The sequence below is a fragment of the Fistularia commersonii genome, chromosome 22 (genome assembly GCF_037954325.1).
Source record: "Fistularia commersonii isolate RoL2024-O1a breed Wild chromosome 22, RoL_Fcom_v1.0, whole genome shotgun sequence".
Taxonomy (NCBI): domain Eukaryota; kingdom Metazoa; phylum Chordata; class Actinopteri; order Syngnathiformes; family Fistulariidae; genus Fistularia; species Fistularia commersonii.
Window position 1 is genome coordinate 5,670,218 of NC_141305.1, and position 273,281 is coordinate 5,943,498.

The 273,281-nt window shown below is 43.6% G+C and overlaps 16 protein-coding genes, 1 long non-coding RNA gene and 81 other non-coding genes across 108 annotated transcripts in view; 35 read left to right on the forward strand and 63 right to left on the reverse strand.

The window, feature by feature from the left end:
* Positions 1-1,855, reverse strand: part of LOC147221429 (putative G protein-coupled receptor 21) — a 2,490-nt gene extending 635 nt beyond the window's left edge. The window contains exon 1 of the mRNA XM_086169982.1: positions 1-1,855. This exon is cut by the window's left edge and continues 635 nt beyond it. Within this exon, the coding sequence (XP_086026108.1) occupies positions 1-1,007 (1,007 nt within the window). The 5' untranslated portion in view covers positions 1,008-1,855.
* A 19,984-nt stretch (positions 1,856-21,839) lies between these two features.
* Positions 21,840-32,731, reverse strand: p2rx7 (purinergic receptor P2X, ligand-gated ion channel, 7). 4 transcript variants are annotated; one of them, XM_086169595.1, is made up of 13 exons: positions 32,608-32,731; positions 31,483-31,630; positions 29,842-29,913; positions 29,664-29,736; positions 29,033-29,129; positions 28,254-28,334; positions 27,130-27,265; positions 26,428-26,564; positions 25,490-25,580; positions 24,930-24,995; positions 24,715-24,819; positions 24,482-24,589; positions 21,840-23,227 (listed from the first exon to the last, which is right to left on the reverse strand). In XM_086169595.1, exons 1-13 carry the CDS (start codon positions 32,721-32,723, stop codon positions 22,778-22,780), a joined length of 1,680 nt encoding a protein of 559 aa, XP_086025721.1. In that variant the 5' UTR covers positions 32,724-32,731; the 3' UTR covers positions 21,840-22,777. The 4 variants fall into 4 exon arrangements, with proteins under 4 accessions (XP_086025721.1, XP_086025720.1, XP_086025723.1 ...); XM_086169594.1 differs by having other exon boundaries at positions 21,840-23,269; XM_086169598.1 differs by lacking the exon at positions 21,840-23,227 and adding an exon at positions 23,993-24,113.
* A 1,582-nt stretch (positions 32,732-34,313) lies between these two features.
* On the reverse strand, positions 34,314-38,678 carry gstt1a (glutathione S-transferase theta 1a). The gene is made up of 5 exons (XM_086169576.1): positions 38,357-38,678; positions 37,691-37,778; positions 36,515-36,671; positions 36,046-36,222; positions 34,314-34,765 (listed from the first exon to the last, which is right to left on the reverse strand). Exons 1-5 carry the CDS (start codon positions 38,460-38,462, stop codon positions 34,565-34,567), a joined length of 729 nt encoding a protein of 242 aa, XP_086025702.1. The 5' UTR covers positions 38,463-38,678; the 3' UTR covers positions 34,314-34,564.
* Positions 38,679-41,469: 2,791 nt separating this feature from the next.
* Positions 41,470-41,542, reverse strand: trnaa-cgc (transfer RNA alanine (anticodon CGC)). Its single transcript has one exon. It is a non-coding gene; the product is annotated as a tRNA-Ala (tRNA).
* Positions 41,543-41,802: 260 nt separating this feature from the next.
* trnaa-agc (transfer RNA alanine (anticodon AGC)) lies at positions 41,803-41,875 on the reverse strand. Its single transcript has one exon. It is a non-coding gene; the product is annotated as a tRNA-Ala (tRNA).
* A 176-nt stretch (positions 41,876-42,051) lies between these two features.
* On the reverse strand, positions 42,052-42,123 carry trnac-gca (transfer RNA cysteine (anticodon GCA)). The gene has a single exon. It is a non-coding gene; the product is annotated as a tRNA-Cys (tRNA).
* Positions 42,124-42,923: 800 nt separating this feature from the next.
* trnas-gcu (transfer RNA serine (anticodon GCU)) lies at positions 42,924-43,005 on the forward strand. Its single transcript has one exon. It is a non-coding gene; the product is annotated as a tRNA-Ser (tRNA).
* A 200-nt stretch (positions 43,006-43,205) lies between these two features.
* On the reverse strand, positions 43,206-43,278 carry trnaa-agc (transfer RNA alanine (anticodon AGC)). Its single transcript has one exon. It is a non-coding gene; the product is annotated as a tRNA-Ala (tRNA).
* A 1,084-nt stretch (positions 43,279-44,362) lies between these two features.
* On the forward strand, positions 44,363-44,444 carry trnas-gcu (transfer RNA serine (anticodon GCU)). Its single transcript has one exon. It is a non-coding gene; the product is annotated as a tRNA-Ser (tRNA).
* A 200-nt stretch (positions 44,445-44,644) lies between these two features.
* trnaa-agc (transfer RNA alanine (anticodon AGC)) lies at positions 44,645-44,717 on the reverse strand. The gene has a single exon. It is a non-coding gene; the product is annotated as a tRNA-Ala (tRNA).
* Positions 44,718-44,926: 209 nt separating this feature from the next.
* Positions 44,927-44,998, reverse strand: trnac-gca (transfer RNA cysteine (anticodon GCA)). Its single transcript has one exon. It is a non-coding gene; the product is annotated as a tRNA-Cys (tRNA).
* Positions 44,999-45,798: 800 nt separating this feature from the next.
* trnas-gcu (transfer RNA serine (anticodon GCU)) lies at positions 45,799-45,880 on the forward strand. The gene has a single exon. It is a non-coding gene; the product is annotated as a tRNA-Ser (tRNA).
* A 200-nt stretch (positions 45,881-46,080) lies between these two features.
* trnaa-agc (transfer RNA alanine (anticodon AGC)) lies at positions 46,081-46,153 on the reverse strand. Its single transcript has one exon. It is a non-coding gene; the product is annotated as a tRNA-Ala (tRNA).
* A 208-nt stretch (positions 46,154-46,361) lies between these two features.
* Positions 46,362-46,433, reverse strand: trnac-gca (transfer RNA cysteine (anticodon GCA)). Its single transcript has one exon. It is a non-coding gene; the product is annotated as a tRNA-Cys (tRNA).
* Positions 46,434-47,236: 803 nt separating this feature from the next.
* trnas-gcu (transfer RNA serine (anticodon GCU)) lies at positions 47,237-47,318 on the forward strand. The gene has a single exon. It is a non-coding gene; the product is annotated as a tRNA-Ser (tRNA).
* Positions 47,319-47,517: 199 nt separating this feature from the next.
* trnaa-agc (transfer RNA alanine (anticodon AGC)) lies at positions 47,518-47,590 on the reverse strand. The gene has a single exon. It is a non-coding gene; the product is annotated as a tRNA-Ala (tRNA).
* A 209-nt stretch (positions 47,591-47,799) lies between these two features.
* Positions 47,800-47,871, reverse strand: trnac-gca (transfer RNA cysteine (anticodon GCA)). Its single transcript has one exon. It is a non-coding gene; the product is annotated as a tRNA-Cys (tRNA).
* An 800-nt stretch (positions 47,872-48,671) lies between these two features.
* Positions 48,672-48,753, forward strand: trnas-gcu (transfer RNA serine (anticodon GCU)). The gene has a single exon. It is a non-coding gene; the product is annotated as a tRNA-Ser (tRNA).
* A 200-nt stretch (positions 48,754-48,953) lies between these two features.
* On the reverse strand, positions 48,954-49,026 carry trnaa-agc (transfer RNA alanine (anticodon AGC)). The gene has a single exon. It is a non-coding gene; the product is annotated as a tRNA-Ala (tRNA).
* Positions 49,027-49,235: 209 nt separating this feature from the next.
* trnac-gca (transfer RNA cysteine (anticodon GCA)) lies at positions 49,236-49,307 on the reverse strand. The gene has a single exon. It is a non-coding gene; the product is annotated as a tRNA-Cys (tRNA).
* Positions 49,308-50,110: 803 nt separating this feature from the next.
* On the forward strand, positions 50,111-50,192 carry trnas-gcu (transfer RNA serine (anticodon GCU)). The gene has a single exon. It is a non-coding gene; the product is annotated as a tRNA-Ser (tRNA).
* A 199-nt stretch (positions 50,193-50,391) lies between these two features.
* trnaa-agc (transfer RNA alanine (anticodon AGC)) lies at positions 50,392-50,464 on the reverse strand. The gene has a single exon. It is a non-coding gene; the product is annotated as a tRNA-Ala (tRNA).
* Positions 50,465-50,673: 209 nt separating this feature from the next.
* trnac-gca (transfer RNA cysteine (anticodon GCA)) lies at positions 50,674-50,745 on the reverse strand. The gene has a single exon. It is a non-coding gene; the product is annotated as a tRNA-Cys (tRNA).
* Positions 50,746-51,545: 800 nt separating this feature from the next.
* trnas-gcu (transfer RNA serine (anticodon GCU)) lies at positions 51,546-51,627 on the forward strand. Its single transcript has one exon. It is a non-coding gene; the product is annotated as a tRNA-Ser (tRNA).
* A 200-nt stretch (positions 51,628-51,827) lies between these two features.
* trnaa-agc (transfer RNA alanine (anticodon AGC)) lies at positions 51,828-51,900 on the reverse strand. The gene has a single exon. It is a non-coding gene; the product is annotated as a tRNA-Ala (tRNA).
* A 208-nt stretch (positions 51,901-52,108) lies between these two features.
* Positions 52,109-52,180, reverse strand: trnac-gca (transfer RNA cysteine (anticodon GCA)). Its single transcript has one exon. It is a non-coding gene; the product is annotated as a tRNA-Cys (tRNA).
* Positions 52,181-52,983: 803 nt separating this feature from the next.
* trnas-gcu (transfer RNA serine (anticodon GCU)) lies at positions 52,984-53,065 on the forward strand. The gene has a single exon. It is a non-coding gene; the product is annotated as a tRNA-Ser (tRNA).
* Positions 53,066-53,264: 199 nt separating this feature from the next.
* trnaa-agc (transfer RNA alanine (anticodon AGC)) lies at positions 53,265-53,337 on the reverse strand. The gene has a single exon. It is a non-coding gene; the product is annotated as a tRNA-Ala (tRNA).
* A 209-nt stretch (positions 53,338-53,546) lies between these two features.
* Positions 53,547-53,618, reverse strand: trnac-gca (transfer RNA cysteine (anticodon GCA)). Its single transcript has one exon. It is a non-coding gene; the product is annotated as a tRNA-Cys (tRNA).
* An 800-nt stretch (positions 53,619-54,418) lies between these two features.
* Positions 54,419-54,500, forward strand: trnas-gcu (transfer RNA serine (anticodon GCU)). Its single transcript has one exon. It is a non-coding gene; the product is annotated as a tRNA-Ser (tRNA).
* Positions 54,501-54,700: 200 nt separating this feature from the next.
* Positions 54,701-54,773, reverse strand: trnaa-agc (transfer RNA alanine (anticodon AGC)). The gene has a single exon. It is a non-coding gene; the product is annotated as a tRNA-Ala (tRNA).
* Positions 54,774-54,981: 208 nt separating this feature from the next.
* Positions 54,982-55,053, reverse strand: trnac-gca (transfer RNA cysteine (anticodon GCA)). Its single transcript has one exon. It is a non-coding gene; the product is annotated as a tRNA-Cys (tRNA).
* An 803-nt stretch (positions 55,054-55,856) lies between these two features.
* On the forward strand, positions 55,857-55,938 carry trnas-gcu (transfer RNA serine (anticodon GCU)). Its single transcript has one exon. It is a non-coding gene; the product is annotated as a tRNA-Ser (tRNA).
* Positions 55,939-56,420: 482 nt separating this feature from the next.
* Positions 56,421-56,492, reverse strand: trnac-gca (transfer RNA cysteine (anticodon GCA)). Its single transcript has one exon. It is a non-coding gene; the product is annotated as a tRNA-Cys (tRNA).
* Positions 56,493-57,295: 803 nt separating this feature from the next.
* On the forward strand, positions 57,296-57,377 carry trnas-gcu (transfer RNA serine (anticodon GCU)). Its single transcript has one exon. It is a non-coding gene; the product is annotated as a tRNA-Ser (tRNA).
* Positions 57,378-57,576: 199 nt separating this feature from the next.
* trnaa-agc (transfer RNA alanine (anticodon AGC)) lies at positions 57,577-57,649 on the reverse strand. The gene has a single exon. It is a non-coding gene; the product is annotated as a tRNA-Ala (tRNA).
* A 209-nt stretch (positions 57,650-57,858) lies between these two features.
* Positions 57,859-57,930, reverse strand: trnac-gca (transfer RNA cysteine (anticodon GCA)). The gene has a single exon. It is a non-coding gene; the product is annotated as a tRNA-Cys (tRNA).
* An 800-nt stretch (positions 57,931-58,730) lies between these two features.
* Positions 58,731-58,812, forward strand: trnas-gcu (transfer RNA serine (anticodon GCU)). Its single transcript has one exon. It is a non-coding gene; the product is annotated as a tRNA-Ser (tRNA).
* Positions 58,813-59,012: 200 nt separating this feature from the next.
* On the reverse strand, positions 59,013-59,085 carry trnaa-agc (transfer RNA alanine (anticodon AGC)). The gene has a single exon. It is a non-coding gene; the product is annotated as a tRNA-Ala (tRNA).
* Positions 59,086-59,293: 208 nt separating this feature from the next.
* Positions 59,294-59,365, reverse strand: trnac-gca (transfer RNA cysteine (anticodon GCA)). The gene has a single exon. It is a non-coding gene; the product is annotated as a tRNA-Cys (tRNA).
* An 803-nt stretch (positions 59,366-60,168) lies between these two features.
* trnas-gcu (transfer RNA serine (anticodon GCU)) lies at positions 60,169-60,250 on the forward strand. The gene has a single exon. It is a non-coding gene; the product is annotated as a tRNA-Ser (tRNA).
* Positions 60,251-60,449: 199 nt separating this feature from the next.
* trnaa-agc (transfer RNA alanine (anticodon AGC)) lies at positions 60,450-60,522 on the reverse strand. Its single transcript has one exon. It is a non-coding gene; the product is annotated as a tRNA-Ala (tRNA).
* Positions 60,523-60,731: 209 nt separating this feature from the next.
* On the reverse strand, positions 60,732-60,803 carry trnac-gca (transfer RNA cysteine (anticodon GCA)). The gene has a single exon. It is a non-coding gene; the product is annotated as a tRNA-Cys (tRNA).
* An 800-nt stretch (positions 60,804-61,603) lies between these two features.
* Positions 61,604-61,685, forward strand: trnas-gcu (transfer RNA serine (anticodon GCU)). The gene has a single exon. It is a non-coding gene; the product is annotated as a tRNA-Ser (tRNA).
* Positions 61,686-61,885: 200 nt separating this feature from the next.
* trnaa-agc (transfer RNA alanine (anticodon AGC)) lies at positions 61,886-61,958 on the reverse strand. The gene has a single exon. It is a non-coding gene; the product is annotated as a tRNA-Ala (tRNA).
* Positions 61,959-62,166: 208 nt separating this feature from the next.
* trnac-gca (transfer RNA cysteine (anticodon GCA)) lies at positions 62,167-62,238 on the reverse strand. Its single transcript has one exon. It is a non-coding gene; the product is annotated as a tRNA-Cys (tRNA).
* Positions 62,239-63,038: 800 nt separating this feature from the next.
* Positions 63,039-63,120, forward strand: trnas-gcu (transfer RNA serine (anticodon GCU)). Its single transcript has one exon. It is a non-coding gene; the product is annotated as a tRNA-Ser (tRNA).
* A 200-nt stretch (positions 63,121-63,320) lies between these two features.
* On the reverse strand, positions 63,321-63,393 carry trnaa-agc (transfer RNA alanine (anticodon AGC)). The gene has a single exon. It is a non-coding gene; the product is annotated as a tRNA-Ala (tRNA).
* A 208-nt stretch (positions 63,394-63,601) lies between these two features.
* On the reverse strand, positions 63,602-63,673 carry trnac-gca (transfer RNA cysteine (anticodon GCA)). Its single transcript has one exon. It is a non-coding gene; the product is annotated as a tRNA-Cys (tRNA).
* Positions 63,674-64,473: 800 nt separating this feature from the next.
* On the forward strand, positions 64,474-64,555 carry trnas-gcu (transfer RNA serine (anticodon GCU)). Its single transcript has one exon. It is a non-coding gene; the product is annotated as a tRNA-Ser (tRNA).
* Positions 64,556-64,755: 200 nt separating this feature from the next.
* On the reverse strand, positions 64,756-64,828 carry trnaa-agc (transfer RNA alanine (anticodon AGC)). Its single transcript has one exon. It is a non-coding gene; the product is annotated as a tRNA-Ala (tRNA).
* A 208-nt stretch (positions 64,829-65,036) lies between these two features.
* trnac-gca (transfer RNA cysteine (anticodon GCA)) lies at positions 65,037-65,108 on the reverse strand. Its single transcript has one exon. It is a non-coding gene; the product is annotated as a tRNA-Cys (tRNA).
* Positions 65,109-65,908: 800 nt separating this feature from the next.
* Positions 65,909-65,990, forward strand: trnas-gcu (transfer RNA serine (anticodon GCU)). Its single transcript has one exon. It is a non-coding gene; the product is annotated as a tRNA-Ser (tRNA).
* A 200-nt stretch (positions 65,991-66,190) lies between these two features.
* On the reverse strand, positions 66,191-66,263 carry trnaa-agc (transfer RNA alanine (anticodon AGC)). Its single transcript has one exon. It is a non-coding gene; the product is annotated as a tRNA-Ala (tRNA).
* Positions 66,264-66,471: 208 nt separating this feature from the next.
* Positions 66,472-66,543, reverse strand: trnac-gca (transfer RNA cysteine (anticodon GCA)). Its single transcript has one exon. It is a non-coding gene; the product is annotated as a tRNA-Cys (tRNA).
* An 803-nt stretch (positions 66,544-67,346) lies between these two features.
* Positions 67,347-67,428, forward strand: trnas-gcu (transfer RNA serine (anticodon GCU)). The gene has a single exon. It is a non-coding gene; the product is annotated as a tRNA-Ser (tRNA).
* Positions 67,429-67,628: 200 nt separating this feature from the next.
* Positions 67,629-67,701, reverse strand: trnaa-agc (transfer RNA alanine (anticodon AGC)). Its single transcript has one exon. It is a non-coding gene; the product is annotated as a tRNA-Ala (tRNA).
* Positions 67,702-67,910: 209 nt separating this feature from the next.
* trnac-gca (transfer RNA cysteine (anticodon GCA)) lies at positions 67,911-67,982 on the reverse strand. Its single transcript has one exon. It is a non-coding gene; the product is annotated as a tRNA-Cys (tRNA).
* Positions 67,983-68,785: 803 nt separating this feature from the next.
* trnas-gcu (transfer RNA serine (anticodon GCU)) lies at positions 68,786-68,867 on the forward strand. The gene has a single exon. It is a non-coding gene; the product is annotated as a tRNA-Ser (tRNA).
* Positions 68,868-69,349: 482 nt separating this feature from the next.
* trnac-gca (transfer RNA cysteine (anticodon GCA)) lies at positions 69,350-69,421 on the reverse strand. The gene has a single exon. It is a non-coding gene; the product is annotated as a tRNA-Cys (tRNA).
* An 803-nt stretch (positions 69,422-70,224) lies between these two features.
* Positions 70,225-70,306, forward strand: trnas-gcu (transfer RNA serine (anticodon GCU)). Its single transcript has one exon. It is a non-coding gene; the product is annotated as a tRNA-Ser (tRNA).
* Positions 70,307-70,505: 199 nt separating this feature from the next.
* trnaa-agc (transfer RNA alanine (anticodon AGC)) lies at positions 70,506-70,578 on the reverse strand. Its single transcript has one exon. It is a non-coding gene; the product is annotated as a tRNA-Ala (tRNA).
* A 209-nt stretch (positions 70,579-70,787) lies between these two features.
* Positions 70,788-70,859, reverse strand: trnac-gca (transfer RNA cysteine (anticodon GCA)). Its single transcript has one exon. It is a non-coding gene; the product is annotated as a tRNA-Cys (tRNA).
* An 800-nt stretch (positions 70,860-71,659) lies between these two features.
* On the forward strand, positions 71,660-71,741 carry trnas-gcu (transfer RNA serine (anticodon GCU)). The gene has a single exon. It is a non-coding gene; the product is annotated as a tRNA-Ser (tRNA).
* Positions 71,742-71,941: 200 nt separating this feature from the next.
* On the reverse strand, positions 71,942-72,014 carry trnaa-agc (transfer RNA alanine (anticodon AGC)). The gene has a single exon. It is a non-coding gene; the product is annotated as a tRNA-Ala (tRNA).
* Positions 72,015-72,222: 208 nt separating this feature from the next.
* Positions 72,223-72,294, reverse strand: trnac-gca (transfer RNA cysteine (anticodon GCA)). The gene has a single exon. It is a non-coding gene; the product is annotated as a tRNA-Cys (tRNA).
* Positions 72,295-73,097: 803 nt separating this feature from the next.
* On the forward strand, positions 73,098-73,179 carry trnas-gcu (transfer RNA serine (anticodon GCU)). The gene has a single exon. It is a non-coding gene; the product is annotated as a tRNA-Ser (tRNA).
* A 200-nt stretch (positions 73,180-73,379) lies between these two features.
* trnaa-agc (transfer RNA alanine (anticodon AGC)) lies at positions 73,380-73,452 on the reverse strand. Its single transcript has one exon. It is a non-coding gene; the product is annotated as a tRNA-Ala (tRNA).
* Positions 73,453-73,661: 209 nt separating this feature from the next.
* trnac-gca (transfer RNA cysteine (anticodon GCA)) lies at positions 73,662-73,733 on the reverse strand. Its single transcript has one exon. It is a non-coding gene; the product is annotated as a tRNA-Cys (tRNA).
* Positions 73,734-74,536: 803 nt separating this feature from the next.
* trnas-gcu (transfer RNA serine (anticodon GCU)) lies at positions 74,537-74,618 on the forward strand. The gene has a single exon. It is a non-coding gene; the product is annotated as a tRNA-Ser (tRNA).
* A 199-nt stretch (positions 74,619-74,817) lies between these two features.
* trnaa-agc (transfer RNA alanine (anticodon AGC)) lies at positions 74,818-74,890 on the reverse strand. The gene has a single exon. It is a non-coding gene; the product is annotated as a tRNA-Ala (tRNA).
* A 208-nt stretch (positions 74,891-75,098) lies between these two features.
* trnac-gca (transfer RNA cysteine (anticodon GCA)) lies at positions 75,099-75,170 on the reverse strand. Its single transcript has one exon. It is a non-coding gene; the product is annotated as a tRNA-Cys (tRNA).
* Positions 75,171-75,970: 800 nt separating this feature from the next.
* Positions 75,971-76,052, forward strand: trnas-gcu (transfer RNA serine (anticodon GCU)). Its single transcript has one exon. It is a non-coding gene; the product is annotated as a tRNA-Ser (tRNA).
* A 200-nt stretch (positions 76,053-76,252) lies between these two features.
* Positions 76,253-76,325, reverse strand: trnaa-agc (transfer RNA alanine (anticodon AGC)). Its single transcript has one exon. It is a non-coding gene; the product is annotated as a tRNA-Ala (tRNA).
* A 209-nt stretch (positions 76,326-76,534) lies between these two features.
* On the reverse strand, positions 76,535-76,606 carry trnac-gca (transfer RNA cysteine (anticodon GCA)). The gene has a single exon. It is a non-coding gene; the product is annotated as a tRNA-Cys (tRNA).
* Positions 76,607-77,409: 803 nt separating this feature from the next.
* trnas-gcu (transfer RNA serine (anticodon GCU)) lies at positions 77,410-77,491 on the forward strand. Its single transcript has one exon. It is a non-coding gene; the product is annotated as a tRNA-Ser (tRNA).
* Positions 77,492-77,690: 199 nt separating this feature from the next.
* trnaa-agc (transfer RNA alanine (anticodon AGC)) lies at positions 77,691-77,763 on the reverse strand. Its single transcript has one exon. It is a non-coding gene; the product is annotated as a tRNA-Ala (tRNA).
* Positions 77,764-77,972: 209 nt separating this feature from the next.
* On the reverse strand, positions 77,973-78,044 carry trnac-gca (transfer RNA cysteine (anticodon GCA)). Its single transcript has one exon. It is a non-coding gene; the product is annotated as a tRNA-Cys (tRNA).
* An 800-nt stretch (positions 78,045-78,844) lies between these two features.
* Positions 78,845-78,926, forward strand: trnas-gcu (transfer RNA serine (anticodon GCU)). The gene has a single exon. It is a non-coding gene; the product is annotated as a tRNA-Ser (tRNA).
* A 200-nt stretch (positions 78,927-79,126) lies between these two features.
* trnaa-agc (transfer RNA alanine (anticodon AGC)) lies at positions 79,127-79,199 on the reverse strand. The gene has a single exon. It is a non-coding gene; the product is annotated as a tRNA-Ala (tRNA).
* Positions 79,200-79,407: 208 nt separating this feature from the next.
* On the reverse strand, positions 79,408-79,479 carry trnac-gca (transfer RNA cysteine (anticodon GCA)). The gene has a single exon. It is a non-coding gene; the product is annotated as a tRNA-Cys (tRNA).
* Positions 79,480-80,282: 803 nt separating this feature from the next.
* Positions 80,283-80,364, forward strand: trnas-gcu (transfer RNA serine (anticodon GCU)). Its single transcript has one exon. It is a non-coding gene; the product is annotated as a tRNA-Ser (tRNA).
* A 200-nt stretch (positions 80,365-80,564) lies between these two features.
* Positions 80,565-80,637, reverse strand: trnaa-agc (transfer RNA alanine (anticodon AGC)). The gene has a single exon. It is a non-coding gene; the product is annotated as a tRNA-Ala (tRNA).
* A 209-nt stretch (positions 80,638-80,846) lies between these two features.
* Positions 80,847-80,918, reverse strand: trnac-gca (transfer RNA cysteine (anticodon GCA)). Its single transcript has one exon. It is a non-coding gene; the product is annotated as a tRNA-Cys (tRNA).
* Positions 80,919-90,511: 9,593 nt separating this feature from the next.
* Positions 90,512-121,809, forward strand: mmp11a (matrix metallopeptidase 11a). The gene is made up of 8 exons (XM_086169855.1): positions 90,512-90,762; positions 105,140-105,366; positions 109,504-109,647; positions 112,936-113,069; positions 114,195-114,436; positions 115,412-115,616; positions 118,556-118,816; positions 119,422-121,809. Exons 1-8 carry the CDS (start codon positions 90,673-90,675, stop codon positions 119,538-119,540), a joined length of 1,422 nt encoding a protein of 473 aa, XP_086025981.1. The 5' UTR covers positions 90,512-90,672; the 3' UTR covers positions 119,541-121,809.
* An 18-nt stretch (positions 121,810-121,827) lies between these two features.
* On the reverse strand, positions 121,828-126,920 carry LOC147221514 (SWI/SNF-related matrix-associated actin-dependent regulator of chromatin subfamily B member 1). 2 transcript variants are annotated; one of them, XM_086169857.1, is made up of 10 exons: positions 126,809-126,920; positions 125,246-125,357; positions 124,746-124,875; positions 124,075-124,209; positions 123,671-123,798; positions 123,427-123,593; positions 123,152-123,342; positions 122,649-122,780; positions 122,227-122,315; positions 121,828-122,069 (listed from the first exon to the last, which is right to left on the reverse strand). In XM_086169857.1, exons 1-9 carry the CDS (start codon positions 126,890-126,892, stop codon positions 122,276-122,278), a joined length of 1,119 nt encoding a protein of 372 aa, XP_086025983.1. In that variant the 5' UTR covers positions 126,893-126,920; the 3' UTR covers positions 121,828-122,069; positions 122,227-122,275. The 2 variants fall into 2 exon arrangements, with proteins under 2 accessions (XP_086025983.1, XP_086025982.1); XM_086169856.1 differs by having other exon boundaries at positions 121,828-122,315.
* A 4,370-nt stretch (positions 126,921-131,290) lies between these two features.
* LOC147221515 (ral guanine nucleotide dissociation stimulator-like) lies at positions 131,291-170,331 on the reverse strand. 4 transcript variants are annotated; one of them, XM_086169694.1, is made up of 18 exons: positions 170,055-170,331; positions 140,408-140,712; positions 139,758-139,832; positions 138,934-139,127; positions 138,626-138,750; positions 137,607-137,822; positions 136,956-137,059; positions 136,738-136,822; positions 135,593-135,670; positions 135,342-135,428; positions 135,222-135,254; positions 134,523-134,644; positions 134,230-134,325; positions 133,951-134,152; positions 133,778-133,852; positions 132,961-133,227; positions 132,656-132,770; positions 131,291-132,440 (listed from the first exon to the last, which is right to left on the reverse strand). In XM_086169694.1, exons 1-18 carry the CDS (start codon positions 170,073-170,075, stop codon positions 132,265-132,267), a joined length of 2,376 nt encoding a protein of 791 aa, XP_086025820.1. In that variant the 5' UTR covers positions 170,076-170,331; the 3' UTR covers positions 131,291-132,264. The 4 variants fall into 4 exon arrangements, with proteins under 4 accessions (XP_086025820.1, XP_086025818.1, XP_086025819.1 ...); XM_086169692.1 differs by lacking the exon at positions 170,055-170,331 and adding an exon at positions 163,296-163,529; XM_086169693.1 differs by lacking the exon at positions 170,055-170,331 and adding an exon at positions 156,829-156,946.
* A 2,854-nt stretch (positions 170,332-173,185) lies between these two features.
* Positions 173,186-179,515, forward strand: ptges2 (prostaglandin E synthase 2). Its single transcript, XM_086169926.1, has 7 exons — positions 173,186-173,520; positions 175,324-175,512; positions 175,835-175,890; positions 176,156-176,308; positions 176,549-176,749; positions 176,866-176,983; positions 177,560-179,515. Exons 1-7 carry the CDS (start codon positions 173,215-173,217, stop codon positions 177,686-177,688), a joined length of 1,152 nt encoding a protein of 383 aa, XP_086026052.1. The 5' UTR covers positions 173,186-173,214; the 3' UTR covers positions 177,689-179,515.
* A 550-nt stretch (positions 179,516-180,065) lies between these two features.
* Positions 180,066-189,871, forward strand: gle1 (GLE1 RNA export mediator). Its single transcript, XM_086169818.1, has 15 exons — positions 180,066-180,287; positions 181,259-181,486; positions 181,662-181,784; positions 182,049-182,197; positions 182,278-182,338; positions 184,181-184,438; positions 184,854-185,079; positions 185,204-185,316; positions 185,742-185,954; positions 186,082-186,272; positions 186,356-186,473; positions 187,471-187,575; positions 187,858-187,940; positions 188,041-188,104; positions 188,410-189,871. The coding sequence occupies exons 1-15, from the start codon at positions 180,189-180,191 to the stop codon at positions 188,476-188,478; spliced, it is 2,100 nt and encodes a 699-aa protein (XP_086025944.1). The 5' UTR covers positions 180,066-180,188; the 3' UTR covers positions 188,479-189,871.
* A 75-nt stretch (positions 189,872-189,946) lies between these two features.
* Positions 189,947-198,671, reverse strand: LOC147221518 (uncharacterized). The gene is made up of 17 exons (XM_086169696.1): positions 198,437-198,671; positions 195,862-195,981; positions 194,900-195,030; positions 194,419-194,536; positions 194,201-194,332; positions 194,045-194,119; positions 193,548-193,619; positions 193,346-193,462; positions 193,059-193,253; positions 192,640-192,749; positions 192,018-192,153; positions 191,614-191,724; positions 191,254-191,517; positions 190,912-191,012; positions 190,667-190,829; positions 190,467-190,592; positions 189,947-190,197 (listed from the first exon to the last, which is right to left on the reverse strand). Exons 1-17 carry the CDS (start codon positions 198,533-198,535, stop codon positions 190,051-190,053), a joined length of 2,217 nt encoding a protein of 738 aa, XP_086025822.1. The 5' UTR covers positions 198,536-198,671; the 3' UTR covers positions 189,947-190,050.
* Positions 198,672-199,273: 602 nt separating this feature from the next.
* Positions 199,274-200,504, forward strand: LOC147221519 (uncharacterized). Its single transcript, XM_086169698.1, has 2 exons — positions 199,274-199,834; positions 200,203-200,504. The coding sequence occupies exons 1-2, from the start codon at positions 199,414-199,416 to the stop codon at positions 200,355-200,357; spliced, it is 576 nt and encodes a 191-aa protein (XP_086025824.1). The 5' UTR covers positions 199,274-199,413; the 3' UTR covers positions 200,358-200,504.
* Positions 200,505-201,073: 569 nt separating this feature from the next.
* On the reverse strand, positions 201,074-204,193 carry seta (SET nuclear proto-oncogene a). Its single transcript, XM_086169697.1, has 8 exons — positions 203,972-204,193; positions 202,823-202,880; positions 202,541-202,683; positions 202,331-202,434; positions 202,132-202,245; positions 201,693-201,863; positions 201,447-201,578; positions 201,074-201,371 (listed from the first exon to the last, which is right to left on the reverse strand). Exons 1-8 carry the CDS (start codon positions 204,042-204,044, stop codon positions 201,348-201,350), a joined length of 819 nt encoding a protein of 272 aa, XP_086025823.1. The 5' UTR covers positions 204,045-204,193; the 3' UTR covers positions 201,074-201,347.
* A 662-nt stretch (positions 204,194-204,855) lies between these two features.
* LOC147221521 (serine/threonine-protein kinase N2-like) lies at positions 204,856-222,078 on the forward strand. 4 transcript variants are annotated; one of them, XM_086169453.1, is made up of 20 exons: positions 204,856-205,753; positions 205,962-206,138; positions 209,058-209,209; positions 209,930-210,119; positions 211,908-212,036; positions 212,721-212,830; positions 214,451-214,594; positions 215,373-215,448; positions 215,555-215,747; positions 215,833-215,962; positions 217,702-217,766; positions 217,866-217,923; positions 218,023-218,114; positions 218,343-218,519; positions 218,640-218,702; positions 218,874-218,950; positions 219,060-219,202; positions 219,301-219,408; positions 219,562-219,642; positions 219,765-222,078. In XM_086169453.1, the coding sequence occupies exons 2-20, from the start codon at positions 205,988-205,990 to the stop codon at positions 219,966-219,968; spliced, it is 2,343 nt and encodes a 780-aa protein (XP_086025579.1). In that variant the 5' UTR covers positions 204,856-205,753; positions 205,962-205,987; the 3' UTR covers positions 219,969-222,078. The 4 variants fall into 4 exon arrangements, with proteins under 4 accessions (XP_086025579.1, XP_086025581.1, XP_086025580.1 ...); XM_086169455.1 differs by having other exon boundaries at positions 217,702-217,754; XM_086169454.1 differs by having other exon boundaries at positions 205,982-206,138.
* Positions 222,045-227,932, reverse strand: LOC147221522 (palmitoyltransferase ZDHHC12-B-like). Its single transcript, XM_086169458.1, has 5 exons — positions 227,618-227,932; positions 227,036-227,169; positions 226,651-226,731; positions 225,019-225,185; positions 222,045-224,573 (listed from the first exon to the last, which is right to left on the reverse strand). Exons 1-5 carry the CDS (start codon positions 227,700-227,702, stop codon positions 224,258-224,260), a joined length of 783 nt encoding a protein of 260 aa, XP_086025584.1. The 5' UTR covers positions 227,703-227,932; the 3' UTR covers positions 222,045-224,257.
* A 1,385-nt stretch (positions 227,933-229,317) lies between these two features.
* On the reverse strand, positions 229,318-236,346 carry slc25a25a (solute carrier family 25 member 25a). Its single transcript, XM_086169457.1, has 10 exons — positions 236,045-236,346; positions 234,522-234,648; positions 234,350-234,437; positions 234,140-234,251; positions 232,938-233,096; positions 231,566-231,718; positions 231,367-231,474; positions 231,112-231,279; positions 230,758-230,908; positions 229,318-230,445 (listed from the first exon to the last, which is right to left on the reverse strand). The coding sequence occupies exons 1-10, from the start codon at positions 236,204-236,206 to the stop codon at positions 230,261-230,263; spliced, it is 1,413 nt and encodes a 470-aa protein (XP_086025583.1). The 5' UTR covers positions 236,207-236,346; the 3' UTR covers positions 229,318-230,260.
* Positions 236,347-239,805: 3,459 nt separating this feature from the next.
* Positions 239,806-242,285, forward strand: LOC147221524 (uncharacterized). The gene is made up of 3 exons (XR_015107891.1): positions 239,806-239,848; positions 241,035-241,291; positions 241,377-242,285. It is a non-coding gene; the product is annotated as an uncharacterized LOC147221524 (long non-coding RNA).
* A 2,043-nt stretch (positions 242,286-244,328) lies between these two features.
* Positions 244,329-262,584, forward strand: eeig1a (estrogen-induced osteoclastogenesis regulator 1a). Its single transcript, XM_086169431.1, has 12 exons — positions 244,329-244,419; positions 244,523-244,805; positions 252,847-252,967; positions 254,013-254,042; positions 255,838-255,954; positions 256,686-256,732; positions 257,488-257,639; positions 258,344-258,448; positions 258,570-258,765; positions 258,852-258,973; positions 259,068-259,137; positions 259,740-262,584. The coding sequence occupies exons 2-12, from the start codon at positions 244,663-244,665 to the stop codon at positions 259,783-259,785; spliced, it is 1,149 nt and encodes a 382-aa protein (XP_086025557.1). The 5' UTR covers positions 244,329-244,419; positions 244,523-244,662; the 3' UTR covers positions 259,786-262,584.
* A 681-nt stretch (positions 262,585-263,265) lies between these two features.
* On the forward strand, positions 263,266-271,182 carry cxcl13 (chemokine (C-X-C motif) ligand 13). The gene is made up of 7 exons (XM_086169432.1): positions 263,266-263,413; positions 264,477-264,666; positions 265,282-265,441; positions 268,393-268,459; positions 269,220-269,337; positions 270,379-270,481; positions 270,763-271,182. Exons 2-6 carry the CDS (start codon positions 264,515-264,517, stop codon positions 270,461-270,463), a joined length of 582 nt encoding a protein of 193 aa, XP_086025558.1. The 5' UTR covers positions 263,266-263,413; positions 264,477-264,514; the 3' UTR covers positions 270,464-270,481; positions 270,763-271,182.
* The last annotated feature ends 2,099 nt before the right edge of the window (positions 271,183-273,281 follow it).

Consider the following 273,281-nt stretch of genomic DNA (forward strand, 5'->3'; position numbering starts at 1 on the left):
CAGCCGAGGCAGGAGGGCAACAAGGGCCTGAAGAGACGGCCCAGTCCTTTCCGGAAGACACTGTTGGACAGGCTGTAGATCAGACAGTTGCAGAAGCTGTTACTGATGGCCAGCCACGTTGTAAGGAATGACGCCACCCTGTGACGGTAGAGCCCGGCACTCTCCAACAGGAAGTAGAGGATGTAGGGCATCCAAAGCACATAAAAAACACTGGTGATACGGAACAGCACCATGGCATATCGCTTGTCAGGGCAGCCTTCGCACCGCTCGCCACGTTCGCCTTTATCGCCGTCCGTCTGCGTGCTGAAGCGGGCGTGGCGCTGGGTAATCTCCTTCGTGTGCTGGCGACAGATCCGAAATATACTCCCATAGGTGAAGCAGACAGTTAGCGCTGCAGGTGCGTAGAGGAGCGCCACGATGAACGTACTGAACCCGGGGCTGGTCTTCCATGATTCTGCGCACCACTGAAATATGTCTCCATGGTACCCCGGCTTGCCCCAGCCAAAGAAAGAGGGGAGGAAGATCATTGCAGAGTAAACCCAGATGAGGACGATGCACACCCTCAGCCGGCACGGCGTCACCAACGTGGCATACGACAGCGGGCGCGTGATGCCGATGTAGCGGTCGACGCTGATGCACGCCAGTGAGGCCATGGAGACGCTCTTCAGCACAGAGACCATGTAGCCGAACGCCATGCAGGTGAGTGCTTCGTCCAGGTCTCGGAGGTAGTGAAGGAGGGACAGCGAAGGCACCAGGCAGCTGACGCCCACCAGCAGGTCAGCATAGGCCATGGTCTGGATGAAGTGGCTGGTGGTGTGGTGGTGCAGCAGGGGAGCGCAGTGGAAGACAAAGATCACCACCAGGTTGCCGGCGATGATGAGTACGGTGAGGAAAAGGATGACAACCACCTCCAGCACACAAGTGTCCAGGCTCTGAGAGTAGCCCACGGAGCCCAGCAGGCAGAACGGGGGAGAGATGCTTTGGTTCGCATTGGAGGAAGAGTTCATGTTTGGATTGAAGGGAGGGGTAGGGAGGGGGAGGAGGAGGAGGCAGCTTCAGCTCAGCACAGCAGTCATCATCCTGACAGCCTGAGCCCAAAGTTGGTGGTCTTGTTTTTGTGTTGGTTTTCTTTAGACACAAAGTGAAGCTCCAGTTAAATCAGCATCCTTCAGGAAGTGAGCGGCCGCCACCTGAAGCAGCATCTCCGTCGGTGAACACCAGACGCAGCCCAACTCTGCTGCAGCTGCGGCGTCTGCCCGGGAAATAAGTGCATGAGACGAAAAGGAAAAAAAATCCCAAACCAGAACAAGGGATGCCAGTCTGATACTGCAGTGCAACTGTCCTCTCCTCGCAGCTGTTTATCATGCCCCCCTTTCCCTTGACAGCAAATCCTGAGGTAAGCACTCCACTCCAGCAAAAGCGGCCACCGAAAAATCCAGGCATCCACTTCCGCTCTTCGAAGAGACGCCGAGGAAAACGGGAGGGAAAAAACAATGCTGGAATACTCCTCCACTCGGATGGCAAGTGCTCTCTCCACAAGACAAAATCAAGACAGTCCAAACAAACAGTGCCAGTGCCGATGTGCATGTGCTGGAGGGAGGGGGTGAACACACACTTTCAGACTCTCAGCCACACACACACACACATACACACACACACACACGCACACAAACACACACACACACACAGCGTCTTGGGTTTACGGGCATCCAGTGGCTGATTGATAATGTCAGCCGCGTGAAGCTCTTCAACCCAGCTGGTTTTCCGTGGAGTGTAAGTGTCTGTGTGTGTGTGTGTGTGTGTGTGTGTGTGTGTGAAGAGAGTGGATGTGTGTGCGTGTGTGTGTGTGTGTGTGTATGTGTGTGATTAGGCAGTAAAATGCCTCTTCTCTCTGCTGTAGAGCCAGTAGTAATGATGCAGTGCTGCCGATGCTGTTTCCCTCTCCTCCCCCTGCTTGCTCTACCTCCCGCTCTCTCTCTCTCTCTCTCTCTCTCTCCCTCTTTCTCTCTTTCTCTCTCTCTCACACACACACACACACACACACACACACACACACACACACACACACACACACACACACACACACACACACACACACACACACACACACACACGCACATGCACACTTTCCCTCCCTTCCAACTGGCTCCCTTTAGTGTAACCTTTTTAGTTCCCCTGTTAAACAGGAACACTGGTTTCTTCCATCTTGCTCCCTCCCCCATTTGGTGTTACTATAGGAAAACTACTTTTTTCATTAAAAAGAATTTAAAAAAAAATTAAAAATCAGTTAATCTTTCGGAAAAGTTTTCGGACAGCACCTACATGTTTCTTAGAGAAGATATATAGTCTATTTCAAGAGAAAAGCAAAATGTGGCTTTCCAAGCCTTTTCAAAAATGTAGATTATTTGGAAGAGCCTTAACATATCAGAGCAAAGACCAGCAGGGGGCGACTACAAATCGAACCCATTGTCTCTTGCTGTAGTTTTAAGGAGCCAAATGTACTCATTGGTTTACATTGCCAAACAAAATTTTAGACAAGGTTAAATACACACCTTATTCAAAAGCTGATGAAAACTGAAGTAGCCTGATGCCTCATGATTACTTTTCAAAAAACATGATGTGGTCCTTGGCAAGGAAATGATGGCGGGGCCGTGGTATAATTCAAAATTTTGTTTAACAAGCACCAACAACAACTGACTGTGAACCAGGATGGTAATAATCCCAGCTTAATCCACGGCCCCAGCCCTAGTCCAGTGGGGTGAGGGGCCACGCTCCTTAGTGTCCACCACACCCCAAACACCCAGAAGGGACCCAGGAAGAAGAGCTAGTCCCTCACAGGAGGTCTATTCAACCTGCCATAACGGCTGCATCGTCTCTCGGTCAAAAAAGCAGGACGCGCCGGACGCTGGCCCTGTGGAGGCACTGCCAGGGTCCTGGACAGAGGGCGACCATGACAGGGAACCTGGGGAGGTAACACAACTTCACCAGCCACTCTGTGTGCTGGTTTCAGCCAATCCAGCATGACTCACTCTCTAGCCCGCCCACGTCCAGCACAAAACTCTTAGCGCCTGTCTCAAGAAACCCAAAGAGGCAAGAGTTGAACACCATGTGTCAGTGAGATGTACACAAACAGTTGCGGAAAACAGTCGTGAATGGGGCCTGGAAACTGCAAGCCGAGGGGCACGACAGGAACTATGGTCGGACAGGGTGGAGGAGCAGATCACGTCAGGGTCACCAATGTGGTGCCTGGCGAGGAAATGATGGCAGGGCCGTTGATGAATTCAAATCTTATTAAACAAGCACCAACAACTGACTGTGAACTTCTGGGGGTGACAATATCCCCGGCTTAAACCATGTCCCCAGCCCCTAGTCCCATGAGGTGAGAGGCCAGGCCCCTTAGTGTCCACCACAGTGTGAACTAATTTTTAATAATTGACACTTTCTCATCTCATGAAGCAATAGCCGCTTTGGGGACCAAAAAGTTCCCAAGAGGGAAGTTTGAAGAACTGCCCAGCTCAAAATATTGTTCCAGGGCCTCCCCTCCTCCAGAGGAACTTTTTAGTTTTCATTCTCACGGACAGTAAGGGAGCCGACAGCATGTAACCTACCTTAAGCCCCACATTCAGAAACAATTCTTGGGGAATAGGAAGAGGGAGACAGCACAGACAACACGGAGAGCGAAGCTCCCACAGCCTTCACGTTCTGCATCATAGGTATAATAACCATGGAATATCAAATGGGCTTATGTGTTCTTATTTTCTCCCTGCAGTGCTTTGCAATGTGAAAAACTTTGCTATTAGCTAACTGCACTTATTTTGGTGACAATGTTTATGTTCTCCTGTTAGCCCTGGAAATCCTGGCCAGAAGAGTTAGACCTCTTTGCCAGTCCTGATTTCACTGGTTCTGTCCGTTTTGTCACAAGTTGCTAGAAAATATCTGGCAATAGGAGTGGCTAATGTGTTCCACCAATCACCAAGAACCTACATCACTTCCCTATGGAATCGTAAAAAGATTAAATGATCCATCACTATGATTTTTATACTTAGCAGTGAGATGTATTGTTACAATGTTAAATATTTAAACAGACTCGTCTTATCGAGGTTGATAAGTTGATCAGAGGCAGTTAAAATAGGAATTAACTACTTTATCCACTTCACTACCACCCACCATCATCATCGTCCTCATCTCCCTGGAACCTTCTCATCACTTCTCAAGGTAGGCTCCACCCCCTCAAAGCCAGCAGCCAATGAGAGGAGAGAAGGTTTCGGTCTCCACAGAGACAGCACACGCCCACCACACGTGTGCAGACACGGACACACACACACACACACACACACACACACGCCCACCCTTCCCGGCAGGCTTCCCCCATGTATAAACTGTACCCGTGCAAATATAAAGACATGGTGACAAACACGTGTTAAGCAACAGTGAGGAATCTCTCTCTCTCTCACACACACACACACACACACACACACACACACACACACACACACACACACACACACACACACACACACACACACACACACACACACACACACACACACACACACACACATATACACAGGCATGCGATTCTTCTGATCAGCAGAGAAAAAAATCCTGCAGCAACCAGCATCCAATGGAAGAAGAGAGTGATGGAAATATAGATGAAGCAGTGAATGTGGAGCAGAAAGGTGCATCTCCATGCAGATGTGCACGCACATGCAAAATTACTCACACACAAATACACACACAGCAGGGTGAAAACAGGGAACACCAGCAGTCAAGGGGAGGTGGGGAGGGTTTATTTTAGATTGGCAACAGAGAAATGAAGAAAATTCACATCGGAAACTCTAATTCCAGCAACACAGTTCTAAGAACTGTCAAGCTTAAATGTCATTCTCAGTACTCCCGTTCTGCAGGGGATCAATTTAGTTTTGTATTTGCACAGACACTAAGGGAGTCCACACTCAAAAACAAGCCACCACGAAGAAGAAAAAGACAACATAGACCACATGGAGAGGGAAGTTGCCACAGCATTCATATTCAGCGTGGTGGGAATAACCATGGACGATTAAATGCGTTCAAGTGTTTATTTTCTCCCTGCACTGCTTCGGGGTTTTAAGAAACACCACAAATGTATTGCTACACCAAAACAAAACATATTTTGAGGGAATAATGCTTGGCCTGTCTTGCATTGTCTGAACCATTAATGAATGCGAAACTTTGTCAAACAGAGGCTCTTTGGAGTCAAATTGAAAATCACAGGATTTAAAACTAAAATAAGATAATTTGCTGGATATTCTTTCACATCACTTGTCGGCTTCTGTGTACAAAGTTCTCATTGAGCAGCATTTTGTGTGAAATTTGATTCACACTAGTATATTTGATACAATCTTCAAATTAACGGCTAAGTGATGTTTTGTTTTATCATTAGTTTCATCTACTTGCCCCCTGACAGCAAAGCTAGATCTATTTTTTTTCCTCAGTTTTTTTTAGTCCAAGGATGAAACTACAAGGGCATAATAATGAGCAAAGTGTTGACTTCTGTAAATGGTACATGTCATTGCCAAACTCCGTTGTCTGCTGATTCACCACATCAAACCAAAAAAGAACCAGGAAGCTTTGATGAGAGGGAACCGGAGGGGTCCAGAGCAGAACGTCTGGAACAGCTGACGGTGCCGAACAGAGACACCTTTCAGATCCTGTTCTGTTTGCGTTTGTACCATATGGCGAGCACTGAGGCGGGCAGGAAGGCCATTGGCTGGCAAACTGTCTGTTTTTCACTGTTTTTGCTCCAGGTCAGAGGTCAGCAGTGACACATCTGCCTAGGTTATGAGGCTGAACATCAGGGCATCTGAATAAACCCCAAGTTGTATGACATCTTGTCAGACACAGACACCGCCATCAGCACCCTTACCATGTTGCCAAGTCGACGGCTTTGAGTAAACAGCAGGCAGGAGAGCGGGGGGTGCGCACCTTGTGACCAAATGATCAGGAAGGAGACCTTGTGATGCCGTGGTTGGAGTCTCAGCAACCAATATCTGAACATCTCAAAAGAAACAGCACAGCCCTCGAGCAAAGGCTGTTGCCAAGGAGCCGCAGGACCCCTTGGGGTCAAGTGTCTGCTCAGCAGCTGAAAGGCCTCATATTCTAAGAGGCCACGGTTTCAGGAAGCTCTGTCTTAAATTCTAGATAACTGTAAGTCATCGGTCTGAACTCTATCTTGACAGCCTCAACAATTACCGTCAGGACTTCAAGTGAAGGGGACAAGCTCTCAATATCACCTCACCAGTATCACCTGACACAGGACAAGCGTTTATATCACTTAATTTGATCATCGGCCAAAGATGTGATTAATCGGCCTGATAATTCATTCCAACCCTTTAATCTACAAACTGCTTTTGTAGCATGAGAATCAGCTGTTTTTCAAAGTAGTGTAACAGAGAGCACAGTGATTGTCTTCACAGGATAAGTATAATGAGTTACAATGAGTCTTGAATGAAGGAAAAGGAAGGTTTATTCAGTTGAAAAAAACATATAATTGTAATGGAAAAATGTGAATCTGTAAATGTGGATTTTTCCTGCATAAAAGCAGGTGTGCAAATAGGGTGGTTAAACCACTGCGAACAACTGCAGCACCAGATCCTTTGTACAAAGGACACTGTAAATTTGGACACTGTAAACCCAAATTTGGCCTCCTTGGGTCATCTCTTGTTGGAAGGGCAGCGCAAGACAAAACTAAACCGCCACAGCAATGCCCTTTGTTTTGAAAAGCAAACAAATGAAAATGAGGATTTAGACCGATGAAGCTGCGACACAGTCCTTTGGAAAACACAAAACAGAAATATTTACATCGTCCATGAATCGCAGAGATTATTGCATTCTATCTCAGCCTGTGTGGTCTATTGGGATATCCTCATTCGATTTTTATCCCCCACGTTGATGGGAAGTCATTAAATTCTGAATAAATGCTGATACAAAGTCCTTATCCAACACTTCAGTGTGCTGAGACTTCTTTTCATCCACAGTGCCTCTTTATGTTAATTTTTTTTTGATTCAATCAAGGAATGTTAGCGCTATTGCATATGCACTTAAAATCACATTGTTTTTTTCAACAAACTACAGATTGTGCCTGGTAAAACTACCAGTGGGATGTCCTACAGCAGATCATATTTTCTGTCTGTTGAATGTCAAAATTCTGAGACAACAGAAGGATCAGGCTTCAGCTGGTGGGCAATAAACATGATAAAATCATTAAAAAAAAATAAAAAATACACACACACACACACACACACACACACACACACACACACACACACACACACACACACACACACACACACACACACACACACACACACACACAGGCATATATCTGTTTTAATCTTGATTGGCCCTGATCCCAGTCATGCAGATCGAATCAGGACATCCATAATCGTATCATAACGTATTGTGATAAAAATCATATCTGGACTGTGATGCCTGTCATATCTTGAAGCTCCTGAATTCACATTCTGGCTAGTATTCTGCCAGCTCAATAACAATGGGGAAAGGTCTGCAGTTTAATTTGCGAGATACTGCTCTCCTGGCAAAACTCATCCTGTGCACTTCAGGCTTTTAGCCATCTAACTGTTCACCCGTGAGTTCACTGTCACTTTAACAGTCATTAATAAAACATGTCCTGCAGCCACAACCACCCGTGAGGTCCAGCGTGTCTCCATGTTCAGCCTGTTCATCGACAAGCAAACGCCATTGCTCTCCGACGGCAGGAGCCTATTATATTAGGTTCTTGAGAGGTTGCCGAAGAGGTGGAATGGGTCTAATGTACCGTGACATGCGAAGGTGACCTAATTTCCAGCCACTTTTCGTGACTCGAGCATCGGCATAAAGGTCAAACTGCTGCAGTCATTTAATAAAGCGGTGACGGAGGAAGCAGCAGAAAAGGAGGAATGGCATTTATTATGCTGCCGCGGGCTCGAAATGATTTAGAGGGAAGGAAAGATCCGATATTTGGGCTGTTATTCACGATTGGACATCAGTCGACTACTGATGTAATAATACAGTTACTACTTTAGAAAATGGGGAGGCTGCTCTTCTGCCAACAATTGGGCCAGTGGTGATTGGATTATTAATTCATTTTCATAAAATGAATTAAATCAACTGATGGTTCACCTCACAAAGAATGAAATTTCAAGATTTTCTCTCTTTCCATCTTAATGTAATCTGTGCATTTCATGAAAACTACACACATGAAGACAGGGGCCTGACATCGTGTTATGGTTTTGAACATCATTTCCTCCTCAGCTCCTCAGCTCTGTCCTTAAGGGTAAGCTGGAGCGTCTGCGCTCTTGAAAAAAATATGATTGGTATCTTAATCCCTACAGCCACTTCTAGGCTACTAGGGGGTAAGTGAGCAAACTTCCAAATAGTAAGAGAAAAAAAAAAGATGTATTTCATTGACATTTTGAAATGTCAGGAAACAGCTGTACATCATGGCAGCAGGGGTAAAACACGCTGGATTTTGGTTGAATCTTTTCCACACTGCTCACAACCCAACAGCTTCATATATGATTCATGCGCTTATAAATGGTTCATGTGTTCATAAAGTCAATTGGCGGTATCGTTTGAAGCAAAGGTCTTTCTTTTCTTTTTTTTTGCTCCCGGACAGTGGACCCCCGGGAGGTTGTTTCCAAATTGAATTAACCTTAGGCACAGAGTTCATTAGTGAATGGTCGGCCTGGTGCCACGGACAATTAGCTCTAACAGCGGGAGTCTGCACGACCAGCACCATGTCCTCACTCACACAAACACAACACCATTACATGAGATGCAGCCTATTAGCATCAGATCATGAAGGGGGGGCATCACAGTGACAGATGATGCAGAAGGACAGGTTTGGACCTGAATGTTAATCAGTTTTCTGCAGGATACAGATGCACTTGTACTTTCACATTTACAGTATTAAATGACCCAACGTGGTCACTTACAGACTCAAAAAGGTTGAATAACCTCCACTGCTCCTAGAACAGTAGCCAATTATGCTCTGCATTACTGAATTCTGATTGATAGTCAGCGCACCTTTTTTTGATCAACAAATTGACTTTTGTATTTTGCGGACTAACATCCACACCATGGTTCCAGGATTTGCAGAATCAGGCACGAAAATTTGAGATTAAATTTGAATGAGCATAGCAGATTTGTACTGTAAATTCTGGACTATAGAGCGCACCTACATATAGGCCGCACCTACTCATTTTTAAAGGAAAAAATAAATTGTACATAAATAAGCCACACTTTTCTATAAGCCGCAGGTGTCATTGAACATAAGATATTATAGCAGCAAGATGTTTCGGGAATTTTTTTTTTTTTTTTTTTTTTTAATTAAAAGACGGTAACATCTACAATTACCGGTACATAACACAAATGCTTTTTTGCAGAACGGATGCCTAACTTGCGTGCATGCAGCTCTTTTTCCTTCTTTGCCAGCCAGACTGGCGCATCAAATGCATTTTGGCGCGTCTTTTTCATGATGCTCGTGAGTGCAAAAAGCGCAAAATGGCTGATCTGAAGAATTATCGTAAATGCGAGTGGGTTTGCCGAAACAGTTTCATTTGTCCACTGTGACGGTGTTGGTGGAAGGAAGCTACTGCAACTACCCTACAAAAATCCAGAAATTAGCCGCATCACTGTAAAAGGCGCAGTTCTCAAAGCGTGTGAAAAAGTCACGGCTTATAAGCCGGAATTTACGGTAATGTTTAGCCAAAGAGGAACCTACCACATTTGTGTCAGAGAGCAAATGCCCATTTTGAGCATCCCTTCTGTCACCATTAAACATTTGGTGAAAGTAAAATTCAAAGGGTAGAGAGGAACAGGGTATTCACAAAAATCCCAGCTTACTGATGACACAAACACCGACATAGGCGATTAAAAAAAAAAAAAAAGTAAAGCAACTCAAAAACTTACAGTTTTTGGCAGTTAGACAAACTCTTGCCATTGTGAAACCTATTTGGGGCGGGCGAGGGGCAGGAGGTAGAGCAATCGTCTTTGGAACCGAACATTACTGGCTCTAATCCTGGCATCTCCTAGTGTGTCCAGGGGCTGTTGATCAAGACACTGAACCCCTAACTGCTCCCCTGGCGACGGCTCAAGGTTCATCCATGATGGGTTAATTGTAGAGAATAAATTTCCCCAAGAGGGATTAATGAAGGATAAATTATTATTATTTAGACGAGCAGAAGTTTGTTCCTACACCAGAGCTGAGCTCCTTCCTTCATCCAAGAAGCCAACTCAACAGAAGTAGTCAAAGTCGATGGATATGTTTATTTACTCTGGCACAACCAAAAAAGCTTTTACATGCTCATACTTTTTTGTATTCTCAGATTATATTACTTTTGGCCAGGACAAAATGAACAGCAACAAGGGAAGGGGAAAGAGGGAAAAAGCTAAGGAAAAATTGACATTTTAGAAACAAAGAGGTAGATTCTAAATAATGATATGCAGATGAAAAATGTTTAGGGTTTGTTTTGACACAGATCTTGGTTAGTTTTCTTTTTTGTAATAAGAGAAGAGCTGACGTAGCAGAAGTAGAGCTGATTTTCTGAAATACAATCATGACCTATTTCCCTGTGACTGAGTGACAACCTTTGTTGAAAGCTAAAACAAATGCATCACACCATGTTGACTCAGTTAACCTGCTTGAAAAGACACTTGGCAGGTGGAAAAAGAATTGATTACTTCCTGGTTGTTTGGTATATTCTTCTTTACCTTTCTGCTGCTACCTTCAGGGGAAGCGACAGAGAATCAACCTCCTCCATCTAATCCTGCCCATCCGCCCGCCCATCCATTATCTACCACTTTTTCCTGCACTTAAGGTTGTGGGATCCTATCCCAGCTGTCATTGAGCATGAGGCAGGGTGGACCCGAGACCAGTCGATTGCATGGGCACGTACAGAGACAGACAGCGACTCATTCGCTCATTCACACATATGGGCATTTTTTCAAATTCATTCCAATTGACCTCCTGCAGGTTTTAGGACTGTGAGAGGAAACTGGAGAACCCGGAAGAAATCCATGTAGACATGGGGAGAACATGCAAATTCCACACAAAAAGGGGAATCTAACCAGGGTCCTTCACGCTGTGAGGAGAAAACGCAAACCACTTTGACACTGTGCCCCCCGATATATTAATTATAAATATTAATTTTTTAGACCTCTATCTGTGGACACCTGAAAGCTTCTGATACCAAATAGTTTTTCACCTGCCTCCAGACTTTGGATTCAACAATCTTAAACGGTTATTGCAAATATCGTTGAGCCACAAAGTAATCAGTCACATTTTATATTTTTTAAGCAGTTATTTACAATATTACACAATGAGCAATGTGAGATGAGCTGAAATACATATTTCTCTTCATCTCATCTGGTTTCAAAATGTTCTTTCAAAAAACATACAGAAGATGTTACTGCCACTATGTTGCCTTCTGTGTGCCTCTTTGGCTAAACAGGAAATACTTCATGGTGAGTGGGTTCTGCACGTTGTTGGCGTGACCCTGACCTTCCACACCAATGATCATCTCCACATATAGTGAGCTGCGACAGGCAACGACAGGAATGACTGCGAGTGCATTAGTACCACTGTGTGACCAAGCACACGTCAGTCCCAGCGATACATTCAGGATGTCAGGCCACCGCCGCCACTAAATCCAAATTATAGCTCATTTTCTTATCTATCCATCTACCTATCAATCTATCCATCCAGCTAACTATCTGCACTGTCCACAACGAACGGAAACGTTATCAGCTCTGAGCAAAAGCATAGTTACGTAAAGAGGTAAAAAGAAGTCTTTGACACAACCCTGGCCAGACATGAGAGGCTGCTCCTCTGTCAGCTATGGTAGGAGCACAAGTTCAGTGACATTTCAGTCGAAAGAATTTCAAGTGAGAATTTTAACTCGGAAGACTCACCTGTCATTGATTATATAACAACACGTTATCAATGACATGCTATGCTAAGCTATTGATATATTTCCAATAAAAGCTTGGTACCAGTTAACCAGCCAAATGGGGATTTCGAACAATAGCAAATCAGTATTGAAAATAGTATAATAGAGTGAATAAAGAATAATTTAAATTCAATGCCATTGTTAATTTTTCAGAAAAGTAATAACTTCTTGAAAAATTACCACTCCTGAAACTCCTGAAAACAAGGATGAGAACAACTGAAAAGGAGCAGAAAACAATCTGCCATTGAACATAGGAGTCCTTTGATTTGGAGGTCAGGACCTGCTTCAGGATATTCACTTAATGTCAGAAAAACAACAAGAACAGAGAAACACTTATGATCGCACATTTGTGTGATGAAAACTTGCTCTGGAAAGTGGGTTCTGTGTACCATAATTCTGCTGTTGTGTGCTCTACTCGACACCGGCAGTCCAGCGTGCCTTGAAGCTGCTCACTCAACCAACATAAAGAGTTGATAATCAGAATTATGTTCTATTGTTTAAATGGAGGTCAGGGGATTAACAGCTCCCTGTGGGTGAGAAACACTTTCTCCTCACCAACAGTCGTTCTGGCTGATGGTTTTGTTGAAAGTATGTTCAGATGAGCGCCGGCACACCCAAACACACAGACTGCCAGCGAACTAATTTTAGAAAGACCTTTTAATTAAATTCAGCCCCTCTTGCATCTCCCGGTGGTGATGGAGGATGATGAGCCTCTGCACTGATGGGGAGAAGGGTACTGCTGTGCAATGGTGCTTCAAAGCTCTAGCGTGCAGGAAGATAGTGGATCAGGAACACCTCAGCCACTTCCCCTACATGAGTGATTTTCTCAATTAGTGCAGCTCTAAGTACAGGGGGGGCACGTGCCACGCCATGTGCTCAAAGCAGTGTGTGTATGATAATGAAGTATGTGTTTACATCCCCGCACATGTGAAAATCAACAGCTTTGGGTTGCCAGCAGGATTAAGACTTGTGTTTTCATTTTAACACATTCATTGTGATAACTTGTGTCTGTGTACGTGTGTGTGTGTGTGTAGGGGGGCAGCTAGTTAGATATAGCTCAGCAAGAAGCTGGGGTTTGTTAAACCAGGTTACATCACTGACATCTCCAAGCCATCCATTTTCAGCCCTCTGAAAAAATGCTGGGGGACTTGGGCAAAAAAAAGCATCCTCACCAAGTAACTTGCTTGCATGCGTCCACACACCCCAGCCAGAAGCACCTAAACCGCTTTGGAAAACACACCTTAGTATTTTGTTTCTCAGGAATTTCAGACAAAAACTGAGGGGGAAAAAATGGTCCACCGGTTCAGCTGTTGCTGAGTAGAGAACTGGACATCAGGACTGGCCACCTGCAGCTCCACTAAAGGTCAATCTTTGGTCACAATGTGTTGTCTGCTCCAATTATGTACTAACCGTGCTCTCACAGCTGTGAAGGTGTGTATGTGTGTGTATTGCATTTGTACAGCGTGTTTTAGTCTGTGTTAGACATTTTTAGCTTGGGTCGTACAGCCAAAAAATAAATCACATGATTCATAAAACTCTTTTCAAATACTGAAAAACATCACATCAGTTCAGGGTGGGGGAAAAAACTCACATGTCAGATATAAAAATCATAAATTAAATGTTTCTCCAGTAGACTAGTGATTAAATTACAAGTGATTTAGCAGATTGAAATCCATTTTCAAAAGATCTAAAAATTAACTCACTTTGCAAAGTAAATTGTTGAAAACAATAGCAAGACAGTAACCAGATGTAGATGTTTGTGTATCACGATATTCAATCCAGGTCCTCATCATTCTGTTTCTGACTATTTGTTGAACAGGATTCTGTATAACAAAACAGTTTATTTCAGAAACCCTGCTACATAAAGAAAAACACTGAATCAACTGGAGATGGCGAGTTGATAAATTATTTTCCTACATTCTTTGCCCCTGATCGGGGCCCACACTACACAGACTGGAACCCACCGCTATAGACACGTGTCAAAGCAGATCACCGAACAAGGATAACAAAAGAAGGGGGAGTCAAATGTTGCAGACACATTAAAGGTGGCAAACAGCATCTCAACAGGAGGAAATTGCACAAAGACAACTAAATGAGCATTGTTGCACTACAAACACAGTACCGTCAGCAGATAGGACCCATCTCAGCCACACCGAAAGCAATGAGAGACAAGACCATAACACAAACATGATATGACTCTTGATATCAATATGAAAGAGATATTACATTTATGACTGACAGATTTATCTCACTTGCAAAACAAAACAGTTACACTTATCTGGTGGCGGCAATGACATTTCATAAGGCAAACAGTTACTTGAAAAAGCCAACTAAACATAATCTAATTATTAAAGCGTGAGAAAGCAATAGAAATCAAGTCATTTATGAGAAGACCTAACCAAATCCCCGGATGAAACTCTCCCTATAGAGCTACTCTTTAATTTAGGGTTTAGCCAAATATTTACCAACAGGAGGGACCCCAAAAACAGCAAAATAGTTCATAAATGTCATACAAAACACCACGGATAAAATGACAGTAACTGTCACCAGACCTCAGTACGTGGCATGAGAGAATACGGAAGAATTTCGGAGAGACATGTTGGTGAAATCGGCAAAACACTCGTATGTTCGCAGCAACATTAGCATAACCGCTTAAGCTAATATAGTCGCTAACGCTAGCATCGGTGTTAGCGTCAGAAAACACCTCAAATACCTAAATTATATCAATATTATCTCCAAAACTCACCACTACTTGAAGCCGTTCTGTGTCGGGAGTTGTTGCGGATGTCAACTTTGTCCCCCGCCGTGTTTGCGTCATATCATCTCCCAGAAACCAATAAAATCCATATTCGGAGTTGTTTTACTGTCAAATTAGCATCATGTGGCTCATAGCATTCCTGCCATTTTTTATTGATTGACTTTTTTAAATGAATCTACTCCTGTCCTTTTTCTTCTCTATCCCGTCCAGTTTCATATTGGATATGCTATTCTTATCTTCTTTTATTTTTATTCGTGCGCCAAATGTGTGTAAGTGGCTGGCCGACCATGAACACAAACGCCAAAAAGTAACTTCCGCCCTTTGATTTTTGATCCTCAGTGAAAAGCTATTGGTGGCATCGAAAACCTCAGACATTTTTGCAATAAAAATCCACTATTAACCACAATTTTATTTTTTTTTTATTCGTTTTTATGGTGTATAAAAAGTCATCAATTGTCATTCATATGTCTAACTTGGATTTAAAAAAATGAATGCATGTTTTTAGTCAGTTACTTTGAAACCATAGGAATGTTTCGGTTAAATAATATGAAGAAATTACATTGTGAAGGAGTTTCCAGTCAGCAATGTGCCAGAGGACCTGGATATTGTAAATATGTGAAAAGAAAAAATATTTAGGACACAGATTAAAAGCAGCATATTCCAACAGGAAAGAGGTGAGACAGATATGAATAATTTACCCTCATTAATACAGACATGTCTGGCATTTTTGGGAAAGAGAAGAAATGAGTAATTACCAAATGAAACTCTTTCATCAGACAAAGCAAGAAATATATGAAGGGGTTTGGGTTATATTTTTAAAAAATGTGGGAAACTTCTTTTAACACCATCCACGTGAGGCTCCCGGAGGAAATGGAAAATTCATTATTGAGGCCAATTTTTATCATCGCTCTTGCAGCCGGTCTGATTCTTCAACAAGTCCTCGATTCATATCTGATCAATTCTGCAAGTGGAAGTAAACACACGTAGGTTTTGACACAACTGTTTTATTATCATACCGCCCAAACCCCAAGGAGCAACGATCCAGAAAAATGATGGTGTGAATTAACAGCTGTTTCCTGCAGGAGATGCACAATCTTCATTTCAGTGCTAAGAAAAAGCTAAACTTAAGAAATGTGATCCAGATTCAAAACTTTTAAGTGTAACTTTTGATGTGAGTGTTCTTGTGTTACATTTTCACATACAGTATGTCTTGCTATGATGGGACATTTTTTGACTTTAAGGTATTTATTTTTGAGGAACGCTTGAATAAAACCTTAGAGTGGAGCCACAGTTTTTATTATCTTTTTTGATTAGCAGAATCAATATTTTGTCTGGTTATTTGCAAAACATCTAAAACACTGGGGGTGGCGTGGGACCGGAGGCAGAGCAATCGTCTTTGGATCCTAATGTTCCTGGTTTGATTCCCAGCTCTTCCTCCAGTGTGGAATTATCGAACGGCAGCCTACTGCTCATGGTTCATCCATGATGGGTTCATTGCAGAGATCAATGTTTTATTTTATTATTAAAAACAATAAGAAATTATTATTATTATTGAAGGGGAAAGCTGTCACTTAAAGCAGCTGGAAAGGAAACAGTGAAGCACTGACGATGTTCACCACTGTCGCCTCCCAGCACGGAGGTTCTAGCTTCGGTCCCGGCGGTCCATGAGGTTCTCTCTGTCAGGCATCTGCATGTTCTTCTGTCTTTGCTTCTCTTCATTTTCTGCTGGTTCATGCCTGGTCTCTCTCCAGGTTCTCTTCCCAAAGTCAAAACACTCAGCAGTTTCATTGAAAACTCTAAATTGTCTGTAGGGGTTGAATGATTGAGTTTCTCTATTTGCTTGACAGCTGACCCGTCCAGGTTAAACCCCGTCTGTCGGCCCAGTGGTAGCTGGGATTGGCTCATCCTCCCTGCGACCATGTGAGCAGGATAAGCGGTAATTTATTATGGATGAATGAACAATAATTATGGTTATGGTATGGACGAGCTGATGCATGATGGAGGGGAAGCTGATGGATGGTTGGATGGGTAGACGGGTGAGGGATGAACAGATTACATGTCACGTCCGGATGGATCCGCTGCCTCACCATCAGAATAGTGACTATGTTTATTGGAAAGTTGTTGGTAGCGTGACTCCAACAGCGGCTACATTGTGCACTGCGCCGTGTGATTTCCATGCAGTGGCGGATGATACGGCCGATGATATAATCGTTTACTTAATCCTCGACAAAAACGGAAAGAACACAAAGTGCCAATAAAACCCAGGCTTCTAATTATAGCAGAGCAAACAAATAGGCCTGGACCGGCTCTCCGTGCATCAGGCTTTGTTTATACAGGATGTAGTGCCTCGTTCCAAAAGACTAGATACCAACAGCAGTCCCCAACACACACACACACACACACACACACACACACACACACACACACACACACACACACACACACACACACACTCACACACTCACACACACACACACACACACGAAACACAGTTGCCACACCCAAGACAAGTTGATTGAAAAGCTGAGGTAAATTAAAATGTACGTGTAAATAAATCAAAACATAAAGCAGAAAGAAATAAAAAAGGTTAAATGTCAAGAGCACAAAATAAAAATCTGAAAATATTTAAATAATTCAGATTGTTTTTAATAAAAAATCCAAATCAAAAAAGATATGGTTGAACTATAAATAAGAAAATGACAGAGAAAACAAAAGAAAAAAATAGAATGATAAATCAACCAGTCAAAAACCATTCTTTCATTACCTATAATCATATAAAGTCACATTAGTGGCATGTTTCTGTCTCTCAGACAGAAGTAGAAATAACTGGTGATGTATTGCATGAGATTTAGTGTGTTTCTGTGTGTGTGTCTGTATGTGTTTCCGCAGAAAAATACTATCAAATTAACAGCAGTTATTATCAATATCAGTAACTCTCAAAGTTGCATATTGATTAAAATGTGCAGATTTTGGTTATGAGTTCTGGTGAAATATATATAAAAATATATAACATACCAACTACACTATATTTACCAAGCAAATACTTTCTTTCTTTGATCAAACAAATCTCCATATTCAAGAAACTGCTGGTTCTGGCACCAGATAGTGTTGGAGCAACAATCCAGGACAATGAGTAGAGTTGTGGGATTTTCAATCATTGTGCAGTTGTGCGTGAGTGAATGCAAATCAATTCATCTGGAGAACCTCAGTTATAATACTTTTTTTTTTTTTTTTTGCAAAATGTAGCCACCATTAAACTTTGCAGCATTAAACAGAAAATAAACAGAAAAAAAATATTAAATGATACAAAAATATCCTGAAAATGTGTTTTGACAATTCCTGCAAATCAACACCAAATTGCCAGAAAATCATTTCAAAATTCTCCTTTGAAACATTTGTCAACAACAAGAAGTTATTTATAAGACCTGCAGGAAATGGCCTGAAAATTGTACATCTTTTTCCGTCATTACTCAGGAAACTTGGAAGCACCCCATCCAGTATTTCACCGTAGGACGTGTTTTACAGGACAAGGAAAGAGAAACTGTGATGAGTTTAGATGTTTCCAAACTGCTTCTTGGAGCCGACTCAACAAACGTCCCAGAGCTTGTGCTTTTTTTTTTTTCTTAATCTTCTCCTTCACTGAAAGTGACTTCCCATGAATCCTGGTGAAGAAAGGACTGATTATAGAGTTGGAGAACAGGCGGAGCTGCAGGTGATGTGTGTCTTTGCTTCTGCCCCTCTGACGCCCCTCTGAAGCCCTAGCCGGTTCTGGCTCGACGTGTCCTCAGAACCCCTCCACCCTCACCCTTGGTTTTATAACTGAGCAAATGTGATGTGGCGGCTAAAATTAATAACAACATACCAGGCATTTTTGCTCTATTTTCCTTCTGAGGAAACCCAATAACCCCCCCCCCACACTCATCAACCCCACCATCCCCTGAATCTTACATATGGTGCTGGGCTTGTGATCCAGAATCACAGACACTAATGAGCAAGAAGACAAACATCAGCATCAGAGAAACTGTGAAAGTAGTGTTTGTGCACGCTCCATCTATTCTTTACAGGAAGGGCGGACCCAGACATCCACCGCTCTCCCAGTGCCTCCCGTGAATGCATGGAAACGTGAGCCGTGGGGAGAATGTTCTCATGTAAAATTACTGCTGCTAGCTCTGTTTACACACAGGCTTCATCAGTAGAGTAAAAACAGGACGTTCTGTTTGGGGATACACACACACACACACACACACACATACTGGCCGCCGACTGAACTCCACAGACATGAATGTTTAAGTCAGTAGCAAAACGGCATCAAACTTTCTTTCGACAGTCATCAGGATTTTGGCTTCGTGAAACAGTAAAATGTCAAATACCAAGAAAGAGGAGTGTGAGTGTGGCGTGAGTGGATGGGGGGGTGCATCAAGCTGTCAATCACAGGGCCAGCTGTCAATCAAAATATCTTGCCACATAGCAAAACATCAAATCTTCACTTTCTACCTACTGACCGCTGAACCAATGTGATGTCAAAAATGAATAAGATAAGATAAACTTTGTTGATCCCCATAGGGGATTTTTTTTTCACACCAGCGTAACAGTTATAGTGTCAATAAATATGAATATAAATATAAATTCAGAGACAATTAGCATTTATAATAATATGAGGGGGGAAAAAAAACTCAAAAATAATGAAAAATCCCTTGAAAATATCTAAAAAATTGGCAAATAAACACACAAAATAAAAATCAGACAAATCGATTTACATTAAAAAAACAAAACAAAAAAGCCAAAAAATAGGAAATTGATTAAATTCGTTTCCAGTAATGACAGTTATCATTCTACAGCTCCCTTCATCGATCCATTCATTTGCTAGTGTGCCGTTGTTTGTTGCGCAACCTCAACCATCCCATAATATGAACTGTCAGCCTCTCTGTTTTTTGAAAAGAAATTTCAAGTAATTTTGTGATATATGTATATGTAGACATGTATGTGTCCGTATAGATGAATATGTGTGTGTATGTGTGTGTATGTGTTTGTAGTCACGTTGCCGACAAGTTTCCAATCCACACAGAGGGTCTGAAGGTGAAGCGTTGGTTCCATCCATCTGTGGGTAATCTGTCCATCCTACAGCCGCCTGCACACACACATCCATGCATTCAATAACTCACGTGACAACATGCATCGGTTCGTCCATCCCATAATATTTTCACGTGTCTCCATCGTCCCTCAGTATGTTCAGATCGTCAGCAGTGTATAGACACACTAAGTGATTTCCATTAACAGAGGGGGAGATGGTGCATCACACACACACAGAGGCGCATACACAAGGAAATCAATGTTATATGGTCAATACATGTAATAACTGTATGTACCTAGTGTTTTGACTTCTGAGCAACAAAGCGGAGGCCCAAATGTTTTAAATGCAGTTTCAGAATTACTTTTTAAAAATGATAAAAATTAAACAAAATTATATTGTATCCAAATTGGTAAAATATCTTGTTTTTGACAATCATTTACAAAACTTTGATTATTACTTAAAATAAATCCAATTTGCAGATCACACCCCCCCCCCAAAAAAAAATCTATCATGAAAAAAGGGAAACAATGACAGTGAAAAGCTGCAAAATATTGCTTACAAAAAAATAAGAAAAAAAATTATTAAATAAAAGGGAATAAAATACTTTAATTATTCAGAAAGAAAATGATGACACCCCCCAAAATAAGCAACGAAATATTAAAAGATCTAATAAAAACAGTGACTAAGCTTTAGGGAAAACTTGAGGATTTGAAAAAAAGAATATTCACAAGATGAGTAAAACTTAAGTCAACAGTAATTAGATGAAAATAATAAAACATGAGAAAAATGTTATAAAAACAAAAAATGTAACTGAAGAAGTCGATGGTGGGACCACATCCTTGAGAAACACTGGTTTGCAGTGAAAGTAAAGCGCTTTATTTGACAGGAAGCGCCATCGCCCCGTCCTTCCTGTGTCACAATAAAATAGGGAGAATAAGACCCCACACCCCTGGCCACCTCTTCACACACACTTACACCCACACATCCACACACACACTCCGACGGTCTGCATTCACACTCAACAGGACGAAAGGAGGACAAGTCACGGGAGGAAACACCACTCACTGCCGCCATTAATGAGAGGAGGAGGGAGCTCGGGCCAGGGAATGAGGATCGGGGGATGGAGGAATGGAGGTAGCGAAGGATGGAGGAGAAGTAGCAGTGGGGGCAGTTAAGGCTGTAGGGGAGGTTATTTCAGGCCTGGAGTTGTTAAACAAAGACTCACTATTTCCTTCAAACAGACCTTTTATAGAAACAATGGCCTCAATCTTGGGTTTGCACGCACACACACACACACACACACACACACACACTGTCCCACATGAGGTGTCACACCTCCATCTTCAAGCAGAATATATAAATGTAAGCTGCAGCCTCGTCTTCACCTTCAGGTCATCTTTTAATGCACTTATTATTATCATGTCAGTAGTCAGTATTAATAGTTAGCAGCAGTTGCTAGCAACATGTTATTAATCATTAATAATCATTTGTAACGCCCAGGCAGCTGGACCTCAAACCCCCCTGGTTGGCGCTTTTGTTTAAAATCCTTATTTCAAGAACAATGTATTTTGAATATATATCACATAAAGTGACCTCAATTGAATTAGTGTTAATTTAATTCCTTATCGTAAGTATAATAGTTATTACTTTTATTATGATTTTCCCACTTGATTTCTTTACCAATATGAAAATGTAAAATAAAACTGAGCTGTGTACAAATAAAAACGTGTTTTGGAATTTCGGGGGGGGGTACCAGCAGGCCTTCCAAGGGAGGAGGACGCCATTAGCCCAAAACCAAGTCCTGATGTGACACCAGCAAGATTACCTAGTTTGGGCCCATCGGGAGGACCATGACCAAGCCTGACCAGTTGCCTTTGTGTCCGTCATCAATCCTCCACTTCATAAATGAAAAGCAGAAATAACCCACCGGTAGAGAGAGGATTGATTACTTACTCAAAGAGGCCTCTGAGTCCAAGCACACAGATGATGTTTTGTTGTTTCAGGATTTTCCAGCGAATAAGAAAAGTAATAATTTATTGACTGATTCATCTGAAACGACGGACCCATCCCTCTGGAGGGGGAGGAGCAGATCTCCTCCCGAAATAAACGGCCATTCGATTATTTGGAAATCATCCACAGGTGTGAATGGGTGAATATGCGATGGTCTCCAATTGATTGAGTTGCCTTGTGATTGGCAGGTGAAACCCCGCCCCTCGGCTGAACGGCTGCAGGGATTGGCTCCAGGCTTCCCATGATCTTTGAGGGTCTGGATTTTACGCAACATAAACGTCATTTCCTTCCTTTTACGTCATTTTCATTGATATGGGAAATGACTTCCATTTTTCTAGGAAATATAAAATCTAAATTGGAAACGTTAAAGCTGCATGGAATTTGAGGAAGAAACCGGACGAAGATTTAATTCCCTGAACACGGGAACACAATCATGCTGTTGAGACTCAAACAGGAATGTAATTTTCCCTGTCAAACGCCTCCTGTTGTTGCCGTGGTTACCAATGTGCATTAACAGTCAGTTTTATTCAAATAATCTGGATTATAGTCAGGCAGAGACAGAGCAGACACACACACTCGTCAAATATTTGAGAAATATTACTGAAATATCTGCAGCGACAGAAAGTGGACCCAAACGACCTGCTGGCTTATAATCTGTGGGGGAATGAAGACGCGGTGGACGGATTAACCCCGTCACATCTTTGGGGTCCATCCAGGACAGCTTCAATTTTTCAGAGTAAAAAAAAAAAAAAGGAAAACGGATGAAGTTGTGTTGCAAGGATGGCAGAGTAGAATTTAGGATCAGGAGAAGCCGCCATGTGATTCTGGCTGCCCGGAGGCTGCAAAGGCGATCAGAGGCGCCGCTCTGATACCATGTGGTTGCGATGGCTTCGGGACAGGGTCTGTGTTTGACCCTGCAGGTCTGACGGCGTGGAGAGGAAGCCTCTCCTAGCTCTCGGTGTTGGGCCGGGGCTCGGGGGACAGTGTTGGGGCAGGCCTGAAGCGGGTATAAGTGCGGTCCGGGCTGGGAAAAGCCTCCCTGACCCTCCACACGCAACAGCTAGGGACGACCGGAAGGGCGGTGTCCGGTAGGACGCCGATCCTCCAGCTGATGTACTGGTCGTAGGCGCAGCGACGCAGGACGCAGTTCTTGTCCTCGTCCCCGGGGGGACGCAGAGGGTCCCGACACAGGAGCAACGCCGCAAGCAGGGAGCGCCGCAGCACCAGCCGCTCGAACGGCGCCGACATGGTGATGCAGACGCCGCCGCTCCGCCGGCAGCACAGCTCCTCCTGAGGGGCGGAGGAGGCGGTGCGGCAGCGGCCGCAGCGGCACCAGGCCGGGGGGTCCGGCTGGGGGGCGGGGGCCGGCAGAGCGCCTTGGTCCTCGCCGGAGTCCGGCTGCAGCAGACACAACAGTGCCTTCAGCTGACCGGCGCCCTCCTGTGGAGCAAACATTCACTTCCTGTTCTCTGACGTTTTTTTTCCTGTCAATTTCAGTTCAGTTACCATTATTTCTGGATGATAAGCTGCAACTTTTTTCACTAAAACAACGATGTGGCTAATATATGTTTGTTTGGTTTTTTTTTCGGGGGGGGGGGGGGGGGGGGCGCTAACGAGCTTCACACGGCTAAAACATTTATCCTCGCCATATCGGACTGATGAAATGACCAGGAAATTCGACGAAAGACGACTTTGACGGTTTCAGTGCGCAGGAGGAAGACCAAGATAGGGATCGGCAAGCCAGTGCGGCTTATATTGAGGTGAGCTCAATAGTTCGGAAATTACGGTACTTATCTTTTTCCCGCCATTTATATCCAGTATCAGACTTCTTTCGCACCCACTTGGTTCCAGACATTTCTAAATCCTAATAAGGATTTTTTTTGTGCTTTTTTTTCAGTAAGTTAGCCGTCATTATGGCTCTCAAAAAAGTTAATCGTGCTAATAACGGTGTTAAGAAGAATTTAGGAATTGCAGACAATCTGAAGAAGGAAATTATCGCTAAAAATTAAAGTGGTGTTCGTGTTACAAATTTCGCCAAGCACTGTGAAGGGGCTAAGTCCACCATCTGTACAATCCTGAAGAAAAAAAGATGCACTGAGGACTGATGTGGCTTAAGGGGAGCCTATGTTAACAAATCCAAGATCTCAAGTCTTAGAAGAAGTAGAAAATTTATTGAGTTTGGATTATTGAGAGACAGCTTGCTGGAGATAGCGTTAGCGAGGGCCTCATATGAGAGAAGGCTTTACTTTTGCTGTTTTTGTGAAGGAGACGCCGAGTACAAGTGCTGGCAAGAAGAGAAAGAACACCAGAAACAGTAATAACTAATGTTACTTAATTCCTTTTGGTGTTTTTGCCACAAATAAACCCACAAAAAAAGTTCCAAAAGAGGGCTATATGTTTTTTGTTGCTGCAGAACGGATCAATGGGATTTACATTGATTTCAATGGGAAAAATTGATTTGGTTCGCAAACAGAGTCAAAGAATGAATTGAATTAGTAAGCCCAGGTTCCACGGTATTTAGATTTAAGACTTTTTATCCTTGTTGTGTCAGAAACTAATGTTTGTGAAAAGAATACTTTACATATAAGAAAAAAAAAAATTACTCTGCATGATTGCGACATGATTGGCCGCTAACGGCGTTCCTTCTCTCACCTGCCGAGGCCGGACACACTTTGGTCGGACATTCTGTAAACTCTTCTTCCTCGAGCTTTTCACCAGCCGGATGCCGTCCTCGTCCACGAACGACACACACAGGATACACTTGGACATTCACATTGACACACACACACATACAAGCAAACCCAGTTTAAACCCACTGCTGTGCAACTGTACCACATATTTCTATTTTTCACTGTTGTATTTTGTCCTAGCCAATCAGGCGCCACCTCCTGGCCGTCGGGGACCGCCTCCACCTTCCTCTCAGAATAGTTCTGCCCCACCTCGGCGGAGTAGCAGCTGGTTTCTATCAGCCAGTCGATCAGGAAGGTTGTCTGGGGAGAAGTAATCGGGACAGGGTTATACACTCAGTTATTACGTGGTTATTATTAATTATCTTTATTTTTAATGCCGCCTGAGGGGCAGCACCAGAGGGGAGCCTCACAAGGGCGTAGTAGGACAGTGTGGACCCGATGTAGATGAGGAGCTGGATGAAGCTGAACCTTCCGGCCTGGAGAAAACAGAAATATCAAATACGACTTTGTCTTTATGGAAGGCATCATTTTTTTTTTAATCTGTTTTGATGCTGTTTTTTTTTTTTACCATCGAAACGGCAACTAAATATCAATGAATAGTTTTTATTGTTTTTATATTATGGAATAATATATACAAACACATATTTTATTTCTAATTTACACAAATTTTTTTGTCATAAATTGCCTTTTTTAACAAAAAAAAATATATAGGTGAAATAAAACAATAATGTTTCAAATAACGAAAAATAAATACATTACAAAACAAATCAGTGTGACCATGTATTTTAAAATGTGACTTACCATTACACATAATTTATAATTAAACATTATTATCATGTGAATCCACTGCATCTATCTTCTTGGCAGGTGGCAAAAACCTTGTGTTTGTGTGTGTGTGTGTGTGTGTGTGTGTGTGTGTGTGTGTGTGTGTGTGTGTGTGTGTGTGTGTGTGTGAGAGAGAAGGGGGCACCTGTCCAAAGACCATGACATCGAAGCGGATGCCGAAGGCCTTGTAAAGCGTGCGCTGCTCCACGCCATTCACCGTCTCGTATTTGGCAAACCTGAAAACACATTTCGGTTTCTCTTCAGGAGCGGAAATATTTGTTTTCAGTCTTGGAAGTTCATTTGTTTTGTTGTTGCTTCCTGTATTCCAGCGTCCGTGTGAGGAAGACGCCTACTGACCCCGATCTGCAGTCTGAGGTGGATCAACGTGGCTGAACTTCAGACTTAAAAATCACATCCTGCCTCATTTGACAACATTTAGCTTTTCAAGCTTTCTTCTTTCTTTTCCTTAATTTTGCCAAACTATAATTGCTTTAAATGTTCACTTGGAATGATGGAAGAAGTTAGCTGGACATTGTTAAAATGTATTCTATTCATTCATAAAAACAATAAGCATTATGAAATGGTTATAATCGCTGATCCAAATCAAGATTTTAGAATAGAAGGTGGATTATATTGTCCCACAATGGGGAATGTTTTTCTAGATGTTTGAACAAATTAAACCTTTCATTCATTTAGTTCTTGCCTTTTTTCTATTATTTTCATGGTTTATTTCCCCAATTCCTTAAAAGACAGCCAAAATGCATTAAAACACTATTCGGTCTCTCCAGGATGTCGAATCTCTGAACTCATCCATATTTTTTTGTATCAGGCTTTTCTTTCTTATTTGGCATCGTCTCCATGACGACTCACCCCCCTTGTCCTGCTGGAGTCACGGAGTCACCCCCGGACTCCCAAAAAACACTGATCTTTGAGTTTGTGTCCTCCAGGTGACCTTGACCTGATCCAGCTTCAAGCAGGGGGGCCTGAAGCTGTTGTTTGAGGTTTGACCTTTGACCCTTCACCTGAAACCGATTCTAGGGTTAGACGTTTGAGGGTTTGACACACACACACACACACACACACCTGAAGCTGAGTCCGGGGTAGAGCGTGCGGTTGCTCTCCTTCTCGTCCAGCCGCCTGAAGGAGTAGCGAGGGGAGCAGTGATGGGTCAGGCGGTCCAGGTTGCAGTCCCACATGATCTGGATGCCGATGACGCCACCCTGCGGACAACAGGGGAAGTGCAGTGTGTTTTCCGCTGATAGTTACAATGTATATATTCACCCATACACACACACACACACATCAAACATCCAAAGTGTCCTGGAAATCCCGGGTGCCTCCCACATATTGATAGTGGCTCCCCGATGCCTGTGAATTGGATAAAAAAATCTCAGAATCTAGACCGAGCCAGCAAGAGCGTGCACGTGAGACATCAATGCTTACATTGTGCATCAAATACGCATTTTTGAATATGTGCACGAGTGAACGAGAGAGAGAGTGAGAGAGAGACTATGCGTGCATGCGGAACTGTGAGAGCATCCTGATTGGTTTACTCAGCAAAATAAGCCAATAAGCTAAAAATTGCCTATATTTGTGAAGCCGCGTGTGTAATCACTATGCGATAACTACGTAAATCCAGAAGTTCTTTAGCTGATGAAGGAGACTCCTGAGTGAAACTCCTTGTTTTTAAAATAAATTCAAAGACCAAGCATTTTCAGACAAACTGGAGGTCTCGGGAGTTGTCACTGTGGCGTTTTGGTCTGCGTCGGAGACGTCGGCGCCTACCTCCACCGCGATGTCGGAAAACTTCTCGCCCGCGTCTCGGACAACATCCCCCAGCCTGAAGATAGGACAGAGGGGGTCGCTGTCCCGGCGGCAGCGCCTCAGATATGTGCCGTCCATCCCAGGCAGGATGTTCCTGCTGTAAACAGAAGCCGGGAAACACAAAACTTATCTCAAGTTTGACTTTGTATCGGTTTTCTGTGTCATTTTTTTGTGTCAATTCATTTCTATTTGTTATGTATTCTTCTTTAACTGGGATATCCTGCAAATGAACATCCATACACATACAGGACTGTTTCAGAAAATGTGAGTATTGTGATAAAGTTCTTTATCTTCTGTAATGCAATTACAAAAACAAAAAAGTCATACATTCTGGATTCATTACAAATCTAGTGAAATATTGCAAGCCTTTTATTATTTTAATATTGCTGATTATGGCTTACATCTTAAGGAAACTCAAAAATCCTATCTCAAAATATTAGAATATCATGAAAAAGTAATTTTTGTTTTTTTAGTTGCAATACAGAAGATAAAGAACTTTATCACAATATTCTCATTTTCTGAGACAGTTCTGTGCACCTATATATAGAGATCATAGAGGCTGTGCTCTAAAAAGGCATTAATTCAATAGATTTGGGGAAAAAAATAAATATCTTTAGCAGAAAAAACAAAGCATGAAAAAAAAATTCAAATTTAGAAAGAATATTTAAAAACAGGTTCTCATTTTGCATCCTTTTGTTTTGAGAGTTTTTGCAAAAATTAATTTTTCATTTTTATTTCAATGGTTCAATTTGTCAAAGAAAAACACAAACAGGCCCAGAGGTTGTCATACTGAGAAGAAAACTCAAATCTTTATCTTCATCTGCAAATTAAAAGGTTCAAGTCTATCTAATTCTAGAGGGCAAGATGTGGGAAACGACCAATCAGAGGCAGAGACAAATGAACGCTGAAATAAAAAGAAGCTAAGAAGATGGACGATAAAAATTCCTGCAACCGTGGTTTTGCGATAGGAAGGTTGTTCCTTTCCGTAAATAAAGAGAATAAAACCGAGGACAAAGTTCTATTTCTGCCATCTGAGTCAAAACTTTCACTTCTGTGTTTGCGACGGAGAAGAGAAAGCAGCTCACCGGATGAAGCCGAAGGCTGGAAAGCGGATGTTGTTCTTGATGAGGACGGTGAAGTTCTCAGCCGCAGACAGCAGAGCAGGCCTGGGGGGACAATCAATAATCAATAATCAATGATCAGCTCAGACGGTTGGAGTTACATGTATTCAATTTTATTCTAAAGATATTAAATCCTTTGCCTTGGGTGATGTGCGATTTTAACGCATTGAGATTTTTTTTTGAATTTCTAATTCTTTCCTGCTTTACAGTCTGTATGATCTTTTTTGGTTGTTTTTGCACATTTTCTGTATTTATTCTATTTCTGCCGTTCCCCCCCTCAGGTTTACAGACCCGACCAGGATCCAAACATTTGGGATGAAATATAATTAAATGAGGAAAAAAAAAAAAAAAAAAGTTTTCTCTGCTGAATGACATCACATTCAGGATCCAGCAGTGATTGATTATTGATCAGCTCCAGCAGGGGGCTGATGGGAAGAAAGAACAGCTCTCCACGTTTTCGTACTTTTTGCACTTTAAAAGAAACTACGATGAATTACTAAGAAATATTTTTTTTTCTGTAATTGCTCTTGCAGATTTCAATGCATCAGTGTACACACACACGCACACACACACACACACTCTTCAATGCGCTAGATTCTCCAAACCTGCTTGAATCCCCATCTTTTTGATTCTTCCTCTCTGTTTTAAGTCTCCATTACTTCACAACGGAGATGCTAAAGATAAAGACTGAGATGAAGGTTTTGCTCCAGATGTTCTAAACATCGGTGATGTCCGTTCCTCACCGGGGGGGAGCCAACTTGGCCTCCACAGGACACCAGGCCGACACCTCGCAGGTTTTCTTCATCACGTCAGCTTTCACACACGACCCCGTCTGAACGCCTAGGGAGGGAAAACACACTTGTTCCTGCTTCCTTTGACTACATACATATATATACTTTTTTATTTTAAAAAAGGGGCACATTTAAAAAAGAATATTCATGCTAAATTAAAGCTGTCTATCACTACATGTACCTCTGGAAACGACTACTAGAGGCGCCAGTGAGGAAAAAGGTCTCCCAGACAAAGAACAATTAAAAAACTTAAACTACAGCAAAATTAAAAATATTAATAAAACAAGGATTCCCAACTTATAACTGAATTTGAGGGTTACACATTAAAATGGTTATTATTTTATTCTTTTTTTAATTATTTGTAATTAAATTTGTAAAACTTCTTGGTCATTATAATGTCAAATTTTAATGATATTTTATTGATTTATAGTATTAAAAGAGTCCCCCCCCCAAAAAAAGTTTTTTTTATTAAAACTTTTGAGGAAATGAACATGCTCATTTGAAAAATCAACACACCATGAAATTGAAATTCATCCAAAGCTGATTGGATTTAACATCAGACGGTTCTGTTTGTGTGTTTTACCATGGCTATGTTCGTCCCAGAATCCACTCTTACAATCGGCGTCGCTGTGGCACAGCCGGTCTCTGACGGGAGCCTGGAACACAGAGGGGGGCCGAAGCTGAGCGAGAAGGTTTGGCACGGCGGCAACAGGCGCCATGTCTCAGCTTTCGGTCTAGGAGGGCGGAAAAGATGGGGGCACCTCGGGGCATCTTCCCTGCTTCTGGTTCTTTGTCACAATGAGGTTTGTCACCACGAAGAAGGAGTTTTTACCCTGGAAAGTAAAGCAGAAAAGTAGAAACGAGTTCTTAGCGCAGATACGCATCCAGGCTCTAGTCGTCTCTGGTTTGGACGACTGCAACTCCTTCCTTGCCGGTGCCCCAGCGGTGACCGACAGGCCTCTGGAGCTAAGTTAGAGAGCGGCACCCCGCCCGGTGTTCAACCGTCCCAAATTCTCCCATACAACTCCCCATCTTATGTCCCTACATTGGCTCCCGTTAGCCGCCCGTATCAAGTTCAACTCCCTGTTGCTCGCCTACCGGGCGGTGAATGGGACAGCTCCACCTTATCTCCAGGATATAGTCAAGCCAACATGTCCCTACCCGTCCCCTCCCATCTGCCACCTCTGGGCGACCGTCCACCCCGTCGCTCAGAGCCCCCGGCTGCCGATCGAACCGGTCTCTGCTCTTCTAGGTCTCGAATCCTCGGCGGTGGAACCAACTCCAGAAAAAGGTCAGAACAGCGGAGTCGCTGCCAAGTTTTCGCCGTGAGCTGAAAACATACCTCTTCACAAAGCACTACCCTACTAATTTGTACTTAGCCCCCAAACCCCCCAGAAAAAAAAACAAAACGAAATGAATGTATGTATGTATATGGTTCTGAGAAGGCTGTTTGGTTGAGTGGCCACTTCTGACTTCCAACTCGTGGTACTTTGGATCCTCTGTGACTGAACTGCACTTTTTGTAAGTCGCTTTGGATAAAAGTGTCTGCCAAATGACTGTAATGTAATGTAAATGTCTGTTTTCCTTCACTATTATAGTTAGAAAATATTTAGAAAAAGTGTAAATATATATATTATTTTTTTTGCCCCCCAAAAATGAAACACCTTTAATAATGAATGAGCACTAATTGTGATTGGAATTAATTCAGAGGCCCTGTGATCATTCTGACAGCATGACTTGTCTTGGAAATGTGGTGCAGCCAGCCTGCATTGTCTCGCTAGATTTAACTTGTACTTTCAGTACATTTAAAAATAATTCTCTGTTCCTTTTTTGTCCATATAAGACATGTCTCCAGGTCTTTTCCTGTTCACCCACAGCTTGGTGTCTTGTATAAAAAATATGAAGCGATTTCAAAATATTGTAGCGATTCACAAATGTCGGGGTTTATGTTTTTGCAAGTGTATTTGCAGTCCCTATGTCCTCTATTGTAAGTCGCTTTGGATAAAAGCGTCTGCCAAATGCAATGTAATGTAATGTAATGTAATGTTGATTCTTGTTTTCTGTGTGATTTTTGGGTTGCTGGGAATTTTGTGGGTTATTTTCCCCTGGAAATTTCTGTTTTTACTGGAATTGGTTGGAACAGAGGTATTGCAGGCTTCTGTGTCGTGGCTGTGACCAACAACACCTATTGCTTATTAAACGGATATTTTACTGTCGACCAGATGTTTTTCCCTGACTAAAACACAACAATATGAATTAAATTAATGAACATAGAAAGGAGAAATGATCTACAAATTAATAAATGAATGAATATAATGTGGACTTGTATAAAATTTAGCTAAACTTTCTTTAAAAGAAGGTTTTTTGAAGAAGTTTGATGGATGGGAAAGGTGAGCGCCCACCTGCGTTTGGCCGCTGTAGTCGGCCACGTCCCAGACCACGTCGCCGATCCCCGGCAGCCGGGCCGGAGCGACTCCCTTCACCTTGGTGGTGACGGAGCTGACGACCTGGTCAAACTCCTGGTACTTCCTGTTCCACAGCATCATGATGCTGCCTCACAAAATAAATGTTAGACATAATAATAAAAATAATAACAATAATGATTTGGGGGCGGGGGAATGATTTATTGCCCTGAACATTTGTCACAAAATGAAGACTTGAATCCTATTTTCAAACAATTTTGGCTTAAACAAACAGGAAAAATTCCAGAAAATGAACAGGTTTTTAAATAAACTCTAGCCCGAAACTGCATTTTGAACATTAATGAATTATGAACCGGTTTATCAATTATTGACATTATCATGATGCACGAGGTTTTCGGAATTCATCGTTTGTTAAACGGAAGACAGGATTTGCTTTCAGGATGGAATATTAAAACTTTTTAAATCCTGAATAACAAACAATTCCGTCAAAACCACAGTCTAGTAAAACGATTTAAACATATATAAATGAAAATATAGATACATTTTAATACAAATTTTTGTTTAACTACAACGATTTCCATATTTTTGATGTCTACATTCAAGGATATTCAAGTCAGAGTCCTAAACAGTCAAATTCAAACAGGATTTTCAGATTCAAATGAAACCTTTTCGGTGATTTATCAAAAATAATTCATAATTCCCTAATCAAACACAGGAGAGCGTCCTGCCTTCTAACCTGATCATTGACTTGAATACTGAATGAGTCACTGATATTGTTGTTTAACTAGTTTAATAATATATTTATATATTTTAAATAAATAAATAAATAAATAAATAAATAAATAAATAAACAAATAACAGAAAATACCTAACTACTTAAAATCTCGCGTTATTTTGTGCTCCGCTCGATATTGGATGTTTTTTTCCCCTGATATTTCCCTGCAGCTGCTTCAGAAACAGGAATCTTTCACACCGATTATGAGACATTTCACACCTGCTGAATCCGGAGAGGCGCAAGAAAAACAGATCCACAAGCAGAGGAGACCCTCAGACCCCCCAGAGACCCTCAGACCCCCCAGAGACCCTCAGAACCCACGGACTCACCAGATAAACATCAGGATGACGCCGTTGAGGCTCCACTTCAGGGAACCGAGCCTGAAGCTGTGGATCCGGACCAGTTTGTTGGTTTCATAGCGACACAGAGCCAGCAGGCACGGCATGGCGCGGAGAGGAGGAGGAGGAAGAGGAGGAAGAAGAGGAGGAGGGACCAGACTCCTTACTCTCCTTCCTGGGTGGAGGATCACATGCTGGTCATCATCATCTTCATCATCAACATCAACAGCGTCGTCATCTTCCTCTGCTACAAAACTTTTCTGTTGGAAAATTCGATGGAAATGAGTTGAAACAAACAACGAAACTGACTTTAACCACATAAAAGAAAAAACAAAACAAAAACAAATATCTTCTGCTGCATCTGTTACCGCAACTATTTCCACTAGAACCACCACTAGTGGTACTAATACCACTATTCTTAATTGTTATTGCTATTAGTTTTGATATTGATAATGATGTGTTTAAGTTTGATTAAATGTTACAATCAGATTGCTTCGATTTTTAATTTACTAACATTATTTTATTAATAAAGTCTTTGGAAAATTCACATGTTTGTCCCTGATCCTTAGATTTTCTTAAAAATGTGATTTATTGGCTCCTTGTTTTCCCTCCCTTCTTGTATTTTTTTGGAAAATGCAGCAACACAATGAACAAATTCTATATTCGCATTATTTGAATCTAGTTTTTTTTTCTAAATCGGACTGTAACACCTTTGAAAAGCCCGAATAAATAAATAAAAAGGTAAATAAATACATACATAACTATATGTCAGATCAGATGGGAGTCAAGGAATTACGGTTGTATAAAAAATAATAAAATAAAAAACACGCCGCCGCTAGATGGGGGTGTGACTGCAGCTGTCCGTGACCCCAGCCCAGCCCAGCCCCGGCCCACTCGCGTTTCCACGCTTCATTCCTGCGTGATGACACTGACTTCTCTCACCCTCCTCTTCTTCCGGAGTGAAAAGCTTTTTTTGTTCCCAGCAGGACAAACGAAGTGCTGTGAGGAGCAGTGAGTATTCTCTGCAAAATGGGAAAACAACATCAACTCCATAGTTAAAAGAAAATAACAAACAACTAGTCCACACAAGATTTTTTTTTTTGCAAAAAGTTACTACCATATCTTTTAATTTATTAATTAAAAAAAAAAAAGCATTTTACAAAAAAATACACCAATACATCTTAGGGAAGAAAGAAATATTTAAAAAAAAAATTAACATACATTTTTTCCCCCCACAAAATGAAACCCCATTAATAATGAATGGGCACTAATCGAGTTAATCCAATGGCCCTTTGAGCATTCTGATGCACCAGCTGTCTCGTAAATGTATTGCAGCCTGCCTGCGTTGTGTCGCTAGCTTTAAGTTGTACCTTGAAAAAATAATTCTCGGTTCATTTTTCATCTATTTAAGACGTGTCCTCAGGTCATTTCTTGTTAACCAACGGTGGTGTCATGCATAAAAAAATGAGGCAATTTAAAAACATGAATGAAATAAACACAGAGAGGAGAATCTTTAGTAAATGAATAAATATAATGTATTGATAATAAAACTGAGCCAAACATCCCTGAATGAGCAAGAAATGAAAGAAAACTAAGCTGATTTACTGAAAATTAGTAAAAGAATACCTGCTGCAACGAGAGTGAGTTATTTCAGCCAAACAAATAAAAAGGACAGCACGCCAGTTACATTCCTCATTTTTATTCAATTTTCAAGATTCCAACTTAGCGTGAAACAGACGCTAAATGACGGACAAAGTTAAAAACGCCAAATTCACTGCTCTTTCCAGATGAAAAGATGACTGCCCACCCAATTTCCATTGGAGGTTCCAATTTAGAGTTTGTTTGCTTCACAGATAAATTGAATTTGGTACAATTCTGACTTCCTGGTTTCTAAACCCCTGATGTCCAGAATTGTAGCGAACATGTTGGAAAGCAGGGTGGCACTCTCTCATTTGAAGAGCTTCAGAAACTTGGGTTTGAGCAGCTCCAGGCCGCCGGCGTCCTGCAGCACCTGCGGCAGGGAGGTCACACTCATGATGGCCTTGTTGGCGTCGTCAAACACCTTCTCACCCACCGCCTGCTTCACCCTGTCCTTCCAGGTGGACAGCTTGGGCCGGTCCGCAAACACGTCAACGCCGCATGCGACGGGCTGCCAAACGAAGACACACATCTTCTTATTTTTATTTATTCCAAGGTAATGAACTTTTTTCACTTTTTTCAGTCATTCATGAATGGAGAGACGGTGTGTGACAATTCTGACAATTTAGTTTTCAATGAACCTACTGACTATTTTTGGACTGTGGGAGGACGACAGTGAACCTGGAACCCAGGCAGGAACCAGGGGAACGTGGAGAACCCAGACAGAACTGGGACCTTCTAGCTGGGAGTCAACAGTTCTTAATCCCGCACCACCACACTGCCACTTGGTGTTCAGATTTCAAAATAATCATACAATCATAATAAATAAATAAATAAATAAATAAATAAATAATATTTATTAATAATAATATATTGTATAATGATATATTATACTATATATCATATATTATTATTATATTATATTAAATATTATATATTATTATTATATTATATCATATAGTATATACATTATATATTATATAATAATATATTATAGAATATATTATAAATAACATATATATATTAGTAATGATAATAATATATGTATTGATAATAATATTATTATTATTATTATCATTATTATTATCATCATTATTATGTATTTTGATACGATTTTCAACAATCTACTCACTATTTCTTTGTATCCTGATATAAAACATGGAACCCTCCTCATCATTCAGGCAAAATAAAGCCTGGATATTAAATCAGCCCCCAGTTCTAGCAAGCTAACTAGACAGGCAGTCCTGAAAACATGTTTGAGAGGCTTTCTTTTTTGCAAGCTGTCCATATCACCATCGGCACATTCTATAGCCTGGACTCGGCCTTGTTCCCTCCATTGCACTTATATGAACCTGGTCCCTGGAAATGAAGACTGTTATATCCAGACTACAGCAGTTGCGTACTCCTACCATCAACCAATGTACAAGTACATTGAAATAAAGATTCTGTGGTTGGCATGTTACAATTCCAGCTTGGACTATCACTGCCTTAAATTTGGGTATTTGCATTAACAAACTTCTTTCAAACAGGAAAACCACTGAAGTTGAGGAATGCAGCTGGGGTTTTGTCTGCTTTTTTTTTTTGTTTTCTTTTGTTTGATATTCATATTTGTCTCTGTGACAATAAAGGATGTTTGACAAAGTCGGCAGCATCGCAATGCTATCGGGGGGGCCGGTCAGCTCAGTGTCATACCAGAAATTTTGGCAACAAAGTTAGACTTTTAAAGGCAATTTTAGAAAAATGAAGTGAATAAAATCTGAACTGACAGCTTCGTCTGACGGTCCAAATCACCTGCATGATCTCTGCTATTGCCACCACATCAGCCAGAGAAATCTTGTCTCCGGCGATGAACGGTTTGTCCTGGAGGAACTTCTCCTCCAGAAGGGCGACTGACTGATTCAGGTCTTCCATGGCGCCGTCCATCTTTTCCTTGGGGACTTCGGAGCCCATCATGATGGGAAACACCACCTGTGCGGACATAGGTTTCAGCAGCTTCTAAAACTGCTTCAATCGAAAAGAGCTACTATCATTGCTAAAAACGCCACATCTGTGGGAGGTGCATCACATTCATTTGTTTTTACAAGGTAAATCAGCACGGTGAATTTACTGTGAGGTTGTTTGGAATCGTTTCAGAAAAAAAAACAATATTCAACATTGCTTCTTTGCACAGTCTGCATGAAAATAGACTGATAGGCAGTGGCTGAAACCCTAGATAAACTCCGACCGCACCGGTAGGTCACGTGGATTCACACATTCGTACCAGGAGCAGGAAGACCTTTGAACCGTGAGCTCGGAGGCCCGTGTGCTGCCAGGACATGTATTCGTTGATTCTGGCACGCTGCTGCAGGTCCGATGGGTACCAGTGATCCTCCACTGTGGAGACATGCTTCTCCGCCAGGTACTGCAGGATGGCAATGCTGCGGGCGACGACATGAGGGACGTAGATTGTTCTCATCAGTAGAAAATAACAGCCGGTCATAAACGCACAATGTTAGAGGCTGCGGGGACAGGATGTTATTTTAAAACAGTTTGTGGCCGAAGGGGAAACCCTGAGTATTTTGCACAACAGTCCAAATGGGAGTTGAGAGATGATTCCAGACAGTGCAAATGATCAGAATCAATGATTTGCACTTTCTGCACTGGGATTTTAAAGATGTGAGTCACATCTATAACTTGAGTCAGTTTCTGGCATTGTAAAACACTTAAGTAGACGCCAAAAGCCGACAAGCTTGGTTTGAATGAGTTGTAACTGAAATTAAGATGTTTAACCAAGGTTGGACTTGAAAATGATGGTGTTGACATCTGTCTAATCTAATCAGTTCCTCTATCTCTTCTTTTTTCCCTATTAACTTGGTGAAACATGTCTGGCATCGTTTTCAGAGGCCAGTGTGTGTGTGTGTGTGTGTGTGTGTGTATGTGTGTGTGTGTGTGTGTGTTGGGTTACACTTCCTGACTCTTTTTACATATGCATTACAAATGCTTTCAATTTTTTATTATATACAAAGACATATACACATACAGGTATATGTATATTGATTCTAACTTGAACTGTGTTACAGTGTCTGGTGTTATGCACAAATAAAGGCGAGGAAACATTCAGTAACAAGTAAGTCAGCAAGTATGATAACTTTATATTTTACTTGCAGCATCGACAGCCTGTCTCTAATTTCCTCTTTGTATCAGCAGCAAAAATATTTCTCACCGTAGTGCATTTATTAAACACTTTTTAGTGTTTACACTAAAGTGTTTTGGTTCTTTTAATCACCTCAAAGCGCCTCAGCCCAACTATTTCACCACCCTGATTAATTGTAAGTTTGTCAAGGGGAACCGCATGTGTGTGTGTGTGTGCTTGAGGGTGTGTATCCTGAACCATGGGTCTCATGTCAAGAGCTCCCATTCAGAAATATAAACTTATTGTTGAACAGGTTGTCTGTACCTCTCAGTCAGAATGAAATCCCCGTCCTTCATGACAGGAACCTTCCTCATAGAGCTGATTCTTCCAAACTCCTCGCTGTAGTGCTGCCCTGAGACAAACATAAAGGCAGGATAATCTCCATGTCATTTCTCCAGAATCCAAGTGACATTGAGTCGGGGATGGGGTGTATAGAAATGGGGATCTTTCAGCCGTTTGTCTCGGTTTTACAACCAACACCTCAGGGAGGTTTTATCTGAATGCTTTGACCTTTGAACCCCTGGCCACTGTCTGCTGGTGAACTCGGTTCCTGAGGGGTAACTGCTGCTTGCGCTCTGATAAGGCCTTCAGCTTTCTGGGTGAAACGTGAAATGAAGCTCAAACTGGAGTCAGTTTCTCTGAAAGGGCTTTGGGGTTCTTTTTATTGATTGTTGAATTGAAATTCAAGGAGTAGGAAAAAAAAAAAAGTTAAATGTTTACGTGTTTACGCTGATGTTACAGGATTTAAAAAAGCGGAATGTCATTCTTTTCTAAAAAATAAAAAAATGAAATAAACAGAAGAAAGAAGGGTCTTAAAGCTAGTGAATGTCGTTTATATCATGTGAAAAAAGCAAACCCAAGATCATGACTTCGGGGTGCAATAAAGCAGATGAACGTGAAACCCGAAAGACTGCGGCGACGAAGCATTACCTTTGCTCAGATCCACAAGCTTGAACTCGAAGGGGATCCCCACCGCTTTGGCAAACATGAAGACGGAGCGGCAGGGCTGCGAGTGCAGGTCGAGGTAGAGCTCCATTGCGTCCACGGGTTACTCGAGGCGTTCTGTCTCTGTGTACTCAATCCCTGGATGTAGTGTCTTGTTGTCCTCTGCCTGCCCTTTGCTCCGCCCCTCCTCGCTCAGTGATTCTTAAACAGTGGTGACAGGTTAAAGTAAGCGAGGCCGTCATGGATGAGCAGGCAGCACTCAGTTGAATACTTCAGTTTTATCTGCCTAGGGTGGCGAGAACTGGAATTAATCATTTTTCTCAACGCCGAAGGGGAAGGAGGATAAAGTACAAGTGAGTCTCAGTGAAGCGGCACATGAACCAACAACAGGTGGCTGTGATTGGATGTGTGTTTCGCACACTGTGTGTGATACCCTGTGCAGTAGCTGATAACTTATCTGGACTTCCCATTTTCACCAGTAATATATAATGTCAACCCCTGAAGTGAACTTTTTATGGGATGTGTAAAACGAAAGAATTGAAAAGAACAATAAAATGAGCTTGTCTTTGAGAGTGCTCTATTTCAGGGCCGGCAACTTTGTGTTTAAAGAGTAACTTTTAAAAGATAATTATGCAATATTTGCTGCAACACAATATGGTACAAAGAAAAAAGGGCGTATAAAAGAAGCCCGTTGTTGGAAAAAAAAAAGCATGTTCTGACTACTTTGGAATGAACACGAAATGAATTAAAGCTTCATTTTGTGAATTAGTTAGTTTTGGATAACTAAATTACTAAGACTGGAAATAAAAAATGGAATGGCTGATTGGTGTTTTGCAGCCAAAAGGTCTCACTGTCAAATGTCTTTATTGTCATTTCTTTCACACAAATAATGTGTGAGAAAAACGTTCATCAACAGAGTTCTGTTGTTGGTTTCTGCTTTGGTCTTGATGCAGGTGCATGGTCGCCCCACACATGAACCTCGGGCCACCGGCCAAACAAAGAGCATCGATGCAGAAAGATCTGGCATATGAGAAAGTCTTCTCGTTCATACTGTGAGAACACAGTGTGAGGACATTGAGAAAAGTACACTTAGATGCATTACTATAGCGGTAAAGCTGTGTGCATGTTCACAGCGGAAGTTTTTATCTTTATTTCAACTACACAAAGCTCTAAAAACATGAAGAGCAGAAATATGGGACACTGAGGAGTGGGATGAACTTTATGCATCCCCAAAACTGTTTTTTTTCCACCGGAGGCACAGTGGAACTGTGAGACTCTCACCACCCCTCCCCTCCCCCTGGTCTAGGAGATGGAGGAGACGCCATAAACAAAAGTGGGTCAAGTCTATCAGGCAGGGAAAGCAGGGTAAGCAGGCTGAATGTCTGTACTAGGCGACATGATGACCCACAAAATTTTCAGTCTCTTCCTCATGAATGGCTGATAACTCACAAACAAAATGGACGAGGTTCATCTGGGAATCGTCTCACGCAGGATGGACAGCTGTGTGACCCGTGTTATGGAGACCTGGCTGAATAAAAAAACCTTCCACATGCTTTGGTGCTGTGGGGCTTGTTCCAGTAGGCCAACTGGACCGTAGCCTCCACAAATGCTAATCACAAGAAGGAGGAAGTGGGATCGATGCCCAGATTGTCCAAGCCCCTTTGGATTGTTCATCAAGGAAAGTTTCCCTTTATGTGGGTGCCCGAATCGTGAAATGTCTGATCACAACATGACCAGAATGGACAACACTCCTCTTGATTGTCATCACTCGCTTTTGCTTGTCTTCTATTCAAGCATTGAATTATCCTCTCTGTATACAAAGACATCTTCAAAAAGGGAAATGAGCTCAAATGGTATAGTGCTCGCTTAGCACGGGAGAGGTAATGGTATTGGCTCCCCCGCTCTCTAACTGACTGTGAGTTGCTTGCTAACAATCTGGCATTCCTGTTTTGCCAATAATTGTAGCAAAATCTGTAAATCTTGGGTTACCTGCAAACAAGAGGAACATTTAGAAGGGATATACGCATTCCAGGAAACCTCCTGTCAGGCACTCATATTAAGGACACACATTTGTTTCAAACACTCCACTTCTTTCCGTGAAGCTTGTACACTCAAGACATAGAACAACAATCTTGTCCCCAATTCAAAAAGGATGAGATTCGAACCCACACGTGCAGAGCAAAACAGATTACCAGTCCATCGCCTTTACTACTCCTGATCTTGTCTACAAGAGTAGAGGCATTTGGCAGTCTTTGGGCAAAGTGCAGTGATAAAACATTTCACTTGCGATCAAAAGGTCTGGTTCAAATCTGGATGCCCCCTGTTTTCATCTTCTCAGTTTGTGCTTTACTACGGGGGATAATCACACAATCTTGAAAGTACTTTCTTGCTCTTGAATGGATATAGTTCAATCCAGGGTATTTAAGCTTTGCTGGTCTCGAGAGGTCACCAATTCCAATCTGGGTGCCCCTTGCCTTCTTGTTCATCTCAGTTGTCGCTTCACGTTCTCCAGCTGAACATGAATTTTATATGCCAACAATCTGGTATCTCTGTTTTACTTGTAATAGTGGCAAAATCTGTGAATCTTGGGTTACCAGCAAAAAAGAGAAATGTTTGGAAAAACCATAAGTATTCCAGGAAACCTCCTGTCCAAGCTTATTAAGGAGAAACATTTCTCTCAAACACCCTTCTTCTTTCCGTAAAGCTAGTGCACTCACTTACAATCCTAACCCGGATAGGACTAATGTTTCCTTCAGATTTTCTTCAGCTCCAAAAGGATAACTCCAATGGTCCTAGAGCACATACACAAGCTCGTTTGCTTCTAATGGAGAAAAAGCCTGATGTGAGTGTCAGATAGACTTGATGACAGTTTCTTCCCCAGCAAATGGGTGTGACCAGTAAAGACGATGTGCTGAGGCTTCAAGTGTGTAGATGGTGAGTGTGAAACCCTTTTAGAAATCCAACACCTTAACCACGGAGTGAAGGATTTGGATCATTGGCCATGAAGGCGACTGCTTACAAGGCTTCTTCATGGCATGAGCAAAAGCTTTCCAAGATTAATCCTTACTTAGGGGATAGGAAACATTCAGGGGGGTTGCTGGAGAATGCGGGTGTCGATCCCGCTACCTCTCGCATGCGAAGCGAGCGCTCTACCATTTGAGCTAATTCCCCTTTTTGAAGCACTTTCTGTGTACCAAAAAGGAACACGAGAAAGACTTTGAGGTGAAAAAGGCAATAAATGTTGACAAGAAAACTCCCTTGACTTGTAGCGCAAGAAAAAACTTTCAAAAAAAAAAAAAGGTCCACTCCCAAGGTAGACCCAATTGATAGGCTTAGGGAAGTTTTGCGACATTCAGTCTTGCTTGGGTTCAACAAAACATTTACTTGGCAAGGTTGAACGGCACTCTCCTTGCAAACAACTCGAGGTCAGCTGGAGAATGCGGGCATCGATCCCGCTTCCTCTCGCATGCTAAGCGAGCGCTCTACCATTTGAGCTAATTCCCCTTTTTCCAATTCTTCCCTGTACCGTCAACGCCCAGTCAGACAGAATTCGGAGCAAAAAAGACGATAAATATTGACCCGAAAACCCAGAGTCCCTTTAATTACGCTGAAGGGAGACACATGGGCTGAGCCTTCGTCACTTTTGGCTAGCATTGAACTCAAACTTAGGAAAAGAGGACAGGGGGCATCCAGATTTGAACTGGAGACCTCTTGATCTGCAGTCAAATGCTCTGCCACTGAGCTATGCCCCCACAACTAGAGCAAAAACCATACTACTCAAAATCGCCCGTTGCGCATCGTCATCGTACTACGGCAACAGCGGGAAGAGGCTCCCCGCTTGTCGCTCCAATGCGACGACAAGAGAAGCAGAAGTCAACGGAGGCCATCCAGAGGAGCGTTGTCCTTCTTGGACCGCCGTGATCATCAACTCCAGACTTTTGGCCTCAACCCAATTGTACAGGGCAACAGGGGACGAAACTTGTCCGATCTATTACATAAAAGCCAGTGGAGAATGTGGGCATCGATCCCACTACCTCTCACATGCAAAGCGAGCGCTCTACCGTTTGAGCTAATTCCCCTCAAAAACTCCTTGCTTAGCGCTAAACTCAGACTGTAAAAAGGAAACAAAAGGCCCACTGCTCGGGTAGTCCCGGTCGATTGGTTTCTCAACAACAGACGAAAACGGGGCGAAATGGACCGCAGGAAAGGACATCGTCTCGAAAGCAAGACACAGAAGACGAGCAGCAAAGACACTTAGCTTTGGGGAAGTCAAAGCGCAATCCTGACCAGGAGAAGGCTGATGTTTCCTTCACATTTTCTTCAGCGGCAAAAGGACCGCTCCACTGGTCCAGTGGCAAATACACAATCCAGCTGGTTGGCATCTAATGGACAAAACCTTTGATGCCCTATGTGAGTGTCACATAGAACCGATGACCATTTCATCCCCTTTAAATGGCTGTGGCCTGTAAGGACAATGTGACTAAGTCTTGGAGGTTCAAAGAGTTGCGTGTGGCCGGCCTGGCCGGTTTTTCTAAGGGAACATCTCCATGTAGATGAGGTGGCCGAGTGGTTAAGGCGATGGACTGCTAATCCATTGTGCTCTGCACGCGTGGGTTCGAATCCCATCCTCGTCGCAAGATAGGCAGGATTCTTGCATTACGTCACAAAGTGATGTTGAGGAGGATTTGGGTCGTTGGCCATAAAAGGCACTGCTTGCCAGGCTACTTCATGGTACGACCAAAAGTTTTACGACACTCACTCTTGCTGGGGTTCAACAAAACATTTACTTGGCAAGGTTGAACAGCACTCTCCTTGCAAACAACTCGAGGTCAGCTGGAGAATGCGGGCATCGATCCCGCTACCTCTCGCATGCTAAGCGAGCGCTCTACCATTTGAGCTAATTCCCCTTTTTCCAATTCTTCCCTGTACCGTCAACGCCCAGTCAGACAGAATTCGGAGCGAAAAGGACGATAAATATTGACCCGAAAACCCAGAGTCCCTTTAATTACGCTGTGCTTACTCAAGGGCGAGAAAGAACATTGCATGAAGGGAGACACATGGGCTGAGCCTTCGTCACTTTTGGCTAGCATTGAACTCAAACTTAGGAAAAGAGGACAGGGGGCATCCAGATTTGAACTGGAGACCTCTTGATCTGAAGTCAAATGCTCTGCCACTGAGCTATGCCCCCACAACTAGAGCAAAAACCATACTACTCAAAATCGCCCGTTGCGCAACATCATCGTACTAGGGCAACAGCGGGAAGAGGCTCCCCGCTTGTCGCTCCAATGCGACGACAAGAGAAGCAGAAGTCAACGGAGGCCATCCAGAGGAGCATTGTCCTTCTTGGACTGCCGTAATCATCAACTCCAGACTTTTGGCCTCAACCCAATTGTACAGGGCAACAGGGGACGAAAATTGTCCGATCTATTACATAAAAGCCAGTGGAGAATGTGGGCATCGATCCCACTACCTCTCACATGCAAAGCGAGCGCTCTACCGTTTGAGCTAATTCCCCTCAAAAACTCCTTGCTTAGCGCTAAACTCAGACTGTAAAAAGGAAACAAAAGGCCCACTGCTCGGGTAGTCCTGGTCGATTGGTTTCTCAACAACAGACGAAAACGGGACGAAATGGACCGCCGGAAAGGACATCGTCTCGAAAGCAAGACACAGAAGACGAGCAGCAAAGACACTTAGCTTTGGGGAAGTCAAAGCGCAATCCTGACCAGGAGAAGGCTGACGTTTCCTTCACATTTTCTTCAGCTGCAAAAGGACCGCTCCACTGGTCCAGTGGCAAATACACAATCCAGCTGGTTGGCATCTAATGGACAAAACCTCTGATGATGCCCTATGTGAGTGTCACATAGAACCGATGACCATTTCATCCCCTGTAAACGGCTGTGGCCTGTAAGGACAATGTGACTAAGTCTTGGAGGTTCAAAGAGTTGCGTGTGGCCGGTCTGGCCGGTTTTTCTAAGGGAACATCTCCATGTAGATGAGGTGGCCGAGTGGTTAAGGCGATGGACTGCTAATCCATTGTGCTCTGCACGCGTGGGTTTGAATCCCATCCTCGTCGCAAGATAGGCAGGATTCTTGCATTACGTCACAAAGTGATGTTGAGGAGGATTTGGGTCGTTGGCCATAAAAGGCACTGCTTGCCAGGCTACTTCATGGTACGACCAAAAGTTTTACGACACTCACTCTTGCTCTGGGTCAAGAAAACATTTACTTGGCAAGGTTGAACGGCACTCTCCTTGCAAACAACTCGAGGTCAGCTGGAGAATGCGGGCATCGATCCCGCTACCTCTCGCATGCTAAGCGAGCGCTCTACCATTTGAGCTAATTCCCCTTTTTCCAATTCTTCCCTGTACCGTCAACGCCCAGTCAGACAGAATTCGGAGCGAAAAGGACGATAAATATTGACCCGAAAACCCAGAGTCCCTTTAATTACGCTGTGCTTAGTCAAGGGCGAGAAAGAACATTGCATGAAGGGAGACACATGGGCTGAGCCTTCGTCACTTTTGGCTAGCATTGAACTCAAACTTAGGAAAAGAGGACAGGGGGCATCCAGATTTGAACTGGAGACCTCTTGATCTGCAGTCAAATGCTCTGCCACTGAGCTATGCCCCCACAACTAGAGCAAAAACCATACTACTCAAAATCGCCCGTTGCGCATCGTCATCGTACTACGGCAACAGCGGGAAGAGGCTCCCCGCTTGTCGCTCCAATGCGACGACAAGAGAAGCAGAAGTCAACGGAGGCCATCCAGAGGAGCGTTGTCCTTCTTGGACTGCCGTGATCATCAACTCCAGACTTTTGGCCTCAACCCAATTGTACAGGGCAACAGGGGACGAAAATTGTCCGATCTATTACATAAAAGCCAGTGGAGAATGTGGGCATCGATCCCACTACCTCTCACATGCAAAGCGAGCGCTCTACCGTTTGAGCTAATTCCCCTCAAAAACTCCGTGCTTAGCGCTAAACTCAGACTGTAAAAAGGAAACAAAAGGCCCACTGCTCGGGTAGTCCCGGTCGATTGGTTTCTCAACAACAGACGAAAACGGGGCGAAATGGACCGCAGGAAAGGACATCGTCTCGAAAGCAAGACACAGAAGACGAGCAGCAAAGACACTTAGCTTTGGGGAAGTCAAAGCGCAATCCTGACCAGGAGAAGGCTGATGTTTCCTTCACATTTTCTTCAGCGGCAAAAGGACCGCTCCACTGGTCCAGTGGCAAATACACAATCCAGCTGGTTGGCATCTAATGGACAAAACCTTTGATGCCCTATGTGAGTGTCACATAGAACCGATGACCATTTCATCCCCTTTAAATGGCTGTGGCCTGTAAGGACAATGTGACTAAGTCTTGGAGGTTCAAAGAGTTGCGTGTGGCCGGTCTGGACGGTTTTTCTAAGGGAACATCTCCATGTAGATGAGGTGGCCGAGTGGTTAAGGCGATGGACTGCTAATCCATTGTGCTCTGCACGCGTGGGTTCGAATCCCATCCTCGTCGCAAGATAGGCAGGATTCTTGCATTACGTCACAAAGCGATGGTTAGGAGGATTTGGGTCGTTGGCCATAAAAGGCACTGCTTGCCAGGCTACTTCATGGAACGACCAAAAGTTTTACGACACTCACTCTTGCTGGGGTTCAACAAAACATTTACTTGGCAAGGTTGAACGGCACTCTCCTTGCAAACAACTCGAGGTCAGCTGGAGAATGCGGGCATCGATCCCGCTACCTCTCGCATGCTAAGCGAGCGCTCTACCATTTGAGCTAATTCCCCTTTTTCCAATTGTTCCCTGTACCGTCAACGCCCAGTCAGACAGAATTCGGAGCGAAAAAGACGATAAATATTGACCCGAAAACCCAGAGTCCCTTTAATCAGCTGTGCTTAGTCAAGGGCGAGAAAGAACATTGCATGAAGGGAGACACATGGGCTGAGCCTTCGTCACTTTTGGCTAGCATTGAACTCAAACTTAGGAAAAGAGGACAGGGGGCATCCAGATTTGAACTGGAGACCTCTTGATCTGCAGTCAAATGCTCTGCCACTGAGCTATGCCCCCACAACTAGAGCAAAAACCATACTACTCAAAATCGCCCGTTGCGCATCGTCATCGTACTACGGCAACAGCGGGAAGAGGCTCCCCGCTTGTCGCTCCAATGCGACGACAAGAGAAGCAGAAGTCAACGGAGGCCATCCAGATGAGCGTTGTCCTTCTTGGACTGCCGTGATCATCAACTCCAGACTTTTGGCCTCAACCCAATTGTACAGGGCAACAGGGGACGAAAATTGTCCGATCTATTACATAAAAGCCAGTGGAGAATGTGGGCATCGATCCCACTACCTCTCACATGCAAAGCGAGCGCTCTACCGTTTGAGCTAATTCCCCTCAAAAACTCCTTGCTTAGCGCTAAACTCAGACTGTAAAAAGGAAACAAAAGGCCCACTGCTCGGGTAGTCCCGGTCGATTGGTTTCTCAACAACAGACGAAAACGGGGCGAAATGGACCGCAGGAAAGGACATCGTCTCGAAAGCAAGACACAGAAGACGAGCAGCAAAGACACTTAGCTTTGGGGAAGTCAAAGCGCAATCCTGACCAGCAGAAGGCTGACGTTTCCTTCAGATTTTCTTCAGCGGCAAAAGGACCGCTCCACTGGTCCAGTGGCAAATACACAATCCAGCTGGTTGGCATCTAATGGACAAAACCTCTGATGATGCCCTATGTGAGTGTCACATAGAACCGATGACCATTTCATCCCCTGTAAACGGCTGTGGCCTGTAAGGACAATGTGACTAAGTCTTGGAGGTTCAAAGAGTTGCGTGTGGCCGGTCTGGACGGTTTTTCTAAGGGAACATCTCCATGTAGATGAGGTGGCCGAGTGGTTAAGGCGATGGACTGCTAATCCATTGTGCTCTGCACGCGTGGGTTCGAATCCCATCCTCGTCGCAAGATAGGAAGGATTCTTGCATTACGTCACAAAGTGACGTTGAGGAGGATTTGGGTCGTTGGCCATAAAAGGCACTGCTTGCCAGGCTACTTCATGGTACGACCAAAAGTTTTACAACACTCACTCTTGCTGGGGTTCAACAAAACATTTACTTAGCAGGTTGAACGGCACTCTCCTTGCAAACAACTCGAGGTCAGCTGGAGAATGCGGGCATCGATCCCGCTACCTCTCGCATGCTAAGCGAGCGCTCTACCATTTGAGCTAATTCCCCTTTTTCCAATTCTTCCCTGTACCGTCAACGCCCAGTCAGACAGAATTCGGAGCGAAAAGGACGATAAATATTGACCCGAAAACCCAGAGTCCCTTTAATTACGCTGTGCTTAGTCAAGAGCGAGAAAGAACATTGCATGAAGAGAGACACATGGGCTGAGCCTTCGTCACTTTTGGCTAGCATTGAACTCAAACTTAGGAAAAGAGGACAGGGGGCATCCAGATTTGAACTGGAGACCTCTTGATCTGCAGTCAAATGCTCTGCCACTGAGCTATGCCCCCACAACTAGAGCAAAAACCATACTACTCAAAATCGCCCGTTGCGCATCGTCATCGTACTACGGCAACAGCGGGAAGAGGCTCCCCGCTTGTCGCTCCAATGCGACGACAAGAGAAGCAGAAGTCAACGGAGGCCATCCAGAGGAGCGTTGTCCTTCTTGGACTGCCGTGATCATCAACTCCAGACTTTTGGCCTCAACCCAATTGTACAGGGCAACAGGGGACGAAAATTGTCCGATCTATTACATAAAAGCCAGTGGAGAATGTGGGCATCGATCCCACTACCTCTCACATGCAAAGCGAGCGCTCTACCGTTTGAGCTAATTCCCCTCAAAAACTCCGTGCTTAGCGCTAAACTCAGACTGTAAAAAGGAAACAAAAGGCCCACTGCTCGGGTAGTCCCGGTCGATTGGTTTCTCAACAACAGACGAAAACGGGGCGAAATGGACCGCAGGAAAGGACATCGTCTCGAAAGCAAGACACAGAAGACGAGCAGCAAAGACACTTAGCTTTGGGGAAGTCAAAGCGCAATCCTGACCAGGAGAAGGCTGATGTTTCCTTCACATTTTCTTCAGCGGCAAAAGGACCGCTCCACTGGTCCAGTGGCAAATACACAATCCAGCTGGTTGGCATCTAATGGACAAAACCTTTGATGCCCTATGTGAGTGTCACATAGAACCGATGACCATTTCATCCCCTTTAAATGGCTGTGGCCTGTAAGGACAATGTGACTAAGTCTTGGAGGTTCAAAGAGTTGCGTGTGGCCGGTCTGGACGGTTTTTCTAAGGGAACACCTCCATGTAGATGAGGTGGCCGAGTGGTTAAGGCGATGGACTGCTAATCCATTGTGCTCTGCACGCGTGGGTTCGAATCCCATCCTCGTCGCAAGATAGGCAGGATTCTTGCATTACGTCACAAAGCGATGGTTAGGAGGATTTGGGTCGTTGGCCATAAAAGGCACTGCTTACTAGGCTACTTCATGGAACGACCAAAAGTTTTACGACACTCACTCTTGCTCTGGGTCAAGAAAACATTTACTTGGCAAGGTTGAACGGCACTCTCCTTGCAAACAACTCGAGGTCAGCTGGAGAATGCGGGCATCGATCCCGCTACCTCTCGCATGCTAAGCGAGCGCTCTACCATTTGAGCTAATTCCCCTTTTTCCAATTGTTCCCTGTACCGTCAACGCCCAGTCAGAAGGAATTCGGAGCGAAAAAGACGATAAATATTGACCCGAAAACCCAGAGTCCCTTTAATTACGCTGTGCTTAGTCAAGGGCGAGAAAGAACATTGCATGAAGGGAGACACATGGGCTGAGCCTTCGTCACTTTTGGCTAGCATTGAACTCAAACTTAGGAAAAGAGGACAGGGGGCATCCAGATTTGAACTGGAGACCTCTTGATCTGCAGTCAAATGCTCTGCCACTGAGCTATGCCCCCACAACTAGAGCAAAAACCATACTACTCAAAATCGCCCGTTGCGTTACATCATCGTACTACGGCGACAGCGGGAAGAGGCTCCCCGCTTGTCGCTCCAATGCGACGACAAGAGAAGCAGAAGTCAACGGAGGCCATCCAGAGGAGCGTTGTCCTTCTTGGACCGCCGTGATCATCAACTCCAGACTTTTGGCCTCAACCCAATTGTACAGGGCAACAGGGGACGAAAATTGTCCGATCTATTACATAAAAGCCAGTGGAGAATGTGGGCATCGATCCCACTACCTCTCACATGCAAAGCGAGCGCTCTACCGTTTGAGCTAATTCCCCTCAAAAACTCCGTGCTTAGCGCTAAACTCAGACTGTAAAAAGGAAACAAAAGGCCCACTGCTCGGGTAGTCCCGGTCGATTGGTTTCTCAACAACAGACGAAAACGGGGCGAAATGGACCGCAGGAAAGGACATCGTCTCGAAAGCAAGACACAGAAGACGAGCAGCAAAGACACTTAGCTTTGGGGAAGTCAAAGCGCAATCCTGACCAGGAGAAGGCTGACGTTTCCTTCACATTTTCTTCAGCTGCAAAAGGACCGCTCCACTGGTCCAGTGGCAAATACACAATCCAGCTGGTTGGCATCTAATGGACAAAACCTCTGATGATGCCCTATGTGAGTGTCACATAGAACCGATGACCATTTCATCCCCTGTAAACGGCTGTGGCCTGTAAGGACAATGTGACTAAGTCTTGGAGGTTCAAAGAGTTGCGTGTGGCCGGTCTGGACGGTTTTTCTAAGGGAACATCTCCATGTAGATGAGGTGGCCGAGTGGTTAAGGCGATGGACTGCTAATCCATTGTGCTCTGCACGCGTGGGTTCGAATCCCATCCTCGTCGCAAGATAGAAAGGATTCTTGCATTACGTCACAAAGTGACGTTGAGGAGGATTTGGGTCGTTGGCCATAAAAGGCACTGCTTGCCAGGCTACTTCATGGTACGACCAAAAGTTTTACGACACTCACTCTTGCTGGGGTTCAACAAAACATTTACTTAGCAGGTTGAACGGCACTCTCCTTGCAAACAACTCGAGGTCAGCTGGAGAATGCGGGCATCGATCCCGCTACCTCTCGCATGCTAAGCGAGCGCTCTACCATTTGAGCTAATTCCCCTTTTTCCAATTCTTCCCTGTACCGTCAACGCCCAGTCAGACAGAATTCGGAGCGAAAAGGACGATAAATATTGACCCGAAAACCCAGAGTCCCTTTAATTACGCTGTGCTTAGTCAAGGGCGAGAAAGAACATTGCATGAAGGGAGACACATGGGCTGAGCCTTCGTCACTTTTGGCTAGCATTGAACTCAAACTTAGGAAAAGAGGACAGGGGGCATCCAGATTTGAACTGGAGACCTCTTGATCTGCAGTCAAATGCTCTGCCACTGAGCTATGCCCCCACAACTAGAGCAAAAACCATACTACTCAAAATCGCCCGTTGCGCATCGTCATCGTACTACGGCAACAGCGGGAAGAGGCTCCCCGCTTGTCGCTCCAATGCGACGACAAGAGAAGCAGAAGTCAACGGAGGCCATCCAGAGGAGCGTTGTCCTTCTTGGACTGCCGTGATCATCAACTCCAGACTTTTGGCCTCAACCCAATTGTACAGGGCAACAGGGGACGAAAATTGTCCGATCTATTACATAAAAGCCAGTGGAGAATGTGGGCATCGATCCCACTACCTCTCACATGCAAAGCGAGCGCTCTACCGTTTGAGCTAATTCCCCTCAAAAACTCCGTGCTTAGCGCTAAACTCAGACTGTAAAAAGGAAACAAAAGGCCCACTGCTCGGGTAGTCCCGGTCGATTGGTTTCTCAACAACAGACGAAAACGGGGCGAAATGGACCGCAGGAAAGGACATCGTCTCGAAAGCAAGACACAGAAGACGAGCAGCAAAGACACTTAGCTTTGGGAAAGTCAAAGCGCAATCCTGACCAGGAGAAGGCTGATGTTTCCTTCACATTTTCTTCAGCGGCAAAAGGACCGCTCCACTGGTCCAGTGGCAAATACACAATCCAGCTGGTTGGCATCTAATGGACAAAACCTTTGATGCCCTATGTGAGTGTCACATAGAACCGATGACCATTTCATCCCCTTTAAATGGCTGTGGCCTGTAAGGACAATGTGACTAAGTCTTGGAGGTTCAAAGAGTTGCGTGTGGCCGGTCTGGACGGTTTTTCTAAGGGAACATCTCCATGTAGATGAGGTGGCCGAGTGGTTAAGGCGATGGACTGCTAATCCATTGTGCTCTGCACGCGTGGGTTCGAATCCCATCCTCGTCGCAAGATAGGCAGGATTCTTGCATTACGTCACAAAGCGATGGTTAGGAGGATTTGGGTCGTTGGCCATAAAAGGCACTGCTTGCCAGGCTACTTCATGGAACGACCAAAAGTTTTACGACACTCACTCTTGCTGGGGTTCAACAAAACATTTACTTGGCAAGGTTGAACGGCACTCTCCTTGCAAACAACTCGAGGTCAGCTGGAGAATGCGGGCATCGATCCCGCTACCTCTCGCATGCTAAGCGAGCGCTCTACCATTTGAGCTAATTCCCCTTTTTCCAATTCTTCCCTGTACCGTCAACGCCCAGTCAGACAGAATTCGGAGCGAAAAAGACGAGAAATATTGACCCGAAAACCCAGAGTCCCTTTAATCAGCTGTGCTTAGTCAAGGGCGAGAAAGAACATTGCATGAAGGGAGACACATGGGCTGAGCCTTCGTCACTTTTGGCTAGCATTGAACTCAAACTTAGGAAAAGAGGACAGGGGGCATCCAGATTTGAACTGGAGACCTCTTGATCTGCAGTCAAATGCTCTGCCACTGAGCTATGCCCCCACAACTAGAGCAAAAACCATACTACTCAAAATCGCCCTTTGCGTTACATCATCGTACTACGGCAACAGCGGGAAGAGGCTCCCCGCTTGTCGCTCCAATGCGACGACAAGAGAAGCAGAAGTCAACGGAGGCCATCCAGAGGAGCGTTGTCCTTCTTGGACTGCCGTGATCATCAACTCCAGACTTTTGGCCTCAACCCAATTGTACAGGGCAACAGGGGACGAAACTTGTCCGATCTATTACATAAAAGCCAGTGGAGAATGTGGGCATCGATCCCACTACCTCTCACATGCAAAGCGAGCGCTCTACCGTTTGAGCTAATTCCCCTCAAAAACTCTGTGCTTAGCGCTAAACTCAGACTGTAAAAAGGAAACAAAAGGCCCACTGCTCGGGTAGTCCCGGTCGATTGGTTTCTCAACAACAGACGAAAACGGGGCGAAATGGACCGCCGGAAAGGACATCGTCTCGAAAACAAGACACAGAAGACGAGCAGCAAAGACACTTAGCTTTGGGGAAGTCAAAGCGCAATCCTGACCAGGAGAAGGCTGATGTTTCCTTCACATTTTCTTCAGCGGCAAAAGGACCGCTCCACGGGTCCATTGGCAAATACACAATCCAGCTGGTTGGCATCTAATGGACAAAACCTCTGATGATGCCCTATGTGAGTGTCACATAGAACTGATGACCATTTCATCCCCTGTAAACGGCTGTGGCCTGTAAGGACAATGTGACTAAGTCTTGGAGGTTCAAAGAGTTGCGTGTGGCCGGTCTGGCCGGTTTTTCTAAGGGAACATCTCCATGTAGATGAGGTGGCCGAATGGTTAAGGCGATGGACTGCTAATCCATTGTGCTCTGCACGCGTGGGTTCGAATCCCATCCTCGTCGCAAGATAGGCAGGATTCTTGCATTACGTCACAAAGTGACGTTGAGGAGGATTTGGGTCGTTGGCCATAAAAGGCACTGCTTGCCAGGCTACTTCATGGTACGACCAAAAGTTTTACGACACTCACTCTTGCTGGGGTTCAACAAAACATTTACTTAGCAGGTTGAACGGCACTCTCCTTGCAAACAACTCGAGGTCAGCTGGAGAATGCGGGCATCGATCCCGCTACCTCTCGCATGCTAAGCGAGCGCTCTACCATTTGAGCTAATTCCCCTTTTTCCAATTCTTCCCTGTACCGTCAACGCCCAGTCAGACAGAATTCGGAGCGAAAAGGACGATAAATATTGACCCGAAAACCCAGAGTCCCTTTAATTACGCTGTGCTTAGTCAAGGGCGAGAAAGAACATTGCATGAAGGGAGACACATGGGCTGAGCCTTCGTCACTTTTGGCTAGCATTGAACTCAAACTTAGGAAAAGAGGACAGGGGGCATCCAGATTTGAACTGGAGACCTCTTGATCTGCAGTCAAATGCTCTGCCACTGAGCTATGCCCCCACAACTAGAGCAAAAACCATACTACTCAAAATCGCCCGTTGCGCATCGTCATCGTACTACGGCAACAGCGGGAAGAGGCTCCCCGCTTGTCGCTCCAATGCGACGACAAGAGAAGCAGAAGTCAACGGAGGCCATCCAGAGGAGCGTTGTCCTTCTTGGACTGCCGTGATCATCAACTCCAGACTTTTGGCCTCAACCCAATTGTACAGGGCAACAGGGGACGAAAATTGTCCGATCTATTACATAAAAGCCAGTGGAGAATGTGGGCATCGATCCCACTACCTCTCACATGCAAAGCGAGCGCTCTACCGTTTGAGCTAATTCCCCTCAAAAACTCCGTGCTTAGCGCTAAACTCAGACTGTAAAAAGGAAACAAAAGGCCCACTGCTCGGGTAGTCCCGGTCGATTGGTTTCTCAACAACAGACGAAAACGGGGCGAAATGGACCGCAGGAAAGGACATCGTCTCGAAAGCAAGACACAGAAGACGAGCAGCAAAGACACTTAGCTTTGGGAAAGTCAAAGCGCAATCCTGACCAGGAGAAGGCTGATGTTTCCTTCACATTTTCTTCAGCGGCAAAAGGACCGCTCCACTGGTCCAGTGGCAAATACACAATCCAGCTGGTTGGCATCTAATGGACAAAACCTTTGATGCCCTATGTGAGTGTCACATAGAACCGATGACCATTTCATCCCCTTTAAATGGCTGTGGCCTGTAAGGACAATGTGACTAAGTCTTGGAGGTTCAAAGAGTTGCGTGTGGCCGGTCTGGACGGTTTTTCTAAGGGAACATCTCCATGTAGATGAGGTGGCCGAGTGGTTAAGGCGATGGACTGCTAATCCATTGTGCTCTGCACGCGTGGGTTCGAATCCCATCCTCGTCGCAAGATAGGCAGGATTCTTGCATTACGTCACAAAGCGATGGTTAGGAGGATTTGGGTCGTTGGCCATAAAAGGCACTGCTTGCCAGGCTACTTCATGGAACGACCAAAAGTTTTACGACACTCACTCTTGCTGGGGTTCAACAAAACATTTACTTGGCAAGGTTGAACGGCACTCTCCTTGCAAACAACTCGAGGTCAGCTGGAGAATGCGGGCATCGATCCCGCTACCTCTCGCATGCTAAGCGAGCGCTCTACCATTTGAGCTAATTCCCCTTTTTCCAATTCTTCCCTGTACCGTCAACGCCCAGTCAGACAGAATTCGGAGCGAAAAAGACGAGAAATATTGACCCGAAAACCCAGAGTCCCTTTAATCAGCTGTGCTTAGTCAAGGGCGAGAAAGAACATTGCATGAAGGGAGACACATGGGCTGAGCCTTCGTCACTTTTGGCTAGCATTGAACTCAAACTTAGGAAAAGAGGACAGGGGGCATCCAGATTTGAACTGGAGACCTCTTGATCTGCAGTCAAATGCTCTGCCACTGAGCTATGCCCCCACAACTAGAGCAAAAACCATACTACTCAAAATCGCCCGTTGCGTTACATCATCGTACTACGGCAACAGCGGGAAGAGGCTCCCCGCTTGTCGCTCCAATGCGACGACAAGAGAAGCAGAAGTCAACGGAGGCCATCCAGAGGAGCGTTGTCCTTCTTGGACTGCCGTGATCATCAACTCCAGACTTTTGGCCTCAACCCAATTGTACAGGGCAACAGGGGACGAAACTTGTCCGATCTATTACATAAAAGCCAGTGGAGAATGTGGGCATCGATCCCACTACCTCTCACATGCAAAGCGAGCGCTCTACCGTTTGAGCTAATTCCCCTCAAAAACTCTGTGCTTAGCGCTAAACTCAGACTGTAAAAAGGAAACAAAAGGCCCACTGCTCGGGTAGTCCCGGTCGATTGGTTTCTCAACAACAGACGAAAACGGGGCGAAATGGACCGCCGGAAAGGACATCGTCTCGAAAACAAGACACAGAAGACGAGCAGCAAAGACACTTAGCTTTGGGGAAGTCAAAGCGCAATCCTGACCAGGAGAAGGCTGATGTTTCCTTCACATTTTCTTCAGCGGCAAAAGGACCGCTCCACGGGTCCAGTGGCAAATACACAATCCAGCTGGTTGGCATCTAATGGACAAAACCTCTGATGATGCCCTATGTGAGTGTCACATAGAACTGATGACCATTTCATCCCCTGTAAACGGCTGTGGCCTGTAAGGACAATGTGACTAAGTCTTGGAGGTTCAAAGAGTTGCGTGTGGCCGGTCTGGCCGGTTTTTCTAAGGGAACATCTCCATGTAGATGAGGTGGCCGAATGGTTAAGGCGATGGACTGCTAATCCATTGTGCTCTGCACGCGTGGGTTCGAATCCCATCCTCGTTGCAAGATAGGCAGGATTCTTGCATTACGTCACAAAGCGATGTTGAGGAGGATTTGGGTCGTTGGCCATAAAAGGCACTGCTTGCCAGGCTACTTCATGGTACGACCAAAAGTTTTACGACACTCACTCTTGCTGGGGTTCAACAAAACATTTACTTGGCAAGGTTGAACGGCACTCTCCTTGCAAACAACTCGAGGTCAGCTGGAGAATGCGGGCATCGATCCCGCTACCTCTCGCATGCTCAGCGAGCGCTCTACCATTTGAGCTAATTCCCCTTTTTCCAAATGTTCCCTGTACCGTCAACGCCCAGTCAGACAGAATTCGGAGCGAAAAGGACGATAAATATTGACCCGAAAACCCAGAGTCCCTTTAATTACGCTGTGCTTAGTCAAGGGCGAGAAAGAACATTGCATGAAGGGAGACACATGGGCTGAGCCTTCGTCACTTTTGGCTAGCATTGAACTCAAACTTAGGAAAAGAGGACAGGGGGCATCCAGATTTGAACTGGAGACCTCTTGATCTGCAGTCAAATGCTCTGCCACTGAGCTATGCCCCCACAACTAGAGCAAAAACCATACTACTCAAAATCGCCCGTTGCGCATCGTCATCGTACTACGGCAACAGCGGGAAGAGGCTCCCCGCTTGTCGCTCCAATGCGACGACAAGAGAAGCAGAAGTCAACGGAGGCCATCCAGAGGAGCGTTGTCCTTCTTGGACTGCCGTGATCATCAACTCCAGACTTTTGGCCTCAACCCAATTGTACAGGGCAACAGGGGACGAAACTTGTCCGATCTATTACATAAAAGCCAGTGGAGAATGTGGGCATCGATCCCACTACATCTCACATGCAAAGCGAGCGCTCTACCGTTTGAGCTAATTCCCCTCAAAAACTCCTTGCTTAGCGCTAAACTCAGACTGTAAAAAGGAAACAAAAGGCCCACTGCTCGGGTAGTCCCGGTCGATTGGTTTCTCAACAACAGACGAAAACGGGGCGAAATGGACCGCAGGAAAGGACATCGTCTCGAAAGCAAGACACAGAAGACGAGCAGCAAAGACACTTAGCTTTGGGGAAGTCAAAGCGCAATCCTGACCAGGAGAAGGCTGACGTTTCCTTCACATTTTCTTCAGCTGCAAAAGGACCGCTCCACTGGTCCAGTGGCAAATACACAATCCAGCTGGTTGGCATCTAATGGACAAAACCTCTGATGATGCCCTATGTGAGTGTCACATAGAACCGATGACCATTTCATCCCCTGTAAACGGCTGTGGCCTGTAAGGACAATGTGACTAAGTCTTGGAGGTTCAAAGAGTTGCGTGTGGCCGGTCTGGCCGGTTTTTCTAAGGGAACATCTCCATGTAGATGAGGTGGCCGAGTGGTTAAGGCGATGGACTGCTAATCCATTGTGCTCTGCACGCGTGGGTTCGAATCCCATCCTCGTCGCAAGATAGAAAGGATTCTTGCATTACGTCACAAAGTGACGTTGAGGAGGATTTGGGTCGTTGGCCATAAAAGGCACTGCTTGCCAGGCTACTTCATGGTACGACCAAAAGTTTTACGACACTCACTCTTGCTGGGGTTCAACAAAACATTTACTTAGCAGGTTGAACGGCACTCTCCTTGCAAACAACTCGAGGTCAGCTGGAGAATGCGGGCATCGATCCCGCTACCTCTCGCATGCTAAGCGAGCGCTCTACCATTTGAGCTAATTCCCCTTTTTCCAATTCTTCCCTGTACCGTCAACGCCCAGTCAGACAGAATTCGGAGCGAAAAGGACGATAAATATTGACCCGAAAACCCAGAGTCCCTTTAATTACGCTGTGCTTAGTCAAGGGCGAGAAAGAACATTGCATGAAGGGAGACACATGGGCTGAGCCTTCGTCACTTTTGGCTAGCATTGAACTCAAACTTAGGAAAAGAGGACAGGGGGCATCCAGATTTGAACTGGAGACCTCTTGATCTGCAGTCAAATGCTCTGCCACTGAGCTATGCCCCCACAACTAGAGCAAAAACCATACTACTCAAAATCGCCCGTTGCGCATCGTCATCGTACTACGGCAACAGCGGGAAGAGGCTCCCCGCTTGTCGCTCCAATGCGACGACAAGAGAAGCAGAAGTCAACGGAGGCCATCCAGAGGAGCGTTGTCCTTCTTGGACTGCCGTGATCATCAACTCCAGACTTTTGGCCTCAACCCAATTGTACAGGGCAACAGGGGACGAAAATTGTCCGATCTATTACATAAAAGCCAGTGGAGAATGTGGGCATCGATCCCACTACCTCTCACATGCAAAGCGAGCGCTCTACCGTTTGAGCTAATTCCCCTCAAAAACTCCGTGCTTAGCGCTAAACTCAGACTGTAAAAAGGAAACAAAAGGCCCACTGCTCGGGTAGTCCCGGTCGATTGGTTTCTCAACAACAGACGAAAACGGGGCGAAATGGACCGCAGGAAAGGACATCGTCTCGAAAGCAAGACACAGAAGACGAGCAGCAAAGACACTTAGCTTTGGGAAAGTCAAAGCGCAATCCTGACCAGGAGAAGGCTGATGTTTCCTTCACATTTTCTTCAGCGGCAAAAGGACCGCTCCACTGGTCCAGTGGCAAATACACAATCCAGCTGGTTGGCATCTAATGGACAAAACCTTTGATGCCCTATGTGAGTGTCACATAGAACCGATGACCATTTCATCCCCTTTAAATGGCTGTGGCCTGTAAGGACAATGTGACTAAGTCTTGGAGGTTCAAAGAGTTGCGTGTGGCCGGTCTGGACGGTTTTTCTAAGGGAACATCTCCATGTAGATGAGGTGGCCGAGTGGTTAAGGCGATGGACTGCTAATCCATTGTGCTCTGCACGCGTGGGTTCGAATCCCATCCTCGTCGCAAGATAGGCAGGATTCTTGCATTACGTCACAAAGCGATGGTTAGGAGGATTTGGGTCGTTGGCCATAAAAGGCACTGCTTGCCAGGCTACTTCATGGAACGACCAAAAGTTTTACGACACTCACTCTTGCTGGGGTTCAACAAAACATTTACTTGGCAAGGTTGAACGGCACTCTCCTTGCAAACAACTCGAGGTCAGCTGGAGAATGCGGGCATCGATCCCGCTACCTCTCGCATGCTAAGCGAGCGCTCTACCATTTGAGCTAATTCCCCTTTTTCCAATTCTTCCCTGTACCGTCAACGCCCAGTCAGACAGAATTCGGAGCGAAAAAGACGAGAAATATTGACCCGAAAACCCAGAGTCCCTTTAATCAGCTGTGCTTAGTCAAGGGCGAGAAAGAACATTGCATGAAGGGAGACACATGGGCTGAGCCTTCGTCACTTTTGGCTAGCATTGAACTCAAACTTAGGAAAAGAGGACAGGGGGCATCCAGATTTGAACTGGAGACCTCTTGATCTGCAGTCAAATGCTCTGCCACTGAGCTATGCCCCCACAACTAGAGCAAAAACCATACTACTCAAAATCGCCCGTTGCGTTACATCATCGTACTACGGCAACAGCGGGAAGAGGCTCCCCGCTTGTCGCTCCAATGCGACGACAAGAGAAGCAGAAGTCAACGGAGGCCATCCAGAGGAGCGTTGTCCTTCTTGGACTGCCGTGATCATCAACTCCAGACTTTTGGCCTCAACCCAATTGTACAGGGCAACAGGGGACGAAACTTGTCCGATCTATTACATAAAAGCCAGTGGAGAATGTGGGCATCGATCCCACTACATCTCACATGCAAAGCGAGCGCTCTACCGTTTGAGCTAATTCCCCTCAAAAACTCCTTGCTTAGCGCTAAACTCAGACTGTAAAAAGGAAACAAAAGGCCCACTGCTCGGGTAGTCCCGGTCGATTGGTTTCTCAACAACAGACGAAAACGGGGCGAAATGGACCGCAGGAAAGGACATCGTCTCGAAAGCAAGACACAGAAGACGAGCAGCAAAGACACTTAGCTTTGGGGAAGTCAAAGCGCAATCCTGACCAGGAGAAGGCTGACGTTTCCTTCACATTTTCTTCAGCTGCAAAAGGACCGCTCCACTGGTCCAGTGGCAAATACACAATCCAGCTGGTTGGCATCTAATGGACAAAACCTCTGATGATGCCCTATGTGAGTGTCACATAGAACCGATGACCATTTCATCCCCTGTAAACGGCTGTGGCCTGTAAGGACAATGTGACTAAGTCTTGGAGGTTCAAAGAGTTGCGTGTGGCCGGTCTGGCCGGTTTTTCTAAGGGAACATCTCCATGTAGATGAGGTGGCCGAGTGGTTAAGGCGATGGACTGCTAATCCATTGTGCTCTGCACGCGTGGGTTCGAATCCCATCCTCGTCGCAAGATAGAAAGGATTCTTGCATTACGTCACAAAGTGACGTTGAGGAGGATTTGGGTCGTTGGCCATAAAAGGCACTGCTTGCCAGGCTACTTCATGGTACGACCAAAAGTTTTACGACACTCACTCTTGCTGGGGTTCAACAAAACATTTACTTAGCAGGTTGAACGGCACTCTCCTTGCAAACAACTCGAGGTCAGCTGGAGAATGCGGGCATCGATCCCGCTACCTCTCGCATGCTAAGCGAGCGCTCTACCATTTGAGCTAATTCCCCTTTTTCCAATTCTTCCCTGTACCGTCAACGCCCAGTCAGACAGAATTCGGAGCGAAAAGGACGATAAATATTGACCCGAAAACCCAGAGTCCCTTTAATTACGCTGTGCTTAGTCAAGGGCGAGAAAGAACATTGCATGAAGGGAGACACATGGGCTGAGCCTTCGTCACTTTTGGCTAGCATTGAACTCAAACTTAGGAAAAGAGGACAGGGGGCATCCAGATTTGAACTGGAGACCTCTTGATCTGCAGTCAAATGCTCTGCCACTGAGCTATGCCCCCACAACTAGAGCAAAAACCATACTACTCAAAATCGCCCGTTGCGCATCGTCATCGTACTACGGCAACAGCGGGAAGAGGCTCCCCGCTTGTCGCTCCAATGCGACGACAAGAGAAGCAGAAGTCAACGGAGGCCATCCAGAGGAGCGTTGTCCTTCTTGGACTGCCGTGATCATCAACTCCAGACTTTTGGCCTCAACCCAATTGTACAGGGCAACAGGGGACGAAAATTGTCCGATCTATTACATAAAAGCCAGTGGAGAATGTGGGCATCGATCCCACTACCTCTCACATGCAAAGCGAGCGCTCTACCGTTTGAGCTAATTCCCCTCAAAAACTCCGTGCTTAGCGCTAAACTCAGACTGTAAAAAGGAAACAAAAGGCCCACTGCTCGGGTAGTCCCGGTCGATTGGTTTCTCAACAACAGACGAAAACGGGGCGAAATGGACCGCAGGAAAGGACATCGTCTCGAAAGCAAGACACAGAAGACGAGCAGCAAAGACACTTAGCTTTGGGAAAGTCAAAGCGCAATCCTGACCAGGAGAAGGCTGATGTTTCCTTCACATTTTCTTCAGCGGCAAAAGGACCGCTCCACTGGTCCAGTGGCAAATACACAATCCAGCTGGTTGGCATCTAATGGACAAAACCTTTGATGCCCTATGTGAGTGTCACATAGAACCGATGACCATTTCATCCCCTTTAAATGGCTGTGGCCTGTAAGGACAATGTGACTAAGTCTTGGAGGTTCAAAGAGTTGCGTGTGGCCGGTCTGGACGGTTTTTCTAAGGGAACATCTCCATGTAGATGAGGTGGCCGAGTGGTTAAGGCGATGGACTGCTAATCCATTGTGCTCTGCACGCGTGGGTTCGAATCCCATCCTCGTCGCAAGATAGGCAGGATTCTTGCATTACGTCACAAAGCGATGGTTAGGAGGATTTGGGTCGTTGGCCATAAAAGGCACTGCTTGCCAGGCTACTTCATGGAACGACCAAAAGTTTTACGACACTCACTCTTGCTGGGGTTCAACAAAACATTTACTTGGCAAGGTTGAACGGCACTCTCCTTGCAAACAACTCGAGGTCAGCTGGAGAATGCGGGCATCGATCCCGCTACCTCTCGCATGCTAAGCGAGCGCTCTACCATTTGAGCTAATTCCCCTTTTTCCAATTGTTCCCTGTACCGTCAACGCCCATTCAGACAGAATTCGGAGCGAAAAAGACGAGAAATATTGACCCGAAAACCCAGAGTCCCTTTAATCAGCTGTGCTTAGTCAAGGGCGAGAAAGAACATTGCATGAAGGGAGACACATGGGCTGAGCCTTCGTCACTTTTGGCTAGCATTGAACTCAAACTTAGGAAAAGAGGACAGGGGGCATCCAGATTTGAACTGGAGACCTCTTGATCTGCAGTCAAATGCTCTGCCACTGAGCTATGCCCCCACAACTAGAGCAAAAACCATACTACTCAAAATCGCCCGTTGCGCATCGTCATCGTACTACGGCAACAGCGGGAAGAGGCTCCCCGCTTGTCGCTCCAATGCGACGACAAGAGAAGCAGAAGTCAACGGAGGCCATCCAGAGGAGCGTTGTCCTTCTTGGACTGCCGTGATCATCAACTCCAGACTTTTGGCCTCAACCCAATTGTACAGGGCAACAGGGGACGAAAATTGTCCGATCTATTACATAAAAGCCAGTGGAGAATGTGGGCATCGATCCCACTACCTCTCACATGCAAAGCGAGCGCTCTACCGTTTGAGCTAATTCCCCTCAAAAACTCCGTGCTTAGCGCTAAACTCAGACTGTAAAAAGGAAACAAAAGGCCCACTGCTCGGGTAGTCCCGGTCGATTGGTTTCTCAACAACAGACGAAAACGGGGCGAAATGGACCGCAGGAAAGGACATCGTCTCGAAAGCAAGACACAGAAGACGAGCAGCAAAGACACTTAGCTTTGGGAAAGTCAAAGCGCAATCCTGACCAGGAGAAGGCTGATGTTTCCTTCACATTTTCTTCAGCGGCAAAAGGACCGCTCCACTGGTCCAGTGGCAAATACACAATCCAGCTGGTTGGCATCTAATGGACAAAACCTTTGATGCCCTATGTGAGTGTCACATAGAACCGATGACCATTTCATCCCCTTTAAATGGCTGTGGCCTGTAAGGACAATGTGACTAAGTCTTGGAGGTTCAAAGAGTTGCGTGTGGCCGGTCTGGACGGTTTTTCTAAGGGAACATCTCCATGTAGATGAGGTGGCCGAGTGGTTAAGGCGATGGACTGCTAATCCATTGTGCTCTGCACGCGTGGGTTCGAATCCCATCCTCGTCGCAAGATAGGCAGGATTCTTGCATTACGTCACAAAGCGATGGTTAGGAGGATTTGGGTCGTTGGCCATAAAAGGCACTGCTTGCCAGGCTACTTCATGGAACGACCAAAAGTTTTACGACACTCACTCTTGCTGGGGTTCAACAAAACATTTACTTGGCAAGGTTGAACGGCACTCTCCTTGCAAACAACTCGAGGTCAGCTGGAGAATGCGGGCATCGATCCCGCTACCTCTCGCATGCTAAGCGAGCGCTCTACCATTTGAGCTAATTCCCCTTTTTCCAATTGTTCCCTGTACCGTCAACGCCCAGTCAGACAGAATTCGGAGCGAAAAAGACGAGAAATATTGACCCGAAAACCCAGAGTCCCTTTAATCAGCTGTGCTTAGTCAAGGGCGAGAAAGAACATTGCATGAAGGGAGACACATGGGCTGAGCCTTCGTCACTTTTGGCTAGCATTGAACTCAAACTTAGGAAAAGAGGACAGGGGGCATCCAGATTTGAACTGGAGACCTCTTGATCTGCAGTCAAATGCTCTGCCACTGAGCTATGCCCCCACAACTAGAGCAAAAACCATACTACTCAAAATCGCCCGTTGCGTTACATCATCGTACTACGGCAACAGCGGGAAGAGGCTCCCCGCTTGTCGCTCCAATGCGACGACAAGAGAAGCAGAAGTCAACGGAGGCCATCCAGAGGAGCGTTGTCCTTCTTGGACTGCCGTGATCATCAACTCCAGACTTTTGGCCTCAACCCAATTGTACAGGGCAACAGGGGACGAAAATTGTCCGATCTATTACATAAAAGCCAGTGGAGAATGTGGGCATCGATCCCACTACCTCTCACATGCAAAGCGAGCGCTCTACCGTTTGAGCTAATTCCCCTCAAAAACTCCGTGCTTAGCGCTAAACTCAGACTGTAAAAAGGAAACAAAAGGCCCACTGCTCGGGTAGTCCCGGTCGATTGGTTTCTCAACAACAGACGAAAACGGGGCGAAATGGACCGCAGGAAAGGACATCGTCTCGAAAGCAAGACACAGAAGACGAGCAGCAAAGACACTTAGCTTTGGGAAAGTCAAAGCGCAATCCTGACCAGGAGAAGGCTGATGTTTCCTTCACATTTTCTTCAGCGGCAAAAGGACCGCTCCACTGGTCCAGTGGCAAATACACAATCCAGCTGGTTGGCATCTAATGGACAAAACCTTTGATGCCCTATGTGAGTGTCACATAGAACCGATGACCATTTCATCCCCTTTAAATGGCTGTGGCCTGTAAGGACAATGTGACTAAGTCTTGGAGGTTCAAAGAGTTGCGTGTGGCCGGTCTGGACGGTTTTTCTAAGGGAACATCTCCATGTAGATGAGGTGGCCGAGTGGTTAAGGCGATGGACTGCTAATCCATTGTGCTCTGCACGCGTGGGTTCGAATCCCATCCTCGTCGCAAGATAGGCAGGATTCTTGCATTACGTCACAAAGCGATGGTTAGGAGGATTTGGGTCGTTGGCCATAAAAGGCACTGCTTGCCAGGCTACTTCATGGAACGACCAAAAGTTTTACGACACTCACTCTTGCTGGGGTTCAACAAAACATTTACTTGGCAAGGTTGAACGGCACTCTCCTTGCAAACAACTCGAGGTCAGCTGGAGAATGCGGGCATCGATCCCGCTACCTCTCGCATGCTAAGCGAGCGCTCTACCATTTGAGCTAATTCCCCTTTTTCCAATTGTTCCCTGTACCGTCAACGCCCAGTCAGACAGAATTCGGAGCGAAAAAGACGAGAAATATTGACCCGAAAACCCAGAGTCCCTTTAATCAGCTGTGCTTAGTCAAGGGCGAGAAAGAACATTGCATGAAGGGAGACACATGGGCTGAGCCTTCGTCACTTTTGGCTAGCATTGAACTCAAACTTAGGAAAAGAGGACAGGGGGCATCCAGATTTGAACTGGAGACCTCTTGATCTGCAGTCAAATGCTCTGCCACTGAGCTATGCCCCCACAACTAGAGCAAAAACCATACTACTCAAAATCGCCCGTTGCGTTACATCATCGTACTACGGCAACAGCGGGAAGAGGCTCCCCGCTTGTCGCTCCAATGCGACGACAAGAGAAGCAGAAGTCAACGGAGGCCATCCAGAGGAGCGTTGTCCTTCTTGGACTGCCGTGATCATCAACTCCAGACTTTTGGCCTCAACCCAATTGTACAGGGCAACAGGGGACGAAAATTGTCCGATCTATTACATAAAAGCCAGTGGAGAATGTGGGCATCGATCCCACTACCTCTCACATGCAAAGCGAGCGCTCTACCGTTTGAGCTAATTCCCCTCAAAAACTCCGTGCTTAGCGCTAAACTCAGACTGTAAAAAGGAAACAAAAGGCCCACTGCTCGGGTAGTCCCGGTCGATTGGTTTCTCAACAACAGACGAAAACGGGGCGAAATGGACCGCAGGAAAGGACATCGTCTCGAAAGCAAGACACAGAAGACGAGCAGCAAAGACACTTAGCTTTGGGAAAGTCAAAGCGCAATCCTGACCAGGAGAAGGCTGATGTTTCCTTCACATTTTCTTCAGCGGCAAAAGGACCGCTCCACTGGTCCAGTGGCAAATACACAATCCAGCTGGTTGGCATCTAATGGACAAAACCTTTGATGCCCTATGTGAGTGTCACATAGAACCGATGACCATTTCATCCCCTTTAAATGGCTGTGGCCTGTAAGGACAATGTGACTAAGTCTTGGAGGTTCAAAGAGTTGCGTGTGGCCGGTCTGGACGGTTTTTCTAAGGGAACATCTCCATGTAGATGAGGTGGCCGAGTGGTTAAGGCGATGGACTGCTAATCCATTGTGCTCTGCACGCGTGGGTTCGAATCCCATCCTCGTCGCAAGATAGGCAGGATTCTTGCATTACGTCACAAAGCGATGGTTAGGAGGATTTGGGTCGTTGGCCATAAAAGGCACTGCTTGCCAGGCTACTTCATGGAACGACCAAGAGTTTTACGACACTCACTCTTGCTGGGGTTCAACAAAACATTTACTTGGCAAGGTTGAACGGCACTCTCCTTGCAAACAACTCGAGGTCAGCTGGAGAATGCGGGCATCGATCCCGCTACCTCTCGCATGCTAAGCGAGCGCTCTACCATTTGAGCTAATTCCCCTTTTTCCAATTGTTCCCTGTACCGTCAACGCCCAGTCAGACAGAATTCGGAGCGAAAAAGACGATAAATATTGACCCGAAAACCCAGAGTCCCTTTAATCAGCTGTGCTTAGTCAAGGGCGAGAAAGAACATTGCATGAAGGGAGACACATGGGCTGAGCCTTCGTCACTTTTGGCTAGCATTGAACTCAAACTTAGGAAAAGAGGACAGGGGGCATCCAGATTTGAACTGGAGACCTCTTGATCTGCAGTCAAATGCTCTGCCACTGAGCTATGCCCCCACAACTAGAGCAAAAACCATACTACTCAAAATCGCCCGTTGCGTTACATCATCGTACTACGGCAACAGCGGGAAGAGGCTCCCCGCTTGTCGCTCCAATGCGACGACAAGAGAAGCAGAAGTCAACGGAGGCCATCCAGAGGAGCGTTGTCCTTCTTGGACCGCCGTGATCATCAACTCCAGACTTTTGGCCTCAACCCAATTGTACAGGGCAACAGGGGACGAAAATTGTCCGATCTATTACATAAAAGCCAGTGGAGAATGTGGGCATCGATCCCACTACCTCTCACATGCAAAGCGAGCGCTCTACCGTTTGAGCTAATTCCCCTCAAAAACTCCGTGCTTAGCGCTAAACTCAGACTGTAAAAAGGAAACAAAAGGCCCACTGCTCGGGTAGTCCCGGTCGATTGGTTTCTCAACAACAGACGAAAACGGGGCGAAATGGACCGCAGGAAAGGACATCGTCTCGAAAGCAAGACACAGAAGACGAGCAGCAAAGACACTTAGCTTTGGGGAAGTCAAAGCGCAATCCTGACCAGGAGAAGGCTGACGTTTCCTTCACATTTTCTTCAGCTGCAAAAGGACCGCTCCACTGGTCCAGTGGCAAATACACAATCCAGCTGGTTGGCATCTAATGGACAAAACCTCTGATGATGCCCTATGTGAGTGTCACATAGAACCGATGACCATTTCATCCCCTGTAAACGGCTGTGGCCTGTAAGGACAATGTGACTAAGTCTTGGAGGTTCAAAGAGTTGCGTGTGGCCGGTCTGGACGGTTTTTCTAAGGGAACATCTCCATGTAGATGAGGTGGCCGAGTGGTTAAGGCGATGGACTGCTAATCCATTGTGCTCTGCACGCGTGGGTTCGAATCCCATCCTCGTCGCAAGATAGGCAGGATTCTTGCATTACGTCACAAAGTGACGTTGAGGAGGATTTGGGTCGTTGGCCATAAAAGGCACTGCTTGCCAGGCTACTTCATGGTACGACCAAAAGTTTTACGACATTCACTCTTGCTCTGGGTCAAGAAAACATTTACTTGGCAAGGTTGAATGGCACTCTCCTTGCAAACAACTCGAGGTCGGCTGGAGAATGCGGGCATCGATCCCGCTACCTCTCGCATGCTAAGCGAGCGCTCTACCATTTGAGCTAATTCCCCTTTTTCCAAATGTTCCCTGTACCGTCAACGCCCAGTCAGACAGAATTCGGAGCGAAAAGGACGATAAATATTGACCCGAAAACCCAGAGTCCCTTTAATTACGCTGTGCTTAGTCAAGAGCGAGAAAGAACATTGCATGAAGAGAGACACATGGGCTGAGCCTTCGTCACTTTTGGCTAGCATTGAACTCAAACTTAGGAAAAGAGGACAGGGGGCATCCAGATTTGAACTGGAGACCTCTTGATCTGCAGTCAAATGCTCTGCCACTGAGCTATGCCCCCACAACTAGAGCAAAAACCATACTACTCAAAATCGCCCGTTGCGCATCGTCATCGTACTACGGCAACAGCGGGAAGAGGCTCCCCGCTTGTCGCTCCAATGCGACGACAAGAGAAGCAGAAGTCAACGGAGGCCATCCAGAGGAGCGTTGTCCTTCTTGGACTGCCGTGATCATCAACTCCAGACTTTTGGCCTCAACCCAATTGTACAGGGCAACAGGGGACGAAAATTGTCCGATCTATTACATAAAAGCCAGTGGAGAATGTGGGCATCGATCCCACTACCTCTCACATGCAAAGCGAGCGCTCTACCGTTTGAGCTAATTCCCCTCAAAAACTCCGTGCTTAGCGCTAAACTCAGACTGTAAAAAGGAAACAAAAGGCCCACTGCTCGGGTAGTCCCGGTCGATTGGTTTCTCAACAACAGACGAAAACGGGGCGAAATGGACCGCCGGAAAGGACATCGTCTCGAAAACAAGACACAGAAGACGAGCAGCAAAGACACTTAGCTTTGGGGAAGTCAAAGCGCAATCCTGACCAGGAGAAGGCTGATGTTTCCTTCACATTTTCTTCAGCGGCAAAAGGACCGCTCCACGGGTCCAGTGGCAAATACACAATCCAGCTGGTTGGCATCTAATGGACAAAACCTCTGATGATGCCCTATGTGAGTGTCACATAGAACTGATGACCATTTCATCCCCTGTAAACGGCTGTGGCCTGTAAGGACAATGTGACTAAGTCTTGGAGGTTCAAAGAGTTGCGTGTGGCCGGTCTGGCCGGTTTTTCTAAGGGAACATCTCCATGTAGATGAGGTGGCCGAATGGTTAAGGCGATGGACTGCTAATCCATTGTGCTCTGCACGCGTGGGTTCGAATCCCATCCTCGTCGCAAGATAGGCAGGATTCTTGCATTACGTCACAAAGCGATGTTGAGGAGGATTTGGGTCGTTGGCCATAAAAGGCACTGCTTGCCAGGCTACTTCATGGTACGACCAAAAGTTTTACGACACTCACTCTTGCTGGGGTTCAACAAAACATTTACTTGGCAAGGTTGAACGGCACTCTCCTTGCAAACAACTCGAGGTCAGCTGGAGAATGCGGGCATCGATCCCGCTACCTCTCGCATGCTCAGCGAGCGCTCTACCATTTGAGCTAATTCCCCTTTTTCCAAATGTTCCCTGTACCGTCAACGCCCAGTCAGACAGAATTCGGAGCGAAAAGGACGATAAATATTGACCCGAAAACCCAGAGTCCCTTTAATTACGCTGTGCTTAGTCAAGGGCGAGAAAGAACATTGCATGAAGGGAGACACATGGGCTGAGCCTTCGTCACTTTTGGCTAGCATTGAACTCAAACTTAGGAAAAGAGGACAGGGGGCATCCAGATTTGAACTGGAGACCTCTTGATCTGCAGTCAAATGCTCTGCCACTGAGCTATGCCCCCACAACTAGAGCAAAAACCATACTACTCAAAATCGCCCGTTGCGCATCGTCATCGTACTACGGCAACAGCGGGAAGAGGCTCCCCGCTTGTCGCTCCAATGCGACGACAAGAGAAGCAGAAGTCAACGGAGGCCATCCAGAGGAGCGTTGTCCTTCTTGGACTGCCGTGATCATCAACTCCAGACTTTTGGCCTCAACCCAATTGTACAGGGCAACAGGGGACGAAACTTGTCCGATCTATTACATAAAAGCCAGTGGAGAATGTGGGCATCGATCCCACTACATCTCACATGCAAAGCGAGCGCTCTACCGTTTGAGCTAATTCCCCTCAAAAACTCCTTGCTTAGCGCTAAACTCAGACTGTAAAAAGGAAACAAAAGGCCCACTGCTCGGGTAGTCCCGGTCGATTGGTTTCTCAACAACAGACGAAAACGGGGCGAAATGGACCGCAGGAAAGGACATCGTCTCGAAAGCAAGACACAGAAGACGAGCAGCAAAGACACTTAGCTTTGGGGAAGTCAAAGCGCAATCCTGACCAGGAGAAGGCTGACGTTTCCTTCACATTTTCTTCAGCTGCAAAAGGACCGCTCCACTGGTCCAGTGGCAAATACACAATCCAGCTGGTTGGCATCTAATGGACAAAACCTCTGATGATGCCCTATGTGAGTGTCACATAGAACTGATGACCATTTCATCCCCTGTAAACGGCTGTGGCCTGTAAGGACAATGTGACTAAGTCTTGGAGGTTCAAAGAGTTGCGTGTGGCCGGTCTGGCCGGTTTTTCTAAGGGAACATCTCCATGTAGATGAGGTGGCCGAGTGGTTAAGGCGATGGACTGCTAATCCATTGTGCTCTGCACGCGTGGGTTCGAATCCCATCCTCGTCGCAAGATAGAAAGGATTCTTGCATTACGTCACAAAGTGACGTTGAGGAGGATTTGGGTCGTTGGCCATAAAAGGCACTGCTTGCCAGGCTACTTCATGGTACGACCAAAAGTTTTACGACACTCACTCTTGCTGGGGTTCAACAAAACATTTACTTAGCAGGTTGAACGGCACTCTCCTTGCAAACAACTCGAGGTCAGCTGGAGAATGCGGGCATCGATCCCGCTACCTCTCGCATGCTAAGCGAGCGCTCTACCATTTGAGCTAATTCCCCTTTTTCCAATTCTTCCCTGTACCGTCAACGCCCAGTCAGACAGAATTCGGAGCGAAAAGGACGATAAATATTGACCCGAAAACCCAGAGTCCCTTTAATTACGCTGTGCTTAGTCAAGGGCGAGAAAGAACATTGCATGAAGGGAGACACATGGGCTGAGCCTTCGTCACTTTTGGCTAGCATTGAACTCAAACTTAGGAAAAGAGGACAGGGGGCATCCAGATTTGAACTGGAGACCTCTTGATCTGCAGTCAAATGCTCTGCCACTGAGCTATGCCCCCACAACTAGAGCAAAAACCATACTACTCAAAATCGCCCGTTGCGCATCGTCATCGTACTACGGCAACAGCGGGAAGAGGCTCCCCGCTTGTCGCTCCAATGCGACGACAAGAGAAGCAGAAGTCAACGGAGGCCATCCAGAGGAGCGTTGTCCTTCTTGGACTGCCGTGATCATCAACTCCAGACTTTTGGCCTCAACCCAATTGTACAGGGCAACAGGGGACGAAAATTGTCCGATCTATTACATAAAAGCCAGTGGAGAATGTGGGCATCGATCCCACTACCTCTCACATGCAAAGCGAGCGCTCTACCGTTTGAGCTAATTCCCCTCAAAAACTCCGTGCTTAGCGCTAAACTCAGACTGTAAAAAGGAAACAAAAGGCCCACTGCTCGGGTAGTCCCGGTCGATTGGTTTCTCAACAACAGACGAAAACGGGGCGAAATGGACCGCAGGAAAGGACATCGTCTCGAAAGCAAGACACAGAAGACGAGCAGCAAAGACACTTAGCTTTGGGAAAGTCAAAGCGCAATCCTGACCAGGAGAAGGCTGATGTTTCCTTCACATTTTCTTCAGCGGCAAAAGGACCGCTCCACTGGTCCAGTGGCAAATACACAATCCAGCTGGTTGGCATCTAATGGACAAAACCTTTGATGCCCTATGTGAGTGTCACATAGAACCGATGACCATTTCATCCCCTTTAAATGGCTGTGGCCTGTAAGGACAATGTGACTAAGTCTTGGAGGTTCAAAGAGTTGCGTGTGGCCGGTCTGGACGGTTTTTCTAAGGGAACATCTCCATGTAGATGAGGTGGCCGAGTGGTTAAGGCGATGGACTGCTAATCCATTGTGCTCTGCACGCGTGGGTTCGAATCCCATCCTCGTCGCAAGATAGGCAGGATTCTTGCATTACGTCACAAAGCGATGGTTAGGAGGATTTGGGTCGTTGGCCATAAAAGGCACTGCTTGCCAGGCTACTTCATGGAACGACCAAAAGTTTTACGACACTCACTCTTGCTGGGGTTCAACAAAACATTTACTTGGCAAGGTTGAACGGCACTCTCCTTGCAAACAACTCGAGGTCAGCTGGAGAATGCGGGCATCGATCCCGCTACCTCTCGCATGCTAAGCGAGCGCTCTACCATTTGAGCTAATTCCCCTTTTTCCAATTCTTCCCTGTACCGTCAACGCCCAGTCAGACAGAATTCGGAGCGAAAAAGACGAGAAATATTGACCCGAAAACCCAGAGTCCCTTTAATCAGCTGTGCTTAGTCAAGGGCGAGAAAGAACATTGCATGAAGGGAGACACATGGGCTGAGCCTTCGTCACTTTTGGCTAGCATTGAACTCAAACTTAGGAAAAGAGGACAGGGGGCATCCAGATTTGAACTGGAGACCTCTTGATCTGCAGTCAAATGCTCTGCCACTGAGCTATGCCCCCACAACTAGAGCAAAAACCATACTACTCAAAATCGCCCGTTGCGTTACATCATCGTACTACGGCAACAGCGGGAAGAGGCTCCCCGCTTGTCGCTCCAATGCGACGACAAGAGAAGCAGAAGTCAACGGAGGCCATCCAGAGGAGCGTTGTCCTTCTTGGACTGCCGTGATCATCAACTCCAGACTTTTGGCCTCAACCCAATTGTACAGGGCAACAGGGGACGAAACTTGTCCGATCTATTACATAAAAGCCAGTGGAGAATGTGGGCATCGATCCCACTACCTCTCACATGCAAAGCGAGCGCTCTACCGTTTGAGCTAATTCCCCTCAAAAACTCCGTGCTTAGCGCTAAACTCAGACTGTAAAAAGGAAACAAAAGGCCCACTGCTCGGGTAGTCCCGGTCGATTGGTTTCTCAACAACAGACGAAAACGGGGCGAAATGGACCGCCGGAAAGGACATCGTCTCGAAAACAAGACACAGAAGACGAGCAGCAAAGACACTTAGCTTTGGGGAAGTCAAAGCGCAATCCTGACCAGGAGAAGGCTGATGTTTCCTTCACATTTTCTTCAGCGGCAAAAGGACCGCTCCACGGGTCCATTGGCAAATACACAATCCAGCTGGTTGGCATCTAATGGACAAAACCTCTGATGATGCCCTATGTGAGTGTCACATAGAACTGATGACCATTTCATCCCCTGTAAACGGCTGTGGCCTGTAAGGACAATGTGACTAAGTCTTGGAGGTTCAAAGAGTTGCGTGTGGCCGGTCTGGCCGGTTTTTCTAAGGGAACATCTCCATGTAGATGAGGTGGCCGAATGGTTAAGGCGATGGACTGCTAATCCATTGTGCTCTGCACGCGTGGGTTCGAATCCCATCCTCGTCGCAAGATAGGCAGGATTCTTGCATTACGTCACAAAGCGATGTTGAGGAGGATTTGGGTCGTTGGCCATAAAAGGCACTGCTTGCCAGGCTACTTCATGGTACGACCAAAAGTTTTACGACACTCACTCTTGCTGGGGTTCAACAAAACATTTACTTGGCAAGGTTGAACGGCACTCTCCTTGCAAACAACTCGAGGTCAGCTGGAGAATGCGGGCATCGATCCCGCTACCTCTCGCATGCTAAGCGAGCGCTCTACCATTTGAGCTAATTCCCCTTTTTCCAAATGTTCCCTGTACCGTCAACGCCCAGTCAGACAGAATTCGGAGCGAAAAAGACGATAAATATTGACCCGAAAACCCAGAGTCCCTTTAATTACGCTGTGCTTAGTCAAGGGCGAGAAAGAACATTGCATGAAGGGAGACACATGGGCTGAGCCTTCGTCACTTTTGGCTAGCATTGAACTCAAACTTAGGAAAAGAGGACAGGGGGCATCCAGATTTGAACTGGAGACCTCTTGATCTGCAGTCAAATGCTCTGCCACTGAGCTATGCCCCCACAACTAGAGCAAAAACCATACTACTCAAAATCGCCCGTTGCGCATCGTCATCGTACTACGGCAACAGCGGGAAGAGGCTCCCCGCTTGTCGCTCCAATGCGACGACAAGAGAAGCAGAAGTCAACGGAGGCCATCCAGAGGAGCGTTGTCCTTCTTGGACTGCCGTGATCATCAACTCCAGACTTTTGGCCTCAACCCAATTGTACAGGGCAACAGGGGACGAAACTTGTCCGATCTATTACATAAAAGCCAGTGGAGAATGTGGGCATCGATCCCACTACCTCTCACATGCAAAGCGAGCGCTCTACCGTTTGAGCTAATTCCCCTCAAAAACTCCTTGCTTAGCGCTAAACTCAGACTGTAAAAAGGAAACAAAAGGCCCACTGCTCGGGTAGTCCCGGTCGATTGGTTTCTCAACAACAGACGAAAACGGGGCGAAATGGACCGCAGGAAAGGACATCGTCTCGAAAGCAAGACACAGAAGACGAGCAGCAAAGACACTTAGCTTTGGGGAAGTCAAAGCGCAATCCTGACCAGGAGAAGGCTGACGTTTCCTTCACATTTTCTTCAGCTGCAAAAGGACCGCTCCACTGGTCCAGTGGCAAATACACAATCCAGCTGGTTGGCATCTAATGGACAAAACCTCTGATGATGCCCTATGTGAGTGTCACATAGAACCGATGACCATTTCATCCCCTGTAAACGGCTGTGGCCTGTAAGGACAATGTGACTAAGTCTTGGAGGTTCAAAGAGTTGCGTGTGGCCGGTCTGGACGGTTTTTCTAAGGGGGCATCTCCATGTAGATGAGGTGGCCGAGTGGTTAAGGCGATGGACTGCTAATCCATTGTGCTCTGCACGCGTGGGTTCGAATCCCATCCTCGTCGCAAGATAGAAAGGATTCTTGCATTACGTCACAAAGTGACGTTGAGGAGGATTTGGGTCGTTGGCCATAAAAGGCACTGCTTGCCAGGCTACTTCATGGTACGACCAAAAGTTTTACGACACTCACTCTTGCTGGGGTTCAACAAAACATTTACTTAGCAGGTTGAACGGCACTCTCCTTGCAAACAACTCGAGGTCAGCTGGAGAATGCGGGCATCGATCCCGCTACCTCTCGCATGCTAAGCGAGCGCTCTACCATTTGAGCTAATTCCCCTTTTTCCAATTGTTCCCTGTACCGTCAACGCCCAGTCAGACAGAATTCGGAGCGAAAAAGACGATAAATATTGACCCGAAAACCCAGAGTCCCTTTAATCAGCTGTGCTTAGTCAAGGGCGAGAAAGAACATTGCATGAAGGGAGACACATGGGCTGAGCCTTCGTCACTTTTGGCTAGCATTGAACTCAAACTTAGGAAAAGAGGACAGGGGGCATCCAGATTTGAACTGGAGACCTCTTGATCTGCAGTCAAATGCTCTGCCACTGAGCTATGCCCCCACAACTAGAGCAAAAACCATACTACTCAAAATCGCCCGTTGCGCATCGTCATCGTACTACGGCAACAGCGGGAAGAGGCTCCCCGCTTGTCGCTCCAATGCGACGACAAGAGAAGCAGAAGTCAACGGAGGCCATCCAGAGGAGCGTTGTCCTTCTTGGACCGCCGTGATCATCAACTCCAGACTTTTGGCCTCAACCCAATTGTACAGGGCAACAGGGGACGAAACTTGTCCGATCTATTACTTAAAAGCCAGTGGAGAATGTGGGCATCGATCCCACTACCTCTCACATGCAAAGCGAGCGCTCTACCGTTTGAGCTAATTCCCCTCAAAAACTCCTTGCTTAGCGCTAAACTCAGACTGTAAAAAGGAAACAAAAGGCCCACTGCTCGGGTAGTCCCGGTCGATTGGTTTCTCAACAACAGACGAAAACGGGGCGAAATGGACCGCAGGAAAGGACATCGTCTCGAAAGCAAGACACAGAAGACGAGCAGCAAAGACACTTAGCTTTGGGGAAGTCAAAGCGCAATCCTGACCAGGAGAAGGCTGATGTTTCCTTCACATTTTCTTCAGCGGCAAAAGGACCGCTCCACGGGTCCAGTGGCAAATACACAATCCAGCTGGTTGGCATCTAATGGACAAAACCTTTGATGCCCTATGTGAGTGTCACATAGAACCGATGACCATTTCATCCCCTGTAAACGGCTGTGGCCTGTAAGGACAATGTGACTAAGTCTTGGAGGTTCAAAGAGTTGCGTGTGGCCGGTCTGGACGGTTTTTCTAAGGGAACATCTCCATGTAGATGAGGTGGCCGAGTGGTTAAGGCGATGGACTGCTAATCCATTGTGCTCTGCACGCGTGGGTTCGAATCCCATCCTCGTCGCAAGATAGGAAGGATTCTTGCATTACGTCACAAAGTGATGTTGAGGAGGATTTGGGTCGTTGGCCATAAAAGGCACTGCTTGCCAGGCTACTTCATGGTACGACCCAAAGTTTTACGACATTCACTCTTGCTCTGGGTCAAGAAAACATTTACTTGGCAAGGTTGAACGGCACTCTCCTTGCAAACAACTCGAGGTCAGCTGGAGAATGCGGGCATCGATCCCGCTACCTCTCGCATGCTAAGCGAGCGCTCTACCATTTGAGCTAATTCCCCTTTTTCCAATTCTTCCCTGTACCGTCAACGCCCAGTCAGACAGAATTCGGAGCGAAAAGGACGATAAATATTGACCCGAAAACCCAGAGTCCCTTTAATTACGCTGTGCTTAGTCAAGGGCGAGAAAGAACATTGCATGAAGAGAGACACATGGGCTGAGCCTTCGTCACTTTTGGCTAGCATTGAACTCAAACTTAGGAAAAGAGGACAGGGGGCATCCAGATTTGAACTGGAGACCTCTTGATCTGCAGTCAAATGCTCTGCCACTGAGCTATGCCCCCACAACTAGAGCAAAAACCATACTACTCAAAATCGCCCGTTGCGCATCGTCATCGTACTACGGCAACAGCGGGAAGAGGCTCCCCGCTTGTCGCTCCAATGCGACGACAAGAGAAGCAGAAGTCAACGGAGGCCATCCAGAGGAGCGTTGTCCTTCTTGGACTGCCGTGATCATCAACTCCAGACTTTTGGCCTCAACCCAATTGTACAGGGCAACAGGGGACGAAACTTGTCCGATCTATTACATAAAAGCCAGTGGAGAATGTGGGCATCGATCCCACTACCTCTCACATGCAAAGCGAGCGCTCTACCGTTTGAGCTAATTCCCCTCAAAAACTCCTTGCTTAGCGCTAAACTCAGACTGTAAAAAGGAAACAAAAGGCCCACTGCTCGGGTAGTCCCGGTCGATTGGTTTCTCAACAACAGACGAAAACGGGGCGAAATGGACCGCAGGAAAGGACATCGTCTCGAAAGCAAGACACAGAAGACGAGCAGCAAAGACACTTAGCTTTGGGGAAGTCAAAGCGCAATCCTGACCAGGAGAAGGCTGACGTTTCCTTCACATTTTCTTCAGCTGCAAAAGGACCGCTCCACTGGTCCAGTGGCAAATACACAATCCAGCTGGTTGGCATCTAATGGACAAAACCTCTGATGATGCCCTATGTGAGTGTCACATAGAACCGATGACCATTTCATCCCCTGTAAACGGCTGTGGCCTGTAAGGACAATGTGACTAAGTCTTGGAGGTTCAAAGAGTTGCGTGTGGCCGGTCTGGACGGTTTTTCTAAGGGAGCAACTCCATGTAGATGAGGTGGCCGAGTGGTTAAGGCGATGGACTGCTAATCCATTGTGCTCTGCACGCGTGGGTTCGAATCCCATCCTCGTCGCAAGATAGAAAGGATTCTTGCATTACGTCACAAAGTGACGTTGAGGAGGATTTGGGTCGTTGGCCATAAAAGGCACTGCTTGCCAGGCTACTTCATGGTACGACCAAAAGTTTTACGACACTCACTCTTGCTGGGGTTCAACAAAACATTTACTTAGCAGGTTGAACGGCACTCTCCTTGCAAACAACTCGAGGTCAGCTGGAGAATGCGGGCATCGATCCCGCTACCTCTCGCATGCTAAGCGAGCGCTCTACCATTTGAGCTAATTCCCCTTTTTCCAATTGTTCCCTGTACCGTCAACGCCCAGTCAGACAGAATTCGGAGCGAAAAGGACGATAAATATTGACCCGAAAACCCAGAGTCCCTTTAATTACGCTGTGCTTAGTCAAGGGCGAGAAAGAACATTGCATGAAGGGAGACACATGGGCTGAGCCTTCGTCACTTTTGGCTAGCATTGAACTCAAACTTAGGAAAAGAGGACAGGGGGCATCCAGATTTGAACTGGAGACCTCTTGATCTGCAGTCAAATGCTCTGCCACTGAGCTATGCCCCCACAACTAGAGCAAAAACCATACTACTCAAAATCGCCCGTTGCGTTACATCATCGTACTACGGCAACAGCGGGAAGAGGCTCCCCGCTTGTCGCTCCAATGCGACGACAAGAGAAGCAGAAGTCAACGGAGGCCATCCAGAGGAGCGTTGTCCTTCTTGGACTGCCGTGATCATCAACTCCAGACTTTTGGCCTCAACCCAATTGTACAGGGCAACAGGGGACGAAAATTGTCCGATCTATTACATAAAAGCCAGTGGAGAATGTGGGCATCGATCCCACTACCTCTCACATGCAAAGCGAGCGCTCTACCGTTTGAGCTAATTCCCCTCAAAAACTCCTTGCTTAGCGCTAAACTCAGACTGTAAAAAGGAAACAAAAGGCCCACTGCTCGGGTAGTCCCGGTCGATTGGTTTCTCAACAACAGACGAAAACAGGGCGAAATGGACCGCAGGAAAGGACATCGTCTCGAAAGCAAGACACAGAAGACGAGCAGCAAAGACACTTAGCTTTGGGGAAGTCAAAGCGCAATCCTGACCAGGAGAAGGCTGATGTTTCCTTCACATTTTCTTCAGCGGCAAAAGGACCGCTCCACGGGTCCAGTGGCAAATACACAATCCAGCTGGTTGGCATCTAATGGACAAAACCTTTGATGCCCTATGTGAGTGTCACATAGAACCGATGACCATTTCATCCCCTGTAAACGGCTGTGGCCTGTAAGGACAATGTGACTAAGTCTTGGAGGTTCAAAGAGTTGCGTGTGGCCGGTCTGGCCGGTTTTTCTAAGGGAACATCTCCATGTAGATGAGGTGGCCGAGTGGTTAAGGCGATGGACTGCTAATCCATTGTGCTCTGCACGCGTGGGTTCGAATCCCATCCTCGTCGCAAGATAGGAAGGATTCTTGCATTACGTCACAAAGTGATGTTGAGGAGGATTTGGGTCGTTGGCCATAAAAGGCACTGCTTGCCAGGCTACTTCATGGAACGACCAAAAGTTTTACGACATTCACTCTTGCTCTGGGTCAAGAAAACATTTACTTGGCAAGGTTGAACGGCACTCTCCTTGCAAACAACTCGAGGTCAGCTGGAGAATGCGGGCATCGATCCCGCTACCTCTCGCATGCTAAGCGAGCGCTCTACCATTTGAGCTAATTCCCCTTTTTCCAATTCTTCCCTGTACCGTCAACGCCCAGTCAGACAGAATTCGGAGCGAAAAAGACGATAAATATTGACCCGAAAACCCAGAGTCCCTTTAATCAGCTGTGCTTAGTCAAGGGCGAGAAAGAACATTGCATGAAGGGAGACACATGGGCTGAGCCTTCGTCACTTTTGGCTAGCATTGAACTCAAACTTAGGAAAAGAGGACAGGGGGCATCCAGATTTGAACTGGAGACCTCTTGATCTGCAGTCAAATGCTCTGCCACTGAGCTATGCCCCCACAACTAGAGCAAAAACCATACTACTCAAAATCGCCCGTTGCGCATCGTCATCGTACTACGGCAACAGCGGGAAGAGGCTCCCCGCTTGTCGCTCCAATGCGACGACAAGAGAAGCAGAAGTCAACGGAGGCCATCCAGAGGAGCGTTGTCCTTCTTGGACTGCCGTGATCATCAACTCCAGACTTTTGGCCTCAACCCAATTGTACAGGGCAACAGGGGACGAAACTTGTCCGATCTATTACATAAAAGCCAGTGGAGAATGTGGGCATCGATCCCACTACCTCTCACATGCAAAGCGAGCGCTCTACCGTTTGAGCTAATTCCCCTCAAAAACTCCTTGCTTAGCGCTAAACTCAGACTGTAAAAAGGAAACAAAAGGCCCACTGCTCGGGTAGTCCCGGTCGATTGGTTTCTCAACAACAAACGAAAACGGGGCGAAATGGACCGCAGGAAAGGACATCGTCTCGAAAGCAAGACACAGAAGACGAGCAGCAAAGACACTTAGCTTTGGGGAAGTCAAAGCGCAATCCTGACCAGGAGAAGGCTGACGTTTCCTTCACATTTTCTTCAGCTGCAAAAGGACCGCTCCACAGGTCCAGTGGCAAATACACAATCCAGCTGGTTGGCATCTAATGGACAAAACCTCTGATGATGCCCTATGTGAGTGTCACATAGAACTGATGACCATTTCATCCCCTGTAAACGGCTGTGGCCTGTAAGGACAATGTGACTAAGTCTTGGAGGTTCAAAGAGTTGCGTGTGGCCGGTCTGGCCGGTTTTTCTAAGGGAACATCTCCATGTAGATGAGGTGGCCGAATGGTTAAGGCGATGGACTGCTAATCCATTGTGCTCTGCACGCGTGGGTTCGAATCCCATCCTCGTCGCAAGATAGGCAGGATTCTTGCATTACGTCACAAAGCGATGTTGAGGAGGATTTGGGTCGTTGGCCATAAAAGGCACTGCTTGCCAGGCTACTTCATGGAACGACCAAAAGTTTTACGACACTCACTCTTGCTGGGGTTCAACAAAACATTTACTTGGCAAGGTTGAACGGCACTCTCCTTGCAAACAACTCGAGGTCAGCTGGAGAATGCGGGCATCGATCCCGCTACCTCTCGCATGCTAAGCGAGCGCTCTACCATTTGAGCTAATTCCCCTTTTTCCAATTCTTCCCTGTACCGTCAACGCCCAGTCAGACAGAATTCGGAGCGAAAAAGACGATAAATATTGACCCGAAAACCCAGAGTCCCTTTAATTACGCTGTGCTTCGTCAAGGGCGAGAAAGAACATTGCATGAAGGGAGACACATGGGCTGAGCCTTCGTCACTTTTGGCTAGCATTGAACTCAAATTTAGGAAAAGAGGACAGGGGGCATCCAGATTTGAACTGGAGACCTCTTGATCTGCAGTCAAATGCTCTGCCACTGAGCTATGCCCCCACAACTAGAGCAAAAACCATACTACTCAAAATCGCCCGTTGCGTTACATCATCGTACTACGGCAACAGCGGGAAGAGGCTCCCCGCTTGTCGCTCCAATGCGACGACAAGAGAAGCAGAAGTCAACGGAGGCCATCCAGAGGAGCGTTGTCCTTCTTGGACCGCCGTGATCATCAACTCCAGACTTTTGGCCTCAACCCAATTGTACAGGGCAACAGGGGACGAAACTTGTCCGATCTATTACTTAAAAGCCAGTGGAGAATGTGGGCATCGATCCCACTACCTCTCACATGCAAAGCGAGCGCTCTACCGTTTGAGCTAATTCCCCTCAAAAACTCCTTGCTTAGCGCTAAACTCAGACTGTAAAAAGGAAACAAAAGGCCCACTGCTCGGGTAGTCCCGGTCGATTGGTTTCTCAACAACAGACGAAAACAGGGCGAAATGGACCGCAGGAAAGGACATCGTCTCGAAAGCAAGACACAGAAGACGAGCAGCAAAGACACTTAGCTTTGGGGAAGTCAAAGCGCAATCCTGACCAGGAGAAGTTTTTTGATGGAGCCATATCTCTGTAGATGAGGTGGCCAACTGTAACAATTCTGCCTTTACACAATATCGAGTGGATATGCATAAAATCTGGTTGCATTTTTTTAAATTACCAACAGAGGTCAGCAAAGATTGCAGGATTTTCATGAGTTCACGCTCATTTCAGGAAGTCAAAGAGCTGGAATATTGCTTTATTTACCTTGAAAAGGTTTTCTTTGGCCTGCTGAGGAGCTCCATCTTTCGATGGAGGAACTCTCATCGTCTGCTGGAATGCAGCTAACTGGAGCACTGAGAAAAAAAACAAACGAAAAAAAAGCAGGGTGATGCAAAAAATAAAGGGATCAGCGAGGTCAACGCATCAGACTGACTTACTCAGTTTCTTCCTTGGTATGTTTGAATTCACAGTGCATTTGTTCGAGAGGAGTCCTGAGAGTATTTGCGGCACTGGCGCCAAGTGTCACAGACTTGACTTTAAATTGACTCATTTGAAACTCATTAGAAAATGAGTTTTACCCACCAAACATTTTTATACTATGCATATACAAACAATTATTATCTATAATAATTGTATCTGATACAGTTGTGCAGGAACAGCCAACCAGTCACGAACATCACACACTACAGAACGGAGGATAACAGATCTACCAGACGGGTTTTTTTTTTTTTTTATAATTTCAGATTCACCACAGATTATAGTATGTTGTAGCTTTTAAACAATTGTCTACGCAGTGTGACTTCCCCAGTCTTTTCCTCAAGCAGGACACTGTAAATATGTCAGGATTTCTCCTCCTGATGTTCGTGGCTTATGCTGCAACACATGGAGACAGATGAGAATTCTCTCAAGGTTTTTTCTTGTTTATTTTGTTTGAATTTCTCTACCCGTCCCCGGGTACCTGTTTGGCGCCATGCATCGTACCGGTCTTAGTACTTAAACAGAACAACCGAATTGCTTGGCCACGTTGCGAAACCCAACTTCTGACACGTTTCGCACAGCATAAAGGTTATTGAGGATCGTAACACTTGGCTGATCCCCTTCAGAGATAACTTGCACTGTGCTGTCTCAGAAATGCACAAAGGAAACAATTGTAAATGATAACAACAAAGGCTGGAAACCCATTTGGCTCACACACATTTGGTTGAGTTCATCACAGAACCTGCAGCCACTTGACGTCAGCCAAAATAAACCCCAAGTAGGAAAACTGCAGACATGACCACAGATGACAGTGAGGGGCTGATGGCCTTAAAGGGGACCCAGTTGAGCAGCGTCAGCTCACCTGTTTTGATCTACCTCCTTTCTCCCATCAACCCTTTGGCCCTTTTTTTGTGGCAAGTCCTGGCCCCGGGTTCAGCCAAGGTGAGGGAAAATGGAGTAAAAAAAAGAGGTTTAATGCCTCCGAACCCGCTAATAACCCCCATCGGGTTCACTGAACCCCCTTCAGAGCGGTTATTCATCAGAGGAGGCGGGCCACTGCAAGCCGGCTGCCTCCGCGTACACGTCTGGTTTGCATTAAATGGACACATGTGGCCTTTGTTTTGAAAAGTGCGGCTGACACGAACCCATGAGCAGCCGTATGAAAGATGGATTTCTAAGGCAGCAGATTCGGGGCTGAGCTTTTTCTGAGCCAGTGTTTCACATTATACAGGAGGTATCATAATGACAGGAAGCGAATTATTCGACTTTAACCCTTGGCTCGGGATGAGGGGCTGAGTATCGCCGCCATGTGGAACACTTGATCCGCTCTTTGCGTGTGACTCAGTTGCCAGATAGGAATCTGTTGCCAGGTTGGAGATTTTAGTTCAAACCCCCAGATCACATTTCATAGGTTTACAGCGGCACATTGCTAAGGGGCTGGTCTGTTTTAGACTGGGATGTCTACTCCAAACACACACACAATGGTTCAGTGTTTAATTAAAGGGACACACAGCAGTTGATGGACACCTTTGCAGTGGCAAGAGGTTCAACCAGTGACCTTTTTTATGGCAGGACAATCTATTCAGGACCACCCTGCTGTGCCAAACAGCAAAGGGGTACTCACAAGATGTTTCTGAAAGTATAAGCTGGTGCATTCTACATGAGTGACCATCATTTTTAAAGACTTCTTTTTTTTTTTTTTGTATTTCCAAAAATTAGATGATAGATTTCATTAACTACAGGTCAATTATGTGGCAGTAAAATGAATTCATCAAAGGGCATTTTTTTTTTATATCTGAATAGGATATTTGATTATTTTCAATTATGTGAAAAAGTACTTAGGAAGATAATGTTGAATGTTGTTTTTTACTTTTTTCAAAAAAAAAAATCTGAAAAAAATTAAGATACTATTCCAGTCTTTGAAAACATAACATGATGCCTCTGTGTCAGGCACATCGGTTTTGGGTGCTGTGATAGGAACACCAGATCTTGAAAGAATAGTTTGAACGGCAGAGTAAAAGAACCACATTTGTTCCTGCCTGTGTGTTGCTTGTTCTGCATCTTTGCACATGAGCTTGTTGTGGTTCGAATGGAAAAACGTCTGCTTCCCATCAAACACAAAATGAAACAGGGAGGCTGTTTGTGAGCCGCAAAGTGCCAAAAAGGCATTAAAAAAATCAATAGTTATGTATCGTTCCAGAAATCATGACCCAGCTACTTGAGATAATCCAGTTTCATGAGGAACTATTTACTTTCAAACAAATGTCTCCCCGACCACCTCCATGCATGATTTCTTGAGACATTTCTGGAGAACGTTTTCCTTTCTTTCATTGTTTCTTTCTTTTCTTTTCATTCCGCACCAAAATTCTTTCTTTTTTTTTAGGTGCTTTGGAGTTCACAAACACAACTTCATTCAGCCCTCAAATATGAGAAGTGATATCAAACTTATCAATAGTTGGCAAAGCTGAACAGTGACTTTAAATATATATACAGGACTGTTTCAGAAAATTAGAATATTGTGATAAAGTTCTTTATCTTCTGTAATGCAGTTAAAAAAACAAAAATTACTTTTTCATGATATTCTAATGTTTTGAGATAGGATTTTTGAGTTTTCTTAAGATGCAAGCCATAATCAGCAATATTAAAATAATAAAAGGCTTGCAATTTTTCAGTTGATTTGTAATGAATCCAGAATGTATGACATTTTTGTTTTTGTAATTTCATTGCAGAAGAACTTTATCACAATATTCTAATTTTCTGAGACAGTCCTGTACACACAGACACACACACACACACACATATATATATCCAATATGTATATACACACACATACACACTAATGTGTATATCATACATACTAGATATCAAGGCTGGAAAGAGAGGAAAAGTTTTTTAGATGACGGTCAGCAGTGCTGGTCCGTTAAAGGATTGTCTCATCTTTGGTTGTCCTTGGAACCGAGCATCTTTAAACAGAAAAATTGTAAATCACAATTCTCGATAGATATATTCACATAAAAATCAATGACACGGCATCACAGGTGGGCAATATTGAACAAATGACAGAGTCCTTCTCTGCTATGATCACTGAGGTGTTTTATAATGGAGGTTGTAGCAGGTTCTACGTACCGCCGCTCAATATTTACCACAGCAACTGAAACCAGAAGGAGTTTGAAGAAAATACTTAACTTTGAGCTTTTCATTTTAATATAAATGCGTACAAACGAGCAGCTGGAAAAGCCTCTCCAACAAGTTACTCTGTACACTATGGACAAAAAAATTGCTAATGAATCTCAAAAGTAAAAGAAATCCACACCTGAGCCGCCACACAGAAAGAAGCTGAGCCCCATAAACCGACAAAATGTCAACGTCGGCTCCCCAGGACGACACGCCATGCACATCTTTTCAACATCTTTTTTTTTTGTGACGACGCATCGTCATAATATGTGCCCACGGCTGCTGCATCACAACGAGGCCGTCAGTTTTCTCCGAGGAGTTTATCTGCGGCTTGATTTCACCTGGACAAAGGCAAAGCAAAACACTGATGAGACAGAGTGACTCGCAGGTGTCACTCTGTTATGTTTTTTTACAAAGCGGCAAGGAGTTCATTTTCTACATCAGCGGTTGAATGCTGAAATATGAAAGAAATAAAGGGAACACTCTCAGGTGGCTTCATGGATCCTTCTTAACATTTAATAACATCAAAAGGCAAGATGCTGATTCGCAGCAACAGATTTTGTTTTCATATGAGGTGAGGGATTGGACTCATTTCTAAATCTATTGTTTTGGCTGGTGCTCTCTGCAGCTTCTAAAATTGAGCTCAAATAAAATAATAGAAAAAAATAATAATTATAATACAAGTCTTCTCATGCTATCTTGTTATAATGAAGAATGCTGACTCTAACTGAGCTGGGAAAACTCAACAGTGATAACCCCAGTTAGTTTGTCACGGGGAAGCTTGTAGTTTGAAGGCAAAGAGGAAGGAACCTTCATCAGAACTTGGCAAACAAACAAAACATTTGATATTTCAGTTGGTGTTTCACTCACCAAAGCGCTTCCCTGCCTGTAAAACGTGCACCCAGGATACTACCTACCGCTGAGGGGCCTTGTTTTTCTTTTTACTTCAGCGCCATCTATAACTGACTGACCCTGACAGTCCGAGCCCGTCAACCACCTGCAGAAAGCACGTGGGCCAGCGGGAGTCCCGTGCACGGAGAGCTCAGGTGTCACAGAGCAAGAGGTCAACGCTGAGATATGAGGAGGAGGAACAACAGCGGGTCACAAAAACTCTGATTCAAGTCAGTGTACCATCAAACCAAAGGGGTTTCGGGCCAAAAAATGTCATGTGACGCTGCGGCCCTTTCGTCTCCCACACTACGTCAAGTAAGCAGATATTTACTGGAGTTGGCAGCCACTTGAATCTTGATTTTTGAAGCACGTTTGTCTTTCTACTTCAGAGCTGCTGTCACGGGCTGGACGGCTGCCACGGCTTGTAAAGAAATACCGAGGGGGAAAGTGTGTCGGCCCCCACCTGCGGGGAACATGAGGCAGCTTGTTTCTGTAATTTGCGTGATGACAACTGTCCTGATACCATCATAGGAGCAAGATTTGACTGATTTAGGAGTTTGAGGGAATCAAAGACCGAGGCTGAGATCCTTTCAGACCCAGTTCAATTTTTTCCCAAGTTTTAAGGAACACACAAGCCTTTGGCGGACTTGCCAGTCTCGCACCTGATGATATCGTCGAAGGAGACGAAAGAGGCTCTTTGGTTCTCCGCTTCAAATCACAGACGTGCATGCTATCTAGCTTAGCACGGTAAACAGTACCCTGCGGGGGTATTAGTCTACCTGTTTGAAAAGTCATCACATACATATTACTTAACTCAAATCACCTCACATCGAGACTCATACACTAACCGCCTTAGAAATGACAAGAGACGCAGTGATTTTCTGTGTAAACACAGCCAGCTCGTACTTTTCTGACCTTATTGCGGGCTCAGTGATTCCACTGTCAGCCACATGATCGACCGTGGAAACCATTGGCTCGGTTTTTATGACTGCGAACTGCAATTCCCGCTTAAATTGGATGTAAACAGGAGAAAAACAAGCGCCCGCCTTCTCAAAAGCTTGTTTTCAATGGAGTTCGAGCAAACCGGCGCCCCCTGTTGACTCACGGATGGAGCCTGGAAACAGAAAACTTTTCCAGATCTTTTGTTATGGAAACTAAGAGGAAACACTTAATTTAAAATACAAAAAGGAAACACTGTATTAGTGATTCAACCCAGTTTTAAGGTTGGTCCTGAATGGTGAAGTGTTTGAGAGTTTCTGCTTTGAGAGAAAATTCTCCAAGGACATACATGTCTTAAAACACGGCAGCCACGTAACGAAAATTATTTTGTACAACACTGGTTTGCTTCACTTTAGAAGAAAAAACAAAACAAAACAGTATTTTGGTAGCGGTGGGGGGTGCAGAGCTTTGTTAGGGTTATACAAGAAACCGCATCAGATTTAAGTCATCAGATAATTAAAAGACAATGTGGTCTGGACAGTTTTAGGACTGAAAACATCAGCAATTCAGTGGTGAGATTCTGCCAAGTAAATAGCTTTAAATAGAACCTCAAAAAAAATCTCGTGCACCAAAATCTGGTGTTTGTTGCATCCAAAAAAAACAATCACAGCAATCCCAAAAAAACATCAGGATATTTGTGTTCCCTCTACGGCAACAGATCCTGATTAATTTCCACCGGCGTCGATTCCCCCCTTTTATGCCTTATGCTGGGTTTACGCCTAACAATTTTCAAAGTTGCAGACTTGAAATTAAAAGTCAGAGGGAAATCTTAAGAGTTTTACAGGAGTCCCCCCCAATCATCTCGGTCATTAAAATGTAAGATCGTCATCTTCTAGTCTTAGATCAGTCTTTTCCTAGTCTTTGGCTTACGACAAATGTGTTAGACATTATCGCAATGGTGATGTAACACAATCAACAACCGATAGATGAGCTCCAACAAAACCCGAAAAAGGAACCTGGTAGACAAGTAATCGCCAGAGAGGTATCGGCGGCAGAGACGGTATTTCTTTGCAGTATGGATGACAGGACGTCCTGCTCGGTATGGACCGTCCACAAAGAGCAGCGGTTGGTTGAGCTGTAAGCAGAACAGCCCGGTTTGTACGACGTCAACTCTCCGACACATTACGACTGAGCGGAGAAGGAAAGGCGATGGACTGAAATAGCGGAGGATCTGCGAATACCCGGCGAAAACATTGTATGGCAGGAAAAAATTGCCGAAAGAATTTAGTTGTGGTTTTCCGTGTTTTTTTTCCAAATCTTTTCAAGGTCTTAAGGTGTAAGTAGTACTAGTAGTCTTTTTAAAATCCTACTCTCAGTCTAGTGTGAAACTAGGTTGAGACTTAAATATCTAAAATCTAGTCTTTAGATGTAAGCTGATAATTTTACACGAGTCTTTTCCAAATCTTTAAAGTCTTTAGATGTATAGGTGGCATAAAACTGTAAGCTGCCTTTCAGTCAGGTACGTTTTGCTAATTCTATTTCAATGTGAGTCTGTGGGGATTTAGCTTGTTTAACCAACACACAAACATGAATATATTCAGATCAAAAACTATCCCACCTTTCGAATTAAATAAATGTGACATTTTGTCTACTGAGTTTAGAGAAGAAAAGAAGAACTCAAAGATGATAAATAACAAAAGAGACAACGATGATAAGAAACAGCCGACCGCACCAGTTCCGGGATGTTTTCATGAGAACAAAAACCGCAATGAAGATGCAGCATTTATTAATGCTGGTCAAGTTGAAGGGGTGGTCGGGGGGTATTTTTGCAGCTGCCAGATAAAACGCCTGTAGCTGCTCGACTCCCAGACCCACTGGAGGCTCCTGACCCACGGTGCAGGAAACATTCTCCGTGACTCACTTTGAGATCATTTCTGTAATTACAACCGCTAATGGTGGCGAAGAATTCGGCGGTGCTTTCCCGTTTAATGGACGGCGGGTTTTCTGAGGAGTTTTTAGACATGAAAAGGGGGGGGCGGGGACTAATAAAATCGGAATAACTATGAAGAAATTGCAATCTCCGGGCCACATCAGGCCCGTTATTCCAGAAACGGAGTGAAATGAAATAAGAGAAGGACTTTATTAGAAAGTGGCACTACTCATTTCTGGACAGGGGCTGTAATTCATGTCTCTGGGTGCGGATTAATGACTCCAGGAGGCCAATTAGAGTGAGCTGGGGTTTGATTTTTGTCCGTTTTAGCTCGTTTTAGCCTTTTATCGAGGACGTTAAGTTTGCTGGGGGACCCAGGCAGACGTGAAACTAAATGACAGGTTGATAGAAGTAAAAGTCTCTCTCCGAGAGCGACCGGCTCTCTAGCCCGGCCTTCTCTCCAACCTCACTTCGACTCACACGTGCAGCTGTGCGCTGGCAAGTGTTTCATCGAATGCAAACAAACGGGCGGCCAACTACAAACATGCTTGTTTGTTATGCATTTTGGTTAAAACAAACTACTATGACATTGAATCGGAATCAATGGAAACTGATCAGTGAGGAAACCAGTTAATTATAAATCAAGCGTTTTTGGTAAAAAGAAAAGAATGCTTCTATGTTTTAGTGCACTGCACTGTGACGCCATACCCCTGAAAGTGGCGGGTTCCTTTTCATATCTATCATTTTGTCGCACGTCTAGGTCGATCTTGCGTTTCTCTCCGATTTCCAACATGACGGTCAGTGGAATTCACATACACTACTCAATAATCTTTGCAAAAAAAAAGTTGAGTTGAAAACCCCTAATGTTGGTTTTGTCTTTGCAGGGGCTTCTGTATACTACATTATACGTACGACATCGAATCGGTGTTGAGTGGAATGAAATTCAAGTTGCATAAAACTCAAAACTGCATATCCTTATATGAGGACTCAGACTGGAAGTTTACAAGAAAACAAGATAATGGGAGGTTTTGTTGGTTTGTTTGTTTGTTTGTTTTTTAACCAGAAGCAAATGTTGACTACTGTATTGCAGAAATGATGTCAGCTGGTTATGTATTAGAACACACTGATGCATACTACAATACAACTTAAGAATAAGACACTATAAAACTATCAGTGTTGAAATTCAGGATGTTCTAGTAAGCGCCCATCCAGCGGCAGATGAAACCCAGATGAAAGCTGTAAAAGGGAAAAAAAAAACATTGTTTAAAAAGAAAAAAAAGAATGTTAAAAATGGTAATGGGAAAAAAGAAAGTGAAAATCACTTCGGTATGTAAGTTTGGAGGGGAAAGAAAAAAAAAGTTTCCTCCTAATAACTCGGATTTATGTTTTTTTTTTTCTGGTTGGTTGGTGCCTGTTTATTGTAATACTGTTATAAAAATCCCATTCCCATATGTTGTGGGGTTCAGCCTCTGTTGACATTAAAACGCGTGGTTTATATATAAGTATATATTTCCATCTTAAAGCGATTAACCGGCGTCGCGGATGCTGTGAGGACTGGAACCGCAGGTGGGCGAGCGCGCAGCGCGTCATCTGGTTCTGCTTGACGGCAGAGAAAGAGTTAAGAGTCACATGGTGGCGGGTGGTATTATCGGCCCCGGGCAGTTAAAAAAAAAAAAAAAAAAAAAAAAAAAAAGTGTATGTGGAAGAAAAAGTGAGCGGAACAAAGAAATCAGAGTCTATTTAAAGAGGAGTCGCCTCGCAGCCCGCAGCCCTGTGACTCCCGGCACCCGCACCCTTACCCGCACCCTAACCCGCACCGCCCCCCCCCTGCCTCTGCTACCTCCGCGGCTCCCGACGGCGGCGAGGATGCGGACTCTCCTGGTCATCTGCTGCTGCTGCTGCGCGCTGGCGCTCGGCGTCCCGGTGCGAAGAGCCGGCAGGTACAAGGCGGCAACGGTGAGTTTTGCAACCCCCTCCTGAACCCCCCCCCCCTGCAGCCTCTCGACGCCTTTATCGCGGCGTCCCGGGGTGATGCTGGCCATGCGCGCTCCCGTCGCAATTCATCATTTATTATTATTATTTTATTTTATTTTATTTTATTTTATTTTATTTTATTTTATTTATTTATTTATTTATTTTACTTTATTTCATTTCATTTTATTTTATTTTTCTTAGTGATATTATTATTATTGTTATTTTATTTAATTTTATTTTTATTATTGGTATTGATATTGTTATTATTATTATTATTATTATTATTAGCGTTGTTGTTATTATTTGTATTAGTAGTTGTTGTAGTTAGTAGTGGGAGTAGTTTTAGCAATCTGGGGGAATTTGGTGGTTGTTGACTTTCCTCATTCTTTCTCCTGCCACCGGTGGGTTCTGCACCCGTTATACAAACACGCGCATACACACACACACACACACAAACATACGCACGTGTGCATGCACGCTTGTTGGAAACAAACATTCGAAGCCTCTTATGAAGCCCTCCCCATAACACCCGTCAGAACTAATGACACTCGGTCGACATAAAGCCGCAGACCCCCTGCTTTGCACCGGCATTTTGACCCGACCTTTAGAATTCACGTCAGTGAACGGTTACGTTTTGTTTTTCCACAAATTTGTCAACCGTGTGATACCACTCTGCATGAAACTCCCTAAAATAATGAGTAACTACCTGTTAACTGGCTTCAGAGAACTTGAAGGAAAAAAAAAAATCGTTATTGAATTGCTGAAATGACCTGAAAAGTGCTTAGAGAACAAATACAAGACAAGCACAATAAAAAATGGATAGAAATCCTGAAATAAACTGATGAAACACTAAAGGTTGAGACTTTGTCGCGGACATATTTCAATTGACGTCCGGTTCTTTGAGCGGACATGATATTTAATGATGGTCGAATAAGGATTTTTTTTTTTGAGGCCCCCCCCTGTGGGGGTCTGGGGTTGCCCGGCGACGACCGAATTGTCGGGGGAGTTAATCCCTGCTTGATGACACCTAAGAGTGTGATTGGAAAATGGTCTGTTTTGTGCAAGGTAGCGGCTGACCTGTCACTGTGAGGGGGGCGGGGGGCGGGGGGTCGGGGCTGGAAAGCAGGAGCTCTGCTCTTGCTTTCCAGAAATGACTATCCTCAGGGGGGGTAGTTGTGTCGGGCTGGTGGCGGCAGCAACGTGTTGTGGCTCAGGCCGGAGGGTTGCTGTGTTTCAGCGTCTGCAGGGCAGGAAGCAGTAATAACAGGTCTTACAAGCATTTTGTCAACAACTCCATAAAAGATAGGGGTCATCCAGGAGGACCTGGCGCGGCGGCGTCCGTGTCAGGCTCCTGCACTTATACCTGTTTTGGCGTCCTTCTCCCGGTCGAAGATAATTTATGTGTTTTTAAGCTGTTGTTGTTCATATGTTTACCCTGACGCGTCCCCTGACGCGTGCCCTCCCCGACATCGTACTGCTGTTTACCGGAGCAAAGATTTAACCTTTTATTTATGCTGAGCAGGCTGGTTTTCTCCACATGCACATCCTGTTTACAGGTACACTTACACGAGTCCTGACAAACAGCTGGAATAAATAGCCACGCGCACACAGCCACGTGCACGCGCTTCAAGTCTATATTGTTAGCGCTCATGAAAATTCCTGCAATTCCACGAAGGAACTTAATGACAGCTTCTTGACGTCCGAGGGAAATATTTTTTTTTTTTGTAAACCTGGCATTAAAATCCCATCTCCTCTCCTTCTTGCAGCTTTTAAGATAAGCATCTGGTGAATTTCCAAGATATCATCGCTGCTTTCCAGGCAGTTGTTTCTACGTTCTATCACATTATCTCACATTAACTCGCATCCATTCTTATGTTATTACAAATTTGGACTGGACACCGGCCTTTGCGCTGTCAGCGCTGATCGCACCTCTACAATTTCAGACCAGATCAGCCAAACACGCTCAGGAATTAACCCAAAAACGAATACAACCCCCTGATGTCTTAAGAAAAATGGCGTGGTGGTCTTTCCCACAGTGAAGCCCCATCCAGTGGATGTTTTTCTGTCATTACTCAAAGTGTTGAGACAAGACATGACCTCAACCCCTGTGGCTTCAATCTACAAATTTGAAACAACAGTGAACTGTCAGAACACATACTTATGGTACGATTGTTAACGTTAGCGACATACCACGCTATTGTTTCTCAAATGTATAGAATGACAGGTCACTTTCACTTTGTCTTAGAAGTACATTTTCCCCAGAGAGTGGCCGTATTCTGGTTTATCAATTAGCTAAGTTATATCAAGTCATTATGTGACAACTTATCCCCACTGTATTTCAAAAAACTGTCCTCTTTGAACTTTTGCAGTAGGAAAATGGTTACCGAAACTCTCTATGCTGTTACTTACAAGTATGTGATTAATGTGGTCAGAAGATTTCAATGTGTAAAGATTTCTCAGGTGTGTTAGCATCGCCAACAGACGTGGAAACAGACGCTTACTTAATGTATCTTCAGGATAATTTTGATGAGGGTAAAAAAAACTGAGCAACCAGCAAAAAGAAAGATCAATAAAAATAAAAAAAAAAATCAACAAAAATACAGAGAACAGCTGATTTCCCGTTATGCTTGGATATATGCTTTCTGCTGCCGAGTTGATACACTCCGCTGCTGTCCCTTGGTTTACGTCAACACTGGAACAAGAGAATGGAGAGTTTCCACACAGGTCGGATGACTTCCTATTAGCTCCTGGCCACCAGAGCCCCGGTGCACCTGCGACCAAGCTTTTTGTTATGTCTGCTACGCTGGAAGGCCTAATCTGTATTTTCGTCGATTTGGTCCCAGTTGTTGACAATCGAGTAGGTGATTACACAGGCCTGGACAGGCCTCAGTGTCTGTGGCATTCAGGGCAACGCGATACATCAAGTGTCTTGTTTTCTTGCTCAAGTTGAAGAGGGGGGGGGCAGACAGCCAACTGTTTGCCTTTGTCGATAAAACCTGAGCGGCTCGCTTTTCCTTTCAGTTTTGCCCCGTCGCGCAGATCTTCTGAAGTGAAGTGATTGGTCGAGATCCGTGACAGCAGAGATTGCATCACGGACGGGCCGTGTTCCCATCGAGCAGATCCAGGTCACAGCTGCGACCGGCCAATCAGACATAACGGGGGATGCATTTAAATAACATGTCGACCCCCCATCCCCCCCCAAGGAAGTTATTCAGACGCCGTGGTTGGTAATCAGGCAGCGGGTTCTCACTGATAAGGTGCTCAAAGGTTCAAAGGTTATCATTGTTTCAGGTGACACAAAAATGGATTTGGGTAAGAACAGTGTCTGAGACCCCCCTCTAAAATCCCACCCACTCCATGTGTTCTACAAAGTTATGGACGTCTGAGAACCAAATCAGTTGTCATCCATATTTTTTCATATCAGAACCAAGAGCTGCTGAACCCAAATCAGAGTGGAGAATTGTCAAAACAAACAAATTGTCAAAACAAGTGACAAATAATCAAAACCAAACTTTATGTTTCATCGAAAGTAACGTTAGCTGCCCTCCACCCCAACTGGATAGTCCATCCTTGTTGCCAAGAACGATGGTAAAATACTTCCAGTACTTCTGTTCTTCCACCCGTTATTGTTGGTCCAAAGTCCACCAGTTGTCTGGGCGAAGTATGATAAACAGAAAACATTAACAATCAGCTGTATAGTTTTTGTCGCATCGAGTAAGAGGAAGATAGCGCACTGTCTGCTCTTTTGAACTATTGCACATTAACATTGCTGATTTCTTTTTTTATCCGTGCACAAATCTTGGCTGAGGAATGAGAACCTGCAGTTTATAGAACAAGGCTGGAACTGTATGGGTCAGATCAGACAGAACGTGGACCCTCGCTCTTACAGGTCATAGATTGGGTCTGTCTTTCGGTTATATGGGCCTGTAGCCTTAGAGATGTATTTAAAGAAGAAGAAAAAAAGAGTGCGAATATTGAATATTTTACATATTGGACACACAGTGCCGTCTAGTGGACAATTGGTGCTAAATATTACAAAGAGGTGTCATTAAGCCCCTGAATCCCCCTGAGCTGTGGTTTAGTAGGACTGACAGCAGCCAAGATAAGCAACAAATAAGAGTTCTACCTAGACAAGTGCTATCTGGAGACAGATCGAAAAGCAAATTTTGATTTTACTGATCGTAGTCTACTGTCATATGTATATGAATATGTTTCAAACATGTGCATTTAACTTACGGTTTTGATATTACAAAAAAAGAAGAAGGCGCCACCTCGGGGCCAAGTAATCCCCATGTATCTAGCGCTTCTATTTTGACTGAAACACAAGTTTTTAACTTTTGCATTCTTGTCAAAATACTTGTCACACCTTGTCAAAAGACTTTAAAAAGTACACTGTAAGATAACATTTACAGTGTAGCTTACGATACATTTACCGTTGTAAAAAGTAAAGCAACAACAGCGGTAGTACCAGTGACAATGAGAGGAATTTAAATTCAATCCAATCAAAACAATCGTGAGACCGTAGCCGTGTAGCTTCATCGCTCCCGTTCCTCCGGAGAGGAGACGTCTTGGGATGGTTTCTGTTGGCAGAACAGCCAAGTTTCAAGGCTCCACAAGGAGGTATCTCTCATGGGGACTGAAATGTCAGGATATTCTCCTAAAATCAACATCATTTCCAGCTGAACTGGGCTTAAACTACGCGCAGCAGCAGTCGCACCGTAACTGGATCTCTGCTCGGAATTGTGCCGTCGTTGACGATCGCAATCGAGGATAGAATTATGGGTTATCCAAACCGCTGAGCAGCAGATCTGCAAACATGACGTGGCAGCGGAAGAGTCTTTGTGGTAGCAGAAGCGATAAGATATGTGACCCCAGATGGTTTACATCACCTTACACAGCCGGGTGTTTCTGATTTTGAGATGATTCGTTGGATAAGGGGGCTGAGACGGAAAACGGCGGGATATTTGTTGATGAGATATCTTGCATGCTCCCTCCTGTTTTGCAAAGTCAATCCTCTGACTGCAAACAATCTTTCTGTCTCCTTTAACTACCTAAGAGCACACCCTCCAAATTGAAATCTAATCACGCTCCTCAAGTAAACATTCACTTATGACCTACTTCCTATGATACAGATTCACTGCTCCAGGATTTAAACAATTTCTGTGGGCAGTTAGATGCCATCGCAATGAAAAGGCGTCTGGCTTTACCAGGTGCTTCTTGTTTTTCTGCAACACAAGCTGGATGCTTGTCAAAGGTCGTGTCAGCAGTAACTCCTCTGAAACGGCAAAATCCTTGAAATCTCATCAGTTTGTGATGTCTAGCAAACTTTTTAAATTTCCTCTTTGATAAACCTACTTTCCCCCGTCTTTATTCAAAACACATGCTGTGTGGATGCACAACACATTCAGGACTATTGGTGTTCATTTTTTGGGGGCACATATTGGATTCTGTGTCTGTTTACTAGGGATTTCCCTCCGATACTTCGTTGAGATGCGGCCAACATCCTTGGCAAAACGCATGAAAGAAACGAAAATTGTATGAGGCACGACATAAATATTAGGATGCATTGTTTTCTCCAGCGCTTGCAGGGTTCTGTTTTTATGAGCCTTGGCTGTTGTGACCAGGTGTGTGTGCAAAAAAAGGCCTCATTTAAAAACCGTAAAGCGACGCTGCTGTTCACAAGTTCAGAAATCAGTGTAATTATTCATTCATACATTAACTTTGAGACAATAAAAGACAATAAATTCGAACTTCTGAAATGGAAGCAGTTTAAACACCATTGTTAGTACTTGATAAAATGACAACCACTTGAAAAGATGGTCTTAAAACCTTTACCGGGACGAAGTTATGAGTTGCTTTACGTATTTGCATCGGAGTAAGTATAGGCCTCATCACTTTTCGGCGGATCAATTTGTCTCATGAGCTCAACTCCGACTCCGAAAATTGCAGATTCATCAGCAGGCATCGACTGTTTTCGTACAGACGGATTTCTTTGTCGGCTGCTTAATTTGTTTTTGCGAGCTTTGAAGTAAATTCGGGGACATATTCCATGTCTCAGGTTTTATTAAAATAGGTCTGAAATGACATGCAAGTTCTCTGCATGTTCGTGGAGGATTCATTGAATCTGATTTTTTTCCCCTATTCTTGAGGGGGACAAAAGAACACGGCCCCCGGGTGCATCTTTTATCGCTTGCCCCGAGCAGAAATCATGAGATGACGATTTGTTAGTTATTCCTTGGAGGTCCGTGAGTGGAGTGTGTCAGTGTATCACAATACATATCAGTGTCATCGGGTCCTTGTCCGTTAGCAACTTCATTCCCCCGCTCATCCTCCTCCTTAGCCATCACTATGAGTTGCACTGCAGTGTATAATAAATACCGTGGCAAGTGCCCTGACCGCCTGCAGGCCATGATAGGCTGACAGCAATGTCACACTGGCAATGGGTGGGCCGCTGAGACCGATGACGCTCCTCTGACACTCCGTGTCAGGACTTGCCTCCTCGTTCTGGCTCAGATACCGCATTCAGATCGGCAGCTCAGCCGCTCACCGATCTCGTCACCTCTGTAACCAGACGCTCGATGTGTCCTCACTTGTACCGTACGCCTCCCCTGTTGTCGGGACCCCCGCCCAGCCCCAGGCCCTCAGGCTGTCTGGTGTCTCATCACCACCAGGTTCTTGCACTCTCAGCAGAAAGTGACAGACTAATAGTTCAGAGTTTTTTTTTTTACAAACATAACAGGAGTTCCATTGCCTTCTCTGAAATTGTAAGTAAACATGCGAACGCCAGCTCACTTCCCTGCCCTGTGCACATGTCGTGTGTGAAGTGCAATACAAATAACTTTACTCTAGTAAAATGATTATCTAAATGATTTATCATTTAGTCCCAGAGTTGTGACCACATCAATTTCTATTCTGTCATTTGAAAGAAATAGACATGAATATTTCAGATGAATATCTTGCTGATTTTTAATGGAAAATTTGGAGTGTGCTTCAAATTCAAAAAAATTCACAAATTCAAAAAAAATTCTAAATCGCAAAATTTGTCTGTCACCTGTGTCAAAAAAGGCATGATTAATAACCAATACTTTTACTGAGCCAATTTTGAAATTAAATACACATGGAGGCTCCTAGTCTTTGAATTTTACTGTTTCAATTATATTTTGTGAAAGTTGTCTAACAAAAAAATGAAAAGTAATACGACATTTCTTGATCCCTTTCCAAGCGCTACCGCTGCCGTCTGACTTGAAACTTGAACTTTTTTGTCAAAGGCGTTTGGAATCGTGCAAGTTTGGACTCTTGCCTTGCCTTGAGGTCAGACGGGTCAATCAATCCATTTGACACACAGGCAGGGGTTTTGTGTGTGTGTGTGTGTGTGTGTGCGGGTGGAAGGATGGGGGGGTTAAACACACTACTTAGAATAAGCTGAAGTTTTATGACCCCGAAAGCCAATATTCCCCCGGCTCACTCAACAGTATTGGCCAGTGAGGACCTCCGTCTAAATTGCTCTTCACTTGGGAGCAGAGGTCAGATGTGGATGGGGTAATTCTCAGTTCAGGTCCCCACCCTTGACAAACACCCACAGGGATTATTGGAGGGCGGGGGTAAGACGCGATTGATGGCAGACGCAAATGTCCTCGCCAGCAAAACAGCATCGGACCTTTGCAGATGTTAACAAAGTCTAGAGTGTCTGTGATTATTTAAGTAAGGGGTTCACAGAGTGGACAGGACCTCCAGGGTGAGCAAATTCTTGCTCAAATATGCAAATGAAAACAGCAAAAATATCCACATATGTCCTACAAATTCTAATAAAGTTAATAATTCTTCAAGATGTTTTTGTGAGGCAATTTACCAAAAGTGATTAAAATGTAAAAATGATTATAAGTTTCTGACTTTTCTCTGATAAATGATAACAACTAAGAAAGTACAGCTGACTGGGACAGAGACAGCTAAATTGGAAACCAAAAATATACTCCGACAGTATAATTAAAGTATGATGTTTCAATACGGGCCTGAAGTTTTAATGATTAACATGAGTTCATTGCTGGCATAAGTTTGATTTGTTTATTGTTTCAAAAGCTCATTAATGGTCCCTCCAGTGATGAAAAGACAAAGACAATAAGGTCAATGTCCAATCATGTTTTTCTTTAAAAGAAGATTATCTGCAATCTCTGGATTTTGGCCATTACCACTCTAGCAGGTCAGTCTTCATCAGGGGTGTTTCATTATGTTTCAGAAGATCTGCAGAGGTTTCTCTCTACTTTGCTATGAGACAAATATACACTGAGCCCATTCGTGTTGATTTGATTGCAGCAGGTTGTAAGTAAAGCACAAAAACAACATGGGATCATATTAATTTTCAAACGATAACACCTGACACGTACCTCACTGCAGACTACGTGTCTTCTGCACAAAAGGGCAAGGGGGAGAAAAGGACACCGTCATTAAAAACATTTTCATCATCTAACTTCCAAGAGACAAGGGGTGTATACGTACATATAACCCTGTATATAATCTCTATCAGACAGCTCTTTTTTCAATTTTCTAAGTGCAACGCGCAGACAGTTCCTATAGGACTCCTGGGAAATCTCTTAGGATCTCAGTTCAGGAGCCATTGAGTCTGTCCATAACAACTACAAGAAGCCATTCCAGTGAAACTGTACGCACCCCCCCCCCTGCCCACTGACACACACTCATTGCCCTCCCCGACATGCACAAGAGCTTTGTGCAGCGATACAAAAATCTCCTTTAAACAAAGTGAAACACAGGAGGCGGTGGGGGTGGTAGAGGGGGCTCAGGTTGTGCACTGTTTGCTCTGCAATCCGGTTCCATCAGTCACAGTGTTTCTGCAGACTAGAGTGCATTCCACAGACCCCGCTGTGTTTTGTTGCCCAATAACCCACAATTATGACCTGCGGAGCAGAGCACAACAACAAAAACACAAGGGGTGACTGTCCTCGAGCTAAAATCTTCCAACTTTCAGTTTTCAACTCTTAAGATCTAATGTTAATGAAGGACTTGAAAGGGTTGACAGCTGATTCCACTACACTTTCTCTGACACGAAAACCCAGAGGCGTTTTCTTACCAGCGCTGAAACAACTCATACATTTATCTTTCGGACTATTTAGGTCGATGTCATTCATTGTGTATGAGCAGTGAACGGACATAAGTAGTATGACAGCGCTAATTGGTTTGTGGACTACTGTGTTTGGCCCAAGTTGTTGTTTATGAGAAGAAGTCACCTTATTTGGAGGAGATGGAAGGACCGATAGGCATGTAACTCTCTACTGTGTCTATCTTGACTGAAGGATTGCCGTGATTGTCAGTCATGAGGGTGATTTGTTCTCATTGCAGCCCCATTGCAGAAATATTAAATTAAATTAAACAGAACAAGTAAAAACGCAGAAAAGGGAAAAGTTAAACCACGAAATTAAGTAGCATGACAGGCGAGAAAAACAATGGAAAAACAATGGCATCAAAAAAAAGGTAAAGGTGAAGTCTTAGGTGAAGATTTAGCATGCTTAATGCTAGACTCTTTTAAGAATAAGAATAAGAATAACTTTATTTATCCTGAAGGAAATTGTTGTGCCAGAGTTTCAAGTAAAACATAACAATAATAAATAATACTAGGAAATTGTATAAACAGTACAAAAAAAGGGGGGAGAATAAGAAACACTAATAAAATAATAAAGTGTCTAAGCAACAAGTCAAGGCTACAAAGTGTCTTAAGGTCTTAAGTACAAAGATTTTGAGATTCCCTGCGGCTGAAGGGAGAGGAATATTCACGAGTCAAGCAGCAAAGTGGCCCAAAGGTTCACAACATTTGAAGCTAGTAAGTATTTTTACTTAAAGCCATTCATTACATCTCTGTCCATAAATTCATGCAATTCTAAAATAATGATTTGACAATCTGGTGGCGGCTGTAGCTACCTGAAAGTCTGATCAAGATTGAAGAACGGACAGTCAACAATCAGTTTTAATTGAGCTATGAATGTTCTGCACATAAACACATTATCAGGGTGCAGAATTGATTAAGACTGCAAGATTATATCAGCAACAAGAGCCTGTGAGATTCAAAACACTGAGGATCAACCAGTTGTTGGACAAAATGCAATTAGGAGATTCTCCTTCACTTGAGAGTGAAAAGTCTGTCCTAGAAGTTGGACTTGAACCAGTTTGGGATGGTTTAAGTAAAAATTGTGCTCTGGTAAACTTCTATCTCTGTCAAGATTAATCCTAACAAAATCAAAATTACCAGTCAGATCGTTCAACACAAGCACAGAGAATTTAACCAGATCTTGAAAGGTAATGTCAGCCAAAAAGTTTTTTCCCCCGAAATATCATTAAATGCAGGTGAGAACATAAATCTCTGAGAGGATTTAGTGATGTAGACAAGAATGATCTGCTGCTTCAAGTTTTATGGTGTCTTAGGTTCATCTGGCTAATGTTTATATGATGTGGAAATTACATTGTGCTGACTTTTATGTATTTTTTTAAAATTGCCTCCATGGAGCAGGTATTGTAAATTATCTCAGGGTGCAAGAACTGCAAGACACATTCACAAATACAAATATATATTTAAATTTCAAAATACAAACATTCAGCTATGCTACCTAATTCACCAAAGGAAGTCGTGAAAATTTCCTTTATCTGAAAAAGTGAAACATCATGGAAACATCCCTCTATCTCAGGGATCCAGTGTGTGAACTTTAGCAGAAAGAGAAACCAGAACTGAATTCAAATGTAGTAAAGGGTCGCGTAAAAGATTTGAGTCATGAAAAAATAAATACATCCGGTTGAGGAAAAATAAATGAATTGATATTGTCTTTTCCCACAAGTTGTTTAGAGGAAACGGAACTGCGAGTCATTTGCGATATCGGGAGAACACCCAAACTGTGCTGCTACCGAGCGTAGCTGCAGATGTGATTTGGTTTGGACGAGGAGGTGCAGATTGGAAGACTGTCCTCTGTAATTTGCCCCTGTGGAAATAAGCAGAGCTATTTCCTCTAGCTCTGGGACACGCGGGGGGGGGGCTTAAGGATAATCGGCAAGAACTAAAACTAAAGCGAAACCAAGCTACATGGCTCCATGACCTGATTAAGATGCTACTGTCACTATCCTCAGAGCTGAGGATTAAGGTAAAATTATTGCGTTTCACCACTGGAATAAGTGTTCCTGGTCATTTTAGTACTCCGTGGGATCGCTACGTTTTTAGCATACGAGCCTCGGGTTTGGAATTTTCAGGGCAACAAACCACGTAATACTCACACAGCTACATACAATAGGTTTTTTGTCTTTGCATTAGTTTTCTTTTGTCCGCAGGGGGGCTCTCCGAGGCAATCCAGGACAGTGTTTCTGTAAAGTTTAAAGAGCTCACCCGGGATGTTGAGTCTTGAGTTTTTAAACTCACTCGTAGGCGGCAGATGAACTAACATGACGAAAAGTTCCATCGATTTTGTACTTAAAGCTCGACTCATTCAGAGGGGTGTGGATTTGTTCTTTCAAAGAACAACAGTTGAACAAGTCAAGGAAGCGGCAGCCAACAGGAAACATATTGCAACAAAGTTTGATAACGGTAATGGTAATTCAGATTCATGCAACGCTAAATGTAAACTCAGCTATACCATGAAAGATAAAGAAACAGCCGGATTGAAAAAACACAGCCTAATAAATACTGCAATGCGTGTCTGCAAGAAAAGACCTACTCATCCTCCATCATTTTACATTCCAGAACATGTCGTCAGACGGTGAGGATTAGTAAAGATATTTAATGCTATCTTTTTGTAGCACAGATATCCATTGACTCATTATCTCCATTACACATCCTGCTTACAAAGGGGGGTCATAAAGGGGTCAGCACCAATTCAGGGTGACCTTGGGGAGGCGGCGTTCACGTGGACGGGTCAGTCATACACTTTGGCGAGTTAACCGGTCTTGGTGCGGTACAAGCAGCACTAAGTGAATAGAGTAGAAGAGAATGCATCCTTAATCGTCCCACAATGGAGACGTTTCAAAAAGGGAAAGAGGATCCCGGCCTCTGCTGTTGTACTCTACAGATGTTGATACAGCTGTATTAGCTGTTAGCAGCAGAGAAAATAAGCTGAGAAACTACAAAGCGAAATTGTGTTGCTGTTTTCATCGGCCAAAGAAGAATTCAGGTTAGACCATTTATCCTCCAGCCAGGGCTGAAGACCTTTGGCATAAATATTTGGCATAAATATTGTTTTGATTTGAGCTTGAGCTTCACTCAGTGCAACAATCTTTTTGTGCATCTTTATCATCTGTAATCCCCAACTTTGTTTTAGCAATATTCATACCAAACAAACTGGTTTTCTACTTCTGGACTGTTTCTGTGTTTATCTGTCTATGATTAAATATACCGAATGTCTATTTTTGACCTTTTTTTTCTCTTCATTGAAGTTTACTGCGAACATGTTTTGGGCAGTCGTTCAAATACAGAAGTGATGACGAAGAGTAAATCCCCAGCTGCAGACGCGGGTAAATTAGATAAAAACAGACCTTAAAAGATGCGCCGCGGCCAGAACCGAAAACCTACACAGAGTCGACAATATATTTCTGCAGCGGATCATTTGATATCTCTGCCAGCCAGGAGCTCGATACATTTTCCATCTGCAGGCTCAAATCAGCGGGTAATTAGTGCAGCGTGCACGGGGGGTTCTCACTCTAACAATCCGGCGCACACATTGCACTGAGATTGGACTTTTAGAAGTGGAAAAAAGCACATCTGGAATTAATTTCCAGAGATTAATTCCTCCTCTCTGGAGCCCCTCTAGCTGCTCAAGGTGGCCGCCAGCTCATTTGTTCCCCAAAAAAGGTTGTGGTTTTCTGCTTTTGCTCAGTTTTATGAGATCTTCATCAGGAGGTGATGTCAACCACATCATCCATTTTGATACTTTTAATTTTAAACCGTGCTCTGGGATGAATATTTCTTTTCTCATCTGCAGACAGGTGTGCGTTTGTTCTGTGAAATGCGCACCCGCCGTTCATGCGACGTTCAGATCGAATCGCTTTCCAGCTGAGGAGTGTTTGAAATGAGTGATGGTTTAAGTCGGAGAGCGGGCGATGATAGATCGGGTTAGTAACTGCTCTCGATCCCGCTTGGTCACGGAGGTAGTGGTCCGACCCACATCCGACGCTTTCTCACGACCTCAAACTAAAATCTCACACCAGCGTTCCAAACCAAAGTGCCGAAGCAATTTGTTCTGCTTTCCTTTGGTCGTTTTCAGATTACCGAGATGAGGAGCTGAAGAACAAACACTGCCGTCGTCATTTTTGACGGTCCAACTAGATCAGCGGTCGGGAACCTTTGGCTCGCGAGCCATATATGGCTCTTCCGGTGACGTCACATGGCTCCCAGACAATTTTGAGTTTGAAAAGAAAAAAAATTAGTTTGGAACTGATTTTAAAATACTTGTGATATTTCTTCATGTGTCATTTTAAAGTAAACAGAAATTAGTTTTGAAGATAAATTTCACGGGTCACCCGTCAGTCGGGGTTGGGAACCATTGGCTTCCGAGCACATCTGGGTCATTATAAAGGTGAAGAAATTCATTTTATCAGATAGCCAACTAGTTTATTCACGTCAACCCTCATACATTACATTTTTTGCAGTACAGTAATTTGGCAGACGCTTTTATCGAAAGCAACTCACAAAAAGTGCGATTCAGTCACCGAAGATCTGAAATACCAGTAGTCGGAAGTCAGAAGTGATCACTCTACCAAATAGCCATCTCAAAACCATACCCAAAACCATAATCGTAACGGAAAAGATGGCGAAAAGAAAAAAAAGACGATGATTACCGTGCATTCCGGGCTGCGTGCACACAGGAATTTACATTTGGATCTGCGGTATGTCTAATTTGCTGTGATAAAATTGCATCAATGAAACGGTCAAATATAAAGCGGCACTTCGGAGGAATCCATGCAGCACCAGAGGTCGCATTAAAAGTAAGACATATTTAATTTATTATACGTTAAAAATACTATATGGCTCTTGATGAAATATATTTAGAAATATTTGGCTTTCATGGCTCTCCCGGTCAAAAAGGTTCCCGACCCCTGAACTGGATGAACGCGCAAGAAAATGATTCAGCATCCGTAAGAATGGCTTATTCCTTCACTCATTTCAGAGTCAAGCGTTTCGATCGTGACTTACGGGAGCAGATCGAAACATGGCTGTGTGGCTGAAACAAATTCCATTCGTCAATCGGCCGGACGGAAGTTCGGTCTTGCCGCTTTGTTATCGGCCGCTCGGTGAAATGTGCGTGTGACTCGTCTGCTTCATCTCTGTTCGGCAAACGAACGAAAACTTGCTTACTGACGAGACTGAATGTTTTTCCAGGTGACTGAAAAGTTTCCTGAGCTGAAGAAGAGAGGGAAGGTTCCTCATGCCCAAGACCCGGTGAAGGAGACGGTCTCGCCAAACACCACCTCGAACACCTGGAATAGGCCTCGGTGTGGCGTGCCAGACTACCCGGCCCTGAAGGAGGTGTTTTATCATGGGCGGCACCGACGCCGTCGCTTTGTCCTGTACGGAGGCCGTCTGGAGAAGACGGACCTCACATACAGGTACCAAAAATCAAGACTGACATCCAGATGAACTCTTTTCACCAGCTAATGTACAAGTTAGGAGACAGGAACTGGAGCAGTTGTAGGATAGAAGTCGCAATTCAATGCAAAAGGAGAGTACAGAAGATTTCAGGTAAAGTTTTGGCACAATCAGGTAGTTACTGTTGCACTGTCCCTGTGATACAATGAGGTTTTTTTTAGCTGTTTTCGTGGGATATTGACTTACGGTTCGCATTTTAAGTTTGATTTCAAAGTTAATTTTTGAAGTTTCTATCAAATAGAAGTGGCACGCTACTTCAGGGAATTATAATATTAGGTTTCACAAATTTAACACAGTTCCAACCACTATATACTTGGTGTTTTTCTAACTCTGGTAACTTTGGTCCCTCTGAGTATCTGGAGTTCCATGTTGTGGGGGTGCTGCACTTTTGGGTGTTTTTTCCCAGTAAAATTGAAGCCAGATTGTGGACTGAATATCAAGGTTTCATGGGAATTAATAATTTTTAAAAATAACATATTTCACACGGCAGCACGGGAATCATTTACTAAAGTCAATTGCTCAGTTCCACAATCGGTGAATAATTTCAACCTGTCGATGTTTTGGTTGGCTGTGTAAAAGAAAGTCAAACGAAGCCTTTATGGTTTTAAAAATGCCTTACATTTTTTGGAGGTCAGGAAGCTTCTTGTTACAGCCACTTCCAGAAAATGTCCATTTCACTTTTTATTTCTTTAGGGAATAAGCAGGAACAGCGTCACCTGACCATACAGTGCAGGACGAAATATTGTGGGCTTAATGTTAATCTTTTTTGGCTTAATCTTAATCTCCTTTTTCGGTTTATGGCTCCGCAGTACAGTCATTTAGCTCGGATGGATAAAGTTTTCTTTCATTTTTTAATTTACTATAACTTGACTGTTGAAGATAATGTTATGCCAGAGCAGTTCATAATCCACATTTTAAAAAACATAGACATTTTTTAAATCCAACCTGGATCCTCACAACCAACGAGAATCGCTGCGCACTAATCGAGCAACATTAACTAGTCAGATACTTTACCGGATCACTTCTCCTATCTAAACTCGGGACCTGGACTTATTGTATCAACCGTGCAATCGTAGATATTCTTTTGTTTCCTTAAATCAGCTCCTCCTCACCAAACACAGGACGTAATAACCAACAGCAGACAGATAAAGGTCGAGGTGGATATTTACAACGTTTTTCAGCTTGAAGGCTTCGACTGGTTTCATGCACTGAATGGACTGGAGGAGGAAAAGGGCCTGTATAGCACTTGGATATGGAAGTCTAGAAATTATGATTGCGATAAAGGGGTGCTGGTCTGCTTTCATCTGAGGCCTTGGCACCAATGTGAGTCTGGCCGTCGTCTGCTGGCTGCTGCCTCGCTGTCTACGTCTCCCGGGGTCCCTTTCATTGTACTCATTCTTTAACATAACTGTGTATTAAGACAGACAGGCGGAGAGCCTCAGAAGAAGGGGAGGGGGGATTTTATTGGCACTGCTGGCCACAGACTAATGAAATTCTGCTGGACCCAGCCTATAAAGCGCCCACAGTGACACCTGACAGAGTGATGTGGTTAAAATCCAGATCACGGCAACAAGTCACCACATTGCTCTGCACTCCGCCGTGACCTGACAAGACCACGCTCCCCTTTAAGCGCAGAGCCAAGCTAATGAGCCCCCGTGTTTACTTTTGTTTTTAAGTGTAGAATCACCAAGCATTATATCAGGCTTTAGTTCTGGTATGGCGCTGAAAGTCACGCTGGGTCAGCTGACTGGGCCCCATGTTATTGAAACTGCTCAGTTAAGTGACTGTTGGGGAGAACTCAGGCGCCACCGAAGCACCGAGGTCCCTGCGACGCAGCCACATCTTGCAGACAGTTTTTTTTTGTTTATCAAAGGTTTACAGGAAAAGAAAGAGATAATCTGAGACAACGTTCTATGAAACTGGGGCGATGACAAGTGTTTACAGCAAACAGAAGTCAGTCTCCAGTCTCTGGAAAGGCTTTAATTGTAATTTTGTGTTTCTCTTTTTTGGCCAAGATTGAGAAAAAGTGAAAAATTTAGCTAAACTGTCAAGTTACAGCAGGGGTGTCAAACTGAAAATACACAGTGGGCCAAAATTCAAAACTGGGACAAAGTCGCAGGCCAACATTGATATTTATTGAAAAAAAAAAACTTCCTCCAGGTATAACAGTGACCCTTTTCACCTCAACAAGTTGTGCTTAAAAACTATACACGGAACAAGCAAAGGTTAATACTAGGCAATATATAACTTAATATTAAAATTCTAATTAAAATTCACATCGATGGCATTTATTATTTAAATAAAGATTACATAAAAAATCGCATGCTTCTTTTTTTTGCAGCCTTCTGAGTTAAATTTTAACCTTATACCACAGGCTGATAATAAATGTAAAAGTGAAATAATAATTATAATAACAATAATAATAATGATAGTGCATCAAGAAAACATTAATTATAGCTCAGTTTGCTACACACTGATCTACTCTGATCATGTGCCTTTCCTTTTGCTATTTTTTGGAAGGGTAGTACATTACCAGTATTAGCATAAGGTCGCTATGACTGTCAACAGAGGAGAAGATGTTTATGGGTCCTGTCGTGATTTTTGTGCCAAAACACCACCAGAGCATTCCGGGATCTGTGGCATTAGCGGTACATGCGCTGTAGGCCATAACACCAGCGGGCCGGCACATATTATTTAGTATGGCTTTGCGGGCCAAAAATAATTACACTGTGGACCAAAAGTGGCCAGCGGGCCACGGTTTGACACCAATGAGTTAGAAGGACAAGATTGAGGGTGTCGTGGATACTCCATAGAGGGAGAACCAGATCCCAACTGGGAACCTTCCAGCTATTAAATGGCAATGCGCTTCTGTGAAGCCCACAATTATAATATTTTTAATAAAAATAAGCTTCATTCAGCCCATAGATTTCAGGCATGCTGTTTAGCTCAAAGTGTCTCAAAATGGCAAACATTTAAAGGGAATTATTGAAAAAAAATAAAGAAAAAAACATCAGGAATAGGAAATATGCACATTAATATATCTACAAAGATGTGCAAACTGTATAGGCGTCATAAAAGACAAAAGAATCAACATAAGCAAGACTATTGAGGTGGATCTCGAGTCATTTCTTACACAATTTTGTGGCTGAGGTTTGTTCCAAACCTTCGCCGCGTAAAATCCAATGGCTGTTTGTCAACAACAGACATTTCCCCCATAATTCTCCTTTCCAGAGAGACCATTAACACGGTGCTGAAGTGGACATTCTATCTGTTGCAAATTTATGACTCACTAACTCAAAGCCCAGCTTTCTTCTGTTTTCAGTCAGATCCGTCTCAACACCAGTAAACACTGAGACACTTTTTTTCTTGTTTCAAGTCAACAAACTTCCAGGTTTTTTGCTCCTTGAAGCTGTGCTGGCGGCTAATATCTGTTGTGTGAATATCTATTCCAGATGTAACGATCTTTTTCCCCCTTCATGCATCAAGTAGCACTAAATATCTGGCAACATTAGCTATATATTTGCCATCAACAGATTCAACAAGAAGAAAAACAGCATAATTAAAAAAAAATTCTTTTCGAAAACCCACATGTCTGACCCTCGACGTTTCCGCTAACTTGGAAGACATCGATAATCCTCACGTCTGCACGAAAACGACTCATGGCTTTATGACATAGTAGTTGTTTTGCTGGCCGCATAAACACAAACTCACAAACAGACTCAGCAACATATTTCGTCTGACACACACATTGTCCTCCTGGCAGAAACACGATACATCCGCTACTGAAAGTAGTACCCAGCGGCCCCCAGGCCTGTGTGTGTCGGTGGGATAGTGATGACAAAGATGATGATGATGATGACAGTGATGATTTATTTCTCATCCTGGGTGGTTTCTTAAAAATTGGAAATAGGATATGAAGTTTAATGTGTTGTTTTGTCTGGAACCCCGGGGAGGTGGGGGGGGTGACAATAATGCACCTCCCTGCTGATTGGACAGCGGATATCTGATCAAGGCTGGTGGTCTGCTGATGCACATCCTGTATGTGTATACGAGTGTGTGTGTAATGCGTGATTCACACCTGTATGTGTCTCACACAGGATCGTCCGATTTCCCTGGCAGATGGGAGAGGAGAAGGTCAGGCGAGTTTTCCGGGAGGCTCTGAAGATCTGGAGCGACGTGACGCCCCTCACCTTCACGGAGGTCCACGGCGGGAAGGCCGACATCCGCATCGACTTCACCAGGTAGGCCAGCAGAGGCTCTAACACACATCTGTAGAGAAAAGGACAGAAAAAAAAAAAAATTTCTTTACTTGTATTGGCAGACAAATTCAAACAAAAAAACAACTGGATAAAGATTGTCAAATATTCACCTCATAGTTAACAAGAGCCCATTTTACACCTTTTTCCCCCTGTTGTTTTCAGGTTTTTGTTTTTTTTTTTTTTGCCACTAGAAGTTACAGTTTCCATGATGATAAGCCAGACCAAACCAGCACTTTTTCCCCAACACTCCACAACCGAGCGTGCTTGAGAGAGAGATTTTATTAAAGCTGTATTAATTCATGTGTCTTACTTCCGATATTGTTTACCCTGACAGTAACAGAAGCAGTTCACAACAATAGCTCAGCAAATCAGGAGATGTCGTTTACATTTCAGCATCTTAGTCTGAATTAAGACTGGATTACTGGTGGTATAAACACTGTCGGTGAAACACCCGAATGGGAGAAAGTGGATTCGAAAAGTGACCATCTGCTGTCACTTTCAGAGACTTAAGGGAAGCACACGATACAGGATGAAGGCGGTTCTGTTGCTGCCCAGCTGGACTCTTCAAAAGACCAGCTGCAGGGTCAACAGGGTCCAGAAAAACAACAACAAAAAAAAAACTTCTACGCCATCTAGGGAACTGGGAGAGTAAAAATGATTTGGACAGACACATTTCCAAAGTGCCTTTAGTTAGTTAGTTACAACAGGGCATGGTGTAGATTTTTCATCCATCATTTACTTAATTCAGATCGCTTATAGAACGAAGTGTTGTCTCTCCATGTTCTTCTTCCTGGGTTCTGTCCAGGTTCTACATCTTCCCCTCGTGGTCCAAAAACAGGCGGCGGGTTCACTGATTACTCAAAACCATTCATAGTTGTGAATGAGAGAGTGAATGAATGGATGTTTTTACATATATATATATATATATATATATATATATATATATATATATATATATATATATATTGTCTTAAAATAATCACCTAAGTCATTTTTTTACAAAAAAAATTTTTTTTGCCTAAATCGCCTACATCCTCAGTTAAACTGATTGTGCCATTCTACCCCTTTAGTAGAAATTGCCTATATCAAGAGTGTGTCAAATGGTTCATTTTTTTGTGTTCCTTGAAAAATCTGAACAAATGACTTTTAAGAGGGTGACGATATACGGCCCTGTGATTGACAGGTGACCTACACCTCAGCCCAATGACAACAAGGGTTTGCACTTAAGGATTAGGTGTATATGAAATGAATAAGTGAATATCCCAGTATTGGACTGTGAAAAATGAATATTCATTCATTCATTACCTACCACTTATCAAACACTTGGGGTCACAGAGATGCTGGAGGCTCTCCCTGCTGTCATTGGGTGAGAACACCCAGGATCGGTCGGCGGACGATCGCAGGACCACGTATGGAGACAAACAACCGTTCACTCTTGCAATTTTCCAATTAACCTTAATATTTTTGAGACTGTGGAAACCACAGGAAACATGCAAAGGCTGCACAGAAAGTCGAAATAGCGTTCTTCTTGCTGTGAGGCAGAAGTGCTGCCATCCAAAACCATGAATACAGTTCAATAATTTGATAGTGTAGATTAAATCTGGTTTTTGAATCCTAATTTTTGTTGGTATGATGTCCTGTTATGAGAAAGATCTAAAGCCACAGCCTTAATTTCATTGCAATTTTACTGATACAGCAACCACAAATGAATTGGAAAAAAAAATGAAAAGCACCTCATCACATATTGTGTTCCACTTTTGGATCGCGATCTTCCACCTCGAGTCCCAAAATGTTTTCACATTTTCACATTGACAGATCTAGTAAATCAAGAACAGTCTGCAGTACTTTGAACAGAACATCCTGTTCAAAAAACATTCTCTAAATGGTTTGGTTGATGGATTATTGGCACCGAGACAAACCACGGGCTCAGGGTTATTTCTGATCGTATATACAAATATGATAATGAGAAAAGCCATTTGATATCAAGAAATAACACCAAAGTACTAATAACTACTTTTATGGTCTGATTAATAAGTGTTTTCTTGATTCAACCATCGATCGTTTTTTGAATGTAACTTTTCTTCCCCGCTTCGTCTTGTAGCGAGATTTTGATTATGAATTGTTTTTATTTTCCAAAGCCTTATCTGATAATAATCCTCAAGCCAAGGACTTTAACGTCCCCGGGAGTTTATGCCTTTTGTTTCCCGCCATCCACTCCGACAAGGATCTCCGAGGTGGCGGCGAAACAAAACGAGTTTGGCTGATGGAAAACAGTTTATTCAGCAGCCTTTTGTCATCGTCTTCAGACCGACGCCGATGTTTGTTTGCGCCGGAGGCTGTGTCTCTTTGTTTCCTTTGTGAGTCGTGGTTTCTTTTAATGCCGTCATCATAAGAAAATCTAGCTGTGCGCCAATTATGTCATAAACCTCCAGAGAAAATGTCCTCCTCTGAATGACCCTGAACCTGCACCTGATTATAACAGTATCATAAAAAAAAATTACAGTGAGACAGGATGAGCATGGAGATCAAGTTCCTAATAATCCCTGATGATCTGTTTTTAAGGCCAGTTAATGAATATTTCCCCAGGATTGGCTCATATTATAACGTATAAAACATAAAACTGAAAACTTGGCGCAGATGTTTGCGGATTATGACTGGAGCAAGAAATCTACATAACAGATACATTAATTTTGTGGTTAGTGCCCAAATCCTGTGGCAAACATCCTGATCTTATTTTCTTAGTTCTCACTAATTTCTGCGTCATTCTTTTACATTACTTTTTACTTTACAATTCCTTTTTTTTTTATTTTGCTTTTTTAAAAACCCCTCGCTGAAATCGTTGGGTTGTGCGAAGTATTTTTATATGATTTCTTTTAAACTTTTTCTTGCTGACTTTTGAGTGAATAATTTATTCGTATATTTGTATTCCAGTGTATTTATAAATGGAAGAATGGGTAGATAGACAGGTGGATCGATTTAAAAAAAAGGTACACTGACATGCGTTTTGTACTTTATGAAGCCTATCAGCGGCTCTTGGTGCGTTTCCATGGCAACACGTATTAATTCCTGAAACAGTCACTGGCCGACCATTGGGTTTCTTTGCCACTTAGTTCTTTCAGAAGGGTCAGATCTTAGAAGTTGGGAGCAGATTTACTTTCACATTGAAGATTTTTCCACCGCAACTGACCATTTGCGCACCCGTGAAGCTCAGATTCTCTCGATTGGACGAGCTTTCTTCTTCATCGGCACGTTTCTCTCTTGCGCCTGCAGGTACTGGCACGGTGACAGTCTCCCCTTTGATGGCCCCGGAGGGATTCTCGCTCATGCCTTCTTCCCAAAGACGCACCGGCAGGGCGACATCCACTTCGACTACGACGAGTCGTGGACCCTTGGAAACCACATGGGTGAGTGATGAGCTGGAAGGAGCTTTCAATTTCCTTTGCATTTAATGCAAAGGAAAACTTTTTCCTGCGAGGGCCAAATAACTTTTCCCTTCTCTGATGGGGGGCCGGGCCGGTTTGTAACAAGAAGTGTGGTGATCGGAGAGGTGCCTACACATTTACTGTTTTCCAGAAAGCCACACATAACCAAAAAATTTACCCTTTCTGGGATCTTGACAGAAAAAAAAAAAAAAAAATCAGAAAATAAATGATAACATTATTAATTAAATAAATAACACCATTTATGGAGTAATGAATAATAGCCAAACAAACCTTTTCAAGTTTTTCACAGAAAAAAAGACCAAGGAACATTCATTTTCTTGTAGACAACTATTTCCAGCCCTTCTGTCAAATTCACTGTGAAAACCAGAAAGCAAGCAGGCTATGAACTGCACTGATATCAACACCTAACAACAAAACACATTTGACTACCAGTATGGTTCTGGAACAGATTTTATCCCAGTTGATTTCATTATGATCATATTTGTATTATTATTTGCACAATGATTATAAAATCATAATTCATCAATGGTACTGTTCGGGGCCGGGCAAAATGTGGAGGTGGGGCGTATCCGTCCCTCAGCTGTAGTTTGGGGACCACTGATTAAATGGCTTTCACTTGTTTCTGTTTGTATTAGAGGCTAAAGCCGTGGTCTCTAACCTTTTTGGTACCAGGGACCAGAGGCACGGGAGTACCAATAATAAAAACTTTTGCCAGTTTGCAGTATCTAATCTGAATACGATTACACTTTATATCAGGCGTTTACAATATGAAGTGCTGCAGTAAGGCGAAGGCAGAAACCATCATTTTTCAAAGTAACATCCGGAAGGTCTAATGAAAAAACCATAATTCGTCCCAAGAAAGTTTTTCTTCGCAGACCATTACCAAACGATCCGGGGACTGGTACCACTCTGGGGACCAGGGGTTGGAGACCACTGGGCTAAGGAACATCTCGTGTATACAACCGTTTTCCACACACACTATCAACGTGACGAGTCTTTACTCCTCACAGTTTCCCTCAGATATTGACGAGAGGATGATCAAACGCAAACAAAAATAACGGGCTTTGCCCTCCACGCCCCCTCCAGGCACGGACCTCCTCCAGGTCGCTGCCCACGAGTTCGGCCACGTCCTGGGCCTGCAACACTCCCGAGAGCCCGGAGCCATCATGTCTGCCTACTACTCCTTCTCCTACCCGCTGAGGTTGAGTGAAGACGACAAGAGGGGTATCCAGTACTTGTATGGGGCCCACCCGCAAGTCTTCCCCTCGCCGCCGCCGCCCCCGCCTCCTCCTCCGTCCAACCCTGAGACCAACGAGATCATGCCCAATGTGAGTGAAAGTCTTAAGTTCTGACGGCTTAGGGATACTAATCACCAGAGTCTGCTGTCAAACTGGCATTTGAAGTCACGGTTTGATTGGATAAGTAGAAACAACGCGTAGTCGCAGGCTGAACATTCAAGCCTTCTGGCCTGAAATCCACCACTCGGGTGTAAAAACCCAAGTCTTAGCCTCGACACCAACCCAAGCCACGTCTGACCCAGTGATATAGAGGTTAGTGAGCGGGAAATCTGACTAACCCTGGGCTTCAGAATCGAGCTTGTTTAAAAGAAACGCCAACTATCACAGAGAAAGCAGAAGATGCTGCTACGGCATCTGTTTATAGTGAAGAAGATGAGCCACTTAACTGGTCCATCTCTGTCCCGAACACATGGATGGACCTCTGAGAAGAGCGGCTTCACCTTTGCATTAAAAAATAATGCTAATGCCTCCTATCGGCGGTGAGGTTGAATGGCAGTCAAGACAAGGCCATCGGTGAATGAAGCCGATAAACAAACTAGAGATGCTACACGGCCGAAAAACAACCATAACATATTTTTAATGTTTTAACTCCATTCTCTGTAGAAAGGAGGTGCTATCAAAACCTCTCGCCTCTCATCTGTCCGGACGTTAAGTTCGGAAACCACACCAGATTTTTAGATGATGGTCCTTTTTTAACAGATGGGATCCTTTTAATAATTTATTGCGGGAGAGTTCCTCACAAAAGGCTGTATTAAAAGGTTATTTGTTCTCGTAAAATGTGTAATTGACAGGGTTTAAATTGAAAAAATAATCATCTGTGAAATTCCTAGCTGTGGCTTTGTGTTAATAAAACCAGATTTCAGCTGGGGGGAGGGGGGCGGGGGGAGTCCTGTGTAATGTTTTGGTTATCGAACACATCCTCTAGGCGTATTAAAAACCACAAGTGGACTATTTAATATTTCCCTTTGTTCTGCACGACGACATGAACAAGTGTCTCATTTCCAGCCGGACGCCTGCCAGACCGACTTTGACGCCGCGTCTATGATCCGAGGCGAGCTGTTCTTCTTTAAGGCCGGCTACGTTTGGCGGATCAGGGACGGGCATCTGGAAAGCGGCTATCCTGCGCTGGCATCCCGTCACTGGAGGGGGATTCCAGACAACATCGATGCCGCCTTTGAGGACAAGTCGGGGAATATTTGGTTCTTCCAAGGTGGGAAACAATGGCATTTGTGCTGAAGATTTGTGAAAGATTTGGGTTGGTTTTTTTTCTTCAGTCTTGACAACTTTGAACAGGTGTAGGTGTCTTTCCTTCCTGAGGCTATCAGACTTTTTAATTCTTCTTCCTTCAGCCGAAGGGAATATTCAAATCTTTGTACTTTTTAAAACCTTAAAACACTTTAGAGCCTTAATTTTGACACTTTATATTTTATTTGTATATCTTATTCTCCCTCCTTCCTACTATTATCTATTATGGTTATGTTTTACTTGAAACTCTGGCACAACAATTTCCTTCGGGATAAATAAAGTTGTTCTTATTCTTATTCTTAGAATAGATGTGATTGAGGGAACATGTTTTCAAATAGTATTTCCAAAAAGCTAATAAAGATAGATGTCCCATTCACTTATAAAACTGCCCCCATTTCCACCAGCAGTAAAAACATCTTCTTTTTCTTCTTCTTCGGCTACAACTGTGCCCTTCACCGGTCTCCGCAGTGAATCATGTGCCTCCATCCAACCCTCTCCTTAACTTCTCTCACACAAACTAACTTCATGTCCTCTTTTGCAACATCCATCCATAAATCACTTGTTTGGCCTTTTACCAGATATTTACGGTGCCTGCTATCAAGTGACGTGCGGTGACGTCATCAGTCAGCTTTACAAACATATGAACCCTACGGAGTAGCTTATTCACCATTTTATTGACAGCAGTTCACGTGTTTGTTTAAAATATCATATCAACATTCTTTACACATACAAACTGTAGCATAGAAATAAAAGCACACAAAAAAACGTAATTATTTCTTACCTTTACTTATAAATGAAGTCCGTGCGCCGCTGAGCGGTTTTCCTTTAGCTTAGCTTTAGCTTTGAGTCTTTGCTGTTCATTCAAAGTCAAATCTATCCTGGACTTTCCGAATGTTTTTAGCGCGATTTGATGTTGAATGTGAGTGGCCGACCGCTCATGTTTGATTGTCAGAAGTTGTGAAAAGAATGCAGGTAAAGCAGAAAAGGCGCTTTCTTACTAGACATCCACACTCCGCTTGAAAAGACGGAGTCTTCCGTCTGCTAGTCTGAAGCTAATCCGTTAGCACCGGCGTCGGTCTTCCCTTAGTTATTATCTCCTGCTTCGACTGAAAGTCCAGTTTAGAAAATTCTCTCAGTTTAGCTATGCAATCCTCCATTTTGGAAAGAAAGCCAAGCAAGAGGAAAGAATATCTGGATGGCTGCACTTGACTTGCTAACTGTTTACAGTAGCTTGCTATTGCAATTCTGTTATTCTTTAGCCGAGTAGTAAAAAGGCTCCCTGGGATCAGCGGTGCCCCCCACTGTGAGGCACCGTCACTGCGTGCCTCACTAAGTGTGTCTTCGCTGCTGCTTTATACACATCAGCTAAAGCATGGAAATTTAGTTCATATATTAGTGCTTGAAGTGTTTGAAATTTTTGATAGTGATATCCACAGAGACAACAATACAGTCTGCATAGCATGGCAGCGCAGTTATTGCGCAATCCATAGTGGACTCCGCTGGCTGCCGCGTCACCTCACGGCTCTTCTTTATATTTAAACGCTAAACGTGATTTTTTTTTCAGCGATTTGGGAAAAAAAACGACTAAAAATGGTGAAGTTAGGTGGAAAATAACTCTATAGTACAAATCGCTGAATAAATAGAACCATTCAATTTGTTTTTTCATTTTACTTTTTTTTTCTTTCCATGATGCCAGGTGAGGCCCGGCCTCAACTGCCTCTACTGACTGCACGTCACTGCTGTTATCTTTATGTCCAAACCATCTCATTCTGGCCTCTCAGACTTCATCTACCACAAGTCTTAATATGTGCTCTCTCACAAACGACAGATGGGACTCATTCCCCCAATAGCAAAAGGAAATTGTAACTTTCATCATTATTATATGCCCTATAAATCCTTAAGAGTATCACGCTATGATTGAATCATAAACATTTTAAAATGTTATTTTGAACAAAGTAATGAAGATATTACATCTGTCCCAAAATGTTTTTGACAAAATGCTATTTAAGGTTGGCCAACTCATAAAGTTTATATTATACCATCCATCCATCTTCCCCCGGAGTCGGGTCGCGGGGGCAGCAGCCGGAGCAGTGAGGCCCAGACCTCCCTCTCTGCAGCCACGTGGTCCAGCTCCTCTTGGGGGACCCCGAGGCGTTCCCAGCCCAGCCTGGAGACATAGCCTCTGCAGTCCTCTGGGTCTTCCCCAGGGTCTCCTCTCAGATGGACACGTCTGGTCGGGCTTCCTGACCAGATGCCCGAGCCACCTCATCTGATTCATTTTACTTTGCCAAAAAAGGCGGACCTGAAACATTCCCAACGTCACTATGCAGTAATATCACAGGGGACCTATGAATAAAGTCTCTAGGTTTTGTCTTAGTTTTAAATTTGAGATTTTGTGTACTAATATCAGACAGATGCCTATGGTATAACTGTTCGCGAACCCCGCAGGTATTTGCTAACAGTTAGTGAGCTCAGTTTGTGCACTGGTTATTCGGTTGAGAATTGAATAATTGAAATTAAATATCCTGCCACCTATAATACCACTATGGTTCAAGAAAACTGAGCAAATACATGTCATTCATGTAGAAAGATGATTCATGTTTAGAGCTATGGATGGGAGCTATGATTTGTATTTTTATGTCACTTCTCTGTTTAACTTGTGTCCATCTCATCTCAAAGCTGAACAAATTGCTTAAAAGTCAAATATCTTTGACATTTTACTTTTATCCTTACAACTGTAAAGACAGACTTATAAGAACAACAAACAAGATTTTGGTCTGGAACGTTATGAACTTTTTTCATTCAAAACTCAGCCGTCTGGCATCTGACACTCACAATATTAGAAAGTGATACAAGTATGTTTGACCATGTGATGTTTAAATATAAATATTACCCTCCCTGCAGGTGAGAACTACTGGGTGTTTGATGCCGAGATGCAGATCAGGGGGCCCGAGTCCATCAGGAACCTGGGCCTGTCGGTATCGGGTATCCAAGCGGCGCTGCGCTGGGGTCACGACCCTGACTACTACACCTACTTCTTCAAGTCGGGCAGCTACTGGAGGTTCAACCCCCGCCAGGCCCGGGTGGAGTCGGTGTATTCACGCAACATGCAGGACTGGAGTGGCATCCCTGACGATGTGGACGCCGCCTTCAGGGACATTTACGGTAAAGACTGAAAACAGACTCAAGCGGGGAAATCTTGGTTTTCATAGTTAACTTCTCCAGCTGCTCCATGGACAGCTGGTGGTCTGATTCAGCATAGTCACACGTGCACGGACACTTTGTCCAGTAATCTGAAAAGTTTGAATCTCAGTAAGTTATGTTCGTAAGATGATCAGTGTTGTATGCCTGGAAATGTCCTTTCGGTCATTTCAGACTTTTTCACGGTAAACATCCAGAGCCATCTTTTAGTTTTAGCCATCCAGAAATGAGTCGTAAGTGAACTCAGCTTTTTTAGATTTGTTTTGAAAACTGACAATAATAATCGGCAGAAAAAAAATACTGCATAAGCAAACCATCATAAAGTACAAAGAACAGGTTTTTTTCAACTGGAAAAACAAGAATCCACATCATTGCATCGCTGTAAAATTATATTGATTCCACATTTCCAAAAAAAAGTAATTCGGAACGAAAATGACAAGAAAACATTGGAGAATCGGCTGCAAACATGCTGGTCAGAAATAAACCTGCAAAACAAAAAAGAAAGCAGCAAGACTTTAATTTCCTGATTATTGCTTGATCTAACCAAGCTTGTACTGCATGTCATCCAGGCTACGCCCACTTCATCCGGGGACGGCAGTACTGGAAGTTCGACCCCGTGTCCATGAACTCTCTGGAGGGGTACCCCCGCTACATTGGCATGGACTTTTTCGGCTGCAGGAATGTGTGAGTGTTCTGTGCAACTGGACTGTAGGGCCTTGTCCCTTTTTACATTTTTCTTTTTTATCATGAACAGTGAAGAGGAGTTTTTGGAACAGAGATGTTTTTTTTGGTCCGTGGCAAAGATGGATCCATCTCCTTGATGTCTGTTTTTATGCTTTACTCTTTATTTTAAATCAATTCTCCGTCTTCTCAGGAAATAAAAGTACGCGAGCGACGCTTCCTCAGACTTGGCACCTCCAGTGCAGCTACACTCGTATTTATTTTGCACACTGTGCCAATGAAAGGCTTCGATCAGGGCCTCGTGACTCCTGATACCGACAAGAATCTGCGCCGCCCGCACCTACTAACAAAATCACAGATCCCAAAGCTGATCAGACAGAGCAGAAGAGCTTTCATTTCGCTGTCATGTTTTTTTCCTGACACAGATCCTCATGGTTTGAAGAGTGATGCAAGAAGGTGAAATGGCAGGATAACAAACTCACTCAGGTTCAATCAAGTCATAGCTTTAGAACTAAAGTCACATCATGTAAAAAAAATGTTTAAAAACAAAAAGGGCTGAGCCATAATTGATATCTTTATAAACCAAACAACTGCCACATATTTTTAAAAGCAGCTTGTTTAGTTTTCAGGCCCATCGTGTGACACCTCCTGTACTTTAAACCCTTTCAGTCAAAAATATCCATTTGGTAAAGGAGTAAAAAGTTTTGAAGTCACTCTTCACACCTCTTTGCTGCCTGTCTGCAGCATTGAAAGTTCTCAGGCGCCACCTACAGTCCAAACTGTGGCGTCACCTCAGAGAGATCCTGTTGTATGTGAAGTTCAACTGTGGTGCTCTTGAGTGAAACATGTCTGGAGGGGGGATTGGGTTTGGAGCAGAGTTCAACGGGTCTCAAACGGGGTCTAAAACCTCAGACTACAGATTCACAAGGTGCTTTGACCCAGTTTCTGCTTCCCGTGCTTGGTTTTCACAAACATCGCTGGCTGGAGAGGGGGTACGAAACTAGTTGTTGTTTTGTTTTGTTTTGTTTTGTGTTGTTTTGTTTTTAAAAAGCCCCCCAGGCTGAGAGACGCTGCCTCAGTTTGAGGAGGGGATTATGAATACGGAGCCTGGACCAGATGTTTGCCAGTGCAGGACACTGACTGTCCCTTTAAAACCACACTCTGGTGCTGTGCTACTTTTCAACCTTCCATACAAACACCTGTGTTAATTTCTGCTCTAAGACACCTGATATTTATATACAGAGGGGCGAATTAAGAAAAGCACCCATTTGTTGTACATACATGTTTTGGATTATTACTATTTTTTATTCTAATGTATAATCTCAGCCCTGTACATTGAAATGTATGAATGGATCATTGTTTTCTTAACAATAAAATCATAACCTCTGACTCGAGTTCTGCTTTTGGACCCATTTAAAACACACAAACAGAATATGCAAAACTATTTTACTGTCTTATCATGTTTGTGCAACATTTTAGAGACTAAATATTGCAGTGTTCCAGATTTTTTTTATTTTGCTCCCTTTTTGAGGGGTTGTGTTTGATATTACATCGATGAGAAAATAATTATGGAAAGTAATTTGTGAACTGAAAGTCAAAAAATTTAACCGGACTGATGAAGATCACATGTCTGGTTTGATTCGTGTCCTGGCACACACACAACCTTTGTCAAAATCCCAAAAGGGCCTGGTCAGGATGCTGCACCGCAATGATACATTCAGTGCCCAGGGGAGGTTCAAAAGTAACGTACAGTATCCAGGAGAGGTCAGAGTACAACAGCAAATGTAATGACATAACAAAAGCCTCAAGCAGTGAAGGGAGGAAAGTCTACCTCCAATAAGGGCCGTCCCTGATTGGATGAGCTAACCGCCAATCTCTTCAGCAGGAAGATCACGTGACAGGTAGAAAATCTGGTTTGGAAAGACCAGAACACGGGAGAAACGTGCAGATGGACTTCATCCTGAGATCCTTGTCAGGAAGTACACTTCAACCTCAAACATGCTAGCTGACACCCAGCGCCAAGTTCTATTTACGATCTGGAACTTATTTCTGAAGCAAGGAGCAGAATCAGGTTCTCACACATTTCTCACTTGCTCTGATGTGGGGTCAGGTGACAAGCAACTTACCTGATCTCTTTGGTTTGACATTCATGATAAGCAATAATTTGCGGATGGAAACTGGTAAACAAGTGACCCAGCTGAGCTCCGCCCACTTCACAATCAACTTGTGAGAAAACAAATGGAAGATGTAATCTTCTTGAGAAAATTTCTCCTTCGCAAAAAAAAAAAAAAAAAAAAAACTTAAAGAGGCAAAACAGTTAAGCTCGCTGACTTTTTATTATTATTATTTTGTAAGAATTATTAAAATGTACAAAAAGACAACAAATGCGACATAATATATTATCTGAGAGCGGCTGTTTATCCTCCCTCTGGTCGGGTAAAAAGTCAGTGGTTGACACCAGAGGGTAGTTTTATCACGCCAATGGTCATCAGGGGACAAACATGGGGGGGAGCAGGTGTCTTCTACCGACGCTTGGCTAAACAGAAGGTAAAAGTAAAAATTTGGGATGATGATGCTGACCACTAGACCAGGGTTGGGATGGACACCGAGGTCAAGCAGCTTGCGTGTCCCGTGCATGATGGGGGAGTGGGACACCGCTGATGATGCAAAATTATGTTTTGGGGGGTTCGTACCTCGATCGGACAAGAGCTATTCCAGTAGGTGCTGCTGGCGCTGCTTGGCCTACCATGCTGGCGCTGTGTTTGCGAGTCGCCTGATTCGCCTGTGAATGAGACATGGGTGTCAATTAGTTGCTGCTATAGGAAGAAATGCGGTACACCGCTTCCTTACCATTTTTTTTTCCAAGAATTCCTGTTTACTTAAAAACATCTCCCGTTGACAATCAGGCCATTTTAGGCTCATTTTCATATCAATATTGCAACTTTTGTGGTTGTTTTTTTACATCATTCTTTGCTGATTTGACCATTAACCCATCGCAACATTTAGACTATTTTGCAGATTTCAGTAACGGCTAGTAAATTTTGTAGGATGTTTCCGGTTTGTTTTGAGGTGGGTATTCCTGGTTCTCTGACTCGTCTGGTTGGTTCAAGCTCACCTTGTGTTTCTGTCTTGGTCTCTGATCTTCTTCTCCATCTCTGCGTCTGTCAGGGTCTCTAGCAGGGGGCACCACTGGTCAGCGTCACCTGTGTTTCTGATGGCGATCTCCACTGTCGGGAGGCGGTTCTCACTGCAGAAACATATCAAATATTCAAAGATATATCACAAGAAGAAACACTGATTCAAATCTCCCCAATAGGAACAGTTTTCAGGACTTATTTAGGGTAAAATATGGAGCCTGAACATTCATTTGTCCCATGTGAGAATTAACTGAGGAGTCTACATTTAGACAGAGGCTCTCCTCTAACACCATAACAAATATTTTAAAAACTGGAGAAAAAAAAAAGTTCTTTAAATACTCAATGAACTCTTTCAAAATGTTGTCCATGCACTGAGGCCCTGAGTATTAAAATAATCCATACTGTGACTCTGAGAGCTCAGACTGGACATTTGTTTCAACAATTTTCATGAATGTAACATTTTGTAGAGCGCTCTACCAACCTGAAGGCATATGTCCGTTGGTGCCAACTCAGCTGACCCCGGATGCTGTAGGCGATGGTGGTGACGAACTCTCCGCCGAGGCCGAGCTCGGAGCAGAGCTTCAGGGCAAATTTCTCAGGAGAGTTCTCGGTCTCTGACATGTCCCACTCAAACTGGTCCACCAGAGAGATGTTCCCCACGTGGATGTTCAGCTGGATGGATGGGGGGGGGGACTGTTGTTTCACACTGACCTTTTAAAGCCGCTCGGTGCACGGTATTTACGGTCGGGGTGTCACCTTGATGATGACCCTCTGGTCCGTCTGGTCCTCTAGTAGACTGTCTGTGGGGTAGGACTCGATCTGCTGCCTGATGGCAGAGGCGATGGTGGGGACGAAGGCCAGGGGGTTGAGGTCCAGATCGTCGCACAGGATTTCAGCAAACATCTCTGGCGTCATCAGCTTCTCTGAAAATTTCAGGACGACAGATTCGACATTCGCTCTTTTTCAACAAGACAGTTTCTGATGCTGAAATGTCCTTTACCGTTCATGTTCCAGGTGAAGGCATCCCTGAGCTTTTGCCCCTCGATCTCCATGTCCAGGCGGATAGGGACCAGAACTTCAGATTGCGTGGCATTTTCATGGATCACTGCAGGGTCATGGTCATCAAAGCTTAAGCACGAAGCAAGGGAAAAAAAAAAAAGAAAAACAAAAGACAGCAGTAATTGATTTCACAATCTCCACAAAGTCTTGAATTCCTGAATTAAGGTTCACTGTTCTCTCTTTGACCCACTGAAGGTTCACACACCAGGTGGCCATCGGGTTTCATAGCTTTTATCCTGAGCTTCCACAGACAAACCAAACTGACAGCTCGAGGGTTATTTCAAGTCAAAACAGCATGGATGGATGCATGGATGGATGGATTAGTGAATGAAGTGTGCTGCTCACCACAGGGGGAAGGTCCTCTTCTTGTCGCGGCCCAGGCGGCTGCGGTTGATGGTGGTGGAGCAGGGCACCGCGTCCAGGTGATGGGAGCTGGGCAGCGTGGGAACCCACTGGCTGTTCCTCTTAGCCTTCTGTTCCCTGAAGACGTTAAGAACACTGGGTCAATACACTGTCTGCTGGAGTCGAACGGGATACACATGCGCTCACTGTCAAACAGCCAGTAACACAAGTAAAAGATGAGGAGTAAGACTGGAATTTCTAGCTGTGACTAACAGTTTGTACATAACAAAATACTTGAATTTTGCTACTAATCATTTCTGAGTGTCGAATTTTGAGTGTAGGCATGGGAGAATCGCACACATAGACACACACATAAAAATGATCCATATACAGTGAAATTGCTGTTTTTCTATACTGAGTTATCTTAACTGTAGAAAGAGTTTCAGAAAACAACACTGATGTTACCATGAACACATTTTTAAGAAATCAAAAATTCCTCTGAATCGTCTTTTTCTGCCGCTTTAGAAGAGAAAATCAGAACACTGAAATCAACATCTGAAACAAATAAAAGCTCTGCACACTTCCACTCTTACAACCAGTTACGGATCAGAACGCTGCAATGACAAATCTTAATATGGCGGTTCTTGCTAAAATACTGTCTATGTGGATGTTACCTGAGGTAGGCAGGGGGCTCTGTGCTGATGGATACTGCCTTGTACTTCTCATCATTACCATCCAGGATCTCCTCAACCTCAGAGGCCTTCAGAAGTGTCACGCTGGTGGCCAGCTGGGTGTAGCCGTGATCTGAGTGAGCCAACAGAGGACGGTCATGACCCAAACACTACCTCCTCTGTACTTGCCTATTTCAAAACTTTTATTTTTAAATACAGTTGATCTTATCGATGAAATGATTTCTATCAGTTGCAGGTTCTGATGAAATCAGAGGACATTTCAACTGAAAGGAAGAAATACACTGCTTCATGTTCAACTTTTATCAAATGAAATAAGTTATTTCCCACCAGGATTTTCAAACACTTTGAGCTGAACAGTCATTTAATAAATAAGATGACAGTGACATATAATATAAAGAATATTTGCAGTAAATTGTGGCGCCTTGTCTGCAATGATAAAATACAAGAGCGTACACTGAAAAAGGGGAAGCCGAGCTACTCACCATGTGATGACTCCACTATCTTCTTGCGTTCTTCTACTGATGCCAGTTTCCTCCATAATGACGGGTATCTTTTATACAGTGACCCCCTGAACATACGCAGGTAGTTTCCCACCTGCACACACATACACCCACACACACACCAAGATAGATCAGTTTGACTTCCTGAAACACTCAGATTATTATTTGCTGGTCAACTAATTCTACATAAATTTGTGATTAATATTTTGGTTAACTAATAAGTACATTTCTTTATCTTTACCAGCCAATGTCTTGGGATGCAAAAAGACAGTCAGCATAGTCAATCAAAGAATAAAGTTAAAAGAAAAAATAATTGGAATAAACTGGACAGTGCAGCAGACTATCATCATATAGAAAATATTGGTTTAATTCATTTCCTAATAGGTACGTTGTGTCTTAAACTATCACTACTTTAAACTATCAATATCAAATTCTTCCTGTTCTATATCAAGGTGGCTGATTAAAGGTGCTGCTATTTATATTGAAAAAAAAAATATATATATATATATATATATATATATATATTGAAATTAAAATAAAGCAGCGGTAATGAGTATTTTGTATTCATTGTGAATCTGAAATACGGATCAACACGTCCTTAATAGTTTCAGCTGGCAAAGACACAGACACCATTGAAATTCACCTAAGAGGCTTGTAACTCAACTGACCTAGAAGTATCAAATACAAATATAAGACAATAAATTTGTTTAAAAGTTTACACCAAATAAAAAATGTCATGATCAGGAATGCTCAAAACATAAGTCAATAGTTAAAATAAGCTACTGTACTCGACAAAAAGTAACCACATTGTAAAATAAAAAGCACCTAAATAATCTGTCTAATCCTAAGTGATGGGCTTCTAGAGTCTTGCCTTAAAACCCCCAGGACGGATTTACTATAGTGACTTTTACTTTTTTACATTTAAAGAAAAATCTATTTCCTCCTCTAATTTAGGGACAAGACGTTTAAAAATGAAACTTTTAGTGACAAATTCCAGCGTTTGCTACTATCAGTTGAACAGTCGCTACCGGACATTTCCTGTGGGTCTTCGGCAATGTTTTTTTAGATGACTAATAAATGCATTTTAGCAAAACTGGACTGGATCGACGAGTCGAGGTTCAGCTGAAACCCACCAATATCTAGAATCGCGTTTCTGATCAATTTGGGCTCTTAAGAGCCAGCGGTAATGTCCGGGTTAGCCTCCATTGGGTATTAGCATGAAACAGTAGCATGCTATTGGTTAGCGTTAGCAATCTCAAGATAATAAACAAAACCCCTGTGAGCCACCAAAGGAAATTAGATTAAAGGGTCAGGCTTCGTTACGTTAAGCCATTTATCCGGCCGATGAGTTAATTCACCGCGGATACTTTCCGTTTAATTGCAAGTAAGGATGAAATAAATGAACGGAGCCTCAGGTCCTCATTTTGCTTGGCGGCGTTGGCTAGCTAGCACGCTATCTTTTAGCATACCGGCACCCAGTGATGATTAAACATCATATTCCCATGATACGAGCACCTGGAAACTTTATGGGCGTGTGAAACTGACCTCCGATCCGATCATGTAAAAGTCTCCATCCTCCTCGAGCTGAAATTTGATAGGTTTTTGTCCAAACGTCTTGCTAAGCGCCATACCGACATAAAAAACAAAGCTGGGCAACCACGCATGCGCACAACTATCTATGACGAATATCCTGTCGCAGGGAGATGGCGTCATGAAATACGACACAATAATATAAATAATACAAATAATGGTATCAGCAACAACGATGTGGTTCATTTGTCTTAAACACAGATTCACGAGAGCAAAAACTGAATAAATAGAGTTTTGACTCCAAAATGTCATTTTTTAGCTCCAGTGCTGCTTTTTCCTTTTTCTGTTCCTCTATTTCTGCATTGTAATATATATTAGGCATATTAACATGCCTAACGTTTCCAGGTGCTGCTCCTTGGTTCTATGGTTTAAAGGGGTCGTAAGACAAAGTCTGGTCGACCTCCTATAAAACGGCATTTATTCACTCACTTCCACAGCTCTTGAACAGATTTAGTTTTTTTTTTTTACAATCTTGAGAGTGTGGGCCTCCAGTGAGAGCGCCTGAGGCAATTTGAAATAACAGATGTGGGAAATGTTGAAACTGATCGCCAAAGCAGCAGGATATTACTGTTTGGCACTTAAGACAATGACACAGACGTTTCAGACTTTGAAGAAAAAGACTACAAGGAAAAACTCCTCAAAGCATAAAAATGTTTTCATGTATTCATAGAATTCTGACATCAGTTGTGGTTAAAGAAAACTTTGGGTCGTATTGTTGGCATTATTTTAATTTCTTTCACTCATAAAAAATTCATGAGAAAACCCACAGCACCCTCCAAAATAATCTAGGGGGGGGAAATGTGAAAAGGGAATGTTTTGTGTGTACCCACACACACGCACGCACGCACACACAATTAAAAAAAGAAATCAGCATAGCACTCAAAAAACAATTATATCAAACATGAACAAGCAACTTATTTCCTTTTTTAAATCTGTTGGAATTTACATTAAATCAGCAGTTAAGGTTGGGAGTCTTTTGAAAGTCTGGAGCTGTGAGGTGGTTAAAATTCACCACACATGTAATGGGGATATTTTATGCAAAAATAGGAATGAATACCCACTTTTACTTTTATAAACGTAATGTTTATTCATATATACATGAATATATTAATCTATAACCAAGAAAGAAGAGAATGTACAAAGCAAAAACAAAATCTCTATATACAAAATCAATAAATAAACAAAGACGTGACCGAGGACAGTCGTGTGTTTCTACATCACTTTGTGTTCTTGGGGGTAAAACCAAGTAGGAAAACAAACGAGAGGCTGCAGTTAGAAAAAAGTTCCTTTTTGTCAAAATGGAAAATGGCACCCGAGGACGTTTCAGGGGAACAAAACTCAACAAAAGTGTAAAGAAAAGAACAGACACGCCACACCAGCTGGTTTCCAGGGCTTTTTCCTCTTTTGTCTTGTAAACGCAGCCTTTTTTTTTTTTTTTGCTTCTTTTTTTTTTTTTTTTTTGTTCAAACTCTCACGGAATCAGGTCAAATCACAAAAGGTACGTCATGTCAACACGGGCTACGACACACATCAACCTCATCGGCACGGAAACACCAGCAAGGGCGGGAGACGCCTTCCATGTTCAACCTAGTAAAAACCCACTGGAGAAAACACTTCCAGAGGAGGCAGAGTGGCTGCGAGGACCTCCGACCAACGGCTTTAACTCCAACCAGACGTTACAAACACAGATCTGATCACTTTCGATTCATGTTAGGGGAAAAAAAAAAACCCACAAATTACAGTAATAACCATCACAAATGCACAATGAATTTGTCCTTAAAGTCTATTTTTCACAATGTATGATCTTTTTATAACTTTTTTTCCCTTCTGAATTAATAATCGATATTAGATTTTTCATGTTTAACAAATGGCCAATATTTTCAGATTTTTCCAAAAAAAAAAATTGATCCGGTTCCAGGAGCTTGAAAAGACAGAAATGAATGTCATCAAAACGGAGGAAAAATTGAAAGGAGAATTGACCTAAATGACCAAAAACCAGAGTCATTTACAGCAACAGACAGTTTAGTCTTCAATTAATGTACTGAATCTTTTTGTACTGTGGGAGAACCAGGCTACTCCCCACATAGAGAACCCAGTTGACCAGTGGATAAGAAACTGGAAATGTCTTTTTGTGAGGCTACAGTGCTGTCGCTGACCCACCATGATGCTCCTTAAGTTCATGAGAATATTTTCAGTTTAAATAAAACTAAAGAATGGAAATCAGCTAGTTTTTGCTTCTTTCAACCTCAGAGTTTGGTTGGAGTAAAAACTTGTTTATCGGCAGCCGAGAAGCTCCAATTTATTTGAAAAATGGCAGCAGTTTGTTCGTCACAAAGGTCAAGGAGGTTTCCGCTCTCCCCATTTTTTTTGTTTTTGTTTTTTTTTTTTTTTGCCTCAAGTTTCTCTTAGGTTCTGAGTTCCAAACAGGGAGAACAAGAGGACTCCTCTCCACAGAGAAAAACCTCTTCAAATGGTCCGGACAACAATATTAGTTTCACGTTAAGTGTTTTCTCCCTTTTTTTTTGTTGTTGTTTTTCAGAAAAGAAAAACAATAAACAGTAAACACAAACATTTCTTCACGGTGAAAAAGGCAGACGACCGTTAGAAGCGACTCTCCCGCCGTGTTTTTGGCACACATGGCGTTGCAAAAAAATTGAAAACAAAAACGCCGGCCAACACGGGAATTGTTTTTTTTTTTTTTGTTCACAGTGCTCAACACGACATGTCTATCCAGAACAACGGGAGGGTTGGGCAGAGTGAAAGGGTCAAAGATCACAGTGTTCAACAGCGAAGGATTCCGCTGCCAACTTCCCCTCCTTCCCACTAACCGTCACCGTATTGCTTTCCAGGATGTTTTTTTCCCGTTCAATCATGACGCTTTCTAACCATCACGAGAATCCGAGAGAAACAAAATCATACAAGGCCAAATAAAAACAAAAATGTAGGCAGACAAAGACACAGAATTGGGGTAAACAGCTCACCAGGAGAAATCCAAGTTGAGGCAGCCTCATTTCCCAGAGGGCTGTGGACTTAAAAAAAAAAAAAAAAGGTGGGAAGGGGTTAACTGAAAATGCCAATTTAAGCCTGTTGCATCAAAATCAAAAACTGATTTGCTTGAAGGCAAAAAGCTTGAAAGCAATTGTTTCCAGACTTTAAATGTGAAACTTTGAATACTGACTTTGGTGTATTCAGATAAAAAAAAAAAAAAAAAAATCCCGCTCAGGGGAGAGATTTCTGGAAGGTTCTTGGCATCTGTTCCACCCGGTGATAGTTTTGAGCAGTGAGGAGATTCCTTTACTGCTGAAAATGAAAAATCAAAAACTGAAAGTAAGCTTTACAAAAGTGATAGATTTGAATAAAAGTTGTCCAAAAAGTCTCCCCTGTGGGACATCAATGCTATGAGCTGCCACTTTGCCGGAACATTCTCAAGCATTTTAGAAAAGAAAGAAAAAGACACTCAAATATTCTCAATGCCAGAAAAACCTTCCGTAAGAAAGAAAAGAAATAGGCTGCATCCAGTGCCCCCCCTTGAACCTCTTATAAAATAACGGGCCTTTCTCAGATTGGATTTCTCTTTTTCGGACAAATACAGGGGAAGGAAGAGCAGTTTGGCATCATCTCACAGCATCTCTCTGTGAAAGAATGACTAACATGATTATTATCTGTTTTGACACCTTTATGACTGTTAGGCTATCTTATCGCACTCCCTATCGCTGCTGCCATGACACTCATTGGTATGAAGAATAAGCCGCCATATTGGAAGATCATTAACTGAACAATGGCAAGGTTCTTGGTTTCAGATAAACTCTTTTTTTTCTTTTTCTTTTTTAAAACACCTGTCTACTATCATCGTAATCTGATGTGATAAACGGCGATGAAAGAAAATTAGCAATGGTCATGATAGCATGCCAAAACAAACACTATGAGTATTAGCATCACAATGATGAGTAAACTTTCACAGCCCAAGTCTTTAGTTTTCATTTCTAAGATTCACAGGTTTGAGACTGTCGCACTTGAAAAACATTGTGTTAAATAAAGGCAATATTTTAGAAGATTTTTAATGTTTGTCAGTAAATTCTTGTGTGTGTAAACATTTAAACCTGTTTGGCGCAAATTTCGATGAACTATCAGTATCTTTCAAAGTAATTTTGTCAGTCTCAGACTTGAAAATCTCAAGGATATTAATTGATTATTTATTTGTTCTAAATATTAAAAACACATATCTGATAATATAATTTCTGTTAATTAATTCTTTCAGCTTTGACCACAATTTTTTCGCTATTTGTTGTTCTTCTTTTTGGTCATGACAAAACTTCTGCACCGCAGCTTGTCTAAAGATGATGTTTCTGTGAAAAGGCGGTCAGATGCCATCTCCCAACGTGGCAACTGGCAGTGAGAAGGTGGAGCTAAGAAGTGGCACTGCTGGAGTGGAGGGAGGTGTAACAAAAACACACCAAGCAAAAAAAAAAATAAAAGGGAAAAAAAAAAAAATCAACTTTGTGACAAAATCTATTAACAAAATCTGGCAAAAAAAATTTACGGCACAGCTGATATTTACACTCTGTTTTGTTCCCAGCCCCCTCCTTCTCTCAGTGTGGCCACGCCCCGTCGATTAGTGGTTACCATCACAACCAAAGAAAATAAGACATGGCTTTTCCCACCGGATCGTCATGTCATATCACACCACCTGACCTCTTTTTTGTGTTTTGTTTTTGTTGCATGGCTGAAGGTGAAAAATCCTCCAGGTCAGCGCTGCCAAGCGTCCAGTGCTGAGGTCCTGGAAACACTGTTGACATCTGTCGGGGTGGTGTGTGTGTGTGTGTGTTGGGGGGGGGGTGAGGAATGATGACTGTGGTTTGCTTAGATGTTTCCCTGAAAATCACAGAAACATGTTCTAACGCCCAGCTGACTGTTTGCCCGCCGTGGCCTCCTAGCCACCCATCTATGTACAGTCCACGCCAGCGGGGGGCCGGGGGGGGGCGAGTGCAAGGACCTGAGAGGTCCAAAAGGCTGCCGGGGGAATTAAGGGAAAAAAAAAAAACCATTTGATCGAAGGTGCAAAAAGGAGGCTAAAATCCAAATCCTTGAAATTATGTAAACAGAGGTTGAAATGACGTGACCCTTTGACTCCACCGGCTGCCCGGCGTTACCAACAGTTCAACGCCAGGTGCTGTTTGTTTAACAATGGCCAGCAGGTCCTGGTGACTTGACGGCTAAGTGCTAAGGTGCTCCTCTACTTCCCGCTGATGCACAGGAAGGCCGTTACTTTGCTGTCTCCATGGCAAACCAGTGCTCGTCCCTCAAGTTAGTATCGTTTGCCGAACACTCCTGGGCGGAAAGCGTCTCTACGGAGAACGGCCTGGGGGGGGGGGAGGTGTGAGAGGGCAGGACAGGAAGTGACACCCCACTCCTCAGAAGATCCCTTTGGCGATTTTCAGTCCCTTCTGCTTCATGCGAGGCAGCGTCGAACTGGCCACATTTTTGGCCCGTAGTGGGCGGGCCGGGCCGCGCTTCTTCAGCACAAAGTCGTAGTTGGCAGTGGAGTTCATGGCGTAGAAGACATTGGCGTTGTCTGGGATCCGAAGCTCTACAGAAGCCACGGAGGACAGAGGGGAGGATAAAAACGTTAGCATGGAAAAGGAAAGTTGGCTGAAATAGGTAGGACAGGTATTCTGGAGAGTCTGACCTCAGAATTATGAAGTATTTCTAAAAGATACTGGCAGGGGGAACATAATGCTAAAACAAGGCAAGCTACCTCATGGCTAACTGACGTGCAGCTACCACAGTGGTTCTCATCAGTACCTTTGTCTTCGGATATCTTCTGCATCAGCTCATACTCCTCGGTCTTCTCCCGCTCCAGGTTATGTTTGATCATGGCCTTCCTGATGACGGCTGGCGTTTTGTCCTGACTTGTCACCTGGGAAACAGTAGAATCACACAAACATGAAGCGTTAAAATCAAGACAGGGCTGGAAAGTATACAGATTTAAGTTTGTCAAATATGTTCCATCAGTGGTAGCACATCAGTGATAGTTTTCTTTTTTCTCCCCAGATGTCCAGGTCACCAAACCATTCGAGTAATGTCGAAGGTGAAAAGAGATGCCTCACCAGGATGCTCTTGTACATGTTGCCGTTCTCCACGTCCAGGCTGACCCGGATGATGCAGCAGTCGTCCACCTGCTGGTTGTACAGCGGCAGCGACAGCGTCGAGTAGTTGGACACGGCCGACACAGAGCGTTTGTGGGAGCGGGAAGCTGGCAGCGGGGTGGAAGAGGACACGGAGGACGACGAGGCGCTGCTCGACCCCGAGGCGGAGCCAGAGCTGGAGCCCATCCCCGAGGTGTCCAGGGATGACAGCGACGTGCACTCCCAGAACTGCGGCAGAGGGAGCAACACAGTGAGGACGGACAGTGGCGGACTTTAACTTAGCTCGAATTTTTTCTTCTCTGACTCATGCTTTTGAAGAAAATTATTTTGCAACCATTTTGATGACATTTTATTTCTTCTCTTTAAAAAAAAAAAAAACTGGCCCAATTTCATGCAATTTCCTCAATTTTAATCAGGTGACTACTAGCTTATAAACAGTTGGTATGAACTCACTCTGGAAGCAATTTTTTTTTTAAATCAAAATAAAGACAAATAGAGTTGATTATGCTATCGTTGCTCCATCTGATATCTTTTATTCTGATTGTGTTTTCATTATTTTTTACTTGTGCATCCCGACATGCAAATGTATTTACTATCTCAGTGGATTGATGTCCTATGATGTAGCATTAGCCTATGATAGCATGCTACTATGGCGAAAAGGCAGTAGCTAAAAAAATAACTAGGTTTAAAATCTTTTCATTTCTAAATGGAATGAAAGCAGCATCTGCTGAGTCAAGTGTAAAAACTTTTTTTGAAAATGATAAAACTTGGGAGTTACCGTCGAGGTGGCGTCTGCAGGCGGAGCTTCCCTTCCAAGAGCTGAGACGGAGAGCTTAACTGACGGCGTGGAAGTCTGGACGGAGAGGAAACAACGGATGCCGGTTATTTCTATCGATCCATCAACTCTGGATTCAAATCAATCATCCTGATCAGCATCCCTCCACTGCGAACCTTCCTCTCGTGGCCTTCGGGGGAGTCTGACAGGAAGCTGGCGTTCACGTCCTCCAGGTCAGAGCCGCTGGAGCTGACAGAAGTGACACTAAGGGCGTCGCCACTGTCCCCCCCACCCCCTTGGTATGGCCTGTAGTGGGAATGGTCGAAGGATTTGGAATGGGAGCCGGCGCCGCCGGGACCAGCTTCCGTCAGCTGCCGGCTGCAGGCAGAGACCACAGGGTTTAGAAAAGGGCGGTGGATTCAAGGGGGTCAAGGCGGCAGCAGAAATCAACTCACTCGCTCCAGCGTTTCATGATGCCTCCGTTTTTCTTGGCCCGCAGCGTGTTGCTGGCCGACTCTGAGAGAGGCTCGATCTCACAGGACAGGTTGTAGCTGCAGGGACAGGAAGTCAGCGGGATGATTGACTGACATGTGAAAAACTGTCTCAAAATTTGACAAAAATGTTGGAAAAATTGTGGAAAAAGTAATGGATTAAATCCCAGATTTAACTTGTGTTAAAAGCAGGACACTGAGTGCAGAGGGATGGAGGTACAGTAGGAAAGATGGCAGGACGGGGGAGGTGGGCTGACCTCTCTGCCTCACTGAGCTTCTCCACGCCGGCGAACCACTCTCTGAAGTGACTGTCCTGAGTGAAGCTGTAGTTGTTGGACGCCAGCTGGAGCAACTTGATCTGAGCGATCACCTCGAACTCCTGCATGGCAAGGACAGCCCACGTCACAAGGTTTGAGTTCTTCGACCCAAACAACGCCCGAGACCCTTCACCCACAGCCCTTACAGGAAAGGTGTATGTGTGTGTGTGTGTGTGTGTGTGTGTGTGTGTGTGTGTGTGTGTGTGTGTGTGTGTGTGGTGTTCCCACAGCCAAGCCCTGAGTTATGACCCTATTTTCCTGTGTGTTTGCGTTTGTTTTAGCATGGATTTCAGCTGAAATTCACAAACCCGCGAGTCTAATGAGGATCTAATCATTTTATTATTCGGTTGTGCAATTATGTTGCTTTGACTCTTTCCTTTTTTTGACATGCTTTTTTTGCATTTATTTAGGGGCATTTACTAAACATTGGAAAAATTGAAAAGTAAAAGCTCACGGGTTCCTTTCTATGTTTATCTAAAAGACGGATTTTTATGTATTATTGCCCCTTCATTAATTCAAACATGTATTGTCAGAGAGTGGGGTTGAGGCTGATCTCTGTTTTTTGTGGCGTTCAATCATTTTGATTTGTCCAAAAAAAAAGGCAGGGAAGGGGTTAAGGAACACAAAACAACAAGGTACCTTTCTTCTCTTCTCGAAGTTGATCAGACCTCCCTGAAATAAGATAGAGTAAACAGAAGAGTTAAACCACTCAGCAGTTAAAAGTGGCAGATAAAACCCACTGCGTCCCATCACACTGACCTCGGTGTAGTCCTTCATGGCTGTGTCCATCATCACCAGGTCCGTCAGGAATGTGCCGAGGTAGGGGATCGTCCCCTGCATCACTCCCTAGGCGCACACAAACAATGACAGAAATAATACATATTAACAAACACCGTTGAAAAAATAACCTGCTGTGGAAAAGGTCTTCACGTCTGAACAGACTGAAGTGAATCTAAGTGCCACGAGAGGGCACTGTTGATGGGTTTTGTGTGCTCCTTCATCCAACCCACCAGGTCTCTCTGCTGCTGGTGGCGCCGCTGAGCCCGTTTGGGGTTGATCTCCAAGGTGGCAAACTTGGAGGTTCCTTCCTGAGGGCCATCCATGTCAGAAAAGACACTGTGTTAACATCTTTGCACCCAAAATGAAATAAAACAAAAACTTTTTTTATGCATAATAAATCTAACCCAACATTTATGATTTATTTGGTTTATTTATCAAGGGACCAAATACAAAAACATTAATCCCACGTACAGGGAAGAGATGTTTTAGAGCAGATTTAGCTAAAGCTAATTTCCAACCGACAGAATATCACCATTCATCACTGGTCTCAACTGTCATCTTACAATAGTATTAAATAGTGTTTCAAAATAATTATGACTATTTTTATTAGAAAGCATTAATAAATATTTTTTTCAATTAAAGAACTTTAAGTTTATTTATGCTGTTGTAATTTTTCACAAACAAATTCTATAAAATAGACTTATTTTTAGGGATCCGAACAGACTATTCCCCTCTGGTCAGCCTCAGCTAGTAGTTTTGGGGATAGAGATTAAACATTTTGGTTTTGACTTATATGAGGTTCTGGAGGCTCAACAGGTCCAGTGTCGCCGCCCTGGTCTTTTATAATGTTATGTAAACCGGCATCCTTGAACAGAAACACCAGGCAAGGACAGCCTGGTGTGGACTGAACCCTGGAAAACAACCAGGGTCGGTCTGAGGTCTAAACCCAGCCTGGCCGGATGTTGTTCCTGGGCAGCTGGGCCAAGGGGAGAGGAAGTGCGGTGATGGGACGACGGGTCATGGAGCTTTACATCCTGCCGCCGCCACATCGAACATAACCGACTTGAAATCCATCATTGAACTCAGAACAGACTCAATGAGGGAGTATTTCTTTTTAAAGTGGCAGTTAGAGCCAATGATGTAAAAATCCAAGTTATGAAATTGTTGTCGCTCTGGTCAGTGATCACATGATCATTCTGTCAAGACAACATTTAAAATTCTTATTTTATAAATCCTCTACAAAGTAGTTATGTTTCAACGAAATCACTCCGTTCCCCGTCAATCACAGGGTCAACTTTCAGAGAGCTAGCTGACTACCGTTTTTGGACTATGGGAGGAAAATGAAGAACAAGAAGAAAACCCAGGCTTGACCCACCTTCACCAGGAGCTCCCGGCTGAGGGAGTAGTTGTTGTCATCTGAGAAGATCTCGGAGAGCTCGCGGAAGGTGCGGAAGCTCTCCCTGTAAGACAGCAGCGCGGTGGGAGACAGACAGAAGGCCATTAGCGGACGGATTCCACAGGGATTTACCAGAGGTTTTACCTCCTCCCTTTCACAACCCCCCCACCCCGCCCGAACCCCCCACACCCACACACCGTGACACCTCCTCCCACGTCCTCTTGAGACGGTGGATGGCGTTGCACTGCAGGGCGGAGAGTATGGCTCGCAGCGATGAGAAGTTCTTCAGGATCCGACACTCCTGAATGCGACACAGAGACACATCCAGACAAACAGACACACAGTAAATCAGCGAGGTTACAAGACCTAGTGTTCTTTGTGTCAGACATTGTAGAAAAATTTGACTAATATGTGATTATAAATCCTATATTTTAGCCAAAATTCTTAAATATAGTTATTCTTCTAAAGATTAGAATGTCATTTCTGCAAAAATGAAGAAGAAAATGATGTAAAACCTGTGACTTGTCACCCTAGAAATGGCCAAGACATTTCTAAACATAATTAATCTTAAAAAATAGAACAACTAAAAAAAAGGAAAAAAAATCAACTAACTGGATAATAAAAACAGCTAACTGAAAATTTGCAAAAAACTATTCCCTAAATTCTCTTTAAATCCCCAGCAAATTAAATAGAGGAAAAAAAAAAACGAAACAAAGGGGGAAAAAATAAGAGCAGAACAAGGGGAAAGTACAAATAGAGAAAACTACCTCCAAATCACACAACTTATCTGAGTGCAATGGATCTGAAAGTCAAAGAGTCTGCGTGGGGGAAGGGTCTGGCAAACTCACCCGTGCAACGTCGATCCAGCGCTCCAGCAGCCGGGCCCTCTGGTTGGGTTTCAGCGCTGGGTTGCTGAGGCAGGTGGTGATGACGCAGTTGGTGACGGAGTTGAACTGGGCGACGGTGGCTCGGATGGTGGGAGCTAAGTGCTCCTTGCCCTTCTTATCTCGCTGGGACCAGATCCCCCCCAGGCAGTGGTAAGGGACCACCTTCTTAAAAAGGTCCTGCGGGGCGAAAGAGACGGGGAGGCTTTAACCTCCTCACCTGATCTGATCTCCCATCATCCGGCATCAGTTCAGACCCCTAGACAACTCTCACAGCGTGAGCCTCAAAGGGGTATTCAATAAAACCCCTGAAGCGCTGCTTGGTTTATGTTCTGGGTTAAATGGAGCTAATTATTCCTCCAGGAATAATCACAGAAACGCTGAGACATAATGCTGTGTTTAAGCGCTGATGTAACATTGAACCGGTAAGTGTTGAACCACTTTTTCATGGTAGGCGACATTTCTCTTACCATCTGTGTTTTCACGAACGACTGCGTCTGATCAGCAGAGCTCTATTCGGAAAACAAGTGCTTTTCACTAAATCGCCAGTGTGTCGTCTACCGTTCTTACGCAACAGAGCAGCAATTCATGCTACCTTAGAATCGGCATGATGGAATTGATTTTTTTAGATGTTTATCACAATTCAAAACCCACCCCTATCCCACTCCCCCTTAACCCTTCTCTGGTTGAGTGCAATCACTACACCCAGAATTTTGTCAGAAGAATAGTTCCAGCTGTTATTTCATCTGATTTGATGAACACGGTTGGCCCACTTTTGAGGGTTTGGTGACTTGACAAAGGAATGCTAACAATAGACAACCATTCATTGTGCTAAGCTAATGAGCAGGGGGAGAATCTCTTGGCTACCAAAGGACATTTCTTGAGTTAAAAACTATCCGTGTTCCTTTAACAAGTATGACAAATTCAAGTTATTAAGCAAACTGGAGAGTGTGGTAAAAGACAAGGCAGGGGAAATTCCTCACCGCGTCCATAAGTGTGAACTGCTCGGCAACCATGATGGGGTCAAAGGACAGGAAGCTAAAGGCTGGTAGCTCATCCTCGAAGCCGCTTTCTTCCTGCGTGGCGAACGGGCAGCCGATGTGCTCCCCTGGGGACGCGGGGAAAACAAAAAACAAAAAACATTACAAAGCAGCCTCAACCTGAACCCAACACTTCCTGCTCTTCTTCCTCTGTGACTTAGTGTTTGTTTCCTACAGAGTGAAACCAGTGCATGGATGTGCGAGGGTCAGAGCGGCGGCCCTGGCCTCCCTTTCCTGTCCTGCCTTCATACCATCGGGATCGGGCTCACACTGCTGTCGGCGGTGGAAGTGGGCCAGCAGGTTGCGGGCCCGGCGCTCCAGGTCCGAGCCCAGGAAGTGCAGGTGCAGGTAGGACAGCAGCTGGTGCAGACAGTCGTAGTTGGGCGGAGCCCAGAAGTCCTCCGAATACTGGTCCAACCAGGCACCCAGGATGGATGACACCGTGCTGCGTACGGGAGATGGAAAGACAGAGTGAGCTCAGCATATCTGGATTAGCTTTCAACTTTGACAGAATAATCATTTTTGCGAAATGTTCTAGGCTGTGTATTCCGCCTGTTTACATTCTGCATGACGTGGACACAATAAGAACCAAGTTAAAAATCAAACAAAACACACTTCTCCAACAGAAGGGTGTTTTTTTTTCCCTAAAACGGTAAAACTGGAAATTGGGGGTTTTATCTCTGGTGAAAAATCAAAAGACACCGGAGAGAATGTGGAAAAATGCAGAAAAGTTCAACTGCTTTTCATGTTCGGATGTTTTTGTTTACTTACATTTTCTAAAACTGGTGCTGAGGGAAAGCATTGATAAGGACGTGATCACAAGCTCAAGGTTTATCACTGCTGCAAGTACGCAAGTCCCAATAATAAAATACCTGTGTTTCACTGACTGGTACTGTGACATGACGGTATTTTAAAAAAGAATGGCTGCAAGCGGCAGGGGAGCGTGCAGGTAAAGCTGCGTTTCAGCCTGTTTCCATCTTTTATCAGCAGCGGTTCATCGACCGGCTGCGCAAACATGCCGGGAGTCCAGCAGAAAGAACAACAAGCGCGATAGCCTCCGACCCCGCGGACCTACTTTCTCAGCTCGGTGCAGTCATCCTGGGAGAGCCGCTGAGCCGCCGGCACCGGAACGCTCTGGAGCTTGGCGTACCTGGCAGACAGGGAGTTCACACTGAGACCCGGGGAAAGAGGAGTCCAGTTGGAGGCTTTTTATAATCGCAGGTTTACTGTGAAGAACACTGGAGGTGTCTGGAGGATAGCACGCACTCACACGCCCACACATGCATACACCAAGACTTTGAAAAGTGAGCGTTTCTGACTCCACTATTTAGATTTTTAATTTCTAAACTGGTGTAAAAGTGAGAGGCTTTGCACGGCAGAATTTTGTGGCCATCTGAGATCAATGACTGTACAAATGTTTGCCATCACAACCCTACAGCCCACAGGCCGAGGTATGAATGGATGAATGAATAAATCGTCAGAAATTTTAAATACTGCCTAATTTTAAGTTTACATTTATTTTTCCTCCTTTGGAACATGTCCCAGTTAAGGTACTTCTTTTAATGGTCAAGCATCAACTGAGAAAAAGCATGACCATCTCTTATTTATTGGCCATCTGAAGTTTTAAGCCTTTCTCATGGCAGCTCTTCTTGTTAGTTTCTAGTTGCTTGTGCATCCTGGTTATGTGTGTGTGTGTGTGTGTGTGTGTGCGAGGCAGCGTTTCACCTGTTGAGCAGGAGGTCCAGCACCTGCTTTGTGGAGGCGAAGGAGCGGTACGTGCAGAGGAAGATGGTGACGTATGTGGAGTCTTTCCCACGGAACGCCGACACCATATACTCCACCAGCCGCTCCAGCGTGCCGGCCTTGATGGTGCGCACCTTGCACGTCTCATAGAGGCTCAGCGCCGCTTCCGTGTCCACGCCCAGCCATCGCTGTCCCTTGCTGGCAGACTGGTGAAGCTGCACCTTCCTCAGCGTGATGGTGAAGATTGCGTCTTCCTCGGCCTCCTCGCCGATCTCCTGCGTCGAGCTCTGTGAGACAGATTAAATAAAAGATCATGCTGTTGTTTTGCTTTTTTTTTTCTTTAATAAAATAACCAAGATTGGGGACTTTTTATTTCAGGAAAAACAACCACTTCCTCTTTCTTAAATTCCCAGTTGTCTTTTTAATTTTTTTTTTCTTTTATTGACAATCTTTTGGTGATTTTTTTCTATTTATTGAAATCATTTGCTGTCATGATGAACGAAAAAAATGGAGTCAACATGCTGAAACAAACAAAAAAAAAAAAAATCGATTAAAACAAACTTAAGAAAGAAAAATATTTCTAAGGTTATTTCTTTTATTTATGTCTTCATAGTTTATATTGATTTTGGCCCCCTGTCTGAATCATGTGACATCACGTCGGGCCCCAGACTCGAAAGCCGAAGACGAATCCAGTTGTTATGGCTCCTGCTTAAAAAGCCCCACCGAGTCATTTGCAGCAGGAAGCCTTTATCAGGATCACATAAACGAGCGGCACCGACTCATGGTCAAGGCTTGAGTCCCGTAGAGACCAGACATTGACAAACCACCACAGGCAGGAGCCTGAATGAACCAGCCATCAATCAGCAAGCTTTGTGTGTGTGTTATCTGACAACGCACACGCACGCACGCACGCACACACGCACACACACACACACACACACACACTACCTGTGAGAAACTGACAGGGATGGAGACAGCAACAAACAGACTCTCAAGGTTACACGACACAAACATAGTACGGCAACCAAACCATGATTTTTCTGATACTAAGTTTGCAGATGGACACCCTTTAAAAAGAAGTTCAAAAAAAGATTTCTGCTCCTTTTCCATTCTTACTGATTTTTAAGGTAATTTCTTATGTTAAAATTAAGTTGTTGCAAACTGACACTGATTTGTCAAGTAAATTTATTTATTTTAAGGTAACTAAAATGTCCTGATCGGACCCCGCTTTTATCCTTGTGATTTTATTTTTAGCTCTCATTCTTTCCTTGAGATATTTAGTAGTTTATGACTTGGTGGTGAGTCCTTGGTTTGGAAAGCAGAAATGCTGTGATTTCAGGCGACCACCGGCTTCGAAACCTTGAAACAAATATCTGAGATTAAAAACCCGCGAGTGATCGAGGTGCTGCCGGGGAGATGCCATCGAATGCCGTCTGAAGTCTGGTGCCGCTCAAGAATAAAAAGCTGGTAAAGCCATTTCATTGAATGAGATTGTAAACAATTCAAGTATCAAAATATGGATCTGGCTGATATTCCATGGACATTTAAACAAAAAACAGTCAACAAAACATCATGAAATCACTTTGTTGCAAAGGACATTTGAAACATGAGAGTTAGAAAGCTGAGATGATTGCATTGACTGAGGTGCATCTTTTTAGCCAATAACTTATCATGTAAATCAGTATATTAATTCAGATCAGTGGTTTTAACTATTATGGAGACAGAGTAGCATATCTCTGATCGATTGGAATAAATCAATGAGCAATCTGATCAAAGACCAACTGCAATCATCCACATCTGATTTTATTTTGAAATCCCAGCAGCTGCTGTATGTCACGATTTCTTTTTACTGTTTTAATAATTTCGGTTTGGAGGTTGGAAAATATCAACCTCGCGAGCTGCACCTGAATGCATCATGATTCTCTTAAGCTACCTTGTTACAAAAAAAAAAAAAAAAAAAAGGTGAAACGACTGAAATCAGAAATCACGTCCCGTTTCCCCAGCAACATTTCACTTGGTACATCCCAGGAGACGGTGGCACGTCTTATCTCGTACTGCCATGTGTCTCCAATCGTCACATGACCTTCCATTAACCCCTCCTCCGCTACAGTGGCGCCATGTTTAGACTTATCCGCCTGCTTCTGATCCGCAGGTGTTTACTAAAGTCAGGCTCCACTTGGGTCTGTGTTACCGTGGAAACAAGGTTAAAAAGTAGAACGTGGGCGTGGAGGAGCCGCTAGGATTGAAACTGTAGGTTGTAAATGTTGAAGACCTGAGTGTAAAATCCCTCTGGGCATAAATCCCTTCATACACTTTGATCAGACAGATTCTGCTCTATTTATTTTTCTTAAAATGGGATTTTTTGGGATCTGGTTAAATGTAAATTAAGATATTGAGTTTAAAGGGATAAATAAAAATTATTATTGGTAACAGTCCTGAATTTACCAAGTGATGTATTTTAAATCCGAATTCTGACTTTTTTTTTTTTTTCTTCTGGTAATTTCTTTCTGATTTTTCTAGAACACCGTGTGAATTTAAGGTGATTTTTTTTTCTTTTTCATTTTATTTTCAGATTTTCAGGGAAAATGTAGTAAAGTCAGGCAATTCTCTTGCCATTTTTTTGCAGTGATTTGTGATCATATATTTTTTCATTATTTACCATTTTTAATATTTTGTACAGCTAGTTTTGTTTAGTAACTTAAATAAGTGGTTATTTTGTCATTCAAGATCAGAAAAACAAAATCCTGATTGTTTTTTAATTTTAAATGAATTTAATTTTCATGAAATGTTGACATCAGTTAATTTACAGCGGAAAGAAAAGAATTGGGAAGCTGACAAGTAAAATAAAACTTGCAAGTCATAATGTTTTGATATTAAAAATAGAATAAAAAGTAGTTGGGTTTGAAAAAAAAGTGTATGGATATATTTTTCTACTTTCATTTGCTTTCATTTTTTTCCTCACCACTCTGGTCTTTTGTGAGTTTGGACAACACTCTGCTTTAACCCAAACACTGATACTGGGAGTTACAGGTCGACCCTGACCTTCAGTGATCCCCCTCCACTGCGTGTGTGTGTGTTTGACAGACAGATGTAAATATAATGGGGGCCTCAGCTGCAGCTGAGAGGATCTTATCGGCCAGCCGCCCCTGAGAACCATCGGCGTCTCCGCCCTCCGTCCCCACATAAAGACTACCATTCATCGTGCTGCCAGCCAGGACCGGCGTTGCCACAACAACCAAAACTCTTCCTACCACCCAAACGCCGCTGCATCACCCGCAGCCACCACTAGATGAAATTCCAGCATCTTCGTGTGTGTGTGTGTGCGTGTGAGTGTGTGTGTGTGTGTGTGTGTGTGTGTGTGTGTGTGTGTGTGTCCTGTAGGAGCATGTTGAAAACTGACTGAAACCAAGCACATACATAAAGTACATAACGGTCACATGACAGGAAGCAGAGAGAATGAAAGCACCTGTCAGTCAGAGAAACTTACTCAATATTAACAAACAATCTGAATGGAATGAAAATTAAATGAAAACTAAAAACCATCATAAAATTACCTTTGACTAAAAAGAAATGAAATATGAAAAAGACATTCAAAAAAGAGAAATTACAAAAATGCATGTATGAAATTGTTTAAAAAAAGAAAACAGCACAAAAGGCATTGAAAAATGTGAAAATTAAAAGACAAATTAGTGGTTAATCATAAATAACTGAAAAATCACATATAGAAAAGCCTTAACAACTGAGAGAAAATAATAATCAGCAAACAACAGAATTACCTTAAATGTTTGCCTAAGAGAATGGGGAAATCAAGCAATAACCAAAATGTGATCAAAAACTAAAAACAATCAAAAAATGGAGAGAATTATATAACGAGAAGTATTACCTATAAATGACTGTAAGAGATGAAAAAATCTTTGTAAAACAGCAAAATATTAGAGACATCTGGTAAAATTCAATAAAAATCAGCAGAATTTAGCAGAAATGTTCCAAAAATTATTAAAAAAATTGTCAGACTTCTGAGATTTATTCAGCTTCACCCAGAGGCAAACCTATTTGTTTTCCTGAACACAAACACACACGCACACACCCATGGCCAAATGTAAACTCAGAATTTCTAGCAACCCCCCCACCGAGGTTTACCATTGTTGGACTGATGACGACATGCAGCGGAGTGAGCGAGTGACCACCTGCCGCTCCAAAGCATCTAAACATGGATTGGCAGGCGAAGGGGGGGGGGGGGTCCCAGCAGCCACCCAGGCACACACTACACACAACATATACACACCAACAAAGGCCACAATAGTGTGCTTCCATTACAACCTGGGTGCACGAGACAGCGACTTCCCCCTGGGCCACAAAGAGCGCTGACAGGCCACAGAAGTCATGTGGCTGAGGGGTGGCTTCAGGAAGCCCCTCTCATCACTGAGGCTGTTCTGCTTTGTTCAAATCCACGATCTTCTACATTGTCGGCCAGACTTGACGATCCTGGTCTTTCACAGTAAAAGACTTGCTCAAACAACGGGATTTCTGTTCCTTTTTTTTTTTTTGCTTCAATAAAATGTTATTTCATTTTTCTGTCTTTTGAAGCACTCATTTTCATTCATTATTTGTGACACATTTGTGCGTTCGGTTAGTCATGCAGAAACTCGTGAGTTTCCGCCCCGCATATTTCAAGGTACGACTACAGACTGCAGCAGAGTCCTGTTGATCAGAAAGAAAAAGAGGAAAACGTCACACCCCTCTACTCTATTGTTTCATTGTGTGCTATGGTTTGTAAACAAATAACCCATGAAAAAATTACAATGAAATCAATTAAAATCTAGGGGGGGGGGGCGGTCCTATTGTGCAAAATTTGAACATACAGAGGCCACCAACTTCTAAATGCTGATTCTATCATGAAATACTTCCTGAATTTAATGCCAATCTGTGAAATTAAATAGAAAGGCGGGCCCGACTTCTCGTCGCTCGGTAACTTGAGCCCTCAGACGAACCCTGAATGTCTAGAAACATCCCCCACACTCAGTTATCCAGCAAACAGCAGAAACAGACTCTTTCAAAACTGCTATTTAGAGGTGAAAAAAGAATTATGAAAAAATAAAAAAATAACAATTTCCGGTGGACCCCAACGCCTCAAGAGTCATTCTCCCAGCTTTTCTTGCGTGGTTCTTCAGCCCCCCTCCCCCCCAGACGGATTAGGGTGGACTATGCCATTATTAAACCCCTTCCTGTAAACTCTCTCCTCTGCAATCTATAACAGTCGATTTGAGCACTGAGCTGTGACTCAAACCAAGCTGCAAGGAGAAGTCAGATGGGGGGCAGGCAAATACCAGGGATTCCCCTTCACTGAATCACAACCACTGACTCACAACAGACCCAGGAACCCAACGTCCTTCGGTTTTACTCCAATACTAAAAAAAGATCACTGATAGGATAATTAATCACATCTGGGAAATAATCCCTAGAATATCAACACCGAGATCTGTTTCGTTTTGGTTTGTTTTCTTTAAAAGACATTTGTCTCTGAGAGGTTAACAAATGAGACTTAAAGTGTCAAATACTATCTGTCTGGAAAAAAAGAGAAAAAGTAATGGAGGAATTTCCCCTCAAAAACAAAAAATATAATCATAACATCCAGATTTTGGAGATGGGTATTTTGCAAGTATTTGTCAACATTGCAACAAAACGAGAAGGACGATTCTGAAGATCTCATGTATGGCAGTAGGATGGAGCGATAGCACCAGTAGGGGCTATCAGTATGATGGCATTAATAATATTAGAGGACGAAAAATTAAGTATATCTAAGAATATAAAATAGGAAAAGTTCTGAGTTGCTGATTCTTCACTGGTTGAAGAGTAAAGTCTCTTATATTTTAAGCAATCAATAATTTTAAAAAGGAACTCTGAATAAACAGCAGATATAAAGTATTTACAGTTCCACAGGGTTCTTGAGCGTTTAGCTGTTCCTTAATGAAGGGATCTCTCTGTGAAATCGGATGGATAGTTGGGGCCCTGATTTGATTCTCTAATAACATTTTGCTGTAAAACTTAAAAAAAATATATGAACAAATAAGGACCGGTGGGCCTGGTAAACGACAAATTGCTCCCCGCCCTCTACTTGTTGCTGCAGAATAACGACTTTTGAGGGTATTGAGTTCATAACCACCGAAAAAAACAAAAAAAAAAAAAAAACTGAAACTGGGACTTTCCTACTTTCCTTTCTCTTGGTTTCTTCCTGTCAGAGCGGGATTTTTGGTCGTTTTTTTGGTGTCTGTGTGTTTTACATTGGTGTGAACAGTGTCCTACTTTTGAGGAGTGACCTCGTGCCGCGACGATGATTGTAGGTCAACGTGTGTTACCGGAGCGCGTCAACGCAGTAGCGGTATAACAAGTTTGACTGCGTATCACAGGGATGCTCATTTCCTGAATCTGCACCTGCTGATCAAAGAAAGCCCCCCCCCAATACACGCACACACACACGCACACGCACACGCACGCACGCACGCACGCACGCACGCACGCACGCACGCACGCACGCACGCACGCACGCACGCACGCACGCACGCACGCACGCACGCACGCACGCACGCACCCTATGTTAGTTATGTGTAAGGCTGCCCACTGCTCTTTAGTCGTCCACGATGAGTTCAATGCAGATGACAAATTTCGCCAATCCTGAAGTCGATGTGTAACTGAACGTAATAAAATAAAAGGGCTGTATTTATGAAATAGTTTTGTCAATGTCATTTTGGTTTGATTGCGTAGAAATCTTTTAAGCTACAACTTGAAAAATTTGAGATATTTATTTATGCACTTCTTTATTAGTATTTAAGGGATTTTTCTTTGCTACTTGCTGGAAATGTTAACAAATTTTATGCTTCAGTTTCCTGCTTATTTGTTAGATATTTTCCCGTCAAATCTTTGATTTAATTCATTGGATTGTTTTTAGTTATGTTTAATTCTAAGACCGTAGAAGTAGTGTTGGTCACCTTATTTAGCTCAATAATAAATATCAAACAAATACAATAACATTACAAAGGCTGGACGTTATCCGATCTCTTGCCTCGTCGCAATACTGCAATTCCACGTCTTGTTACTGTGTCATTACACTGCTGCTTGGCCAAGACACGCACACGCGCGCACACACACACACACACACACGCGCACACACACACACAGTCATTCATTAGTCCAATGACATCATCGCCCAAGTTCCTTACAGCAGCTCAGGTTTCGCTCTCATTTCATAAATACACTTAGTATGGATTATTTCCTAAAATAGACCCTCAGCCTTCCAACCCCCCCAGCGCAGACAAAGGACACTGTGGAGAATTATGGGTAAACTGGGCGCAGTCAGTAACCAGTTCAGGGGGCCTGGTAGGGTTCTCCATCCAGCCTGCTGTTTGCGGTACTTCGGCGTTTCATCAGCCCTCAAAGCTCTTCATTACAGTGACTGCCAGCCTGAACCTGTGCAGTCACTGATCACGGCAGCTCTCGTCAGGGTGACGTCACCCATTCAAACCCCCTAAGTCTCTTAAATTGCTTTGGATGCCATCTGAAAGGACCAGCCGGCTGACAGGAAGTCCAGAGTGCACCCATCACATCAAATTTCATATTGTCTGTTTGACTGTGGAAGAGTTGTAATATTAAGTGGTAACTTCTACTACTTCTTGAAAATATTTTCATCAATATTCTTCTGTATTTGGCTTGGACTCACTAATTCCCCGTCCCAAAAAACACAGATAATATATGGAGAGCTGACAAAATAGGGATGTTACGGGGATTATTAATAAAACATATATTATTATTATTAATGTTACTGTTTGATCAATTCTGATTAGTAATGGCATGTGTCTATTTATCACTGTTGGACGGGATTGAGATGTGTGTTTATTTTGACGCTTCTCACGGAAAAAAGTTAAAAAAGGATTACCCGGTGGAACATCCTCTGTTTTTCTCCAGCCGCCAGGAGATATATCTCCCTCCTGCATCCTGACCTGCCTGTCAGTCATCCCAACAGACTACAGGCCAAATCACAAACAGCGAAGATTGGAAAATAATCACGTGATCAATCAAAGGAGTCTGGAAAGTTTTCCTGCGCTCACAGGCGCTCTCGGTTTGATCCTCAGAGCCAGCTCACCCCCTGCGCCGCAGGAATGTTTTTTTTTATTGCTAGAGTTAAAACTGTTTATCCGTCCCTAAAGCTGTAAAAACACAACTTTCCATCAATCCCTGAAGGGGCTGGGTGTGATTCAACCTCTCATCGAGGGGGGTTGCAAAAAAAAAAAAAAAAGTAATTGAAGTTTATTCCTCAAAATGACAGACGAGCCTGGGGATGAAGACGGCGTGGCATCATGGCTAGTTTGGAAGCTAATCCCGGTCCAGGGCTTGTCTGCCCAGCCATTATGTAACGCCGAGTTTGTAGACGTAGCGCTTCTGTGATGGGTGGAAAAAAAGAAAAAAAAAAAAACAGAACTCATTCCTTTAGCTTTCTCTTGTATGTCTGGACTCCAGGGGATGTTTTAGTGTCTGAAACCAGACAAATATCCAGAGTCCTGACGAGAACGTGCGGTAAACAAAGTAAAATATCCCTGATGTTCCAAATAAAAACTCGGAAAACAGGACAGCCAGAGGGCCAGCTTGAAATCAGAACAGAGACCTGGCTGCCCGCTGACTTCTAGTATATTTACACTGCTCTTCCTTTCCAAAGGAATTTCTCAAACAATTTCAGGCTTATTCTTGAATTTTTTTTTTTGTAAATAAGTATCATCAATAAAGCTATATAATGATTTCTTCTGACTAAATTTGGAGCTGATTTTTGGACAATGTCTCGATTCTTTCTTTTCAAGTTTTACTCTTTTTTTTTTTAATTTCCAATTGATCTTCTTGCTCATCAGATGGAAATTTTTAGCGGATGTTTAGACGACGGCAGGGAAATTTTGCTGCCCTTTCTTGAATCCTTTTGGTAATTTTACTGTTATTATTTAAATTCTTGATGATTATTTGACGATTTCTTTTTAATAACTAACAGATTTTAGGGAAATGTCTGGTTCCTCTTTACATAACATTTCGTGTCACAAATTTATCCATTTTGCCAATTTTTCAGGGAATATCAGGCAATGCCTTCATGAAGTTTCATTAATTTTTTTGTAGCTATCCAAGAGTATTTACGATATTTTATTGCCCATCTGACTCACACACATTAAATGTTGTACTCCGATATCCAAAGGCACGGGCAGGCTAAATTCACTTGTATTTTCAGAAAATCTTGCCACAAAAAAAAAGAAGAAAAAAATATTCGCAAAAACAAAAGTCAGTTACCAGAGACGAGTTATTTGTGAAAACAAGAAACTCCAGCAAGGCCACAGAGCTCCGCCCTGCTGCAGCACGGCATCGTTTTCCCTTCGGGGGGAAAAACGATCCGTTGAGGAACACTGCTTTCTGAAGGCATCTGACCTTCTCAGCTTCATCATATACCATCAGTGAGCCACAGGGATCTAACCTCGCCTCTCGTGCTGTAACTGAACCACCGATTCAGTAACCCCCGAGACCAGGCGGCACTGTGGAGGGAAATCCCATGTCCTCGAAGGGGGACGGACAGGATTAGCCATTAGGTAATTGTGTTAGAGGAGGGGATTAGACTGTAGTGTGAGTGAGCTGGACTTGTAGGCAGGGCCAGGAGGCGGAGTAAGAGTGGGTCCAACCTGTGATGCCTCTTGTAGCTTCATGATGCCATTTAGCTGGGAAAAAAAACAACTCCATGTCTGATTGTATATCAAATTTTTTTCTATATGAAAACCAGGACTCATGTTTCCTCCTCTGATCCACTCAGGAGAACATTCTCCATGGATCAGAGTGCAAGAAGGGGGAAAAAAAAAAGACTGAAAATGCCAATCTGGCTAATGACAGTGAAATGGTAATCTTGTGGCCACGGGTTTGCCCAGAGGAGGGAGGTCTCCAGGACGACAGCACTGCCAAACATAAATTATACACATGAAAAAAAAAAATTACAGGTGCTCGATGTAAAAAAAAAATTCCATCAACAAGAGCACTTGGACAATCTCTCCGTCCACGTGAAAGTAGAGGAACACGTGGAGGAGGTCCAACCAGCAGTGAGATCCAAAATACTCAACAAGTAGAGGCATAGGGAAGATGTCTACTTTGTAATAAAATTAGTTTGCTTTATAAACAAAGTGGTGAGGTGTCCCGATCTCAGGCTGATAATGGGGGGCTGAAAGTAATGGACAGAGAGAAACAAACAACAACAAAAAAAACAACAAAAAAGAAAAAACAACAAAAAATAAAAAAGGTCTAAACTGTATTTCCTGGTTCTTTTCTGGATGATTTCTTGTTGTATTTTTATACTGATGCTGAAACTGCTTATCGGATGTTAGATTGCCGTCTTCAATTTTACATCAACAGCCGCTCTCCTCCTGCTCTTTATATTCTCAGTTACTTTTTATCCCCCTTTTGTTCACACTGATCCTGTTTCATAGACTTCCCATAATTATATTCTAGTCATTGTGCCTGTTCTGTTTTTGGGGGTTTGAAGTGTCCGCAGTTTACTTCCTGCCGTGACAATGCACCTTCTCCGCACGAAGACAAATGAAAGGGAAATCTTATCTGTTGCCTCTGAGGGCGAGCGATGACTCTTTATTTGTTCTTGGCCTCACGTTATCAGGAGGATCAGAACGATTGGTCGTCGTTTGAGAAGAAGACTCACCCCTCAGCCAGCGAAGGCAAACATAAATGTTGCGACGATGCCCAAAAGTTTAGATCGAACTGATCACCGAGTGACTAAAATGCTTTTCCGCTGACTTTATCTGGAATAAAAATCTGATGGGCTTGAAAACTATTCAAAGAGATACCAATTCCATCTTCACAGTGTGAAGTGATTCATCGGTCTCTCTCCGGGCTCTGGTCGCCACGGTAACCGCCACATTATTTGGATCAATATTACTTTCACCCGGTGAGGTCTGACTCAGCGACACCTGCTCTGAGGATGAAACCAATCTGTTTTGAGCGTCGGGAAGTGAGACAACTGGAAATGTGTAGCATGTGAAGCCCCATCCCATCCGGACACCACCCAATAATTCTCGATGCACCGCCCCGCCCCGTAACCTTTGTAACCTTCTTTGGAGCAAAGTCGCCACGGCGGCGGCGTGCTCACCGCGGGCCACTCCAGCAGATTAGCTGCGTAACTGGCATCTCTATGAACACAACGAAGCTTCCCGGGGTTTAACAGCACGGGATTAGAGTGCGCCTTTCATCATCCGGGATGACGGGCAGGGGGGCGGGATTTGAGCTGCGCAACTCGATTACGAGGCGACTCCGAGGGGGTTTATAGAAAACAAAACGGATTTGAGAGGGGAGGAAAAAGATATTGTGTAAAATCAGGCCTTTGCATAAAGTGGAGTTACATAAAAATTGCATGTGCGCTCTTGTGTTGGGGAGGTGAATGGAGGGAGAAAAAAAATGGGCGGATGATTTGAAACAACAGAGTGTGAGCAGGTTTATATTGGCGGGAGTTCCAGAAATGTGGAGGTTAAAACAATAAACAAACAAAACAGCGTGGAAACCGAGAGAAAACCTGAGTCAAAGAAGCGTCAGGAGAGCACAGACTCTGATACATTGTTTTGGATAAATTGTTAGTTTAATCTGGTAGATTACTTTCAAGTTGAATGCCAAGATTAAACCACCTGTTATGTAACAGAATAACTTGCTGAGCTCACTTCTTGAGGATCCTCTAGTTTATTCAATTCACTGATATGTAACTATTATTTAAAGTGCACTTTGCTGGTTTTCTGAACATTTCTTGTGGCGTGTTAAGACAATTTGAGTGTACTTTTAAAGAAATCTTTTTGTGATGTCATGCATGTTTTCATAGTTTCTCCTGGCTTTTTAGAAGTTCTTCTTAGAACTTTTAGGGAAATATCACTAAAATTAGGGGGATTTATTGTTGAGATCAGGTTATTCTTGACTGGGGGAAAATGAGAAAGTGAGGAATGACAAATGTGCAAAGCTGCATTTTAAAAACCAATGACGTCTCACTGGCGGATACAGACAAGTATGCAAGTATAGACAGACATATATTGACTTATCAGTATCCCAAAAAAAACAAATCCACAAAATCCCAGTTTGAACCCACACATCATGTAAAAAGCACCACTATCCAGAACTGTAAAGTTGCATCCATTCATTCAATAACGTGCAATGTTCGTTTAAAAACAGTTTAAAACTGCAATACAAGATCTGCATTTCGTCTACGGTAGTAAGTTTTGTGTCCGGACCCGGTCTGGGTGCAGAATCTCCCCGACAAACCGCACCGTCTAAACGAACCCATCCTTCATCCCCGCCCCGCCTGCACCGCCCCCCCGCGCCCCGGGCTCACCTCCAGCAGCGGCAGGTCCGGGTCCAGGTGCGTCAAGCTGTGCAGGACCACCGGACCCGGGTCCTCGGTCACCTCCAGCCTCACCCCGTCCCAAATGCTCCGCACCCGCCACGACGAGTCAAACATGTCGAGAAGCTGATCCGGCTTGATGCGCCCCGCCTCGGCTTGCGCGCCCGGAAAAAACACCATGGGGGCCCGCGGAGCCCAGGGGGCCCCGTTACGGCGACGGTTCCGGCATTCTCGGTCCGGTTCGAGGTTCGGAGTCCGTGCTGAGGTCTCAGCCTGCGGCGCCGTATCTGGCAGTCGGTGTGTGTGTGTTTATGTGTGTGTGTGTGGGTTGAATCATCGCGACTGCGGTGTGTATAAGCTGGACCATGACTCAGACCGGGGTTTTTCTGAAGCCCCGCCCCCTCGGACTGCGATGCCTTCAAGGCTGTCGGAAATATTGCTATCGATCGAGTTAACATGAGACGGTTCTGTTTCCCGAGTATCAAGAGTGAAACTGTGCATGTTCAAGGACATCACGGTATTCTAACACTCCCTCTTTCACGTTTGTAAAAACAAAATCAGTCTTTTCACTTAAGCTTAACCCCAAAGTAAATATGATCCTGTGCATCGTGTATTTGCAAGTGTATTTGCAGTCCCTATGTCCTCTATTGTAAGTCACTTTGGATATAAGCGTCTGCCAAATGCAATGTAATGTAATTTAATGTAAAATATTGTCGTCTATTTAAGACACTTTATTCATAAGCACAGCTGACATTTGTAATGAAACGTATTTTCTTATTTCAGTTTATTTTTGTTGGGGTTGTCCAATTTTTTTTTTTTTTTTGGTCATTTATCTCTAATTTCTTGTTGATTTTCCAGTCAGTTTCTTGCCAGTGAAGTCACTGGAAAACCCATTGAAATTAGAGGCCGAATAAAATACTTAAAACAACATAGAAAATACATGATAACTGCAAAAGGAATAAAAAAAAAAATTAAAACCTTGACAATCAGTGCAATAACGTTGTTTGCTCTTCTGACTTTAGGTTTTTAAGGGTTGCGACAAGTATGCATCTTTTTTTAAATGCGATTTAATCGGTTATGGTCTTCTACCAGACCATCTCTAAATATAACAGTGCCTTCTGATTCAATCAGTCATCGCTGTTTAGATGACAAACAGGATATAAAGCTGCCCTGATATGACCTCAGCCTGCTGATCTGGACTTTTATTATGTCTTACTGACTGTAAAGCAGATTATTGTTTTTAATGGCGGAGCTGGTTTGATTTGAGTCATACAGTTCGGACGAAGCCGACCGAGCTTCAAACTCCAGGAGAGGTGTGGGGATATTATTCGAGATGTACCTTGCAATGATTTATTGTGTGTGTGTGTGTGGGGGGGGGGGGGGGGGGTTCTATTCTACAGCATCAGGCACATAATCTCCTACAAGCAAGAGGCAATAATATACAAGAGCGGCGTGAAACAAGGGCGTCCTGGTCACCGTTTGAATTTAATAATTATTAAATAACCAGCTGTTAACGCCATCTCTATTCCACATCTATTTTATATCCTTCTCTGACAAGGCAGTACATTGAGTGGGTAGGTCATGGGTGGGGGGTGGGGGGGCTATATTTACTCCCTGTCTGAAACAAAGCGGCGGTCCCTGAAGGCACCGTTAGCTCCTCCCGTCTGACGTCAGGCCTCATGGGAAATGGTGGCAGCTTTGTTTCGCCTCTCACCATGGCAGCGGCCGCCACGGAAAAAAAAAAAGAAAACAAACCAAAGAATAACCCCAGAGCCGCGGGACGATGGCACCGCCAACCGGACATCACGTCCCCTCACTGTCAGTGCGCCCTACAAGTTTAAGTCTTCTTCTTCTTCTCTTCCATGGGGCGACACAGCCAATCATCTTTCTCCAGCTAACCCTATTCTCTGCATCCTCTTCTCTCACACCAACTAATTTCATGTCTTCCTTCCCCATCCATCCATACATCTCCCCTCTGGTCCTCCTGCCCAGCAGTTCCAACCTCAGCATCTCCACAATATCTCCTCTGTGCATATCCAAACCATCAAACTAACATTTAACTTCTGCTGTCCCTCTGATGGACTCCTTCCTGGTCCTATCTAGCCTCCTCAAAGCCCATTTCAGTATGACTGTTTTAAAACGCGAGATACAAAAAAAAAAAAAAGTCGCAACATTTTTCAACCGAAAGTACTCTCATAAATACAAGGACAGCTTTTTTTTTTTTTTTTTTTTTGGAGGACGAGAGGAGGACGAAGAGGTGCAGACAGGCTGCCCTGTGACAGAAGGCCTGGGGAGGGGAGCGAAACAATTTTATCTCAACGTTCACATCCAGGCCCTTTGACCGCTCAATTTGATGTGGAACACTGTCCTCTTGTGGCCCAGACCAGGAAGCAAGAGGCCTTCACGGCATCGGATCAGCAGCAAAGAGCTGCGGGCTGGGAGTCTCACACATCGCTGGCCCCTTTGTTTACTTCTGGAAACATGTGGCTTCTCTTATGTCAGCTTAACAACATCTGCAGCGCCAGCTGCGTCCAAGTCGGACCGCCTCGGCCTCCTTGCGCCCCTGCCGCGTGTTTGCGCCATTGCTCCGAGGACCCCAGCCGCGGGCCGGGGTTCACGTGGAGAGGGAGAGAACATTCTGTGACACCCGGATGCAAGAACTCCCCTTGGACCTCAAGACGGTTGCCAGGTTCTCAAGCAGCCTCAACTAAAGCCTCCATCTGCTGGAACATCGACATCAGAGGATATGACTGTGGCTCCGGCTGGTGCCAGACATGTTCCACTGCTCCCCAAAGACAGTGCCGCTAACAGGCTGCTTCACTTTTACCACACACACATACACACACATACACACACACACACACACACACAAACTCAAGTCTAGACACACCTTTGATTTGTAAACAGATGTAAAGCAGCTGAACTTGAGCTTCTTCCAAATTTTCAAATTAATACTACGATCCTCGGAGTTACACCTGAAATACTACAATATATAGTACTATCCTTGGAGTGCTGTTTTCCTCAGATTATTCATTCATTTTATATCCCTAGGATTCGACTGTATGGTCCAAGAAGTCTGAAAGTTCCTGGATTCATGTGACTGCAGGGTTCAATGTTCCTAAACTCCTATATTACCAGGATTTTCATCCCTGGAAATGACCAGAAACTAACTGTCCCATCCTGTGTCTGGAACATGTCCTCCTGATCCCAGTCCAAGGTCAAGGGCACACGACAGGAGCAGAACTCGAACATACCGGACCTCGTAGACTCACTGATTCTAGGTGAGGTGATTATTTAAGGTTACAGATAGAAAGAGATCTCAGCTTTTAGAATGGAATCAGAAGAAAAAAGGTCCAAGCGGTCCAAACAAGAGAACCAGATGACATTCCATCGTTTTAAAGAAAAAAAAAAAGAATTATCAAGAACTTTACAAGCAGTCTGGACAACGTCTGTCAAGGCTGATCCCGGCTCTACCCCCCTTCCTCATCCCATGGATGCCAACCAGGTTCTCTAACAATAAATCAATACAATAAAAGTAAAAGCCAGTTACAGATATAATGTCAGTAAACCGGTACAGACTGAACTGAAACCAGGTTATCACTCAAGACCCTCCTTCGCATTGTCTTCTGATGGGACATTAGTCTAGAGGTTCTTCCCCGGACGTGAGAACCCGCCAACTAAGAATAGGTTGGAGGCCTGATGGGACCCTTGACAATGTCAGCCAAAATATAATGTATATATAATATTATAATATAAAGAAAAAATTAATACTTATTCCTTTCATTTTCTTATTTACATTTTTTCTATTTTACTAATATTTTATTATTTTTAGTTTTGGCAAAATAGATTTTTGAAAATACTTCGATCTCCCACCTAAGGGACCCAGGTTTTACCTCTAAATACTAATGTTTCTATGAATCTCAACCTGTTCTCTAAAAACCAAATACACCTTGCAGCATATTTATGAACTGAGATTAATTCTGAAATGAGGAAATGACGCTCCCACCTGCCCACTGCCGGTCCTCGGTGTTCTGTAATGATCCCGTGTGTCCCTGTAGGCTCCCTTTCGGACCAGCAGCCCGCAAGCCCACCAGCTCCAGCACCACATCTTGACTCTGCTCTCAACCGGCCCAGTTCACCTCTGCGTCTGAAAAGACGACGTTCCAACCCCGCCTGAGCCCCACTAACCAGGGCTCCCCCTCCCCTGGTCACAGATTGGACGACCCCCCCAACTGCCTCCGCCAGACACTCATGTTTGCACGAGCAGCTGAGTCAACAACGCAGGGAACAACATCCAGAAAAAATTAACTTCTGCTGGCAACAACAAATAAGAAAAAAAAAGGGGAAAATCAGGTTTACTGAAGCACCTTCCGCGTCTGGTGGAGGGAAAACAACATGTAACGACACAGTAAAAACCCTCTGGTGCTTACAGACAGAAAGTGAAAGACAAGACACTGATACTGAAGGTGACTTCCCCGCTTAGTTGAAGCCAGGGAATTCACCATGATTCCCCAGTTCCACCACCTAGATGTTAATATTTCTATTAAATGCACCCACTACCAGACTGCCTCGGTTTTTCCTGCTGCTTTCAGGCTATATAACCCAGGCACACACACCTGGGACCTAATATTCAGATCTTTTAGATACTGGATTAATCCAGTCTATCTTCTTGAGAAAAAATGAAAACACATCGTTGAAGAAAAAAATGAATAAGAATTGGATGTAAAGCATGTGGCTATTGATTATATAACGCAGACTGACTGGAGTCAGATCAAATAACTGGAAAAAAAACACATAAGACATAGTGTCTGGGCTTAGAACCTAAAAAAATTGCAAATAAAATGCCAGATGGCAGAAAATGTTTAATATATATAGTAGATTGCATTTACTTTGATATAAATAAGGGCCTCAAACACTTGAGAGTTTAAAAAAACCTGAAAAAATGCTCATCAACAACAACAAAAAAAAAAAGAGTTTCAGTGGTCTGCTATGTGTTTTTTCAAGATGATGTCGATAGATTTTAACACAGGACAGGATTAGTGATCTCAGGATCTACTCGTCCCTCCACAAAATCTCAAACCAATCACAAGCCAGGATCTCAAAGGGGGCGGGGCTTTCAAACTGAGAGAGCCAAATAGCCACTGAAGAATGGAGATAGCTTCTCGCTATCGGGCATCCCCAAATAGAAATATCTTATTCAGAAGAAAGGGAAGTGGACTGAAGATGTTTTTTTTAACAAGATGAATAAAAAAAAGTATTTTTGGCAGCTCGTGTGAGCTGTTGTCCTCTGATTAGAGGCCGGTCACTGTTCAGCCCATCGTGTCCACAGCACTCTTTGGTCCGTGGTTGTCCTTTAGGACCGACTGAAGGAGACAAATCGGCTGCAGGATGAACCCTGACTCGGACCTGGCAGATATGAATCTATATTGCTCGAATGTATAAAAAAACAATATTTTTCTGCAAATATCACTAGAAGGTAGAGTACCTGCATTGTTTTGTAACACCAGATGACCTGGTCTGCGAACTGACCCTATGACCCGTGCACCGTTATCTTTGTGGTATCTCAGGGTGAATCCCCTTAGTCCACACAGAAAAGGTCAGGCTTCATTCCAGCTCAGGAGCTCGGCCGTCTTGGGGACGTTTGGGGGACGTTTCCCAGCAACACCAGATCTAAGAGGCTCCTTTATGTAATATCTTGATAATTTGGGGGAGAATTATTTTAATATTCTTGATGACTTTTAAATCCCTTCATGCAACCTTGTTAATAATTCTTAAACCCATATTAAAGATCATTTCTTTAATATTTTTAAGATATTTTTAGAAGGATTTAAAAGGATCTAGATGGTAAATGTATGTGTTACAGGATTTAAATATTTTCAAAAATCCAGGATAAAATATCAGATAGAAAAATGTTTGCAAAATAAATATTGTCAGACACTGAGAACATCTGAGGAAAGGTGAGTGATGAAGCTCATCCTTTTTTGAGTGGGTTATTTGTTAGTTTGTATCCAGGTGCTTAAGAAAAAATGCAGTGTGAACTTCCTTCCTACGACAGTGATGACTGTATAAAACTTTGTTACTTAATCCAGATGTGTTCAGTCACGGCTCTGGTTTAATTTGTCTGTCTAGCTTGTCCTTTGACCCTCAGGTGAACTCACCCCCACATCCTCGGGGTCCATTGTCGTTTGGCGAACAAACATAAAACACACACATCGCTGTCTTTCTCCTGACAGACGTTGCAACCCACGGCAACGTTCCCCCGGCCGTCATTTTGTGTAAAGAGTCACCAATGACGCAACTGTTGGTTTTCGCCGAAACTTCTCGGATCAGGCGTCAGCAGATCAGGTTTATTTTTCGTTGCGGCAAATATAGATTTTTACACATTTTTGGGGGAAATTCTCGAATGATTATAGCCACTAATTCTGCTGCCATTAAAAACATTACAGTGGCAATTAAAACTATTCAACCACCACTGCATCAACTGAGGAGCAATGACAAGACAACAAAAGGTGATGCAATTTGTTATACTAGTTTTCTGTGTTTAGACATGATGGGAAAATGTTGTCAACTCTTTTTCCAGATTTTGCAGGTTTCCTCGGATGTGGTGGAATGTGGTGTATAGGGTGTCCGCCCACAAGAAACACAAATTTGTTTATGAGTAGTATAATGTTATATGATATTATTTCATTACCTTTACCACTCATTCTACTCACAGTGTCGTTATGGGGGCTGCAGCTAATCCTAGTTCTTATCGAGTGAAAAGCGGGGTTTAACCTGGACCGGTCACAGGGCAACATCTAGAGACATCTAATAATTCACCCTCTCATTACTTTTATTACAAATTTAAAGACTTCAATGAACCTACTGACTCTTTTGGACTTGTGGAAGTAAGACGGAGAACCTGGAGAGAACCCAAGCAGCCATGTGGAGAACATGGAGACTCCAAACATAGACAAACCAGACAGGAACTGCAAGAACATGGAGACTCCACCTGAAGACAGTCAGAGCTGATAAACTCTTCACTGAAGTTGTTCTACAGGTGATGTTTTATCAATCCTGCATTACTGCTGTCAGGTAATATTTGGGGCTGACAATGAAGTTCCAGTAAATTGAAAACGTAAAAAATTTTATGCCGAAGTCTAGAGCAAACCCTTTAATAATTTTTGTCATGAAAGACACAGCATTTGGAAAAATAAGTCAATAAAAAATAAAATACTAGCACTCTCCTCAGACCTCGGGACTCAGGAAAAAAAATCAATTATATTGTGAATTGGAAATAAATTCTGAACTATAGAAAATATAGCGGTGTGGAAATATCTAAAACCAAACAAAAAAACACAGGGGAGTTGATCATGCTGTTCTCAGCAGGAATGAGATGAACAACAGCAATAAAATAGACGTTGGTTCTAATAAAGAGTTGGGACCGACAAGTTGATGCTGATAAGGAGACAAGGCGGACACACCAGGACATTATCAGCACCCCTCCAAACACTATCACTTCCTCCGAAACCAGCAGCCATTTGACCACAGAGCCGTCTGAGGACGGGCCCTTTACTTTTGCTTTGCGCCTTGGCGTTTCGAGCTGCAGCTGTGAAATGAAACCACCAGCCCTTTAATGTTTCCAACTGGATCAGTATTTATAACTCGTCATTAACTCTGGACCTCCTCCTGGCCAAGTTCATTCATTAGCAGGCGGAGAGAAATCAACTACAAATTGCTGAATACAGTAAAATATGCAGACATCTAGTAATGCGACCAATTTCCTGCCGACTTTAGAGGAAAGCAACAAAACAATTGCAACACATTTTCTGAAAATAAATAGTTGTGGATATTTACCTAGATTTAAAAAAAATACTCTGAAAATTGGCACTAAAATCTGCAATGAATTACAAAGACAAAAAGCCACAAATGTCTCTTAAAATCTAAAAACTAAATGACCAAACCATCAGAAACAAATCACTGAATAAATTGCAACAAATTACATCAAAAATTACAGAGAAAAAAAAAAAAAAAGTCCAGCAACTTTATAAAACTGCAACGACAGCCTCAAAAGCAACAAGCACAACAGGGTACAAAAGTACAAAATGTGAAAACCAGAACAAACATGTTCCTACTGTCATTAAAGATATTTACAATAAAATAGTAACTCTTTTGACAGTGAGCCACATTAAATGACAAAAATGAAAATGAAAGGCTGAATATTTAAATGACGTCAATTTCAATGATAGGCAGCAAGAGAACAAGCCACTGATGGATGGTGTCACTGACAGACTCCAGCTTACTGTTGGTTTTGCGAGATGTGGAGTGGGAAGGTGTCCGGTGTATAACATGTGAAGGTTCTAACAGCCTGAACCTGAACGCACCGCTAAACCGCGAAAGTGGGTCTACACATGGATGGGGATGATAATCGAGCCATGTATGAAATCCCCGCCGGATCACCGATCACAACAGTATAACGGGATATCTGACAAACTGACCTGCTCTTAACACAGTGGGCTTAGAGGGAGGAGGGGGAGTTGGCAGAAGACACCAGGTTCCCTCTTTCATACCGCTCAGGGAGCTGCAATTTCGGTCATGGGACTTTAGGATAATGCAAAATTCAAGAGTGAAATAAAAAAACAGCGAGCTGAATTAAACAGGGAAAGCTGTTGCATGATGGCATGTCACCGTCAAACACACACAAACAAACACACATCCAAACCTCCGTAAATCATCCTCAATTTTCATATGGCCTCATCAGGATGTACAGATGGTTGTTTGTGCCAATTTTCCACTTCACTGAGATTAAATCACCATATAAGTAGAAGAAGAAGGAGAAGAAGAAGAAGAAGAAGAAGAAGAAGAAGAAGAAGAAGAAGAAGAAGAAGAAGAAGAAGAAGAAGAAGAAGAAGAAGAAGATGAGATGGAGGAGGCCACGAGGGGACACAACCGACTCAGACTGGTTTCATCTTTCAGCTCTAACGCCCCCACCCCCGAAACCCACCACTGTATTTGAAGGCCCTGTTTATCTTCCACAATATTAATAATTCCAAAGGACACTGATTCCGGCCTAAAGCTTTAAAAACACAATTTTCATCAGAATGTTATCTTTTTCAGTCCCACAACCAGTGGTGACGCCGGCAGTTCCACCGGGAAATGAACTCGATTTACACTAAAAATGGCTACTTTTCCATTTTCTATTCAAGAAAACTACCAGGAGATCACTATGTGTAAAAACTGCCAAGAACACGACCTTCCAAAAATCTGCTACTTGGCTTGACTTTGTAAATATTATCAATTCAGCAAAAATTGATAATTCAGTAAAAATTGTTTTTTTTTAAAAAAAATCCACAAAATTTTTCTTCAGCTGAGAAATGTATGAAGCGTGAATCATTTGATTTGAAAAAATTAGCTCCTTTCTTTATTAGACTTGTGTGATGGTTCTTGAATTTGTATTTTTGGGTGGTTATTTGCATTCATTAATTCCTATTAAGAAAAAAAAAAATAGACTCTTTGAGCATGACCACGGTTCTGTCTGACTTTGTATCAACTGAAAAAATGAGGTTCAAATGCCAAGAATTTCAAAGGGTTAACTTGTGACTACGTGCAAAATTACAATGTTAGTAGCACATTTGTGAAATAAGAAACACTCAAATTCATTCACATCTATCCCCACAAGGTATTTGTAAGAAAAGATGCAAAATGATTTTAACTTGAAATGGTTTCTATTTTCATCATTTACTTGATAAGTGGCCGGAGTTCTTCTTGTTTTTGACCTAGATGGTGACGTTTCCACTGACGAGTGAAATGAGCTCAGCGTCGGGAGAAAGGAGCAAAGAATGTGATCATATTGTTTGACTCAGTGCAGAAGTAAAAAAAATGTAAAATATTGTACTTTATTAATTATTAACCAGCTGAATCTCACAGTCGAGCGGCTCCTTTGACCACCCCAGACAGCCTCTGAAACCACATACATTTGGACCTTTTTCCTGCAACTTCTGGCATTTTCTGACAGATTTTTGTACAGGACAGATGAAAACACACCTGTCGCAAAAAGCAGGCGTTCAAACATACACACCAAGTGCTGTGGCCACTTCTTGGCCACAGCACTTTAACCCCACCAGGACAAAAATAAACTCTCACGTCCCATTTCAGGCTTGCAAAAAACAAAAATACACTTCCATGAATACTCACATGAACACAGGTTATAAACTGATGCGCACACACACATAAGCACTCGCACTGCGGCAAAACACAAACACACACTTCCCATAAATCCAGACTCTTATCTAAATTCCAAGCCAGGAGCAACTGAATGTAGAGGTCTTGAAAATGCATGCAGGTGCACTCTTACACAACCACACACACACACACACACATACACACACACAGGCAGAAGTGGGACATGCAATTACACTTTAATGTATTCTTGCACACACATACACACACACAGGGCCAGCTCCCTGCGGAGTGGCGGCGGTGTGGCGAGCTCACCAGGTCTTCCAAGATGCTGACGGGGAAATCGAACATGCACATCTTAACGGGCTGAGCGAGCGCTCGCTGCAGGCTGAACGCCGAGCGGGACTCCATGCCCATCGGACCGCACAGACGCTCCGACGCACAAGCACGGGCGCACCTCCGTGCACGACAACAACGAAGCGAAGAAAAAAAAAAAAAAAAAAAAACACAAAAAAAGATTAAAAAAAAAAAAAAGAAAAAAATCAGGAGGGAAGCCCCCGTTGCTCACCGCCTCTCAGTTGAGAGAAAGGAATAACCTTTTTTTCCCTTCTTCTTCTTCTTCCTCCTCCCTGCCAACCTGCTCCCCGCCCCTTCTACCCCTTCCACTTCTCGTCTTGCCTCCCCTCCTCCCGTCTTCCTTCTCCTCTTCCTCCCCACAGTGTCATAACCGGCGGCAGCTGCTCCCTCCTTCAAGAGGTGTTGCCCAACCCAACGCTCAGCTCTTTCCTCACCTCCGGGCCCAGACCTGCAGCCTCAGCGGACGCTCTCCACCCCCTTTCTCCCTCTCTCTCTCTCTGTCGTTTATTTTCTTTCTGCAGCGATTTAATCGGAGGCGAAGGAGCGGCTCCAGTTGTGTGCCAGACAGTCTGCGTGAGCCCATTAAAGATGAAGCAGGCCGACGGGACGGGCGGGGGAGTGTGGGGGAAACACTCTGGTTAAGGCGGACGTTCTGCCGGGTCACCAGCCAGAATCAGCTCATGTCTCTTCCTCTGTGAGATGGAGAGAGGAGGAGAAGGGCCGAGCCTTGGCCTGTGTTGGATGGGATTCTGTTTCTGCACCAAGTTGATTGTTAACGGAAAATTTAGACCGGACCTGAGTTCTAAAAGAACCAATCTGGACTTCAACTGGGGCCGCGTGTGAGGCCTCCAGAAGTAAAGCCGGGCAGGTTTGCACAGAACCTCACCGTGACAGGAAGATGTCACTGTGACACTAGAAACACACAGAGATGCCCGCTTGATGGTGAAACATGGAAACGCTGCTTGAATCTGCCAACGAGCTTCAGAGCGGCAAAATAAATACAAGGTTGAACCGTCAGGCGGCGTGGAGGTTCGCCAGCTGCCCTGACCCTGAGGGCAGCAGTGGTGAGGACAGAAGTCCTGGCACCTCCAGGGGAGACTTCCTAAAGGGAAATACCCAATGCTCTCACTGGATGTTTATAGGATTAAACACCCCACACCCCTGAATACTCTGGGTTTCTGTAGTAAGCTGTTTTGTCACTGACGAGCAGATGAGGGTTTCCCCAGGTAAAACCCTCCAGCTGCAGGATTGATAGGTGAGTGGACTGGAGGAGACCCCCGGATCCTCCAGCCCAGCGTTCTCCCACCCATAGTCTCCTCCTGCTCCTTCGCAAGGAGCTCCTATGCAAAATGTCTTGCTTATGTTAAGATGATTTCTTATTCATTTTTCAGGAAATTTCTTATTAAAGTGTGGAAAATTTCTGCAGATTTTTGGATCACTAGCTGCAATTTTTCAGTCCATTTTTAGCAAACACTTTGTTTATTTCTTGTAAACTTATTGGTAAATGTATTAGTAATGTCTTGATAATCTTTCAGGCAGAAATGTGAAAATCTTTCTCACAAACTTTCTAAAATGTTCTGAACATCTGAGGCAAGTTGTTGCTGAATTTCACTAAATACAGCAGAATTAAGTTTTTCAGATGATGTCACATATTTTTTTGTAAACTATGGCTAATTTTAAAGTAATTTCTTGACGGTGTTTAGATGTCTTGGAACTCAGTTTCAGTTTCAATGACTGATATCTAAATTATAAAAATCAAATTTAAAAAAAAAAAAAAAAAAAAAAAAAACACATGTCAAGGGGCGGTCATGTCTCACCCTGACTTCTGCAGCTCAACATTCACCCCAAATGACTTAAACAGCTGTGGTCGGAAGTAAGCCCCCCACCCCAAGGGTGAGACAAACACCTTCAAAGCTGCAGAAGAAACATCTCAGCATTTTGAATTGGATCTCACCCTTTGATTCAATTCTCTGATAAAAAAAAACAAAAAAAACCCTGTGCGATTTATCGTAAATATACAAAAAGTGAAGCCACCGGGTGTTTATTGGGCGCTCGGCCTTCATCTTATCAGCCTCCTTTGTTTGACTTGGCTGATATTTGCCGGATGGAGGCGAAGAGTCTCTACATATTTCACGTTTCCGAGTTGCATCTTGGGGAATTTAAACCGGGAACAAAGGGCGGATTCAGGCCCCTGATTCAGATGCAAATGGTGTTTGACGTCGGAGTGCAGAAGTAGCGGCAGGCAAAAGCGGCAGGCAAAGATGAAGAGCTGCCGCTTTTGAGAGGGCAGACAGTTGAGAGGAAGAAGAAGAGGACGGAGTGGAGGAAGAGGAGGAAGCCTGGAACGCCACTGGGAGCCGCTTTTCAGATGCAGAGGCCGTCCCACAGCTGAATACTGTAGGAGAGCCGTCGTCATGGAAACAGGGAGGCGAAGCAGACTCTATCTAAAGCTACATAAGAGCAAAAGCCCCGCCGTCTTTCTCCTCCTCCTCCCTACAGACACAAGGCTCAGACAGGAAGCTGGACTGTCGGGCGCAGGTCGGCTTCCTGTGGACTCGGGCAAAGACAGGACGGGAAGCGCGGATCCACTCATCGCTGTCAGCCGACGCATCACATTGGGGTTCCCAAAGCGGAGGGGGCCGACCCCCCAAGGGGGACCAGAACAATTGGGATATCGAAAACACTTCTAACATTATTAGAAAAAAAATCCACTGAGGGTCACATGGAACCTAATTATTAGGAATATAACCTTGACAGGACAATGAGCATTTTTTTTTTTTGCTAACTGATTCATATTTTTACATTTTAACTAAAATCCTCGTCGTCTGTTTTTCAGTTTTAAATGATAATTTTGCAGTTTTTTTCATCAAAAAATGGCATTCATTATCTCGGTTAAATATGCCTTAAAATACTGCAAGATTTTTTTTAAATTTAAAATACCTGCAAGAAATGGCCAATATAACAGTTAGATATACAATATATTAAGAGTTATTAGAGGAGGTTTAGCAATTATCTTTGGAACTGAACATTCTTGGTTCGATTCCCAAGTGTCCAAGTGTTTTTGAGCAACACACTGAACCCCTAACTGCTCCCCTGGTGCTTGTTGACAGCTGCTCATGGTTCATTGCAGAGAACGAATTTCCCCAAGGGGATTAATAAAGGATATATTATTATTACTATCATCATTATCTATTATTAAAATTATCATCAAGAAAAAAAATACTTGAACAGTATGAAGTAATAAGCTTTGCTAAGGATTTTCTAATACTGTAATTCAAATCTAGATATTTTGTTTGTTTGTTTGTTTGTTTGTTTTGATAGTACGATCATTGATTGACAATTACTTAAAGAAATGCCAAAAAATATCCAACAATGAGCAACACATTTCAATTTTATTTGTTTTTAGCTGTGAGCAGGATGAGCAGTGTGGAAAAGGAATCAATTAATTAATAGAATAGACAGATTAATCAAGATACCTCCCTTGACAAAGTGGGTTTCTGGTTGACTCTTGCTTTATAATAACTAGCAGGAAGAGATTCATCTCTTGGTTCGTGTTACTTTGAGAAGTTTTACTTTGAGAACAAAAAAAAAGGAAACAAGAAAAGCAGACGACAGTGGGTGAGAACTCTGCTGCTGAAACCACAACGAGGCAGGGGTCCCGTAAAGTCAAAAGTTGAACGCTGTAAAAAGCAGAGAAGTTCTGGGTACCCAGCCTCTGAAAACTACAACCCTGGTATCAGGCATAGACAGTTGTAATACTACTACACTGCATTTTGGTCGACTATTCATGCAGTCCCAGAAAGTGCTGTGTTCCTCCACACAGCTAACACCAGACAGAGAATGTCTACGAGGCCAATGTCGGTAACCATGGTAACACGGGGGTTGCATTTGTTGTTCCACCAGGGTTTTTTAAAAGCATCAGCACTTCAGGACTTTTTATCCTGTGTGTTGAATACAATTAATCGATTGATTTGTGAAAATATATTCAATGAATGCAATGACAGTCCAGGTTGGTCCAGACCACTACCATGGCCCTATGAGCAAGACATACAGCACCGAGAATGGATGAAGAAATGAATGAAATGATGATGAAGGATTTGCAGAACCAGAACATTTTTTTTTCCCAAGGTATCAAACCACACAGGGACTGTTGCTTCTTTCACTCAAATCAAATATTACAATGCTGGCATAACCCAAACCCAAAGAAGTACTTTGTTTTCATAATTCATTCACTACCTACACCACTTGTCATGCCCACAGGGTAGGGGGTTTCTCAGAGTGGGGCGAGAGGTGTGGGTGAACCAGCACTGGGTCAGCTGTCAGTCATCGGCCCACAGATAGAGACGTCCCACCATTCACTTTCTCATTCACCCCTGAGGACAATTTCAATTAACCTGCTGACTATTTTTGGACTGAGAAAGGAAAATGGAGAACCTGGAGAGAACCCAGAAAGGACTTGGGAGACTGCACAAAGCCAGAACCCCGTCAGAATTGATCCAGGAACCTTTTTTGCTGCCAGGCAGGAACCTGTTCAAACCTGAAGTCTGCCTCTTTAAGAGACCCAGACTAAGGAGAAATGTTATTTTGTTTCCTGACCAGAAAACAGAACAAAAATAGAGTCTAGAGCTGAAGAGCTGATTGAGGCCAGAGGTTACAGAATACAGGTGACTCTACATGAAACCACGTCAACCGGCAAAGAATCGGCCAGAGAACACACAGATCTGTTCTGGTCACTCTGACACCAAAAATCGGGTACATTCTTCCTTCACGAGCAGATTGAAGAATAATCAGACAGAATAAAACGACATCTGCCGCGCTCTGCAGCAGAGCCCACAGTACGGTTTAGGGATGGGCCTCCTCACTCTCAATCCAAACTCAAAGAACCCCTCCCCGCCCCCCAAAGCCCCTCAGGATGAAAAAAAAAATCTCTGATTCTTGTCACATTCCATCAGCCAGAGACGTCAGATATGCTTGGAGAGAAGTCAAGCTCCGGGAGCAGAGCGTGTTCTGGAGCGCTGAGCGGAAAACAGCTCCGTCTGAGCCACGTTTACGACAATATTGCGAGGTACTAAAACGAAAGTGAAGGATAAACATCAGCAAGGAGGAGGAGGGAGAACTGACGCTTGTAGTAGGAACCCTGTGATGCGTTCAGGCACTGCTGGATTTGTGACTTTAAATAGACGCTTTAAAGAGAAGCAGCAGGAAATCCCACATCCCCCAAAAAAACGTGACCTCTGACACTGGACCACCATGTTTTCACCAGCAATAATACCAGCTAATAAAGATTAGCCAGACAGAATGTTGTTCCTTTTGGTGTCATGGCTCAAAAAAACAAGAAGTTTTGTTATTACAAGAATTCTTAAAGTATTAATTAATAAGGTGAAGAAGTTAAATTCAAAATAAGTTTCAGTATTCCATTAAAGCATCAAATGGGGCGAATGGTGTATTGTGTACTGCATACTCTGAGTACTTTGTGTGAGGAACACGCCTGTTCATCCTCAACACAAACACACAAACACACACACACACACACACACACACACACACACACACACAACACACACACTTAAGATAAATCAATACAAACTAATATCACTGAAACTGATCCGGTGCCCCCAGGATTGATGGAGTGTTTCCTTCCAATGGAAGTTAAGAGGAGGAAGCAGCCCCCCCCCCCCCCCCCCCCCCCCCCCAGCCCATGTTCTAACACACACACACACAGACACATAGAGGACTCCCCCTAATTCCTGTCTGCAGGACACTGTCATAATGCTCTAATTGTGTCACTAAATGGTTCTGAGACAACTGGAGGTGGGGTGAAATCAATAATCAATATCATCATATCCAGCATCTGTCTTTCATAGCATCTGTCTTTCAATTGACTAAAAGTCACACATCAGACACACAACCCTGATGGGAAGGATTTTCATACGAATCCTTGCAGCAGATGTTCGAAGCGAGGAGTAATCCGACACATTATTACTGATCTGACCCTGAAAACATAACCATTTTAATCCATTTCATCAATATTATAAAATCTGATTCTTCAGGGGAAGAATTTCTGAGTCTTTTTTTATACAGGGTGGGAATTTTTTCTTTTAATTTTCGTGCGTATGCTGTGTATTTTTTGGAAATTCCTTGTTGGTTTGAAGATATATCTATCAGAATGTTTGTGGTAAATTAATCCAATTTTTGAGGGAAATTCATATCTATTCCTTCGTTCCTCTTTTTGTAATTATGTTCATCTTAAATCCAAAAAGGGACTAAATGTCAGTTCCCCTTTATTTCCCCTCTTTACTAAAAACAAAGGAATTCAAGTATTGCTACTCGATGTTTTATTTTTGAGTGTGTTTTTACCAGAAAAAAACAATGCGATCCAAACACAAGCGTGTCTATCAGACCCTGATCTGCTCGATATCCGATTGATAGTGCACGCTCGAGGGATAATCAATAAATCACGATGGCACACATGCTTTTTGTTTTCAAACTGTTGGGTGTGACGGAGGGGTTAAGACGCGCACACACACGCTATATTATTGGAGTAAAAAAAATGTTTTTCCTCCACAGAAGAGCTGCCAAGAGAACCGGCTGGCGTGTGTGTGTGTGTGTGTGTGTGTGTGGAGGGTAGAGATCTCGGTCAGCGCCGGTATGTATGTCACCCTCGCCCGGTTAACGAATGCAAAATCGGTAAAAGGCAAAAGGAGAGCCTCTCCTTACCTGCTTTTCCAGCATGATCATTCTCTCGGTATCATGACCTTCATGGAGTGTGTTCGGGTTCACCGTCAGACACACTCCTCATCCGCCAGCATCTTCACGGATGAGTGCGGGAGAGGAAAATCACCAACTGGTAATAATTAAAAAAAAAAAAAAATAGCTAACTTGCCATTCGAAAGCTAGCGAGGAGTTACGCTGTTTTATCCTCGGAAGAAATAGTCCACTCAGGCTCCAACATGTCTCGGTTTAAAAAAAAAAAAGAAAGAAAAAGAAAAAAAGTGGAGGAGAGGGAGGGGGTTTAGAGAAGTGTTTATCCGAGGGAGGGTGGCCCCACGTCGGTCAGGAAGCGAAAAACAACCAGCGCACAGAGGCTGTTAGCTAACGTTAGCCTGCTAGCCAGCTAAACCCACCGATAACCGATTTTTTTTTTTATTTGTCTCCTCCTGCCATCCTCCGTCGCCGCTCGGCTCCCCGCCCGGGTAACGCGGCGGGACCGTGTCCTCTGGCGTCGGCTCTCCGCTGTAAATCCCCGGCGCTTCTCTTCATACCGGTGAAGGGCGACAGATCCGGGACGGATGCGCTGGTCTCGACCACCAGCGCTGATGCTTTTTAATGGATGCTGAGACAAGACGCCGCCGCTGCCCCTGCCTGCCTGCCTGCCTGCTGCTGCTGCTGCTGCGGTAGCCGGAATAACGACGCTCTTGAACACACCACACGTAAACACGACGAAATTGGTCTCGGAAGGGCCCTGAACGCATCACCGCTCTATTAAATCTATGAAATGTTCTCAAAAACTATGTACTGTTTAATATTAGTTTGGGATTTTTAATATGGTGGAACTTCATAAATATCTTTATTTCTCTGTAAACTAAGGATATGTTAAATTTAATTTTAGTTACAGATATCTGTTATTGAAATCAAATAAGCTTTAATAATGAGATTTTTCCATTTTCCAAATCCATCGTCGCTTGTATTTGTTTTTGATAATTTATTATCTTTTACTGTTTACATTTGTTTTTGCTGACTTTAATAGATATCCAGTTATTGTTTTGTTTTGTTTTTTTTGGCTTACTTTTCCGTCAAGTTTTTGAGTTATCTAAACGCATTTGTTTATTTAAAATTCAATTAAATGTTTTCGCTAACATTATTTGCTGTCATGTTGGATAATTCCAGTTAATTCTTTCGGTTATCGCTTGTTTGTTTTAATAAAGGCTTGATTAGATTTTCATAAATGTTTCACATGCTTTTTTTTTTTTTTTTTTTTTTGCTGAATAAATATTCATCTGACTGAAGTCATTCTCACTGGATTCTTTGGCTGACCTCTCCCTCCATCCAGTCACAATGGGTCCGTTTCATGAGATGTCCAGAACGTCATGTTGACTTGGACAATAAGACACAGCCAGTATACAAAGTGCCTACACCATCATGTCCTGCAGGTGAAGAGTGCTGTGTTTCAACCGTACTGCATAAAGAGACATTTTCCCTGATAATAATAAAAGCAATCCCATAGTTTTATCATTACTTTATGTTACCACACAGGTATGTGTTACATTAAGTTTTTGTTCAGTGTTCAACTACATATGAAATCAGACTAGAATTCCTTCATGTACTTCCAGATTTCTTGAAAAAACAGGAAGCATTTACAAGTAGATAGCCTCTGGTGGTAACGATGTATTTCTTCTTCAAGGAGTGATGATAACAAGACCACCGATTATTATAATGCGCTCAGGGACAGATCAAGAAGCCGTGAGGCCCCTGGTTATGAACTCAAACCCCCTTCCTATCACTCCCACCCTCCCCAAAGCCAGGATTAACCCTCTGTGTTGCCCTTAGGTTCTTTAGACATTTTTGTGCCCCTCCTCCTGATTTACACATCGAAATTGAAATGTCCTCCAGCTGGGAAGAGCATGAATTTACATTATATAAACAGATAATTAAATCTGTTAAAAAAAATTAAAAAAATAAAATAAAAGCAAGCACCCTTAAACATGATGTGTTTTGTCTGACACAATTAAAGCGTGGCCAATAAACCATTGTGAATGGATATTTACATGCAATTTATGTGTCCAAGCTCATTTTCTCTGCTGACTGGACCAGCTACTTCATGCATAATGAAAAGAAGCAGGTATTGTTGTGTTGGTGGCTCTCTCCATTCTCCATCCTCCTCCCACAGTCCAATAAACAGACTGTAGGTTCAGGTAACCACAGGCAACCTAACTGTAAACAATTTATTTGCATGTTTTCTTGAACAAGAAACACTGGTGTGTTTAATAAAAGACCTATGACATATTTTTTCTTCTTTATTGAATGTGTGAATTTCTTCTAAAATAACAGATGGCACTCCAATTACAAAAGCGTTTTTATGTCTATCTCCATTATGTTATCATGAGATAGAACTTGAGATACCAGAGAAACCCACAGTCTCTCGTTACAAAATGTGCTAGCAGTTAATTTTGCAGTATTTTGTATTTCTTCCAGCAAATAACTTGAACAAGAAATATCACAAAATTGGCTGCAGAAGGAGGACCACTTGGAACCACCCTGAAATTGTGTTTCAATTTTTTTGACTTATTGTTCTGTTTTGTATTGTTACAATCCCCCAATAAACAATAATCATACAGTTGCATACTTTATTTAATATGTACTTTAACTTTTTCTTCAATATTTGGCTCCAGTAGTCTTCGTTCTTTACATTTTACTTCACTATGTTGACTGACTGGCAGATAGACCTTGGAAGGACAGAGTTAATAAACCCTTGGCTACTCAGCCCTCATCGCCCAGGGGGGTTGGGACTGTCACCAATTTAATTTGCTTAATATACAAATAAATTCCACGTGGAAAAATGCGAGATTTGCAAAGGCCTCCCGGAAACAATTTCAAATCTTGCCTTAAAATTCACATTTCTGTGTTTTCTTTCCCATTTTGCCTGAGCTGCTACGTTAACTTTTTGAAACAGCTGATGAAGTTGTAATATTGTAGGAGAAGTTTTAAAATGTGTATTTGTTGTTTTATCTTGTAGATATTTTATATATACAATTTGTTGTTTTCGATTTTTAAACACTATATTATATTATAGCGGAGGCGGAGCACAGCCTGGCAGACTGAGATCGGGGATACTTTGCCCTTTTCTCGCGATGCATTGTGGGATTTTATGTAAACCATCATGGCGGCTGCCTGCTCCAGATCGCTCGCTAAGGTCGGCCGGACTTTCCTGGACTGTCCAGCGGTCCGCCGGCCAGGCACCGGCCCGTATTTGTCGGGGAAAGTGACAAATGTCTCCTTAAGGTCGCTCGGTACCGGTGGGACGGGGTTACGATCCAGGCTGTTGTCCTCCGGCCGGGCCGGCGGGGGCCGGCTGCTCGGCTGCGCGTTTCTTCTCGGCGGGGGCGTGAGTCTGTACCAGACGGTTAAGTGGTCCGTCCAGCAGCAGCGGCACCTGGCGCAAGAGGTGGCCGAGCAGGACAGCCAGGTGAGCGGCCAGAGACTGCCTGAGACCCCGGTGGAACAGTCCTGGTCCCCCGAGGGTTATTTAACTCTTTCAGTGATTGTGGTTTTATGAAAACTTAAACCAGCCCTAGATTTAATCATTCAGGTAGGATCCAATTAATCAATAAAATGCAAATTCTATCCGTATGTCCACCCAAGATTATCAGTTCATTCATTAAAAGCATCTACCTACTCAAAATCAAATGTATCCAACCACTTAATATCGTTGTTTTTATTTTCATTTTCTCCTTTAAATCTGTATTCTGCGTATATGTCTGGACAGTGTCCTTGGGTGTTGAGTAAGGCACCTTAAAAAAAAAAATGTCATTATCATTTAGAAATTTTGTCGCAGCAAGATTGTGCGTGAATGAGAAGAACTCAGGTGTAACTGTGAGGCCACAGGAAGTGGAGATCAAGAAGTTGGAGGATTTCAGGTACTTGGGGTCAACAGCCCAGAGCAACGGAGAGTGTGGGAAAGAGGTGAAGAGACAGGTCCAAGCAGGTTGGAATGGGAGGAGAAAAGTGTCAGGGGTACCATGTGATAGAATACTATCAGTCAGAATGAATGGAAAGGTGTACAAGACAGTGGTGAGACCAGCGATGCTGTATGGACTAGAAACAGTCATGATGACGATAAGACAGGAGGCAGAGCTAGAGGTTGCAGAAATGAAGATGCTATGGTTCCCTGGGAGTGACCAGGATGGATAGGATCAGGAATGAGTCTGTCAGAGGAACAGCACATGTTAGACGTTTTGTAGAGAAGCCAGACTGAGATGGTTGGGTCATGTACAGAGGAGGGATAGTGAATATACTGATAGATTGGCACTGCCAGGCAGGAGGTCTTGAGGAAGACCAAAGAGAAGATTTATGGACGTCATAAGAGAGGATAAGAATGTAGTTGGTGTGAGAGAGGAGGATGCAGAGCTGGGACCAGGTCTTCTGTATCCAGTTGGAGAGGGTTAGTTTAGACACATGCGAGCGTGCGCACACACACACACACACACAAACACTGAGATGAAATATTACATACCGTATATTTGTTGAAAGATATTTTCTCCTATAGTAACTAAATCTAAAATTGGGTATTTGTGAAGATGCTAAGGCAGAGATGACGATACTAAAGTTCTCTTTGGGAGTGACCGGGATGGATAAGATCAGGAGTGAGTCTATCAGAGGAACAGCAAATGTTAGATGCTTTGGAAAGAAGATCAGAGAAGCCAGACTGAGATTGTTGGGTCATGTACAGAGGAGGGATAGTGAATAAATTGGTAGACGGATGCTGGAATTGGAGCTGCCAGGCAGGAGGTCTAGAGGAAGACCAAAGAGAAGATTTATGGCCGTAGTGAAAGAGGATAAGAAGGTAGTTGGTGTGAGAGAAGAGGATACAGAGAATAGGGTGAGATGGAGAAGGTTGATTCCCTGCGGCGACCCCTGAAGGGAAAAGCTGAAAGGAAAAGAATATTGTAGGTCCTCACATAAAAAAAAGAAGGAAAGCAAATACAAATGTCAGTTTTTTGTCCATGTGTGATATTAGTTGAGTTAATTCAAATGATCGGTTTGCTATCATCAGATTTCTTGTGTCTAAATGAAGGGGATTCAAGTCCCTCAAAGATTAGTTAGGAGGGTGAGAATCATTAAGGACCAACCTGTGTTCCAGAACAGAAGAAGAAGAGCCTCAGATTTAGATGGTAGATCAGTTATTAGACAACAAAAGAAGTATACCAACACAAACTGGGAAGAGAAAAAGAAATCCAAAGGAATAAGTACTGGGCGGACTCTTTTCCAGGTTCCCATGAAAAATCTGAAGCTGATCCTCTATCAGTATAAGACCTGCCCATTCTGCAGCAAAGTGCGAGCTTTCCTGGATTATTATGGGTTTTCCTATGACATCGTGGAGGTGAACCCAGTCATGAGGCAGGAGATCAAGTGGTCGACCTACAGGAAGGTGCCCATCCTGATGGTGGACGAAGAAGTGGTGAGTAAACAAGATCTGGATTCTTGGAATAAATGTTCAGCTGACCTCTAGTGGCATCAATCAGAATGGCATGGAGTATTTAAAGCTTGCATCGTGATCTCTCGGTTGGCTTATTGGTGATTAGTTATGGCAAATCCCTGTTTAATAGGCAAGGGATCATGTCGAAATTAAGAAAACCGCCAGGAAATTAACAAAACCATCAATAATTTATTAACCGTGTAGCATTTAGAAAGCATTTTAATCTAATCTTAGAAAAACTGAATGATTTTAATGTGTGACTATCAAATTGTTTTTGTTTTTTTTTGGTTTTCTCCATCGGCAGCAACTGAACGACTCATCTGTCATTATCAGCTCCCTCAGAACCTTTATAATCAGCAGGTGAGCCGGAGTTTCCTTTATATTCTTATTTTTCTTGCTGTGAAAATTAACAAGTAACACCAACAGATACATTTTTAATTACAAACCAGCAATGTTAGCTAAAACGTGAAAACGTCATTTTAACCGCAGCCCATGTGCCATTGTGAGCTCAGTGCTATCACCTGTCCCATGATGTTGGGTGTCAACATTCTTATGTCAAACTCTTGACTCCTCGGCCACTCAGTTTGACAATGCTGGGTCTCCAAAAAAATTATCTGTCTTCCAGGAACAAAACCTTGTCAGAGATCATTTCCTGCTACCCGGAGCTGAAGTCGAAGAATGAAAGCGGGAAGTTGGTGACAGAGTACAGCAACAAGTACTGGCTGATGCTGAGCGAGAATGACACCATGCTGACATACCCCGAAAAGGGCATGCAGAAGTGAGTCACAGTTTCATTAGCGGTCACAGTATTCAACTCCATCCAGAAAGAAAATAAAGACAAGTCAAAGGAAGCGCCCTGAAATGATACACTTAAAAACACAAACAGTTGACTTGTGTAACCCATGTATTCACAAAATTGGTACATTTAAGCTTTGAGCCAGAATTAACAACATCATATAAAAACCTGTCGCCAAAACTCTGCTGTCAATGCCAGGTTTTTACCCCCATATGTTTTCAGAGAGGAGATGAAGTGGCGACAATGGGCAGACGACTGGCTCGTGCACCTCATCTCCCCCAACGTGTACCGGACCACAGACGAGGCACTGGCATCCTTCGACTACATTGTACGCGAGGGCAAGTTCGGCACCTTCGAAGGCTTCTTCGCCAAGTACGTGGGCGCCGCGGCCATGTTCCTCATCTCCAAGAGGCTGAAAAACCGGTGAGTTTCAACGACAAAAGGGCCCCCAGGAACGCTAATTAGCACTAGCCTGGATATAAGCTTACAAATAGTAAGGAACTTCAGGTGGGTTGAGTGACTCTGTTTTCACCCAACAGACACAACCTGCAGGATGACGTCAGGCAGGACCTCTACAAGGCCGTCAATGACTGGGTGGCAGCCATCGGCAAGAAGAGGAAGTTCATGGGCGGAGACCAGCCCAACCTGGCTGACCTGGTGAGAATGTGGGGGTCAAAGGTCAAAAAAAAGCGTTAAAATTCAGTAAACCCTGATGTGATGGAGGAAAAAAAAAACAAATGGAATTTAGTTTGCTTTTTCAGTTCATTCCCCCTTGTTGAAGGCCATATCTATCTTTTAAAAAAAATCCTGCACAAATTTAAATCTTGGGGACCAATGAATCTTTGGATCAACCATAGCTCTTTTTTCTCCCAAATTTTAAGCATTTATTCATCAAGTAATCAGATGTATTATATATGATTTGAACTGACATTTTCCCATGTAAAATTCAGTTTTTCAACCAAGAGGCAGATTGAACGGCCACCTCCATTTTTTCACAAGCCACAGCAGAAAGAGTCTCGTTGTCGTCCGTTGCAGAGGCTTTCAAAGCCCCTGAGGAAAACTTCTTACTTTTGACAGTTCATATAAATATAATATGATTTGACGCTGCTTGTGATTCAGGAGAGAAGACGGTCCGAACATTGACTTCCTTACCCTGACCCTTATTTCCAGCCCCATTGGGTCAGTTTATACTTTATCCTCAGGTGACTGTCTGACATTTCCCTCCATCTTCAGGCGGTGTATGGAGTTCTACGGGTGATGGAGGGACTGCAAGCGTTTGACGACATGATGGCAAACACGCGGGTCAAACACTGGTATCGACGCATGGAGAGGGCGACACTCAACCACGAGGGGAAAAATTGAAGTGGAGGCCAGAGGGGGCGGGGGAGGATCCGGGCCCCTCGGAGGAGACTGACGTTCTGAACGGACAGCGATCAGGAGAGGTGGCGTCGCTTTGACCTCCTTTGATTTCCTGCTAGCGCAACGATTCAAATGATCGATGTAACCGTGAGAAGGCCAGAATAGGCGGAGCACTCGCTCAACTGAGAAAACTGATGCTTCCATCTTCTACTTGAAAAGCTTTTCGGTGGAAACGTGAACCAAATCTGCACACCCAGACACATCTGTAAAGGGTTACTGACCTCTGCTGGTTAGAAAGTGGAGTAATCGTGCAGGAAATAGTAATATTACATCATAACAGTAAAACTGCATTTTTCTCTGCGGGTTTAAAAAGGGCCTTGATAATTTTACTGCTTTAATATAATTTATTGCTCAAAGGGGTCTTTATGGATTCAACCATTCATCACTTTACTGTAAAACTTCATTTTTATTCCCTCCCCATTTTTCCCCCTCCACACACATTGAATGTCTTAGGCTCTCATCAAAAAAAAAAAATCTGAATTATTTTGAAAAAAGATTCGTCTTTTGGGCCATGGTCCTGATTCTTCTGGCGGATAAGGGTCTGAATTAAAGGGTTTTAAATTATTGCAGCAGATCGGATGAGAAACGTAGGTTTTGTTGCTAAGAGATAAATGTAAAAATCGATAACGGCTGTCTGAATGAGTATTTTAAGATTTACCAACCTTGGCAAGATGAGATTCTGGGGGATGGTGCGGCTCCTTGTATGCTTGCCAGCTGCAGTAAAACCACACAAGATAAAGAGGGGAATCACAAAGCCTTTAAAAGACTTGCTTCTTCAGATACCAAATAACAGTCCCGGTCGCAGTTTAAAGTTCACTCATGTGTATTTACTAAAACAAAAATAAAAATGATTTTTGATGGAAAGTAAAACTCTTCCCTCCATTATAACTTTTCTCACAATAACAATTCTGCAATATAGTAAATGCAAATACTTTTCTTGGTTGACAGTGCTCAGAACTAACACCAAAAAGGTGGCAGGTTCTCATCCAGTATCTACCCGGGTTCTCCGGGTGTATAGTCTCCATGTTCTCCTTGTTCCTCCAGGTTCTCTGTCTTCCTCCCCGCAATCCAAACCAGTCGTTGAAGACTCAAAGTGGCTGTAGGTGTGAATGGTTGGATATATGTCAGTGTGGCCCTGTAATTGACTGGTGACGGGTACCAGTTCAAGCTCACCTCTTGCCCAACGACTTGGGATTGTTTCTAGCCATCCCCCCTTCCCAGACCCTGTGAGGAGGAGAAGCACTAAAAACAATGAAAGAAGTAATTCATTAAATGTTGGATGCTTCCTCAAATCTCTGTTTGCCATCTCAGGGCTTGATGTTTCCACACCGTCATTTAAATAGTCATAGTTAAATAGAGGAGCTTAAAAGCTTGATTGCTAATTGTGGAAGGAAAATAAATGAGCATTAATGGTCAAAACTTAAAGGAAGTTTAGACTCAAGTGTCTTGCTGTGATGAAACAAGAATTTCGTAGAAAGTGTGGTTCATCTGAATAGGCGGCTGACGCAGTGCTGTTTGCTCCTCTTTGTCAGGATTTATGTTTAATCGCAGTGTTTGACTGCGGAACACAGTCATTTTGAGGGTTTAGGATCAGTTTTAGGATCTACCTGGCACAGAGGAAGAGACGAGTTGCCCAGCAGCGATCAGGGTTTCATGAAAGTTGTATCAAGAAATTTTTTGAATGTACCTTATATGCAAAAAGTTTCTGAGATCGTGTTTAAAAAATTATCTTAATATGGACAGTGTAAAAAAATTAAACGATTAAACTGATTGTGTGTGTGTGTGTTTTAATCCCTGTTGAAGAAACATCGTTACCCAAAACACTTGTACCTTGGATTTTGAAAATAATGTAAAGTATAAGAAATGGTGACAAGAACTTTCCACCCCAGGACCAGGTCAATTGCTGAAAGAAAAAATAATTTTCTCTATAATGAAATGTTCACATGTGATTTTGATCCTCAACATTAAAAAGTTAGTGTTTCATAGTCCATAGCAGTGATTAAAAAGAAAAACAACGCATTGCACATTAATGTAAGAAGTACATCTAATATGTCTCACCAAATGCACAAAAATCGTTTCATGACTATAAATCTTTATTTTAAAAGTGTCAAAATATTTAAATTTATTTCATGAGAATGGCTTTATTATATCACTGTTTTTTTTTTTACTTTGTAAAGCTATAGGGGGTGATAGAGAACTTGAGTTTTCTGTTAAAACAATAAATTATAAATAATAATAAATAATAAATGAATAATAAATTAAAGTTTGATTTGATCCAATTTAATTTGGATTGGGGAAACTTGGATCCGTTTCCGCTTCCGGTGTGTTCCCGGCCATCATGCAACGACATCCGGTTGGATTCAAAATTTAGCCGAACTTGGCTTATAACTTTTTTGTTGTGTTTTGTGTGTGTGTGTTTTTTTTGTTGGTGTTTCCTGCCATCATGCCTGTTCAAAGTCTCCGGTTCGACACGCTAGAAGCTTTAAAAAAAACGCCGAAGGGAAAGATAAAATTTGAGCCTTGTTGGTCGGCGAAAGGCGTGGTGAGTCAACGCTAACTTAGCCTAGCCGCTTGTTGTCAGCATGTTCTTGCATTCACTGCATCTCTGATAAATATACTAATTTAGATCCGATTCAACCGTTATGTCATTGCACATGTAAAAAACAGGAAGAACGGGATTTCTTGTTTACAGTTTATACAAGGCAGATAACTAAAAATTTGATTCCGTTATATTTCAGTAAGCTATTGGCATCAAGGATGTTTGCTTGACTACTTTTAGAGACCTGCATGAAGCATTTCAATATTTAACGAGTTCAGATTTATTTAAAGAATTGTGTTTTATGAAACGTAATTCATTTCATGACCTTTCTGAGAGTTGTGCAAGGCGCTTGTGTCTCAATAAGCGCGCTCATATGAGGCTTTATTATGAGATGAAGACTGAACATCAAATGTCAAAACAACATTCATCTCTAAATATAGGCTCTGGCACCAGAGCCTGGTATATTCTAGTTAAAAGAAAATGGTCTCATTATTGACATTTATGGCTATTATGATTTGCACGACTCAGTTTAGATTAACATTTAATTTTAAGAATTTACTTTTATTTAATTTCAGGTGAAAAGTAGGCTCATCAGAAAAAAATCAGACAATGATACTTTGTTTTTTTTTCAAACGTATTATAGTATCTCATCGGCTAATATCAGCTGATTTACGTTAACTTAAACATTTGAATGTGTTATCAATGCACTCACTAAATAATGAAAGAGCAATCGATTTTAATATATTAACCACAGCCTAAGGTTTTTTCAGGAAACTGAAGCTGCCACTATGGTTGAAATTAAAGCAGACAACCTGCAGCTCCTACAGGGTTTATTAAGCAACATGTATATCTTAAGAAATAAACAATTCAAAATATTTGCAGGAGCAGGTGCATGGTATACCATTTTTATACACAGATATTATATTCTGCAATGATGTGCGCCCTGTCTTTAACACATCTTTGTGTTTGTGCAGGATATTTTTTCAGGTTGTAAAGAAGTCCTCAGCCTGCCCCAACAGGCTGCTGCTATCTTGGATCGTTTGGGCCCTTTACCTCAGCAGAGAAGCAGCTTTCTGAACTCGGTGTCTGGAAATTCGAGTCCAGGGCTCTCTGAGGAAATCTCTGTCTCCTGTTCCTCCCCGGGATCAGCAAAGAGCAATACGCTCGTCCTGACACCCAGGCCGAAGAGTGAGAGTGAGCAGGCAAGTCTCTACGCCACACAGCAACTGTTCGGTTGATGAAATGACGTGGTCAACAAATTTGAACGAAACCTGGGGCTATTGCTTGGCAGCATGTCAAAAGAAACATCATTCACATCCCTGTATTTGAATTAAATTGCCCCCAACCCCCATCTTTTCCCATGTGAACCTGCTGCAGGCTGACAGCCATGACCCCTTCCCCCCTGAGTCGCAACCCGCTATCTCCCTGCTTTCGCCTAGCGCCATGGAGACGGCTGGCTGCATCCTCATCTTCGAGGCAGAACAGCGTAGGAAGGCCAAGGTCAGAAAAAATCGGTCTCAAATCCCTCATGTGCTGTGTCTTTGCACCACATTTACCTAAATGAAGTGTTTACAGCTAGGGGGTATTCTATTCAAACTCTGAGGGAGAATGTCGGTGTTATACTACTGATTCAGTTTTGAATGTTTTTATAAACTTCATATTCACGTCGATTGATTGATGAGACGTCAGAGATGAAACGGTACCTGGGCAGTTGTGGATGTCAAGTTGACAGAGGTCTCCGCTGTCTCTTACCATCTCTCCCAGATGAAGCTTGAGGCTCGCCAAGAGATGCAAGAGAGCCTCATGGCGTCTGTGGTGAGCTCCGAATCGGAGCAGTTGAAACGCTTCGAGGAGCTGATGGAGCTGAAGCAGCGGCAGGATTTCCAGAGCATGAGAGACACGATGGACAGGGAGTAAGTCTCCCCTACCTAGAGACAAACGTTTCAGAAATATGGATTCCCTCCTTAATGGTCACCCTCTTGTTACTTTGTAGGACCAAAGAAAGCATCGGGCGTCAAGAAAAACTCAAAGAAGAGCAACGTCACAGAATTAAGGTCCGTAGGAAGCAGTAAATGTATAAAACTCCTAATGTTTAAAAATCCCTCTTGAAAAAAGTTCCTCAAGAACACTCAACTGAAGAACTAATAACAAACACTGACCTACTTGGACTAAGAATCCTCCAGCTGAAACAGACAGTAAGCAAGAAGTAAGAATCCAGGAATAGACTTTTTCTTTCCTTCAAATTTGATCTTGAATACACTAGTGGGGAGGTCTAATACTGTACAAGCCAGGAACAAAGAAGAAGAACGTCAGTAAAAACACTGATTTAAATGCAGGAATACTTAAACTCAAGTCGAGAGTAGTATATTTAACATAATACTTTGTTCGGTCAAAAGTTGGAAAATGAAACTAGCCTGTGCTTGCTGCTCAACAACAGGGGTGCCCATTTCGTCGATCGCGATCGACTGGTCGATCGCAAAGGCATTGTGGGTCGATCACATGGCATTGAAAAAAAAAGGATGATGATTTTCCGGACTTCCTCAATTACCACTGTATTATACACCAACAAGTATTATGTGCATAAATGCTCAACATGAAAGAGATAATGGATGTGGCAACAAAGATCGCCTGTTCTATTCGGGCCAGATCTCTTCAAAGACGGCTGTTCCGTGCACATCTGGAGAAGGCTGAGTGCGACCACTCAGAGTTGTTGTTGCACACCGACGTGAGATGGCAAAAGTCGGGGGAAATTCTTGCAAAGATTTCGAGAGCTGTTGCCGGAGATCAAGGAGTTTTTCCGTGAAGGTAGACATGCAGATTATAGCCAACTAAATGACCATCAGTGGCTGCTGGACTTGGCATTTTTTAACCGATCTGACCGACATGCTGAATGACCTTAATCTAGAGCTGGAAGGAAAGGACAAAACTGTGATCAATATGATCAGCTCAGTTAATGCTTTCAAACGCTAAAATGCAACATCTCTCCTCAAAGCTCCACTGCCATGATTTTGCAAACTTCCAGAATCTCGCGGCAGAGCTGGAGACACAAGAGCAGTCATATGTGCAGCTTGACAGTGCACGCTACTTAAAGCAAATTGACAGTTGTCTGTCAGAGTTCGACAGACGCTTTCAAGACTTTGCTGTACTCGAGCCAGTCGCTACATTCATGTGCTACCCTTTCCTGGAAGATGCTGAGGTTGTTTCACTGGCATCAAAAGTTGCAACACTGTTTCACCTGAACTGTTCTGGAGTGGAGGATGAGATTCTGACACTTTAAGTCGACATTCAGCTGAAGGCCAGAGCTCATGTACAATTCTGGAACTTACTCACAGAGGACAAGTACCCCAACATCAGAAAATTTGCCACCTTCTTGACTGCATTATTTGGCTCCACTTATTTATGTGAGTCAGCTTTTTCCCACATGAAGACCATTAAGTCAAAGTACCATTCCACCATGTCCGATGAGCATCTGGAAGTCTGCTTGAGGCTGGCTCTCAGCAGTTACTGTCCAGACTATGCATCCCTGGCTAATTCCATTTAGTGCAAGTCATCAGAATAAGGTAATGACAAAAAAAAATGTACAGAGTTGTATTGTGAAATATAGGTTGTTGCAGTAATGCAAGGAACACCAGCATATACTGTACATATAAAAATTATTCTCAATATATTTATAAATAATGTGTTTTGCATTTTTAGTGGGCGGTAGATCATTTTGACTCGGTCATGTCATAAGTAGCTCTCAGGTTGAAAAAGTGTGGGCACCCCTGCTCTACAATTAGGGCTCAAAGTTCACCGTGCGCCCGTTAACTGAGCCTTACAGTTCCGAAAGTCCTGAGAGTTAACGGGTGTCTCGGACGTGACGACTGATGTTTGACTTTGTGTTTATCCCCCACCAGATCCTGAACCTGCGCCTGCGGGAGGCGGAGCAGCAGCGCCTGCGGGAGGCAGAGATGGAACGACACCGCCAGGCCGAAGGCAGGGAGAGGCTCCGCAACCTAAACACCATCCAAGAGGAGATCCTGCAGCTCAACAAGCAGCTGGAGCCCTCCATCCAAAGCCAGAGCGCCCTGCCCCCCGCCACCGTCACCACCTACAGTGTCCGCGGCAACCAGCTCTGCTCCCAGGTGTCCGAGGTGGTCCGCAAAACAGCAGAGGTCAGTTTGACTCCCGGATGATAGAGCTCAGGTTTGAGTCTGACCGCAGGGTTTAGTGAAGGAGTTCAGTTTTTTTTCAGTTTGATATTTCAAGACTGGCTGCCTGTGTTTTGTTATTCTAAATCAAACCCTTGGTCTTCACAAGCAGAAGTCGTCATGCCTGTGGATTCCTCACCCGCTGTCTGCTGTTAACATGTTGAAGGATCGATGAAATTAACAATCACCTTCAGTCCCTCGGTGTTTTCGGACTCTGTCTTTCCTGTCCCCTTTGATTGTTTTTCGTTAAACTGTTCAGACTGTTTCTGAAGTCGATTTGGGTCCCATGTAATGTGATTTAAAAAAAAAAAAAAAAAAACTTTGGAGAGTACAATCTGTTTCTCTGATTCTCTGTCGCGGCTCCTTGTCCTTTATCCAGGGTGAGTTTCCCAGCATGGAGGACATGGCGGCAGCGGAGAGAGCTCTCCAGGACATGAGGGCACTGATCAGGGTGATGCAGGAGGATGCAGCCAGGGCCCAGGAGGAGAAGAAAAGGAGGGAGCTGGAGGAAGAAGAAGAGCGGAGGAAGCAGGCAGAGCAGCAGGCGCAGCAGAGCGAGCAGAAGGTGGCGGCGCCGTCGACCAAAGAGAAAGCCCAGAAAGAAGGTGAGAGAAAGTGAATGATTCATTCCGGGCGGATTGAATTTATAGAAAATGGCGTGGGTGCTGTGTCGTTCCGTCACGCCGAATGCCATGTGAGGGGCTGCTAACGGCAGGTGTTGTCCCACAGGGCTGCAGAAATACGCCGCGGAGAGCACGCGCAAGTGGTACAAGGAGCTGCAGGAGTCTGCCACCCGGATCGCACAGTCCTGCGAGGAACTCAGCTCCCCGCAGGACGCCCAGGTGAATTTGTGTTCCGTGGACGGTCACGTGATCCGGCTCTGAGAACTTGATTACAACTAGATCGTTTAGTAAAAAAAAAAAAAAGGAGGAAACAAAACTAAAACGACAAATGGAATTTGGGAAAGCAGAGCAAAGGAAGGGGCTCAGAGAGGCGGGTCATTTCCACTCCGTACACAAAAAGTTCTGATTCAGTGTTTTTAAGAAGAGCGAAGTGAAACGTCACCAAAATTGCTGCTTCCATCTTTATAATCGTCCGATAAAGCGTCAGGCCCAGTTAAATGTCAAAATGCCTCGACGCCGACACGCCTTATCAGCGTTTGAAGTCTGCTAACATGTCGTTGCGATAGTAAATTGAACCAGCCCTATAAATGATAACCGTGGATTAACGAAGCCGTATCCCGCCCCGCTCCTCTCCTGTCGTTCAGACAAAGAGGCTGAAGCTAGAGCTCCAGAAGGCAGCCACCATCCCCGTCAGCCAAATCTCCTCAAACTCGGGCTCACAGCTTCGGGAGGTGTTCGACAAGATGGACAAGCTGCTGTCGGGACGGGCCGTGGTGTCCGGGGGGAAGTCAATCTCCGTCTCCCAGCATCCTCGGGGTCTGAGCTTTGTCTGCTACAAGCTGGCCGAGAAGTTTGTGGTGAGTGTGTTGAAATTATGGGACGACAGCTCAACTCCTGAGTTTTTCAAAAATCCCTAAATGTCATTATCTGCGCTGTAAATCCAGCCGGCTTTTAATACTTCATTTGCTTTTTACCTCCTTTTAGAAACAAGGCGAGGAGGAAGTAGCGGCTCACCACGAAGCCGCCTTCCCCATCGCCGTGGTGGCCTGCGGGATCTGGGAGCGGCACCCCCAGGTGGGCGACCTCTTCCTGGCCCACCTCCACAAACGGTGCCCCTACGCCATCCCCAACTACCCCCCCATGAAGGAGGGCACGCCCCTGGAGGAGTACCGCGGGTCAGTGCCTCCCTCCGGTCGGTCAATCTGGATTTGATAAAAAGAGACGGGAGCTGAAACAGTTTTCTCTTCGACCTGTGCAGTATCCTCGGCTACCGTGATGACGAAGGTCAGGATAGCTTCCTGAAAAGGATGTCGGGGATGGTGCGGCTCTATGCCGCCGTGATCCAGCTCAGGTGGCCCTACGGAGCCAAGGACGGGGTGAGGAGTCTGGCGGATCATTGCTTTACACCACGGGACAAACTCATTTCTGTCCCCGCGGCGGTAGATAATACGTAATCTAATCTGATTACCGCACACTGCGACTGGGCAGTAAACCAGTGTTTGACAACACCCAGAGCATATTTCATCGCCACTTGAAAGGACGTGATAATAAATGCAGCGTGTCGTACATTAACTGACCCGAATGTGTCCGACGGGGCGTTTAATCAGCACTTGTCTAGAAGCCCGCTGCATATCAATGAAACTGTCGCACACAATCACATTCTCATCAACTCACTTCAGTGGGAAGATCTGATGGCCCCAGAGAAACCCTCTGAGTAGGATAAGATCTGTAGAAAATGAATTTATCAACGTGTTTGGGCTGAAATACACACTTGAAATTTGGAAACATTCTCTTTCAAATTCAAATATTCTGCTCAAGTGAAATTGTCCCAAGATGATAATATGGGGAAAAAAACAACTGTCGAGCTGGTGAGCCTTCAAAAACAAACATTTGTCTTTTAACTTAAATGGTGACACAAGCAGAACCCGAGGATTCCCACGCAATATACACTGCTCAAAAAAATAAAGGGAACACTTAAAAAACACATCCTAGATCTAAATGAATGAAATATTCTTATGAAATACTTTGCTCTTTACACAGTTGAATGTGCTGACAACAAAATCACACAAAAATGATCAATGGAAATCAATTGTATCAACCCATGGAGGTCTGGATTAGGAATCACACTCAAAATTAAAGTGTAAAAACAAACTCCAGGCTGATCCAACTTTGATGTAATGTCCTTAAAACAAGTCCAAATGAATCTGTGTTGCTTCCTGAGTGGACACTTATGATTTCACAGAAGTGTGATTGACTTGGAGGTACATTGTGTTGTTCAAGTGTTCCCTTTATTTTTTTGAGCAGTATATTTGTGTCCAACGCAATGCTGACAGCACACCTCTTTCTGTTCCTTGTCTGGTCATGCCGTTCCAGGCAGCACCTCACGGCCTCAACCACGGCTGGCGCTGGCTGGCCCAGATGCTGAACATGGAGCCGCTGGCCGACATCACGGCGACTTTGCTGTTTGACTTCCTGGAGGTGATGCTGTGTGTTTTATCTCGTCGATTCCATTTGCAAGATCGCTCTTGTTTTGACAGTCACGGTCTGTCAAACACTCGTGACGCCGGTCGTATCGGTGGGATGTTCAACACCTCAGGTGGACGAACCCTCCCGTTATTCTGGGGAGCAGTAAAAGCCGCCGTGTTTCAGTGTCGCGAAGAACAGCGACTTCCTCCTCAGTTTGAAACGTCCCACCGGTCACGGACGACACATTTTCAGCCCATCTCCACTCTGAACTCGTATAATCGTGTCTGCCTCCAGGTGTGCGGACACGCCATGGTGAAACTGTACCAGAGTCAGTTCTGGAAACTGATGCTGCTGCTGCAGGAGGAATATCTTCCCAGGTAGACGCAGCAAAGCCCCAGCACGACACCATCACGGCCGCCTGCGAACGTAGCGGTCGATGAACTGAGGTCCCCGTGTCGTTCTCTGTCCCGTATGCAGGATCGAAGCCGTGACCAGCGAGGGACAGATGGGGTCGCTGATGAGACTCAAGGGGTTTCTGGAGGTACGATTGCGACTTTGCAGCTTCTGTCTCACAGGAATTGGGGCTGAGCGGGCTCATCTGTTTTGTTTTTTTTTTATCAGAAATTTCCTGTCTCTGAATATTCGTTGACTTCTGAGCTTTTAGCATGACTGTGTGAGACTTTTGTCATCTTAAATCAACATTTACTGCGGTTCACACCGGCGCTAGAATTTTCCCCTGCTACAAACACTGTCTCTAAAAAATCAGCATGAGTTGCTTTGTGCTTGAAGTTGTTCTTTTACCAGCGACCTTTTTTTTTTTAATATGGAATTTCAATCTCCCCATAGACGTCTCTGAAGACCCAGCAGATAAGGCCACCCAAGGGCGAGCTGAGCGTCTCCTTCTGGAGGTCGTGATACAATGACACCTCACGGGAGGGGAGGAAAAAAAAAAAAAAACTGTCCTAAAGCCAGAATAGAACGGTCACATGGCCGCGCCCCATCAGCGTCGACCCGGAGACTCCAGTGAAAACACAAACTCCGAGAGGAACAGGGGATGGACATTGATTGACCTCTAAAGTCATAAACGCCGTAAATGCCTCTTGTGGCTTGATGAGTCAACAAACAGGATGCGCATGGAATCACTGACGTCTGTTCCATTTGACCTTTGACTGATCTTTTTTTTTTTTTTTAGGAGTCTGGATTTGCAATGTGCATCCTGTTGGTAAAAGTTCTGGTCTGCTTCTTTTGTCCCAGCAATGAGAACAGATTAATGGATCTGATTCCAGTTGATTCAGAAGGGGTACTTCGATCTAAAAATGATCTGAAGAACGTCCAAACCAGCAGTTAACCTCTCACAAATAAAATCGATTGTTGTCATTGTGGAAAGAAATGTTTTAACAATTTTTTATCTTACATGCGCCCATCCCGATTCTTAAAACCGTTTTATCCCTCAACGAATTGGTTTTCGGCTTGTGTGTTGTGTGAGAGAACATGTGCTATTAAGATAAGTGGCATTGTTACGTCGCTTAACCCTTTGTTGCTTCACAATGTTTTTTGTTTGACTGAGTTTTATTTGCTTCACTGAGCGCAGGATTTTTACCCCTCACATTTCCATGCAGTAGCCACTCAGATGTTTTTGTTTTGTTTATTTTAATGTCTCCACCATGTGGAAGCAGTACCTGTAGTTCGGTGAACTTTTGCAAAATGTCACAGGAGAGGACGCCTGATACGATGTTATTATAAAACGGCGGCTGTAATATGACGTCAGGATTGCAGCCGCCGCTCATCATGTGAATAAAATATCGTCCGGGTGATCAACAAAGAAAAAAAAAATGACGAAATAAAAACTCATCAGCAGAAATCTGAGCTTGTTTTTTAGCTTTAACATTAAGTTTTAGTCATTTTTATTCTTTTGGTCCAAGTTTTGAATTGTGACTAAAGGGATTATTCTGACTTTTTACTTATTCGGGTGAAATAATCCTTTTCAGATGAAGCTACAGGATATCAAAAGTTGTATTTGGTATAACTGACTGGAACAAATGTGTTTTTGCAGTTGGTGGATCCCAAACAAGTCGTCCAAATATGCCAAATAACTTTTTGAGTTATTTGGACTTTTGTAACTATTTAAGTTTAAATAAGAGTACAGGTTTGTAACAAATAGATGTAAAAGTTTTTCTATTAAACAGTCTGATATTTTACATTTTTCCTTGATGTTTGTGAGAGCTGATGTAACACAAAGTGTTTAAACCTAGTTTCTGTTGCAGATGTTTCCATAGCAAATTAAAAATCTTTTGTTTAAAAAGAAAGAGTGAAGATGTTAGAGTGTATTTGGATGCAGGATGTCTCTAATTTGAAGTGACTCGGAAGAAAAAGAAACATCGGATTTTCTGAAGAAAAGTCTTTATTTAAAAGGGGTTTTTTTTAAAACAAAAAATCTCTTAATTTATGTTTAAAATGTGCATTCTTCCTCAGCACTGGATGGGGATGTCAGCTGGTCAGCACAGACTCAGAGAAGACGTTCCCCAGGGACGTCTTCAGGTAGTGGACGTAGCTCTGCAGGCTGCGGTTGGTTGAATCGGACTGTTCCAATCTGTCTTTCAGGTTCTGCAGCTGGTTCTGAAAGCGACGTTCCATCTAAAAGTACAAACGCCGAGATACAGTTAAGATACTTTTCTGCGTTTCCACAATGACAGCAGTGACACCACGAGAACCGTGAGAATGACTTATTTGTTCAAACCGCCGTTTGGTACGAAAGGCAGAGGAGCCGATACACGAATGAGGGGGGTTACAGAATTTGTGTGTTTGTGTGGCCTCTCCGGTCAAGCAGGCAGAAAGAAACTCAGAGCCAAGGAAAGTTATAGTTGCCGGGCGGTGGCTTCACGGAGAAGTTGAGCGGGACGTACCTCCTCCTTGCTGCGCTGCAGCTGAGCCAGCTCGGCTCGGGCTCGGCTCAGCTGGCTCTGCAGGTCCAGGGCCTTGGAGTGCGACGCTTTCTCTTTGGCCAGGATTCTCTGCATGCTCTCGTCAACCTGCAGGTCAAAGGAAACATGGTTGACGGACGTCAGGACGCCGAAAGCCCTGTGTGTGTCCACGCGTGTCCCACCTGCCGCTGGGCGTCGTCCAGCGCCTGTTGCAGCTGCCGGCCCAGGACGTCACACTCGTGCTTCTTCTCCTCCAGCTGCTGCTGCACGCGGCCTACGGTGGCCTCCGTGGAGGCCAGGCTCTGGGACGCGGCTCTATTCTCCACTGTCACATCCTCCAACCTCCTGGTCTCACAAACACACACACCTGCGGTCAATCTCCCTTCCCCCGCACATCTCGAGCTGCCGGGGCCAGCGCCCACCTTACCTCTCCAGATTCACATTCTTCTCCTTGAGGAGGTTGTTCTCCTCCTGCAGCAGGGAGTTCCTTCGCTGCAGCGTCTCCAGCTGGGCGCCCTGCTGCTCCACCTGCACAGGAGCAGTCTTTTTTTTAATTTGAAGTTAAAATGGCTTCTTTGGGCCAATCTTTTCCTCCTTTCCCTGACAGTGATGTGATCAGTTTGTGATCCTCCGAGATGATGCCTGAATCAGTCTTAGCACACTAGCTGGAATAATTCAAATGATCACCAGGAGAGTATTAAACAAAGTAATTGTTTGTTAGCCCACTTTATTCCCTGCCCTACTACCCAGCCAGTCAGCAGAATGGTACCTTGAGCCTGACTTGGGCGAGGTTGGCGGTGTGCTCCGTGTTCCTCCTCTGATGAGCATCGGCCTCCTCCTGGACGTCGCGGAGCTGCTGCTCGGTCTTCCTCAGCCTTTCGGGCAGCGCCTCCAGCTCCCTGATCCGAGCCACAAGCTCCCTCTTCAGCTGCTCCTTCTCCCTCTCCAGGCTGGCCCGGGCGTCCCGTGCCTCCTGCTGCATCGCCTCCAGCTTCAGGCAGCTCTCGTCTGACTTCAGACGGGCCTGCTGGACCTGCAGGAGATGTACGTCCCCATCATCATCATCATCATCATCATCATCACACCGACGCCGCGTCCCGCAGAGGTTTCAGCCGAATCCATCCTTTACCTTGGTCTTATATTTGTCCACCAGCGCCTCCTGCCTCCGGAGGGAGGACTTCAGTTGACGGGCTTCGGCGTGCAGTGATCGCAGGTTCTCTTCCGATGACCTCAGCTCGCCCTGAACCGGGACCGAGACAACAGAGCTACATTTCGCACGGGAACTTAAACCGCAGCAGAACAGCTGTTGCGCTGTGTCGCTGGCATATTTAAACATTGTTGGCCAGGCGCTGCTATTGGACGTCCATCACAACAGGGTGCAGCAATCATAAAAATAACAATTACGTGTGAAAACAAAACAAACGGGACTTAAATAATAGGTAGCAAATGAAATTCCAGTTGCCGTTTTTGAGAGAGTTTTCATGAGCGACAGCCTCGCTGTGCTCCAGGGCTTGGTGAAGGTACTTGGTGTACCTGGAACCTCTGGTTGTCCAGCTTGATGGAGGCGTTTTCGGCGCTGAGGCTCTGAATCTGATCCCGCAGCCCTTCCCTCTCGGCCCGACCCCCCTCCTCCGCCACCTGGAGCTGGGAGGTCAGCTCTGTCATGCGGCTGTGGGCACGAACATCGAAGTTGGCCTTATTTTATTTATTTATTGCCGTTACTCTCTATAATCAAATTATATATATTCATACATTTGAGTCTTCATGCCGTTAAATGCCTGTCATCCTTTCACTTTCCCAAGAGTTTGTATCTGTGTGCACTTTATACCTTGTAGTTTAAAGTTTACTGTTTAATGTAATAGTGCAATTTACTGTTTAATTTGCACTCAATTATTATTTTTGTTAATTTCATGTCATCGTGGGACTGTGAGAAACATCAGTGCATGTGGAGAAATTGACAATGAAGCTGACTTTGACCAACTCATTTTCAACCACCTGGTCCCTTTTGTGTTTTTTATTTTCACTGTTACTTTTGGATCTGTATTTTGTGTATGTCGATATGTAGGGTGTTCTTAATTGTTGAATAAGGTGTCTTAAATACACTGTATTACTATTATTATTATTTATTATATTCCAGGAATCCAGGTGGACTCACAATTTGAGGGTGGAGATCTCCTCCACCAGCTGCCCCCGGACCGACGCCTCTCTGGAGTGGCGGAGGCACCAGTCGCTGGATGCGGACAGAGCCTGAGCCAGCTGGGATTCCTTTCCGTGCAAAACACACACACACACACACACACGCACACACACACACACACACACACACACATATGTTATTGAGTTATTACAATTGTAGATAACCAAATCTAATATTCTCATTCTGACAAACAGCAATAACATCAATATTTCTTCTTTGCAGGTTAAATCAAATCTGAAGAACCTTGATGCTGTGTTTAACTGGGGCTGCTATTTTGATCCTGTTAGCTAAAAAAAAACAAAAAAAATGTTTTAAATGATATTTTTATGTGTTTCTGTCCCGGTACATTGAGTACAACAGCTCATCTGGGTACCGACCTTCTCCTGGAGCCTGGCGTTGAGCTCACGGTTGGACTCCTCTGCCCGCTCGGCCTGCTGGAGGAGGAGCTCCAGCGCTTCCTTGTCCTGGGCTTGGGCTCGATCGTCCTCCTCCCTCTGTCCCCTCAGGGCCCGCAGCTCCTCCTGCAGGGCCAGGAGTTCGTCCTGCTGCTGTTCGACGCTCAGCTGCATACTCTGCATCCACACAGGAGATCCAGCTCCATCAGAAGAATACACTCCCCACCCCGTGCCCCTCCAGCTCCGGTGTGTGTTTTCTGCTCACTGACCTGGATCTGAGCCTCCAGTCGGACTTTCTCAGCCTCCGTCCGGCTAAGCTGGGACTCCAGGTGGTCGCGGGTCGACACCAGAACCCTTGACAGCTCCTGCGTCGTCTTCACGTTGTCCTGGTCGGGGATGAGACGGCGAGCGAGATGTCAAGTTGTTCACCCTCCCGGGCAAGGATCAAAAAAAACACATGCGGACAGGAACCTTTTCAAAATCCAGGTGGTCGGCGAGCTCGGATGCTTCCTTCGCTTTGTGGCTCAGTTTGGCTGAAAGTCTCTGTGGGAAAAAGAAAAGAGAAAACAAGTTAATACTTCACTTTCTTACCCGACTGACCATTAAGAGTCTTCAATGAACCTGCTGACTGGTTTTGGACTGTGAGATAAAGGCGGGGAACCTAGATTGAAAACCAGGCAGAAAACAGACCCTGAGGTGAGCGTGCAAACCTCTGACCCACCGGGACCCCATGAACACAACCTGTCACATGAACTGTCTCATTTTAAAGCAGTTTCTTCACTGAACATTGAGAGGAATATTCATATTTTTGATATTCAAAAAAACATCGTCCTGCCTTTGTAACCTGAGTGGGTTCATCTTGTAATTCCAGCTTTTATCATGTCAAACATTTATTTTTAAGAAAAGCAATGTTAAATGCCTGAGTCTAAACAAATGAGTGAGAACTGGACGCAGTGATGATTCCTCACCATGTTCTCTGCCTCGCTGTCCACCAGCCTCTTCTTCAGGGTGTCTCTCTGCTCCATCCACACCAGAGATTCCCTCTGTGGATCAGACAGGTTGATCAGAGGGCCGGTCGCCGGGCGCCTTCCCTCAGACCCGCCCCCTCCGACGCCCCCTCGCACCTCCAGCTCGCTCCACTTCCTGAGCAGCTCCCTCAGGCTGTGGTTGCTGTGGTCGAACAGCTCCATCTTCTCCAGCAGACTCTGCTGCTGGCGCAGCAGGGAGGAGGCGTGCAGCTTGGACAGGCTCTTGGCCTGGGGGCGAGAGCAAAACCAAGCTGAAAATGAATCGATTGCTAAATAAACGAAAACGCGTCCACGGTGGGAAGGGGGGGAGCTACCTTCACCAGGCTGTCGACAGTCTCCTTCAGGGCCGTCAGCTGATTGGATACCGCCACGCCGTCAATCTCAGCCTCCACCAGCAGCCTGAGCAGCTCGTCCGTCTCTCTGGCCTGACTCCTGGGGGCGAGAGAAGGTCCAGTTCTACCAGACCCTTCCCGGGTTCCTGCGCTTTCTCAGTTTCTGAAGCTCTGATTCTAACAGGAGGTATTTCTTCTTCTACACAACCTGCTTCCTTATATTTGACTTTATCCCTGAGTTTCTCAGCATTTGTTCTCTGATATTTTACAAACTCACGTTGTTTTGTGAATGATTCTGAGCAAATAAGAAAGACGATGTACCACACTTTGGATTAAATTCTTCAAAATTTTTGACAGGGTCTGCATGTAGATGGCAAAATTTTACCTCCCCGTTTTTAATGTACATTGTGTTTATATTAACGTATGCATTTACAGCGAGCGGCAGACACCGAGGAACTCTTACTTCCTTGAACGGCGGCTGATGTCCTGCTCCCTGAGGAGGGAGCTCAGGTCCACGGACGCCGGTGTCGGGCCTCTGTCCTGTTTTCCCCGGACACCTGTCCCACCGCCTGTGTGGGGCCGGGCCGGGCCCCTCTGCTCACAAAGACACACCACAGAGGGTAAGCCCACCCCAACGCCAGGAAGGGAAATTATGACATTCAAAAAAACAAAAGTGCAGCAAACGTGTGAAAAATTTGTTCTGTTTTTTTCCAGTGACTCTTCTCATTCCGGATTGTTTTATGTTCCTACGTAGAATCCCCATGACCAGAAGAGCCGTGGATTAAGTTGAATTTGGATTGGAAAAATTTCAAACCATTGGGTCCAGAAAATGTCTGGAAAAGTGGACTGTTGAGTCTGAAATATGTCCGAAAAAAAGTGTGTGTGTGTGTGTTGGGGGGGTAGGAGGGACTTTCTTCCATTTCCAGTGTTCGGAGGAGCCAACGTTCTGAAAGTGAGTAGGATTCTGCAACAGAACCCCCTCAGCGTTTACTCTGTCACTTTCTGAGAAGACGACTGCAGCCGCATTGTCAGATTTTGAAGGAAGGTTTTAAATACGAAGACGAAAAAGTCGAGTTTTCCTGATTTCATTTGAACAGATCAACTTCAAGAACTTCGGCAGAAAGACTTTACCTGGCAAACTTTTGCTATTTTTGCCAATATTCTCAAAAATGAAACTTAACACCATATTATTTATCCTCTAGCTATTTGTAGTCTTATACCATTTTAGCTTTATTCTTCCACAACCTTAATTGTGAGCATCTTTCACACCGTGGACGGTTTGGGTGTTTGTCTTATTCCTAGCTGATGCAGCCTTCTAGAACTCTCACTGTTTCAAATCTTTTGAGGTAGCAGAGCGAGTGTCTGTTTCCAGATCAGGTGGATGTTTGTGTGTTTCTGATGATGTGCAGTGTGGTATACAGACACCTGGGGGGGATGTGAGCCCGTATCTTTCCTGCTGGACGGTATTCCTGGAGGGATCCATGGCGCCCGGCCTTTCCACCTCCCCCCCGTTCCTTTCGCCGGTACCTCTTTCGTCCTGGTCAGCTGGAAAGTGGGGAAAAGGGAGTCGGTCAAGCACGTGGCAACAAGTCAAGAAAGATCATTGGAAATTTAAAAAAGAAATGATGAGAAATTGCCCCAAGACATTTGAAAATATAAATGAGATCAGATAAAACGCTTGATGCTGTTCATTATTCATAAATATAGACTTCATGCTATTCCAATATTTATGTTTCATGTTTCAGATTCTCTGAGAGTGTGAAGAAGACACCGAACAGCCTCGTCGGCCTGAAGGCGGCTTTGCCATATTTAGTTTTAACCCTGGATAACAGCCAGTAATCCTGATCGGCCGAGCCGAGTGCTTCCTGCTGGATCAGGAGTTCAGTCCAGGGTTTGGACTGAAGCAACATCCACAAATCCATGACGAGAAGGGGAGTTTTGTTACTGACTTTTTAGAAATTGGCAGCCAATGAAATGACCCGCGGAGCGAGGCGGAGTCCAAATGTTTAACACCCACGACTGCAGAAAACGCTTAAAGCTTCCAAAAAATAGTCTTCTATAAATCCAAACGTACTAACTTTAATCTTAACTACTGATTACTTTATTCTAACCACTGTGAATAGAGTAGCCAACTTTTAATCATCTTGAATTTTAGCAATTTTTAAAATGTATTATTACTAGCATATTTTCCTGTCGCTTTGCAAAAAAGGAACTCAATTTAACTGAAAACATTTGGGTGTATTTTGCAAGAAAAAAATAAATGGACAGAAACGTGAAGACAAAACACTGGATAAATGTCAAAAAGTGAGGAAAAAAAGGATTGACACACAAGAGGTGAAATTAGTTAAAAAGAAGAGTCTCAAGGCGTGTTTCATGGCAACATCTTGATTGACTTCTTTCGTAGAATAATGATTGCTACTTTTGGACTTATTCGCCCACAAGTTAACACAAAATTTTATTTGGTTGAAAACTATTTGCAAATGATGACTTCAATGTCAAATGTTAAAAGTTTCTTCTTTTCTTTTGGCCTGCTCCCTTCAGAGATCACCACAGCACATCATCTGGCTCCTTCGAACCCTCTCCTCTGCATCCTCTTCTCTCACTTCATGTCCGGCCCTCCATCCATACATCTCTCTGGTCTTCCTCTGGACACCCTCGCTGCCAGTTCCAACTTTCTACAACCCAGATCTTCATCATCCCACCTCTGTGCATGTCCAAAAAATCGCAGTCTGGTTTTATCTCCAGAACATCTAACATGTACTATCCCTCTGATGGACTCATTCCTGATCCGATCCATCCTCCTCATTCCCAAAGAGAACCACAACATCTCCAACTCTGCTGCCTCCATCTCTGCTTTCTGTTTTCTCCTCAGTGTCTCTGAACAAGACACCATAACTTGTCTCATCTCAGTCGACTACACCTTTCCTTTCATTCCAGCCAATACTCTTTTATCACACATCAGACCTGACACTTTTCTCCATCTGTTCCGACTTGTTTACACAGGTTTTTTTTCTATTCGCACATTTAATTTGGCAGTTCCTTGTGGTTTTGTTTTTTTTTAAAGTTGGATGGCTTCCTAAAACAACCCTTTGCATTTATCTGGGCTTGGGGAGACAAATTGAGGACACTGGCTTGTGCCCCATGTTTACATTCGTTAAAGGGGAGTATCTCGGGGAGTACTTCTTGGTTTGTATCCTTTGTATAATCGGTGTACAATACAGCAGCAGGAACAACCATGGTGGTATAGTTTAGAGACAGTGGAATCGAGGAAAAGACTTTAAGCACAGCGGGATGTAGCAGAAAGGAAAAAGAGTCGATCAGAGGGACGCCACACAATAAGATGTCAGATGGTTTGGACATGTACAGAAGACAGATTCAAAGATGCAAGATTCAGAGTGTTTATTGTCATGTATACAGTCCGGAAATGCATTTCCCTGTACAAAGAAATTCTTACTTTGTCATCTGCAATGCATCCACCTAAGTATTGGTAAATAACTAATAATAAACATAGTGTCGTGAAACTACAGAGAAATATAAACAGTATTAGCGATGTAAACAGTGTTGGCAAGATGTGTAGGTTAAAGTTGAGTGTGCAACTCTAAACGGTGTTGGCAAGATGTGTAGGTTAAAGTTGAGTGTGCAACTCTCAAAGTGCAGGTGCAGATCGTGAATATATTGGTAGAAGGATGCTGAGGTTGGAACTATCAGGTGGGTGGACAACAGGAAGACCAGACAGGCGATTTATAGATGGGGAGAAAGAGGACACGAAGTAAGTCTGTGTATGAATGCAGAGAATAGGATTAAATGGAGGAACATGATTTGGTGTGCCGACCCCTGAGGGGAGCAGCCAAAAAACAAAGCCTAATAATAGTAATATAGAAAAGAGGTAATGGCTTAATTAATTAAAACGCTGGCTGTTGAGGTGATCCAGCCGCGCCGCTGCCGACGACGAGCGACCGCCTCAACGGGGCGACGCTAGTTCGCGATGCGGGTTCTTCACCTGCGGGCTTCCACTGGGGCTCCTTCGCATATGAACATGTACCGGCGTCGTCTCCGGTACGTGTACGTGAACCGGCGGCGGCGAATCCCATGTTTTCATTCTCCCGCGACGGCTGGCGTTCGGGCGGGGTTGGGGGACTAAAACGTCCTTACATTTAAATCCACCACTGACGTTAAGAAAAAAAAATCACATTTAACCCCCCCGTTAAAATCACGACTAAACTCCCGACCGTTGAGCAGACTGTTGTTTGGGGGTAACTAATGAAGGATCCGATTGGTCCGCGCGCAAGAACATGCGCTGTGATTGGTAGGAGTGAGTTTTTGACAAACGTTGTCGTGGTAACCGTTTTGAAAAAAGGAAACCACGTAACAGGCTACGTTTTAACCCGTCGGTTGAAAAAAGTGTCCGAGAAGCAATTGCCCGAAAACCTCCGGTGAGGAACCTAAGGCGGCTTTGCTATTATATTTGTTCTGTAAAATAAATAGAAACATCAAATGACTAAAAAGATAATCCAAAATACATATTTATTTTTAACGTGGTTAAGCTTCATTTTATTTATTTTCCGGGATTTAAGGTACACCACGTAAAGTATTATGAGATTCCCGGTGAATAATAACGCTTCATTATGTAACTTTATTATCTACGCAGTTGGGTGGGAAACGGTCGACATGACTGCATTTCCTGTTTGTCAGTTGAACACTTCCGAATGTTAGCTAGCTTTTGAAGCATCACTGACCCACAACTGACAAGTTATGTCCACTAATCACTGCCTCAAACGTCGGTCTATGAGTCCAGGCGGTCTGTGCGCAAGGGGGTCAACTCACAGTCCATGAACTTATTCGGGTTATGTTCGATATTCGACGACTAAATGGCTCCGCATCGATGCTCGCTGCCTCGGCTAAAAACAAAGCTGCTAAAGCGTTTATGCTAACCCCCTAGCTAGCTAGCTAGTCCGCGCGTATCCCTCCCATGTGCAAATGAGACGCAACCGGGGCCTGCGGCCGCCTGCGGGGCGGCAAGATATGTTCAAAACACAATATGTCCCAGTCATTCTCCTGCTTTTCGCCGCAGCATCCGGGCCCGTCGAAGCGTGCGGGGGTAGGGAGACCAGTGCCGAGACACTGATACTGTGTAGGGCTTGCGGACACGAGCTGGCGGCCGGGACGGACATCCACCACGTCCCCAGCCGTTTGGCGCTCTCCAGCCGCAACGACACACTGCTCGGGGGCCGGAGGGTGAACGTCCAGCTTTTCGAAAACCCGCACGGCCACCGGTTCGAGGTGATCACGTTCAAGAGGGCGGACGTTACCCAGCACTGGCCGGCAGACAAGCACTTCTCTTGGTTTCCGGAGTTCTCCTGGACGATGGCCACCTGTCCCCGGTGTAAAGCACATTTAGGTGGGTACGAAATCGAATTCCTGAGTTGCTGGAAGAAACACAGGTCATGTGAGGAGACACCAAATTTGCACCATCCATTCCCATGAGGCGGCCAACATTTGCAGAGTTAAGAGTATGAAAGTTTCCATTTATCATATACATTAAAGCGTTTAAAGGCCTATCAAACGTCCTTTGACATTCAAAACTCAAAGGCTCATGGGGCATTTTCATCGTACTAGAACTGAGTGTCACAGTGTAGCCCAACTGCAGCTAATTCTCTTCAAGCCTTTAGGATAATCCTATCCCACACTGGCAGACTTCCCACTTTTCAGTTTCCTGAAACAGGCTGTTGGGTCTCAGACAATGATGGGTCTCGTTTCTCCTTGCAGGTTGGGCCTTCCAGCCCAGCGAGTGGTCAGACATCGTCTCCAAGGCCACTTTTGAGGAGTCCCTGCACACCTTCTTGGCCCTAATAGCCCATAGACTCCTCACCGAGGACTTTGCATCGAGCCTGCTCATGACTCCGAAATCCTTCACCAGCTGACAGACATTTCGTGTACTGGTGACCCAGGTGCCTGCCTTTGCTACCCTATTCTATATTTTTGGGGGGGAAAATAAATCTATGCACCTACTTTGAAGACTCCCACACATGGATACACATTAAGTTTTATTATTGTAACAAAGCAAGTTGTACACCTCAAATTTAAAACAGCTTCTTTTCCCACCACCAGAAAAAGTGTAAGGTGATTAAATGTAAGTTATGTGAGATTACAGGTCTTTTACCCGAGAAGCAGCGGGGGCCAAAATTTACAAGCTTGTTTTTTTTCCATTTTGTTCTTTATTAAAAATGTCATTTCAAATTTCATGGATATCTGTAAAACAATACAATGAAAAAAAAAGTTCCATAGAAATGGTGTCAAAATAACCACTCTCCCGGATAACCAACATACTCCTGCCCCTCCCCGGCTTCCCCCCTCCCCCTGAACATTACAAGTCAAAGGAATGAGCTGGTACTCGTTAACCACGTTGGGGAAAAGAAAAAAAAAAAAAGGAAAAAAAAAAAAGGGATCAATGCCCCAACTGGAAAAAAAAAAAAGTGGAGAATCCCCCACCCCCCCCACCCCAAAAAATTAAAGAAAGAGGTCTGCTAGTGCTAGGTCACTACATCATGGCTTTCGTCAATTTACCACACAACCTGTAACAGGAGGAATTCTGTGTGAATTGTATTCAAATTCTACTCAGGATGCCGAGCTGATTCTATTTTACACTTTTATTTATTTTTTTGAGATGACCCTGGGGATGTACTCACAATTCAGGGCAAAGTGCCATTGGCCTTAGATGAGTCAAAGGAAAACAGAACATGGCACCGACAGGTGAAGAGGCTTCAGAATGTAACATGAAGCACATGGATTTAAAAAAAAAAAGAAAAAGAAAAAAAAAAAGTAAAAAATAAAAATAAAACCTTTGCTCCCGAACATGGAGTGGAAAAACCAACAGGGAATAGAAAGTTGAGGGTCTGGGGTATGATGGTATCTTAGTCGTCTTCTCCCTCGTCATCCTGAGTGGGGGAGGAAAAAAAGTTGTTAGTCTTGTGAAAAAAAAACCCCACCATCACTTATGAACTTCATTGTACCTCTCCGTCTTCTCCGTCATCCTCTTCATCATCCTCTCCATCTTCATCACCCTCCTCATCTATGTCCTCAAGACCCTCCTCATCCTCTTCATCATCTTCACCTTCTCCCTCCTCATCATCCATGTCAGGGACCTGCGGACAAGTCACTTTCAGTTAAAATGTTCGACTAGGCAAACCCACTTGCTTTTTCTTGAATAAATGTCCACCGTTGTGGATGGACAGACATGTTCAGACGGCAAAACGCACAAGGTAGTACTGCAGAGGGTTCGGCCAGATGTCGTCCTTGATAACCTCTCCGAGCTCGTCTGCGCCAGCATCGGCGTGATCAGTGAACCAAGTGAAGAAGCTCTCGGGCTCTTCATGTTGCCTCTTCCTTCCTGCTTTGTTCTGTGTCTGGCTGGAGCGCTTGGTCAGATCCTGCGAAGGAGGGGGGAAGATTGTTTAAAAATAAATAAATAAAAATGGCGAGTTTTCAACTCATATTGACCATGAAGTTGATCACATCCTACTGCTGTTGATCATTTAGGGCTAGCAAAGCATTTAAAACAGAAGTGGGCACAAACACCAGGTGAAAATTTCAATTTCAGTTTGTTTGCACAAATCAGTAACTAAACAGAAGGAAAACAAAATTAAATGTTTGCACGTTTTACAGTTCATACAACCACAAAGATGGAGTTTAACGTACCTTTCCTGATTTCCATTTGATTTCCGTTGACTTTGAAGATGGATCTCCACTCTCGTTCAGATGGAATTCTTTGGAAAGTACTTTGTTTTCGAAGTACGGATTTTCATCGAAATGCTAAAACGGACACAGAGTAAGAAACATGCAAAATCACCCATCATCCTTGTGACGTGTGTGTGCGCGCACGTGCGTCAATACTTACAAAATCTATTCTGTAACCTGACTTGATATCTTCAAACTCCGTCACCTCCACTCGGCTCAGGTAATGAAGCGCTTCTTCATCTTCCTCCCCCAGTAGGGCAGATACTAAAGGACACATTGTAAATACAAAACTTCTTCAATACGAGGGTTCCAGTTTTGGATAGAACTGCCATTGTAACTCCACTACATTAGACCACAGCTAAACCCTTACCTTGTGGATGGTTGACAAACGTGGTGACCCAGAAGTTGGGAATTTTGGCGATCAGTTCCGACCTCTTCTGAAAGAATGGCTGACGAAGTTTGTTGTATTTCTGTTCTACTTTGAGGATCTCCTCACTGGCTTGCTCGTTCAACCTGGGGCATTGACAAGAACACTGATTACACACCTACAAATACCACACCATGCCATTCAGTAAGTTACAATTTATTGCAAGTACGAGTGACAGGGCTATTGATATAATACAATGTTGATGGCAAAAAAAAAAAGGATTACCTGTCAATTTCATTTTGAACTTCGTCAATGTGTTCAATAGCTTCTTGTTGCTCTTTCTCTGTGGGAGGAGGGGGGAAACGGGATTAAATAACTTGTTGGCTGTAGAGAAATACAACAAATTACATTGAGCCCAATGTCCGATTGTATTAGAAGAACTTTTAAAAATCGTGCATTAACGCGATTCTAGTTGCAAATACGCGGACGTGCGATTCCCTGTCGGCTCTAACTAACATCGTCGTTAAAGTATTAAGTTCAGTTCCCCAGTATGCAAGAGCACATGTAAAGCATCCAGCGGGGTGTACCAAGACTTTTCGGGCTATCCAGCGATTAAAACGCCGCCGGTTCTCCGTGGGTTGAAGTACTTCAGGTGGCCAATAGCTGCAGCTCTGGCGGCTCAGGCTCGAGCCGTTTCCTGCCGGCTGTTACAGACGAGGCCGCGTGGTTTAAATGTGGGACATCCTACTGCACACACGGAGCCGCGGTAACGTGCGACACCGCGCTAGGGACTGATGCCAGAACAGATGCCCCACAGTCGAGCCCCCGTTTCACACGGTGCTAGCCGGCATCGAGTCACCTCACACCGTGGTCTGTCCTCCCCACTGTCTGGCGGCAGCGGGGAAGGTGGATTTTCTCGATGACTAACAAAACAACGTCGTCAGCTAGCGTTAGGTAACATGCCGTTACAACAACAACACAAGCTTGCTAAATGCTAACGCATAAATGAATTGGCAAACTTCGGTCGTTATTTGGTAACATAACTGCTTTTAAGGAGCGAGAAGCGCGGTGGTGTGTTTAAAATTTGACCTCCATGGTCGCATACGGCCACTCAAGTAGCAGCCATCGACATAACTGGCCACGCTGGTGATGCTAAATTAACCAGCTAACATGGCCTCTCAGCACCGGTCTGAACTGAACAACAGCGGGCAAGCTAATAAATGCGCTAGCAGCTGAGCTAGCTGCTCTGAGTGAAATGTGAACACACACACTGCAACCTCCGCGGTCCGCCACAAAGCCAAGCCCCGACACGTTTAGCACAATTAAATCATCGTGCACAATAATCGCGAACAATATTGCATATTACGGCAATGCAAAATATGTTAGAGAAGAAAGTGAAAATGGCGGTGAATAGGAGGCCGCCATTCCCCTTACCGGAGGTTTCGTCCGCTCCGTCATGGTTCGAGTTCAGCTCCTTTTTACTCACTTTTGCCGCCGAGGCAGACATGTTTTCGCAAGCTGGGGTAACTTACAGGCGTCTGAGAGACTAGCTGGTAGCTTTGAATCAGGTTTCTCCCCGTACAGGAGAACGTTAATTCGGCGTAAAGTTCAGCGCGCAGAAGCCAACAACGTGCTGCTTTCCACACAATGTAGCTGCCGAGGAGCGAGGAAGTCACAGCAGTCGCCGCTCACGCGCTCCTTTCATTACGAACGCGCCTCGACGAATGGAGCAGAAGCGAGCTCCGCCTCTCAAAATAGGTCTCTCCGCTTGGTTCCAATTTGCTCATTTACCACTGTCTCTTCCCTTAAAACGACGCACGAATAGACGCGGATTTCAAATTGTAAGATACAGCTTAAACACTGGTGTTTCTACGAAAAAAAAAATCGAAGAAATGCGCTTTAATTCTGAACAGGCCAAACCTTCAGTCGGACCGACTCGCACTTGCGCACTTAAAAAAAAAGGCTAAACATCAGTTGAAGTCGCATTCTGATGGTAGTCAGCGCTAATTATCACGTTAGTCTCAACAATTTCAGATAAGAGAATGTCAAATATATACGACTTTTAAGCTGCATACATTGTTCCATTTGCTTGCGTACTAATTCTTTGTGCTTATCAACAGAGCTGTTTGTAAATTTCGCCCTCGCATTATCCCATTTACTGAGGGAAACCGCTAAGCTAGTGGACAGATTATAGCATAATTACCAGAAATTGTCTGGCGATTATTAGCTCGTTGGTCACAGTCACTTAATTACTTTGTTGAAAAATGTAAAATACGCAACACGTAAGTAAAAATAATTTCTCACTAGTAAATTGATTTTTTTTAAAATCAAGACCGCAATATGTTAAAATTGATGGTTTATTGAGGGAAATAATGAAGCTAGCTGACGTGCGGTAGCATCTTCTCGACAAGTTATCGCGTTAAAAAAATCCAATCTACTTAAGTGTGTGCTTTCGGGTCTACATTTAACTCATTTATTAATGGCTCCTCGTCGGTCTCCTGTCACCGTGTACCCGTTGGACGGGGCAACACGACTGACAAGAGGACAACGGCAGGCCTGTTCCCAGCGGGGGATCCGGTGTACGTCCTGGACCCCGGCAGCTGCTCTTGCGTTTCACGCCCCCTCCATGCATGTTGACATTGTAGTTATTAATGTCTCTCTCCACCCTACTTCATTGCCAGGGCAGGTTACAGAGGTCCAAACACTGCAGGCTGATCCCCGCCTTGTCCCGAGGAGAGCAGCGGCGGCAGCACTGTTAGTCTTTTGGCTGGTGACAGCAAACGGGAACATGTGGTCCCGAACTGGCCAATACCGAGCCCGGATCGGTCGAGCAGCAGCAGCAGCAGTGCTGGCATCCAGAGAGGGACCCTGCAGAAAGCTTCCCTCCCTCCCTCTCTCCCTCCCTCCCTCAGAGATTCGGTTACAGACTGGGAGGATGAGGATGCAGCGGGAAGGGGATGTTGCGGCGCAGGCTGCTGGGAGGCAAAAACAAACAGGAGAACAGGCGGTGTGATCCAGGTGTCAAGATGTAGGAGCTGCACCAGAAGAGCACCTCCACCACAGTGTGTGTGCAATACTAAAGAAGAAAAAAAAACCTCCGGGGACTTGTTTTCTTTCAAGGATAGTGAAGGTGGAGAGACGGAACCTGAGAAATCCTCCCTCTGCCGCTTCAGAGGATGAGAAATTAGTCCTGATTCAGCAAGAGCACACACTGAGGTTAGTGAAGTGCAAAGTCATACTGTTTCCGCTTGATATTCTCCGGTAATTTGTCTTCTAACATAGAAGTTAGTTGTGCTTGTGTCCTGACCGGCACTGTAACTAGTTTTTCCCTTCGTAAACTACATTCAGTTAGTGTTTTGTTTGTGAAAGCACGCCCACCCCGACTGACCTGTCTGGGGTGATAAATTGGCGCTTGTTGTCTCAGGGTGTGCTGCTCTTATCCAGGATCAGATGTTGTCTACAGCTCAGCAGATGCTGCAGGATAGCCGCTCCAAGATCGAGCTGATCCGACTGCAGATTATCAAAGTCACCCAGGCTGGGAGCGGCGGCAGCGGCGGCGGGGTTGATGGTGGCAGTAACCTTAACAGCTCCACTCATGGAGGTTGGAATATTTTGGGTCAAGAGTTACCTGGGGGGTGGGGGGTGGTGGGATTGGTACATTTGATGAGCCTTTTAACAGTTTGCTGAGCATCAGAATTTTGTTTGTTCAATTTTTCAAAAAAACAAGATGTTTTCACAGCTGCTGTTGCCCCTCCCTGAAAGAGAATTAACTCAAAAGTGACATGAAATCACATTATGTTCTGCAGCATTGACCAGGCACACATCCAGGATATACAAGGTCACATACCTTTATTGCAAAAAGTCAAGTCTGACTGTAAAAGATTCAAGAATTTATAGGAAATATATTATTGAATTGTATTTAAATTTTTGGTTTTTGCTTATTGTGGAGTAAAATGTTGAAACTGGTTACATTTTGCTAATATGTTTTACCAAGCTATTTTTTGTCCTCTGCAAACTGACTTTCATGAATTTTAAATTGATAAAACATATTTCTTAAATAAGCTGGTAACAAATTCTCCAAATAGCGTAGTTAAAATGTATTGAGAAGGACAAGGAAAAACATAAATTCCTTGAAATTCCTTTACATAACGGCAAGTGGTATTTGAGCAAACAATCATTAGAAGATAAAAATGCCTTTCACGTTGTTTTTTTTCTTAAATGATAGTAAACCTGTTTGCCAATACTGAAGTGATAGGCTCATGACTTATTTATTTTTTGCAGCTTTTTGCAGCTTTCAAACATCTTAATTAAAATTAAAATTATCCCTCATTATGCTTGAGAGACACTAAGTTAATTTATCTGTTTTTGTAATTCATCTCTGGCTGCCAGCAGCAACACTTCCCTTACACAGTTGTCAAGTTGCTGGCTGTTTAATACAATCTGAGAAGCCTAATCAAATAGAACCAGAACATTAGTGAGAGCAGAGAGCTTAACAGATAAAAACGCACCACAATAACTGAAATTTGAAGTATTTTATTCACCCAAATCTTAAATGACTGGTGGGGGAGATGGACACAGGAAATGAAGATGTGAAAAGCAGAAGCCTCAACATCCTGGAGAGACTGCGCTGAGTGATTGGTATTGGTAATCAATGCCAGCAGTGGTACTGTCGATACCACACATTACCATGTTGTTCCAGGCACTCCTGTAGAGAAGTAACCCTGTTGTGTCAGCGGTGAGCGTCTCCTCACCATTGATAATAATATCATATTAAATAGTTGTACTGTGCAGTTTTCATGAGGAGGAGACTATGAGCTCCTTGGGGCTCCAGCGCTCAGTGAGGCCGATGTTCAGACTGAATAGGAACCTGGTCTGTTGAAGTGAAGCAACAAATGCGGCTCCCTCTTGCTCTGCCTCAGGGCCTCTGTCATGAAACCTAATGAAAAGTGCCAACAGCTTACAATCATGATCCCCAAAACAGTTTTAGAATCTTTCACTGCTTGTCTTTTCCGTCACAAATGGCTAGACTTTTTTTTTTTACTCATTTTTAATGGGGCAGCAAAGTTGGTTCAGAGGTTTGCTCACGGGCCTCATTGAAAGACGCAAATGTTTTTTTATTGTTGTTTTCAAAATATGAGATACATTTTCGCCCTCAAGTGACTTCAGATTATATACAGAAAAACTAACATCAGCGTCAGTCAGGAGCCTCTTATCCTGAGTAACATCAGACACAGAAGAGTAAAGCTGAGTAGCTTGAACAAAGTTAAAATTTGACTCAAGTAAAAGTTGTCCTTAGTTTTTTTTAAGTTGTAGTTTATTTGAGCAGACATGCCAACAGAATAGATATGGAGTCCATGTAATGAGACAGTGTTCAGGATATATAATCAGACAAGGAATATGTATCCACATCATGGATGATGTGACTTATAGGCCCACTTAGTCCTCAAGTGTCACTCTCTTGAAACCCGAAAACCCTGTGAAGCAGCCTTCGACTCACAGGCAAGATCTTATGGAAAATGTGTTTAGTCATCTTATTTTCCAGTCTAAGCTCAGTGTTTGGAAAAGTTTGCCATCTGAAGCTTGTGTCTTGGATTATATTAGCATCAAAATGGCAACAGCTCATGAATAGCTTGACAAAAATGACTTTTTCTAAATGGAGAACAAAGTCAGTTTTTTGTAGACTCGTCCGATTTTCTCTTTGCATATTTAGTCATTCCTTATCAAAGCTATTGTATATTTTTTCATAAAATCTTCAATTAATCCATTCGATAAGATATGAAATTCTTGACTAAAAATACAGGGGATCTGCAGCCTTCACTTATCTACCAAGATTTGTGCCGTTTCAAAAACCCATGGAATCACAACATTATTTCTGGCTCCAAAGTGACAGACATAGATTGCAAGACCAGGAAGTCTGTTTCATATTTCCTTTGCCTGATCCCTGACCTCCTTCAACCTCTGATTGATTGTTCTGAATGTGTAGATTGTCCTCAGCTGAGGCATTTGGTTTTATTAGGTATCAAGAGAAGTACAGAAAAACTCTGCTTTTTTTCTCAAGCAAGTAAAGCATGGGGGCGCATGAAAAATTAAAAATAGTAATAAACTAGACAAACCTATAGAGCACAAACTTATGTTTGATATATCTATTCTTTTTTGTCTTTAAAGAAACACAATACATTTGGCATAATCTCTTTAAACGTAACCTGATTTTGTCAAATTAACGTCAGAATCTCAATGCTTTTTAAAAACCCAGCCAAGTTAAGTGTGTCTAAAAACAGCTCAGAATGTACTCCTCTGTGTCTTTTTATAGTCACAGCCTTCCAGTACTGTCACACATTTCAGATTAGTGTCAGCTAAATGACAGGAAGATCAAAAAAAAAATACTACTGTCACTGGAAAACCTTTGTCTGGAGCTCAAGGAATAGATATATCAACTGCAGACATCAGAGGACTTGGCGAGGAGCTTGGTCGCTCCGCTCATGAGATGTAACTCACAGTGATCCTGCGGCATCTGTCCCAGGCATCTCCCCGATGGCCGTCAGTCCCGTGGACACCCGCCTTGAGGAGCTGCAGCACTACATGCAGAGGGAGCAGGATGCCCTGGTTCGGGCCAGAGAGGTGTTGAGGCAGCTGAAGGGGATCTCATCACTGGACCAGAAGGCCCTGGAGGAGGTTTGTCTGAAGGCTGCCTGACTTTTCATGGTTGTGACAGCATGTGGCATTCAGCTGGCCCACTCCGAGTGACCAGAAGAGTTTCTCGGGACTGTGAAGTATTTTGAATGAGAGCTTATTTTGGTTTTCATTTCAATTTCAAAGTCATTGATTAGCTGAGAATTTTAGATTCAGATTTTCAGAGCAGTCACTCCGATGGGGTTGGGTGGGGGGTCTAAACATCTGATTCTAATGTCCTTATCCAAGTTCAAATTATGTAATTTAAACACAAGTTATCCCCATCACATTCAGTTTTAACAATTCCAAATGTGTTTTAGACCATGTTGCAGATAGTTTGCAGATACAATTAACAAAAAAGAAACTTTGCAAAAAGAAAATAATAAACAGAAAATGTGAAGAAAAATATTCTGCAAATTTAAATTTTGGTACGTGTAAAGAAGTTTCATTTAATCCTATGGCGCACTCAAGACTGCACTCTGTACATCATAATCATTTTGTTACAGAGCTCAATTCTTATCAGTGACGCTTCCTACATTTCAAGTATCACCCCGATCCTAAATGGCAAGTTTTTTTTCTTTCTGTCATATAAATTATGAATCATCTTGTTTCGCGGGCCTCCTCGATACGCGTAATAAATCATGAAACAGAAAAAAAAAAACTACAAATGGAGAAGTGATTGTTCTGCTTTGTACATGGAACCACCCTTCTTGTTTCCCAAAGGGTCAGTCCCGGGTGCAGGAATCCTCCCAGAAGCTTGATCTTCTCCGTCTGTCCTTGGAGAAGTGTCTCAGCAACAGGAACCCAGGGCCTCCGGACCTTCCTGCCCGAGGTTGTCCCCTGAGCCCCAGACCAGGTGTCTCACTGTCCCCTTCTCCGTCCATCTTCTCGATAAGACCCGCCTCCTTGACAGGTACTGCTTCTCCATCTTGACACATGTCTGAGACAGCAAGACAGCAAAAATGATGCCTTTTAATCTGTGTTTGCATTAGAGAGCTACAAATCTGTCTCCTCCCAGTTAACTTAGAGCAGTGAGTGGGTGCCTGTGTTACTGTTAGTGTCTATCCATCAAATATCGTCCAATGCACATTCAGGCACTTTCAAATGCTATTGTGTTTGGATCGTGACTCATTTATTCACTGCTCTTTGACATCGTAAAGTGAAATTCCAATTTTATGGTTAAATATAGCCGGAACTACTTTTCAGTTACCCCAGTGCGGGCTCAGTGATGTCATAGTGATGTCACAAAGTAATCATGAGGTTTTAAGTCGATCCAATTGATGCTAAAGTAAGAACATTGTGATGTTGATTCATATAAATTCTAAATGCTTTGTTGTTTCTTAATTGTGAGCAAGAAGCAAATAACTAACTAGAAGTGGTTGTGTTGTGAGTAGAGTTCATTTCAAGATTCAAAGTGTTTATTGTCACATGTACAGTGAAATTCCTACTTTGCTGTACGCAGAACAGTGAACAGTTTAGATTAGTTGAACAAACATTTTCATCACAGAGCACCCAACATTTATTGCAACAGTGGATAATGAAGTCATGGCCAAGAGATAGACTGATTAAATGGTGGCCTCAAGATACAACTAATTGCCATCTTTTGATTAATTTGTGGCCACAGGATAGAACTGCAACTTTCACACTTTCGTTCATTTGCGGCTAAAAATTATAACCAGGGACATTGGAACAAGTTATGTTTCATAGCCGGATTGTTGCAAAAGTTGTTCACATGGTTTAATTAGTTGTTACAGAATAGAACTAGTTCAAACATGAATTTGAGATATAACTAATTCACACACTTGAATCAATTCATCTTCACGTTTTGACTATTTTTATGACCATGAAACAACACTTTTATTGATAAATGGCCATGATCTTAATATTAACCACACTTTGATTTGTAGCTGTAAGCTATAACTCCTTTTCATGCTCTATTTAATTAGAGGCCACGCGTTGATTAGTTTTTGCCCACAAGTCACAACACAAATTAATCCCAATTGGTAGCTCTCTGAGACTTTTCCTTCGGGGTATGTGTACAAGGCCCGGAATTTGTTCAGGTTAAACGGGATCAAATAGCGTTTGCTCACCCTTTTCAATCACTTCCTGAACATTGTTTTCAATGATGTGTTTTGGCAATCAAGTGTCTCGACCCTCCTGTGTAGGGTCATGACTCCTTGAACGTGATCTAACATATGTTGACCCTCGGTGGGGGACATTCAGAACATGTAATCTGTTGATTTTGGACGGTTCAGGCATAAGCCGGTCCAACACTACATCAGATGAAAAAAAAAAAAGAAGAAGCCCTTTTGATGATGTAACATGGAGACAAATCCTGCCGTTGCTCTGTTGGCGGTGAATAATGAGCAGGAGTCTCAGAGTGGTGAAAGCATTCAGGCTTGGTTTTGCTAAAGCTCGGCAGCTGTTAGCGCCGCAGAGGAGGGAAGCAAATGAGCATGTGAAAGCTCGGGCTGCAAGTCCAGGGGGGCGCTGATTACAGACTTAATTCCTGGGGATTTATTCACACTGGCAAATCAAAGGCTTTGTTTAGGAGGGCTGTCTTTAACAGGGAGTCATTAGTCGCCATTCAGAGATGTGCACATTACAAACGGTGAAACTGACAAATCCCTTTTACACTCAGTGAACGTTGATGTTTTGCGTTTTTTCTTCGAAATTAAAGATGCTCGCCCATGTTTTGCAGGGAAACTTGAGATAAAGCTCTTGGGATGTGAAGATTTACTGAAACCTCTGACTGAGTCTGGAGACGAAAATCTCCCGAATCTTGCCCAGGATGAGTTGCCTGCTTCCCCCATGGAGGACAGGCCCTCTGGTAGTCACATATCTAACATTTATTTACAGTTGTCATCCCAGCCCTTCAACAAAAATACATATCAACTATGCAGTCTACATTATTTATTTTTGGTGGTACTTTGTTTTGTTACTGATTTCCTAATTTTTCCTTACAATTTTTTTCTTGCCATTAATGATATTTTTTAATTTCTTGGTTTATATTTTGTGATTATATATTTGTTTTTCAATTTTTTTGTCCTCTTATTTTACAGTGATTTCTGTCTTAAGAGTTAATTTCTCCCTTATTTTAACGAATTTTAGACAATTGTAAAGATACAGAGCCATAAAGCAAAAGCCAACAAATAAACAGGAAGTTTTTGTATCTGGAATTTTTATATGCAGCTTTTCTTTTAATTTTGTTATTCAAATTATGACAGGACAATGAACCTCATCCTGCCAAGAGATAAGGTCATCTTCTGTGCTCCTTCTCAATGTGTGACCTTCTCAAGGGCTTAGAATTAGTTCTGCAAAACATAAACGTCATCTTGATGTTTGGTGTGAGAATTGTATAAACTACACCAACTAACACCTCAAGTCATGGGGTAGATGTTGCAGCATTTACCTGTGCCTTTCCTTTGCATGAAGACAGGGAGCATGAAGTTGGGGGAAAGAGCCGCTTGTTGCATTGAAATAAAGTCATGCCAATGCCGGTTGTCTTTTCTAGAAAAACTGTGTGCCATGCTACGTCTGGACGGTCGGCTGGTCGGACGAACACGCTGGGCTGCCATTAGCAGGCTGAGCTGGGACCAGGTCTTCTGCATCCAGTTGGAGAGGGTTAGTTTAGACACATGCGGACACACACACACACACACGAACACTGAGATGAGATACAATACCGTATATTTGTTGAAAAATATTTTCTCCTATAGTAACTACATCTAAAATTCTAAAATGGGGTATTTGTAAGGTCTTGAGAAAGACCAAAGAGAAGATTTATTGATGTAGTAAGAGAGGATAAGAAGGTAGTTTGTGTGAGAGAGGAGCATACAGAGCTGGGACCAGGTCTTCTGCATCCAATTGGAGAGGGTTAGTTTAGACACATGCACGCACACACACACACACACACACACACACACGAACACTGAGATGAAATACTACATTCTGTATATTTGTTGGAAGATATTTTCTCCAATAGTCACTAAATCTAAAATGGGGTATTCATGAAGATGCTAAGGCAGAGATGAAGATGCTAAGGTTCTCTTTGGGAGTGACCAGGATGGATAGGATCAGGTATGAGTCTATCAGAGGAACAACACATGTTAGATCTTTTGGAGAGAAGGTCAGAGAAGCCAGACTGAGATTGTTGGGTCATGTACAAAGGAGGGATAGAGAATATATTGGTAGACGGATGCTGGAATTGGAGCTGCCAGGCAGGAGGTCTAGAGGAAGACCAAAGAGAAGATTTATGGACGTAGTGAGAGAGGATATGAAGGTAGTTGGTGTGAGAGAGGAGGATACAGAGAATAGGGATAGATGGAGAAGGTTGGCGACCCCTGAAGGGAAAAGCCGAAAAGAGGAGAAGAAGAAGTTATCGTTTTCTATTATGTGCATTTTTATTTTCTATTTTTCTGGCCTTAACATACTTCTGTCAAATTTTCAGAAAGTGACCAAAATGGCTTTAAGATATAGTAACATTATTTATTGAGAAGATAAAATGTCGAGGGCATGTATTGTGTTGACTGCTGCTCATACCATTTCAACACCTCAGGTTTGTTTTTAATATAATTGCTAAATTAAAATCTTGAAATTAAATCACACATCTGTAAAATTGTTATCCTATTAAATAAAATTTCATTCAGGTAAATGATTTGTCTACCTTTTTGGTTATCTGCCGCTAGGGTGCCAGTACTATACTGACCAGCAGAGGGAGCTATTTTATACGTGTCGTGCTTTGGGGGATCTTTGCTGTAGTTTTTCATCTGACCAGTAGATGGCAGATATTTAGATTTTATTGAGTTACTGAAGGTTTTAAAACTTACATAACTAGATGTTGATTTATTTGTGTTTAAGACTTAATTTGTAGGATTTACATTAAATTTTGAGAATCCTCCTAAAATCAGTAAAACTTGTTGTATATAATTTTTTTTAATCTCTTCCCATTTTTCATTTTTAATGGATAGAATATTTATTTTGTATAAAACGTGTATATATATCTATATATATATAGATATATATATATATATTGCAGTTTGGGGAAAAAAAACATGGTACCTAAAGCTCAGTATCACTTACAAAAACCTTTTTCTATATTGGTGACCTTACAATTTATGTGGTCACATCTACACTGTGTGTGTGTGTGTATGTGTGTGTGCACATGCGCGTCTGTGTGTGTGTTTGTGTGTGTGTTTGTTCACACCTGTGTGGGTTTGTGTGCCTCGATGTGTTTGCCATCAGTCCCGGGAGCTGGAGATCGATGTCTTCTGGCAGGACCGGAGGGCCATGTGTGCTCTCAAGTTCCTGCGTCTGGAGGAGATGTTGGACAGCCCTGATCTATCCCGGGGCTTGAGTCTGGAGCCACAGGGCCTCCTCTATGCCAAGGTACCGAGCTTCTGCCACCATCATAGCTGGTGGACTGTTGGCCTGATATATATAACCCAAGAATAATCAAGTTTTCAAAATGTATTTTTATTATTTCTCAAAGACTAGAGATATATACTAGCTTTGGTTTAATGCTTTTGATTTTTCTTTTACACAAACACCATATGTGAGAATCACTTGCAAAATGTGCAATTCTTTTGAAATTTGCTCCAATTCCACCACTGATGAACTGCTGTGGAGCAACACTGCTCCCTTTGAAAGATTTCAGAAATAAAATTTACACCTTAAGACCTGAAGACATCCCATCAGTAATTCCCTTATTTTGTTGTCTCCACTATGTCAAGATGGATGGTGTTTTTGAATCAATCCCGACTTTCCAGTTTCTGTTTTTCTTACTTGTTTACATTCCCACCTCAACTTGAAAACCGCGTCTCACAGATTTTTCAGTTAATCTTTGGTGACTTTTTTGCAAGGGATTTGTTGCTTTATAACTGGGTGATTTATTCATTTCTTGGTGATTTCTTGCTCGATTTTTTTGCTTCATTATTTCTAATTTTCTTATGACACCAAAAAAAAAGTACATTTGATGATGGGGGAAAAAGTTATACTAAACAAAAATATGACAGAATGAGCAAGTTCTGAGAGAGTAGTTTGTCAACTATTAGCACCCAATAAGCAAAAACGAAACTAGCATACAAACACAGGAAAATTACAAATTAGATACTCTTAAAATCTCAAATAAATTTTTAAAATGTTTTTCTGGCCTAAATTTTCCCAGCTGCGATTCATCGACACCGTTGTTGAACGTCAGCCGAAACTGAGACGTCAGCGATGCATCTTCACCAAAGAGAGGGGTGAGGAGGGGCCAGGGTGAGGGCGCAGTTCGAGTTCCTCCATGTTTGTACTCACTGTTTGTGTGTGTGTGTGTGTGTGTGCGTGCGTGTGCGTGTGCGCTACCAGGAAAAAACTTTCTGCGAGCCGCTCAGATGAACATGAACTTTGCCACATGGGGTCACCTTATGATGAGCATCCTCCCTCGCTACAGCTCCTTCTCCACGTTCAGCTCATCCCTCTGCACCACCCCCGACCTCCTAGCCAACAGCAGCGCCCCTCCCAATGAGCGGCAGCCCCCAAGCCCCAACTCGCCGCCCAGGTCCCAATTATCACCCGACTCTTGAAATGTAACTCTAGGACATTATAAACTGTGCAGTGACTTATTTTCTTTCCCCCCTGGCCAGTTGTGTGACCAGACACGGCAGCACAGCTGGCAAAACGCTGCCCAGTAGCCACGACCTCACGGAGACCAGACCTACCATCATTGACGCCGACAATCAGACATCATCTCGGCCTGCCACCCAAGAACAACTGGTAAACGACTGACTGATTAATCTGATGGAAAACAGGAAACACACTAATTTTTGGACTATTGAGCACACTTGAATTTAAGCTGCACCCACTAAATTTGAAAAGAAAAAAAAATGTTCCCATATCCCCCACATTTCTCTATGAGCCGTAAGTATTCATTTCTAACATGCAATATTTACATTATTTCCTATATACAGAAAGATGTAATACGGAATGATTTTTTTTACTTTTAATTAAATATGTACTGTAAATGTTCAGTTTTGGAATTAAACATTATCCCTGTTTAGGTTACCAATCTGCCCTAAAATTCTGTGATTATAAATATTTCAAATAAATAGAAAAAGTACCAAAAAATGTATATTGTATACTGCGTATAGATATAAATTTGAGTTTAGGACTTGAGTCAAAACATACAAAGTAACTAGCAAAAGGATATATTTTATTAAGCTTTTTAATTTATTCACCAAGGGACCCTAAACAAAAACATTACACATACATTGAGAAGGTATACAGGTATATATCTAAGGTAATTTCCGACTAACACAAGGCTATAGGCAACACGCAGAAAATATCAGAGGAAAATCCACATTTAATAAATCAAACAGAGGTAATAAGGAAGAAAGGGAGACTATATTCAGGAGTTAATCAATGAAAACTGGAAGAAAAAAATCAGTTGAAGCAGAAAACTGTTTTCAAATCTAATCAGATACCAACCCCTTGCCTTAAAATCTCGCCTTAAATATCCATGTATTCTGTGAAAACAGTGAAGTGGGAAACATTTTTAAAAAAATATTTAGTGGGGGCAGGGAGATGCAATCAGAGGTGCAGGCGTGAGATGATTTTAAAGAGGAAATACACATGATAGGACACTCCTTCCTCATGGCCTGCACAAGGATCACAATCACTGGCTGACTGCAGTACATGGCCTGACCACAAGGGGAGCAGTTGACCAGCAGATGACCTGGAATCACTGACTTGTTCCTGAGAAACGCTTTCCAAATATATCCATTTCTGCTTAAAGAAAATCAGTATGTAGTTAACGCTTGTTAACTGCTTAACTGTTTTTTCCATTAAATTATCATTCAGACTGGATTAGACTCTTTTAGAAAAGTTAAACTGCTATATAATTATTTTATGTGATATTATTATTAGAGCTGAGGTAGAAGACAAATGCATTTATTAAAAAAATAAAATAGACATAATTATTTTAGAATGTTGACTTTGTTTAAGATATTCAAAGTTCTAAAAAAAAAAAAATTCAAATAGAATTTTTCACATGCAGTTCTAATTCTTGTCCTTGCACAGCAAAACAAGAAGCACATTCTTGGAAATATAAATGAATTCTCCAAATCTGATTGCTCTGATATCTATGAAGTACTCTTTCATTTTCCTTTTTTTCTTTTTGCCCATTGTGCCACTTATCATCCTCTTCTTTTTCATGTGAGCTGCTGAAATTTTGGAGAAGTTGGGCATATAGTCGTCTCCACTTTCTTCAAAGCTTAATAGAACTAGGGTTAAAACATGTGTAGAATTGAAAGATTAATAAGAAACACCCTTTCTAGGAATTTAATGACTCTAACCAAAATAATTTGAGATACAAGTAGCAAAAAATGAGAGAGGAGGCTTTATAATGTTGCTGTTTTGAGTTTTTCTTTCCCTTTAAGATGGAATCATGATTAAAAGATAGGAATCCTATTAGAAAATGAGTAATGAATTGTTTCAATCTCTGCTTGTGTTGGCAGTCGTCCCTAAACATAGCAGAGGAAAATGAAGATCGGCCCGTTTCTGCACTAAAGTACAAACAAAGGCACTCAAACACACGCACATTGACAAACACATATATACACATGTGACAGCAGCTGGTTTGAGAGGCTCAACCTGATTCAACCGTTTATCTTCTCACCAGGATGCGAATGGAAGATTTGAATTACATTTCTGTTCTGGGAAGGGGACACTTTGGGAAGGTAACCCTCTAACTCTAATGTTTTATACTTTGCCCATTTTACTTCATAAGAACTTTTTTTTTTTCTGTTCTCAGTGTCAGTTATAATTGTTCTGTCCAGGTCCTGTTGGCTGAGTTTAAGAAGACGGGAAAACTTTATGCCATCAAAGCCTTGAAGAAGAGAGACATCGTGACTCGGGACGAGGTGGACAGGTGCCCCTGAGGACTGGGAGCCGGGATTATAAAGCATCTTTGACTTAAACCGACAAAATAAATCCTCCCCCATAAATGAGGAGATTGAAACGAGCATTCGTCACCAACGAGTTGAAATATAAAGATAAAAGAAGGAGTTTGATTTCATAACAACAGAATTGAAACATCCTTGAACGACATCTGAGTCGGTGCAGATCAGTGGTATTTATTGATTAATCTTCTCCGCAGCCTCATGAGCGAGAAGAGGATCTTCAAGATGATCAACGCATCCAGCCATCCCTTCCTGGTCAACCTCCATGGTTGTTTCCAGACCAGTGACCACGTCTGCTTCGTCATGGAGTACTTACCAGGCGGTGACCTAATGATCCACATCCACAACAACGTCTTCACCGAGGCACAAACTAGGTCAGTCTGCCTCCAATCCCCATCCGGCAGTGCCCCATGTTTCCACTGGCATGATAAGCAACACGGATGTAGTTCTGTCCCTGTTCTGTTTCGGATCATGCATCTGATGTCTCCTTCCAGGTTCTACTCAGCATGTGTCTTGCTGGGATTGGAGTTCCTGCACCTGAATAAAATCATCTACAGGTGAGTCTAGCCCGTATTATTAACTCTTTGGAAAACCTTCTTAAAGGCCTGTGATGCCAGTCTTTGAAATGTTAGTTGTTTTTTTTTTGCGCATGTGTTTAGATCATATACTTCCTGGGAATTGACCAGTTATTCTTGTTCCCTGCTTTGCCTGCTCAACATCTCTCCCAGAGACCTGAAACTGGACAATCTGCTGATGGATGCGGATGGATTTGTGAAAATCACAGATTTTGGACTCTGCAAAGAAGGTTAAATATTTCAGAGTTTTCTGACTGGCTTCTGGAAACAAGCAGCAATAACTGTATATTCCTCTCATGACAAGTATTGGGAACATGAGCAGTGGTTGTTTGGTTGCAGGGATGGGCCATGGAGACCGGACGTCCACTTTCTGCGGGACACCAGAGTTTCTGGCTCCTGAGGTTCTGACAGATGACAACTACACCCGGGCGGTGGACTGGTGGGGGATGGGTGTCCTCATCTATGAGATGCTCGTCGGGGAGGTTAATTAAAAACACACACCCTTCAGCTTTATTCCTCTTCTGACGGTGTTGTTTTAAAAGATACTAAACAAAGCCGTTGTTTTCCGTCCCGCTCCCAGTCTCCGTTCCCCGGTGAGGATGAGGAGGAGGTGTTCGACAGCATCGTCAATGATGACGTTCAATATCCAGGATCTCTTCCTCCAGATGCTGTCACCATCATCCAGAAGGTGATTATGACCAGTATCATCTAAATCTGTGACAGGAAGAGACTCTGACTTGCACAAGAAACATTGTCTGTACTCACAAATACTTTGTATATATTACTGCATTTTGGAACAAGTACTGTGTTATAAAAACTGCGTATTCATTAATGTATGCAGCTTCTTAAGAAGAATCCTCTGAAGAGGCTGGGAGCGGGAGAGAGGGACGCCAACGAGGTGAAAGGAGACAAGTTCTACGAGGTGAATCCTCTTTGTCTCATTTGTGTACTAAAAAGTACTAAAATTACTAAAAATAAATAGCTTTTTTTAATAAAACATCAATATAGAGTAACACCTTGCTCTGAACATTCTGCACTTTGCAGACCATAAACTTCGAAGCTCTCCTTGCCAAGAAGGTCAAGCCACCGTTCCTGCCGTCCATCAAGGAGTCGTCTGATGTCAGTAACTTTGACACCGAGTTCACCCGCCTGCAGCCGATCCTGTCTCCGCCCTCCAAACCCTTCAGCCTCTCAGCTGAGCAGCAGGAGGCCTTCGCTGACTTCGACTTCTGCGCCCTGCACGGGTGAAGGAACGGAAAGAGGCTGGGGCGGGAAACGGCCCTGGACCCTGGTGACCGCTGGCTTTCATTAGCAAGTGCAAATGCTCAAGGAGTGATTGGGTTAACTCAGTTAACGTTAATCCTTTCAACCTATAATATTACACAGATATTAAAACACACACTAAATGCTTTTCTCACTGAGTATATGATCTTAAAAATTGGCTTTTTTGCTTAACCTTTTATATGATTTTACAAATTTTATTTTGTGATTATTTCTTAATTAAATCTTTTTTAAATGTAAATCTTGCGTCTTGGAGCCTGTGGAATCTGGCCTTCGAGTTTGAGTTTCAAAAACAGTAACGTAATCTCATCAACTGGTTACAAACAAAAGGTTCGTCATGTCCTGGAACTGCTGTAATTTCCTTCTGAGGTGATATATTTTTTTTATTTTATTTTTTCTTTTCAATTTTTTTATTTACAAGTATTTCAACACCAGAAATCCAACCCAGCCTCATGGATAGGAAGCCTGACATAAATACACTTTATGACAAAAAAATATTATTTTGATAAGACCTTGTGGTTGTGATTGAAAGGTGACTGGTTCCTATTAAACCCCTCCTCTCAGCCCAGAGTCAGCTGTGACTGGCTCTGCCCCTTGACCTGAGCAGGATATTGTTAAGATTATGAACAAGTGAATAAAGAATGCAGGTTTACAGAGGAAATGGTGGCATCAACTAGAAATTAGTTTAAAGAAACGATATCTCAACTCACTACTTAAGTTTTGTCATGTTACAAAAACTTCTGAATTTTAGCCTGGCACCATAAAAATGACAAAAAGATGTACATTATAACTTAATATATATCTGAACATTGTATACACTGCAATAGTTGACTATTTATGTAGTTTATCATCAGTGAGGCTGTGTTGCATTTCTTGTTTCAATATTTATTCGTTTATTGTCCAAGGCCGTAAAACAAGTTAATTCACAGCCTCCCTCACTCCGATCAGGGTGTATCATTGTAGTTTCACCCTGCAGACTCTTAAGAAGATGACCTGTTCACAGCCAGACCCACCCAGAGGCCACTTCCTGCCCTGGCATCTGTCCGTCAGGCCAACGGAGGACATGCCTCTAATCCCATGGCTAACCACGCTGACTGTTCTACTTGTCTGTCAAAATCCTGGTGGTGTTTTTGTTTTGATTTTAGTTCTGCACTAAGTGAAGAAGCTGGATTTGACTTCTCAGACCTTGTGGTGCGATGTTAATGGAAAAGGGAAGCTTGAGGAGTTTAGCCATGTGACCACCACCTCCGCTAGTCGAGACCTTCCTCCTGACCAAGACTCTGGGTCACCCCAGCAGTTTTTTTAGGTTCTAGGTTCTCTCTGTTTGGAGCCTCCATATTCTCCTGGTTCCTGCCTGGGTTCTCCCCGGATTCTTGGTCCTCCTCCCAGTCCAAAACCAATCAGTAGGTTGGTAATCTGTGCTTGGATAATAGCTGAAATTCATTTTATAAATTAATTACTCATTAAATTTTATCTGCCAAATTTAATAGTGAACGGAGCACCAACGGGGTCTCACAAGCTTGCGATTGACAGGGGAGGAGGAGGAGTTGGTGATGTGGCTGCCTCCTGCAAGCTAGAGTCACTTTTCTTCTCAGACTGTTTTCAGGTTTTTTTCCCCTCCAACCCACCGGGCTGCCGTTCTATGCATCACTGTGACAGGCTTCACCCACTGCCTTGACCAGAAACTGACCAGACCCACTTTAATTACCTACTTTTGTAAAAGACTTTGCGTATTTGTTAGAGTCACTTGACCTGCCGCAGTTGCCGTGCATGGCACCTGGTCAGTGTGCACTAGAGCTTTATGAACACTAGCTGAAGCCATAGAGTCATATATAAGCATAAAGCCAAGAAAATATCTGTATTTTTTCATTTAGTAAGTATATTCTGTAATACTGTGCACTAATGATGTCAGTGCAGTGAGGAGGAGGAGCAGGCAGGGTAGAAGTAAAAATCTTCTGCTTATCATTTAGTTCATCAAACACAAAGACTCATCACTTAAGGATAGAATACCTCCTTTTTTAAAGAAGTCTGACCAGTAGCTGATTGTATGTATTTTCTTTATTTTAAGCACCCATTTTTGTCACAAGAAAAGTAATGTTTCAGTGTATGGCGATTACATTGCATGTTGTACAATTTTGGTTCAAAATGTTTTTAACATTTTATTTAACAAACAAGTATTCATTCCTTCTTGTTTAACATGTGCAGCAATGTTGATTGTGCTGCAGACTATTCAGACAGCGGCCCATGAGAAAGATCTGGAAAAAAAGTATTTTAAAGTATATTTTTTTGCAGAGACGTTTACAGCAAGGGGCAGAGGTCAGGTGTTAGGATTAACCTTCCAGGTTCCAATCCAGCGGCCGACAAGGTGCTCTATACAAGGTCTCCATGTTTTCCCAACCAAGAACAATCAGTAGGTTTATTGAAGACTCTGGTCTATAGCTGTGAATGTCAGTAAATGGTTTGACATCTCTATATGTGGCACAGTGATCGACAGATGAACTGTCCAGGTTAATCCCCGCCTCTTGCTGTGGAGACAACTGAGATTGGCCCCAGTCCTGACCTTATGAGTAAGATAAGTAGTGTTATAATGACTGAATGTTTGCAGCAACTTGTTCATGCTTGTCTCACACCTGCCTGAACAAACTGCACCACCTGTTGGGATGGGATGGTGGGTGAAGGGCACAAAACACGTTAATCTCACCTGACAGTTAATGTTTTACAGGGGCCCCTAGATTCAAAATTGTCATTTGTTAAAAGTGTTTTTGTCTGACAGGACTGTTGTTGCTGACCACCATTTTTTTAACGTTGATTTCCAAAGGGCAGTCTTCGCCATCTCCACGGTTAAGGTCTGTTTTCCACACTCTGGATTTAGATTGCTATTCAAATCATTCAGAAAGCGAACCTTGAAAGTACAATCTGGTAATCCTGTCTGCTCCAATTTCACAGGTTTAGACAACCAAGATTTGAAAAACTGTTGTCAGTTTTAGCTGCTGTAGCATTTTAAGTTCCCGTGGCTGAATTGTGTGTGTTTGTGTGTCTGTCAGTGCGTAAACCATCCCGACTAGGAATGTCAGTGTGTACAGAAGTGATGATGTGAATCTCATCTGTGTTCAAATGTCTGGTTGTCAATAAATAAAACTAATATTAAAAAAACAAAAAGAAAATGAGAAGTTTCTCATTTGTATTTAAATTAAATACGCTGTGGCATCATGGCAGTGAGTCAGTGATGTACTGTTGCCTCTCCTGAAGAAGTTTCCAGGTTGTGATCTGGTAAGCCTTAGAAATTCATCCTATTAATCAGCTCTGAGGATTAAATACTTGAAGTTTTGTTCAACACAAAACCATTACTGTTTTTTTATATTGCATCATCTAAACTGACTCAAACACACACACACAGACTCGATAAGAGATGGCGAGAGAGAACCAGTAGGAATTTTGAATGTTTTGCAAATCCAATGTAAAATTTGCTTGTCTGCCAAATCTATTACCGCTCACGTTCATTGTGCACCATGTGAGTGTGCACGCTGCTGTAACACTATGAGGCTGCTAATGTGTGTTGTACTTTGTTACACAACAGCAAACACATCAGCTTTTTGTTACCATAAAATGACTATTGGACACTATTCTACAGGACAGCTCCATTTGTTGCAATTACAATAGAAATTATTGAAATACACAGTGAGGCAATTTGGATGTCCATTTGCACAGGGGCGCCAACAGGAAGTTGTACACAATTTGTAGCAAGACATTAGCTTGATTTTACTTCCTTTTGGCTTACAGTGTTAAGTATGAGGCACTAGGTTATTTCCAAAAGTTACAAGTTCCATCCTTAGTCTGGAAGTAAAGTTGCAGATTAAAGAATAATTCTGAGTTGTAGCCCTTTTCTGAGTGTTGAGCACTTGTGAAAAGTCTCACCCCCTGTTGTTCGGCACAAAGTTCACAAAACAAATACCATTCTGGATTTGGAGGCACTTGAGACCAACAACCGAGATGTTAAATCACCAGACGAACATATACTGCAGCCTTGAAATCAAATTGGTTTGATTTTCTTCGAACATTTCTTAACAGTCTGTTTTTATAGTCACTTCCCCAGTTTAGTTTTGGCTCCAGCTCTCAGACCAGGCTTGAGTACTGGTAACAGCTCCTGCTCCTATCTGACAACTTGAAACACGTTTCAAAGTTTTAAATTTGCATCCTGGTTCATTCAAGTGTGGGGAAGCTGACTACATGTGTGTGTTTGTGGATGTGTGTGTCAGTCAGACAGGATTTGTGAGCCTCCTGCTATAGACCTGCTCCCACATCACGGTCTTGCAGATGCAGAAGAAGTCCCAGAGGTTGCAGAGAACGCCGCGGTCAAAGGGGTTCTCCTCGCCATCGCAGTTCTTCAGGTAGGAGATGCGGTGGCCTGACATGAACTCCCAAGTGGTGCAGTTGATGGCAGCTAGGTAGAGGTGGCAGCCCAGCAGCACGGCCACCACCACGGCAAAGACCCCAACAACGCCCACTGCCGCAAGGAGGAAGCCATTGGCCCGGAACCACAGCTCCCACGTCAGGCTGTAAGATACGCCCGACCTGAATGCAAAAAATGCTATTAGCAAAAGAGCAGAAAACTAAGATTTTTTTTTTATGACATTTTTGAAATGGGTCAATTTTTGGTCAAATTAAAGCTAAACAACGACATCCCTGATTGTCCTCTCATCCCTTTCAAAAGTGTGTTTTATGGCACTTTGACAACATAACAACCACTTTCTCTTCAATTGTTTGAAAAAGTTGAGGCAAACAATTTTTTTTTTTCTCCTTGAGGATTGTTTACGACTGTAGATTCTCTCATAGCAGGTGGAAAGAGGTCCTCCTCTGAGGGCACCTCTGCTCCGAGGCTGTTGGATTGATTCCAACGACACGAACAACACCTTACGAACGTCAACCTGCCTGCCTGAAAGATTTCACAGCCCGTACGCGACCTGCTGTTTCAACACTAGACGTCAGTGGTGAGATGCGAAGGGGTTGGAGGACTTACAGCGCTACCTGCAGTGCCCAAAGCAGAACAAGCAGCTGCACTAGTAGGTACATCAGGAACCAACGGTGGTTCCTCTCGCCGACACAGTTCTCCAGCCAGGGACAGTGATGGTCGAAGCGACGCACGCATCGTCGGCACGTCTGGCAGTGCTTGGCTCTCATTGGCTGCTACTCGAAAACACACACACACACACACACACACACACACACACACACACACACACACACACACACACACACACGTAGAAGTAAGCGGAAAAGAGTCTGATCATGACGCTTGTTTCCTTCAAATTTAAAGCTTTGAATGTGGGGTCGGACGGTCACTGCTATCAGAACACAGAACTCATCATCCTCCTCAAGGGTTGTCGAGAGATTCAGATGTTTTCATTTACCAAACTCTGGGCTTTTCTATTCAATTTTTAAGATTTTTGTTACAACAGACACTGTCATTTCTGTTTATTTTACTTTTTGGTTTTAATCTGTCATTTGCTGTTACTCTCAACTGCCAAAATTTAATCGGAGGCTTGAATTAAATTATATATATTATATAAATTGAAAAACATGTAATAATATATATATATATATATATATATATATTATTATCATATACCTGCCCACGGATAAATTGGAGGGGGAAAACATTCAAGCAGCCTGACCGATTGTAGGAGTGTAGGATTTATTTAATGATCCTAATGATTCAGAGACTCGCCAGTCATTCAAGACTGCTGCGGATTGACTTGGATTCAGAGGCCAGACAGCTCCTTCATAAAGACTCAGTGCTTCCCGGGAGGCAAAGCCATGTTGCTCCTTTTTAATCGGCTCATCTGTAACAGCAGGTCATTAAAGGCCTGGAATTTAAGGACGCCTGCCAGGATAAACTGACATGGAGCCAAGCACCAATGTAAATTGGATTTTTTTTGGAGTCTGGGGCGGGTGAAGCACAGACTGTCTCCATTTGACAGCTGTGTGGTTTTCTGATGCATCACGTCTGGAAACTGGCCCTTCTGACCTTGAGTTCAGGCAATTTTGACAAACTAGAATAAACGATTCTCACTAAGTGCTGTGAAGAACGAGAAAAGATAGCACTTGTTTTCCCCAGCATGTCCTGCAAGCCTGTCTCTGACTCTCTGCTTGATGTCATTATTTATTAAATCGATTTTTATTTGTTTTCGTTTCTAGCTGTATGGAATTTTTTCACCAATGTATTTATTTCATTTTGTTTCCCCCACTACCTCAGTGGTGGAACAAACTCCCAGAAGCAACAAGACTAGCATCATCTCTCTCAACCTTCAAGAAACAGGTAAAAACATTTCTCTTTCAGGACTTTTTACTACGCTGATGCCCCAGATCAGGTTGGCGGCAAGTTAGGCTATGCAGTGTGTGTGTGTGTGTGTACGTTTGTGTGTCTCTGTCGAAAAAAAAAAAAAAAAAAAATCTCACTAACCCAAGCTTACTGTTCTGTATATTTCCTGTGCATCGTGTATTTGCAAGTGTATTTGCAGTCCCTATGTCCTCTATTGTAAGTCCCTTTGGATAAAAGCGTCTGCCAAATGCAATGTAATGTAATGTAATTTTGCATTTTGATACTGATTGCTATTTTTTTAATTTTATTTTCAATCCTGCACCAACTCACATGCAGCAGACAGTATCCACAGCGTCGCAGCCGTGGGGTTGAACTCTGAGAAAGCATCGACTCTGTCTCCTCGGCTGAACCCTGAACAAACACTCACATATAAAACACAGATGTGGATTGTTGTTTTGGCTCACACTCAAATACAAATACAAACCTCCTCCACCATGACCTTCATCTAAGAAATAAAGCACACCCCGATTAGGAGACAATGAATACACTAATAGTCATTTTAAAAAGTGAACAAACTTGTCCCTGAAGGTTTCCTTAAAAAGAGATGATCAGTAAGAAATAATATACCCTACTGTCCAATGTTTTATCAGCTTGTGTATTTTGTACCTTGGTGTCCTACAGGTGACAGTGTATGAAGTTCACATCGGCGTCTCACCTGGTCAAAGTCAGTCAGAACAAAACCAGGGTCCATCAGAGACACGGTGAAGTAGAGGAGCACTGAGAGCACCACCAGCAGGAAGAAGAGAAGCGGCAGCAGAAGCTCCCCCTGCTCTTCACATTTACGCAAATCTGGCCACATGTGGAAACACACACACACGCAAAACTTTATATTAAATGGAACATTTGATTGGAAAACTTTTTTTTTGTTTTGACTAAAACTAATGAGTTTGAAATTTTAAAGGATTTTTCTGGAGAATATACATTAATCTTACAACAGTGCAGTATTATTATCTTTCCATTTATTGCTATTTCATTTAAAATTAATTTCTCATTTTTTTATAGTTACCCTTATAAGCAGGTGTTTCTTAAATTTTACAAATTTGCTGCTAATTTTTAAAAATTGCTGTAGTTTTCAGTTTGTCTGTAATCCACTAGGAACTAAGATTTAATTTTTTTATTCCGCTCCATGCACCCTTCAATCTGCAGTCGTTCTCAAGTGCAGCATTTGAATGGGGTGTCTTTGACACGTAAGGAAGTAACGAAAATGTTAAAAAAAATGTCAGTTTGGACTACTTACCGGTGTTATGTAGGAACAGTACGAGTGTGGTTGCCCAAGTTAGCAAAGTGTGAGTGACCCGAACCAGAAAACCGGTTCGGAACATGATTGAAACGGAAGTTTGTATTTCATTAGCGGCTTTGCTAATTAGCAAGCTACCTGGAAGCCGTGTTAGCCGATTTTAAATAATTAACGGTTCGGAAAAGCTACCGTTAAAATATAGAGGAAAATACCAACATTTTTATTAACTCAGAGAAGTATCAATTTCGCACGACTCAGCGATAAATGGTAACTTTTAAAAAATTTTTTGCTCGTTTATTTGTATTCAACCTGCTCGCCACTTCCTTATTTTGGTACGGAAAGTCGAGTAGGACAAAATCGTAGCGAACGTTTGCACAGAAAATTGTAACAGTTAATAGTATTAACCTTTAATTAACTGTTAATAACCTTGCGTCAGTTTGCGTTATATAACGATAGGTTTTTTTTTTGTATTAACGTGTTAAGCCAGTCCTGGTACTGCCACGACTTATGTTTCACGTTAAATTTAGCCCTTCTTAATACCCTAATAATGTGAAAATAAAAATAACCGTCAATTGGAATTTTTTATGATGTAACTATTCCTAGTAAGTAGTCCGCTAAATTAATGATCCCGAAGCAAATTTCTACCGTATTAAGAGTCAGACTGAAAAGTTTTTTTGAAACTTTCCAAAACTTCAAGAAAAATGCTTCAATAGTGGATAGAGGACCAAATTTCATCATTTTTTCAGTTAAAAAAAAAAACTTTTATTCATCATCCTTGATCCCATTTCAACACAGTGCTCACTTGGGCAGAGGTTGAGAAACATTATTGATAAAGAAATGAGACATCCATGTTATATTTTTACTGAGTCATGTGGGTGACTGTGGCTCTGGGCAATTCGGTAAGTAACCAAAGTTAAACATTTCAATAGTTTAAGTGGATTGTTTTTTGTTTTTTTTTATCAGACAAATGCTTGACTGTTGTCAATTGCTGTTTTCTTTTTCTTGTGATGTACTTAGGGTTTAGTGATTGGTCTGTGTTGCAGTTCTGCAGTGACCTGAATGCCTCAGTGCTGGGGAAAAGCAGGTTTGTGATTTAACTACAGGAAAATTTTTAAGCATGAACTCGATTTATCCTTACACAACTATGAAACTTTGATTCAGTGTATTTGCATCACCTCAGCTCATTCAGAGGTTATCAGGTGCATCCAAAGCTCAAAATCATTGTCACTGTGGTAATTAATGATCAACAGGACTAAAACCTGCTCTCTCTTTGAGCTCAACTTAAAGTAGGTTGATTTGTGACTGGAAAATTTATTCTGAAGTATCAAGTCAAAATCTGCCTTAGGTTTTGACTAAAATCAGACATGAGATCATTAGATTTGAAGTATCACAATTGCCATAAATCAGAACCTTTAACCCTCTACCTAGTTTTTACCTGTAATACAGTATTTATGACTTGCAACCTGTCAGCCATTTCCTCATTATGGAGCACCTTATTTGCATGTAAACTTTAAACATATTTGAAATTCTGCCCGAACGCATTTACAAATTAACTATTTTTGAATTTGCTTTTTCACATCACCATATTAACTGATCCATCTCGACTTTGGCATGAATGTGTCCTGAGAAACAGGAGCACAAAGTTGAAAGTAATTTATTTATCACCTCAATTTGACCAGGATAATAATGACAACTCTAAATGACAAGAATTTGCATTTATTTGCATGAAAATTACCTTAAAATAGTAAACATTCGTTACAAAAGAATTACATTTTAATACCTAGTTCAATCATGACATTCCGAGGCCCTTACTGCTTCAATTAAAGTGCAATGACTGCTCATTTTAAGCCCTTCTTTCTCCAGGTGTTCATTCTGACAGGGAGGAAAAAAAAAAAAAAAAAAGCCTCTATTAAACCATTGAACCTGAGTTGAACATTAAGACATTTATACTTACAAAAAGGAAAAAAAAAAAAAAACAATTAACTTTCCATAGGAACTCTACTTTTACACATTAACAGATAAAGTTTGATCGCCGCGCTTTTTAAGGCCGCAGTCAACCCACCCCTCCCCAGATGCACATTTGGCTCTTCAGACAGGAAACATGCAGCTTTTTTTCCTTAAATATCTCCTTTGGACAATAAAAGAATAAATAAGGGGCGGAAATAAATACAAATACTCTGCAGACTTTCATTCAAAAAAAGTAGTGTGTGGTGAGAGAAAACTCCATGTGCAAAATCCTCTCTTCTCAGAAAGCAATCACTCCTTCTAAACTGACGAACACTAGTTCTGAAGGGGGAGGGTGGTTGTGTGGATGAGGGTCCGGTAGTCTGGCTGTGCCGATAATTAGCCCAACATTCAATGTAAGGGGGGACAAAAAATCTAAACATGTGCAAAAGACAGTGTGGCAAAGTGTAAAAAGCCTTTGGTCCTCAAGTTGCAGTCCGGCACGCTTCTCTGATGAAGCGTGGTTTAAAATCTAAAATAGCAGCGCCGAGCTCACAGAGTCCATACATCATCTCCGCTCTCCTTTCTCATCTTTCATCAGCTGACATTCACAGAATGAGGCTGCTCCGCACGAACCCCTGCTAGGGACCCTGAAGGGCCCCCCGGAATTCCTCCTTAGCATCTGGTCTTAAGAGGGTCTCAGCGTGACGTGACCCCCAGCTGGGCCTTCAGGTGCTCATACACCACGTAGCTGATGCTGACCGCAGGGATGACCTTGAGGAAGTTGGGTGCAAGGCCTCTATACAGGCCTGTGGGGCCATCTGTCTGCAGGATCTGCCTGAAAAGCCCGCTCATCGTCAGCTGCTGGCTGCCCTCTGTCGCCGCTGGGAGAGGGGGAGGGAGTCGGTGAGTTAGGTCAAGGAGGAAATCATTTTGCATAAAGCGTCAAGTCAGCTGATCAAATCAACTAATGTTTGATTCCAGAATCAATGAGGTCGGTACAACCTCAGTGAATTACATTTTCAGATTAGGTCTGCTAGTTAACCCTACAAATATTAAACTACTGTTCCTGCAATCGTGTTGTGTGTTTTAAAAATAACTGTCATCTGATCTGAAGCTCAGACCAGCAATCTCCACCATTCTTCAGCGAGGTGACGGGTTTCTGTTTTCACTTCAGGTCCAGGGACATGCCTCACCTTGTGCCTGCATTCGGGTGCGGATCAGGGCGAGGGGGTAACTGGCCAGCTGACCGCAGGTGCTTGACACAGTGCCACAGGCCAGCAGGACCAGCACCCCAGGGTCACTGCTGTTCACGCCGTATTGCTGCAGGTAGGTGTTCTTCAACGTCTGGGAAAAGGTGGAAGGCAATGGTCAGATGGGATTAGATTTGACAAAAATGGTCAACTTCGATTTCGGCCTCGAAAGCCGCGTCATATACACTTTCCAGATGACTTAAATATTTTGCAACAATGATGAATCATCTGTCCCTCCTTATCCCACTCTGCCAAGACACACGGTAAACCGTACAAGACCAAGATTTATATCCTCACCTCGTACACGGCGAGGTCAATGCCAGCGTAAGGGATGATGCCCAGCATGTTTGGGATGTAGCCTTTGTAGAAAGCTGCCATTCCCTCTCGCCTGAAGATCTGCTTGGCACAGTCTGAGATGCCTGAGTACTGGCCCGTCTTCCTCAGAGCCAGGCGAGTTTTCAGCACCTGGGTGAAGAATTGGTCCAGAAATCCTAAGTTTTGGTTTGATTTCCCTGGATTATGCAGAGCATGTGTTCAGGAGCGAATAATTACCTCCATGGGGTAAATGGCGCTCTGGGCCATCACACCAGCCAGAGAGCCAGCGACAAACCGCTCCAGGATGCTCAGTGTCTCCTTCTCACTTCCAATCAAACGCTTTATCTGGAGTTTATTAAAAATAAACAGTAAGTTAGGTTTGTGCAAGGTTTCCTCAAACATAGATAACATTTGACATGGTATATTTTGCATCCACCTGCTCGTAAGCCATGAACTTGAGGGCCGACTCCGGAGCAATCTTTATGACGTTCACACCGTTTCCTCGCCACAGCGACCTCATGCCGCCCTCTTTGATCATCTGCGTTAGGCCGCTCATGATGCACAGGTTATTGACTCGAGACCCATAAACCTGGAAAAAAAAAAAACAGCGGGCGGGTCAAATTATGGAACCAGGAATCAAGCGGATATATGCAAGAGACAGCATTTGCAGGAGGTTCTGAAGTCTCTAAAATACACATTTTTAAGCTATGTTCAGAAGTACTGCCCGATCAGGAAGCTGCAGATTTTAAACGGGATCACTTTATAAAAAAATTGTAGAGAACCTGCTCATATGTCACCTGATAGAAAGGTGAGAGTAGAAAGTGGGCCAATGTGTTTATGCTGATCGATCGTGGAACTGACATTAAGAATACAGTACAATCGATCAGTGGGCTCGGGGGTTTACTCGTCACCTGCCAGCTGACGCAGATCTACGGTTCATTGACACAAATCTGTCCCGGTTGCATGGACCTTCAGCCCTAATGCTGACGCTAGATTACGCCTCCAGATTACGCAGTTGAGGGTCTGAAGCCCGGTGTCGGGCTGCTACTGGCTCAGGCCTGACACACAACCAGGTCCTGGACTCTGCCCCCCCACCAAGTCTCTGAAACATTAACTTGTTATTGCGGTTGGGTAACAGACTTAAGCAATTCCGCTGCACAGTTTTCCATTAACTTTCCCGTTAGGAAAGGAACCGCATTTCACTTTTATTTGGAATGTAGATTTGAAGGTCGGCAGTCAGGTGATAAGGGATCCCCCTCCTGAACAACTAGATAAAACTTTCCACAGTGTCCAGTCTGGAACCCCATCAAGCTGACTACAGTGGGCAAATTCTCAAGGCAACAATTGCAAACCAGTTGATAAACCATTAATCTGCTGGTATGATATCTTAACGAGTCAAATTCCAGTTTCAGATGTGAACCTTCCCCGGTTCATCTCCGGGTTTATGGAAGTCTGGCCTTTGATAGTAAATTCTGAATCCTTACAATTCATATTATCAGGGAGTTTAGCCAAAGTAAGGCAACATTTGATTCCCCACACAAAACAAACATGAAAAACCCTGCTAATTATAAATTTAACCTGGCCTCGGTCACAGTCAACCTCTAACTATATTGAGGCTACAGGAAGTAGCTCATGGCATTAAGTGGCTCTAAGCTGTGAGATTAAATCCAGACAGAAACAGTTGGGACTGTTTTTTTGCCCCCACTGTCACGTCAAAAGCTGCTATTTTCGATATTTTAAATCGAAGCAATTAGGTGTTTGGTGAATGGTCTGTAAAATGTCAGACTGAGATAAGTAACCTTTCCTACCTGCATCATGACTTTGACTCTATCCAAAGGAGCCGTGCACGTCCTGGACACGGCCCCGGCTCCTCCACCTGCCACCAGGTGCCGCCACCACATCCCTGTCAGCTTCTCCTCCATGGTGAAGTCGTCCGGCACCATCAGGTTCTCACCCACATCAAAAATCTGGGTCAAACAGACAGGAGAGGGGTGAAAATTGGCGCCGATATCTCGTGTCAGTGGAATGTAATTGAAACAGGGAAGGTGAAGGCCAATAAGTGGCCAACTATGGCCATGATTCTGGTCTGATCCTGCAGGTCGCACTCAGACTTGACAGATTGATTTTTGATGTGCTGCTATGCTATGAACTGAACGGCAGATCCTGCCTGTCACTCAAGACTATCACCAAACTAAACGGGCTGTATAGGTGTGACCTAATTACCGCGTACTAGGGGCTGGTGGTGGGACACCGTGTCACTCCTCAACGATACTCATCCTTTTACCTGAGGTGTTAAAACATCTAATTCTGCTGCCAAACAATGAAACGGCTCAAATTTCATCATTAAACCGTCCAAAATGTACTTGCTAAAGTTCTGCTCTATTCTTGGCCTGGTTAAGTCAGTCTGTGTCCCGACAGGGCTTCTCTGGAAGCCCTGTCGGAATGACTGGCACAACATCCAGGATCACAAGGCCCCCCCTTGGGAAGCCACAATGTACGACTTCTGTCCTTTTACATAACAGCTCCAGCAACCAGTCATAACCTTTCTACATAATCCTGCTGGAACGGGAACCTTTAGCGCCGGAGGCTAATGGAGATTAATTGCTGACGCACGGCTGTGTGCCTAGGAGCCTTTCAGGGGATTTGCTCCTCAATTGACCCATTTATTTGGGACCAAAAGAAGGTGTGACATTGTGATTGAGGGGTGGGGGTAATTAGATGGCAGAAAGGGGCCGAAAATATGCCCACAATCTTGTTATATCATGTGTTCCTTTAACTTCCTTTCGGAGCCAGGGTGGAGGTCCAACGCTGCGTGTACTTTGACTGCAATCAGACGCACCCACTAGAAATAGAACTAGGCCTAAAAGTACATCAGATAAGCACTTGAAACAGAGGTCTGGCAATGGGATCTTTTATGGGCTTGTGAGGAGACACTGACCCTGCTGGCTATTTGTGTAAAGTCTCTACGGTTGCGGTGTATTGTCTTAAAAATCAAGACGGCAGAACAAACCGTTGAGTGTTTCCAGTAGAGAATGATCTCAGGAATGTTCTCGGTCTTCTCCGCCATGGGGTAGTTGCTCCATTCTTTACTGCTGATTGTTATCATTCCGTTCTTGTCCATGCTTAAAACAAATAAGATAAATATTAATACTGGCTTCCAACAAATTGATAATTTGTTGATAATTAGAGATCTAACATAAGAATCCAGTAACATAATTACCTCTTGAGGGCTTTCTCTGCATGTTGTTGGGAAATGTGCACGCCGAGGTCCTGTAGAGACTGTATGAACTCCTTGGGATCGACACGACCTTCACAAAACACAAGAAAGGAAAAATATTCAGGAAAAAATTGGAAGATAAAACTGATTGAAATAAAAGGTGGCTCCAGCATACCTGCATTCTTCCTGTCCAGGCTCTTGACCACGAGCTTGAGGTCCTTCTCATAGTCCTGGAGATAGTGCACAAACTCCTCAAAGTCCAGCTGCCCATCTGCATCATTCTCCTCCCTTTTTGAAGATTTCTGCAAATATGGGAGATTTTAAGAGTTTCAATGAATGACACAAAGAAGACCTAACTGACACATAATGACAAAATTTGCTATTAATTTCTCAGCCGATGCTAAGAACACCAAGCTGCAGCCCTGGATTTTCTGCAAGGTGCTGCAGCTTGTGTTTCATGGCCCAAAAGAAACTCGTGACCTATTTGCAAGGTCATCGGACTCTCCTGTGACGTTAGTTTCTCCAAGACAACCTGATCTATCTTTTCCCTCCAGACGCTCATCTGACCCGCCAAAGACATTAATGTGGTCTGTGCTGGGGAGGGGGGGCAGACACCTTGCACCACGTTGGTAAGCACCATCCGAACACCTCACTCCATTGCAGGCACATTTATCTGATATACGACTGTCATGCAGTAATAAAAGACCAATCGAGCATTTTGTCCCTGCCAACAGGTCCGCACATATTCATAAAGGAGGCTCCTCAGGGCGTGTGAGTTTTGGAGGGGGGGGGTTGTCATGGGACGGATGCCATTTCTGTAAAAGTCAAATACCCCTGTGAGAAAACCACCTGTCAGACTGTTAACTGGCACCAAAATGGCACTAAAGACTTTAAAAAAGAGCATATGTAGCTGCAGCTGTGGCTTTTTGTAACTATTTAATGCATTTAAAGGATATTAAAATGGGGAAATCCAGATTTGCTGCAAATGTGACCAATTATAGTCAGAAGCGACAACTGAATTGTCCATGCACTAATAAACAGAAATAAGATCCCTATTGTTCATGAGGAGGGACAATTTATTTTAGGTTAAATGGCGTCTAAGGCCGGCACAAAGTTTTAAATGTAGGTTTTTCCTCATTGTTTCAAAGGCGACCGATTTCTCTGTGCCGCTGTATGGACTACCTTGTGATTCGCAGATGCACCAGTCAACTTTTTTCCGACAGTTTGCGAAAAAATAACCCCTGACCCCGGCGGCGGATGTGCACTGCACTGCCGCCAGACTCCTTTTTTTGGAGTGGAATCACTCCGCGCTCAGCCCGCCTGCACCGCTCACGTTGTGCCAGCAGTACAAATCTAACTATTTCTTAAAAAAATCTTTCAATTTTTCCCCGCGCTATTCCTTTAAATTGCTTTTGTTCTAGGCAAAACAAAACTTTTAAAATAAAAAATAAATAAAATAAAATTTAAAAAAATGATAGGAATGTTCTCGTGACCGCGTCTGAAGCTACCGGCAAAATGGCGCGGCCTCGCCGTAAGGCTTCTTACTACGACACGCTAAGCCGGCCGGCACCCGGAAGGAGGGGATTTCAACCCGGCGAACTAAGTGGATTTGTGAAAGTAGGTAACGGATCCACGCGCGAAGAGCATTAAGAGAGGGGTGAAGTTAACCCGTAAACTCTTGAGAGATGTTTCTCCTACCTCTCGCCACCGCTGGTACGTTGAAAACTCCTGGGACGGAAGGAAGACGCTCAGCTTGTTGAAGAGCGAGTTGAGCTCCGAGGGTAGGCCGTTGGACTCAAAGTACTCCACTTCCACCGGGTCCGAGTTGGACACCGGCACGTAAAGGCACAGGCCGAGCATGCCCGGAAGATAATTAGAATAAACTACAATAAATAAATAAATACACACACCGCGTTGTGAGCGTCTCTCTGAGGAGCGGTGAAATGCCGGTCAGGAAAACGCCGGCTGATAAAATTGCCGGTAAGCCGCGCCTCTTCACTCAATCGTGTCACGGCATTGGGTGGCCAAGAGGTCCAGCCGGTGACGCCTACGTCATTTTACTACTGGCCAATAGCAGAAGCCGCCCATTGATGGGTTTCACCTGGTGCCGCCTCTTCACCCATGGGCGGCGTTCCACCAATACCCGAGTGGCTTATTCATTCCACCAGGATAAAGCTCGACCAATCCTGTGGCTTCTTTCATCCAACCGGCGACCCCGCTGTTGAGGCGGGAAATAGACCGTGTCCGCAGCACAGAAGCCTCCCACATGGAAACTTCTTATTTTATTTTATTTTATTGAACATTAATAGTATAAACAGATGTACATATGTGCAAATAAACATGGCAAGGAAGAATCGAATGTCAATGAATCAACCAGGGATGAGGAAGCAGAGGACATAAGGAGATTCGTTCTGTATGTAATCCCTTAACTGCAAAAGTTTACAGTATTAAAGGTTTGAGAGAAATGTTTAATGCTCGAAGAAAAAGAAAATAAAGGAAAACAGATACGTAAATAAATTTAAAAAAAAATGCGAGGGGAATATGATATCTATTTAACTTGGTAGTTCACAAGGAATCTCAGAGACATCAAACTGTATATTTTTTGGTTTTTGGATTTTTCCATGAATTTTAAGCATTATTTGTGTAATTCAAAATTGTTTATAAAGAATGTAAAATTGGGGGAAGACTTTTGCATTCTGTTTTTGTGAATGAAGAACTTGGCCAGGCCTAAAATAACATTGACAGAGTTCCTATCTTTTGTTGCTTAAAAGTAAACCAAATGTTATATCATCTCTTGAGAAGGAAACTGGTGACGATGGAAATTTGTCTTCAACCCATTTTTGAGTTTTTGCCCAAAAGCCCTGTACTGTTGCGCATGAGAAAAATACATGGTCTGTGGTTTCAATGTTTTCTTCACAAAAGGTACAAATATTATCTTCAATATTAAAGGGTACCCTCAATAATATTTTTGGTCAGTAATACATATTGTCGAGGCTCCCACATGTAAACTTACTTAAAATGCAAACCACAGAAAATATTTTTTAAAGGAGGATTTTAAAAGGATCCCTGGCTACCTTAGGACATTATTGTCCTGTGTGATCAATATTTGTACCACCTATATAAAAACGATAATAAAATCTCTCAACATATCTTAGTTTGTATAAAACTGTAAAAAATAAACGTTTCAGTCATAGGCTGCCATTCCTGTTTATGTTGCAAACGCTGTCTGGGTACTGACGTCATGTGGTTGCACCAGGCTTTTACCATAATGGTGCAAAATACGTCATCTGTGCAACCCTTCCCATTTGAACCCAAGAGAGATGTGCAAGGAGGGTAATGCTGCAGACAGAAGTCAAAATGAGCTTCAAAATTACGACGAACAAAGACGTGAAGAGGCAAGAGTCTGTTGTATGGAGTTCAACTTTTGTCTGGGTGTTCGCTGCGTTGACCGATTGTCAGCTTCCTCTGGGATTGTGCCAGTGCCCGGTCTCTCGTCATTAGATGCTATTTCTGTGAAGGGGGTTGTTGACATCCTTGCAGGAGACCATTCAGTGTCTCCTGCCTGTGGCGTTTCTTCGAGTGGGGTTCGCTCATTTCCCAAGGATCTTTTGCATGTTTGTGAAAGAAAACTGTAAGCAGTACGTTTGGCGTTAGTGTCGGTTTAAAAGTAGCAGCATCTGTGAACTCTTTCAGCAGCTTAGCATGACTAAATGCATCCCGAAGGAAGTGGCTAGAACGCAGCTGTGGATCCTTTGGAAGTTGTGTAAATACTGTAAATATTGTACTGTAAATAGTTAATTTTACACTAGCAGAAAGCCAAACTTAACACAATGCAACCAGTTTTTGTCATCAACCCAGCATGAATTAGACTAGTAAACCAATGGCTGTGGCCGTAGGTTAAAATTTGCCATAAATTGTGATTTTTACATTCATAACAATTCTTTGGGCTTTTTTTAACAACACATTCCAGTGTGAGACAAACATGCCAATTAGTCGTCGCAGTCAGGGTCCCCTTTAAAAAACTACAAATATGAATTAGGGTACATTGATATGTAGTATACACAAAAAGGTGCAAAACCATTTTTTTTACTCATTTTAGGGGAAAACATTATTTTTAATCTGTCCGGTCATTATGGTTCTCGTTGTTTGGTTTTCTTTTTGTTATTTATTTTTTTTGTTATTTTTCAAAACGAAGTAAGTTAGTAAGTTAGAATATTTTTGAAAATCTGTTCGACATTACATGATATGAATGTTTTACATGAAATATTGTTGAATATGCCTCTGTAATCATCAAGGAATAACAAAAAAAGAGGAAGAATTTACCTCAAAATTTGAAGGAAAATGCCTGATATTCAGCATAACATTCGTCTTACCGGAAAAATTGACATGGATAAAACAAGAAGGTACTTAAAAATTGAAGTCGAAATAAGAAAATGCAACAAATGTTCCGAGACATCAAGAAAATGTTATTCATAATTCTGAAAATATACATTTCTATGTGCAAGCAACCCTCTCCAATAGACGTTAAAATAAAACAAGCCAGATCTTACTTGAAAAAAGCAAATAGTTGCTTAACAATCCCAAGCAAATGTGGAGATGACAAGAAAATACATATTTGACATTGATTAATAACTGAACATTTACTTAAAGTTCAGATAAGTGACTTTATCATGTTTCATTAAACTGTTTGTGAGAACCGTCAGCAGGTATCAGTGTCCAGGAGGCCTTTTCTTCAGCTCCAAGACTGAAGGTCTCGTTGCTCATTTTTCAACCCTGGCCGTCCATCTGATCCGTGTCTCTGCTGCTGATCGTACCTGTTGCATCATTCTGTCTGCTTGTTGCATCTAAAGCTGCAGGGATGAAGCTTTAGCACCAGGACAGGATCCAGGTGCCAAAAAAAGGCTGGGTGGCTGCCGGTTGGAACCCAGGAAACATCATCTGATCCTGAGCGGGTGCCCGGGTGTTCAGCCTTGTTTATGTGTTTGTTAGTGGGGACACTGTGTGACATAATGCACATACCTGTTCGCATAACAGGCTGATATCCATGTCTGAAAGCAGCTAATTGAAATATCAGATGCAAGCACACACACACACACACACACACATACACACACACTCAGATCTGCGCACTTCGTTTGACTATCAGTTGGAGTAAAGTGCATTGACGCCTGCATTTATGGACACACAAGGGAAATAATTCACTAGTTCCATTTGTTATTGTTACCATCGTCATCACCACCATTGTCATTGTTATTATCGTTATTGTAATTAAAATAATTTGGAAAATTATAATGGGTAAAAAAATCCTTCACAAACATTCATAAACCCCTCAATAATTTGCTCTATTTTTCTTGAAAGGGGAGGACTCAAACCACATAAGGTAGTAAGAATACGTGCTGATGACGTCACTCAAACATATTTACACCCAGAGAGACGACGAACATCAGGATCCTGCAGAACTTTAACCTGCAGGAGCACAAAAACAAGGGATTCGGGGGAGAGGTGACACACACACACACACACACACACACACACACATAAACAAACAGTGAGACAGAGACAGATTTGAGGATTTGTATTTAGAGCAAAGGTGTCTCCCAAGATATTCCAAGTGTTTGTTGTATTTCAAGCAGTAAGAAAATGTTTCCCCACACAATGAAAGCCTTTCTTTGCTTGACACAGAGAATGTCAGGTGGCAACGCATGAGTATAAAATAAAAACAAAATAGTGCACGGTAAAAGCAATGAAAAGGCAGCATGTGAAGGATACTGGAGAAATTATATTTTATTGTGTGAATGTTTGGCTAGAAATTGTATCTTTACTTTGAAACTTTGAATGCAGGGTGTTAAGTTTTGTAGACGCTCAGCTGGAATAAATGCTGATTGCTAGGTCAAAAACAGGAGCAGACAGAGATAGTGGGGACGGGAGGGGCGATAAATCCAGGTGAAAACATGTTGTGAAAAGGCAGAAATAAGGAGCTGATAAAGCAGCCTTGCTTTAGATGGAAAACACGATGACTCGGCCGCTGCAGGTTACACAAGACAAACCCGACACAACATGGGGAAAACGACCAAGACAAGGCTACTCAGATTCCAAGGGTCCAATAGAATCCATGCACGCTGCAAACAGGACGACAACGCCATCACTCATTGGATGATTTTGTAATTTGTACTCTGTTTGGGGCAATTTCATGCTTTTCTTTCTGATTTCCCCTGGTTTTAAGAAATTTCTCTCTGATCCCTGTTTATATCTCAATATTTTTGAACACTTTATTTTTCCCTGACAGTGTGTTTATACATAAGGAAATATATATAAGGTATATCACTTGCAAAGCGTGTGGAGGTCTAATTTTTTTATCATAAGTACTCCTCAACTGTGAGTAACGGAATCTAAAACAAAAATCCAGAAAAACACATTGTATGATTTTTCAATAATTAATTGGCTTTTTATTGCATGACAAGTATTTGATACATCAGAAAAACAGAACTTAATGTTCGGTACAGAAATCTTTGTTGGCAATCACAGAGATCAGACATTTCCTGTAGTTCTTGACCAGGTTTGCACACACTGCAGCAGGGACTCTGGCCCACTCCTCCATATAGATCTTCTCCAGATCCTTCACATTCCGGGCTAGCCACTGGGCAATATGGACCTCCAGCTCCCTCCAGAGATTTTCTATTGATTTCAGGTGTGGAGACTGGCAAGGCCACTCCAGGACCTTGAGATGCTTCATTCGGAGCCACTCCTTAGTTGCCCTGGCTGTGTGTTTCGGGTCGTTGTCATGCTGGAAGACCCAGCCGTGACCCATCTTCAAGGCTCTTACCGAGGGAAGCAGGTTGTTGGCCAGGATCTTGCGATACATGGCCCCATCCATCCTCCCCTCAATACGGTGCAGTCGCAGAAAAGCATCCCCAAAGAGTGACGTTTCCACCTCCATGCTTCACGGTTGGGATAGTGTTGTACTCATCCTTCTTTCTCCAAACAGGGCGAGTGGAGTTTAGACCAAAACCCTCTATTTTTGTCTCATCAGACCACATGACCTTCTTCCATTCCTCCTTTGGATCATCCAGATGGTCACTGGCAAACTTCAGACTGGCCCGGACACATTTTGAGCAGGGGGACCTTGCGTGCGCTGCAGGATTTTAATCCATGACGGCGTAGTGTGTCATTAATGGTTTTCTTTGAGACTGTGGTCCCAGCTCTCTTCAGCTCATTGTCGTGGTCCAGCCGTGTAGTTCTGGGCTGATCCCTTGTTCAAACTGGTGCAGGTAATGAGTGAAGAACAGGAGGGCTTCTTAAAGAAGAACTAATAGGTCTGTGAAAGACGCAATTCTTATTGGTTGGTAGCTGATCAAATGCTTATATCATGCAATGAAATTCAAATGAATCACTTAAATATCATGCAATGCGTGTTTCTGGATTTTTGTTTTAGATTCCATCACTCACAGTTGAAGAGCAGCTATGATAAAAATGACAGGCCTCTACATGCTTTGCAGAAGCTGAAAAATCTGCAGTGCATCAAATTCTTGTTCTCCCCACTATATATATACATATGCATACATAAATATTTATATTATATATCAGTTAGATCATTTAGCAGTACAAATGTTTTTCAGTGCTATTTTTGAGTGATTAAAAAGTCTTAATTAAATTTTTTTTTTGCAGTATTTACACATATTTAGGGGCGGCATGGTGTAGAGGTTTAAAGCGGTTTTCGTTGGAACCGAACGTTCCTGGTTCGATTACCAGCTCCTCCTAGCCTGTCAATATTCAAAGTGTTTATCGTCACATGCAGTGTAGAAAGGCGTTTCCCCGTACAATGAAATTCCTACTTTGCTGTGTACTGATAGGATGAGTGTTAACATGATTATAGATATGAATATGAACAGTGGAAGTGCAATAAGACATTTGAATACCGGTTGGCATGCAACTCCCAAAGTGCAGGTGCAAGGATGAGTGCAGTTTAAACGGGCGAAGTGTTGTTGAGCAACACAGAGAACTCCAGGGGCTGTTCCTTAGCCGGCCTTCTGCTCATGATTCATCCATGATGGTCAAATTTCACTGATGTTGTGCTCTGTGTAAACTGTATGTGACATTAAGGCATTTATCCTTCTTTAACAAACACACTTTCATATTCTTTCGACCCATTTAACAGATTTTTTTTTGTGATTTGTAATTTTTTGATGATTTTTTTTCATTATTTAATGTTACTTCATATATTTTCACATTTTCCTGAGGGGATTTTGTTTATTGAGATTTTTTTTCTTAGTTTCCTTTTGCTTGATTGCAAGATTTTTGTTTTTAATAAGAAACATTTTTATTGTAATTTGTGCTTTTGATAGATAGATAGATAGATAGATAGATAGATAGATAGATAGATAGATAGATAGATAGATAGATAGATAGATAGGTAGATAGATAGATAGATAGATAGATAGATAGATAGATAGATGGATATTTTTGTCCTTTGCTGCTCCCTGTTGGCTAATTTTCAGTTTCACTTTGAGTCACAAATTTTTAAACTTCCAATTTGTAAAATATACGTATGAAAAGTAAAATGATGACATTGTGATACTCATTGGGTGAAAATCAATAATTTTTAGACTCAAAAGTATAAGAGAACAAATAGAACTTATCAGTATCAATTAAAATCAAATCAGTGATAATTTATTCTAGATGAATTTTTCATTTTGGCCCATTTTAAATTCCTGTAACTGTTCCTATCACATTTCATGGTAATTTCCACTCTTTATTAACCAATTTAATGTCTTAGATGTTTGTTTTCAATCTTTAATACATAAATAAAAAAATGAGCCATTGATTTGTTTAAACTTCTCATGAAAATTGAATAAATCAATTCATCCTTTTTATAAAATTTGAATATGAGCTTTAAAAGTATTTCTTTTAAATTGTGTTTCGACCAAATTATTCTTTATTACATTTAAGATAAGGAACCAGAGTAGTAGTTCTAGCAGTGGCCACACGGGGGCGCTGTTTTACCGCGGGAACAGCGTTTCTGGCGATGAGTGGGGCGCCAAGAAGTGACGTCAAGTCAGAAATAGTTACCAATTTATGATCCCTGAAGCTCTAAAAATAAAACATCTAAAGATAATTGTTCTTTTTTTCTCACGTTAGACAGGCAAATGTTTTAGCCTTTTTTTTTCTCGATTTTTATCTTCTTGCAGGATTGGGCCCAGTCTCTATTATCTGGTAAAAACGCTCTGCTTGTAGTACTTAACTAACATTAGTGTTGCATTAAAACTGTAAAGCGCTACACATACACTCCTTTGTGTACATTTTGCAACGCAACAAATATTACTAATACAATTGCAACAATATTCTGGCATGTAGACATCATTGTTGTAATATTTTCAGTAACTTGCATAACTCAGTGAAGAAATAATTTTAGCGTAAACATGCAGCAGGCTAATCGGAAAAAAAAGGGAAAATTGCCCCGAGTGGGTGAATGAGTGAGTGAATGTCTGTTTTTGTATGTGGCCCTGCAATTGATTAGCGATCAGTCCAGGGTTTACAGCTGAAATAGGCTCCAGCATCCCCTGCGACCTTGAGTGCAGGATAAGCGTTAGAAGATGGATGGATGCAATGTATAATATGTAAAAAATGCTCATACTATTTACATTTCTGTGCAATGTTTACATCTGGCTGCAACAGTACGCTTATATTTTCATTGCATCAGGTTCCCTGTGGACAGCAACAAAAGAATTTCATAATACAGGGAAGCACGTTTCTGGACTGTGCGTATGACAATTAACAGTCTTTAAATCTTGAAACGGATTTTGAAGTACAATAATCAACACAAGAGTGGTATGATATTTACTTAAATTCCAGAACTATTTAAACCAATATTATCCATTAGTATGTGAGAGTTGGGCTTTTATTTTGAAAGGAAGGCTTCCCCCCCTCTACTGGAAATGAACCTCTGCTGTTTGCTGTTAGCTTGACGCTTCAAAAAGTTCCTCCTCTCGGCGGCCGAGGGAAGAAAAGCGGAGGCAAGCGGAGCTTCTCTGTCATTTTCTACCGTCGAACCGCCGCCGGTACCGGGATGTCTCCAGGTGGGTTTGCCTCTTCGTTTGTTTGGCGCTTTTAAATCGCAACATTTCTACTTTCGGCTGCTGACCCGAGCGCGTTTGGTTCGTGTGTGTGTTTCGTTTCCAGGCCGCTGCTCCGGAGCCCCGGAGTTCGCCTGAAAGGACCACATCAGCCGACGGGACGTTTTTTTTTTCTTTTTTTTTCTTAATTTACTTTTTGTTTAATTACTTTTCTTCTGTTGTTTTGACGTCGTTAAAGTCAGCGCCATGGCTTTTTTTGCCAAGAAGAAGAAATTCAAGTTCCAGACGCATCTGACGCTGGAGGAGCTGAGCGCGGTGCCCTTTGTCAACGGGGTGCTTTTCTGCAAGCTGCGGCTGCTGGACGGAGACTTCGTGGCTACGTCGTCCAGGTGGACACACACACACACACACACTCACTCACACACTCTCACACACACTTTTTTCAGCGTTAAACGTTGCTGTGGAAAAGTTGCACACGCAGACGGTTCCGATTTTTGGATGATCAGTCTACTTGACGCACCAAACGACAGTGGTTTGATTTGCTTCCTGTGTGTTTGTGCGTGTACGTGCGTGACTGAGTGGGGAGGAAAAGACACACACACACACACACACACTTAACGTGAAACCTCCCAAGTAGATTCACACCCGATGGTTCCAATATCGGTCAATAATCAATGAAGTTATTTGTTTGTTTCAGTGTTGCGTTCAAGTGTCAGGTGGTTCTGGATTCTTTAGTTTCAGGCTCAATATTAAGACAAACTGTTTATGAAGAAAAATAAATCCTTAATCCTTTTTCCTAAAAAGTTCCTTGGACAGATTCTGACAAAGAATTGCTAATACTTTTTTTTGCAAAATGGAGCTGGAAATTTTTGAACCAAAAAATAAAAATCTCTTGTTGTCCAAAATGTCTCGAGTTTCAGTAAGATCAGGGAAAAAAATTCCCTTAAATTCCAGAAGATATTTGAAAAATATCAGTGGAAAAAAAAAAATTGAAATTAGATCATCAGGTTTCTCTAGAACTGGGAATCTGGATTTATTTTATTTTTATTTTTTAAGAAAAGAGAAAAATTTGAAGCCCCTCCCTCAGAAGAAGAAATTCGCTTTAAATTCCCAATAGATTTTCCCGGACGATCTGACGCAATTCTGAAAACTTTAATCCCCTTTTCCGGTTTAATTTCCTCCAGATTTCCAGGACATCTCTTCCTGATTTCTAGATCCCCCCAGATATTTTCTAGTTTTTTTCTCCTTTAGTGTTGTTTTTATCAATATGTGGACAGAGTCATCATTTCAGGGATGATTTCCTTGGGATTACCAAATAAATTCTTCCAGATTATTTTATAATTTCCTCTGGGTTATGTTCCCTGGATTATTAGATCATTTCAACCAGATTACTGAATCATTTCCTCTGGAATATTAAATAATATAATCTGGATTATTTGATATTTTCCACAAAGATCCTCCTGGTCGTCCATTCATTTCTTTTGCTCTCAGATTCCTTTTTTTTTTTCATTTTAGTCATTTTTTATGTCTTTAGTTATACATAATATTATTTTTGTTTTATTTATTTCTGGTTCTCCATATCTCCTCACCTCCCCGCTAAGACCCTCTGTCCGTTTGTGACTCTCGCCAACCTTTGCGACCTCGCCATTCGTGCACGCCGGTCGTGGTGCGCTTATCGCCCTGCAAAGGTTGTGCGCGTCATGTGACCTTCTGACTTTATGTCCTTGCCTTTTCTGGACTCCGGTCTCGTCTTGCAGTACAAAGCCTGCCTGCCGTGCGTGTGTGTGTGTGCGTGCACACTCCTGTCTCTGAGACACACACACTGGCCCGAGGCCTGGAGTGCGTTTTATCCGCTGACCCAATTTCAGATGAAAAGATCAGGCAGGTCTTTTTCCCAATCCAGTTCAAGACTTGATCTTGGAAGGCCGATCGATTATTGATAATATATTTGAGATGGAAACGCTGGAATTATGAAAGAAGGGAGCTTCGAATACTCTATCTGTCAATCACTACCATTCCTGCCTGCTATGGAAAAGTTGATTTTCATTTTAATTTTTTTTTCTAGTATTCACAGAATTTGTAATTGATTTTAATTGACCTCTTTCTTGCTGTTATGTTTTAAGATTTAAATGCTTCATCTCTTGTTTCCAATATCAGTATTGTTTCCTTCGTATTAAAGTAATTCAATTTTTTTAGGTTCAGTTTCCTTTATATTTGATATTTCAGCTTAATTATTTTTTCCTAAATTTTTAAGGATTTTTTTTTTCCCTGCTGGGTTTTAGATCTCTGACACATATTATTTATTTTTTTTGTAAAAGTTATTTCTCATTGATGTTCTTCCAAAATTAACTAACGGGAAAGAACAGGTGTAAAAAAGCAGAAAGTAACTCTTATTTTGAAAACCTGAATAGGAAGCCAGGCGTCTCTCAGACTCCTGATTCAAAGTATTTTATTTCAATTTAAACAAAGTTTTCAGATGTTATTGGCATTGAAGGCTGCGGACGTGCAGCCACATCTGGGATTAGAGATTAGAAGCTTTCAGAAAACAGTAATTCGTAAAATAATCTGTCAGGATTCAGACCTTCCTTTTTTTTTCCCCCCTTTTTTTTTTCCTTTTTGGACCATCGGGATCCAAACCCCTCACATGTTCGGCCCGCGTGGTTCAGACAGTGGAGAGAAACTAATCATTTCCATAACATGAGCGTCCCTCCTGTAACGTGCGGGGGAGGGAAGAGGGGTTAGCAATGCATTGTGGGTGATATTCCTCTTCTTTTCTCTCTCTTTTTTTTTTTTTTTTTTCTTTTAAGAAAAAAAAAAGAAGTGAAATCCAGCTGTTCTGCCTGGAATTGAGACTTTCCTCAGAATGCAATGGAAAATAGAGGACTTGGCCTTTGTCACTATGGGATTATACCCCTCTGGGGGGCCCAGGTGGGGGACGGGACGGAGGTCTCCACCGCTCTGGAGCCATTCCTCACCCGAGGCCCCCTCCACCCACAGCTAGCACCCTCTTTATTAGCCATATTTGCATTCCCAGATCATTAAACCGAAATGAAAACATCTCCTCGGTTCTGCACCTCCTCCAAAGAAGGGGGAGCATGATGTCACCCCCTCCTCCCTCCTGTTTGTTGAAAGCCTCCAGCTGCTGCGAAGCAAAGCGCCAAGCTTTCTGCTCGCTGGAGGCGGCCGGGATGTCAGTCATGCCGGGCGGTCGTGCGCTCCTTTCGGGGCGTTATGTAACAGTCCCGGACCCCCGACCCCTCCTCCCGTCCCCCGCAACCTAACCCCGACGCCCCGCTTGTGGTCACGAAAACAAGGCGCTCCCAGAAAAGGGGTGGGTTGCAGATAAGCTCTTGAAAAAAGGGGGGAGTCGACTCGACCGCGATGTTGTGTCTGACAATCCCATTGGTTGTGTGGTTCTGACCCGTGTGTGTGTGTTTGTGTGTGGCGCGCAGCCTGGCCTGTCTGCCGGGTCACATGCTGTCAGTGTGAGCTCCGATTTCCGGACTGTTCTAAGGAATCAAAATGGTGTCCAGGTTCTGGACTCTCTGATGTGATGACCCCCTCCCTTTCTCCTACAGTCCAGTTTGATTTATTTGGTTTATTATTTTTTGGATCAGAATCCTCCAGAGTCTGCGCTAAATCCGGGTCAGAACCGCCGGCGTCTCTCCAGAGAGCCGGTTTGTTTATTCCAGTAAAAGCACGGGGCTCTGGAGGGTTCCAGCTGGAACGCGTTCAAGAACACCAAGGACTGGAATGGAACCGGGAAGGGGGGCACAGTCACCGGAGCGTCGGTCATAAAGTAATAATTCTCCGAAGTGTTTTATCCAAGAGACCCGTAAGTGGATTGGATTCGGTAAAAGGCGTCAATGTGAAGGGTCGATAACATCGGGCCTCCTGACCGCCTCTTCTGGGAGACATCTTCAGCTCCTCATTCTGATCTTTCCTTTTTTTCCTCCCATGTTTTTTTTTTTCTCCAAAAATCTTGTGCAGCCAAAATGACATCAACCCTGAATCTGGGATGAATGAAGTTTTTGTTTTGGAGGCATGCAGTAAGTTTTTTTTTTTTTTTAATCTAGTGCATTGCGTTTAAAGACCAGGCTAAAGCTGGGTAATGTCTGATGCTGACATTGAAGATCCACGTGGCCGCCCACTAAAATGTTCAGTTTACTTGAACTCAAGGCTCAAGATGTGTCTTTGTGGAAAAAAACAGCGACGCGGATTAATTTTCAAAATAGAAGCAGCAGTGCGTTGGCGTGGATCGACTCCGTTGATCCAGATCGTCCCGTCATGTTCCGCCTCTGAAACACCGAAAACTCCCCTTTTGAAACCACGGCAACCGGTTCGATAATCACCTCCGGCTGCTTTGCTAGCACGCCAAAGTCACGGAGACAGAGCTTAAGAATGGGGTTTTAATACGAGCGTCCGTGTTCTCTGCCGGTCTAAACTCCAAATACTGGAGCGGCGCTGCGTTCAAGGGTCGTGTTCCTGCCTCGACGCGTGTGAGAGACCCCTTGACGTTGTTCGCGTTCCTGCGGGATGCCGTTCTTGGTAGTTCTTCGGTGTAGCAGGAACGCCGGGGTGGAGCCGGCAAGGGGCTTCCGGTCCGTCACAGGAAGTCGACTAATGCCATTTATCTTCCGGCTCTCGATTAAAAAAAAAAAAAAAAAAAATCTCTGTCTCTCCCCTTCCTCGTTACCTGAAGCACTTTTCCATAGATTCATGAAAACCGAAAAACAAAAACACACAAGTACTAGTTGTCAAACACCTGAATTAGTCGCTCCCTCGTGGTTGAGCAGCCGCCTCCTCGTCCTCCTTCCAAGGAGGGAATCAGATCGAACTCGAACCTCCCGCCGATTCAAACGGAGAGTGTATCTTCCTCACCTGGTGACCGGATGCATCGGAGGGAGGAAGGAAAGGAGCTCCAGAGGTGGAGAAGAAGAGTGGCAGCTTTTCAGCAGCTGCTTCCTGTTTTCAGCCCGTTTCGAAAAGTGCGTGTGTGTGTGTGCGCACATGTGCGTCTGGTCTTGGTTTCCCCCTCCGTGCTCCTCCTGAGGTTGTGATCTCCTCCGGTGGCCTTTGATTCAAAGTGTTTACTCCGGTCGTGGCGAGGAGATTCATCTGTTCGTCGCCATGGAAATGGCCGGCAAAGCTCAGCCATCCGGATGGAATCCGGCTGAAACGTGAGGAGGAGCGCCCTGCTGTATTTTTTTTGGTGGGCAGGTGGTCTCCAGAAAGTCTGTATCTTAGATCCTTCAAACTCAGAGGTGCAAAGTATTTCCGGGCGTCACGTGGGCGAAGGTCAGCCTGGGATTGTCTGCTTCTGACCAGCTGACGTCTGCGACCCCGTGACCCCACGGGCCCGGGAACATCCTGTCCTGGACATGGGAGGCGTGCGTGTGTGTGCGCGTGTGTGTGTGTGTGTGTGTGTGTTCGGGGGGGTCCAACTAGCTTCATCAGCACTTTACTGTTTATCTGAGTCCCGTTGGTGACCCAGCTCAGTCTGTGTTTGCGCTGCAGCCGGGGCCCCGGGGGTTCGCCGGGGCCCGAGATAAGATCCTGGACTGCTGCCCTCGAGTCACCCCATGCTGGAGGTCTAGTTGTGTGCGTGCGTGGTTGTGTGTGTGCACGCAGGGCTGTATGTAAGTGGACTTAAAGGGCCCTTCCTCTTTCTTGGCCTTTACCTGCACAGTGGTGGCTCTCAGATAAATTTCCCACCAAAATGGTCGGGGGTCCGGGGGGGGCTCGCATGGTCCGGGCAGGATGGCGGCGGGGCCAGGGCCGATACTTTTAATTAAACATTCAGTTTCCTGTTTAAAATTCCTCTGGTTGAAGAAGAGGAGGGGAGGAGGATGATAGTCGTACTGTCTGTCTCTGTGTGGTGGAGGTTTGTGCGTGTGTGTGTGACTTGGTTTCACTGCCGTTCTGCAAAGTGCAACCTGGAGGTTCTACTTCCTGCCCCCCTACACACACACACACACACACACACACACAGAGACAGGAACTGTCTGGTGCTCGGCCAGACAACGTTGCAAAACCGAGTCACAGACGGAACCCCTGATGCGCCCCTGATGCGTCCTGATCTAGGACCGCAAACTTGTAACATGCACGGCCTCCCCCCCCCCTGCGATACGCCTCTCAGGCATCGGGTTTTTATTTGATTTTTAAGAAGTCGTTCAACATTTAAACCACAGTGGTAAATGAAATGTTGAAAATAAAGATGGTATGGGGGCACTGCAGGTGAGGACGGTGGGAGTTGGGTGGATGGGGGAGGGTGTGTGTGTGTGTGTGGGGGGGGGGTGTGTGTGGATACCCTAGCAATGGGATGTAGCTATGGAGCCCAGACAAAGACCCCCGGTCCCAGGAATGCAGCTGGGGGTCCCGGCTCTGCATTGAGATGGGGGGGTCCAGATAAGACCTGGGAATGTACCACTTCTGGAGGAGGAGGGGCTTCGTCCTCCCCTGACCCCCTTCTCTCTGTCCCCTCCTCACTGGCTTTCCAAGAAGTACTTATTAGATTTTTTTTTCCTTAAAGGCAGAATAATAAACTTCTGTGTGTTCGTGTGTGTGTGCGTGCACACGCTTGAAAATTAACTAAATGAATAAGAAAGTACCTAAAGTCGATAATAATGACTTGGGGTCATCTTTATTGGGTGAAGACAGACGCTCAGATTAATTTATAAATGTTTTTTTTTTTGTTTTGGATGGAAGATGGACTGAATGCTAACGGTTGACACCCAGACGGGGATTTTAAAAGCCCCCTCCTCGGATATCGGTGCAGACCGAGCCGCTGTGACCCTCGAGGGTCCCCCGGTCGCCGTCCCCGGGGGGGGAGGAGTGAATGAAGTGGCAGGATCGGCGGTTCATTGAGGGGGAGCTGGTGAATAGACGGGGGGAGGAGGGCAGCGAGAGGAGCAGCTGCCGCCAGTTAGCACTGTGGATGGTGTGTGTTGCACACATGTCATCTGCGCCATCTGTCGCTTCGACGTACATGACACACCTTCATCTCCGGCGAAGACAAATTCGAAGGGAATTTTCTTGCTGATTCGTTGATCTCGGGCAAATTTCTGTTGATTTTCTCATGCATTTGAGCAACATTTTCAGGTCGTTCCTTAAATGTCTTCTAGCCCTTTTTTTGGCCATTTTTTGAGCCATTTTCTTATGTGAGACACTTTTTAAAATTATTTTTTCAACCGAACTGTGTTTGACCTCTGGCTGGATGACAGTAGAGCCTTACTGTATCCTCGCAACTGATGTGTGTGTGTATATACAGGTTTTGCCGTAATGACTGTGTAGGTTTTATTTATGTTTCTAGAAGAGACTCCAGACATTTAGACTGTGACGTTTCTGCCGTTTTCGTCCCTGAGATCCATAATTATCTCCAAATAACTCGGTGCGATGCAAACACGCCTTTTTGTAAACATTGGCCCCAAGCGTTGGCGGAAAATCTGGACCTCAGGGTTTAAATAAGCAGCAAAAACTCTTGGAATGACAGCCTGAGGGTCAAAGGTTATCGAGCTCTGAGCATTGAATTGTGGAGAAAAAAATAATGAAACATTAAAAGCTTTTTTCCTATTAGACAGACAGACATGAGGTCCCGCTCCTCACCACGGCAATGTCAACATTTATAGGTCAGAGACGAAGGTTCTGACTAACAATATTTTCAAGGAACCAGATAAGAATCTTCACGTGGTCACGAGTGGAGAATTTACCAGGAAAGTCCTGTATAATTTTTTTCACAATCCAAAGGCTGTTTATCCTTTATGAGAATCGATTCCATCGTAATGGAAACACGGTGACCTCGATAATTCTTATGCGATCTTGTCCCTGCTATTTAAAACAAAAAAACCAGACCTTTGTATCACATCCCGACAGATTTTTCATTCTTCTCTCCACAAGGTGGCGCTGCACTTCATGCGGCTCAGTGACAACATATATACATATTTATATATATATATATTTTTTTTTCAGTTTTTCTTGTCCCAACAAAGAATGGGGGTAGAAAAGTGTTTGTCATCATGAAAACGCAAGGATGCCCTTTGGAATGAGTGTCTGGTCACATGACGCTGAGAGTGCGATGACATAACTGGCGGGGCGGTGGGTGCGACAAGAACTGTCCTGACCCATAAACACAAAGAATCGCAATGTCTTGGTCCGACGCCTGGAGGAGATGCGGTCATGACCCGGGCGTCACGGCAGCCTGCGTCCAGCTGCGTCCGCCAATCAGCTGTGCTGATAATCGATCAATCGGTCATTTAACGAAAAGCAAAGCCAACATTCTCCAACCAGATTTTATTTAGAAGAATAACTTGACACAGCAATTTAGAAGGTCAAATTAATTGACGGATGCAAATTGAGTATAATAAATAAGAAAAAAAACACGCGAGTTTCAGTTCCGAAACGCTGACCTCGCCTCCCTTCTCCTGCCCACAGGGAGGAGGTTCAGGAGAACTGCGTCCGCTGGAGGAAGAGGTTCACCTTCGTGTCCAAGATGAGCGCCAACCCCCACACGGGGGTCCTGGACCCGTCCGTCTGCAGGGTCTCCGTCAGGAAGGTGAGACGCCCCCTCCTCTTCGGTCTGAGAAAAGAGAGCTCTGATCGTTTTCCTTTGCTCAGAACTTTGATATTTACTGCTTTTTTTGAATTCGACCTGAATACTTGGAAGGGATCGCTTCCCATTCGGTTCCGACGCCCCCTGGTGGCTGTTTTGTGTATTCTGCGTGCTCGAGATTGAAGAAAAGTTGGGATTTCAACATGAAAATCAGCCTTTTTTTTTCACTCGGGTAAAGGAGTGTGTGAGGTATCCCGTTTTAGGGACTTTTGCAATAGCAAATCAAGTTTATGGTGTATTTCCACACATGATGTCAGCTTGACCCCCTGGGTGGAGTAAAACCCGTGTGTGTTGTTATGGCAACAACATGAAAAAAAAGGGTATCAAATACACACATGGGATTATTTATGATAATTAATCTGTTATTATGTGCTACTTGGCGATTTTTCTCAAATTTCAATGAGAAATTACAATTGGTTTAAAAGTATTTTTTCCATATAAGTTCATGGTTGTGTTCCGCTGTTAAGTAACAGTCGTGACGTGGTGTAAGCAACATTAGTTAACTTTAACTCATCACCCTGTCAGATGGGAGCGGTGATGCCCTGGTGGTGTTCTTAAGGCACAGAGTCTCTCTGCTGACCTCTGTTGGCTGGGGGAAAGACAGCAGGGGTTAAGATGGCAGCAGGAGTTGCTCAGAAATGTTCCGTAAAGTGTCCTGGGCGACGGCGGTTCTGCCGAGGACCTGGATGGAAATTAAAAGTGGAACTCGCGGTCACATGACGCGTTAACCAATGGAGGTCCAGTCTTTGTCCGCTGACTTCCTGGTTAGCTACTGGAGCGCAGGTTAAACTATTTCACCGCGTCTCTTTTGGGTTTTGCACACGTTATCATTGGTATTATCGCTAGAGGGATGTGTTAGCCCTTGCCACGTGGATAGAAGCACGTGCCAGTGCTGGCAGAACGTCGCACGCAAAGCAATTCGGACACGAGCGGTGACACTAAGCTGGACCGCCGCCTTCATCTCTATCTTTCTGTGTTTCCTCCGCAGGAGCTGAAGGGCGGAAAGGCATTCACGAAGGTAAGACTGCCCGACCATTGACCCCCTTCCCCTCCCCGTCCAGCCTTTATCCTGTAAATCTCAGCTAGCCCAGCGCTGCTGCCGTCCGTTTCTCACCGTCCTCCTTTTTTTTTTTTTTTTGCGTGAACCTGCACGACATCCTGTCGCCACTTAAGGGTTGACCATCGGAATCCCCTCCGATGAGTCACGGCTCCTCGGGACAGCGCAGGAACCGTTTCCTCCCGTTGTTTGGCTCCATGCGACCCCTCCACCTCCCCTTTTGGCTTAATATAGCTGGTTCCCGTCCTTAGAAGGCGACTTCCTGACGTGAACACCTATGAAAACAGAGGGGAAGCCTGAAGAATGAGCCATGTTAATTAAAAACAACAAGGCAGACAAAGATGAAGGTATCACCTCTTCCTTCTGCTGGGGTGGGAAAAAACAAAAAAACCCTGACCCACTATCTCAATTTAGAACGGTATTTATATCCCAACGTCGTCCGATTGTTGTGTTGCGTAACTGATTGTGTTTTTAGCCGTGACAAGATTTCCCCGAACGACGCGTCTCCCCCGAACTTTGACGATCGGCCTTAATGGTTCCAGGAAATGACTATAAGTGCGGGAAAAAAAATCGCCCCCTTCTTGTATCTGAGATCGGATCCATATCTGGACCCGTTGATTGACAGCGGCTCTGCCCCCCCTTCCCCCCCCGAACTCTGATTTCCCAGGGAAAGTTAAGACGCTTTGACTAAATTACAAGGCTGTCGGGGTTGTTTACCCACCAGAGGGACGCTTTTAATCTTGCCGAGGGGAGCCAGGGTCGACAGCGCCTCAACCATGGAACGACCAATCACAGGCTGGAGGATGAGCCGAGAGCAGAGCGCCCCCTGCTGGCGAGACTGTGCTCGGAACCGTTTTCTTTTCCCTGATAGATCCGACTTTTAAGCAAAATTTTAATTCCCTTTAATTTTGTTTCAACCAAAGGTATTGATTAGGCAATTGGTCGACAGTTAGCTTGAGCTAAGTTGAAGCTGATCAGGATGGGAAATGCGATGAAGAGTCATTCGCTTTTGGACTGAAAATGAGTCTGTTCTGGTTACATCTATTCCTATTTATTAAAACTGCTTCATTCATTGATATATATATATTATTTATAAACATAAAATAAAGCATAAAATATATTTATACACACATACCTCTTCATATCTCAGTCTGCTTCTGAGCTTGCAACCGTCTTATTACCCACAAAGGCCTCACACTGTCCGTTAGAAAGTTATTGTCATGAAACCAAGAGGTGAAAGAATTTTAATCAAATTATTAGCTTTATTCGTCCATTTCTTCTCAATCTTCTCAGAATAATCACATTTTAAAGATAGTTTTTAAAAACCAAGGATTACTTGATAGTCCGTAATGGGTCTCTTTATTTCATGGTTTGTTTGTTTTTTTTGTTTAAATTTTTCAATTTTTTTTTTTTTATCAACAAATGCTAATTTCCTGACAAGATACTCATTCAAGCGTTGGTGTTCCATGTATTTATGGGTAATTACTATTTTATTAGCCAGTTTTCCCAGGCCAGGAGAAACACACACTCCACGGCGCTAGTTTTTCCCTCTTTCTTTCTTTAAGGATGTTTTTGTTGAGCCCTCCACCCATTCAAGGAAAACCCTGAACCGCAGGCTCCGCCCCTTCCCGCCCACAGGCATTTAAAGTTTTGACCATGAAACGACGATCGCTGTCGGCGAGCCTCAGAAAAGCGAAACCCCTAAATTGAGCGAGTCTCCCGATTTGCCTCAATCTTTCTCCCTGTCCTTCCCCAGCTGGGCTTCACCGACCTGAACATGGCGGAGTTCGCGGGTTCAGGGTCGACCGTCCGCTGCTGCCTGCTCGAGGGATACGACACCAAGAACACGCGGCAAGACAACTCCATCCTGAAGGCAAGGCGTGTTCTTGGATTTCACAATTTTTGCAGAAAAACAAAGTCCAAATAGTCCCTTCTGCTGGGCTTCAATTGAAGGAGGGGAAAATTATTGGCTGCGAAAGGAATTTAAAAACCCGACATCATTGTCATTATCATCATCCCCACAGGTCAATCAGAACGCCCTGATTGAAGATTAAACAATAAAAACACAAAAGGAGATGATGATAATAATTCCCTAAAAGAAAAGGCTTAACTTGATGATTGACAGCGGACCCGTCCAGTTAAGCCCCGCCCCTCATCCCAGCGTCAGTTGGGATTGGCCCGATCAGCTCGAGATATTTGATTGATTGTCAGAGGGTCGGTAATCAGAATTCTTGTCGAAGTTATTTGCAGAGGCGCTCAGTGCACCACACACACACACACACACACATATATACATATACACAAACACATATGCGCGCATGGTCATGAAGTTCAGCGTGAGTAATCAGGTGCGGCGGGAAGGAAGCGGGCTGGAGAGGAAGCCCAGAGGAAGAGGAGTCTGACAACAGTGGAAAAAGTGGGCGGGAGAGGGGGGGCAGGATGGAAGCGATGAGGGTCGGAGGCTGTTTTTCAGGAGATAAAACTCCAAAATATTTTCTTTGAATCTGCGAGGCCGTCCGGCTTCCTGCGGCCGAGAGCGCAGCTTCTGCCAGCGAGGTTTGAAAAACGATTTTTGTGTTTTTTTGTTTTTTTTTTTCATTGCAGGTGATCATCGGGATGACGCTACTGTCAGGCGATCCCTGTTTCAAAACGTGAGTGTTTCAAATCCCAATGCTTTTATAGATCGTCATTGGGTTCAGCATGTTCAGATGTACAAAAAAGGGGGAAAGAAAAATCTTTATTTTTGCAACCACATTGATTTTTACTGCTGTTTGGGGTTAAATTAAGGGAAGAAAATCAAAAAGGTTATATGTATTTTAATCTGCGCCTGAGCCTTTGTCCTTCAGAAAATGATTATTATGATTCCCAACAGTATGGGAGTCTGTAAAACACTTAATTTCATATAATAAAAATTTAATACAACATGCAATGCAATTACTTGATAAAAAAAGTCCCCTTAAGAAAACATAAAAAAAAGTAAGACAAATTCATTGCACACACACACACGCTCATATACACGTACGTGTACGTACGTACGTGTGTGTGTCTGTGTTTGTGTATATATATATGTATATGTATATATTTTTTTTTATATGTGTGTGTATGTGTATGTATATATATGTGTGTGTGTGTGTGTGTGTGTATAATATAAATTACCTATATCTGTAAATAATTACTTGTAATTATTCAGGCATCTATATTGTTTCCCACATTGATGTTCAGGTGTAATAACACAGCCTGTGCTTCAAAGAGAGAACATTTCCAATGTTTATGTTCAGTTTGCTAATCGGAATCCCGCCGTGTGTTGCTACGCTGACAGCCCATAATACTCCCTCTGATGGAAATTTTCCAACCAAAGCAGCTCATGTAGTTCTTTTCCATGCTGATAAGTCTCCCCTGTTCACAGCCCCACCAGCACCGCCAAGTCCATCTCGGTCCCGGGCCGGGAGCACACCCTGCAGCTGGACTGCAAGGGGGAGGGGACGGCCGAGCCCGGGCCGGCGGCGGGGGTTTCCCTGGGCCGGGCCGCCAAGCCTCGACCCTCCATCATCAGCTCAGGTACCACGTGAGATGCAAACTGACAGTACCGGGGGCGGTCTGATCCAATGTGAGAAATGGTCTGACATACACGATTTTTTTTTATTGAGTATTTTTTGTAAATTTATGATTAAATCAGTCACAACTTATCAAAAAAAAAAATCCTCTAAATTCAGCGAAAATAGAAATCTCCAGGGTCACCTGTAGACTTTTGAGTCTTGGTCAGATGAAACTATTATCAATTCTTAAAAAACAAACAAAAAAAACATTAATAACAATTCTCTTCAAATATCAGCCTATGTTCTTTGGCTAACAGCGCTCCCCCTCCAGGGTATCGGTGCAGCTCCAGTTGGACTCTGGAAATAATAAACTGAGTGAAGAAGTGTGTGTGTGTGTGAGAGAGAGAGAGGGATGACATCATGAATCTCAGTTGACCCACGCACCTCTACTCTTAAATGTCAGCCGCCCCCCTTCCCCTGCCAGATGTATCATAATAACCCGAACCTGAACTTCCTGGAACAAGTTCTAATGCCACGGTTCTTTCCAGCATTGTCCAGTCTGACTTCAGCTAAAAAGAACAAGAACCTTGAGGGGTTTGGTTTTAATGTTCGCATTAGCTGCAAGGGTTCTGACCAAGATATCCTTGAGCGAAAACAGGGTGTTGGAGCTTCGGGTGTTTTTCAGAAGGGAAATGACCCCCGTTATGCCGCCCTCTCCCCCCTCAGGCCTCCTGGAGGAGTCCGAGTCGGTCCAGTCCGGCTCGGCCGAGGTCTTCCAATCGGGTCACTCTCGAAACTCCAGCTACGCCAGTCAGCACAGCAAAATCTCAGGTGGGTTCTTCCAGCGTCCACTGCTGCTATCCAAACCACAATGTTGTCAAATCTAGAACGCTAAAAAGACCAACGTAAGCAGCAACGAGCTAACCCCGCCCCCCCCTCCCGCCCGTCTCAGGCTACAGCACCGAGCACTCGGCCTCCTCCAGCCTGTCGGACCTCACCCACCGTAGGAACACCTCCACGGGGAGCAGCGCTTCTGGCGGCCCAGGTTTTGCCGCCGATACCTCAGCCGAGGGCGACCGGGACGCCCCGCGCCCGGAAAGGCCCCCCCGCCCGCCCCGGCCCGTCCTGCCCTCCAACAGGCCCCCCAGGTAGGAAAACCACCCAGGCGCCCCGTTCGGACAGGAGGTGCGCGTGAAGGCGCTTAACGGGTTTCTTCTGGTGGCGGTTGCATCAGGAGGAAGCAGGACTCGGTGGAGAGCCAGCCTTCCTGGGTGAACGACACGCGCATGGACGCCGATGACATCGTGGAGAAAATCGTCCAGAGCCAGAACTTTGCAGACATCAATAACACTGAAGGTATCCGAAAGATTAAGTCCTAGTTGGCGGGCTCTTGTGTAACCATGGCAACATATTGTGTGTGATTTAATCTTGAATGTTGTCCTTCCTGCAGACAGTAACCTGCGCCTGTTCATCAACAGAGACGGAACAACCGCGCTCAGCGGCATCAGGCTGGGGAACCGGTGAGCGTTGGTGTCTGATCGTTCCCCGCTGTAGCCTCTCCGGCCGGTCGCAATTCTGTGGTTAAAAAGGCAGGCGAAAAATAGTCTCTGTAGGGGTCATGACCTTGCTGAAATAATTTAAGTTTTTTTTTTTTCAATTTACTTTTTATTTTATACTCTGTAGCTCTTTTTGAATTATGATTATTTTTATGATTATTCAAATAAAAAAAATGGTCCTCTGGGGAAAATTAAATTCACTTAAATTATTTTATAGAGTTAGTATTGTGAAGGATAAAGGATTATCATTATTATTATTTCAATTAATCTTTGAAAAAAATTTACAACTCATTTCAGGTCATCTTCTGGTCATTTTAACTGAATTTGATTTTCATTTTTTATTTCATTTTTTTAAATTATTTTTTATGTATCCACTCAAACTAATAATGTGGAAGTTTTCCTGAATTTGAAACAATGTCTTGGTCTTCCGGGTAAAAATAAATCTTCCTTCTTCCCTTACAATGCGGCCTTCAAGAGTGAACAGCAGGTTTCATTTTCCTTCAAGTTGCCTCTTAACACCGTCCAAGCCAATCTAACCCGAGTTCTCTCCTGCTTCTACTCCTCAGGCTCCCTGCAGGCGGGTACGAGCCCGTGGTGATCGAGAGCCACTGACCCAGCAGCCCCCCGGCCCTCGCCACGCCCTCCATCTCCAGGCTTTTCCCAGAGCTTCGGCTGGTCTGACGCAATGACGGGGGAAAATCAAAAAGAACAAAAAAAAAAACAAAAAAAAAAAACAGTTTGCACTTTATGTGAAATGTGTGTGAGTTTGTGCATGCTCTGCGTTCAGCTATATGTATGTATGTATGTATGTATGTATGTGTGTGTGTGTGTGCGCGTGTTGTCAGCATACCAGCCATCAGGTTCGGGTCGCATCACCGATGTCTGTTTAGAGAGAGAATGCCGGGTCTTTCCGGAGAGCGGATTCGCTGGGATTCTGGCCTGTTGGTTACACAAGTGCTACATGATAGTTGGAAACCCTCCTTGCTATGTAGCTTAGCACAACTAATGGCAGCCTATGGTAAGCGTTAGCAGTCTTACAGCGCACTTTCACATCCTGACCAGTTTATCCACCTGAAAGTTTGCCGCCATGCTAACTGCTTCCTGAGATCCTCTGAAAAGTTGCTCTGTCTGTATTTCGGAAATGCTAGAACCTCCCGGTCCACGTAGAGCTGACCGATTACATTATTCGTGGAAAAACAAACACAGGACAACCAAAGGAAGTGACCTGATCTGCTTTTCATCAGAGAATTAGAGATGAGATGGAAAAGGAGAGTATTTTCACACATTAAGTCTGGACAGAGACTGGTTGTTTTTTTTTTTATTTGCCTTGTTTTTTTGTAATTCTAGGGATCTTTTTAGTTGGGAAGAACTTACATGACACCCCTGTGTCCTGCCGCTTTTTTGTGAGCACAGGTTCTGACTTAGTTTTTGTCCCCGGTTGCATGCGTCAGGCTCCACGGCAGTTTTGTTTCCCTTCCCAAGGAAATTTGTTATTTGATTAGTGTTTTGTGATTATAGTTTGGTCCCTGTAGAATCGGTCCATATGGCGCCCTGGTGGCCAAAAAGAGTATTACAACAACAACCACTGACTTTCCAGCAGTGCCTTTGGCAGCAGTGCTTCTGGACCTGGTCCTGGAAACACCCTCAGCCCTATCGCCCCGCCCTGGCTTAGGTTGGATGAATACATCTCCACTTAGAATGTGAGGAAAAAAAAAGGTTCACACCACTGAGCAGGAACCCAGGAATCACTTTACCCTCCCCGCTGAGCGGGGGAGAGGCTGAAACTGAACCACTCGATGCCTGTAGTTTCTCTCCAATGACCTCAAAGTGCCAAAACAGGCTGCTGGTGACGGCGAGGAGAGAAACATTTATTTTTTTGTTGTTGTTTGTTTCCGTTACATCGTGTGACTTTTGGAATTGCAAAAGCTATTTTTTTTTTTTTTGGCTTACCATGCCTCTCCGCAGCCCTGCACGGGCCAGGGAGGAGGTGAGGTTCGACTGCAGAAGAGACTTTGCTGCCTCCTGGTGGGGAAGCACATCTCCTTCGAGCCCCCTCAGTGTTTACAGTGATGTCAGAAGGCCGACGCCACGTTTGAGTTTCTAACTTCCCCAAACATACAGGAGGAAATGTACAGCTGAGAACCAGCTGGCTGGTTTAATCTGTTTTTCCTTTCTGCCTGTCAAAGGCAAAGATTGTGTCTTGTGTCATCTTTGTGTTGTTTGCAAGTCTGTAGTAGAAGTGAAGCCCTCGGTTCATGAAAGCTCTTGATTTGAAATCTGACGGCATGTCTTTTTTCAAGTTTGAAAGTCGATGAAACCGAGCTTCTCTTAAACGCCCCACTTTGACCCCGAGGTTTATCTGTGATGAAAAGGTTATAAACATGGATAGAAATTGAAATGGGTCAAGAATGACCTGAAATCATTTAAAACTGCGTGAAATGACAGGAGAATGAATGACCAATTAAATCAACAAGGAAATATTTGGAAATTAGATTTTTTTTTTTTAATGACCCACAAAATGGATGTAGAATATCCTGGAATTTAGTTGGAACTTTGGTCAAAATTAGTTTGAAGTTACTTGAAAATGAGCACGAAAGTATTAACAAGAAATATATGTAAATTAGTTAGAAATTATATAAGAGAAAATTAAAATCAGCTAAGAATTTCAATTAAAAATTCGAACTGAGAATCTTGAGTTTTTTTTTTCATAAATTATCTAAATAATGTATACATTTAAATTCTCCCACACAAAAATTTGGAAATTGCCTGAAAATGTCCAGGAAACAATTGCAAAAATAGTAGCTGGAAATGATCTGAAAGTTTGTTTTTCAAAATGATATTTCACAGATTACAAAGGGGAACATTTACAGATTTAATTTTGTTTCATTTCAACACAAAAATGAAGAAAGGGCAGAAACAACCTAAAAGACATTTATTTTACATTTTTATGAAAGTGATTTAAGCTAGAAATCCTCAGGTTCTGGGGTTTATTTTCATTTTTCAAACAGAATCCTTTGACAGGTAATTTTTTTTTTTTTCTAAGAACACGTGGATGCGAGCGCGCCGGTCATGTGACCTCGATTCACGCTTACTCGCCCCGTGAGTCTCTCGCTCGCACCTTTTTGGGTAAAGAACCACTGTTGGTTCCCAAAATATTTATTATTATCTTTCTGTCCTTCCATGTCTGGAGGTTTGGTTCCAAGCTAAGCACTCAACTCGCCTCCCTCTTCTCTTTATTTTCCTTTTTTTTTTTTTTTTTTTTTTCTAGAAATCCTAACAAAAGTTCCTCCGGTTCTGGAGCTCGTATAATCTGAGTTTGTTCAAGACAGATGTCGGAACTTTTTCATGTAGTCACTTTTGTTTCATTTTTGGAATTCAGGAATGAATTCTGAAACAATAAAAAGCTAATCTGAGACTTTCTGTCCTTTGTGTGTGATGTGTGTGTGTTGTTTTTTTTTGTTTGTTCTTCTTAATCTACCTTTTTCATGAATTATTACTATGTTTATTTTCTCCTTGCTAATTTTCAGGGATTATTTAAAGGATTTTCCTTTGGATTTTGTTTGCTTATTTTTCAGATCACATTTTGATTGATTGATAATTTTTTTTTCCTCCATATGTAGGTATTTATGTTGAATTTTTACTTGCTGATTTTCCAATCATATAATTAATTTTGTTTTTTGGTTTCTGTTTTCTCACGCATCACAACTGATTTGACTTTTAAAATTTAAAATTTTAGATCCAGCAATGCCACCCACGTAATCCAGTGATCCTTGTTGCCGTGGTAATGTCACCCATTCTTATACCGGGCATAATCTGCAACTAGTTTTGCAGCAGTTTTGATCGTCCCTGGTACTTCCTGGTTGTCGTCTTCAGCTGAAGACTTGGACGACCTTCTGTGACCCCTGACCTCTGAGGTGGCTCTGAGGGTCAGAAGACAATAGAAACCGTATTGAACATCCTGCATTTTGGTGAAATTTGAAGAAAATTTTCCGTAGGTCTCATTGAGACCTGCATATTCTGTTGTGTTCTCTCTCTTCCCCCAGAAGAGGGCATCGGGGGACCGTCGCCATCGGACCTTCAGCAACTCCTCAACCACTGCAGCAACCCTCTGAGTGAAAAGAACCCAGCGGATACCTCGACTCTTGGTGCCGCGCCTGCTCTTCCAGGTGTTCACCATTCCCGACGGGTCTAGGGGTCCTGAAGAATATTTCTTCAGTGGTTTAAAATAAGAAAATCCCAGGTAATATTTGAAGGCACTTGAAATTAAATCTAAATATTCTGTGCACCTTTAAGTTTGGTTAAGATTATGTAAAACGAAATAGATGACTGCTTTTTTTTTTTTTTTTTTTTTTTTGCTGATTTTTGAGCATGAATCAAAGCGTAAATTACGAGAAGGTGAGGGTCAGTTTGTCTGATATAAACAAAAGAATCTACGACAGTTGAGTTGCAGCAGGTTGAGATGGCCCTGTTCATGCTTAAATGGTGCATTAAGCAATTTAAGTACAGGATGAAGATGGTCACATGATCAAAATGTTTGATGGCAGATGATAAACAATGCGAGATGAGATAAAAAGACAGATAATATCAAAAAATTGGCCAGGAAAAACTTTCATCACACGGTCATTTGACTTTTCCTGAGTTTTGGTGTTGTATAGTGACGGACCAACCCCTCCTAAGATGATTGTTAGCCAATGTGAGCTTCCTTTTTTTTCTTTTTTTTTTTTATCATAATTCAAGAAAATTGACCAATTCTTCAGTACTAATTGGAACGAAAAGTCCCTGTGACTACTTTCGGTGTGTTCTTCTTTTTGTAATTTTTATACAAAGAAAAAGTTTAAATGAGAAGTTCAGGGATTCAGACAAGTATTGAGGAAATAACAGAATTACAAGATTGTCTCATCTATTCATTTTTAGTGCTACTTCCTGGTAATTGTCTCACTAATTTCAAGGTATTTTTAAGGAAATGGTGTAATCAGAGAAGCCAGACTGAGATGATTTGGTCACGTACAGAGAAGAAATAGTGACTATATTGGTAGACGGATGCTGGAATTGGAAGTCTGGAGGAAAAACAAAGAAGATTTATAATTTTAGTGAAAGAGGATATGAAGTTAGTTGATTCGCTGTGACAACCCTTGAAGGGAAAAGCCGAAAGAAGAAGTATATTCATTGTGAATGTTGTGACGGTTATCCCTCATGTTGCAGGGGACTGGGATCTCTGTGTGTTCTCTCCATGTTCAGTGGGTTTATTGAAGGCTAAATCAACCAGAAAAATGAGAGAAATCATAATCTTTGATTATTGACAGGCAGAAACCTTTAATTGGCTGTTTTGGCCGTTGTTCAAATGGTGAAAGAAGTTACGACGGCGAATGTCGAGCATCGCGAAAGATCGGAGAGCGGCGTTGTGTCGGGACAAAGTGAAAGTTTAACTTTCAACAAAAGTGGTTGGATGAAGAACCTGGAGGTCGTGTCGGCGGACCTCGATGAAGAGAGAAGGTAATAAAAGGATGCAATGTGTGGACTTATAAGTAAAGCATGGAAGATGGAAGTACTTAGAAATAGAAATGTTGCATTGTCAGAAGTGTGCGCTTGCCTCAGAAGGACGCCTGATTTGCACTAATAATCATGCACAAAGTTAAATCCACGTGCTTCTTTAGTTCCATCGTCACTCCGAAGGTCGTATGTTCATATATCTGCCACTGTGTGAAATGTATTTCATTGACATTATCATAAATAAACATATCTCCAGTTGGAAATGGGCATTAAATTTGTTTAAAGTGGCATTAAATAGGGCGTTAGATGGCATTAAATTAGATTAGCTGATAACCGCGGAAACCCTGGTCAGGCCAGATGGACGTGGTGTCCCCGCCATCCCGGGAGCGAATCATGATTTCAAATATTTGCATGAAAAACAAAAAGAACAAACAAAATGTCATCGAGACACACACACTGGTCACGCTGGGCTGATGTTTTCTCCAGTCAGCAGAACTTTTGCTCGTGCAAAAGGTTCTTCTTGAGTTTCCTTTCCGACGAAAGCGTAAGTGAAGTCTGACGCCCGCAGAGTTTTGTCCAAACCCGTTTGTTTTGTATCAGGGTTCGTTTCCATTCCAGGAGCGGAGGAGACGCTCGGAGCCACCGGTTGGGAGCTGACATTTACAGAAAGAGATGGGTGACCTTTTTTTGGGGAGGCGGCGAGGGACGACCTCATGGTATCCCAGTAATCCAATGGCTGAATGAAGTGGTGATAAAAACAGCCGAGATGTCGAACCACGTAAGGCATTTTCTTTCTCCAAACGCGGCGCACACCTTGCCCATGACCAGTGAGTCACAAAATTAAGGAACAGCCAGGTAAATATCATGTAAACTGCAACAAGAGGAAAAGCAAAGTGGATCCAAGAAGCGCTGGGGTTTCCGCTCTATTTAGTCTCTGTTAGCAGAAATGGGAAATTGAAATTTTGTGGTTTCCCTTGGGTGGCAGCTGGCTTGAGGTTGGCAGAAAAAAAAAAAAAAGTTCAAACAATGGAAAGTTAGGTGATGTCTGCGGCTTCTCTTTCCTTGCCTTTTGCTTTTACTTCTGCAGAAATGCAGTTTGTCTGTTTCCTTAAAGGCCTGAAGACATGCCGCATCGATGTCGGCGTTGGCCTGCGGCTGAGAATCCGCTGCTACTGACGGCGTTGGCGGCGAGTCTTTTCGACTCCGCGGACTTTTATTTCCTGTTAGTGCCGAGTCAGTCCTTTCAATTTCTCATCACTTGTGCTGCATGACAGCTCGTTATCAGTCAACATTCATGCAAACCTGTGATTCACCCGCCACCAGAAAAAAACTACACAAGACAAACACTGTATCTCCATGTTCAGACGCCGAAGCTCAGTCTTTCTATGGCTAAACGCTGCCTCTAGCTTGCACCGTTAACTTATCAACTGAAAGTACCAATATTTAAAAAGGGGGATCGCAGGGTATGCTCCACTCCTAAGCCTCCCTGGTGAAGTCTATTCAGCGTTGCTGGAGAAGTAGGTCGGCCGGGTCGTCGAACCTCCGATCCAGGAGGAGCAGCGTGGTTTTCGTCCTGGCCGTGGAACAGTGGACCGGCTCTATACCCTCGGCAGGGTCCTCAAGGGACACGGGAGTTTGCCCAACCAGTCTACATTTGTTTTGTGGACCTGGAGAGGGCATTCGACCGTGTCCAGCGGGAGATCCTGTGGGTTTTGCTCCGGGAGTATGGGGGTACCGAACCCCGTCATACGGGCTGTTTGGTCCTTGTATGATCGATGTCAGATTGGTCCGCATTGCCGGTTGTAAGTCGCACCCGTTTTGGTGAGAGTTGGACTCCGCCAGGGCTGCGCTTTGTCACCGATTCTGTTCCTAACAGTTATGGACCGAATATCTGGGCGCAGCCAGGGAGTCAAAGGGAGTCTCTGCTTTTTTGCAGATGATGTGGTTCTGTCGGCTTCATCGGCCCACGATCTTCAGCTCTTGCTGGAACGGTTCGCAGCCTAGCGTGAAGCGGCCGGTATCTCAAAGTCCAAGACCACGGCGCTCACCCGGAAACGGGGGGAATGCGAGGTCTCCCCTAGAGGAGCTGGACCATGTGGCTGCAGAGAGGAAGGTCTGGGCTGCTGCCCCATGACCCGACTCCGGATAAGCGGTGGAAGATGAATGAACGGATGGATACCAATATCATTATTCTCTCTCTTTCCAGTGCTGAAGCCTTTCAGAAGGTTTCAAGTAACTGTGGCAACAAATCTCTGCAAAAAAGCAAGGCAGAATTTTTTTGCAGAAATGACTAAGTCAACCCACAACAAGTCGTATACCTGAAATACGTCACTTTCGGAATCGGAAAGGTTTCCAATAAGCATGGCAACGAAACAACCGATTCCATGCAGAAAAAAACAAACAAATCTATGGGTAAGTGGGTCTCAGAGGGATCAGACTCGGGCGCCGAGAAGAGGCCGAGTGCCTGGCGTCGCACCAAGTGGCTGCAACATTCAACTCCCCGGCAGGAATTTACAGATTATTTCTGGACATCGGGTGATTCTTGGTCATTTTTATTTCTCTTTTCGTTTTCTAAGCTGCAAAGCGATCCACAAAACATCTGAGGAGTAATAACTTTTGCAAATTACAAAATCCCTGGAGTTCCTGTTTTCTTTTGAGCTAACCATGTTCTGCCCTAATATTCTGATATTTGAAATCAAGGTGACATTTTCAATAATAAATATGAATTGATTATTTCAAGCACTAAAATCAATCTAAGCAGCGGTCAGCTGTCAATCAGACATTGAACAAATCACTCTCCCATTCAGGCATACAAGCAATTTAGAGACAACATTTGAGAGGCTGAACACTTTTATAATCTGATCCTTATGCATCTTTTTTTTTTTTTCTTATGTATAATCTTTAAACCAGTCAAAAGGCTGTCAGGCCTTTACAGCATGAGGAAAAATGTCTATCATAAAAAAAAAAATATATGTAACAGGAAATCAACGGTGAGATACGGGGTTATATTTGTCCTGAACGTCCCCGGGGGTTCGAGCAGCACATCCACTTCTGGTAAACACTTATTGGTTTAATACCTCCAGGGAATCTTCCAAATTTATGAAATAAAGATAAATGTCTCCAGGGGAAACTTGGCGGGCAATGAATGATTGGCATAACATTTCAGCTTATTTCCACCTTTGCATCACTGCCGCGTGTCTCTTCATTGCCATTTTAATTAGATCTTTTTCAAAGCTCTGATTTATAATCCATCCAATGCACTTGAACTTAAAAACAGACAAAAAAATAGGCTTTAAAAAGGTACTATTACTTTTTTCTTATGCGTACAAAACTACTCTTCACTGCAAGTGGCACTGAATCACAAAGCACCCTTGACTTTTTATTCATGTATTGATTTTTATTTTGTGGCTGCAGCTCATTTAAGAATATTCATCTCCAGTACCCAGCTCTGCACTGTCTGAGGAGAATGCATGAAAGTAAACATTATTGCTTTCATGCAGTCACTGTTCAAGTTACGATGGTTTCTGCTACTAACTTCCAGCACCCCCAAAATGATGACACCACAGCAAGTTTAGCATACTGTTGTGTCAGGAAAAAAAAAAAAAAAAAAAAAAAAAAAAAATTGTTTTTTTTTTCACTGGAGTTCCTGGTTTTTCAGGTTATAAACCCTGTGCCTGCACTCTCATCACTCTTACTTTCTTCAGCCTCACGTCTCAACGCCGCCCACAGGTCAAAACAAGCATGAAGGTCGTGCTGCTGCTCGCCGCTCTTCTCTGCTGCATCGTCACCACCAGCGGTGAGACCCTTTGTTCTGCCTGATGCACCATATATTTATATATTTACACCAGTTATCAAAGCTTTAGGATTTTTATAGGATTTACTCCTTCGTCAGCGTCGGTCATTTGTGCAGCTGTTCAGACGACCGCACAGAATCGCTCATCAACTTTATAATTCATTTATTTATGTGAAGATAGTGTCATCTGTGATCATTTTGCAGACCTGCAAGCAGCACAAATGTGAATAGCTTTTAAGTTACTGTAAGAAAAAGGCACAAAATATATTTGAAAGGTTTTTAGTGGATTTGATTAAAAAAAAGCCCAGATATTGATTTATTTCTCCTGTTTATATACATATATATGTAGATATATATTTAGTAAAATGCATTATTAACGTCAAACTACATAATGTTTCGTCATCTTGCACTGAGCTCTAAAGATTACTCCTAAAAATAGTTACTTCTTATTGCTTTATAAAGAACCAGCTGAATGGCTAGATACATTTTTCATTTCTGTTTCTATTATTCCAAACTAAAATACTCGAAATAGTGTTGAACCTAGAAAACTTGATTAAAGAAGTTAGATAAAATATACGGACTATCACCCAATTTGTTATATTTGAAGTTTTAACAAAATTATTATTTTTTTGTTCATTTTAAAGGGTAAATATAATATTGCAAGGTGAATTTCCTTACCATTGATGCTATAGTTTGAGAGGACAGTTGTTTTTTTTTTTTTTTTTTTCAAAATGTCATTAAGCTTTACTTGGTCTGGCTTCAGGTTTCCTCCGGAGGGGCTGCAGCTGCATCGGGGACAGCTCCGTGCCCATCGCCACCCAACGCATCTGGAAAATTGTGGTCCTTCCAATTTCAGGTCACTGCCGCAGAACACAAATTATGTGAGTGAGTCTGCGGTAACTTTGGCCATGTGACTTCAACTCTACCTATTTGCGTTAACTCGCCGCTAATGATCGCATGGTCGGTCCCGAAAGACAGCCTGCATAGGTCCAACATGAGGTCGCCATGGAAACATCGCTATTATCAGCTATAGAGAGAGAGAGATTGATCACCTCACAGCAGTTTTGTGACTAAGGTGTGCTTTTGATGAAAGCTTTCTATAAGCTGCTATGTCTCACACAACCACTTTACAAACGCCACACAAACTGCTTGGTTTACTTACTTAAATCTCTCAAACACTTAAAACACACTTCTGCATTTAGTCTCAATGGCGCACACTCTGCTCATATACTCTGCAAGATCTGGTCTAAAGTTCACACTATCAATACACACACTGCGAGGTTTAGTCTGTTAAACTCTCACACACTCGATTCAAACTGGAACGTGTACATTCTAAATCTCATGCCCAATGTATACTTGCTTCACACACACACACACACTTCGTTGTCCTTTTTCATCCTTGTTGGTGTCACTCCATTCACATCCTATTTATTTTTGTCATTATTATTTTGTCACTCTGTTTCTGTTTGTATCCTTTCGTCGTCTATTCTCTTCCTTGCTGTGTTTTTCTTTTAATTTTTTTAAATTTTTATTCTTGTTCATTTTGCTGTCATTTTTTTTGTGGACGTCTTTTGCTATCTTTTAATTGTCTCTTTTACTTATTCATATTTATTGATATTATCATTGTTGCGTTGCTGTGACAAAGAATTTCCCTTATGGGGATCAATAAAGTATATCTTATTTCTACACATTTGGTTTACATATTTGTAAATGCTGACTTTACACACTCTACACACACTCACAGGAAACACTTTGCACTTGATACACACACTAAAAACACACCCACCCTACACACTCAACACATGCTCATTACAATTGCTCCCAAAACATAGATTGGTTTGAAGGCGACAGGATCAATGAGAGGAAAAGAAATGGGAATTTGAGTCGCCCAAACACGTGTGTGTGTATGTGTGTGTTTACAGAGTCGTTCTGAGGAACAACAATCGGGTTTGCGTTAATCCATCTGCCCCGTGGGTGAACAACCGCCTGAAGGACTTGATGAAGTGAGGAGGCTGTTTGTCACAGGTTAGTTTTAAAAACACTCCTGATCGACAGCGTGCTGGTGGGTCGGAGAGGAAAAAATTAATGATTCAAGTTCAAGGAAAATTAACAATTTGACTGCTGGGACTGTTACATGTTGAGGGTTGGGTTATTTGAGAAGAAAGATTTTTACGATTGTGTGTGAAGGAAGGACTGCGGCAAGAAAAGTTCTCCCTTTAGTGGCCTTTAAAATAAAAACATTAAGTACAGATCTATATCCCCTCGCTTACTGTAACCAACCGTTCCTCTTTTGTATCTTTATTTAGATAACAGGAAAAATGAAGTGTCCGGCTGAACGCTTCGCCCCCTTCCACCTTCTCCAAAGAAAAAAAGAAAAAGTGCAGCGGAATTCTTTCATTTTATTCAAATATTGCCCGTGAACCTGACTGTTCTCAGGTTTCATAAATTTACTTGATGCCCAGCAACTCGGTATTCTCTTGGGACTCCAAGCTTTCATTTTAAGCTTAACTGGACCTTTGAAAAGTACTAAAAAGGGTCCTTACATGTGCTGATTCTCCTTTTTGGATTACAAATAATGTGTTTTGAACGTTTAATTCCATGAATCCATTCTGAATGTGATCGGTTTTACAACCTCCTCATTAATCCTGCTAATATAATGTGAATGGTCCTGCTGGATGGTGCTGAACAATCAATAAGTGACCTTTTTCAAACAATAAATAACATAAAATGACAAAGAAGTGAGTTATTATATGTTTGTGCGTATTTTATACATATATATGTATATACATATATACGTGTATGTTTATGTGTATATATATACATGTATGTGTGTGTGTGTATATATATATATATACGTGTATGTATATGTAGAAGATATATGTGTATATGTGTGTATATATATATATATATATATACACCTGTGTATGTGTGTATATATATATATATATATATAGGTATATATATACCGATGTGTGTGTGTATATATATATATATATATATACACGTGTATATACGTATATATATAGGCAACACCAAGGAATGGGACCAACTAGAGCAGGAGCTCGACAAAGTGCCAGAAGCCACACTAGCAGGGACAACTGAGCAGAAAGTCAATACTCTCACAACAATAATATAGGATCCGGCAAGGGAGCGGTTTGGATTGAAGTACAGGAAGGCAAACATCAAGATTGCACACCAACCAAGATGAAGGGAAAGAAATCCATTGCTCAAAGGATGAAATCAAGACATTTAGCAAGTAGTTCAAAAGAGCCCCAGTTGACGAAAGTGAAGGCGTCAGGCACCTGACGGGTCAACTCTGGGAACGCCTCTGCAGACTCTGACAAGCAGAATGCACTCGGAAAAGGAGGAAGGTTAGGGAGAACAAAAGCACACAGTTCACCAAAGACCCCTTACAATTCACCAGAACTCTGCTGCTTGAGGCAAAGTCTGGAAGGCTGACCAGTCCCAGAGAACACGTAGAGGCGTTCTTGATAGAGACCCATGATGATATCTCCAGAAACCAAGCCACGGTGGTCAACCCAAACATCGACAGTATAGACGAACCTGTAAAAGAGTACAGCAGCGGTGAACCATCCTGGAAGGAAGTCCAAGAGATGGTGAAGAAAGCCAGAACAGAATCTGCCCCCGGCCCAAACAGTCTACCCTATAAGGTATAGACGAAGTGCCCAACAATCCTCTGGAGGCTCCTCTGGAGAAAGGTGGGATTCCAGGCTTCTCTGGAAGCCTGAAACACACCGGAGTTCTCAGTCAGATTATCCAGGAAGCCAAAGCCAATAATGTGCAACCTGACTGTTGGCTAATCCCTCACGCCCTCATCCACGCAGCACTAGACCATTATTAGTAAAAGTGAGGTGAGGAAGGAAATGTGAAGATGAAGAGCGGAAAGCCAGCTGGTCCTGATATTATATCTGGAGGTGTCCAGGAGAGGCAGTGGTAGAGCTTCTTATTAGATAATTCAATAGGATCTTAGAGAGTGAGAAGATGCCTGAAGGATGGAGAAGAAGTGTGATGGTGCTCATTTTTAAGAATGAGGGAGATGTGCAGAATCGCGGCAACTATAGAGGGATAAAGTTGATGAGCCATACAATGAAGTTATGGGAAAGAGTAGCGGAAACTAGACTGAGAGCAGAAGTCAGCATTTGTGAACACCAGTATGGCTGCATGACTAGAAAAAGTACTACAGATACAGTTTTTGCTTTGAGAATGCTAATAGAAAAGTCCAGAGAAGGCCAGAGGGAGCTGCATTGTATTTTTGTAGACCTAGAAAAAGCATATGGCAGGGTGCCAAGAGAGGAGCTCCAGTATTGTATGAGGAGGTCTGGAGTGGCAGAGAAGTATTTTAGACTGGTGCAGGACATGTATGCTAGCTGTGATACAGTGGTGTGGTGTGCTGTGGGGGAACAGCAGTTCAAGGTGGAGGTGGAACTCCATCACGGATCATCTCTGAGCCCCTCTGTAGTGAGAGCAGGGGACAGGTTGAGGAAAATCCGGTCAGGTGGAGGTATGCGCTGGAGAGGAGAGGAATGAAAGTCGCAGCAAGACAGCGTAAATGTGTGTGAATGAGAGGAACTCAGGTGGAACAATGAGGCTACAGGGAGTGGAGAACAAGAGGTTGGAGGATTTCAGGTACTTGGAGTCAGCAGTTCAGAGCAGTGGAGAGTGTGGAAAAGAGGTAAAGAGGGGTTTATTGAAAGAGGGGGGTTTATTGAAATTAAATCAAAGTCATGGTCTTATATTCACTCATTTAATTTGACTTTATTTTATAGATGCAATGATAATAATAATAATAATGAGAATGAGAATG

Bases quoted from the DNA above. Each gene is read 5' to 3' on its own strand.
- seta (XM_086169697.1), bottom strand. From the start codon at position 204,044: ATGTCTGCCTCGGCGGCAAAAGTGAGTAAAAAGGAGCTGAACTCGAAC. The intron at 202,246-202,330 runs GTAAGTATTGAC...TGTCCGTTTTAG, and splicing joins CAGGTTACAGAATAGATTTT to CATTTCGATGAAAATCCGTA. The intron at 201,579-201,692 runs GTGCGTTTTGCC...ACTTGTCCGCAG, and splicing joins ACCCTCTGCAGTACTACCTT to GTCCCTGACATGGATGATGA.
- eeig1a (XM_086169431.1), top strand. From the start codon at position 244,663: ATGGCTTTTTTTGCCAAGAAGAAGAAATTCAAGTTCCAGACGCATCTG. The intron at 257,640-258,343 runs GTACCACGTGAG...CTCCCCCCTCAG, and splicing joins ACCCTCCATCATCAGCTCAG to GCCTCCTGGAGGAGTCCGAG. The intron at 259,138-259,739 runs GTGAGCGTTGGT...TCTACTCCTCAG, and splicing joins GGCATCAGGCTGGGGAACCG to GCTCCCTGCAGGCGGGTACG.
- cxcl13 (XM_086169432.1), top strand. From the start codon at position 264,515: ATGGTGAAAGAAGTTACGACGGCGAATGTCGAGCATCGCGAAAGATCG. The intron at 268,460-269,219 runs GTGAGACCCTTT...GTCTGGCTTCAG, and splicing joins CTGCATCGTCACCACCAGCG to GTTTCCTCCGGAGGGGCTGC. The intron at 269,338-270,378 runs GTGAGTGAGTCT...GTGTGTTTACAG, and splicing joins TGCCGCAGAACACAAATTAT to AGTCGTTCTGAGGAACAACA.
- LOC147221522 (XM_086169458.1), bottom strand. From the start codon at position 227,702: ATGTTCCGAACCGGTTTTCTGGTTCGGGTCACTCACACTTTGCTAACT. The intron at 227,170-227,617 runs GTAAGTAGTCCA...ACATGTGGCCAG, and splicing joins ACTGTTCCTACATAACACCG to ATTTGCGTAAATGTGAAGAG. The intron at 225,186-226,650 runs GTGAGTTGGTGC...GTTTTCGAGTAG, and splicing joins GTGGATACTGTCTGCTGCAT to CAGCCAATGAGAGCCAAGCA.
- LOC147221521 (XM_086169453.1), top strand. From the start codon at position 205,988: ATGTTGTCTACAGCTCAGCAGATGCTGCAGGATAGCCGCTCCAAGATC. The intron at 210,120-211,907 runs GTACTGCTTCTC...CATGTTTTGCAG, and splicing joins AAGACCCGCCTCCTTGACAG to GGAAACTTGAGATAAAGCTC. The intron at 218,520-218,639 runs GTCAGTCTGCCT...GTCTCCTTCCAG, and splicing joins TTCACCGAGGCACAAACTAG to GTTCTACTCAGCATGTGTCT.
- p2rx7 (XM_086169594.1), bottom strand. From the start codon at position 32,723: ATGCCGTGCCTGCTGGCTCTGTGTCGCTATGAAACCAACAAACTGGTC. The intron at 24,996-25,489 runs GTGCCCCCTTCT...TGTTTTCTCCAG, and splicing joins ATGTCATGGTCTTTGGACAG to GCCGGAAGGTTCAGCTTCAT. The intron at 24,820-24,929 runs GTGAGGCTCCCC...ACTTCTCCCCAG, and splicing joins CACTGTCCTACTACGCCCTT to ACAACCTTCCTGATCGACTG.
- mmp11a (XM_086169855.1), top strand. From the start codon at position 90,673: ATGCGGACTCTCCTGGTCATCTGCTGCTGCTGCTGCGCGCTGGCGCTC. The intron at 90,763-105,139 runs GTGAGTTTTGCA...ATGTTTTTCCAG, and splicing joins GCAGGTACAAGGCGGCAACG to GTGACTGAAAAGTTTCCTGA. The intron at 115,617-118,555 runs GTGGGAAACAAT...CCCTCCCTGCAG, and splicing joins GAATATTTGGTTCTTCCAAG to GTGAGAACTACTGGGTGTTT.
- LOC147221515 (XM_086169691.1), bottom strand. From the start codon at position 153,002: ATGGTGTTTTTTCCGGGCGCGCAAGCCGAGGCGGGGCGCATCAAGCCG. The intron at 135,255-135,341 runs GTCAGTGTGATG...ATCTTATTTCAG, and splicing joins CCATGAAGGACTACACCGAG to GGAGGTCTGATCAACTTCGA. The intron at 132,771-132,960 runs GTGAGGCATCTC...ACTGTTTCCCAG, and splicing joins ACATGTACAAGAGCATCCTG to GTGACAAGTCAGGACAAAAC.
- gle1 (XM_086169818.1), top strand. From the start codon at position 180,189: ATGCCTGTTCAAAGTCTCCGGTTCGACACGCTAGAAGCTTTAAAAAAA. The intron at 181,487-181,661 runs GCAAGTCTCTAC...AACCTGCTGCAG, and splicing joins CGAAGAGTGAGAGTGAGCAG to GCTGACAGCCATGACCCCTT. The intron at 187,941-188,040 runs GTAGACGCAGCA...TCCCGTATGCAG, and splicing joins CAGGAGGAATATCTTCCCAG to GATCGAAGCCGTGACCAGCG.
- LOC147221518 (XM_086169696.1), bottom strand. From the start codon at position 198,535: ATGAAAACATGGGATTCGCCGCCGCCGGTTCACGTACACGTACCGGAG. The intron at 195,982-198,436 runs GTGAAGAACCCG...CCCACTTTCCAG, and splicing joins GCCCCAGTGGAAGCCCGCAG to CTGACCAGGACGAAAGAGGT. The intron at 191,013-191,253 runs GTACCATTCTGC...GCTCCTGTGCAG, and splicing joins TCGCCCAAGTCAGGCTCAAG to GTGGAGCAGCAGGGCGCCCA.
- ptges2 (XM_086169926.1), top strand. From the start codon at position 173,215: ATGGCGGCTGCCTGCTCCAGATCGCTCGCTAAGGTCGGCCGGACTTTC. The intron at 175,513-175,834 runs GTGAGTAAACAA...CTCCATCGGCAG, and splicing joins TGATGGTGGACGAAGAAGTG to CAACTGAACGACTCATCTGT. The intron at 176,750-176,865 runs GTGAGTTTCAAC...TTCACCCAACAG, and splicing joins TCCAAGAGGCTGAAAAACCG to ACACAACCTGCAGGATGACG.
- LOC147221514 (XM_086169857.1), bottom strand. From the start codon at position 126,892: ATGGCGCTTAGCAAGACGTTTGGACAAAAACCTATCAAATTTCAGCTC. The intron at 124,876-125,245 runs GTGAGTAGCTCG...TGGCTCACTCAG, and splicing joins GATAGTGGAGTCATCACATG to ATCACGGCTACACCCAGCTG. The intron at 124,210-124,745 runs GTAACATCCACA...TAACGTCTTCAG, and splicing joins GAGCCCCCTGCCTACCTCAG to GGAACAGAAGGCTAAGAGGA.
- LOC147221519 (XM_086169698.1), top strand. From the start codon at position 199,414: ATGAGACGCAACCGGGGCCTGCGGCCGCCTGCGGGGCGGCAAGATATG. The intron at 199,835-200,202 runs GTGGGTACGAAA...TTCTCCTTGCAG, and splicing joins CCGGTGTAAAGCACATTTAG to GTTGGGCCTTCCAGCCCAGC.
- slc25a25a (XM_086169457.1), bottom strand. From the start codon at position 236,206: ATGCTCGGCCTGTGCCTTTACGTGCCGGTGTCCAACTCGGACCCGGTG. The intron at 234,438-234,521 runs GTATGCTGGAGC...TGTTTTGTGAAG, and splicing joins CCTGGACAGGAAGAATGCAG to GTCGTGTCGATCCCAAGGAG. The intron at 231,719-232,937 runs GTAGGAAAGGTT...TTTTTTTTCCAG, and splicing joins GAGTCAAAGTCATGATGCAG to GTTTATGGGTCTCGAGTCAA.
- gstt1a (XM_086169576.1), bottom strand. From the start codon at position 38,462: ATGGAGCTCTACCTCGACCTGCACTCGCAGCCCTGCCGCTCCGTCTTC. The intron at 36,672-37,690 runs GTACAGACAACC...CGTCGCCCGCAG, and splicing joins GATTTCATTCTGACTGAGAG to CATTGCCATCCTGCAGTACC. The intron at 34,766-36,045 runs GTGATTTGGACC...TTCGTTTGGCAG, and splicing joins CAATAGCAGAGATCATGCAG to CCCGTCGCATGCGGCGTTGA.